The sequence below is a fragment of the Gopherus flavomarginatus genome, chromosome 10 (genome assembly GCF_025201925.1).
Source record: "Gopherus flavomarginatus isolate rGopFla2 chromosome 10, rGopFla2.mat.asm, whole genome shotgun sequence".
NCBI classification, from domain to species: Eukaryota; Metazoa; Chordata; order Testudines; family Testudinidae; genus Gopherus; species Gopherus flavomarginatus.
In genome coordinates, this window is record NC_066626.1 from 10,423,515 (window position 1) to 10,632,004 (window position 208,490).

At 51.0% G+C, this 208,490-nt stretch overlaps 2 protein-coding genes across 6 annotated transcripts; one reads left to right on the top strand and one right to left on the bottom strand.

Moving 5' to 3' along the window:
* Window positions 1-4,578: 4,578 nt before the first annotated feature.
* Window positions 4,579-56,169, bottom strand: ITGB2 (integrin subunit beta 2). 4 transcript variants are annotated; one of them, XM_050916500.1, is made up of 17 exons: window positions 56,030-56,169; window positions 36,436-36,532; window positions 33,612-33,672; window positions 28,516-28,604; window positions 27,133-27,316; window positions 23,391-23,561; window positions 21,697-21,938; window positions 19,354-19,509; window positions 18,783-18,878; window positions 17,989-18,078; window positions 12,418-12,558; window positions 10,986-11,170; window positions 9,423-9,667; window positions 7,931-8,150; window positions 6,936-7,138; window positions 6,013-6,179; window positions 4,579-5,069 (listed from the first exon to the last, which is right to left on the bottom strand). In XM_050916500.1, exons 3-17 carry the CDS (start codon window positions 33,667-33,669, stop codon window positions 5,004-5,006), a joined length of 2,313 nt encoding a protein of 770 aa, XP_050772457.1. In that variant the 5' UTR covers window positions 33,670-33,672; window positions 36,436-36,532; window positions 56,030-56,169; the 3' UTR covers window positions 4,579-5,003. The 4 variants fall into 4 exon arrangements, with proteins under 4 accessions (XP_050772457.1, XP_050772456.1, XP_050772455.1 ...); XM_050916499.1 differs by lacking the exon at window positions 36,436-36,532; XM_050916498.1 differs by lacking the exon at window positions 36,436-36,532 and having other exon boundaries at window positions 56,025-56,169.
* Window positions 56,170-86,204: 30,035 nt separating this feature from the next.
* Window positions 86,205-202,300, top strand: SLX9 (SLX9 ribosome biogenesis factor). Of its 2 annotated transcripts, none has more exons than XM_050916580.1 (6): window positions 86,205-86,364; window positions 100,421-100,529; window positions 186,949-187,017; window positions 193,260-193,413; window positions 200,207-200,275; window positions 201,669-202,300. In XM_050916580.1, the coding sequence occupies exons 1-6, from the start codon at window positions 86,242-86,244 to the stop codon at window positions 201,790-201,792; spliced, it is 648 nt and encodes a 215-aa protein (XP_050772537.1). In that variant the 5' UTR covers window positions 86,205-86,241; the 3' UTR covers window positions 201,793-202,300. The 2 variants fall into 2 exon arrangements, with proteins under 2 accessions (XP_050772537.1, XP_050772536.1); XM_050916579.1 differs by having other exon boundaries at window positions 86,209-86,364; window positions 100,421-100,565.
* The last annotated feature ends 6,190 nt before the right edge of the window (window positions 202,301-208,490 follow it).

The window sequence follows — 208,490 nt, forward strand, 5'->3', positions numbered from 1 at the left end:
CGCAGAGTGCTCTGAGATCCTTCCAAGGTGCCACACATTGGTACTTGTCTGATGAGAGCTGCCTTGAGGCTTTCTTATTTTGAAACTGAAAATGCTGGTTGACAAGTGTAGGCACTTCCACAGCATTTGTGCCTGGAGCAAATGGGCCTAGTGTCAGGAAGTCTCCGTCAGGCAGGATGTTCCAGAATGTACCTCCACACCTTATCAGACCTGGACTTCAGAGCAGAGTCATGCTCACCGCAAGCCACGTGTAGGGAGGCTGCTGGCCACTCGGGATGGGACCAAACTCCCATTAGGACTTTCTGCAGAGAAAGCTCCTCCGTGGTTTTCAAACTGACTCTTACTGGTTCTCCGGGTAATACTGAAAGGCAGTCTGCAGGCAGGCAGCTCCCTGATCGTAGATCACTGTAGCTGAAACAGTTCAGTTCTGTTTCCCTCTGGAAAGTTTTACTGCTATTGAATTTGTTCAGGTCAAGGATTTCCCGGCAACCCCAGGATGAGTACTAGGATGCAACCACCTAGGTTTAGCCTTGATTCAGCAAGAGCCTTGGGCATGGGGTAACTTTAGGCAAAGTGGAGAGTCCCATTGAGTTCAGTGGGATTACGTATGTGCCTGAAGTCAGGCACTAGCTGAAATGAGGCCTAGCGCTCATGGAACACATGGGATTTTTAATCAGTAAACTCCCGTTATTCTGTCATCCTCGTCTACCCAAATAAAAGCTGGTTGAAACCAAAAGATGGAAGATATAAACCTTTGTGATTCAGACATGTTTTGCCACTGGGCACGTCTTCAGCTAGCCAGTGCTCAGCACTGCCTGGCCTGTTTGCGGGGTCTCCTGGTCACTAACACCTCCTGGCGGGTTGTTGTTCCCAGAAATGTGGGTGCTTTTACTGTTTTTGGAATTAGGCGCAGCGACTGCTCCCTGGGATTGTCATTTGGTGGCTCAGTGCTAGCTACTAGCTTTTGTACCTCACTGCCATGATTGTCCAGGCCTGGGAGAGTAAAGTGCAGAATGAGGATTAGTACTGCCCCCCCCCCTCGACTGCACTCTCTTAGTGCCCGCTGGGGGTCTGGGCGTGGGGCAGAAGTACTGAGTGTGCGGCTTCCTTCTTTCAGAATTGAAAACTGATATCCTAAAAAATGAAACAACTTGTCAGTAGAAAGTTCCAGGATGTGCCCCAGTTCAGCAAAGCAGAGCTGTAATAATGTCATTCAGCACCTGCTAGTCCCCCTGAAGTCAATGGGCAGTAGCCACGTATTTAAACTTACACCTTGCGGAGCTGGGACGTAACGGTCTAGGCCGTGTGTAGCGTGTGGCCTGAGCCTGGGACAGGGCCGCCCAGAGGATTCAGAGGGCCTGGGGCAAAGCAGGGGAGTGGATATAAAAAAGGCACCAGCCGCTGCGGTGCTTGTACTCACCGGGCAGCGCTCCAAGTCTGCGGCGGGGGCAGGTCCTTCACTCACTCCGCGTCTTTGGCAGCACTGAAGGACCCACCGCTGAAACGCCACCGAAGACCCAGAGCCACTGAAGGGCCCCCTGCCGCCGAAGTGCCACTGAAGACTCAGACCACTGCAGGTGAGTACCCAGGAAAGGGATTGCCCCACTTCCCCCCCCCCCCGGGCGGTCCTGTCCTGGGATGGGTTTCCCAGTGTGGGTTTTGGCTGCAGCCCCAGAGTGGGTGCCTGGCTGTGCCTCGGCCTTGTGGGAAGTTTCTCTCCAGTCGCAGAGCTCGTGGCCCACTCACTCCCTAACGGAGGCAGCTGGAGCTATACAAGAGCCACCTCAGCTTTCCTGGGAGTCTGACATCCCAGCGCAGGGGGCAGACTCCCATCCCTGAGGCCACATTAACTCCCGAGCGGGGCTTATAACTGCAGCATTGTGCATGCGACCTGTTCCCCCTCCGGGAGGGGTTCTGTAAGGGACCCAAAGATTCCTGTGTCCTGCAGTGCCGCAAGGAGCTAACACCTGAAACTCCTCCAGCTCTGCTGCACTGTGCATACCATTCATCAACCTTCAAACGAGGGCGGCCCCACACCCAGAGCCTGGCTCAGAGCACCTTGTGTGGGCAGCCAGGCTTTGCCACAAGCACCCACTGCCAGCAGTCAGTCCCATGGTGCTCAATCCCGCTGCCATCTGCGGGGGGCGGGGGGTGGAAAACGACAGCCTCACTGGCAGTGCGGGCCCAGATCACTTGAATGTCCAGGGTGCAATGTGTTAATGGGGGTATTGTGAGTATCACATTCAGGGGGGAGGTATTAGGCAGAGTCCCTTGGACCTGGCTACGCCTGCTCCACCGATGTGTGTGGGAGCTGATGGAGTCAGCACAGGCTGGAGAGGAGAAGGAGGAGGAAGGAACAGGAACCCCCACGGTGCTTTCAATGGCACCTTCTCCTGCCTCTACAAGCTGCTCCAGCCATGGGCAGCTGAGAGAGGGTCTAGCTCAGTAAGGGGAGGGACCGGGGAAGCCCAAGTCACCTCTGACCAGGTCTTGTCCTCATATCCAGAAGAGCTGTGGGAAGTGACCTGGGTTGGGCTCATCTGGCTGATTGAACCAGTCTGCTCCCTCGAGAGGAAGCCAACAGAAGGCATCACGCAGGCTGGGGACACACACTACAGGCCAGCTGCCGGGTTTGATGTGTTTTTATTAATAGACCAGAGTGGGGATGTGACATGATGCTACAGACAAATTGTTCTCACACATAAAGCAAGTTCTAGATCAGTGGTGGGTAAACTATGGCCCATGGGCCACATCTGTCAGACTATTTAATTTGGCCCAGGTCCTGCCAGGGAGCAGGGTTGGGGGTTTGCACTGCTCCGTGTGGCTCCCGGGAAGCAGCCGGCATGACCCTCCTCCGCAGAGGTGAAAGTAAACCGGTGCGGTCTGGTATGGAGTACTGGCAAGAGCCAGTATGCCATGCTGGACCACATCGACTTCCACGGTGAGGATTGAAAGGGCTTTGGGCTGCCCGCAGCTGGGGCCGGGATTTAAAAGGCTCCGGGCTTCTCTCAGTGGCAGGAGCTCTCAGCCCTTTAAATCCCTGCCCCAGCCCCTCAAAGCTTGGGGTTCGCCCTGGCGGCCAGAGCCCCGGGCCCTTAATTTGCCCCTGAGCCCTGGGGGGCTCCCAGCCACCTCTGCAGCTGGGAGCCCCTGGTTGATTTAAAGGCTCTGGGTCTCCCAGCCACAGCTGGTGCCCCAGGACCTTTACATCTTGAGAGGCCACGCCTCTTCTGGATGAGGCCACGCCTCTTCTGGATGAGGCCACGCCCCCTCAGGACTCCGGCTCTGTGCACTGCCCCATCTGCAGGCACCGCCCCCACAGCTCCCATTGGCCATGGTTCCTGGCCAATGGGAGCTTCAGGGGTGGCGCCTGTGGATGGGGCAGGGAGCAGAGCCACCTGGCTATGCCTCGGGGCCGGGGGGGGGGACATGCTTCCAAGAGCTGCTTGTGGTAAGCACCGCCCAGAGCCTGCACCCTTCAGCCCACTCCATGCTCCAATCCTGATTCCCCCATGCCACAGCCCTGATCCCTCTCCTGCCCTCCAAACCCCTTGATCCCAGCCCAGAGCCCCCTCTTGTACCCCAAGTCCCTCATCCCCAGCCCCATCCTGGAGCCCGCACCCTCAGCCAGAGCCCTCACCCCCCATGTTCCAACAGCCTGCCCCATTCCTGATCCCCGTCCTGCCCTCTGAACCCATTGGTCCCCAGCCCAGAGTCCCTTCCTGCACCCCAAACCCCTCATCCCCAGCCCCACCCTAGAGCCCGCACCTCCAACACCCCACCCCAGAGCCCCCTCCCACACCCTGAACTCCTCATTTCTGGCTCCACCCCAGAGACGGCACCCCCAGCTGGAGCCCTCACCCCCTCCTGCAACCTTACTCCCAATTTCATAAGTATTCATGGCCCACCATACAATTTTCATAACCTGATGTGGCCCTCCAGCCAAAAAGTTTGCCCCCACCCCCTGTTCTAGATTCATACAGACTTTTACAGGCATGACCCTCTGAAATAAGAATTAGTCATTCAGTGCCGCACTTCCAGCTAGCACGGAGAAACCCCTGGGATGTGCCTGTCACTTTCTCCTGGGGCGCGTGTGTCCAACTGACTCACTGCGAAGGGGAGGAGGATCCTTGTGAGATGGGATGAAGTTAGCATAGAAATCTGACTGCTGCACCTGACATCTTTCACATTTGGAACCGTTGTTTCCTTGCCACTAACCCATCATTGAGAAGGCTGCGACCCCAAGGGTTACGGGTGCAGCCAGGGCTGCAGGCCCACTGATGAGGGGTCAGTCACTGGCAAGAGGGCAATGATTTAGGAAGACGTGGGGCACGTCGCCGACTGCACCCTCTTTCCAGCCACCAGCATCCACCCACCCCTATGGCCACCACCCTCCTCACAGCGGGTTTACAGCTCTGGGGACCGGCACATGGCCTGACCCCAGCACGATTTCAGCACTGTCTTTTCTACACAACCTGCACGAGTTCCCGTAACAGAGTGCAGCACAGCGGGACAGGGGTTGGAGTGACCGCAGCCTTTGAGCGGAGCGCTTTAGACCAGAAAGAAGGGGGCATCTGGTAAAATGCCAAGCAAAGATCAATATTGGTTGCAGGTTGAAAACTAGTAACAATGCAGGCTTGATTCAAGCTCTAGCAGCAGCCAGTGCTTGCAGGTATTTGCAGCATGAGTTGAGAGATGGTGGGATCGTTCTCCAGGAGCCCACGCTAATGCAAACTGAAAATAATCCCACTCGTCAAAGCTTATGCTGCTGCCTTCTCACAGCCCTATCAACACAGCTTGCAGGAGCCACGCAGAGGGAGGAGGTTGCTGGAGGTGCACAACACAGCCTGCTGGACAAAGCCTGCCCTTCACTGGCAGCGTCATGGAAGAAGGGAACAGTGTACAGCAGATCTTTGCTTAGAGAGTAAAATGCTGGTGCCCTTAGGTTGGTATTTCCTGGTTTAACAGTTGAGCCTTCACAGGCTGTGCAGGGTAGTGCCACGTCATTCTCCATTGAATCTGGGGTTCATGACAGTGGTGGTAGCACTCTGGAAAAGGGGATTATCACCCTGGGAAGAAATACCAGACAGGTACGTTGTTAGTGCTGCCTGGACTTTCCAGAAACAGAGCCTCAGTTCACCCAGCTGGCTAAGGATCGGCTCGAGCGAACATTACAAACCGATGGAGAGACGGGCTGCTCACGTGTGCTCCTCCCCCAGTCACGGGGAGCTTCCCCCCCCCCACTTTGGTGACAGGTGAGCCATCACTCCTGTGCTATGATGTGGACACACTGCTCCAACCCTCCAGTACTCATCTTGGGAAGCATTTGCCCAGGTGAATGCTTCTGGACTGTAAAGAACCTGGTCCGTCCAGGCGGCTGTCCCTCTCAGAGGGAGTGGGCAGCCAGTGGAGAGGCTATACAATTCAGTTCTGTAACTTTGAACTTTTCAGGTCCCCAAACCAGCCATGTGCTGATGATTTCTGGTTAGGGCTGCATGGGCATTTCCTCCTTCCTGCCATGAGACCAACCCTGGGCATGAGTGGCAGCAGCGATGTGCAATGGGAGACATCTCAGCTAGCCAGGTTCTCCAGATAAACCTGCTTTGGGTAAGTCTCTGGGCCCCCTGTGTCTCCCACACTGGAGAAGGGAAAGTCCACCCCATCTTGCACCCAAACCATGAGTGGCCCTCAGCATCTGTATCTGTTCTCTCAACACCTCCAGCCTGTGGCCATAAAGGAGCCACTGGCCCTGGTGCTGGATTTGGGGAGGGTATAGGACATGTGAGGCCCATCAGGAATTAAAGCCTAGGAGTGGCTTGTGCCCAGTTATTTCCCACACCTGCACAATTGCAAGAGGGCCTGAGGCCTCCTCCCCAGAGCCCACCCGCCCCACAACTAAGAACAGACACCCATCAGGCTGGCAGGGCTCCAACCAGCTCTAGGGAAAAGGCAGGACAGGTGGAGCAGGGCGGCTGTCTGTGGGGTACTATGGGAAAGGTAGCACCAGCTCACCTCATTCCACTTGGCCTTCAACTTCTCCTTCTCGAACCTGCTGTACTCCCTGCGGTCGAACACCTCCATCACCAGCCGCCACATCACCAGGAGCAGCAGCCCAATCAGGGCCACACCCGCAATGGTGCCGCCCACGATTGCAGCAATGTTCGGGGGCTGCGGACAATCTGGGGATCAGAGAGCACACAGGACAGTCAGTGTTCAGCCCTGCCGCCAGCAGCCAGGCTGGTGACATTGAACGGCATGTGCCACATCCAGCAGGGTGTGATGAGAGCTGGCCACACACCGAGCCTGATGGGGCCTGTTCTATTGCAGCTAGCACAGGCTGTACGCTACCAAAACATGGCAGCAGCCAGTAGCTGCTAGATCTGCAGGCTGATTGCTGTTACCCCTCTGGCACTCTGGGGACCTGTCTGCCACATCCAGCCAGCAGCGCCTGACCAGCTTTCTGGGGGTTTAGGGGGAGGGCACTGCGGCTTGAATCCAGTGAGGAGCAGGACTCGGCCAGAAAGACAGAACAAGGAGGAAGGGAGGAGGTTTCAGAACCTGGCAGGAGGGAAGGGAAGGGGCCATAAAGGCCTGTGCACGCTCACCAAGGGACTCAGCGCTGGCTGTGACTGACTAGCCATGCTCGTCTCCAGAACGTTGTCTCAGGGTGACAGCATTCTTCCCCTCCCCCATGGGGGGCGCTGCTCTGGGGCAGGGGACTCCCCACTGGCAAGGGCGGGGCCTGTTTCTCGTGGCGTCTGTACTTATTTTGAATGAAGCAAAATCCTCAACACTTTCTTTCTGTTTGAAAATTCCCATCCTGCTGCGCCGTAGGGGGTGCTGTATCCTTTTCTGGGTTTGGCAGGCTGGCTCTGGTGCAAAACCCTCCCTGCCTTACGGAGTACAGAAAGGGGTGTGGGACGAGACTCCAGTACCTTTCTTGTCAATGACTTGAAAGGAGTACTTGTCCTCCCCATCCTCCTGTTTCATGAGGTAGGAAATCCAGCAATTCTCTGAGTCCTTCTCCCGGCACTGCCGGCCGCTTGCCAACGAATCGAGTTTGAGGATGTTCAAACACGCATCTGTGCAGTTCTTCTGAAACGGGCCGCTCTTAAATGCCTGGCACTCCACACAGGAGCTAGAAGACAGACACAGGAGGCGCATGGCTCGGACAATAGGCTGGCTGGCAGCTCAGGGATAGGGGGACCCATGTGTGGGGTGGGAAGGAATATTCCCCAGCTCTGACTGGCAGTGGCCTTGGGGGCTTTGCCTTCCTCTGCAGCATGGCGTGTGCGTCACTTGCCAGGATTATCCGGGTGTAACGCAGTTATCCAGCAGCTGCTTTGCTAACCAGCACAGCCTAAGAGAGCAGTGTGAACCTGGTGCGCCTTGCCCCCCATTCTCTGCCTGGGGCATGTTAGAGACAAGTCTCCTGTGGGCTGTCACACTGGGGTCTTCTGTGAGCTGCTGGGTGCAGTGTGTGGGCAGCCGGTGATGCTGCGGGCCCGTGACATGCGGGAGGTCAGACTGGACAACCTGCTGCTCCCTTCTGGCCTTAGGCTTGGGGCTGGTTAGCTAGTGAATCAGGCACACGGGGGCAGGAGGAGGCAGACTGATGGCTGGGAAGAGGAGGGGGCTGTCTGTGACTGGGGTTCCATGGACCTCAGAAGCCTCATGGTAGGCAGAGTTGCTGGGGACACTCGTAGGCCAAGGGCAGCTGTAGAACCAGGTTCTTTTGCCTCCACTCCACAACTGTGGGGCCGAAGCAGCCATTAGCAGGAGCTTTCCAGGTTAGCACAGAACCAGCCACCTTTGACGAGCGAGGGAACCGCACCCGCACTATGCCCCTGAGCTCCCAGCACCTGCTCCGGCCAGGGGAGACGAAAGCATGGGGAGCAGCCAGGCTTGGGCACTTCTGCAGGTCACTTACATGTATCGGGCGCAGGGTGAAGGACAGCCAGGGCATTCCTCACAGAATGGGGGTTGGTAGCCTGCCTTACACTGGCATGTATTGCACCGGCAGTGCCCACGGTCGCTGCACACCTTTCCCCGCGGGTTCACACAGCCGTCTGTAGACTTCTTGCACTGGCAAGCGCTGCCTTCGAATTTATCAGAGCATTTGCACTCCCCACAGTCACAACGCCCTCTCTCTGGGGGGCAAACAGAGATTTTAGAGCCAAAACAGCTCCTCTGGGACAAATCCTGTAGGCAGGTACCTGGGCGGGGCCACCGGGACCTATGAACCTCTACACTAAGAGAAGAATCTAAGGGCTAATCATGTGAGAGTTATGGATTCCTTCACCAGCCTGGCCTTTGCCTGCCTGGATTTTCATCCTCACCTGACAGGCTCAGAACACGTCCCTTCTTCCAGGTGGGCAGGGCTTACATTTTCAGAGTATTTCCTGGAGTCCCAGAGCTTGGGGTTTCAGCCCCGCAGGAGGTGCCAGGGACTGGGGCTTCTTCCCTGTGGGAGGCACCAGGGCTTGGGACTTCACCTTGGAGGGGTGCACCGGCACCTGAAGCTTTAGCTCTGTGGGTGCACTGCGGCTTGGGGCTTCTGGCCTGTGGCAGGCACCAGTGCTTGGGGCTTTAGCTCTGGGAGTATGCCAGGGCTCAGAGCTTCTGCTCTGTGGGGGCGTTGCGGAGCTTGGGGCTTCAGCCCTGTGGGCTTGAAAATATTTATTGGAGCTCTGCTCCGGGAAGCTCAGGCTGAATTTAAGTCCTGCACAAGTGGCCTTTCTACTGCATCTCACTTAGTGAACTGGGTAGCTTGGGTTGTATCGGCATAGCTACTGGACACATTGAAAGCGTGCGGCTTCCTTCTCCAGTGGAGCACTCTGATACAGCTAGTCCCCGCAGGGCCACAAGGGAGGGTGGGAAGTCAGAGGGAGGAGAAAGAGACCAGACATTAAGGCTCTCTTGCTAGCTTCTCACAGCACATCCCTTGTTCGAGCACATCAAGTTCTGGGTGTTTAAGGAAGGGCCTAGTGGGGAACTTGTGTGTCCCGCGAGGACAGTGAGGGAACAGTGGAAAAAAGCGTTTGGATGATGTTCCCGTTGCAAATATTAGCCTGCCCCAGGGCCCAGAGCGTGCCGCCCGCACAGCTATTGCTGCACTCCCATCCAGCTATTGTGTTTGCAAAGCACTGAGAAATGGGCTTTCTCACCTATACAGCTCCACTGGATGGCAATCTAGGGCACGTGGCAGGCTAGTGCGGAGACTCTGACTGAGACTAACCTGGCTGTTTCTCTGAGATAAGGCCCGGGTCTAACTCAGGAGTTTGTCTGCTAAGAATAATGCACTGACGCATGAGGACACAGCGGGGGCCTGCAGCCAGTGCCCCAGAGCAGATAGCCGCTGGAACAATGGCCATAGGACAGGAAGGGAAGGGGCCAAGTCAGACCACGGAGCTGTCACTCACCTTCACCGCCACACAACTGTCCGTTATGGACCTCACAATTCATGTTGTCACATTCGCAGAAGGTCCCGTAGATCTCCTTGTTGGGCACGTCGCTGGTGTGGCAGGTGCACTGCCCACACACGCAGTCCCCCAGACCCGAGCAGATGACCGAGGCATTGTCCTTCCGACAGCTCCCTTCCAGCTCCTTGCTGGTTTTGCCTTTTGTTTCGCACTCGCAGTTCTTCCCCGTGTGGCCTGGATTGCAGCTGGTGTGAGAGCAGAGGAACCCAGAGATCAGGGTCAGTGGCAGGCAGTATGGGGTGGAAACCATTACATTGGTCAGATCATCCTCAGACCTGCCACAGCACCACAAAGAGCTTGTGCCTAGGAGCTGGGATGCTGAGCACCTGAAACCCCCTTGGTTTTCCATTGTCCATCCCTGTAACCACGGCACCCCATATCCTTCACAGTGATATAATTATGATATGATTATTGCGTAATTATGATACAGTTTGTGCAAGATGGGTCATGTGAGGTGTCATTGGAAAAGTTACGATGTGCTAAATATGATTATCCTGTTTCTGTGCATGTATCATGTTTGTATCTAAAGTTAGGAATATTGACTATGGATCTATATTTCAAGCATACTTACTCTGGGTGACACCCACAACTAGCCTTTCTGGTACAAAAATGAAGAAGCCAGACAGTGCTGACGGCCTATCAGCAAAGACAATGGACCCTGGAAGAACTTAACCTTCCTGTTTGAACATTCCAGACAGCCTGTAAGTAATGGCTGTTATGACTCAGCAAGGTATGCAAGGGCCTGTAACTAGGCCACATGACTCTGAACTCCATCTTGGAATGTCAGTGTTTTTCCACAAACTGAATTTAGGACAAAGGGTTCCAGCCATAGGCTAAAGCTCTATAAGGCAGGGAGTGACATCCTCGGTTGTTCTTCACTCCTCACACAAGAAGACTCCTGGAAACATCTGAGGAACAAAGACTGAACTGGGGGAAGTGCTGGACTCAGGCTAAAGGGACTTCTAGCCTGTGTATGAAATACCTGGGGATTCCAAGCTGCAAAGCAAACGCAGCTTGTGCCTTAAGAGTCTGGCAACCTGCTTGTATCATGAGTCAGTGTGAGAATTTGCTAATTCATATCCAGTCTCTCTAATAGTTTAGGCTTAGTTTGCGTTTTTGTTTATTTGCTAGGTAATCGGCTTTGATCTGTTTGCTATCCCTTGTCCACTGCAGGACATCCTGACAGGCAGAACTTGGCCCATTAACTGTGCCCTGTCACTGTGACATTCACCAGTCATTGAAAATAAAACTAACCTGCTGAAAGTTCTCCTGGGAAGAAAAGAAATGGGCACATTAGGCTGACAGAAGTAAGTGTCTGTGCCTCACATTTTGTGGATTTCATGGTCCCTGTGCACAAAGACTTATCCCAGCATCACCACGAATGCCAGTACAGCCATCCGCTGGCCTGGTTCTTGGAAAGCCGCCCATTCCCAATGATTCCCAAGCTCCTGATGAGGCCTCAGACCCCCGGTTCTGTGGCATGGTGTTACTGGGATCATTTACCTGCACGTGCCACACACGATTTTGCCGTTCCCGTTGCAGGCAGTGGGGCTCTGTCGTTCATCACAGTCACAGTCGCACCGGCTGACCAGTTCCACAGTGAGCGTGTCTGTGAAGCCCAGGGGCCGGATGGTGAAGGACTGGTTTGGGATGCACTCCTTCGCTGTAACTTTCACCTGGAAAGTAATCTGGAAGGAGGTGAAGGAGCCAGGTTATGGGACTGTTTGCTACGAAAGCATCATGGTCAAGGTGCTCAGGCTATCAGCCCTAGCCTAAATTTGCCTCTGTCCTGAAATGTCCCCTCCAGGAGACAGGTAATTTCTGGAATTGGGTCTGCGGGGTCCCTTCTCAAATCTCTCACTAGGGCACAGCAGAGATGGTCAAACATTGGAATGTCCGTCCTACGAGAAATGCTTCTATTTCAACATTTGTTTTTGTCCCAAATCAGGAAAAAAGTCAAAATATCATCCCCCCACTCTACACACACACACACGCACACACAAAAATTGGAAGTTCAAAGAAAAATTTGTTAGGTCCAGAAGGGTTGAAACACTTTGTGTCAGATCAGTTTGACATTAAATTGTGTCTACTAAGCTGCCATGTTGTATTGCAGGTGTCTCATGCCCCCTTTCTCCTCTAGGGGCCAGGCTCCTGGTTTGGACTACATTTCCCATGATACACTGCTGTCATGGGATTCCCATGATGCACAATATTAAGTGGCAAGGCAAAGGTACATGGCAGGAGATAAAGTCTAGCCAGAGAATCCTGTTCATAGTGGACAATAGAGGCATGAGGCACCCAAAGTACAACTCCATGATGCACTCCATGAAACAGCTCATGCAGACACAGATTAGTGTCTAACTGACCCGAAATGAAACATTTTGGTTTGATTCAACAAATTGAAATTTTTGGTTCAGGTCAATCCAACCCAAAACAAAGTATTTAGTTTCAGTTTTTCCCAGCTGGAAATAAACAAACAAACAAATCTGTAAAAATCAATGTTTTCTAATGGAAACATGTTGATTTTGCAGAAATGACATTTTCCATCAAATGAACATTTGGCTGGAGAACTCCCAGCCAGCTCTGACAGATCGCACTGTGAAGACAGTCCTTCCTCAACTGCCATTCAGTGCCCAAGCCTGGGAGGGGTTCAGGATTTGCAGGAGATGTTTCTGTTTTGCCCAAAAAAATTGCAGAAAAGAAAAGAAATCCCCATTTTCTGATTCTCCCTCCTGCTGTGACAGGTAACCTCAACCTTAACTTCACCTGAACATGGAGATGGGGACAGCAAATTGGGTTCTGCTATGAAAAGAACATACAGGACCTCAGCACACAGGATCCTGTGTTCACTTTGAGCTCTAGAACGTTAGTACTGCTCCTGATCTTTCTGCGAGAAACTAAGGTTACAGAGAGGATTGAGCCAGTGCTCTCCTACCTTGTCATGGATCTTGACATCACCACATTCCCCTCTCACGCCATCTATGGTGGCTTTTTTGCCATGGCAGAAAGAATCGTATGTGATTTTCAATGAGTCCAGCATGGTACCATGGTCCAGGATGACTCTGGAGGATAAGTTCTGTGAGAAAAATAAGAAAGAAAATGACACAGAAATATGTCAGCATCACAAAGAGGGGATCAAATCTGAGAACTGCCTCAGAATAAAGATTCCTTGAGGATGGCTTGCCTGTGACACAGTGTATTACACCTCCTGTCGGGTGCTATTGCTTTTCCTTTGGGTGTAATTATAATCAGTTCAGTACAAGGTATGATTGAGAGGGAGGACTAGGAAGTGAGATCTTAGCTCTGATAAATGTGGTGGAAATGGGATTGCTAGGGTATAAATCAGGATTTGGGATGTGCAATCTAAGCTTTGTTTTGGAGAAGAGTGGATCAGTCTTTCCCACTGCAGATCCATCACCCCTGCTCTGTGATAATGAGGCAACATAACTGGGAGCGTCAGCTTGGACTCTGCACTGCTCCAAGTCTTTCCAGACAGGAAAAATATGTCCATTATTCAATATGAAAGCACACAGTGGAAGGACAAGAAGGAACATTTTGGTTCATGCTCTGGCAATGACTCATATGTAGTGTAATGTTTGTGCACAGCACCTGCATGTATAATATAAGTCAGATACTTGGCATGTTAGAATTCTCATATACAAAATTAACAATCTGTGAGTAATTAATTGTTTGCTGCAAAAACAAAGACTGCACTAAAAAATTTGCAGGTGAAACCCATGTTAATTTCCATTGTCCCTTCCAACTTCTCAGTACTCTTTTTGAAATGTTGTATTTTGCTTCTTATTTATCCTGAGCCAGTATTGATTTTATTTTATACTACTGTATAAGAGCTAGGTATTAGTATTATTACTGGTGCTCAGTAATGGGGTTTACAATCCCCCTACTGGACATGGGGCGGTGGGAAGGAAAGTCTCTCCTGTTTACAAGCAAGCAGCTTGATCACACTGTCAAGCAGCTCCCAGAACAGCCAGTCGTGGAGGCAGGCACCCACAGCTGCAATCAGTAGAGAAAACAAGACCTGCTATAACGAGCACAGCACAGAGGAGGAAAGGGAAGTGGAAAGGCCTGCGGTAGCAAAGGGGTGACAATCCCACACCAGGTTGCCTTCAAGAAGAAAGCCAGGAGACTGAAAGACTGCAAGCCCTAAAACTGATAAAACTCAGTTGGATGTGATGGTCCCGGAAGTGATTTGATTAAGAAGGTGAAACCCCTAGGAAGACCGTACTTAGTAGTGGTTGTGACACACGGTACCCTATGTTCACCACTTTTATATGGTTATGATATATTTTGTACAAAACATGCCTTGTGCAGTATCATTTGAAAACTCATAATCTTCTGGACATTATTAGCCTGTAAAATATGTGTGGCAACTTTGTTTGTAAAGTGATGAGACTCTAATCGATAACAGTGATTTTACTTTAACGCGTTACAAAGTTAGAAAAGCTGGCGCAAACTAGTTTTTCAGAGACTTCACACCAGCAGGGTGCTAAAGAGTTAATTGGAAATTCACCAGCTGTAAACAAGAAATTTACAATTCACCTGAAGGACACCTGGAAGCTCAAGTATGCCATGGAACTGCCTGACCCCGAGACCCAGCAAAGACTTTTCCAGTACAAAGGGTTAGATTATAAGAAGGGGCAGGGAATGCCTCAGGCCACCTCACCTCTCCACCATATGTTGCTCTGCTCATAACATCAAGCAATACCTGAAGAGCACTGAACTAAGGGGAGTGGTCCCAGGCTGAAAGGAAATCCAGCCTGTGAACTAAGAACTGGCTGCAGTATCTGGTGTGGTGAGAATGATGTTTGCTTCAAATCTCATTTAGCTTGGTAAAGTTTAGGAATTAGACTGCAGTGTTATCTTTTGATTTCAAATATAACCAGTTCTGACTTTTATGCCCTAACACTTATAATCACTTACAGTCTAGTTCCCTGTAAGCTATGTGGCTGCGTAGCAGCCTTCTTATCTCCATGCAGGCACTTGGGGAACTCACCCGGGGGCCAGGGGAGGATTGATCCTCTCCCGCCCCCAACCTAGCCCAGTCCCCAACCTGCTGCGGCCAGGGCAGCCCGGACTTGCAGTGTCCGGCACACTCCTTCCCCGGCCCCAACTCTGCTGCGGCTGGGGTGCTTGGACCGAGCAGGTTACCCCTACCCCGGCCTGAATCCAGCTGGGGCGGCCTGGCCTGGCTCAAACCCAGCTGCAGCTGATGTGGCCCAGCCTGGACCCAGCCCTGGCCTGGACGTGCCATGGCACCCCTCCTCCGGCCTGAATCCAGCCTATCCTGTGGCCCCAGCCCTGGAGCTGCCCCAGCAGGAAGATGTGCCTCTCTCCCCCAGTCCACGTGTTGCTGTGGGGAGAGAGAACTGATGAGAGTTCTCTCTCCCTGCCGGAGCCCCCTCCTGTACCCCAAACCCCCCCTAGAATCATAGAATATCAGGGTTGGAAGGGACCTCAGGAGGTCATCTAGTCCAACCCCCTGCTCAGAGCAGGGCCAACCCCAACTAAATCATCCCAGCCAGGGCTTTGTCAAGCTGGGCCTTAAAAACCTCTAAGGAAGGAGATTCCACCATCTCCGTAGGTAACCCGTTCCAGTGCTTCACCACTCTCTGAGTGAAAAAGTTTTTCCTAATATCCAACCTAGACCTCCCCCACTGCAACTTGAGACCATTACTCCTTGTTCTGTCATCTGTCACCACTGAGAACAGTCTAGATCCATCCTCTTTGGAACTGCCTTTCAGGTAGTTGAAGGCTGCTATCAAATCCCCCCTCATTCTTCTCTTCTGCAGAGTAAACAATCCCAGTTCCCTCAGCCTCTCCTCATAAGTCATGTGCTCCAGCCCCCTAATCATTTTTGTTGCCCTCTGCTGGACTCTTTCCAATTTTTCCACATCCTTCTTGTAGTGTTGGGCCCAAAACTGGACACAGTACTCCAGATGAGGCCTGCAGCGAGGTGGTGTGGTTCCCTGCCGCCCCGGAGAGAGACGAGCCCCCCGGACACCAAAGTGGGCGGAGCCAGTGGAGCCTGTGCCCACCCCCCAGAGGTCAAAGTTCAGGACAGGAAGTAGAAAAGCCCAACCCCAGAGCTCACTAGAGCCCTGGCCACCGGAGAAGCCAGACGCCTGTGGCCTAGCTCCCGGTGGGGAGACTCCTGCAGTCTGCGATCGACCCGAGGACTGGCCAGATCAGCCGAGGCCAGATGCCAACCAGCCCCCGGAGGAGCTGCCAAGCCTGCCGCTCACCGGGTACCCTGAGGAGCCCAGGGTGCTAGATCCCTGTGGAGGACACTGTCCAGACACAGGTACCCTACAAGGGGGAGGTCGGAAGTTGCCCGGGGGCAGCCGACCCCAGTCTGGCAGCAGCACACCCAGAGCCCATGTCAGTGTGTTGCGGCCTGGATCCCCACTGACGCAGCAGCAGATCGTCTACCGCTGCTACCGGGCTGGGACGCAGTGGAGTGAGTGGACCTGTGTCCCCACTGCCACCCAACATGTGGGTGGCAGCCTCCCCCTCTCCCCGGCCCTTCGGAGCCAGGGCCTGGCCTCCTGAACTTATTTGTTTGCTCATCCCCTGCCTGAGGGCCTGAGCTCCTGACTGTTTGCTGCCTGCCCTAACCCAGAGCCTGGGCTTATTGCTTAACGGTTTGCTCTGTCCCTGTCCAAGGATCAGAGCGTAGGACTTGCTACTGCCCCCCAACCGGCCCTGATTAACCGTTGTTTTGCCTCTGCCGCGGCGGGAGACCCCACGGCCAGACCAGTTCCCCGACGTAACCAGACAGATGTAGCGAGGTGATGTGGTTCCCCGCTGCCCCGGAGAGGGACAAATTCCAGCAGAACGCTTCTGCAAGGCCTCACCAATGCCGAATAGAGGGGAACAATCATGTCCCTTGATCTGCTGGCAATGCCCCTACTTATACAGCCCAAAATGCCATTAGCCTTCTTGGCAACAAGGGCACACTGTTGACTCATATCCAGCTTCTTGTCCTTTTCTGCAGAAATGCCACTTAGCCACTCTGTGCCTAGTCTGTAGCAGTGCATGGGATTCTTCTGTCCTAAGTGCAGGACTCTGCACTTGTCTTTGTTGAACCTCATCAGGTTTCTTTTGGCCCAATCCTCTAATTTGTCTAGGTCCCTCTGTATCCTATCCCTACCCTCCAGTGTGTCTACCACTCCTCCCAGTTTGGTGTCATCTGCAAACTTGCTGAGAGGCAATTAGGTTAGTCAGGCATGACTTGCCCTTGGTAAATCCATGCTGACTGTTCCTGATCACTTTCCTCTCCTCTAAGTGCTTCAGAATTGATTCCTTGAGGACCTGCTCCATGATTTTTCCAGGGACTGAGGTGAGGCTGACCGGCCTGTAGTTCCCCGTATCCTCCTTTTTCCTTTTTTTAAAGATGGGCACTACAAACTGACAAACTTTCCCCGCAACAGACACTCAGATACTCACTCCCCTCCCAGCTCCCAACACAGCCCCCCTAATGCAGCACTTAGCGTAGCTTCTTTCGGACAGATCCCAGGCAAACTCCCTCCATTAGCCACTCCACTGTTCGCCGACTGGACTTACCCTGGACATCCCTAGCCACACCCCATACCCACAACCCCAACCTGAGCCCTCACCCCTCTGTACCCCATCCCTCTGCCCCAGCCCTGAGCCCCTTTCCACACTGCGAACCCCTTGGCCCCACCCTCGCCACATGAATTTAGTTATGTGCACCAATATGGAGGTGATGTGTCACACAGGGTCGGGTTACAAATCACCTCCATATTGGTGCCCATAACAAAATTCATTCTGCATATAGGTGGTAAAAATTGGACTGTAAGCAATGTTCCCTCTATCTTTTTCTAGTTAATAAACTTGTTTCATTGTTTTATCTAAACCAGTGTGTTTGACCAAAGTGTTTGGGAAAATCTCTACTCAGGTCAACAGGGCTGGTGCATATTCATTACGCTTTTTGTTGGATTGATAAACTAATTTATGAGCTTTTAAGTCCAGTGGGCTACTGAATGGTACAAGAGGCACATTTCTTGGGGGCAATGCTGGGACTGTGGGTTATGAGGGTGTCATCTATTCCTGGATGGCTGGGTTAGCATTCACATACTCAGCTGATGGCTGTAAGCGAGCAGAGCCTGGAGAGGTCTGCTAGTCACTTGCAAGGCACTCTGGGCTGGAGCGCTCCGGGGACACTGCTGCTCAGGTTGCAGCCTGGGGCATGTCCCAGTGCTGCCATGCTCTCAGTGCAGTAGGTCCTTGACAGAGGGATGAAGAAGGCCTGCCTGAGCAGTCACAGGCTACAGGATAGAATCAACAGCGACATGGGGGAAAGGGGTGCAGCATGTCTGTTTATACTCTGTATAACTGGCTGAGCAAACTACCCTTCCCGTTCCATCCCCTCTGCCCCCAGATGGTATCAGGCACACGGAGCTCTTGGTGCAGGCTGCCTGGCAAAGTCCAGACAGATTCATCGAGCGCATGATGTGAAACTTACATTGTAGGCTTCCTTGATGAGTTGGATGACGTTGCTGGAATCGTCGTGCAGCACCCCCACTGCTGATTTGGGGATCATATCTCTGAGCTTCTGCCAATGGAGAACACACCCATGAAAAGCAGCCCCTAATTTAATCTTGTGCGCATGAGCACGTACTGTCCCTATACTGCCAAAAGTGTGCAGCGTGATGATCATTCTGCCTCAGTTTCCTTTCTGGTCTTCTGCTAACCCACCCCACCTGGAACAACTTCTAGGCTAAGCTGGCTTAGCCCTGCGACCAAGTCACACAGACATTTCATCCCATCCAGGGTACCCAGAGTCCAGACTCTGCCTTCCCACCTGGACTTTCTGCTCCTCTGATTCCTCTCCCGGCCCAGCCTCTGCAGAGTACCAGTGCAGCACTGGCTTCCACCCCAGCCTATGTCTGTCACTGTTTCATGCCAGCTCACCTGCCCTCAGGCAAGCTCGGACAGGCAGCATCTTCTTCAGTCCCTGCCCCCCAGCCAGCCGGCTCTCCCACTGCTCTCTCTCCACAGAAGGTGCCAGCTGAGCTGGGCCCCCATTTGAGCTCCTCCCTCCCAGCCAGGCCCCTGCTTCAGGCGTCGCAGAGCAGGGATGACTGGCCCCAACCAGCCCACTGACCTGTTCCCGATTCCTGTGGGGTTCGTACACCCCACCTGTGCAGGAGCAGACCAGCGCTAATGTCACTGAGAGTGGAGGGAGAGACTTGGGCTTCCTTGTCTCTCAGAAGCATTGAACCAGCACGTTTCTGGGACTGTTCAACTTCTACTTACTTGGTATATTCCAACCATTCTGCTAGTGACAGCAAAAATGGGCTGAATGTTATTTTCAGCGAGTTTTTGTACCAGCTGGCCGACGGACGGGTAGTCCTGGGGGAGAAAGAGAACAGCAGCAACGAGTTTAAATTTTAGACCTTTCTTTGCTATTGGGACGATTATGTGCTTGGTTTCCAGACCCACTCCCAGCACCAGCATGGTCACGGGTTGTGATGGATTGAGATACCCTGGATCTCCTCTCTTGTGCCGGTAGCTGACTGGCTTTTCCTTTCTCCAGCAGCAGACTTGTGGGCCTAGCAACAGACTTTTAACCACCATCTGTCTGACTTACCCAGATGTAAATGAGAGAAATAGGAGCAGTCCCCAGAATTAGGGATTCCAATTTCTCCAGTTTGCTTTCCTTGCTGTGTGAATGGGGAAAAGCATTTCTCTGGGTGGCTGCTACGGGAAAGGCCTGCCAGAGTGTCCAGGACACAAACCCCAACAACCAATTCTCTCCTCCATGCTCTGAGAGTAAAACAGGGGTTCCCCCCCAGAGCCCACCCCCAGCCCTCTAGAGCACACTTACAAACTCATTGCTCTTTTTGTATAGATTATCTTCCAGGTGACATCGACCATCATTAGGGGTTAGAATGGCTCCGAGTTTACCATCCCCAGCAAAATGGAAGCCGTCATCCGTGGCGTACACCAGCAGACGAGTTACATTGCGCCAGCCAATCGTCTCCTGAGAACAGAAAGGATGGGACTTTCCTGCAGTGGATTGGTAAGGCCTGAACTACCTGAATGCGGAATCAACAGACTCAGAGAAAGCCCAAGAAGGGGAGAGCCCAGGCCACCTCAGGAATATGGTGTATCACGTCCTAACGAAAGAGAGACTCCGTGTTCATACCACAAAGAGACAAGATGTTGGCATGCAGTTCCCTGGAAACAGCTGGGGAATAAGAGCAAGGCAAAGAAATATAGAGACATAAAAGCCACTCCACGAAGCAAGGAGTGTGTGGAGGTGCATGGCACTGCTATAGACAGACATGGGCCTGCACTTCCCAGCACACTGAGGCCAATGCAGGCAAATGGAGACTCATGCCTCCCAAATGGAAACAAGGGAGATGGCCCCTCCCAAAGGGGAAACAGAGATAAACCCACACCAGGGCAGACCCAGACTCCATTTATGCTCCTGGACCTACACCCCTAGTAGAGAGGGCAGCCTCTGTGCCTAGACAGGCAGGCCTATGCTGACTCCCCCACGAGCGACAGTGAGGACAGGACATAAGGCCAGGCAGCCAGGAAGTACGGGCAGGAACATGCATGTCCCAGGAGAGGAGTTTACAGAGACATGGAGGCACCCATCTGACAGAGGCCAGGGGGTATGTACATGGGGGAGCTTGGGGAAGAGAATGAGAGCCTGGGCGCAGCACAGGACTTCACACTGCCTAGGGGTTCCTCAGGTGCTTTCCTGCATTACGATCAGCTGTTGCTGCAGCCTGGTGCATTGGAAAGGCTCCGGGCTCTGGGGCAGCTCTGATAAAATGTTACTAAAAGCTTAGCAGAGTTTATGTAGAAGTTCCACCATGTGAGGAAGTTCCCTTCCCTTTCCACAGATGCCAAGGCCAGCAGGACAATGGGGATCACCAGGCTGACCCCCTCTGTAGCCTAGGTCAGAGACCTGTCCCACAATAATCCCAAGAGCAGCTTCTTTAGACAAACAGCTGGTCTGGAGTCAGCCATGGAGGATTGTCATAGAATATCAGGGTTGGGCGGGACCTCAGGAGGTCATCTAGTCCAGACCTGCACAACTCGTAAAGCGGCGAGGACCATATTACTCCAAAGAAAACTGCTGAGGACCAAACCCCGCCGGCCCTGCCGACCCCCCCCAGCGCTGCCAAGCCCCCCGAAACACAACATCCCCCCCAGTGTCCCCCTGAAATACTTCCCCCCAGCACCGCTCACCCTACGAAAACAAACCCTCCTTCCCCAGCACTGCCCCACTGAAACAGCGGTATTGAACCGTGGTAATATGTTATAGCGGGCCCCTAAGGTAGTATAATTAAGGTAAAAGAAAAATGTCTTTTTGCTAGAAGTAGAATAAGATCTTTCCCCAACTTTGTAATCAATCGCCCTGTTGAATGAATGAGGAAGGTGTGGAAGGCAGCACCTCCAGACAGCTGCAACCCTTGGAGAGGGGAGGGGAGCCAGACCAGATCAGCCACTGACTCCTTGCTCGCCTACTCAGCCCCTGCCACTGCCTGCCCGCCTCCTCTGCCACTGGCTCACCTGCCCCCGCTCCCCACTGCCTGCCTCCTCACCCCCCAGCCACTTGGCTACTCACCCCCCACGGGCCACACAGTGAGCCCACCTACTCATCCCCCACGGGCCACACAGTGAGCCCACATGGGCTGCATGTTGTGCAGTCCTGAATTCTAGTCCAACCCCCTGCTCAAAGGGGGACCAATCCCCAGACTTTTTGCTCCAGATCCCTAAATGGGCCCCTCAAGGATTGAACTCACAACTGAGGGTTTAGCAAGCCAATGCTCAAACACTGAGCTATCCCTCCCCACATAGAGAATCCAGACTGACGCTTGGTCATTATTAACAATGTACAACCTTATTTCCAGTCTGAACATGGCTGGCTTCAGCTTCCAGCCATGGGGCCATGTTAGACCGCTCTTGGCTCAACTGAAGAGCCAATTATCAAATATCTGATCCTTACAGACTGGGGTCACCCCCCAACCTCTCTGGGTTGAGATAACAAGCCTGAGCTCCTTGAGTCTCTCCCCAAGAGGTCTGGTGTCTAACCCTTCAGTCATACACATGGTCCCTTTGGCCTGGCCTTATGCCCCTCACCATCTGGCCACACAGGCTCTGGATCTGGGTTATCCCCACCCGTCAGCCGGGTGATGGCGACTGGACTTACCCCGCAGACCGCCACCTGCATCATGGCGTCCAGCCCGCCCTCGGGCGCATCGAGGTTCCCCGAGATGGACTGCTTCTGGACCTCCCTCTCAAACATTCTGGCATTTTCAGTGAGGGAGAGGACATGCTTGAAAGCGAATGGCGGCTGGCAGGTGGTCTCCTTATTTGTGCAGGGGTTCTTCAGCTTCTCGGGGTGTGTGTTCACGAAAGGCAGCACCGTCTTGTCCACAAAGGAGCCGAAGCCTGGGATGCACAGGGGGACACAGCTTTAGGGAGCAGTGCCCAGTACCACATCCCTCAAACAACCACGGCCAGAGGCTTGGCGAGTGCAGCTGTGGGGATGTCATAAATCCTGGCGGTCACTATGCCACGGGGTGTGGGCGGAAGGTGCAAGTAACCAGCTCAGGGCAAACGAGAGGTGCAGGTGGGAGGCAGTTGCTTGTCCAGGAAGGAGCCCGAGGGTCATTTGGAGTTAGAGGGCTCTGGGGAAAGCCGGGGCCCAGCCAAAGTGCAGAGGCCAGGTCAGCTATGCAACCCCATCCATGAAGAAGAGATCTAGACCAGCATCCTGTCCCAGCCATAGAGCAACCCAGCCAGGCACGGACACACGGTGGTGGATTAGCCACAGAGCCAACAGGGCCTGTGCCCAGGGGCACTGGCCAAGCGGGGGACCCCGAAAAATGGGCACCCCCTGCACCCTGCTCTGCCTGCCTGGCCCTCCTGCTGGGGACCAGGAGAAGCCCCTGCCCCCCAGATCCTGCTCCCCAGCAGAAGCGCTGGACAGGTGTGCTACGCAGGCTGGAGAAGCCCCTGCACCCCAACTCCATTTCCCTGGCAGGAGCACAGAGAGGGGCGGGGGGACTTCAGGCAGAAGGGGTGGGGAGAAGCCCTCACTTTCTCTGGCCCAGGGCCCCACGAAAGCTTAATCCACTTCTGGGGACGCAGTCAAGCAGTGGAGTGGGAATCTCCTCATGGCCCACTGGTGGCTGCTGCCTCTCCTCTCCCGCTGTGGTTCCTGACCCCCATTCTCCACTGGCCCCTCTGTCCTGGCTCCCTCTGCCTCTCTGATGGACCCTGCCCCCAGCTGCCTCTCTCCTGCAAAGGGCTCTGGCTAGCAGAGCCCTGAGATGCGCACTCAGTTGCCTGGGTGGCCCACATTTCCCCCAGAGTTGCTGTCTCCGGCTGGCCACCCCCAGTTCCTTCCCCATTCAGCCAGTTTTCTTTGCTGCCAGAGACTCAAATGTGTCGGACATTTCAGGCTGGTTTTAAGTGAAACCTGTGGGGTCTGAGAGCCTGCAGTCCATAGGCTCCTTTCTTGTGCCTCTGGCAGCCAGGGAGAGTTTTGCCAGTGATATCAGCGAGCAGAACCAAACCCGAATGCAGTGGCAGCGGCTGAACCAAGCACATATGGAGCCAATACTTCTCTTGGCTGCAGCTATGGGCCCCCTTCTCCTCTGCGGATGTGTGACTGAGCAGAGTGCAGTGCTCTCTGTAGAGGGGCTGGGCAGAGCAAGGGGGTGATCCCAGTATGCGTTATCCCTGTGCGCTTACTGGACACCTCCTCACCGAGCCTTGATGTCTCTCCTGGCCTGGCTACTGCAGTGCGGTGCATCTTCCTATGTTCTTGCTAGAACTGGATTTAGCTGTGGCTCTTCAATGCTGCCAAGAGAGCGCGAGTGCCCAGAGAACACTCACCGATCTGGCCGGAGCCGGTGATGGAGTTCAGAGCTGCGAGCAGGTCTCCTCCCAGCTTCTTCACTTTCTCCAGGTCATCATGCATGGAGTAGGAGAGATCCATCAGATAGTAGAGGTCGATAGGGTAGCCCTCGGCACGGCGGAAGGTCACATTGAACACAGCCGGCTGACCTGCCAGGGAAGAGGCAGAGCATGGAAACGGCTCAATGGAATCACGTGACTGCTGGGGAACACTGTCCAGCTCTGGTGCCCACAATTCAGGAAGGGTGTTGTAGAATTGGAAAGTTCAGAGAAGAGCCATGAGAACCATTAAAGGATTAGAAAACCTGCCTTACAGCAATAGACTCAATCTATTCAGTGTAAAAAAAATGAAGATTAAGGAGTGACTTAATCACAGTCTATATGCATCTGCATGGGGAATGAATATTTACTAGTGAGCTTCTGACGGCAGAGAAAGCTGTAACACGATCCTGCGGCTGGAAGCTGAAGCTAGACAAATTCAGGCTGGAAATAAGGTGTAAATTTTAAACAATGAAAGTAATAAACCGTTGGAAAGATTTACCAAGGATTCTAGTGGGTTATCACCTGTTCCACTGCACGACAGCGACAATTCTTAAATCAAGAGTGGGTGTTTTTCTAACAGATCTGCTCTTGGAGTTATTGTGGGGCAGGTCTCTGGCCTGTGCTATCCAGGAGGCCAGACTAAATGATCACAATGGTCCCTTCTGGTTTTGGAATCTCTGAATCCCATCTGTAAGATCTGGTCTGTCCTCTCCAGCCACACAGCTAAAGCTCTCCTGCAGGTTCTCTGCCTCGCACATCTCGATTACTGCAAAATCCTTTTCTCTGGCCTTCACAAATGCCATCTTGTCCTGCTCACAGCCATTCAGAATGCAGCTGCAAAGGTAATTCTCCCAGCCCATCATTTTGGCCATTTCCCTGTTGTAATAACTTGACCTACCAATTGTGAGAAGTGAGTGAAAGTTCATAAAACATCACACTAACCTACAACAACAAATGTTGATGAGAAAAGGTGCAAAAAGGAGAGACAGACAGACTGAATTAATCCAAACAAAAAGCCTCCTGGTCTGACTCAAGGACTGTGTTAGAATCATGCCAGTGTGGGACCTGAAATCAATGCACCAAAATCAAGGTGTCAGAAAAATAATGAGAGGATGGGCTATTTCGCCCATCACTCCCTTTGGGGTCCCTGAAAGACAAAACTTGGGGGGTGGAGGGGAGAATTGAGCTGTCATGACCACAATAGTGGATCACTGAAGGACAGGAGAAGAGAAAGGCGTGAGCTTCAACATGATGGCAGCCACCACCATCTCCTGGGACCCCGGTTAGGCTGCGGGTGCACCTGTCCTGCTGACCAATGTATCTCATTGTTTCCTTGTACTCCCAGATCTGTCTCCATCTGTTGGATTTTCTCTGATATTTACAGCGTAAGCTCTTCAGAGCAGTAACTGTCTTTTTATTGTGTGTATACCCCTGAAGCTAGCACAATGCGATCCCGCTCCATGGCGGGGGCTCTGGGCACGACGATAATAATTATTGTTATGGTAAAGGCAACTACAGCTGGTCAAAACTTGAATTATTCATTCCAGGGGAAATTCTACCATTTAGGGGAAAAAACTCATTCCAAATAGGAAAGAAAAGTTCAAATTTCAAAATGTCCTGCCCAACCAAATAAAACGAAAGGGCAGGGGTTAAACAAAACATTTCATTTTGATTTTGACTTTGTATTTATTTTATATTAGTTTTTATTCTGTTCTTATAATATTTTAAAATTAGGGTTTAAAAATTGTTTTTAAATTATCAAATAAACTAACTGGTCATGGTTCGATAGCTGGTATAGTAGTTGGTATAATATACCTTTCTGAATGGAAACTCATTTTGAAATGAAAAATTGAAACATTTTGTTGTGAAATGGAACATTTTGACCTTATTGAAACACTTCCACTTTTTCTGAAAAGAAATTTCATCGAAAGCGACATGTTTCTGCCTTTATAAAGTTGAATGAAATTTCAAAATGAAAAGCTGTTTCAAATCCAACAATCTAAATGTTTCATTTCAACATTTTCAAAACAAAGCAGATCCATTTTTTGGAATATTTTTTAGGTTTAATTTGGACTGAAACAATTTTTAAAAATTTACATGAATCTGCTAAATGTTTTAGTTAACCTGAATCTGCATTTTTCACTAGAAAAAAGTTTCAGCTAATTTTTTTTCCCAGTTCTACTCATATGCTTATAACCATCTGTAACACATACTAGGCATGCTTGTAACATCTATTCATTATTCATCAGCTCCCAAAAAACCTCTGTATACTGTGCAATTGTCAATGGTGATGCGGCTCAACCCTTGGACAAGACAGTGGCTCTGAAGGCTGTTGTGTTTGCAGGTGCTCTCCAGGAGCACTGTTGGTTGGGGTGGCCCCACGGTCTGACTCTGAGACTTACAGCAATGGCTAACACTGTCTGTAAAGATTCTCTGTCCCAGCCAGGAGAGGGTACATCTGCCCTGTTGCTAGGGAAATGGCTGGGCCCCTTGCCAGCTGGGTTCTTTCACATATTTGGAAAATAAAGGAAATTAATGTACAAAGAACTGTGTTAAGGTGGAGATAAGGTCAGTGTTGCACAACAGGGCCTTGTGTCCCCTGTGTCTTTTCAGACTGACAGCCCCAAACTCCTCTCCACACAGCCCTGTAAAGAAAGTTACTGTGACACGACAAAACTCACCACAAACTTATGAACCACAGGGAATGCAGAGTTAAGGTGCTGCTTGCCACACCCCACCAGCCATGGCCTTAACTCTGCCCCATTGGGGCCACTCTAGGAACTGGGCTTATCACGGGATTTTACTCCTGCCAAACAAAAGAGGCCATTTTCTTGGTACCCCTCACAGCCGTAGTCAGGACTTGTGTTCCTACAGCCTCATAGCATTTCTGGGTTAGCTGATCCTTGCTGCTGGCTGACAGGGATCCCACAGGGCATACTGAGCTACTCTTTCTCCTTCTCTCCAGAAGCACAATCACAGTTAATGAGGCTCATGAGGCATCAGGGCAATTCCTAGTTATGGTTCTGCATGTTTGGGCAAATATTGCTCACTCACAATGAACCAGGATAAGGGGCTGCTGGCAGGCCAAGGGGCACAGTCATGGCTGTGTGGTGCCGGGGAGGGCGAGGAGCTTCACCTTTGCTGAGCATTCCTGGTGCTTGTCAACGGGCTGTCTGCTTGTTCTGGAGACACTGGCATTCCCTCCCGGGTCATGGCCTTTCTGCTTCCCCACCCTTAGGTCTGCCTTCTGTCCCCCTCACTGGGCAAGGGCATGGGGGCAGGCATCCATGTTGCAGGGGAGCTGCCTCAAATCTGCACGTGACTCACCTTGCCAGTGAATTTCTACTTGTTTTCGGCAAGCACGCCTGGCTGCAGTGAGCCTGCTGTGCCTGGAGAGGAGAAATCCTGGCCTGGCCTGCTGCTATCAGACCATCACACACACCCACCCCTCGCCCACAGGTGCTTGTCTCAGCTGACACGAGGATTTTTCCCATGCGCCTGTTTCCACACTCGAACAAAGCACCCACCTGTGATTTAAACACACTGCAGGAAAAGAGGGACCCGGACACATTCTGGACCTGAACCGGTCCCATGCTGATCAGTGGCTGTGTGCCTGTGCTTCCCTCCACATGGCATTGTTCCCACTAGGCTGCCAACCCGGCTTCCCAGCAAACTGTACCTAGTCTTAACATCAAGCGCACTTGCTGGGGCGCCAGCTGGGTCTTGTCGTCGAGGAGGGCGTTCTTTAATTGGATGAAGGCGCTTTCTGGGAACACGATGTCTTTTGCGTCACATCCCCTCTGCTGCAGCTGCTCTTTGGTGTCACAACGAATGGAGTCTGGCTCGCCCGCTTTGGTGAAATTCTGTGCGTTGCAAAACCAAAGGGAGAAGAAAGAAAAATCCTGCTGAGCACAAGCCATGTTAGTTCAGAGCCCTGCCCAAGAGAGTCATTCGGACAGCTGGGAACAGGGGGCACAGAAAAGGTTACAGAGCTACCACCACCAGACACCTCCAGCTCCCCCTCATCTCCCCTCCTCCTTTCCCCCACAGCCACAAGCACAGCATTGGAGCTGCAGGGTTTGGTAGTTAACTACTGGCCTGGCCATCAAGATGGAGGAACTCACTCCTCAAGGAAACAGGGAACGTCCTTTCTCAGACAATGTGCCCATCTAATCTTCCGGATCCCTGCCGCCCCTGCCCATCCTGCACTCTTCCTGTTCTCACTCAGCCATGGGCATGAGTGCAGCACTTAGCTGGCTCCATCCCCGCTCCCAGGAAATAAACCTCCTTGCGTTCTGCATTAACCCTTCATCTCCCCATGGCAAGAGGTCAGCAAAGGCCCAGATCACCAGCTGCAGGGAGTCTGTGCGGGCTGGGGGGATGCCTCCATCGGAGCTCCCAGAGCCCAGGAGACATTTCTGGGAGTAGCAAAGAGTCCTGTGGCACCTTATAGACTAACAGACATTTTGGAGCATGAGCTTTCGTGCGTGAATACCCACTTCGTCAGATGCATGTAGTGGAAATTTCCAGGGGCAGGTATATATATGCAGGCAAGCTAAAGATAATGAGGTAGTTAAATCAGGGAGGATGAGGCCCTGTTCTAGCAGTTGAGATGTGAAAACCAAGGGAGGAGAAACTCGTTCTGTAATTGGCAAGCCATTCACAGTCTTTATTTAATCCTGAGCTGATGGTGTCAAATTTGCAAATGAACTGAAGCTCAGCAGTTTCTCTTTGAAGTCTGGTCCTGAAGTTTTTTTGCTGCAGGATGGCCACCTTAATTTCTGGGAGTGTCCATTTCCCCCTGGAACAGCAATGGGAGACGGACACTCCCAGGAACGTCTCCTGGGCTTAGGGAGTGCTGATGGAGACTCCCTCTGCCTCAGTCTGGGACAATGGGAGATCTTCCTCGGGACCCCTTGGCCCAGTTTCCCCTCCCAAGAGCACAGAGACTTCTGCAGAGGGCTGAATGTGGCCAAGCACCATCTTGGGGGTGTGTGTGGGGAAGCTGGGAGGCCAGCACAGAAGCTGAGAGCTGGTGCAATGAAAAAAAATGCAGACCTACCAGTTTCTTGCACCAAGCGCAGCCGGGGCCAGACCGGATGCAGTCCTGACAGGTGTTCACTTTGCTTTTGGAGCATTCCAGGGCAAGAGCTGTAACACAGAGGGGTAGGGAAGAAGCGTGACTTGAGCTTGGCCAGCCCACGAGCGAGAGGCCCAACCCCCAGGGACAGCCTACTGCCACCCCTGGCATGTGCCAACCCTAGTGACTCCATCTAGATAAACTCTTCACCCAGACCACGCACACTGTCCTGAGTCCACACAGCCAACGACAAGAATAGCAGTTCTGCTGAAGCCAGGCATGAGATCAGGGGAGGAACCCCCTTGCGAACCACAGGGTGGCTTGGCAGTGGGACATCCAAGCAGACATACCACGAGGGTGATTTTACAGATCAAACAAAAACCCTCTACTGAAACTCCAGACACTCAACACTCAGCAAAAGGGCTGCACATCTGGAGGAGGGCTCTCTTATTTCCATCTCAGAGTGGCTTATTCTAGTTTAGGTTCATACCTGATTATGCTAAACCGGAGTAAGGGTGTCTACACACAAACTAGGGCTGGTGTAATGAAATCAGTTTAAAAATACCCTCAGTTAAAGTGGTGCCAGTTTTTGTGTGGATCTGTCCTACGTTCCCCCAAGCAGGGAGTAGCGCCACCAGTGCACAGTTCTAACGAGTGCCTCTTTTGTACGAGTTTTCACGACCCTAAAATACTTCAGAAAAGTGTCCTGCTCTTGGATTTTGAAAATATGGTCACCTCACTTTGGGTCTCCAAGGCGTGCCTCTTCATGGGGCATTGTCCAGATGAGTGTCTCATGTCAGTTCCCAGCTCCCCTGCTTCCTTCCCAGCCCCATCCTCTGCATGCCAGCAAAGTCTGAGGCAAGCAACCCATGTCTCTCATCCAGCAGGGAGTGAGCATATGTGCTTTCTACTGCACTCTATACGGTGCCGGGGCTAGCACACGGAAACAGACCCGCTGACTTGTATCTGGTTAATACAGGAACAGCTCCTCCTAGATCAGTCTCCAGCAATAGCCAGAACCAGCTGCAGCAGAGTAAAGTGCCCACAATGTTGGCGTGGCAGTTAAGCAATAACCTCCCATTGATGGGTTTACACTGCTTTGTAAACCCATCCATTGGCTTCTTGACTGTCTCAAGCGGGAGGGTGTGTGTTATCCTTCCAAAAGCTGGCAGGTTTTTCCGCCAGTCTAACGTCACTGTAGATATTCTGGCTCTCCAGTCCTTCTCCAAGTCTTGCCTCAGGGATGTTTTATAGCCAGACAGATTAACTGTGCATTGGATAAAAAACAATTTCCTTTTGTCTGTTTTGAACTTGCCACCTTGTAATTTCATTGATCGCTTACTTGTTCTTGTGTCACAAGACAGGGTGAATGCAAGTTCCTGATCCACCTTCTGTATCGCATTCCTCATGTTCTCTACTTTTATCACGTCCCTTAAGAACACAAGAGAAGCCAGACTGGGTCAGACCAAAGGTGCATCTAGCCCACTGTCCTGTTTTCCGACAGTGGCAAATGTCAGGTGCCCCAGAGGGAATAAACAGAACGGATAATCATCAGGTGATCCATCCCGTCGCTCATTCCCAGCTTCTGGCAAACAGAGGCTAGGGACACCATCCCTGCCCATCCTGGCTAATAGCCATTGATGGATCTATCCTCCATGAATTTATCTAATTCTTTTTTGAACCTTTTTATAGTCTTGGCCTTCACAACATCTTCTGGCAAGGAGTCCCACAGGTTGACTGTGCGTTGTGTGGAAAAAATACTTTCTTTTGTTTGTTTTAAATCTGCTGCCTATTAATTTCATTTGGTGCCCCCTAGTTCTTGTGTTATGTGAAGGAGTAAATAACACTTCCTTATTTACTTTCTCCACACCAGTCATGACTGTTTGGACCTCTATCATATCCCCCTTAGTCTTCTCTTTTCCAACCTGAAAAGTCCCAGTCTTATTAATCTCTCCTCATAAGGCAGCTGTTCCATACCCCATATCACTTCTGCTGCCCTTTTCTGAACTTTTTCCAAGTCCGATATACCTTTTTTAAGATGGGGAGACCACATCTGCATGCAGTATTCAAGATGTGGGTGTACCGTGGATTTAGGTAGAGGCAACATGATATTTTCTGTCTTATTATCTGTCCCTTTCCTAATGATTCCCAACATTCTCTTTGCCTTTTTGACTGCCACTGCATAGTGAATGGGTGTTTTCAGAGAATTGTCCACAATGACTCCAAGATCTCTTTCTTGAGTGGTAACAGCTAATTTAGACCCCATCATTTTATATGTATAGTTGGGACTGGGATGTTTTCTAATGTGCATTACTTTGCATTTATTGGCATTGAATTTCATCTTCCATTTTGTTGCCCACTCACCCAGTTTTGAGAGATCCTTTTGTAGCTCTTTGCAGTCTGCCTGGGACTTAACTATCTTGAGTAGTTTTGTATCATCTGCAAATTTTGCCACCTCACTGTTTACCCTTTTTCCCAGATCATTTATGAATATTGTGACAGACCCAGGCCAGCGGGGTATAGGAGTCTGGTAGAGGGCAAATATATTAGTCACTGGATGAGTAGTTTTCTGTTCCCTGAGTGACTAGAGCAGGGGCTGCACTGGAGTAATCAGGAACCTGCTAGAACCAATTAAGGCAGACAGGCTGATTAGAACACCTGCAGCCAATCAAGGCAGGCTAATCAGGGCACCTGGATTTAAAAAGGAGCTCAATCCAGTCAGGGAGGGGGGAGCCAGAGGAGAGGAAGTTCGTGTGAGGAGCTGGGAGCAAGAGGCACAAGGAGCTGAGAGTGAGAGGGTGTGCTGCTGGAGGACTAAGGAGTACAAGCGTTATCAGACACCAGGAAGAAGGTCCTGTGGTGAACATAAAGAAGGTGTTTGGAGGAGGCCATGGGGAAGTAGCCCAGGGAGTTGTAGCTGTCATGCAGCTGTTACAGGAGGCACTATAGACAGCTGCAATCCACAGGGCCCTGGGCTGGAACCTGGAGTAGAGGGCGGGCCCGGGTTCCCCCCAAACCTCCCAACTCCTGATCAGACACAGGAGGAGTTGATCCAGACTGTGGGGAAGATCACTGAGGTGAGCAAATCTGCCAATAAGCGCAGGACCCACCAAGGTAGAGGAGGAACTTTGTCACAATATGTTAAGTACGACTGAGCCCAGTACAGACCCCTGGTGGACACCACTATTTATTTACCTCTCTCCATTCTGAAAACTGACCATTTATTCCTACCCTTCGTTTCCTATCTTTTAACCAGTTACCAATCCATGAGAGGACCTTCCCTCTTATCTCATGACATCTTACTTTGCTTAAGAGCCTTTGGAGAGGGACTTTATCAAAGGCTTTCTGAAAATCTAAATACACTACATCCATTGGATCCCTGTTGTCCCTATGCTTGTTGACCCCCTCAAAGAATTCTAGTAGACTGGTGAGGCGTGATTTGCCTTTACAAAAACCATGTTGACTCTTCCCCAACAAATTATGTTCATCTATCTGTCTGTCAATTTTGTTCTTTCCTATAGTTTCAACCAGTTTGCCTGGTACCAAAGTCAGACTTACTAGCCTGTAATTGCCAGGGTCCCCTCTGGCATCATATTAGCATCACATTAGCGCTCCTCCAGTCATTTGGTATAGTAGCTGATTTAGATGATAGGTTACAGACAACAATGAATAGTTCTGTAATTTTCTGTTTGAGTTCCTTCAGAACTCTTGGGTGAATACCATCTGGTCCTGGTGACTTATTACTGTTTAGTTTATCAATTTGGTCCCAAACCTCTAATGACACCTCAATCTGGGACAGTTCCTCAGATCTGTCACCTAAAAAGAATGGCTTCAGCCCTGGCCCCAGCAAGTCTAAGCCAGCCCTGGCGACCCCATTAAAATGGGGTCGCAACCCACTTTGGAGTCCCGACCCACAGTTTGAGGACTGCAGCTCTAATCATTCTCAACATCTGTCTCTGAATCTTCTCTAATTTTGCTATCCCATTTCTGAGATGGGATTCCCAGAACTGAACACATTGTTCCAGGTGAGGCCATTTCATTGATTTGTATAACAGCATTACAATATTTTGAATATTTCCATCTATCCCATTTCACATCCATGCATACTGGATGGGCACAAGACTCATGAGTGGCAAAGCCACAACTGAGTTGGCAGGTCATCTTGAACAAGAGCCAGTTCAGCCTTAGTTCCACGTCACACGGTCACGAATTCTGTTTGTGCAAGATGCTCGAAAGGAAGCTTTTGATACTTAAATTTTACTAAATTTATTTTAATTGGCGCTATCAATGTCCCTTCTCCATCAGCCCAGCCTCATGTCGTTACCGGGAGTCCAACTGCACCGGCCTCAGACGAACAGAAAAATTATAATGACTATGTTTTGGAAACCTCTGAAAATGATCTAAAATAGCTCGTTTCCAATCATGGAGTCACAGCGCTAAGGTCTGAGATCTTGTCATCTGCCAGGGCTAGAAACAAGCGCCTACAGATTCTAGCCCTGAAGGTTCATGAGATATTGGTGTGTAAATGAGTCACTGATTCAGTGGTGGGTCCATCCTGAGCGTTGGGCAGAGATCATTTGGGAGTGCATGGGGTGGAGGAGGAACAGTTTCTGTGGCAGGGTATTCATTCTTTTTACGTGACAGCTGCTGGAGACCCTCTCGGTGATTTGCAATGTTACATATAGTCTCAGCAGAAAGAGACTGGGCAGAGGAGACTGGCAAAGGTGTATGGCTAAAGGTAATTAATGCATGTCTCTGCAATTCATCGCATGGATATCATCAGATCATGTGAGGCGCCTCCAAACAAAGAGACAGAGAGAGGTCTTTGTGAATTGGTTTGCCCTTCACTGGCAGGCGCTGAGCTCGCGGCTATGCCAGGACACATCAGCTGAGTAAGAGCCCACAGCAATGTGTAGGATGCAAAGTGCTGACCCTACCGTCATGGTAACAAAATGCTTCCCTGGAAAGCTATGTCTTGGGGGTTCTTTTTCCTCTGCCTTTGTGTTACTAACTGTGTAACATGCTTCGGGGATTACTTTGCCTGCCAAACAAAGCAGTGGAGACAAGTACTAGCTCACCTGTTGTCACCAGCAGCAGCCCAGCCACAGCCAGCAGGAGGCAGCAATAACGAGTCATCGCCTGCAAGATGAAAAGCACCACAATGACATTTCAGGGCAGAGGAGGAGGCAGGAGAGCTGCCCGGAGGAAGCCCTTGGGATCATGTGTGAAACTCTTGCAACTGAACCAGGCCACCGCTGCAATGATATCGGCACCCACTGGGATTCTGGAGGCCGAATCGGGGCATCAGAGAACAGAGCAAGCCAAATCCAGATTAGATCTCTGGGAACGGAGTGTAAGCGGGTCTGACACTCTCGCTGAGACCCAACTGTGCATGAGTCCTTCACCAACCCCTTTCTCAGCCACACAGCAGAGTAACCTCTGCTTAACAGTTAAACAGGAATCACAAAGGGCCAGATCATGGGTGGGGTTTCCAAAAGCACCAGAGGAAGTCAGGAGCACAAGTACCCCACTGAAAGTCAGCAAGACTTGTGCTCCTAACTCCCATAGGCGTTTCTGGGATCCCTGGCTGTGGTTTAGGCACAGCCCTGAGCAAGGATGTAGCAGGAGTAAGTCAACACGGCTCTTGGAAGCAAAGCGAGAGGGGGAAGGGGAAGGGATGGAAAGAGGAAGAGATGGTCTGGCGTCCTGTGGACTACAGCCCAGTTCCTTCATGCTCTGCATGGGAGCCAGAGCTAACTTGGCTTCACACAGGGATTTGACACATCCAAATCCCGCACTATGGGACAGATTTCACAAGCTACCCAGTGAGCCTCCCAGAGGCACCTGTGGCCGAATGGGCCAGAACCTCACCAGCACCTATATGCACGGGAAGGGCAGGACTGGCGTTAGAGAGCTCCTGCTACTCTGTAAGTGAATGCTGAGGAGGGGGACATCAGGCAGAGGAGAGACAGAGCCCTGGCCGTGGCTGGCAGCCATTGGGGTGCCAGCTGAGGTGCTGGTGGGAGCAGGGCTCCCACGGGGGTTCACATCTGGGGTTTGGCACTGGTGGAGCACTCACTGGGACTCAGAGCCGCTCATGCCCGTTTCCTGGTTCCCTGGCACAGTCACAGAAGATCCCCTCAGACTCAGAGCCTGTAGGAGGGTCGGGGTGTGTGCGCACGTTCGGTGCACGTAAATTATGTATGTGCTAATGGGGGCCAGCCAGCCTATGGCGAGTGGCGTAACGGCAGGCTGGGGAGAGTGCCAGGCCCACAGGGCTTGGGGAGTGTCAAGTGGCTGGATGGGGGAAGTGGGAGGTGGCAGAGTTTGATGGGGTCCTAGAAGAATCCCAGTGATGCAGACTCCAGAACTGAGCCCTTTCCAGAGAGGTCCCCCCAGGACGAGCTGCCATGGGAGTGAGCACTGCTGAGCCACACCCTGCCACACACCCACAGGCCAGGGGCGCGGGCTCAGGGTATAATGAAGTGAAGGCAGGAGGAGGGCACCAGCTGTGTGTCTCTGCAGCTTTGGCTCTTTCCAATGCCCGCAGGCAGCACAGCCCCTGCGGCGCCAGGAGGTCACCAGCTACACTGCCCAGCACAGGCAGGAGCTTCCCCGTATCGCAGAATTCCTGCGCGCTGAGCAGCTGGGGCTGCCGTGCCCAAGGTTAGCCCCTATGGTCTGTGGCTCAGCGGCCTGAGCATTAGGGATCCCTCTAGGCGCCCAGAGCCAGCGGCTGTCTTTGGAAGGGCCCAGTGGCCATGACGCCGGGTGCCACATGGAGGACCTGGCTCCCCTGGCCTCTTTAGCTTCCTGGCAGCACATCCCATGGGGCAGGGTGGGCTCAGGCTGGGCCTGGATCTCTGGGTGGCCTGGGCCTGGCGTGGTCACGGAAGGTCCCCTCAGACTCAGAGCCTGTAGGAGGGTCAGGGCGTCTCCCAGCCTCCCACACTGCAGCGTCCTTTCCCCAGCTGGCCACAGGAGGTGGAGATCCAGCTGATTTAAGTGGGACTCTGCAACCTCAGTTCAGTATGTGCCTCCTCTTTTGGCCCCCCTCCCAGCTCCTCCCCTTCCCCAGGCATCCCAGACCCCACTCCCTCTCAGCCCTCCACCTCCTCCAACCTTTCCCAGCACCTACTCTATAGGCCAGGGGTGCCCAAACTTCAGCCCTGCTCCTGCTGAAGCCCTGAGCCCTGGCAGGCACGCCCCGTGGGGCGGAAGTCCCAAGACCCCCTCCCTGCTGGGATGAAGCCAGATGCAACACCAGGGATGGCACGTGGGGTCACGTTTTTGCCAGGGTTTGCTGACCCTGCTCAGACACTTGCCACAGGGCCCCCTCCTTGCACAGCAGCTGCTGGTGCCAGCAAGCGGGGAGCTGCAGCCGTGGGAAGAGGCAGCAGCAAATGGCTGGGAGCTGCAGGGACACCCGCTGCATTTGCAGCTGCCTCTCCATGCAGAGCTAACAGCCGGGAGTTGCAGGCAGAAGCCCCGAGCTCCCTCCCGCCCGCAGTCTGGTAGGCAGAGAATAAGGCAGCTTGGGAGGCTGCACTTTAACTGTAACTGAGTGTAGGCTATTCTGGGCTCTCTACTTCTTCCTTCCCTGAAGTTGTTGTGTAAAACAAGAGTATACTGGAGCAGCCAGCAAGGGGCTGCTGCCGGCACCCGTCGCCCTGCACCTCCTGGGCTAGCCCTGCTGCTGGCAGCTTGCACGCCCTGGAGCACTTCTGCAAATTCTTTGTGAGCAGCCACCCCACACAGCAACGCCGTCAGGTGCTGCCACCCCTGGGTGCAGCCATGAGCCGCCCAAAGAGTGCCCCGAGCTGCGACCTGGGGGAGGGCCCTGTGGCTGGGGAAGCCACTCATGAGCAGTGAAAACAGAAAATAAAATCCTTTTGCACAAACCTGCCCTCAGCACATCCCTCTGCAGCCGCGGAACTGTAAGCGAAGCCACATCCGCCGGCTGCGTTGAGCAGACCTCCGAGAAGTTCCAGGCCCCGCCCTGTTCACAGGGTGGGAGAGGCTGGGTTGGTCTTTGTGGTTGTGGACGCAGCGGCGGTCACGTGGCAGAATGGTTCCTTTTTGCTCCGGGAACCCCACAGCGCCCAAAGCCTGTAACTTCCTGCCCTGAGGTCATGCCGAGCGCCCGGCTTGTGGGGCTCTAACCACAAACATGAGATGAGAATTTCTAAACTCACTGGCTGAGATGACAGGGGGAGGCAGCCCTTCCTTGAGATAAAGTGGAGTTTCTCTCCCGAACCAGCCGTGGCTTAGCCAGCCTGACAGCAAGGCCCCGAGCCAAGCCGCACTGCTCTCAGCAGAATGGCGCACTGGGGCCAAAGGGAGTGGCTACCAGGGCTGTGTAAGCTGACACAGAAACACAGGTGCTAAGTGCTGTGCAGCTGTCAAGGAGCTGGGGGAACTCCCCAGTAGGGCTCCCCTTCACCCATCACTCCTTTCTCCTCTCTAAAGTCTTCCCCTGGTGCCATTGTGACATAGCAGGGTACAATGCAGACCAGTGAGTAGCTGAGTCCCCCGCTTCCTGACTTGGGGGGCCCTTTACACAGCTTTGCTGCTGTAGCCCCCAGTCCTGGACTGCTCACAGCCTCCCAGCTATGTCTAAGTTACTCCCAGCTATGTCTGTGGGTGCTGCAACCAGCCTGGGTTATACTGCAGGGTGACCCCAACATACCCCAGTCTTAGCTTTCCCCCAGAAAGGTACGTCCTGCACTTCCCAGCCCTCTTCTGCACATACGAGCTTATGTACAGTCCATCATTTAATTACTAGAAGTGATATGCACATATCCTGTTACCCCAAATGGAGTCTCCCAGACAGTTCAATTCAAATAGGATTAGATAAAACAAGTGTATTCACTACGGTGAGATCGAGGTTAAGTGAGGAAAAGTAATGAGGCATACAAGTCAGCAATGCATACAAGAAAAATAGAGATAAAGCCGTAGGTGAGTGATAACTGCTGATAGTGGAGGACACAATGGCAGGGCCCCCAATCGCCACCACTGCCACCAGCAACTTCCTGGTGACTGCCAAGGCACCCTCCAGCAACACCTTCTTGACCATGGCGCTCCCCCCGACTATGGCACCCTGGGTGCTTGCCCAAGTCACCCATCCTTAAGGCCATCCTTGTCACGGGCTGGGCTTAGGGAAAATGGCACCCTGGGCAAACTTATATATTGGCACCCTGGCCCTCGCTGCCTCCTCCTGGTCCCCTACATGTCTCCCCTGGTCTCTGATGGCTTCCCCTTGTTCCCCAATCCCCCCATCTCCCCTGGTCCCTGATGGTTCCCCCCAGTCCCCCAATACCCCATTGCCCCGGCCCCCGCTGCCTGCATGCCCCCATCACCCCAGACTATTCAGATGGCTAAATCGTGTTCAACAGCATTTCAGGTAAAATGACTGTTCCTAACCAGATCAGACATGATAACATGTCATAGGCCATGTCTGGGAAATGCACCACGATAGAAAATGCCTTAACATTGGTAAGCCGGACTTAGCACCTAGTCTAGATGGGAGAGAGCTGTATTTAAAAAAATGTTAGCTGGGCTCCTGGTGTTCACCAGCACCAGCTCAGAGGGTTCTAAACATGGCCGTCTTTGTCTACACTAAGGCAAAACTGTGTTTTAACAGACTGCTAGTTCTGTGAAATCTGTGTTAAAATTTTGACCTATCACTTCAATTCTCTGAGTTTTTCCTAGTTCTGCTTGCAGGCGAGGGGCTCTGTATGGAAGCCAGGCATCTGAGGCAGTGCTACAGCCAGCCTGCAGCAGGGTGGGTTGGGCTGTGTCCCACTGGGTCTATGTACTCTGCAGTGCAAGCCCAGGGTTAGTAGAACTCAATTTAGCTAACCCTCAATGTGTTAACCTAGGGCTGGAGCATGTACAGCAGCGCTGGGGAGCATTTTCCAGCCCGATGCAGCTCCCTGTAGTAGACATGGCCAGCGTAGCCCTACAGTGCTGGCTGCTGCAAGGGAGCAAGGAAAGGGGAATCACGTAAAGAAAAAGGAATAAAGAAAATAAAGGAACACAAGCGTTGCCCTTTCTAGCGTTACTAGGAAAATGGGTTTGAAATATCCTTGAACTCCTGCATAGTACAAGTGAATTATTTCCCCTTGAAACACAAGGGCTATTTCGCTCTCAAATGAAATGGCCAAAATTTGCAGCTCTGATACAAGAAAGGAGCAAATAAACTCTTTCAAAGGCGCTTAGGCCAGAGCACTAAACGCACTTGCTACAAAGATCCCTGTTCAGGATGTAGTGACTTTTTTTTTAAACTCATCAACAGACATAAAGTGTTAGATAAAGTGTGATAGTAATGCAGATAAACAGTTACACGATCAGTGGCAGCGCATCCTCGTCGAACCAGTGCAGCTTTCCTCTCTAGGCTCCTTAGGAGGTTGTTAAGTCTGGGGGTGCATGGGGAAAGGATTCAGAGTCACAGGGTAAGCTAAATAAATGGCATTTCCCATCACAGGTAAAGGGAATTTTGCAGGATACCATGTGACTGGTCTGATGCCCAATTTGTTTAGCCTGATTTTAAGACTGGAAGGGACCATTCTGGCCTGACCTGCTGAATATCAGGCCATGACTTAGGGTAGAACTAGAATGTCTTTTAGAAAGACGCTCAATCTCGATGTAGAGATTTCAAAGGATAGAAAACCCACCACATCCCAGACATAGCCCCTCCATTCACTACTTGGGACAATGCAGCTGTGGGACAGTACCTCACCCCCAGGGAAAGCGTTCATAGATTTTAAGGCTTATCTAATCTTACCTCCTGGATAACACAAGCCAGAGAATGTCACCCAGTACTCTCTGAATCAAGGTCAATCACTTGTGGCTGAACTACAGTTTATCTCTTAGAAAGGTGTCTGTGCTGGATTTAAAGCCTTCATGTAATGGGGAATACAGCACCTCCCCAGGTAAATTTAATCTCACCAAGAATAATATCAAGTTCATCAAGACAACAGGAGGTTATCTAGTCCAACCCCTGCTCAAAGCAGGACCAATGCCAACTAAATCATCCCAGCCAGGGCTTTGTCAAGCCTGACCTTAAAAACCTCTAAGGATGGAGATTCTGCCACTTCCCTAGGGAACCCATTCCAGTGCTTCATCACCCTCCTAGTGAAATAATGTTTCCTAATATCCAACCTAGACCTCTTCCACTGCAACTTGAGACCATTGCTCCCTGTTCTGTCATCTGCCACCATTGAAAACTACCGAGCTTCATCCTCTTTGGAACCCCCCTTCAGGTAGTTGAAGGCTGCTATCAAATCCCACCTCACGCTTCTCTTCTGCAGACTAAATAACCCCAGATCCCTCAGCCTCTCCTCATCCCAGTGCCCTGTGCCCCGGCCCCCTAATCATTTTTGTTGCCCTTGGCTGGACCCTCTCCAGTTTTTCCACATCATTTTTGTACTGGGGGGTTGGAAACTGGACACAATACTCCAGATGTGGCTCCACCAGTGCCGAACAGAGGGGAATGATCACATCCCTCAATCTGCTGGCAATGCTCCTACTAATGCAGCCCAATATGCCATTAGCCTTCTTGGCAACAAGAGCCCACTGCTGACTCATATCCAGCTTCTCGTCCACTGTAATCCCCAGGTCCTTTCCTGCAGAACTGACACTTAGCCGCTCAGTCCCCAGCCTGTGTCAGTGCATGGGATTCTTCCGTCCTAAGAACAGAACTCTGCACTTATCCTTGTTGAACCTCATCAGATTTCTTTTGGCCCAATCTTCTAATTTGTCTAGGTCACTCAGGACCCTATCCCAACCCTCCAGCATATCTACCTCTCCCCTCATCTTAGTGTCACCTGCGAACTTGCTGAGGGTGCAATCCATCCCATCCTCCAGATCATTAATTAAGATGCTGAACAAACATCAACATCCATGGCCCAGAGAACTCCTCAGCTAATTGTTTTAAAACTCTTTGGTGCCAGTTACTCAGTCCTGCTGACTGACAAAGGTTCACTTTAACTGTGCAGGTTAGCATTTGTAGTTTCTGTCGGAATAGAAGGCATGCCATTCTGACGGTATGCTGCGAATGTGGCAGCCAGCTGCTTTCCAAATACAAATATGTTCTGCCTTTTCAGCATTGTTATTGACAGTTCTACCAGCCTTATCTAGGAATGGCACTCCAGCAAGGGTGTTTGGCTATGATAAAACACTGCAGGCCTTGGAGGGAAAGCTGTCTGTGTACAACATGGGAATTCTGATCGATGTTATGAAATAATGTAGCATTGAATGCCTCAGCGTCAGTGGAGTTATCTCTATGCTGTGTAAGCACAGCCTATTTATCGCCCCAACCAGGGACAATGGAGCACCTTAGGCCAGTGGGATGGCTGAAGCCCAGGGACCGGCAGCTGTGTGCATGCCTGGGGCTTAGAGCAGTGGAATTTCCCCTGAAGCAGAACAAAGAGATCAGGTGAAAGCCCCTGAAACTGAGACTAAGGGGAAACTCAGAGGGACTCACATGCAGGGAGCTTGGGCAGGAGAGCTGAGGTGAGGGGCCTGCTTTGGGAGTAGACGGGTCTTGTTTAACTGCAGGACCAGCTGAGGAAGGAGGAAACTAGCTAAACAGGAGAGAGAGAGACCATTATTTGGAGGAGAAGGCATGTGCAGGAGGTGGATCCTGGATTCCTCAGGGGGATCCTGACCCCAGCCCAAAAACAGTCCAAGAGGGGTGAGGAAGCTGAGGTGGGGAAATGTGTGTAGGCATGTATGGATTTGTCTATATCTGTATATATCTTGTGCTAGCTAAAGTAATGGGTGATTGGTTTGGGGGAACCCCTACAAAGCTTCCATGTCTGTCTCCTTCCACGCCCATGTGTCCCTGAAGAAGTGAACTGAAAACCTGGGGTGCTCCCAAGGTTGGAGCTCTGGGAAAGGGTTATGTGCTAAGATACTGCGAGGCTTGCGGGGGGGGGGGGCAGCAATTGTCCAGGGGGAGGAGGGCAGCTGGGCTGCAGGGTATCACTTCGTGAAGGAGTTACAGACAGAAAGCCTGTGCCCCACCAGAGAGGCTATGGTAACCTACTCAGAGTATGGGAAGCTCAGGGTCACACAGGTCTGGCCTGCTGGCACCCAAACCCAACAGCCTGGGGAGTGTGCAGCAGGGGGAGGGCTGTGTGACACTCACCCTCCTGCAAAGTCGCAGGGCAGCAACCAAAGAGGTGCAACCGGAACAGAGGAAAACAAAAAAAGGGAAAGCCACCAGTCGTGGCAGAGATGAAGGGCAGAGTCTGCTCTCAAGGCCTTAGAATCAGTAGTACGTAGCTGCTTACATGGCCTGGGGAGGGATGTCCTTGAAACATCCCAGAATAGTTCCCTCCCATGGTTCCCACAGACCAGGGTTACTATGCTTCAGTTCCCCAAAAGAGGACAATGTGGGGGGGGGAGAGGGGGTACAGCTGGGGCTGCTGGAGGGGTGTGTGTGTGTCCTGGGAGGGGTACCTGGGGGATGCTGGCAGGGTGTGTGTGTGTGTGTCCAGGGAGGGATATCTGAGCGGGGCCGTGCTGGAGCGGTGTGTGTGTGTCCTCGGAGGGGTACAGCTGGGGGTGCTGGAGGGGTGCGTGTGTGTGTCCTGGGAGTGGTGCCTGAGAGGTGCTGGAGGGGTGTGTGTGTGTATCCTGGGAGTGGTACCTGAGAGGTGCTGTAGGGGTGTGTGTGTGTCCTGGGAGTGGTACCTGAGAGGTGCTGGAGGGGTGTGTGAGTGCCCTGGGAGTGGTAAATGAGAGGTGCTGGAGGGGTGTGTGAGTGCCCTGGGAGTGGTACCTGAGAGGTGCTGGAGGGGTGTGTGTGTATCCTGGGAGTGGTACCTGAGAGGCGCTGGAGGGGTGTGTGAGTGCCCTGGGAGCGGTACCTGAGAGGTGCTGGAGGGGTGTGTGAGTGCCCTGGGAGTGGTACCTGAGAGGTGCTGGAGAGGTGTGTGTGTATCCTGGGAGTGGTACCTGAGAGGTGCTGGAGGGGGGTGTGTGTATCCTGGGAGTCGTACCTGAGAGGTGCTGGAGGGGTGTGTGAGTGCCCTGGGAGTGGTACCTGAGAGGTGCTGGAAGGGTGTGTGAGTGCCCTGGGAGTGGTACCTGAGAGGTGCTGGAGGGGTGTGTGAGTGCCCTGGGAGTGGTACCTGAGAGGTGCTGGAAGGGTGTGTGAGTGTCCTGGGAGGGGTACCTGGGGGGTGCTGGAGGGGGAGTGTACTGGGAGGGGGTATTTGTGGGGTACTGGAAGAGGTACCTGGGGCCTCACTCCCAAGGTAGGGGGCAGTGTCACTCCCTGTCACGGAGGTAGGGCAGGTGGAGCACTCTCAGGACACAGCATCAGCTGTCTGTCATCGCCTCCCTGCAGGACTCTCCCCTTCCCTAGACCTGGGAGCCGGGGCCTGGGTGGGCAGGATGCAGCAGCTGCCAGGGGCCAATCAGATGTGGCTGCAGGGAAGGTGCCAATTGGGAGGTGGACCAGTTGGTGCTCTTTCTGAGCTGCAACCTCTGCTCATGAACATTGCCTCTTCTAGAAGAACCTCAGAGTTACGAACTGACCAGTCAGCCACACACCTCAGCTGGAATCGGAATTACGCAATCAGGCAGCAGCAGAGACCAAAAAAACAAAAAGCAAACACAGTACAGTGCTGTGTTAACATAAACTGCTAAAAAAAATGAAGGGATCAAAGGAAAGCAGCACTTTTCTTCTGCATAGTAAAGTTTCAAAGCTGTATTGAGTTAATGTTCAGGTGTAAACTTTTGAAAGACCAACCAGAACGTTTTGTTCAGAGTTACGAACCACCTCCATTCCCAAGGGGCTTGGAACTCTGAGGTTCTACTGTATTCGAAAAAACTGCCAGGTCAGAGGATGCGAATCAAAAAAAAAGCAATGTCTGGGAAAACACGGACATATGGTAACCCTACCCACAGACCACTTGCTGGTGACCTGCTTGCTCACACAGGTTTGCTCTTCTCTTTGTTTCCAGCTGTTAAATTACATCTTAAAAAGCTAAACAAACAAACAAACCAACCAACTTCGAAAAGCGTTGCCAGGATTATTGTCTCATGTAGGTTGTTACAGAGAAGTGATGTGGTCTCAGCTGGGAAGGCAGATGGTCTCTGTGGTTGGGAAGGGACGGGACATTGGCCAGGAGACTACATTATGAGTCACACCGCAATCATCTGAGAAGCCTTGAGCTAGTGAGTGGGCAGACTGGATTAGAACACAGTCGATTGCCACACCACCAGGATTGCAATACCCCAGGTTCAGGGATTTGACTGAAGTGGCTGAAGTTGCAGAAGGAAAGAGATTCGTTGTTCACACAAGTTATCTCCTGTCCAGTTTTGCAATGATGAGAGATGTCTCCCACCAGTGCGCGCAGCATTACACAGCATCACTGCAGGGTCTGTACCAGGAAGGCCATTGTAGCCCTTACCTAGACATAACAAGTAGCTTGCTGAGGTCCTCGACCCTCCCTGAGGGATAAAGACAAAGCAGCAGCTGCGTGGTTGGAAACTTATCACTGGAGTTCAGCCCCTTCCCATCTGACTCTCCCACCATGTGATCTGCTCCTTCCTCTTACTGAACTCACCCCTATTGTTTCCAAAGAAAACCTAGGGAAATTAGCCATATCAAATTCGTGTCTGAAAAGAGAAAAAGTCACTCCCTGGAAACCAATATTTCCAAAGGCCTTTCATCCGTGCCGGGTAGTAGGGCAGGGCCTGTGTGAAATTAATGGGGAATAGCACCAATGCAGCCAGTTTTTTAGAGCCCCAAGGAGCCTTCCCCAGTTGGCCTTCAGCTTACACAGGCTGCCAGTTGGTTAGATCACTCCTTGAGAAGCAGCCGGCGTGGTTCGTGCAAGGCAATCTCACTGGGCTCTCTGGAGCTTGTTCCACAGGCCTGAAAACCTTTCAAATGTTAAAGGCAACTGCTTTGCCCCCCGAATGGGGGGAAATTTCCTCTTTGTGTGCACTGAGGTTTTCTCACGGGGGGAAGCTGGAGTAGCTGGGGAGCACCCCCCAGGTTCTGGACACAGTCATGGGGCACTGGTGTATGCTGGGGGTGCACAGAAATGCCTGGCTTCTTTCATTATTCATACACACCCTGGCATAGCTCAGTGCTACCAGGCTTGGCTTTCTGAGGTGGGAGTGCCACAGGGGATGGATCACTGTGAGCAAGAGTTGTTAGCAGAGGGCTAGCGAGCATGGTGAAGGAAGAGTTATAAGCTCTTGTCATGGTATAATTCCCCACTCTGAACCTTAGCGTCCAAAAGATGGGGTACAAGCATGAATTCCTCTAAGCTCAGTTACCAGCTTAGAACCTGTAGCGCTGCCACCAACCAGGAATTCCAGTGCCTGGTACACTCTGGTCCCCCCAAAACCTTGCCCAGGGACCCCCAAGACCCAGACCCTCTGGATCTTAACACAAGGAAAGTAAACCCTTTCCCTCACAGTTGCCTCTCCCAGGCTTCCCCTCCCTGGGTTACCCTGGAAGATCACTGTAATTCAAACTCCTTGAATCTTAAAACAGAGAGGAAAATGCTCCTTCCCCATCCTTCTCTCTTTCTCTCCCAGATTCTTCCTGAGAGAGAGAGTAATCCTAACACAGAGAGAAATTAGCCTCTCTCTCCCCCTTCCCTCCTTTCTCCCCACCAATTCCCTGGTGAATCCAGGCCCTGTCCCCTGGGGTCTCACACCAGAATAAAAAAAAACAATCAGGTTCTTAAACAAGAAAAGCTTTTAATTAAAGAAAGAAAAAACAGTAAAAATTATCTTTGTAAATTTTAAAAAAATGGAATAGGTACAGGGTCTTTCAGCTATAGACACTGGGAACACCCTCCCAGCCTAAGTATACAAGTACAAATTAAAATCTTTTCAGCAGAATACCAATTTGAACTCCTCCCAGCCAAATACACATTTGCAAATGAAGAAAACAACCATAAGCCTAACTCGCCTTATCTACCTAGTACTCACTAGCCTGAACTTATAAGAGCCTGTATTGGAGAGATTGGAGAGAAACCTGGTTGCACGTCTGGTCCCTCTGAGTCTCCAGAGTGAACAACAACTAAACACTAACAGCACACACAAAAACTTCCCTCCCTCAAGATTTGAAAGTATCCTGTCCCCTCACTGGTCCTCTGGTCAGCTGACAGCCAGGCTCACTGTTCTTGTTAACTCTTTCCAGGCAAAGAGATATGAAGCACTTCTGTTCTATTAACTCTTACTTATCTGTTTATGACAGCTCTTTTCCCTGGGACTGGGTGAAATTCAGCCCTGAGCAGAGGACAAGAACCAGGCCCTGCAAAAGAACCAAACTGGGCACATGCTCGCTCCGAAAATGGGTGAGGCTTTTCTTTTCTGCTGGTTGGTTATCAGAAATTCATGTCCTGTCTAGGCCTGACTGGAGCGCAAGTCAGGAGAACCACCGACATGTAAGCTGAGCTCAGGGGGGACTCAGGACTGTCTGCGTTCTCTCCTCCTGAGAACCCAGTGACCGCCAAGGACTAACTAGCATGTAGGATAAGGGAAGCCTTGGTCAAAGATTCAGTGCCCACAGCCCTACAGCGAGGGTGTTAAGAGCTGCCAGACATCCCTGAGGTGTCCCAAAAGTCTTCACACTGGCACACCAGCCACTTCTGAGGTAAAGAACAAACAGTTTAAAGAATTCAGGCTCCTTCTCCATCATAAAGAAGTAAAAATGGTGCCAAGCCCAGTTTTTTTACAACCCTTTGCAGGTTGCTTTGAGCCCATTTTGAGGGTCAGTGGGCTTTATGGGGTGTTGGCCTCGTGCAGGGCCCTCTGCGCCACAGCACCTTTCACCCATTGTCAGGAGCTCTTCTCTAATATCTGCAAAGGTTCCCTGGGCTGTGTGGCCCCTGCTCCCCCTCCCAGGAGCCTGGCTGATTTTCAGCTGTTGTTTCTGGTCTGAAAGCCATTTTCAGCTCATTTTATGTTATAAAAACTAGCCTGGGAATAGAGTGCAGCCCTCAGCTGAGCACCCTCCAAGCTGAGTGAACTGACAGCCCTGCCACAACCCCCAGACAGCTGCAAAGGGGGTCAGTTTAGAGCAGTCAACTTATCTCCTCCAGACCTTTCCTTCCTTCCTCCCCATAACCACACCCCAGATGCCTTTGCCTACCCACCAACTGGTTATTGGGGTGGGGGAGGGATGACTTGCCCTGCCATTCATTGTCAGGAACCAGTGCAGCATTAATGGCATCGACATTTCCCTTTCTGAAGTGCCCTTACAGCCACTTCCCCTAGCAGCAGGGGTGTGCCCCAGTAGCATTGCCTGACTCAACTTGTTTTCTCCCTCTCAGCCACTGTTAGGGCAGTGGTTCTCCACCAGGGGTACGTGGGGGGTACACAGAGGTCTTCCAGGGGTACATCAACTCCTCTAGATATTTGCCTAGTTTTACAACAGGCTACAGAAAAAGCACTAGCGAAGTCACTGCAAATGCAGATTTCATACAGGCAATGACTGGTTTATACTGCTCTGTGTACGATATGCTGAAATGTAAGTACAATCTTTGTAGTGCAGCCGATTTATTTTCTCATTACATGGCAAACATGAGAAAGGAAGTCATTTGTCAGTAACCATGTGCTGGGGCACTTTTGTATTGTTATGGCTGATTTTGTAAGCAAGTAGATTTTAAGTAGGGGTGACTTGGGGTACACAAGACAAATCAGCCTCCTGAAAGGGTTACGGTTGTCTGGAAAGGTTGAGGACCATTGTGTTAGGGGAATGCCTGCATGTCTTACATTGCACCCTGCTGATGCAGAAACATGTTTCTCCAGCAAAGGTCAGACATAAGTTGGCAGCAGCTTGGGCCCTTATAGCCCTATCTGTCAGCAGTGAGCCAAGGATCCTGACTTTCATTGGGGTGGGGATCTTCCCCCCAGCTTTAGTGCCTCTCTTTCAGAGACTGAGCCAGCTTCAGGCACGGGAATGGGGTCCCACCCCGTTCTGCTCTCCTCCAGTTCCAGTGAGATACTGATGCTGTGCTATGTGTGTGATAGGTTGGATCACAGAAACCCCCCTGGGAGCTGCCAACTGATGCGCTAAGACTACTTCTGCTCCTGTCTTCCCTGCCAGATCAGGACTTCAGCACCCTGTCTTGCTGAGTCAGACACTCCCGTCTGCTCCAACACAGACCCAGGGTCTGAATTACCTGCCCCAAAGCTGCAGGCAGGGGCGGCTCCAGGCACCAGCACTCCAAGCGCATGCCTGGGCAGCAAGCTGCGGGGGGCGCTCTGCTGGTCGCCGCTAGGGTGGTAGGCAGGCTGCCTTCCGTGGCTTGCCTGCGGAGGGTCCACTGGTCCTGCGGCTTCGGTGGACCTCCTGCAGGCATGCCTGCGGAGGATCCGCTGGTCCCATGGCTTCAGTGGACCTCCCGCAGGCATGCAGATTCCCGCATGCCTGCGGGAGGTCAGCAGAAGCCGCGGGACCAGCGGACCCTCCGTGCTTGGGGTGGTAAAATGTCTAGAGCCGCCCCTGGCTGCAGGTTTGCCTGGAAGCAGCTCACAGAAGTGTGCTTGTCTTTAGCACTCAGATGCCCAACTCCCAATGGAGTCTAAACCCAAATAAATCTGTTTTGCCCTGTATAAAGCTTATGCAGGGTAAACTCATAAATTGTTCACCCTCTATAACACTGATAGCGAGAGATGCACAGTTGTTTGCTCCCCCAGGTATTAACACATACTTTGAGTTAATTAATAAGTAAAAAGTGATTTTATTAAATACAGAAAGTAGGATTTAAGTGGTTCCAACTAATAACAGACAGAGCAAAATAAGTCACCAAGCAAAATAAAATAAAATGTGCAAATCTACGTCTAATCAAACTGAATACAGATAAGATCCTCACCAGTTCCAGAATTCTCCCTTTTACAGACTTATCTCCTTTTAGCCTGGTCCAGCAATCACTCACACCCCTTTGTTCCAGTTTCTTCCCAGTATCCTGGGTGGGTGGAGAGGCTCCCTCTTTAGCCAACTGAAGGTAAAATGGAGGGGTCTCCCAGGGGTTTAAATTGACTCTCTCTTGTGGGTGGAAACCCCCTGCTCACTCCTATGCAAAGTCTAGCTCCAATCTGGAGTTACCTGGGGAATTCACACAGAATCATAGAATATCAGGGTTGGAAGGGACCTCAGGAGGTCATCTAGTCCAACCCCCCCTGCTCAAAGCAGGACCAATCCCCTGACAGATGTTGCCCCTTCCTAAAGAGGCTGACCAAATGCCTCACAAAGCTTGCTTGATTTCTAAGTAAGTATACAGCCAATATTCTTAACCTCAAGTACAAAATGATATATGTGTACAAATAGGATGAATAGATCCAGTAGACCATAACTTTTACAGAGATATGTTACACGGCACAGGCAGCACAAAACATATTCCAGTTATGGCATATTCCCATAAAGCATTATGGGGTACAGCGTCACAACATGATCTCAGGCTTTTCTGCAAAGTCAGACACAAGCTTTTCATGGCAGGAGCCTTTAGGCTCTGGGGGAAGGCGAAGGAACTGACTTGGTGAGACACCGCGCAGGCTGGTCCCACTGCAGGCAGCTTTTCAGGGGCCCTGGCAGAAGAGAAGAGAGATCTCTCAGTCTCCCTCCCTGCAGGGGATTAGAGCTGGCTGTGAGCATTGCCAGAGAGCCTGCCTCATGGCCAGTCATGGCACTGAGGAGATCTCTGTGGTTAATGACTTCTTCCCCATGCGTTCGGGTTGGGTTTCTGTGGGGTGCTGGCCTGTGCTGCACAGGAGGTTAGACTAGATCACTGAGTTGTCCTGTCTGGCCTTATACTCCATGACTAACAGCAGCGTCACCGAATCGCTGTCCCACAGGCACGCCCTCACAGCTCTCCTCGGGACACCAGTGGTCTGTGGGGTGACTTGGCCCTGCAGACAGTTGACACTCACTTCCATTCCCTCATCTTTCAAACCAACAATGTCCCATAAATCAAAAGCAATAAACACAAGAGCTTCTGCCCCACCTGGACTTGTCTTCGGTTCCACTCTCCAGTGTCCACGGCAAACAGAACAAAACTTCTGCCCGCTTCTTCAGCTCAATTCTCTGCAGATGCTTCACCCCCTCCCAGGCCATGCACAATTCTTCCTTGCTTTTTGTATCGAATGCTGCCTCCGGGAGGCCCAGCTCCCCTCAAACCTCTGACCCTCACGGCTTCTTCTCTGGCATCCTTCTCCTTGTCTGCCTCTTCCCAACTAGTGGCCTGGGATGTGGCCTTTTCCAGGGCCTCCTCTCCAGCTTCCCCCTCCCTACAGGGGACCTTCTCCCACTGGCAGCTCCTTATAGGACATATCGTCCTTGATTAGTACACAGGGCTGGCTGGCTAGCCACCTGCAGTAATACCCTCATTCCAGAGCCATGTCAGTCAGTGTTCCCCTGTCACAGCCCTGCTGGAACCTATTTCCAAGGCACCTGTTCAGTGCAATCCCCACCAGCCAGACTTCAGTTATGAACCCTTGAGCCCTGCAGGCACCATTTGATGAGCTAGGTCAAAGAAACAACCAACACTGAAATATTGCTCTTGTTACGAAAAGGGGGTTTTGTCAGAGTGCTGACGTGCAGCTTCCTCCTGAGAAACTCTGAGGAGGTGTGAAGTGCAGGCTCACACATACTCTCTGCACCACCTCGCATCGTGCCAACACTTACACCGCAGAGCAGCTCAGATCCAGAGTCGGCACAGACACGGAGGGCTTGGCTGGCGGTGCACTGAGATAGGTTCACCCCTGCTGTGCCCCAAACTCCCTGCATCAGTGGAGGCCACGACACGGGGATTCCTCACCAGGGAAGGGCAGGCTGGGTTCCCATCACTGTCCTCCCTTGGGGATTATGGCAAGGAAAGGCTGTTTTTCCTCTCTCCAAGGGGATGTAGCAGCTGCACTAGTACTGCAGTGAATCAGTCCCTCACCAGGCTTTCCCCATCATTAGCTGGCTGCATGTACTCCAGGAGAGGGGAGCAGGCCCGTTATACCACTGCATGCCCTGACTGGGCAGATGTTCCATCCCAGGACCAGCTGGGAGGTTACATTTTTCCCACTCTCCACTTTCCAAATACGGAATCACTTCAGCTTCACATGCACTGAATCCTGTAAACGCTTCTTGCTCCAGAAAATGGCAGAATTTGTTCTCCCAGTGTTACCCAGCACGACTTGGCCCTTGCAAGCACACCAGCCCGAAGACAGGATCCTAAGAACCGTGTTGTGCAATGTCTGCTGTGAGTTAAGGCTTGAGTGCCTAGGTTGCATCAGTTACAACTCCAGCACATGGGGTTCTCCTCAGACATATCCTAGGGGCATTGCTGAGTTTCCATGTTTGATTGGGAGATTTCAACGTACAATTAACAAGTCTGCTCTTCTCTTACTGCCATAAGGGCCAAGACCTTGAAATCAATGGAAGTTAGGAGCCTAAATACCTTTGAAGATCTGGGCTTAACGGTTCTGTGCCTTTTGGTAGCCACACTGCAGCATTTTGATATGAAACCTCCTGGCGTTTAACACGGAAGGGAAAGCTGGTATCATTTCTCCTTTTGCTTAGTTGTGCAATATTGGAAATGTTCCTATTAACGCCTTGCTGACAATACACAGTGCCTCGTTCTAGCATAGCTAGTTATGGGGCACCCCGTGCTGCAGGGCCTCAGAATCTTTACTGCATTGTTCCCCATAACACCCTTGTGAGGCAGAGCATTAGCCCCACTCTGCTGAGGGGAACAGAGGCCAGTGACTTGCCCCTGGTCAGACAGGAAGACTGTGGCAAAGAATTGACCCTGGGTCACTGAAGTCCCACACCAGACCTTCCTTCCTGAAGTTAGCCAGTGGGCCACTCCCTTAGGGGCAGGCGCTCATCTCTGCCTCACTAAACAGCTTTCCACTGTAAGCCCAGGTTTGCCATTGTGGCCAAATCCAAGGGGAAGGTTCCTTTTGACCTCAGAAGTCTTACTGGAAAGGAACTGAGCAAGGTGGTTTTGACTCTCTGGCCAGGGGGTGAGGGCTGTCAGTCACACTCTGGAAATTCTTGCAGTGCTTTTTTTGCCACCTCATCTCTACAACAGCTTATCCTAAAGACTTTCCCCTGGTGTGATTACTGAGGGCTTGCTGAGGCCTCGGGCTTTCACAAACCTGCTTCAGGGTTTGGGGCACTTCCCATTCCCCGCTGACCTAGGAACAACGGGCCCTAGTGGTCTTCAGAGGCCTGGCAGCCCTGGGGAGCTCAGGTGTGTGGTAGGTATAGCTACGGAGCTGCCAGGGTTGCGTTCTGTATAGGGCCCCTTTAAGTGGGCTCTCCCAAGCCAGCTGTCAATCTGGGCTGCAGTCAGGGGCAGCCACACACCGGGCTCTTCCCCAACCCTCAGCTTGTTCTTTCTCACTGGTTTCCCCTGAAGTAACTTGAGAGCAGGCGGCTGCTCTGTGGGTATGAAAAGCACAGCGCTGTCAGGACGCAGGAGAGAGCTGCATTAGCCAGCAGCCGGAGCAGAGAGCTGGAAGCCAGTAATGGCTGCGTTCTGTTCTCAGGCTCTTCCAGTTTGACTCAGCTTCTTACCTGATGAACTCACCCTCACAGCCTCTCCCCATAAGCTATCCTTAACCCCAGTCTACCAAGGGGCCAGCCCAGGCTCCAGGAGGTGTGAGGGATAGCTCAGTGGTTTGAGCATTGGCCTGCTACCCCCAGGGTTGTGAGCCCAATCATTGAGGGGGCCATTGGGGGATTGGTCCTGCTTTCAGCAGCGTGTTGGACTAGATTATCTCCTGAGGTCCCTTCCAACCCTAATGATCTATGAGGGGAGGTGACTGGTCTACAGGCACATCACACCGTATGTTGGGGGCAGAGCCAGGTTTTTCCTTCTTCCAGTCCATTAACCTAGATCACTACACTGCGGTACCCTGCCCTTCCATGCAAGTTACTGACCCTCTCCGGGTCCAGCCTGGACAATAATGCTCAGCCATATACTGCCTAGTGGGCTAGGCAGAGCAATAATTTCTGCCTAGTGCAAGGAACAAAGAAGCGGGTCACACAGCGAGGCTGGGGGGCATCCTCCTGGAAAGCAGCAGCTCTGAGAAGGGTGTGGGGTCCCTAATGAAGAACTGACTGCACACAAGCCATGGAGAAAATGGCTACCCTACCAGTAACAATGAGGAGGCTGGTGGCACCTTAAAGACTAAGAGATTTATTTGGGCATAAGCTTTCGTGGGTAAAAAACCCACTTCTTCAGATGCAGGTTTTTTACCCAAGGAAGCTTAAGCCCAAATAAATCTGTTAGTCTTTAAGGTGCCACCGGACTCCTTGTTGTTTTTGTGGATACAGACTAACACGGCTGCCCCTTGATACCCTAACAATACTTGCATAGATTGTGGTACCAATAAAACCTCACTAAATTTAAATGAATTTAACTGATCTGAAGTGATCTTTTGATGTATTAACAGTGGACTAGCAAGTAGGAGCAGGGATTTGGTATTGCCTCTGTATTTGGCACTGGTGTGATGGCTACTGGTGTCCTCATATCAGGAAGGGTATCGAACAGTTGGACACGGTTTAGAAGAGAGACTCGCACAAGATCGGGGGATGGAAAACCTGTTTTTATGGTGAGAGAATAAAGGAGCGCAATCTTCTGAGCATATCTGAGAGAAGGCGAAGAGGTGACTTGACTAGCATCTGCAGGTACCTCCACAGAGGAAAGCTGTCTGATACCAGAGGGCTCTTTAGTCTGGGAGACAAAGGCAGAATGAGGGGCTTTGGCTGGAAATTAAACTCAGACAAATTCAAACTGGAATAAAAAGAAAAGTTTTAGCAGTGTTCAAATGGTGCCACGAGATTTGTGATGGATTTTCACCACCTGGCTTCTTTAAATTGAGATTAGATATCTTTCTAAAAAATGCGTTTTATCTCCACAATAACTTATTGGCAAATCACTGGGTGACATTCTCTGGCTGGTAGTTATACAGGAAATCAGACTAGATGATCACAATCTAGTGATCAAGGACTCTGAACATGGTTTTCAAAGTAGAAGATGCTCTCAGAAATGTTATGTTTTGTACTGGTATGCAGAGTAAAAGAAACTGGAATAAAAATAGAGATGAAACAAACAAAACCAAGTGACTAAGGCAGGATGTGACTGCAGTGGCAAAAACCATGACAGCTAGGCTCTTCTCACATGTGTTTGCGCCTCAGTACGATTCCTCTGCAAATGGTTCCAAATTTGGCTCTGAGTCTGTCCTGGGGAGCAGAAGGTGGGTTATGGGATTTTGACTACTATGAAGTGGGGCAAAACAAAGCTGATTGTAAAATAAAGGCTATTTATTTGACCTGCATTCCCATGACACACGCAACACTGACTCCAGTTTGTTTGCCCCAATGGAAATGACCTGCCATAATCCTGCCCCTGTGTTGTGTAGCTCTCCTCCCATTGCTCCTCTTGTCTCCCTGGGCCATGTGATCATGGGCGGCGAGTATCGTAGGCAGGGGTCGGCTGTGCCTTCACAAACACCCTAGCTTGACGCCGCCCATGCTCCGGCCCCAGGCCAGGCCCCCGCTGCGTTCCAGCGCTCTGCTTTGGCTGGCCCAGGCTGGCCTGCCTCCTGCAGGGAGTCAGGGTGGCTGGTGCTGGTGCATTGCTGCTCAGAGCACAGGGCTGGCCACGCCACCCAGAGCCAGGAGTGCTGCAGCACACCAGGGGAGGCCACGCCGCCCAAAGCCCCCTGGCCACTCGGCGCTGGAGCCATGGCCCGCAGTGGGGGTGCTATGGGCTCCTGCGGGAGATGGGGGACCTTGGGCGGGAGGGGCCAGGGGCTGGCCTTCCCCGATGGCCAAGTCACCAGCCGCCCATCATGTGATGTTGTACCTGCCCTAGACTGTGAGCTCCTCAGGGCCATGGCATTTGTCTGTAAAGGGCCCGACACATCTTTGGTTCTGTATTAACAACAACTGTTAGCAGTGTCACTGGGTGTCGCATGGAGGAGCAAAGACAGCAAACAGCAGGTGACCCATCTCCTTGCCTAGCTCTGTTACCTTCCATCGCCTGGGCAGGCCCGAGCCCACAACGCAAAGGAGCCCTGGCTTAGCAGATGGCTGCCCTAGTTCCAGCCGGGCAGCACTTCCGAGATAGTTACATGCGTCCCGGAGCCTCTCTTCAAACAAATGAATAAAGCAAGCAGAGGGCATTCCCAGACAGCCAGGCAGAAAGCAGGAGGAAAGCCTGCAGCTACCTATCAGCACACTACAGCCAGACTGGGGCCTCTCCCTGTGTGGGGGGCTGCGTGTGCTCCCCCTTGGCCCCTGCTGGGGCTGAGCAGAACCTCGCTGGGGATCCACATGTTGAAGGTGACATTGACCCTGTCATTGTTCAGAGCACGAAACTGCAGTCTGATCCCGGGGCAGCCTGTTGACTGTAATGCCACATCCTGTCCGGCTCTCTGATGATCTGGGGTTGGCTCCCAGCTGCACTAGGGTTCATTACTGAGTGTGTTGACTTTGTTAATATCTGCATCTGGGTTTGTAACGAACACAAGGGCAAGCCCAGAGAGAGGGCACGCTGAAATGCTAGACAGTATTCAGACACATTGCCCTGTACAGACAGGAAGAATCAGCATTTGCAAATACTCCAGGGGAAACTAAAACCGAGAGTCCAGACAATTGGCATATTTCTCCTTTTAGCTTCCAGGCATAGCTAGAGTTAGAACGCACAGAAATCAGATCAGAGCTCACCAGCCCAGTCTGTCATAGATTGTTACTACCAGGAGCAATCACAAAGCATGCTGCAGACCATCAGCTCCAGCATGTAACCAACCTGCTGGCAAACCCCTGTAATCTTGGCCATTTTCTGAGTGACAGATGTGTTTCCCTGGCCTAACATACACTAGGCACTGTTCTGTCCGTGTGCACAGATTGAGGCTCCCATCCCCCACTGCCTTGTTCCTGGGCAGCCATGTGCACCAACGCAGACTGAGTGCCAAGCGGGGGTTATCAGACCAGAACGGTGGCATTTTACATCCACCCTGCCATGCTTTACACCCCCAGGGACAGAGCAATAGTGCTGGGCCCCAAATCCTGCCTATCAATCCCCAACAATCCCGTGCCTGTCTCCCCCTCTGAAACCAAGCACATTCAAAGCCAGAGCTTGACTTCAGAAAGGGGCTATCCCCATCCCGACGGCAGTGGACAATAAGGCTCTGAGCTTTCTGTCTCCTTGGCACACCCGTGGGACGCAGGGCAGTGCTGTAGCTCCCCCAGCACGGGTGGGGACAGGAGGCCCAGAAAGCAGGACACCTGAAGCACAGCAGGGAACTGAACATTGGCTTCCCCAACAGACTGTTCCGAGCTGTCTGGAACACACATCAGGAGACCGCGGATCCCTCCTGGAAAGAGTGGAGTGTAACCCAAGCAATATGCTACTATACAGTAAGCAATGCAATGGGAAAATCCAGCCGGGCAGAGCAGCTCACCCTGCAAAGGAATGGAAGCACCAGGAAAGAACTGTTTTTACCATACATCAAGTCTTCTCCTTGGCTCCCGCCCAGCTGCTTGCAGGCTGTTGTGAAATCAGTTGTTGGGTGTGAAGTTCCGCAGTGAGGAGTAATCACTTGCTGGTGATCTTTGCAATACGCTCTGCTGCTTTTTGCTTCCTACTGCTGCTATATAGGCAGCCTGTGTGGGACAGGGAGGAAGTGAAGGGTTGGGTGTGGGTGGGGCTGGAGGTTTTCTGAAAGTACCAAATAGCTGCGTTTGAATGCCTCCAGCTCTGAGTCTGGTAGCTTTGGGGGGCGGGGGGGGAGTAGCAGTCAGTTGCTTGGCCTGGGGCTCAGTTCTGCCCCTTGGGAAGTTTCACCAAACTTAACATGCCTCTCAGGGCTGTATCACCTGGTGCTGGCAGGGAAGGGCCTCCATCTCCCCCCGAGACACTGCTTCACACTGGCAGCTCCTCGGGGCAGCACGTGCATCCCTTGGTGACTGTATGTTTAGCTCGTACCTGGTCGTACCCAGTAATTGCAGGGGTAATGAACTGGTGCAGGGCACCCTCTGCAGTGCCCTCCCCAACCAGGCCCAGCATAGGAGTAAGTGTGCTCATGAATCCACCTCTGCACTGGCAGATGAGCCCAGAGACAGGAGGCACATTAGAACTGCCGCTTCCCCCCAGAATCCCAGAGCCTGCAGGCAGGACCAGGAAACCCTTCCACAGGGAAAGGGATCACGTGGAAATGTAACACCCGTTTTAGTACACGACCTGATCATATCACACTGGGCGCTGCCCTGGTTCCCAGCTGAGGCCGGAGAGGCTGGGTTTCACTCGTAAAGCTCTCCTGGACCCAGGTCCCAGGCACCGAGAGACCTTGGCCACGAGGGCTGTGCTGACAGCCCATCGGTGGGTGGGAACTGGAAGCAGGGCCAAGCAGGGTCACGGGGAGGGAGCTGACACCTCTCCAGTGCTGGGGCTGTGTGGACAGGCTGAGCCCCTGGGGCCGGCTGAGATAGTGCTGGGGGCTTCCCTAACTTTTGCCCTGTGGGCCTTGCAGCATCTCGAACAGTCAGGGATTGGGAGTGCCTTGGCCACGCCTCCTCTTACCGCTGGGCTGGCCCTGACATGCCCCCACCCCATCCCCCGCTGTGGGGCTTGTGGTGCCCTTGGCAACTTCCAGAGGTGCTCCTACTCTGGGCACATTGCCAGGTGCCTTCCCCCCTTTGTATTGGCTAGGCTGGGGCACTCACAAAGCCTAGTGAAGGCTCTCTGGCTTTGAAATGTACCTTCACCCTCCCTTTCTAAGTCAACAAGAGCCAGGGGGTAGCCATGTGTAGGGCAGGCTGTGAGGCAGATGTTTCCCCAGGCTCTTGCTGGGGTGGAGAGGGGGAGGAGTGGGCTGAAGGCCTAGGGGGATGCGGAAGGCTGGGTTGAGAAGGGAGAGGCCCGTGGACAATGAAGTTGACAGCCTCCCAAAAGCTGGAGATGTGTGCAGTTATCGGTGTAAATACCTTACAGTTACTCCACTTGCAAAGCACCCAGAGCGATGGGAACAAATGCTGGGCACTGCATGGAGCAAAGTGGCACAAAATGTCCTGCTATCTGGTAGTCCTGGGGGGAGATAGGAGCCTGGGCAGCGTGCGGGAAGAACCCGGCACTGTGTGCGATGAGATGGGAGACCCGAGACCCGAGCAGGGAGAAAAAAGCCTGCCTCCTGTGTCCCCCCAACAGGACGGAGCTAGAGGCACTGCCTGAGGGACAGACAGAGAAGACTTCTGTGCTTTCTGCAATGAGGAAGGAGATTACCACAAAGTCAGACTTGAAACAAAATGTTGCTAGATCACCATGAGAAAATCTCTGATGCAGCCAGGCCGAGGCCACCATGATACCAAAGAATTCTCTGCAGCATGGAAAGCCACAGTTCTCGGAGTTAAACCTGGCAGATGTCGCCATACTATTTATCCAGCACCAATCATGTGCTTGGACAAATGTGGGTGCATAAAGGCATTGGCTTTCCACCTGGCCCTGGGAGGCACCGGAGGTGTCCTTAAAGGCAGCTAGGGAAACGCCTGCCTTCCCTTACCCCTTAGGTTACTGAACAGCATGAGCTGTGGATACCATAGCCTAACCCCTGCATTGCTCAGTGCTAAAAATGCATCACACTGAGTTAAATGATCATTTCTAGTCATTGTGACAGGAAAATATGAGTTTGGAATCAAGTTGCCATCAATTGCAGCCCTGTATCTCCCGGAGAAGCACCTCACCCTCCACACGCTCAATCTATTGCCCACAAACTCTGCTGTGGGTAGTGGAGAGGAACAAGCCTCTAGTGACAATTAATATAGCACCAGGGGCACTGTTCTGGAATTTGGTGCACTCTCTCCATTCATACATTTGTCTGGAGGTGGTAGGTGGATGAGGGGCTGGAGCAAACTGTTAATATTCGGAGGGCCTCCTGCCAGAAGTGTTATATGAATTGTGGGCCACGATGCGCTCTGGAAGACTATTAAGATGAATGACATGGTCCACCCAGAGATGGGCAGTTTCCTCAGAGGGGGGAAGGCTGGTGCAGGGAACAAAGTGGGTCATCTTGGAGAAGTGGTTTAGTGTGGTCAGGACTATCATAAATCCGTTGGATTTGGAGAGTTCCTCTATGAAATTGAGGCTGACGACTGCCCCGGGGCTGGATGGTACCTCAAAGGGCTGCAGAAGTTCAAGGGGTTTGTCATGTGGTGCCCTGCATGGGCACAGGTGTTATGGGGGGCAATATAGGTCTGTATTGTGGCTCGCATGCAGGGCAAGCTGCTGAGTCTTGGTATAGCTGAAATGCCCGGCCGGGGGGAGCTGTGACAGGCTTGCAGAGCTTCGACTGTTGGAGGCCTGGGGAGATATAAATAAGTTCTTTCACATAGAACAGGGGTTCCCAAAGTGGGGGCGCGTTGTGAGGTTATTACAAGGGGGGTCGTGAGCCGTCAGCCTCCACCCTGAACCCCGCTTTGCCTCCACCATTTAAAATAGTGTTAAATATAAAGAAGTGTTTTTAATGTATAAGCGGGGTCGCACTCAGAGGCTTGCTGTGTGAAAGGGGTCACCAGGACCAAAGTTTGAGAACCACTGAAATAGAATATCCCATAGTGGACATTGGAGGCCTCCTTGTTTAGCACTTCCTGTTTGTCGCGGGGACTCCTTGGGTTACGACCAACCAGACTGAGGCAAAAAGGTCTTTATGGGGTGTCCCACCGAGAGAATTCCAGGTGCTTGAAGCTTCAGGGCTTGGGCCTTTAGGGCCAGCAAGGTCTGGCACAGTGTGTGGCCTTTTCTTTTTAGTTCTTGGACAAGAGGACATAACAAAATCGAAGGGTGAGAAGAACCAAGCCCATTGAAGCTGCCACTGATTAAAGGCCTTGACACTGCCCAGATAGGTCTTATGGTCTGTATACTCCCGGACCAAGTGCCAGGCCCCCTCACGATAGTGGCACCATTCCTTGAGGGTGACCTTAATCACTGGGAGCTCCTTGTCCAGGATTTCATAGTTTTGTTCTGTGGGGGTAAGTCTCCTGGAGAAGAAAGGCACATGAAAACAACACCTGGTTGGGGGCTTGGGAAAGCACTGTCCCCATAATCATGTTGGATGCATCTGCTTCAGCGGTGAAGGCTAGTGTGGGATCCCAGTGCACCAGTCCAGGGCAGAAGTGAATGCAAGTTTTAGCCAAAGGCTTATTGAGCCTTGGAAGGTCAGTGGAACTTGATGTTCTTGCAGAGCAGAAAGGTGAGGGGGGAGATTATTTCCAAGAGCCTCGGAATGAACTGATGATAGAAGTCAGTGAATCCCAGGAAATGCTGCAGGTCCTGAATGTTCCAAAGTGCCGCCCAAAAGAGGACTATCTTCACCTTATGTGGATCCATTTTGACACCCTCTGGGGACATGAGAAACCCCCAAACTCTACAGAGGACTCGTGAAAGACACACTTTTCCAGCTTGGTCAAAAGGTCATGCTGGCATAGCCTTTGAGGACAGTACAGACAGGCATGGTGTGCTACTCTGTGTCATCAGTGAAAACAGGTAAGCCATCCAGATATATCACTACGTACTGGTCCAACATGTCCCAAAACACATCACTGCTGGAATGTGGTGGGTGCATTTGTCAAACCAAATGGCATTGTGAGACAGTCCAAGAGGCTGTACCTGAAAAGCAGTTTTCCACTCATTCCCCGCTCTGATGTGTACCAGGTTGTAAACTTCCCAGAGATCCAGCATTGTGTGCACCTTGGCAGCCCCCACACAGTCCAGCAGCTTAGGGATGAGTGGCATTGGATAACGATTCCTGATCATGATTTGGTTCAGAGCCCAGCAATCCAAATGTACTTGCTGGCTTCCATCCTTCTTCATGAAAAGTTCTGGTGCCCAGAGGACAAGGCAGATTTGCAAATAAACCTTGTCATCAGGTTTTCTTTAAGGTAAGCCCACAGGATGGGTAGCCTGGGCTCCAACATGTCTCCCCTCCTGGTCAATATGTATATGGGGCTGCTGGAAGGGTTAATGAGGATGACTGCAGTGTTTCAGCATGCTCATGACACCCAGCTCTACACCTCCGTTGTACCTGACTCACCCAGTGCTCCTACATGTCTGGCCCAGTGTCTGGGGAAGACTGGACTCCGGATGAGAGATGGCTGGCTGAGGCTCTATCTGGAGGAGACTGAGTTGATGCTGGTGGGCCTGGGAAGCAACCAGATGATATGGTGTGGCTGATTTCTTCCCCTCTGGCTGAGGGTGTGTGCCCACTATTTGTAATGCCTATGCACAATCTGGAGCTACTGTTGGAACTCCAGCTGCTCTTAGACAGCCCAGAAACGTCAGTGGGTGCAGAATGCTTCGCCCTCTTATTAAGCAGCGTTTCATGGTGGCACTTGTTAGCCATCATGTGTGTTAGGTTAGTACATAGCACATTATACGAATGCCTGGCAGCAGGGATGGATTAATGCAGAGGTTTTAGGGGCTGCAGCCCAGGGCCGCAGGCTAAGGTGGGCTCCACAGGCCAGATGCGGCCCACGGCTTCTTTTCATCCGACCCGCGGCAAGTCTCAGCACTGTGGACCAGACACTGGTCCCCGAGCTGCGGCTACCCCCTCTGCCCCCACGGGGCTGGAGCCGCAAGCGCCGGCTCTCCAATGTGCCCCTGTGGCCCCTAGGAGAGGGGCATTCAGAGAATCTCTGCACGCTGCCCCCTCCCCCAGCGCCATCTCCGCAGCTTCCATTGGCTGGGTACCACAGCCAATGGGAGCTGTGGGGGCAGTGCCTGCGGGCACAGGCAGCATGCTCAGCACAGCGCAGCTGCCCCTCTGCCTAGGAGCCGGACATGCCAACCACCTCAGGGAGCAGAGCAGTGTGCAGCCAGGGCAGGCAGGGATCCTGCCTTAGCCCTGCTGTGCTGCTGACCAGGAGCTGCCTGAGGTAAGCGCCTTCTGGCCAGAGCCTGCACCCTGCACACCCTCCTGCACCCCAGCCCCCTACTCCAGCCTGGAGCCCCTTCCTGCACCCAACCCCCCTCCCAGAACCCAGGCCCCCACCTGCACCCCAACCCCCTGTCCCAGACCACCCTAGAGCCCAGCTGGAGCTGCACCCCCTTCCACACCCCAACCCCCTGCCCTGAGCCCACTCCCCCACTCCAACCCCTCAGGGGCTCCACAAAATCTATGGCCCCAGGCCCACAGGAGAGTTAATCCGGCCCTGCCTCGCAGTCATAAGAGCTATAAGGCCTATGGTTTCCCCAGAGCTCTGTCCAGACATGCTAAGCTCCCCGCCCCGGGCCCTGCAGTAGCACCACCCAGCATTTGGCACATAAGCAAATGGGAAATTTGTCAAAATCAAGATACATTTGTTCTACGCCTGCTTAGTACAAGCGAGGGAGGTACCGTAACTGACCAGTACCTGGAACACTCATATCCAGAAAGACAAGGAAGGAACAGAACAAGTTAAGGAACCAGGACATGCTCATAGGTGGGATTTCAGTGATGTGTAAAGAGTTTTCTAACATGTAAAGTCATCCTATAAATACCCCTACTTGCAATGTATCACTTTGCCTTCTGTGTGAGGCACACGAGATGGTTTCCCAGAGACCGGTATCATATTGAACCTTTGTACTGGACTGTATTATTATTGGCTTTTAGCACTAACCCTAACAGACATTGGTTATTTGGCCTCTTAAATTTTCATACTATTTCATAACGAAACAAAGTGTGGTCAAGCAACTGATCGCAGTTTGTCGACACAGCATGGGCACTGTTGCTCCATAATCTGGACAGGATGACTGTTGGTTTCTGGGCTGAATTTTAGGCGGTGGTCAAACTTACCACACTATCCGTGCCGCTGACCCCTCCAGGTCTCTGAGTGAGCCCCCTCAGGTCTCAGGCCTTGTGACTTTACCTTTCTTGGGGTGTAATCCCACAATTCTCCCACTGGGCCCTGGCTGCAGTTCCCCGCTGCTAACCATGATCATCTCAGCAGGCCTGAGTCAGGCTCAGCTCCCGCAGTGCTGTCCCATTGGGAGCTCTAACCAGTGGTGGGGAGTGACCAGACGGCCTTCTTAAAACAAAACATTGTTTATTTAGAACCAAAACATTCTGGAAGAAGGAGATTTTAGAGCACTGAACTGCATATACACAGGTCACATCGAGCCGGGAGAAAGTGGGAATTTTCTGTAATATTTTCCAGGATGACTATGTGTGACTTCTGGGCAGGCTAGCAGTTCACTTCATTCCCCTTCTCCAGTGCCTAAAAAAGCCCAGCTCCCCTAGGAAAGTAGCTGGAAACCCAGAATTCAGTCCAGAAAGATATTGAGCAAGGATTTCACAGGGTCAATCTCCCCTGTTAAGGTTCCTTCCCCTCTCTGAACTTCAGGGTACAGATGTGGGGACCTTCATGGACACTTCTAAGCTTAATTACTAGCTTAGATCTGGTATCGCTGCCACCACCCCCAAGTACCCCCTTTTTCCCTGGGCAGTCTTGAGGGACTTCACCAATTTCCTGGTGAACACAGATCCAAACCCCTTGGATCTTAAAACAGGGAGAAATTAACCATCCCCCCTCCTTTCCCCCACCAATTCCTGGTGAGTCCAGATCTAATCCCCTTGGATCTAAAAACAAAGAAAAATCAAACAGGTATTAGGAAAAGACTTTTAATTAAAGAAAAGAAAGGTAAAAGAAAACCCTCTGGGAGAGATTAGCATACCAGCTACTCTCACAGACAACAGATTCAAAACACAGCGGATGTTCCCCTAGGCACAAATTTAGTTACACAAAAAAATACCCAAATACCCAGTTTTGATAATTCCCTAATGGCACCAAGACAAGTTACAAAGAAATAAACATAAACCTATTTATCCCTTTCTAAAACTTACTACTCTGATAAGAGGCTGGTTCCTTGATTTTTTTCACTCCGGCTGAAACTGAAACGCCAAACAAAGGAAAAACTTCCCTCCTTCCTTTTGAAACATCTTGTTCCCCCATTGGTTCCTCTGGTCAGGTGTCAGCTAGGCTAGGTGAACTTTTTAACCCTTTACAGGTAAAAGAGGCATTAACCCTTAACTATCTGTTTATGACATCCCCACATTCAAGTCCCAAACAGAGTGAAAGGAATGAATTGAATTAAGTAATAACTTTCTAAAATCTTATGATAAGAAACATAATAAATAATAATAATTTAATTTTTACAACATAACATGGCTACTTTATAATCCACAGATATTATCTTCACAGTTCTACATAAACACAAATAAAGAAACAAATTAAAATCTAAATTGATTAGTCCCCACAGAAACACAGTGAGAAGGAACTCAGCATTCCCAGACACTTAGGTTGAGTTCACCGGAGTCTCAGTTAGAATCTTTGATCACCAAATCTATACAATCTGCTGAGTCTAAAACATCTTCCCTCCACTTGCTTGTAGGAATCTACAGACCCTTCCTCTTCCAACTTCTGCTGAAAACATTAGCCAGTTAATTAATCAACCACTCAGTTAAGTGTACACATTTAAAAAAAAACCATAAAAAATAAACTGTTACAAGAAAATACAAAACTGAGAACAGCAAAATATAACTGAATCCTTCCACATTATCACATTTAAGAGAAGTCGGTGAATCGCACTGGTTGAGACAATTTAACTAAAACAATTTGACTAAAATCAAACAACATTCCAAGAATACAGTTAAAAGAAAAGAAACTAGTTTTCCCTCCCAAATCCCCTTTCTCTAATTAATACTGGCCATGCTTCCCTGAGGGTTATAACAATATCGCTAACCTGTGCAAAATGCTTCTCTGAGTCAGGGAAAACAGCCTGATCCCTGCTCCTGGGCTCAGCTTCTCCCAGCTCACACAACAGGGCACTTGGCTTTGCAAAGCAGCTGCCCTGGCTGCTTCCCCTCACAGGAAGCCTGACCCCAGTAGCAGACCGAAAACAATCATGCCCAATTCCCAAAACTTCTGGGTGTGGAATGCTAAATCGGCCTACACAACTCACTCCCAGCCCCATAGGTCTCTTAAAGAGATAGCTCCCTATTAGGCACATGGTTAAGGCTGAGAGTTTGTCACAGAGGTCACAGAAGTCATGGATTCCGTGATTTTCCGTGACCTCCATGACTTTTGCTGTGGCCGATAAGCCTGGTTCAGGGGTAGCTCAGGCAGGCGGCCAATCGGAGCTGTGGGGGCGATGCCTGCAGGCATAGGCAGCTCACAGAGCTGCCTGGCCGCGCCTCTGCCTAGCAGCTGAGCGAGGGGGATGTCACTGCTTCCGGGGAGCTCCCCCAGGTAAGCGCAGCCCAAAGCCCACCTCACTCCTTCCCGTGACCCACCCCCCTACCCCCTCCCACACCCAAACTCTGCTGCTGGGTGGGGGAGGCGCGGAGCCAGGTAGGGAGTCTGCTGACTCCACCAACCTGCCTCCTCAGCACTAGTGGGGATCCCGGGCCGTGTGCCACTGCCCGCCAGCCCCCACAGCACCTCGGACGCCTCCCTGCAGCATCTGCAGGGCCCCTAGGCAGCCCCTCCCAAGTTTTAGTCACTGGTATTTTTTGTAAAAGTCATGAACAGGTCACGGGCCGTGAAGTTTTGTTTACTGCCTGTGACCTGTCCATGACTTTTACTAAAAACACCCGGGACTAAAACGTAGCCTTACACATGGTGCATGCTTTAATTCCCTCTGTACTTGGCATTGCTACTCAGCGGGTGCAAAAGGGTTACAGAGCAGGAGCCATGAGGTGTTTGTATCAGGAAACTGTCTGGGGTGGAATGAATAGATCATTACAGAACTGGCTGAAACTGACTATGGTAGAACCTCAGAGTTACAATCACCAGAGTTACAAGTTGACCCATCAACCACACACTTGGAACTGGAAGTACACAATCAGGCAGCAGCAGTGACCAAAAAAAAAAAAAAAAAATTAAAAAAAGGAAATACAGTAATACAGTACAGTGCTCTTACATGGAAACAACTACAAAAATAAAAAACGGAAAGCAGCAGTTTTTTTCTGCACAGTAAAGTTTCAAAGCTGCATTAAGTCACTGTTCAGTTGTAAACTTTTGAAAGAACAACCCTAATGTTTTGTTCAGAGTTATGAACCACCTCCATTCCCGAGGGGTTCGGAACTCTGAGGGTCTCCTATATATCGATAGACGATATGGGAGCCCCATGGCCTGAACAATTAGCACTTATCCATGGGAAACTCTCCCCTATGGAGCATGTGAACCCAGCATGGGTCTGCAGGAAGACAGTGCACCAAGAAGTGACAGGAGGGAGATTGGAGTTGGCTTTTGGAGAGACTCAGCAGCTCTCACTTGGGACTGACAAAGAGGCAGAGGTTGAGCACCAGACATGGATTCCACAGCAGCTTGGCTGGGCAGAGCGCTGGCTTGGCCAGGTTGATGGGCTGTATCATCACATTTACATCTCCATGTTATCTCATGGACTTCCCGATGCTGCGGTCCAGTTGATCAGTAAAGCCTGCTCTGTCTTGAAAAGGCTGCCTGGTGTCACTGCAAATGCATGCCTAGGTCCTTAATCCCTGAAGAGTATAAAAGTCTCTAGCCAGGAGTCTCCCTCAGTTGGACTTGCTGGGCAGAGCTCAGCCAGTGAAGCAGCTGGGCTGGAGCCCAGAGGCTCAGTCTCAGAGACATTACCCTTAAGGAAGCCTCTTGGAGGTCTGGCATACTGACAGGGTTCCTCCAAGCGACTGTTTAAAAGCTGGGGCATAGCCCATACCGTGTGGATCCGTGATGTCATCTTCCACCTGGGGGTACTGGGAGAGCTAAATTTCCAGCAGACCCCCAAGACTGCTCGGGTCTGGGGGGGCATAATCTGTTCCCTTAACACTCAAAACCTGTTCCCTTTCCCCTTGCTTCAGGGGGTGTGACTTTAAATCTTGCCCTGTCCTTTGATCAAATCCTTCACAGGGATCAAGTCACTTTTTAATGGTTTATAGCCCTTTCCTCTGGTAGCTCCTAGCCAATGCAAAACAGCCATGGAGTCTGGAAGTAGCATCCTCATGGCTGCCACTTGGCCATTTCCCTGGAGCTGCCCCTCAGGTAATCATTGGGATGCTCATTATCAACTTGTTCATGGCGAAAAGCCCAATGGCCCAGTCCAGTGATACTGCGACGATCTCACCGACTGGGTGACACACCATATTCGCAAACATGCTACAGGCCAGCGTTCCTAGATTGTCACATAGCAGGTGGGGCAGGGATGGGGTGGAGTGGGGGCAGTGCCTGGGGCTGAGTGCCCCTGGGCAAAGGAAAAAGCCAGCACCTGGGCGAGACCTTGACCTTGACTCCCACAGGAACCTAGCAAAGACAGCAGAGGACAGATGCTGCTGAGCAGATGCGCTGCAAGGTTCTGTACTAGTTGGAGTGTCCTAAGCACTGATGGCTTCATGTTCAGGTCTATCATGTTGCTGTAGCCCTGACTGGAGGTGGTAAAGGCGTGTATAACTGAGGCCAGTTCATCATCCCCCAGGTTGAGATGGAATCTCCTCACCAGCCAGAGATGGTAGAAGGTGTTAATCACGGACCCTGCTGTAATAGAGCTCAGCACCAGCCAGGAACCCAGAAACACTACGAAACTGATGACTGATTTGATCAACTGTGCCCTTAACCAAAGGAGACTGCACCGCAGCTTCCAAATGTTTTCCTTTGCAGTTTCCCATCATTACTTGTTGGTTGCATCTATCCAGAGAGACGCAAACCATTATAGTACCTTACCCTGGAGCCTTGTCACCTCTCTCAGGCAGCCCAGCAGAACCTCATGGTCCACAGTGAGGAACGCTGGAGAGAGGTCCAGGAGGATGAAAAAGGATTCCTGTCCCCATCCATTGACAGCAGGAGAACATCCACCAGTGCTGCTAATGTGGTTCCCCTCCCATATCCCTTCCAGCTCTGTTGGCTGTCAGGGAGTGGGGAGGGAGATGTCACTGCTTACTTTGTGTTGTGTTTTTGTGATGTGTTTCATAGCTCCTAGAGCTCTCGAAAGGCTCCCCTGTTTAATAGTGCACAAATCCAAATGGGTAAGTGGAGTAAGTGATCAGCATGGGTCTGAGTCAGAGGGGAGTTGGGAACTGGGATTAGCTAAGCCCTCTTTCAGTCATGTCTACCTCTGATGCCTAGAGCTGTTAACGGGGATGGACATGTACTGACTGTCACTGGTTTCATTAGACTGGTGGAAACACCTATGTGGACACTTATGTTAGTTTAAGTGTAATTGGGTGGCCTGGGAATAGATCACTGACCTGGGACTTGAGAGATCTGGATTATATTCCTGGCTGTGCCACTGGCCTGATGGGTGACCTTGGGCAATTCACAGCCCTGTTCTCTGCCTCAATTTCCCTACATGTACACTAGTGTAATGATACTGACCGCCTTCAAAAAGTGGTAAAAAGTGCTGTGCGAGAGCTGGAGGTTATTATTTCAGTTGAGTTTAAATCTGAAAATAAGTCTGCTTAAACCAAAACCAGCATGCACACAGTTGTCTGCTCCAGTTCAACTCCATCAGTTTTAGCATCATGCTTCTAGTTAAGCAGGTGCACCTTGTGTGTGTAGACAAGCCCTTAGTGGTTGAGATTTCCACCCCAAAGACCCAGAAAGTGTAAATTAAAGAGCGACCTATTGAAATTACCCCAGCTGTGATGAGCTTTTCTTGCTGCACTGCTCTCTTCAGTGGGTTAGCTACACCCACTTACATTGTCTTGTCTTGACTGCTGAGTAAACTCAGTTATAACTCGTCTAGTCCACACACAAGCCCCCTAAACTCGAGTGCGGCAGCCCATCAGGAACGACAGGCTGTAGCTCTGGTTAGCACCACTCCTCAGCTGTGAACACAACCCCGTGTACAGTTCTGGGGTTACGCTGCCCTCCCTGGAGCTAGGCTGACTCGAGAGGAGTGGCCTCGAGTGCAATGCAGACATGCCCCAAAGCTTGCCCCAGGCCCTCGCGTGGATGTGCTGGGGCACATGTGAGAAGCCTTCCCCACTCAGTCCCCTCACTCACTCTCACCTTGGTATGCTGTTTGGAGAGCTGTCGGGCTGTCGTCAAAGCCCATTCGGGGGAAATGATCCTTTTTTATCTGGACAGAGTTTAGTAGCAGTTGAACCAAGCACAGAAACTCCAGCTCCTACTCACTCAGGTCTCCCACCCTCCACTTAACCGCTGCGTTTCACTAAAGTTGTCACTGTCCAGGTTTTCTCAGGATCATCTCTTTCTGAGGTAGCTGCCCCAGGAAATCCACGAGAGTGCTCAGCACACGCTGCCGGCTGGCCAGCTTTGTGGGCTCAGGATCATACCGGAAGTCCTGGGTTTTTGTACCTCTGAGCTGTCAACACTATATGTAGCAACAGCAGCTGCCCTTCCCAAATACGGTTCAGCAGCAGACATGTGGAGTGGCCTGATATGATGTTAACTTGGAAAGTTTCTAAACTCACTGCTGGCACAAGCCCGTACCTGCACCAACAGAAGGGATTTTCCCATCAGTGTTGGAACCTCCTTGAGAGACAGTAGCTCCGTCGATGGAAGCATTCTTCTGTGCCTACCCCAGGGGCTAGGTCGGCATAGGTTCGCTGCATGAGGTGTGGATTTTTCACACCCCTGAGCACCACAGCTATCTCAACCTAAATTTTAAGTGTAGACCAGGTCCAGGAGAGAGTCAGAGGTGATAGACAGCCAAAAGAAGCAGCCAACAGCACAGGGTCTGACACTGGAAGAAACCTGGGGAGAGTTTTTTGGGTCAGGGCTGAAAAGAGTGTCCTTGCTGCTGCCAGCAAGAGAACTTGTTTCCTGTTATTTGATTATTTTTGCATTCACAGGCATGGGACTTTGTAGTCTTTGTAAATAAACAAAACTGCCTCAAAGAAATACCTGAGTATCACCAGTTGCCGCTCCCCAACTGGAAAGTCCCCAGGCTCCACACTTTGACTGGCCATTCAGGTAAAAAAGGGGTAACAAAGGGCCGGTGCAACCACTAGGCGAACTAGGCAGTGGCCTAGGGCGGCAAGTGGTTGGGGGCACCCAGGGCTGTCCTCAGGCATAGGCAGCTACATAGGGCACCTGAAAATTTGAGGCACCACTGGGTCTTAGTGTCCACCCTCCTGGTTTTCCTACTCCGTTCTGACCCTTCCTGCAGGCTCCGAGCCTTCCTGGGAAGAGGATCTAGTAATTAAAAGAGAAAAAGTCTCCAGCCTGCCAGAGCTATCAGCGCAACACTGAACTGTTAAAGAGCCATTCAAGGGGGAATGAAGTATCAGAGGGGTAGCCCTGTTAGTCTGGATCTGTAAAAAGCAACAATGAGCCCTCTGGCACTTTAAAGACTAACCAAGGGGGAATGAAGCCATTTAACAGGCATTTGCCAACCCGCAGGTAGCTACTGTCAGTTTCTGAATGTACTGACAAAAACAGGCCTGCATGACTGTAATATTTGCTCAGAACATGTCAGGCTACAGGACTGTAGTTTAAAATTTGCTTTAAAAATATTTCATTAGTGAGTTGGTGAAGATTATAAAATCACGTCTCTAAACAATCCTTGCATAGACTTTTAGATGCACAATCATCTTTAGCCTTCAATACTTGGATCTTCAGACATTTGGGTTTTTAAATAAATTCTTCAAAAGACCCTCCTTATCTACAATACACATTTTAATTACTATAGTAAAAAAACTTACTTCCAAAGTCTTCCTGTCCTTTCTGTCCATCCATTTCTCCCTTCACCGTCTCCCTACCCCTTGAAGAGAGCCCTTAAAGGCACAACAGCCCTTTGCTTCCAGATAGCTAGACAAAGAGTTTCCCTTTCTTTACTTCTGACTATCTGAGGAACTAGTTTTAAGCAAAATCAGTACCTTAGTAAGATATAAAATCCTTTGTTACACCTAAAATCTTTGGAAACATATTTTTTTAAGTTGGTGGAATTTCATAAACATGTGTATTGTTATGGAGATCACACACAGTAAATTAGTGTCCCCTTTTCTAAAAGCAATGAACATTGTCATGAACACACTGAACCTCTGTGACTGATTAATTTAAAATAATGTCTGTTTCAGTGAGTTAAATATGTAGTAATCTGGGATGATTACTTTATGAAGGCTCAAGAGTACATTTAAAATATAAAATCAGCTTAGAACTACTGATTAAGAAAATGTAAAACAGAGAAGAGCTGCATCATGTGTTCCATGATATTGAATGTTGTATTCAGCTGGACAGCTGACTCACCCTTACTACAAAGTTTTTGCAAATAAATGTCTGACAAACGTCAGGGCATATCAAAAAACCTGTGACTGACATTTTTTATTCCCAAATTTAGTGTTTTTTATTAGGTACCTTCTGCATGTCCATTCTGAGTGAGGGAGAGGATACAGGGATCTCTGCGGGGAACTGTGACTCTCTGCCACTGTGGGAGGGCTGGGTGTCTTGTTATTCTTTCTGCCTTGTTCCTCTGTCCCTGCCCCCGACCCTGCCGGGCTGCAAGCTCAGGCTGCTGTCGGGCATAGGGGCACCAGTTTAATAATACTGCATAGGGCCCAATAAATCCTAAGGACAGCCCTGGGGGTGCCAAAAAGTGGTGTCCTGGCTCGGCAGGGAGAAGCCACCTTCCGGAGGCACCGGAGAGCCAGTGTCCGGCTTGCGGTGGCAGCGGGCCCCAGCCATGGAGGAGCTGGTGCAGCGCAGGGGGGCAGGAGCCCTGCAAAGGCGTCCCTCCTGCCCAGGCTGTGGCCTGGAGCCTGCCCGGAGGGCTCCTGCAGGCTGCAGCAGATGCATGCAGGCAGAGGCCCCAGTGCGCCGCCCAGATCGCTCCTCGCCCCGCTCGGGCTCTGCAGGTCCCGGGCGTGTGAGCCACCGGGGTGCGGGGCCCTGCTCCTGCTCCGGGAGGGGCAGCGGTGGTGGTGGCTCACACTCATGGGAGCCACTGAGCCCAAGCGCGGTGAGAGGGGAGCTGGGGGGTGCATGGGGGCCTCTGCCCACATGCATCGGCTGCTGGAGCTGCCAGGAGCCCCAGAAGGCAGCTGCTCCCTGCCGAGCTGCTGCAGCAGCCCGAGCCCGGCAAAGCCAGTGAGTGGACTCGGGGCGGGGGCCGCTGGGGTGAGGTGGGGTGGGGTGGGGAGGGCTCACAGGGGGACTGTGCACCTTCCAGGGGAGTTCAGGGGGTGGGGAGGGGGGAATCTGGTCTGGGGAGCAGTCCCTGGGCATGGCTGGCTCCTGGGGTCTATAAAGGCTCGTTGGGATTTGCCCCTCAATGAACCGATGTTATGGAGTGGGGGGCGGGCGCAAGGTGGAAGTTTTGCCTAGGACGCAAAATATCCTTGCACTGCCCCTGGGTAACAATCTATTGGATCACCATAGCCCTGATCCTGCAAACACCGAGACCTGGGTTTAACTTTGCACACGTGAGTATTCCATGCACTGCAAAAAGGCTACTCACCTGCTTACTGTTCAGCGTTTGTGTGGCTGTTTGCAGGACCGGAGCCAGTAGCTGCAAACCCAGGTCCCAGCTTGTGACAGGGCACCATCCTCAAGTGCACCCTTGCAGCCCCGCAGGAACACTGCCCTCTTGATGCTTGCAATCATTTACTCAGGCTGAAGAACTGAGACCAGGATCCTCCCTTTGCAGGGCACCATTTATTAATTCCTTTTGTACCAAAAACTTCCTCATTAGTCCCTGAAGTCCAACCCTTCCCTTGGCTCTGTGACCATGGCCAACAAGCGTCCTCTCCCATGTTCAGGAGCCCTCCGCCCTCCTCCTGAGCTAGGCTATGCTTCGGGACAGTTGCAGCCCTCAGCAGCTTCTCCCTGTTTTCCTCCGTCCTTTCACCTGTCAGCTTGGAGAGGTCAGCAGTGCAAGCGCCTCCTCTGTCTCAGAACACTCTTCAGCTAACCACTGATTACCTTCCATTGTTAGTCAATTAGCTGCCAAGCAGTGAATTGCTCACAGGTGGGTTGAGATGGGGTCCTTCTTGCAGAAGCCCATCTTGGATAGATTGGGCCCTGCTTGGCATCAGGCACCCTGTGACACGGCTCTAGAAATGTGGTTGACTAGAATGAAATAATGTAGAGAAATGGAACATGACAGGAAGGGACCTCCTGGGTCACTGAGTCCAATCCCCTCATACTACAGGCAACCATGTCCTATGAGCCTTCATCAGCCTCGCCTGGAGTGACTTCCTGCATGTGTTAGACTAATAACTTCACTGTTACAGCAAAGCTGGGCCAAATGGAATGAAGTGCTCTAACTTGAATGAAAAGTCTGTGTATTTACTGTAATTCGTAACCTGTGCCGCTCTAACCCCTTGGGCACGTGTCACTTCCTCTCTCAATACTCGTGGAAGGAAATCATATGTACTGTCAACAGCTTTGCTTATCTTTAATCAAAATGTAGCCACTTAAAAACAAAGGAGACAGGTTTTGTGTGTGTGTCTCTGCTAAGAGCCTGCCTGGTTCCACGGGCTCCCTGGCAGCAATACAAGTTGAGTGATGGGAGGGGAAAACACTCAGGTGATGCTAGCTTTCACTAATACATGAATCAAGAGGAACCTGCAGTGCAGCATGGTCTCAGTGTAGCTTGTGGCACTGCAAAGTATAGCGGGAGTGGGAAGGGCACAAGCCAGAGTGGGGAGAGCGTCACCGACAGGCAGAGCAATGCAGAAGATGAATGCTTACGCCTCAACTACACTTAAAAATTAGCTTGGCCTAGCTTTGTCATTCAGGGCTGTGAAAACTGGTGCTTCTCAGGTGCAATAGTCAGGCAGACTTAACTCCTGGCGTAGATGGTGCTAGGCCTTCCATTGACTTAGCCCTGGGAGAGGTGCATTGCCTAGAGTGACAGACAACCCACTTGCGTCAGTGTAGGAAGTTCTACACTATGGCACTACAGCTGTGCCCCTGGAGCACAGACATGCCCGTAGATTTTAATGGAGAAGGCTTGAGCTTGTCCGTGGGGTGGGGAAAGACACAGAGGAGCCCCAAGAATGCAAGAAATAGTCTTTATCTTAAACTTTGTAGTCACTACAAGATTTGATTCCATCTAGCAAAGCTCTGTTGGGGCTGGGTCATGGGCAGCCAGACTCAATGGTCACAATCAGAGTCCACGAAGTCAGCAGTCAGCTGGGTCAGGGTACCAAGAGGTCAGAAGCCACAGACACACTGGAGATCAGAACCACAAGTCAGAGGTCTGGAGCCATGCCAGGTCAATGCTCAATGTTTTTTTTGCCACTGTCCTCATGAACAAAGTCAGCTCCCAGACTGCTGCACTGGGCACACAGCATGGGGAGGAGGTGACCAGCCCTCTGTGGAGAAAGAAGTGGTTTGGGACTATTTAGAAAAGCTGGACGAGCACAAGTCCATGGGGCTGGATGCGCTGCATCCGAGGGACTAAAGGAGTTGGCGGATGTGATTGTAGAGCCATTAACCATTATCTTTGAAAACTCATGGCGAATGGGGGAGGTCCCGGATGACTGGAAAAAGGTGAATGTAGTGCCCATCTTTAAAAAGGGAAGAAGGAGGATCCAGGGAACTACAGGCCAGTCAGCCTCATCTCAGTCCTTGGAAAAATCATGGAGCAGGTCCTCAAGGAATCAATTCTAAAGCACTTAGAGGAGAAGAAAGTGATCAGGAACAGTCAGCACGGATTCACCAAGGGCAAGTCATGCCTAACTAACCTAATTGCTTCTGTGAGGAGATAACTGGCTCTGTGGATGAGGGGAAAGCAGTGGATGTGTTATTCCTTTTCGATACAGTCTCCCACAGTATTCTTGCCAGCGAGTTAAAGAACTATGGATTGAATGAATGAACTATAAGGTGGATAGAAAGCTGGCTAGATCATTGGGCTCAATGGGTAGTGATCAATGGTTCCATGTCTAGTTGGCAGCTGGTATCAAGTGGAGTGCCCCAAGGGTCGGTCCTGGGGCCAGTTTTGTTCAATATCTTCATTAATGATCTGGAGGATGGCGTGGACTGCACTCTCAGCAAGTTTGCAGATGACACTAAACTGGGAGGAGTGGTAGATACGCTGGAGGGTAGGGATAGGATACAGAGGGACCTAGACAAATTAGAGGATTGGGCCAAAAGAAACCTGATGAGGTTCAACAAGGACAAGTGCAGATTCCTGCACTTAGGACGGAAGAGTCCCATGCATCGCTACAGACTGGGGATCGAGTGGCTAAGAAGCAGTTCTGCAGAAAAGGACCTAGGAGTTACAGTGTACGAGAAGCTGGATATGGGTCAACAGTGTGCCCTTGTTGCCAAGAAGGCTAATGGCATTTTGGGCTGTATAAGTAGGGGCATTGCCAGCAGATCGAGGGATGTGATCATTCCCCTCTATTTGACATTGGTGAGGCCTCATCTGAAGTACTGTGTCCACTTTTGGGCCCCACACTACAAGAAGGATGTGGAAAAATTGGAAAGAGTCCAGCGGAGGGCAACAAAAATGATTAGGGGGCTGGAGCACATGACTTATGAGGAGAGGCAGAGGGAACTGGGATTGTTTAGTCTGCAGAAGAGAAGAATGAGGGGGGATTTGATAGCTGCTTTCAACTACCTGAAAGGGGGTTCCAAAGAGGATGGATCTAGACTGTTCTCAGTGGTAGCAGATGACAGAACAAGGAGCAATGGTCTCAAGTTGCAGTGGGGGAGGTTTAGGTTGGATATTAGAAAAAACTTTTTCACTAGGAGAGTGGTGAAACACTGGAATGAGTTCCCTAGGGAGGTGATGGAATCTCCATCCTTAGAGGTTTTTAAGTTCAGGCTTGACAAAGCCCTGGCTGGGATGATTTAGTTGGGAATTGGTCCTGCTTGAGCAGTGGGTTGGACTAGACACCTGCTGAGGTCCCTTCCAATCCTGATATTCTACGATTCTATGATTAATCAGACGTATGTACTTAGGATCCATTGCTGAATGGGTGTCAGAGAAAAGAACATTTCTGACCTGTTCAGGAAATATGTGTATTAATACCTGCTTAAGCATGGAAAAAACAGTTATAAACAGCACAGTCTTTGCAGTAATTCACACAATTAGCAGAGTAATAATAATAATGCTCCATCTTATCAGCTTGATGAGGTTGCGTCTAGGAAATTGTGAGTGTACATGTACAGAGAGAACAGGAATATGACTCTTTCCTTATTCATCCCACATGATGGTTCATGTAGTTCCCCCTGGTCTTGCTAACAAGAGTTTGCCGCAACACAGATTTATTTCAGAGCAGGTTTAGATTGCGTTGAAGCTGAAGTACATTAATCCCAAGTGTTGCTCCTGTTCAGAAACCTGCTACAACCACTGAATGATTTCAACTAAATTAATGTCCCTAAGGAGAAAATTTCAAACACATTTGCAAATCTACTTTTAAAGGAAGAACATGACAGTCTTCAAGCACCGATTTCAGGGCCAAACTCTGCATCCTTTACTGAGCACAGCTCTCATTACGATCAAAGCACCTTTGGCTGAGTTAGGCAGGAATTTTCAAAAGTCTGCAGGTGTCTGAGGAGCACAAATCCCACTGACAATCAAGAGGACTCTTCAGCTCCTATTTTAGGCACTTGAACAAAATTCCACCATTAGGAACCATGCACTATGCCCTCAGAGAAAAGTTGGTGTATCAACCTGCCAGTTCCCCATGTTATTTCAGCTATGCAACCCGTTTGCTCTTTTGCAAACTGTACCACCAAGTTCCTATATTTCCTCCTCATTCTTTATTATTAGAGAACATTTACTTGAAGGAAGAAAAAACAAACCCCAAACCAAACCAGGACTGTTTAAAAAACTCACCTCATTTGTTTCTCCTGCCCACTAGAAGATAAATCCTCTGTTGGAGTTCTCCCAAAGGTCACTGGTTGCCTTTAGTCCCTATACGCCCTGTGGTAGCTGTGGAATAGCAGGATTATCACAGCCATTTAACCTGTGCACCACAAGATGCGGCTGGTGCCCCAGACTCTTGTGAAGTAGACGACAGAGCCAGCTCTGCGCGAGGGGCAAAGGAGCATGCATCTGCTTTGGGCTCCTTTTGTGCCAGTGTAACCAGTGGTCACCTTTTCAACCTGCTCAGTTATCCAATATTTGGCATCCCATGGGATGCTTTTGTTAGGAGAAGAAACTGAGGATGGGGTCAGGTATTTCTTTGATACAATCCTGTTTATTTATAAACAATGTACAAAGTCCTGTTTCCCTGAACACAGGAGGAATCAAACTACTGGAGGCAGTTTCTTTGCTCTTTCCAGCCAGCGCTCTTCCTGCAAAGCGACTTCTCTTCACTTTCTCTCAGGGCCATATTCCCAGTGCTTGTCTTGCTGTTGGCTTGGGTTTTTTTGGTTTCTCTCTGCCTCTGAGTGTTTCTGCTCCCAGATACACACACCTCCATCAGACAATACCCAGTGAAACCCCTCTGCCCAAATAGCTCATTTTCTGACCAGCTTTGCATGTGGCTATGTTTTGGGTGGGGGGTCCTATTGTTCCAGTTTATTATTCTATAAAGGAGCTTAACTGCTTCTTACCTTTACCCTAAAGGATGGCTGTCACAACCACCAGATTCGATGGTTTCACCCAACTTCCATCATAACACCTGCATAAAGAGGCTTCAAGACAATGGCAAATTGGACCCCGAGCCCATCCCACTCGACTGGTAATTGTCAGGGGCTACTCAGTGGGAGAGAGAGACCCTGTAGAGGGAATCTGAAGGAGCTGGACCTTCCTGAGCTCAAGGAATGGTAAGCCTTTGGGAGAGGCAGGCATGCATATACCCTAGTTTATTGTTTTAAAATCTGTTTTCTCCTAACTGCCTCTGTTCCTACTAAAGGATGTATTGCTCTGAGAAGGCTGTTTGGTTACTGGATACCACCATCATTACTCCCAGCAGGAACAAAATTGCAGGAGCTGAAGATAAGTCAGGCCCTGCTGTGGTAATCACGGTTGAGCACAGCAGACTGGAGCCCAGGACCTGGTCTGAGAGTGGGAGAATTCTGTGATTCCACCTTGAAAAAGAGCTGAAGAGTCACTTTGCTACCTTGTGCCTTAGTTTACTCATCTGTAAAATGGGGCTATTGCCCTCTTTTATAAAGTGCTTTCAGATCTACTGATGGAAAAACTATATAAGAGGTAGATATGCTTTTATTAGACATGTTGCTCGGTTATCTTTGGTTCTGAATGAAGTATGCCATCTAGTGGCTGCTGTTGATGACTAAATGGAGTTGAAGGGAAATAAGTTCAAAGACTGGCAGTTATCTTTTTGAGGAAGGCAGAACAGGCAGGCTTTTAGCATATCATGTGCTAAAATGTCAGCCTCCAGGAAACACCACAGCAAAGCAGCATGGAAAGGTTGGAATAGACTGGAGCTGGTCCAAAAATGTGGTCAGCTTTTCAGAAAAATGTTCACAATTTTCCAGCAACGTTTTAAATTGCATTTTCACAAAATTTCAACCAACTCTGTAAGCTGGTTGAAAAATGGCAAAATAAATTGGCATGAAACTTCCTTGCAAAATTGTGCAATCTTATGCTGAAATACTGGAAATGTCGAAGAGCTGTAGAATGTGCTCCCTTTGTAGATCTCCTCCTGTCAAGAGACAGCCCAGGAGCTAGGTCAGAGATTCAAGAGTGTATTCATGGCTTGAAAGTATTGTCATTCAGCATTGTGCTGTTTTAGTGATTTAAATCACTAGTCAGGAAAACTTGATTTAATCATGGATTTCTACATAAAAGTGCATTCTTGCTGGTTGTTATAACCTTAATACATATTCTTCACAACTTCACTATTTTGAAAACTTTTCAGATTCGTTTTACAGCTATATCAGAAAATGAATGATTATTTGGTTATTTCATTTACCAAAGTTAATTGAAGCAGATATTTATGAAGTCATTGGGAGGTAAACTATCTCCAATTCAGCAGGTTAATCATTAATATTTGGATAATTTTCTTGCCATGCTGTATAAGGAGGAGAACATTAGCAGACAGACATTTAAATTGTTTTATTTAACTAAACAACAATGTTATATATTCTGGATTATTTTCTTCAACAGCAAACATAATATTTTAACAAAACAAGCATATGAATTTTTCAATTTAGTTAAACATTCAAGTTTTTTAAAATTGGGGTTTTTTTCGTTAAAGTTGTTTTGAACTAAAATAGTTAAATGAAATATTTTTTTTAAAAAAACAAAAATTAAATAGCAAAAATTATGTCAGTCAGCTCAACATGAGAAACTTAAAATATTGGCTTCTGCAGCTAACTCAGTCGTCTTCACCTTCATTTTCCTGTTTGTTCATAATCTGGAAAAGAAAAACAAGCTTTCCTGATTTTAAGGTCCCAAACGATTTCTCAGTTTGGAATGAATTCATCCAAAGGAAGAAAATATTCTTTCTACACCAGCAGAAGAAGCTACTGCTGTTAAAAGTGAGATTATCACGTCAACAGTCTCTGAATCGAAGTGCTTAAGTGACTTCCACCAGTTCACTGGTGTGACTTTCTTTAAAACATGATCAGCAAACATATACTGAATGGTTCACCCTTAGCTTGGAAGTTTATTCTAGTTGGCATTATGGAGGGATGATTGCTGGATGTCCATGTCATAGCCAACTCCTCTTCTTCAGCAGTTAAGGTTTGACCCTGGTACCAAATATTGAGAATATTTGCAAGAAAATGCGCTGGAGATAGTGTTTCGTTTTTTTAATGCTTGTAATGAACTCTGTTATTGCATATTTCTCTTTTTAAGATCTCACTTCCAAATTTCAACAGCATCAGCAATAAAACAGCTATTTCCCTGCATTTTGTTCAAGACTACAGAACTAGGCTTCAGGGTACTCTGCATGTGTTCAACATTTCTCTTAAGCCCAATGTTGAGAACTTTGGCTGTGACAGTGCCATCTATTTTTTCACAATTTTGTTCACAAACTGTCATCAGATTAGGCCAGTTCTTGATATACTGCTCAAAACAGTCCACTATTGAGTTCCATCGCACGTCTTGTGGGAGAGTTAGCTTGGTTCCTTCCACTTTTTTCAGAGCAGCTGCTGCAAAGTGGTTGTTACGCAAGTATTTTGCAATTTCAACAACATTAGCTTTTATTTCTGGAACACTGAAGTCTTTGGCTAGGTGCATCAAATGAGCACTGCAACTATATATTATTAGCTTGGGACTCTTTTCACTCTCTTCTAAATAATTTCTTCTCATCTTGGATACATTTGCAGCATTGTCTGTGACCAAGCTGCATACTAGACATTTGAATTTTTTTTTCACAGTTTGTTATAGCTTTTACTGCTACTTCTTGTAAGCATTCTGCTGTGTGTGCATTTCCTGATGTGTCAATGGTTTCTGTAAGGAAGACATTTCCTTCTTCTGTTGTCACACAAGCACATACAACAGGATCGTTGTGGACGTTGCTCCACCCATCAAGACTCAGGTTAACAATTTCACCCTCAAGACCTTTTGCACACTGCTCAATTTCTCTTTAGCCAGCAATTTGCCTGCCACATCTGCTCTGTTGGGTGGGCTGTATCCTGGTCTTAATGACTGAACCATGTTAATGAAGTGTGGGTTCTCAATCACAGGGAAAGGAGGGTTTGTTGCATAAACAAACTGGGCAATTTTTTCATCAATTACCCTTTTCAATAATCTGCTGGTTCTTATCACAGACTTATCTGTGGTTGTTTCTGGATGATGGAGATTTTTTTTTCTTTTTGCTGCAGGTGATATACTGTGGCTATGTGACATACATGATGTGACTGAAACATTATCATTGGCAGATAACTCTGAAACTATAGAAAATGATGGTGATCTTGAAGGTGAATAGTCTTCAGAATCTTCTATGTTGAGGATGGATTCTCATAAACAAAATAAGTCAATGCTGTTAGTTAATTATTATGACCATACTGCTCATTTAGTAGTACTCATTGCATGCACTGATACTCAGCACTACTTTAAAGGTGAAATTGTAAAAGGAAGATCTGCCTATTTCAGCTATTTATTTTTTTTATCACAACTGCATCTAAAATGAGAGTACTATAGAGTAACAACTATATTTTTTGCTCAAACATGAGAATTCAAGACTAGTCCAGAAGGAAGACAGGCAGTCCTTAAGCAAGAAGTATGAAATAAAAAAGTTTGCCAACCTGAAAATCCTGCATGTTCAGACATGTTCCTTTCATCATCTTCAACGCAGCTTCCTCCTGAGAAGGAACACTTCTCATGATGTTTCATTCGGACAACCAGGCCTTGCATTTCTTTGTTGCATTGTTTGAAGTTTGCACGCATGCCTGTCTTACCCACAGGTAGAGGAACTTCATTACAATATTCCCAAATTGGGTCTCTTTTACAGCCAGCTGCCATTATAGGTTTTCCCTTCTAGTGAGAGAATGGTATGATAGATCTCAAATCAATGAAGGCTACACTCAGAAAGACCTCAAGACTTCTGGAATATGCTGCTCAAACAGTTTCACTTTTGTTTCCACTGCCTGTCCCTCCCTTCTCACATTTATCTCCAGACTTCTCCTTGTCCAGATCTATTCAGCCCCCAACAATCTTCTATTCATTGAGCTTTTTTGAAACTTTGCACTTTTAGGGTACGTCTACACTGCAGGGTAATTTCGAATTAACTTAAACCGGTTTTATAAAACAGATATTATAAAGTCGATTGCACGCGTCCACACTAGGCACATTAATTCGGCGGTGTGCGTCCATGGTCCGAGGCTAGCATCGATTTCCGGAGCGTTGCACTGTGGGTAGCTATTCCGTAGCTATCCCACAGTTCCCGCAGTCTCCCCTGCTCCTTGGAATTCTGGGTTGAGATCCCAGTGCCTGATGGGGCAAAAATCGTTGTCGTGGGTGGTTCTGGGTACAGCCTCACCCCTCCCTTCCTGAAAGCAGCAGACAACCATTTCGTGCCTTTTTTCCTGGGTGAACTGAAAGCAAACGCCATAGCACAGCACGCATGGACCCTGCTCAGATCAATAGCGCAATTGTGGACGTTGTAAATACCTCGCGCATTCTCGTGCAGTCTATGGTGAACCATGAACTGCAAAGGCAGGCGAGGAGGAGGCAGCTACGGCAGCGCGGCGATGAGAATGATGAGGACATGGACTCTGATTTCTCCCTAACCGCGGGCCCCTGCGTTTTGGAGCTCCTGCTGGTAATGAGGGAGGTTCTACCCATTGAACGCCGATTTTGGTCCCGGGAAACAAGCACAGACTGGTGGGACGATTTTCAGTGGCTGCGAAACTTTCGCATGCGTAAGAGCACTTTCTTTGAACTTTGTGACTTGCTTTCCCCTGCCCTGAAAAGCCATAATACCAAGATGAGAGCAGCCCTCACAGTTGAGAAGTGAGTGGCAATAGCCCTCTGAAGCTTGCAACGCCAGACAGCTACCAGTCAGTTGGGAATCAATTTGGAGTAGGAAAATCTACTGTGGCTGCTGTGTTGCAAGTAGCCAAAGCAATCATTAAGCTGCTGCTACGAAAGGTTGTGACTCTGGGAAACGTGCAGGTCATAGTGGATGGCTTTGTTGCAATGGGATTCCCTAACTGTGGGGGGGCGATAGATGGAACTCATATCCCTATCTTGGCACTGGAGCACCAGGGCACCCAGTACATAAACCGCAAGGGGTACTTTTCAATGGTGCTGCAAGCACTGGTGGATCACAAGGGACGTTTCACCAACATCCACGTGGGATGGCCAGGAAGGGTTCATGATGCTCGCGTCTTCAGAAGCACTGTTCTGTTTAAATGGCTGCAGCAAGGGACTTACTTCCCGGACCAGAAAATAACAGTTGGAGATGTTGAAATGCCTGTCGTTATCCTGGGTGACCCAACCTACCCCTTGATGCCATGGCTCATGAAGCCATACACAGGCAGCCTGGACAGTGGTCAGGAGCTGTTCAAATACAGGCCGAGCAAGTGCAGGATGGTGGTAGAATGTGCATTTGGCCGTTTAAAAGCCCGCTGGCGAACGTTACTCACTCGCTCAGACCTCAGCCAAACTAATGTCCCCTTTGTTATTGCTGCTTGCTGTGTGCTCCACAATCTGTGTGAAAGTAAGGGGGAGACCTTTATGGCGGGGTGGGAGACTGAGGCAAATCACCTGGCCGCTGATTACGCGCAGCCAGACACCAGGGCGATTAGAAGAGCTCACCAGGAAGCGGTGCGCATCAGAGAAGCCTTGAAAATGAGTTTCATCACGGGCCAGGGTACGGTGTGAATGCTGTGTTTGTTTCCCCTTCATGAACCTCCCCCCCTTTATTGACTCCTCCTGTAAGCAACCCACTCTCCCCCTTTGATTACTGCTTACTTATGGAAATAAAGTCACTATCGTTTAAAAAGCATGTATTCTTTATTAAAAGTCATTCCCTGTAAGCAACCCACCCTCCCCCTTTGTTTAAAAAGCATGTAATTATAAAAAGAGGAAGAGAAATAACAAGGTATCCCAGGAGTGGTTTGGGAGGAGGATAGGAGAGAAGGAAAAGGCCATTAAGCACATTTCAATGTAATGACAGCCTTTCGGTTGGACTGTCCACGAGGGTGGAGTGGGCTGGTGCACAAAGCCTTCCCTCACGCGTTCTTACACGTCTGGGTGAGGAAGACATGGAACATGGTGAGTGCTGAGGGTAGTTAAACATGGTATGCAGCAGCAGCACTCAGTGACCCCGCTGCTCCTCCTGAAGATCCACCAGACGTCGGAGGATGTCAGTTTGATCACGCAGCTGCTCTAGCGTTGCATCTCACCACCGTTGATCTTCCTGCCTACTCCTCTCATCTCGAGCGTCTCTCCTATCCTCACGTTCGTCCCTCCTATCCTCACGTTTGTCCCTCCTATCCTCACATTCACTGGCATCTTTCCTGTACTTTGCTCCCACGTCCTTCCACTCCCTCAGATGAGCTCTTTTATTGCGGGTTACTTCCATGATTTCTGAGAACATTTCATCTCGTGTCCTCTTCTTCCTCCGCCTTATCTGAGCTAGCCTTCGGGATGGAGTAGGGAGGCTTGAAAAATGTGCAGCTGCATGAGTGGGGGAAAATAGTGAGAGAAGGATTATAAAAGATACATTTCACAGAACAATGGTTATACTCTTTCACAGTGAACAACACTATTCACCTTACATAGCACGTGTGATTTCACTACAAGGTCGCATTTGGATTCTTTTAGTATTGAGTGCCTGCGGCTCTGGTGTAACAGATCAACACAGACGCAGGTCCGGGCATCACAATTCAGCTTGCATGCTATCATGGTAAGGCATATAAGGCATATAGCTTCTCCCTGTGCTGCTTCTTTCCTCTTAACAAGGAGCAGCAGACGCCAACCCCTCCCATCCCCAATCCAATTCTCTAGAATTGCTTTACCCCTCCCCCCACCGCATGGTATCATGGAAGATCACTGCTAATCACCTCCCTTTCTCCTCCCCCGCCAACCGCGTGGCTGGTAGCTGGGAAGATTCCTGCTGGCCAAACGCTAAAAAGCTCAGAGCTATCCTTTCTCCACTCCCCCATCTCTCTGTCCCCTTACTTAAATTCCTTAATTTCAACCAGGTTACCATGAAAGATATCACTCTGCTGAGGATAACACAGCGAGATAAAGAACGGATGTTGCTTGAATGCCAGCAATCACCGGGACCATACGCAGCTAGGCTTTGTCATGCAATGATACCCGATTACTTGCTACATGCATGGAGTGGTAAAGTGTCCTACCATGGGGAGGAGTACAGAAATCGATTTAAAGAGCCCTTTAAATCGATATAAAGTGCATTGTAGTGTGGACGGGTACAGCGTAAAATCGATTTAACTGCGTAGTATGGACCAGGCCTTAGAGAGAGGTAAGGCATTGACTCTGTGTACACAAATTTGCAGAGGGACAATAGGGTTGAGGTCTGTTATTTCTCACCTCTATATTTTATTTATTAAAAACATTTTTGCTGTTAGCAAGCATGTTATCTCTGGAGACACAAATCCACAGTTTGAGAACTGCAAAACTAAGCATCTCTGATAGTATCTTGTAGATTGAGCACGAGCATTGGGTAGATAGAAGGATCAACCTAAATAATCTATACAGAAGCCCCTGAAACCCCATAAGGTTGGATCCCTAATCCATGAACTATGGGAACTCATTTACAAAACGTTTCTTAAACATTACATGAATATATTATCTTGTACTATAGAATTAGAATTTATAATCCCTATTCCATGATGAGATATCTTTGAGCTCTAATGTATCTTAATTAAAACCATCTTCAGATAGTTTTTTCCTAAAAAAGCATTTTATCAGCAAAATCTGTTTTAAATAAAAAAAAATCAGATTTTAAAAAAAATCATTGATTTTTATCCAGCCTGGTGCAGATCCAGCAGAGGGAGTCTTCATCAGATATTGCATGCAGTCCTGCTGTGGGGAGATAGACAGGCAGGTACTCAGCCATGGAAGACACAAAGAAAAGCAGAAGGAATATATTTTGTGAGGTTGCATCTTCTAGTTCCGGAAGAGGAAGATAAGAAGCTGTTTATTTCACCCTCACACACCTGGATACAGATATCCAGTGGGCTGGCTATTTATGCCTTTTGTCAGTTCCTAAATTGGTTTATTACACCCTGGACCACATGCTTAGATTGCAGTATAACAAATCCGAACAGCCTTCTGGCTAAGTGTTCACTCTTATTTGTCAATAGCTGAAACAAAATGCCCCTTTCGTCTCAAGGGGAAGGGAGATAACTTGCACTAACATTAATGGGGGAAAGTGTTTTTGGTGAGCGTCATAAGATGCACTGAAAATGGAAAATGGACCCCTCAATAAATTGGAGAGAAAAACAAATATTCTGCAAGAGGCTCGTTCCATCACCTCTCTTACCATTTGTGCTGCATATTCCATATTTATCTATGAAACAAGCCAAGGAGTAAATTCCCAAGGGCAGGGAGGACACCACACTAAGAACAAATGTGTTTTGATTTGACATCTGTGTAAGTGTTTCTGCTTTCCCCATTCCCTGGAGAATAGAAAGAGCACAGAAATATGTTTCTAAAAAAGAAATGCAGCTTTTTCTCTGTTAGCAGTAAGTGTATTTTGTTTAATTCTATAAAGTTATTTCCCCCTACTCTCAGGAGCACCAGGACAGGCTATACTGGTGTGACCAGATATCCCAATTTTATAGGGACTGTCCTGATATTTGAGGCCCTGTCTTATATAGGCACCTATTACCCCCCACCTCCTCCTGATTTTTCACACTTCCTGTCTGGTCACCCTAGTCTATACCTGGAATCTGTTTGATTGTTGTGGGGTTCCTGGCTCAGGGCCCCAGTGATCTCCGTGTTTAGGCTTGGGAAGGAGTTTTTCTCCCGGGGCAGGGAGAATAGGCAGTACTTATTTTGTGGGAAGAGGGTCGCATTTTCTCCACCCCAGCAATCTTTGCCAGGAACCAGCTCCTCGCAGCAGGCTGCCCTGGCACCTCTCCGGAGAGCAGCTGCAACCCGCAGCAGCCAGTTACCGGCACGTCGCCCGGCACCATTAGGCTTCAGAGTTAACAGCGGCTGCGGCTCCAGCCCGGGCGCGGCCCCCACCTGCCCAAAGCTGGAAGGCAGCAGCACCCGGCGCCTCAGGCCGGGCCGCTCGGGTCCGCCCCGGGGCCGGCTCCAGCGCAGCAGCCTGCTGGAGCCCGGCCCCGCCCCATGTCCCGCCTGGCACGCCCCGGCCCTTGGGGGAGGGGGAACGCGCTGTGCGGCGCCGCGTGCCGGGGAGGGCCATAGCCGCTGCACACACGCTGAGCCCGGCAGCCCGGCCATGGTGGGGAAAGCGAAGCGTCCGCGGCTGCACCAGGCGGCCCCGAGGCTGAAGGGCCCGCGGGACACGGGCAGCCAGGATGGGGCGGGCGGGACCAGCGGTTGGCGGGCGGAGCCCGGAAAGGTAAAAGGGGTGCACCGGGCGATACCATCTCGTGTGCGGGGAGCCTGTCGGGCTGTACCATCCCGCATGCGGGCGGGGGGAGGAGGTACTAGTGCGTGGCCGTGCCATGTGCTCTGCCCGGGGGGGCGGGCTGTACCATGGCAGCGGAGGGGGGTTCTGGGGAGGGCTCGGATGGGGCGGGGTACACCATGCGCGTGGGGGTAGGGGTGCTGGCCAGGGTGGGCTGCGCCAAGCCAGCCAAAGGGTGGTACCAGCTGGGGTCGGGGAGAGGCGGACTGTGCCATGCCAGCGGGGGGGTGTTGGGGAGGGGTGGGCTGCCTGATGCCAGTGGGGTTGGAGAAAGGTGGGCCGCGCCATGCCAGCGGAGGGGGGTGCTGGGGAGCGGCGGGCCGCGCCATGCCAGTGGAGGGGGGTGCTGGGGAGCGGCGGGCCGTGCCATGCCAGCGGAGGGGGGTGCTGGGGAGCGGCGGGCCGCGCCATGCCATGGGGAGCGGCGGGCCGCGCCATGCCAGCGGAGGGGGGTGCTGGGGATCGGCGGGCCGCGCCATGCCAGCGGAGAGGGGTGCTGGGGAGCGGCGGGCCGTGCCATGCCAGCGGAGGGGGGTGCTGGGGAGCGGCGGGCCGCGCCATGCCAGCGGAGGGGGGTGCTGGGGAGCGGCGGGCCGCGCCATGCCAGCGGAGGGGGGTGCTGGGGAGCGGCGGGCCGCGCCATGCCAGCGGAGGGGGGTGCTGGGGAGCGGCGGGCCGCGCCATGCCAGTGAGGGTTGGGGAACGGCGGGCCGTGCCATGCCAGTGGAGCGGGGTGTTGGGGAGCAGCGGGCCGCACCATGCCAGCGGAGGGGCGATATGTGGGGTGACAGGCATGGGGTCTGGCGGGCATGTGCAATGCTGGTGTAGCTCTAGCACTGGTTTAAGGCATGTCCATGCTCGTGGCTGCTCTGGACCCCTCAGCCCGTGTGAGCTGTGGGGCCTGGCAGTGCCCACGCTGACAGCAAGGCGCAGCCTTTGTTACCCAGTACCCTGCAGCGGGAGACCCAGGTGTAGGCTGCTGGGCCTGGCCTCACATCCTGCCACCACGTGGGAGCCCTCTGCGCTGTCTCAGCCCGTGTCCTTCACTGTCAGTTGTCTCGCCTGTTCGTGTCCTGTCCTCCTTGCTGGAACCTCCTCCACTTTGGCCGTCTCATCTCTCTCCCAAAGGCTGCTGCTAGGCCCAGGTCCATGGCTTGTGTGTGATCACCTCTCTCCTCCAAACGGCTGGTCTTCCCCTGCAACATTCAGCCATGCCCTTCCTCACAGGTCCAACCTCTGCTCTTCCCATAATGTTGGCCTTGATCTCCTCCTCATTTTCCTGCAGGGACCTCTGCTTTCTCCCATTCCTGTCCATCAGGACTTGCAAAGCCGCCCCATCCTCATTTGAATCTCCCCTTGCAACTTGCCTTTGCCTTCATCCGTACGCATGGTTCCTGTTGGCATCAGTTACATTGGTGGCCAACACTCTGCTCCTTGTTTATGTGTCTCTTTACCTGCCTGCTATTTAAAAGCTGGGTTGTGAGCTCTTAGGAAAACTCTTGTCACATTCTGGGAGAAGCAGGAAAGACAGTCCATGGTGAGTGGGTGACACTGGGAGGTCTATAGTGACTGTTTGCTTTATAGTTGATCGCTAACCTGAGGCAATAGTGGAGAGTCTGGGAAAAGAGTGTAAAAGCTTTTGATTTAAGGGATTATGTAAGGTATTAGTCTCAGTCTTGTTCAGAGCAGTAACAAAAAGTGCTCCGTTTAAGTATCTGTAATGACATTAAAAGCAGCAGAGTCTTGTGGCACCTTGTAGACTAACAGACGTATTGGACTATGAGCTTTCGTGGGAGAATACCCACTTCATCGGATGCATATGTAATGACATATGTAATGACATATGTATGCAATGTAATGACATTGAGCGTTCAGTGTATTTGGCACTTTTAATCTTTAAAGTTGTTTACAAACATTTTGGAACATCCCCATGAGATACTCTAGAAAAAATACTTTAATTTTCTCGTTCACAGAGATAGGAATAAGACAACAAGGCATGGGGCAGGGGGCACTTGCAGGCTTACACTAGTGGAAATGGTGGATTCTCTGTAACTTGAAGTCTTTAAGCCATGATTTGAGGACTTTAGTAACTCAGGTTGAGGTTAGGGGTCTCTTACAGTAATGAGAGGGTGAGGTTCTGTGGCCTGCAGTGTGCAGCAGGTCAGACTAGATGATCATGATGGTCCCTACTGGCCTTAAAGTCTACGAGTCTATAAGAAACTTGCCTAAGAACAGACAGACTTGCTATAGAGGTTTTTCGGCAATTCATACAGGAAAATATCTTCAAGTTTAAACAGTATCAGGTGTAGGACACCCCCTTGGCTTTCTGTATATTAGCTTTTTGTCCCTTAAAGTTTCCTCACCGTTACTACCACTGGCTCAGCTCCACCAGTGGCAGTGATAATGGGAATGCTAGTGCAAACAGGCTGCTGGCTCTGTAAGCACCATGTTGCCTAGACTTGTGCGTAAAAAGGGGCATGCCTGTCTACCTGATGAAGTGGGCTTTTGCCCACGAAAGCTTATGCCCAAATAAATTGGTTAGTCTCTAAGGTGCCACAAGGACTCCTCATTGTTTTTGTCTACAGTAGTGCATCTAGTGTCCTTGCACTGGTGGAGCTGAAATGGTGGGGAACTTTGGGAAAAGAAGGCTAGTGTAGGCACAAGCATTGTGAACATGTCACATTCTAGAGTAAATGGGCGAACTTTAAGCCACTCCCTGGAAATCTGTTTGAGGCACGTTCGGGTATTGTCTCAACAAACAGAAAAGCAGATGAGATTGGATCTGTTTTTCAAACCCTGTGTTTAAATATTCCTGAATGGCAGAGACCTATGCATGGCTTATCTCTTTTGTGTGTTTTTTGCAAACTGATTTTTTGCTCTTCTTGTTGATCATGTTTGAAGGCTCACAGTAAGGGCTTGTCTTCACTACAGCTGCTGGTCGATTTAAGCTACGCAATTTGAGTTAGGTTAGCAGTGTAACTCAGGTCAATGTAGCTTAGATCTACTTACCGCAGGGTCCATGCTACGCTATGTCGACGGGAGATGCTCTCCCGCCAGCATTGCTTCCGACTCTCATTGAGGTAGAGTACTGAAATTGATGGGAGAGCGCTCTCCAGTTGACTGAGCGTCTCTTCGCTATTCCTGCATCGATTGCAGCAGTGCCAATTTAGCTCATAGTGAAGACAAGCCCTTGGAGTAAGAATCTGTAAACCTGAGATCTTGAACAGAGAATCTAGCTGAGATGTTACATAAATCTTAGCTGCTTACAAGTCCATCTGGCCTGCATTGCTGGTTTTGCGAAAGATGTCAGAGATGTTGACTGGTGTGTTGGCAGGTGGAAGGGAGTGAGACACTACAGGGTTTCTGCACCACTGAAGGTACTGTGAATTGCTTTCTGTTCATTAGGATTCTTAAGAGCATTTCTGTAGAAGACACTGGAGCACATCCAAAAAGACTTCTCACCAGCAGGGCTTTGCAGATTAACAGTGGGCAAGATCAAATGCCTGTGACTTTTGTCCTGTCTGAGGTAAGCGGAATTGGAATTCCTCTTGCCTCAAGGTAAAACAGATGAGCTCATAATAGCAATAGCAGGATGTTGGTTTTAGAGATGAAAGAACCTTGAAAATGTCATTTGATCTTCGGACCTATTAAACCAAACTTCAGACTCACAGCCATACTGGGTCAGACCGAAGGTCCAGCCAGCCCAGTATCCTGTCTTCCGACAATGGCCAGTCATCAAGTAATCCATCCCCTGTTGCCCATTCCCAGTTTCAAACTCCTTGCACAGGTGGTCGCTAATGGGGTGTTCTGCATGGCCAGGTGCTCAGCTTGAGACAGCTGGGCCCAGATTGTCAGCAGTGTTGAGCACTCACCTGAACTCCTTAGAATAGGAGTTCCCAAACTTTTTGCTGGCACAACCCCATTTTAATGAATTATTTCCACCTGGGACCCCAGACAGCATGGAGGATGTCATTTTGAAGAACAAGGTGGTGTTCTCCGCACAGCATGACCTTGCATACACCAGAATGTGAGGTCACACCACAAGGAGGACGCCATTTTGCTGTTCAGAAGGCACCCTCTGCACCCCATGACCTTGTGTGTATGGAGTATGTGAGTTCATGCTGTGCAGAGGATGCCATTTTGTAGAGGAAATAGCATCCTCCATGAATAGTGACCACACGCATTGTACATGCGAGGTTACTCTGTACAGAGCAAAATGGCATCTTGTGCACAGTAGAGATCACCATCACCCCGAAAGGGGTTGTGGCCTACCATCTGGGAACCACCGCATTAGAAGTTGTGGTTGCTTAGCACCTCTGGCAACCTGGCAGTGCCATCAGCTGTCTCTGTGGACTTCCCATTTCCCTCTATAAAATGGGGACAGTACTTACCCACGGACCTCACTGGGCTGTTAGATTTCTGAGCCCTGCTTTGAATGTAGAAAGGTTACAAAAATGCACAGTAAGCAGAAAAATTAGGGGTGTGCGATCACTGAGGCACCTGAAGTTAATAGTCACTTGTGGAATTTGGCTTTAAATTTCCCAGTCATTTCCCCTGCTGTAAAACCCCTCACCATTTCACAGGAATGTTGTGCAGCTAATTCATTATTGTTTGTGAGGCTTGGATGATACAGCAGTCAGCACCATAGAGTTAACGAGGAAATTAATAATTCTGTATTTGGTCCAGGGTTTGATTGGTGTGCGGTGAGTGAAGCAGGGACCACACATTGAGAGATGAGGAGAGAGACAAATATTGAACAGCTACCTCTTCTCCTGCAAGCCCATCCACCCCGTGCACTGAATGAGGCAGGGGGCCTCTGGAAAAGCTAGTATTCGATCATGTAATTAAAGATTGTATCACAATGCGCATGCACAAGGGGACTAAACTAAAGATTGCACTATCAGCCTTAATTTTAACTTTCCTAACTTTTGGGTGCTTGGCTTTGCAACTTAAGCAACAGTCTGTGAATGTGGTTGTATTTGTGTGTTGCTGGACTCTAGCCAACAGAAAATGGATTGTTCCATCAGATTCTTCCAAGCAATGCAGGGAATGTTCATGCATCAGTAACATGAAAGGGCCTAAGAGGGAATGTCACATGTACAGTAAGAGAGAGATTGAATTTTAGTGCTCTCCTCTCTTTGGCTCTTATTACCATATCCTGGTGTAGCTGAGTATGACATTTTCTGTTAAAGTCTGCCTTGGTCTCTCCCTCTTTGTTAATCACACAACAACTCTCATATGCAGTGATCCTGACAGTGTGTGTTTAATGTGTATGTGGGGGGAGGAGTTCATCTTTCACCTTTCACCCTCCACCATCTCCTCTGTCCCCACACCTTGTTGCCTGCATGAGTCACAAGACTATTGTCTCATTGAAGGAGTATAATTTGTGGTGCAGGTGCAGTTAATGTTTTGGGGCCTGCTCAGCCAAATGTGAGTAATCTCTTCTTCAGACTTCGTAAATATGCTAATATTAAAAAACAAAGCAAGGTGCAAAATTCTCCATTTCTATGCCTGGTCCTTGTGTAGTACTGTAACATCACTGTATCCCGGGGTGGGCAAACTTTTTGGGCCAAGGGCCACATCAGGGAATAGAAATCGTATGGTGGGCTGTGAATGCTCACGAAATTGGGGTTGGGGTGCTGGAGGGGGTTTAGGCCCTGGGGTGGGGCTGGGATGAGGAGTTTGGGGTGTAGGAGGTGCTCTGGGCTGAGACCAAGGGATTTGGAGGGTGGGAGGGGGATCAGGACTGGGGCAGCGGTACAAGAAGGGGTTCAGGTCCTGGCTGGGGGTGTGGGCTCTGGGGTGGGGCTGGGGAGGAGAGGTGCTGGTGCTGGGGTGCAGGTGGGTGCTCTGAGCTGGGGTGGGGGGTTGGGGTATGGGGAGAGGCTTGAGTGCAGGCTCCGAGCAGCGCTTACCTCCAGCAGCTCCTGGAAGCAGTGGCATGTCCCTACGGCTCCTACATGGAGGTGCAGCCAGGTGGCTTTGAGTGTTGCTGTGTCTGCAAGCACTGCCCCCCGCAGTTCCTATTGGAGTGCATAGGAGCCACAGTGGGGCCATGCCGCGGCTTTTGGGAGCCGTGTGGTGCAGCCCTGGCCCAGTGCCCCTGCCGGAGCAGGGCTGAGCCGCGTGATGCGGCCCCTGATCCTGCACCCCAGCTGGAGCGCCAGAGCAGGGCTGAGCCATGTGGTGCGGCCCCTGCCCTGTGCCCTAGTGGGAGCTTGCAAGCCAGCTTAAAATGGCTCACAGGCAGGAGTTTGCCCACCTCGCTGTATCCCCTTGTTTAACTGAGGACATGTACCCTGCAGAAAAATCAGAAGTCTGAATAAGGGAACTATGCTGCATGAAGTCCCTTCATTTTCTTTTCACCCCCATGTTTACTGAATGAGACCTAGAACATTGCTGGAAGAATGCTATGGAAACAACTAAGAGAGCAACAATGAAAATGTGGCTTTCAGAGGCCACATTTGCAAGCTTTTCCCTACAACCCTGAGGGCTAGAAAGTTAACTTCTTTTTACAGCCAAGGTTCTCAAAATCACATGACTCCAGTAGCTGGGGCTTTGAATATTATGAGATTTGTATTACTGAAGAGCTGGTAACAGTGCAGGTCTGTGCGGCGAAATAGCTGTCCTTCTCTCTGATTTGTTCTGTGCTCTCGTTTCTAGATGGAGTCTATTTTGCCAACACGCCATTAAGTAGGAACTTGCACTTCCTTCATTGTGTTGAGGTAGTGTCTGTTTTCAAATGTCTGTGATGTAGCCTAGGGTGTAATCTGGACTGTTGAATGGCTGTGTCTCTTTAATTCTCCAGCCCAGGGTGTCTTTTACACTGCTCTGCTAGTGAAAAGCCACCAGCGTGTAAAGTCACTTCCGGCCAAGTTACATGAATGCCCTTCCAGCTACCCATCAACTACATAGAGGGTGATACCGGCAAATTCTTGGTCCCCGTCTTGCACCCAAGAAATGTACATCTTGCACTGTCCAGCATTCTACTGAACAATGCAAGCTCATTAATAGCCTGTCATTTCATCAAAAGAAATGATTGTGCACCAGCCTTTGTTAACGTGAGTAGAGATTCCCCAGACTCTTCAACCAAAACGCGCTGGTGTAGATAAAACAAGTTTATTAACTAAAGGAAGATAGATTCTAAGTGATAAGACATAAAGGTCGGAATTGGTTAGAAAAGAAATAAAAGATAAACATGCAAGCTGTTTCCTAAGTTTTTCCAAGGTGAATTGTTCTAAAAGCAAAATAGTTTGTCTCACTTATATGCTGTCAGCAGTCTGTACTTGCTGGAAAAACCTCTAGGCTGGACCACACCCTCCAGTTCCAAAAGCTTCCTTTGTCTACTAAGCCATCTTGCTGCCATGGGTAGAGATGCGGGAAGAGAGGTGGTTGGGGGGCCTTTTTTCCCCCCTTCTTATATCCTGACCCATTTTTTCTGGAAAAGTCCTTGCTCGGTCATGGGGTCGGGCAGTTCTGTACCATCCGTGAGCTGCCTCCTGTTCTTCAGGTGAACTGTACATTTCTAGTTTACAACTCCCCTGCTAGTAAATCTCCCATTAAACAGGTAATGGCCTTTTAGCACCTAGCTGGCAAGCCAGTGTGCTTTTGTCTTTGAGAAAATGGTCTGAGGGCGTTACCCAGAACTACAGTATATTTCAGTAACAATCATAAGTAAAATCTCATAGCTCCACATATAGTGTTGATACACCCATTTTAACAGGACAGTGATGTTCAGTAGATTATGCATTTTCAAATGATACCTCACAAGGTATACAATGTACACAGTATAGCCATATAAAAGTGGTGAATGTGGAATGCAGGGTGTCTGAATGTCTTGAATGCGTGTGTGACCCAGAGGCACATTAGTGATTCACTGCTTTGTGTCAGCAACTCTTGCCAGGCCTGACAAACCAACTACACCCAACACATTGCTGTTATGATACCAAATGAAAGCCGGTGGCATGTTAGTCAGTAATATCATTGTGAAGTGTATGTATTAACACTGCAGGAGGAATTATGGATATTCACTGATGATAGGCTTTGAAGTCTAACAAAACAAAGGGAGAAACAGGTTTTCTTTCAAATGAGAGGTAAAATTATTTTCTCCCTATCTATAAAGTAAATTGAGCAGAATGATGTCAGAGACAATGGGCAGTTCATACTGGAGGGACAAATTAATATGCGGATGTGAAATCAACAGGCGTTCATCCAGAGTCTGGTGACAAAGACAGTACACTTTGGGGAATGTAAGGAGAAGGAAAAAGACACGTAGGTGATCCGTCCCTGAGGGGACAAAGAGACCAGTTCTGTCTGTATCTTTGAAGGGTGGATTCCCTATCATGTTGGGGTGGGGCAATGTTAAAAGGTTGCTTTAGGTAAGAAATGCCTTTAGTCAAGGATGGCAGCTGAAGTTAAATTTTAGTCACACAGGGTGTCCTGCTGTTGTATTTGCAACCATTTCCGTCTCTCTTATTCTTGCTCAGTATCGCTTAAATTTCAGCTCTTGAGTAATAAACTTCTCCTTGTTAGAACCTAAGCCCACGTCCAGACTAACCCGCTGTATCGGCGGGTTAAAATCGATTGCTCGGGGATCGATATATCGCGTCTAGTCTGGACGCGATGTATCGATCCCCGAGCGCGCTTACATCGATTCCGGAACTCCATCAACCCGAACGGAGTTCCGGAATCGACACGGAGAGCCGGGGATATCGATCCCACGCTGTCTGGACGGGTGAGTAACTCGATCTTAGAAATTCGACTTCAGCTACGTTATTCACGTAGCTGAAGTTGCGTATCTAAGATCGATTTTCCTCCCCTAGTCTGGACGTGGCCTAAGTATATCTCAGTGCTGTTATATGAAGCGGAGTGTGAATTCCTTGTTCAACCAAGCGAGCTTGTGTGTGCGCTGTTTTTGTGAGTGCCCAGTGACGGGCTGGGTGCTGCAAGGAGATGCCTGTGGAGCACTCAGGCACTGAAGTGCGCCAAGGGTTAACCTGCAAGGCAAAGCTAGGACTGGTGGAGTCCCAAGGAATGTGTGATGCTGGCCAGCCAACTGGAATGGCAGGGAGCTGTTACCCTGTTTAGCAGTAGCAGATCCCTTTCACACTGAGACATAATAGGGGGACTTACACTTCTGGTCGCTCAGAGAAAGTGCCATAGCTTGGAATCCTATTTAAAAATGAAAAGTCTGTTTTAAGAGAAGGTGGTTATAAAACTAAGGTTGCTGCATCAGTGCAGAAGAGAAGAGGGAAAAGGCCAGACACCTTGTCACATATAACCAACAAATTTAGGAAAGGGTCAATGGAAGAAGAAGCTGAATTTTTTTTTTCTGCATGTTTATAGGAAAAAACAAACCATGGCCCTTTGTCTCATAAGAACAACCATGCTGGGTCAGACCAAAGGTCCATCTAGCCCAGTTTCCTGTCTTCCAACAGTGGCCAATGCCTGGTGCTTCAGAGGGGATGAACAGAACAGGCAATCATCAAGTGATCCATCCCCTGTCGCCCATGCCCAGCTTCTGGCAGACACAGGCTAGGGACACTTCAGAGCATGGTTTTGCGTCCCTGCCTGTCCTGACTAATACCCACGGATGGACCTATCCTCCATGAACTCATCCAGTTCTCTTTTTTGAACTCTCTTATAGTTTTGGCCTTCACAATATCCTCTGGCAAAGAGTTCCACAGGCTGACTGTGCATTGTGTGAAGAAATAGTTCCTTTTGTTCGTTTTACACCTGCTGCCTGTTAATTTCATTTGGTGACCCCTAGCTTTGTGTTATGAGAAGGAGTAAATAGCACTTTCTCCACACCAGTCTTGATTTTATAGATCTCTAGCATGTTCCTCCTTAATCGCCCCTTTTCCAAAATGAAAAGTCTCAGTTTTATTAATCTCTCCTCATATCTGTTCCTTACTCCTAATAATTTTTGTTGCCCTTTTCTGTACCTCTTCCAATTCTAATATATCTTTTTTGAGATGGGGTGACCAGATCTGCACGCGGCATTCAAGGTGCGGTGTACCATGGATTTATATAGAGGCAATATGATATTTTCTGTCTTATTATCTATCGCTTTCTTAATGATTTCCAGCATTCTGTTCTCTGTTTTGACTGACGCTGCACATTGAGCGGATGTTTTCAGAGAACTATCCACAATGACTCCAAGATCTTTCTTGAGTGGTAACAGTTAATTCAGACCCCATCATTTTATATGTGTAGCTGGGATTGTGTTTTCCAATGTGCATTACTTTGAATTTCATCTGCCATTTTGTTGCCCAGTCACCTTACGTTGCTTCACTTGCTCTTAATAATCTTATAGTGAGCTCTTGTTTCCTCTTTTCCTTGGCAAAGAGCTCATTTGGAATAGCAGTGAATAGAGAGTAGCAGTGGTAAGAAAGGAACAATCCAGAGAGAAAATAGAGTGGTGAAAGTACATTTTCTGTCCTTTGTAACTCCCACCACCCTGCTTCCTGTGGTTGAGTGAGCCCGCTCTGTGCCCTGCAGGGGTGGCCCTAGCTGTTTTGCCAGCCAGGGTGGGAAACGTTTTCGTTCTCACACCTTCAGACAAACAAACAATGGCTAGCCAATCAGGAGCAGAGGGGGAAAAGGGCTGAGCAGCACAGCAGTTCAGTGCCCCCTTCTGGAGGGCACCTAGGACGATTGCGCTGCTTGTCTGCCCTAGAACCAGCCCTGATGGCCTGTCCTTCAGTAATGCTGGAGGAGTTCAATGTTGCTTCTCAGCTCGGTGGGTTATGCACTAGTTATAGGTGGATGCCAGGACTGAGAAGGTTGGAGACTGCTCTTTTAGTCCTGCAGTACTGTGCCCACACTAGGGGGTGTATTAGTATAATTGTTACAGTAAGAAATGATTCTCTTAACCACCGACAGTCAGAAGACAAAAAAATCATCTGACTGGACACCGCAAAGTGGATGAAACCACGCTCTCAATCATTACATAGATTGCTTCAGAAAAAAAATGACTGAAATCCTTAACAAGCTTCATATCTACCACAGTCTCTCCACCGCAGAGAGGACAGCCATGCAGTCTCTGAAATCCAGCCACCAGATAGTGATCAAACCAGCAGACAAAGGGGGTGCCATTGTAATCCTCAACCATGATGGCAACGTTAACAAGGCCACTGACAACTCTCTGATACCACTTACTATAAAGAACCCAAAGAAGACCCCACATCATAATTTACCCAGGAATTTAAGGATATCATCAAATCCTTCCCCCTCAAAAATCCAAGAGAAACTCTATAAACTCATCCCCCATGAACTCAGCCCAGGAACCTTCTACATGCTTCCTAAGATATACAAACAAAGGAATCCAGGCAAACCCATCATATCTGGCCACGGCACTCTTACTGAAGGAATATTGGGATTCATAGAAACCATCCTCAAGCCACACAAAGGGCCAGCATCCTCCAGGACACAACTGACTTCCAAACTCTGTAACATTAACAACCTCCCTCAGAACACCATCCTCGCCGCTGTGGATGTCATCTCCCTATACACCAACATCCCTCACGATGACAGCGTAGCTGTCTGCTATAAATATTTACGAGACAATCAACAAACCTCAGATCTCCACTGCAAACACATTGCCAAACTCATCCATTTCTTCCTCACCCATCACCGTTTTACATTCAATGGTGAACACTTTGTCTAAACCGTGGGAAGAGCCATGGGTACTAGGATGTCTTCCCAATATGCCAGGCTCTTCATGGGCCACCTTAAAGAAGAATTTCTGGACAAATGCATCACTAAACCAATGATGACCTGAGATACATCAACGATATTTTCTTCCTCTGGACAGACGACCTAAATGCCCTGATGGATTTCCTCCACAGCTTCAATATCCACGGTTAAGCTCTCTCTGGAACACTCCCACGTGATCACCAACTTCCTGGACCCCACGATAGCTTCAACAATGGAACTCTACAGAAAACTGTATACAAGAAACCCATGGATCACCGCAACTTCATAGTTCCCATAACCACCCCAAACACACCAACCAATCTGCTATCTACAGCCAGGCACTTGGCTGCCACAGAATATACTCTGAGGAGAAAGTCTGAGATACCCATCTTAAAAAACGACAGCAACGACTCCTAACCAAAACAGTCATGCCAGTACAGAAACCATGTGCAGACCAGGGGCTGGCTCTACAAAAGTTAGGTGTCTAACGATGCAGAGAGGTACCTACTGGGGTTTTCAAAAGCACTTAATTGGGTTCAGTGCCTAACTCTCATTGGCTCAGAAGTCAGATGCCAAACCTGCTCAGTTCTTCTGCAAATGCCACTAGGCACCTCTGCAGTTTTGCCTTTGCGATCTGGTGCCAGGCCTTAGGAAGGAGCTGCTTGCCGTACTTCCTCTGGCAGGCAGAGTGGGATGATTGTGGGTAATGATAGCATTATGTGTTTTTTCAGTGTGACTAATATGTGGTTTGGTTTTGTCTATGGGTGATGGTGAAACTCCCCATGGAAATGCTGTGCTCAAACCTGGAAGTGCTGAAAATCTAGCGGGGAAGCTTGCTCTTAGGAGACTTGCAGCCCTGTTTCCAGACTGAAGGGGCTTGGCTAACCAAACGAGACAACACCTCTGGTGGCTACTTGTGGCTATCCTTAAATGTGCTTAGAAGAGACTGTGACACTCTGTACCCTAAAGCAAGACCCTGGCACCCCCAAATTCACCATAGTGATATAATTAGAATATGTTTTGTACAAAATATGCTTTGTAAGGGATCATTCTAAATGTCTTGATCTGTTGAACATTAATATCTTGTTGGATTGTATATGCTATAATTGTATCAGAAGTTGTGAATATTGACTGTGTACCAGTATTTAAAATATCTTTGCTCCTGGGGTGACACCCAGAAGGTAGTTTACATCCAGTCTAGCCAGCACATTGCGAATGGACTATTCAAGCTGATTGCCCATTAAGTAACACCATAGGCCTTAGAAGAAGCTTATGTCCACCCAGTGGACAATGGCTGCTATGATTCATCGAAGCATGCACAGACGTGTGACCAGGGCATGTGACACTGGACTCCATTTTGTGCCTGTAGTTTTGCACAGACAGTGCTGTGGGCTTTGTTTGGGACAATGAAATTCTTGCCACATGAGAGAAGCTGTAAAAAGAGGAAGTGACATAATCTCACCCCAGAACTTAACACCTGGAACAAAGACTGGACTGGGAAGGTGGTCCCAGGCAGGAAAGGAGGAATCCCAGCCTGTGTATGGAAGGTTGGTGAACTGTTTGTACCACCAGGGTGAGACACTGCTTGATTCAAATCCTGTCTAGTGTATAGAATTTAGATTGCAATTTTGTTTTATTTCTTAGGTAATCTGCTTTGATCTGTACGCTATTACTTATAATCACTGAAATCTATCAGTAGTTAATAAATCTGTTTTATATTTTACCTAAAAACAGTAGTTTGAGTGAAGTTCATGAAAAAAGCCTTAGCTCAGTTAATACAATCCTGTGCATATCCTCTCCACGTTGATGGAGGGGCGGACTGGATAATAAACTTACACTGGTCAAGTTTTTGAGTAGGACAGGACAGTGCAGCTCTGGAGTTCCTCAGCTAGGGAGCTGTGGGGAGCTGGCTGGAGCCTCTCTCTTGTTGGTTCAGGAGTGGCTGGTGAAAGCTGGGTGTGTCCCTGCCAGTGAATGCTTGTGTGAGTGCAGGACCTTGAGGGATTTGCAGCTTGTCACATTATCACAGTGTGAGACGCAGTGCAGGTTGATGAGACAGAGGGCTCAGCAGTACCCCAGTTCCAGGTTGTACCCTGGGAATGCCCATCACAGAGACCCATAAATATTTGCAGTAAAAACCAATGAGCTGGAAACCAGTCGTTTGGCTGTGTCCTCTGAGGCTCGGTGCACACTTACGTACCATGAACCAATGGGCTATTAGGCCAGAATTTTGCAATTATTTTATTCCTCTCAGTATTAAAGTGTGTGTTTAATTTTGTCTTTGGCTCAGGACTGGGCTTTTTTGTCCTCTGATGTCTTTGCTGGAATGAAGATTGATCCCAAAACTCTGGTGAAGAAGTTGGATTTGGACTCCCGAAGCGTTGTCTCAGCCCAGACAGGTAAGGGGTGCTCTGTAGGGAGCAATAACTGCCAGAGTGAGCACCTCTCTTCTGTAAGAGAGGGGGGTGCTTGTACCTGCCGCGGGTTTGGCTGCATTTCAGTCACCTGGTTGTGATCTCAGGTCTGAGGTTCTGCACCCACTGGCATCTTGTATCATGCTCGTAGCTAGGCATATAGCATGTGCATGTTGAATCAGGTGACCACCAGAAGCAAACATGAAGTCAGTTCTATTATTCCTTTGCACTTCTGAGCCCAGGTGAAATCTAGTGGTGGCCTGAAGGAAAAGCAGGTGTGCAATTACAGAATATACACGTGTTCGCAGTAGGCTACTGTTTGAATCCGCACTATCTTAGGTTGTGGAAAGACTCCTACGAGTAACCTCACTTACCCTAGCTGTGTTTGGATGTGTGCGTTCAGCATCTGGCCTTGCAGTGCCTGTGAACAATTAATACAGGGAGAATGAAACCGCCTGCTAAATTCTGAGCCAGGTATGACCTTGGGTCCCAGGAGAGGGTTTTAAAACTGGGTTCCAAGTGAGGGTTGGAGGCGGCAGTTAAGCGTTTACCTTTCTATTCATTGAGCCTTCGCTGACCTTCTTTGGGTCCATCATAAAACAAATGGTGAGAAGAAAACCTGTGGCAGGGAGGGAGGGAGAAGAGTGGGGACTGGGAGGGAGCACTGTGGACCCTCATCTGTTCCGTCTCCACAGGACGGGGAGACGTTTCCCTAAACTGCCTACTGGCAGGTCAAGCTGATTCCACTTTCGCATCCATAAGCAGAAAGCGACTGCAATGCGAATCTCTGTCCTGGGGCTGGAGACTATGGCTCAATGTACACTGATTCTCATAAGCATTTTCTTGTCCAAGTTTATTTTTTTCTTGCAAATTAACAGTGGTAACAAATAGCATACGGTGTCTTTGTTTTCCTTCACCATTACAGCCAGCCTGAGTCCTCTTGTATCAAACGGGCTATAAACAAAACCTACCAGTATTCTAGGCAGGATAATGACTGGTGGAGAATTGGAGCAGCCAGAGTGCATGGATTGATTGTGTTGGTACTCTGGAGTGAGGGAGCAGCAAGGCTGGATAGGGACACGTTAGCCCACGAAGGCAGCTTTCTGTACAGGTTTTGTTCCATGACTCACTTGTATTGTCTGTGTATATATGTGTGTGTGTTGTACATAATTTACCTTTCTAATCTGAATAAACTATAGTCCATCACAGGCTGGCATCTGCAGTCTTAGTCTCGCATTGCAGACCACAGCTGTCTGCTGCTTTATAAATAGCCCTGTGCTGCTGGTCTCCGTGGAGCGCTGCTGGTGCAGATGTGCAGTGCCTGGCAATATTTAACCCTCCCCGGAGATTCTAAAGGCTGTTTTCTTCCAGACAGCGACTCGCTGACCCCCCACCCTCTGTTCAGTCTCTTCCTTTTGATTGATGCTTTTGGGGCTGCAGGCTGGAGCTATGACTGGAGACCAGTGGGGCAGAAAGGAGGTGCTTTTTCTTCCCTCCCCTGGCGGCTGTGCCCCTTCCTCTTGTGTTGCTCTGGAACCCACGGGGCTGGCTTGATTTGGAAATCAGTTCATGTTTTTTGTGTGAGTTCAGTGAACTGTGGCTGGGTCTTGCCTGCAGCAGCTGAGCACTCAGAGGTAGAAGAGAAGGGTCAGCAGTATTAGAGGTATGTGCTTTGTCCTCAGGGATCTCTGTGCTCAGGGAAGAGCATCCCCCCATGGGGAGTTCAGCCTGATTTCTCCTGTGGTCTTGGCTCTGTGGGTGGGACTGAACAGGAATTCTCCTACACACGCTGTTATTTTAAGGCTCAGTAGAAAAGCCCAAAAGTGTTTCTCTCCCACCCACTTTCCCAGCCCCGAGAAGGTCAGGTTCACAGACTCTGCCGGTATCCTGCTGCAGGTCCATGAAGAGCACAGGAGAGGCTGGATTTTGCTCCATTTGAAAGCTGCTACGGTGCATTTGAAGCTGTTGTTTCCTGATGCCCGTGCTGCAGGAGAGTGCAGCACTCTGTAAGCCCGACGCGGCCTGGGCTGCCTGATCCTGCCCGGAGCTGTGTGAATCCCAACGTACTATGGGCAGCACCTCACGCAGAGCTCTTGTCTGGCTCCCAGCTACGTGCTAGCCTCTGCAGTGGGACCACTGTGCAGAAGTGAACGCAGGAGCCAGGCAAAGCCCCACTGGCTGCCTGGGGTGCTTCGGGGCTGGAAGGGGCCTCGCCACTGGCAAGAGTCAGAATGGCCCTGCTGCTGGGGAAGAGGTGGATTTGGGCTCCGGCTGCTGTGGCACCGGTGCGCTCTGTGTGGCCAGGCTCCGTCTACACTGCCAAACCCTCCATGGCAGCGTCTCAGAGCTGAGCCTATTGGCTTGCTGCACTGCTGGCAATAGCAGTGTGGGGGATGGTGCTCGGGGGCCGGGGCGGGGGGGTGACGGCACCTGTGCTCCTGCCAAGGGGGACCAGCCACACCGCTGTGTCTAGTGCTGCGACACGAGCCCCAGGCTGCAGACTTAGACTCCGAGGCTGGCTTCTGCTTGCCTGGTTTCCTGGACGGCAGTGTAGACACAGGCCCAGTGGCCAGGGAGTGGGAGGCCCTGTCTCTGCAGCTCCTGGCTAGTCAGGAGTATGGAACGGCTCTTAGTGCTTCCGAAGTGGTCAGAGGCAGGGAGCCCAACAGCTGCTGCCCTGGGGGGCTGCGTGGGAGGGACAAAGGGCCCTGGGGTTCCCCTTCCTGTTTCTCTATGGAGAATGAGACTGGCTGCTGCAGTCTCTGCTTCCCACCAATGGTCTTGCTGACCCATCTCCCAGGTGTCCCAGGTCTCCTCTTCTTCTCTCTCTTCTCCCGTGTCCTGAGTCCTGCCCTCTGGCTCCCCACGTTCCCTTGTTCTGCCCCACCCCCTTCCTAGCAGCCAGTCTCCACTGCTGGGGTGGGTCCCAGCCACCAGACCAGACTCTCTCCCTTCCATGTCTGCAGGAGGACGTTTTTGACCCCTGCTGCTCCTGAGTGCGGGAGGCGGGAGGGAGGAACAGGCTGTCAGTTCCCTGGGCAGGGACTGTCTTTGTACAACACCTGGCCCAGTGGGGCCTTTGGTGAAGCCTGGGGTTCCTGGGCATTAGCATCATCATCTTCCCCAGACGTCCTCCCCCGGGTGGCCAGCTGCAGAGGTGCTCTGCCCGTGGCTTTGGGTTGGGGGCGCTCTTCTTTAGCAGCTGCTCAATATCAGTGGCTTCTTCCCTTTCACCCCTTCCCAGGGGACAGCAGCTGGGCTGGCTTTTGTTAGGTGGGGAGCAGGGGGACTCAAAGTTGTCAGGGGGCTGTTGCCCCTCCATCGCTAGGCCCGTGCTCCCCACCTTCCTGCACGGTTTCCTGGCTGCTGTCCTCATGCCAGTAGCAACAGCAGCGCAGGAGAACATGAAGACTTGCCCCCCCACCCCCTTCTCTCTGGAAGGGATAGCAAGGTGCTAGCATGGCCCTGAGCCCCTGCTATTGCAAGGGGGATGGGTGTGTTTCTAATACACACACATTGGAAGCAGCACCACTTCCCCCCACCCAACCTCCCAAACCCCAAGGGACTTTATTCTCACTGCTGCCTTGCCCTAACTGACCGTTTGGCCAGCGATGACGGTCCTGCCAGCTGTGATTGTTCTGCCCACAGAGGAGGGTGGCAGCCGTAGCGATTCTCACGTTGTGTCTGGGGAGCCTTGCCCAGGTCTCTCTCAAATGCACAACTGCAGCACCAGTGCTGACAGGTGTCTGCAGCAGGAACACAGGCACGTTGGGGGCTGAAAGGAGACTCAACAGGAGCACGCTAGGGCTTGGTCTGTAGCTGTGTACCCAGCGGGGAGCCAGTTGCCGGGCAGGGAGTGGGTAAGCTAGGTTCCCAGTGAGGAGCCGGTAGCAGGTCGGGAGGGGGTAGCTACGTTCCCGGCGGGCAGCCGGTAGCTGGGGGTTGGGGGAAAAGAGCTGCCTTCCTGATAGTTGGGGCAGGGGGAGAGCTAGGTTGCCAGTGGGGAGCCAAGAGCAGGGCGAGAGGAAGTAGCTAGGATCCCAGCGGGGAGCCGGTACCCGGGCGGGAGGGGGTATCTACGTTCCCGGCGGGGAGCCGGTACCCGGGCGGGAGGGGGTATCTACGTTCCCGGCGGGGAGCTGGTACCTGGGCGGGAGGGGGTATCTACGTTCCCGGCGGGGAGCCGGTACCTGGGCGGGAGGGGGTATCTACGTTCCCGGCGGGGAGCTGGTACCTGGCTAGGTTGAGAGTTGCATGTGAAGCGTTTGGGTTTGATTTCCTGACTGACAGCCTTGGAGTGGGGTGGGAAAACTTTTTGGCCCGAGGGCCACATCTGGGCATGGAAATTGTATGGCAGGCCGTGAATGCTCATGAAATTGGGGGTTGGAGGGCAGGAGGGCTCCGGCTGGGTGTGCGGGCTCGGGCCTGGGGCAGGGGGTTGGGGCATGAGAGAGGATCGGGGGGGCAGGCTCCGGGCGGCACTTACCTCAAGCAGCTTCCAGAAACAGCGGCATATTCCCCCTCTGGCTCCTTTGCAGAGGCGAGGCCAGGTGTCTCTGCGCACTGCCTTGTCCACAGGCACCGCTCCTGCAGCTCCCATTCGCTGCAGTTCCTGGTCCATGGGTGCTGCGGGGGCTGCGCTTGGGGTGGGGGCAGTGAGCAGAGTCCCCTGGCTGCCCCTATGCATAAGAGCCGGAGCGGGTATGAACCACTGCTTCTGGAAACTGTACAGAGTGGGGCAAGCCCCTAACCCTGCTCCCCATCTGGAGCGTCAGAGCAGGGCAAGCCCCAGACCCCACTTCCCGGCGGGAGCTCGAGGGCTGGATTAAAATGTCTGGAGGGCTGGATGTGGCACCCGGGCCGTGGTTTGCCCACTTCTGCCTTAGAGGAACAGCTCCTCTTCCCTTCTCTTGCTGTGATGGATGGGCTAACACTGCAGGCAGCTTTGTGCTCATTCTGCGGTATCTGACACTGAAGGCAGCACTGTTTCCTCAAGGGCCTTTGGCTCTCTCATGCTGCTCAGCCAGGCTGATCCTGTCTCTGCCATGGGCTGCATTTGTGCCTTTTGTATTGTTCCTCCTAGTTCCCCCTTTCTGCGGTCACCTGACATCTTGTCTGAAATGCCCAGCACCCACCGCCCCACTGACCAGGTGTATTAGGGTGAGGTCATTCTGACAGAGACCAGAGGCATTTTGCATTCCTTGAACATGGTGAACGAAATTCGGTATTTGGGGTGGGGGAACTGCCTCTGAATAGTATTGAGTGCTGGGCTCCAGTAGCCCCCCTCGTTCTGACGTGGGGAAGGCTGCCTGCCATCCAAGGGGAGCACAGAAGATATTTGACTGCTTCTTTACAGCCATCTGTGTGCTGGGGGGAGGCTGTCAAAGGTCCAAGAGCGGAGAGGTGCCCCGCTGCCCAGCACGTTTCATTGTCATGCTCCCGTTCACTGCGAGGGGCTTTCCAGTCGTGGGAGCTTATCTCTGAGTCACAGGCTAGATTCTCCTGGGTCGTCATTCCAGGCAGGCATCTCTGAAGTCGTGGTACTACTTACATCTCAAGAACCCGGCTCTACCACCATGGGGAAATGGTGTTTTCTCATTACTGCCTGAGTCCCCTCTGCCACCCCAGGCAGGTTGCCTTCAGAGTCTCAGGAAGGCTGTTTATGGGCCTCTGGGAAGGAAGCCGACCTCTAGCAATGATTCTGCATCACAAGCAGAGATCCCTTTAGCTTTCCCATCCAGCTCCTTAGGGTGGCCATCCGGGCAGCTTTCTGAACTGTGCTCAGCTGTTTCTACCCTACCCTACCAGTGTGGCGTTTAGGTTCCTGGCCTACATAAAGGCCAGGTGATAGTGACGTTTAATGTCTTCATTTAGCTGAAGTGACTCTCCCGCATATGGCGCAAAGTAGAAAATACCTGCCCAGCTGGCAATTGAAGCCCCAGAGATTGTCTCTGTGGATTTTGGTTAGAGAAATAGCTGACTGACTTTCCCTGGAGAGTCCAAGTTGATGGCATGGTTTGCACCTAGGAAGTGCACAGACAGCCGTGTCCTCTGCCTTGCTGTCCCTGCCCTGTCGCATCTCAGCTGCTGTCAGTACTGCTGTAATGCAGACAACGGGCCCCACTGTGCTAGGTGCTGTACCCCGACATAGCAGAAACAACCCCCGCCCCAATGCGCATGCAGTGAAAAACACCCCCAGCAGCGGGGGGTGGCTGCTGGCAGGGCTAGGGCAGGGAGCGTGGGGCAGGGGACAAGGCCCATGCTCTTCCCTAGGTGAGTAAGCGCACAATTGGCTGCTAGCAGCTTGTAATGTGTGAGAAGTATGAAAAGGGCTATGTGGGTGGCTGCTCCTCCCTGCCTGGGGGCGTCTAGTATTGATGTGGGGGAGCAGACATCTGTGAGTGTGAGTTGGCCTTTGCTGAGGAAGGGTGGAGGGTGGTGAGGCTGCAATGCTGCCTTGACCCACTGGGGGGAGTTTAGCTTCAAGCCAAGGCCCAGCAGTAGGGAACCCGGCAGCTGAGCTGGGAAAACGTTTGTCCTCTGCGCTCAGCTGAACTCATCGGCATTGCTCATCTCGCTGTTCGCCAGGCGAGGCCAACACTAGGCTCTGGGTCGGGCAGGGCATTTCGCGACTCTGCAGCTCCCGGTCACCCTAGACTTGTATCCCAGCTCCCAATTTCATTTCTTCCCCGGAGGGGGGATGTGACTTTCTCAGGCTCCAGGAAGCCTTTCCCCACAGCCCTGCTCGTGTGTGTAACAGAACTGAGTACTCCTTGAGCATGAGAGAGAGGCTCTGTCATCCCTCGCTTCCTGCCTGCTGCTGTCCCAGGTGGATTCCCAGAGCTCCCCACACGAGCTGTGTTTGCTTTTCAGGAGGGAGTAAGTCAGCGTCCTTTGTTCAGCCACTCAGGTAACCCCTTAAGGGATCCAATGGGAGATGGGCAAGTCAGGGCCTTCGCTCTGTTTACGGATCTGAATCTGGTGCATGGCCAGCTGGTGGAGCTGCTTTGAACCTGAATTGACTCTTCTCTGTGGTCCTGGGGCCATGACAGCGTAGCTGTGGCTGAACTCTCCATAGGAGTTACACCTGTCTTGCTCTGGTGCTGTCAGTCAGGCTCCTCTGTAGGGAGGGTGAGAATGTTCCACCCCGTGTGTCCAGCTCCCCCCTTGCTCTTCATGCGCTGCCCTCCCCCTGAAAACCTTCCCGCTTGCGTAAGATTCCCATTGAAACCCGTCGTTTCTTGGCCTCGGGCAGGCTCATCCCGCCAGCTCCTGAGGGTCAAGGGATCCTCTGCCCAGGAGACTTACAGAAACTCTTGGATCTCTTTGATCCATTTATAGGGAGAATCCCAGTGAAGAAACTTCATTTCCTAAGCATTTGTCCCAGGGATAGTTGCATTGCTCCCTGCGGCCAGATCGCTTGTTCTAGCAGGACTGTCTAGCCCATTCTACCAGGGCAATGACGGCCTCTAAACCCTTCTGCGTGGGGCTTCCTGAGCTGCTGTGTGAAACTCTGCACGCACTGTCTCTCCTCACAGCTCTCCACAGCCAGCAGCTGCATCTAGCTGTGTGGGGCGGTTAGTCTCCTTCTCCGTCGCTCTCTCCAGCTCTCCTCCTTTGGCTTGTTGCTGTTTCTTGGCCTAGAGAATGGAGCAGTTATCGGAAGGAGGCAGCTAAGTTATTTACCAGTCACTGGAGTTCTTCAAAGTGCACATGACTTCCCTCCTGCCCCCATTGCATGGCATTGCCTGGCCTTGAATTCATTCTCAGCCCGGGAGGCTGGGAGCTCTGTGCCTGCCAGAGGGGATTCTGCGTTCACCCTGCTCACGCTGCAGTAAGGCACTGCTTAGTGAGCTAAGGGCATCCCACTGGCCTTGCATGGTTCAGGGCACGTGCTTGTCACCGCGCCTCCTCTGGGCGTAGAGAGTCTAGCCCCACATGGCCCAGTGCACGACTGCGAAGGTGGCTCTGTGGAGGCCATGCTGTGGGAGGACCCACCTGGCCTCTGAAGGGCTAGCCTTGGCCCCGCCTAGGCTTAGCTCTGAGGTGACACTGGCTCTGTTGTAATACTGGGTTGCTGTGAGATGAGTGGGTGAGGGGCGGAAGGCACGGGGAGTGAGATCAGCCTCTAACAGGAGAAGCTGCATGGACCTGTTGGCATCAGTCCCAGGGTGAGGGCAGTGCTGGAGAGAGTGCTGTGTCCATGTGCCTGCGTGGCCAGCAGTCCATCTCCCAGCCTATTCCCACTACCTGGGCTTCTCTCCTGCACACTCTTCCTGAGGTGCCCTGGGGGCCGTTTCCTGCCCATGCAGTCACTGACCCTGCTCCTGCCAGATCCCTGACTGTCCTTCCTGTGTCCCAGCCTCTCCGCTCTCCCAGTGTCCTCTCGGATCTGCTGCTTCCTCCTCGGGCTCTGCGGCTGCTCTCCTGGTTCTCTTCTCCCTCAAATGGTTCCCTGGGCGGCTCCGGCAGCACTCCCTGCTCGCAGCTTGTCATCCTCGCGGTCATGCCATTGGTCTGCTTGGCTTCGCCATGCGTCCTTGTTAGCTCTCTGGCTTTGGCTGCCAACTCAGTGGGGACAATGCCCGCTGAACGTTTCCAGCGCCAGCCTCTCCTGCTCTGCCATCTCTCCAGGCCTTGCCTCTGCTCTGGCTCCCTTTCACATTACAGTTCAGCTCCCTGCATTCTGGCCTTCTCGCTGCTAATCCTGTGCCCTGTGCAGAACGCCCCTGCCCAAAGCCTAGCCTGCCCTGGCTTGTCTCAAAGCCGTTGCTAGCTACCCATTTGCCATGTGCATCAAGCTCCAGGCCCCACTGGCATGGCATTGCCCATCTCTGCCATGCTCACTCCTCTCTCTGCCTCTCGGCCCACGGCATTAGAACCTGCCCCTTCTCCGTACAGCCTCCCTGGGATAATCCCCTGCCGGCCCAGAGCTTGTGGGGCAAAGAATGTTCCCACAACCTTCAGTCCTGGGCCTTCTTCCAGCTCCCCAGTGTGTGTCTGTGAGACAGGAACACGTCTTCCTCTGGGGCCTGGGCACTGCTCAGCAGTGCAAGGCGGAAGGCAGGGTTCCTCACCTCCGCTTCAGAAGCTTTACAGTCTGGTTTTGATCCTATTTCTGTTTCAGTGAACACACCCTTCCTCCATGTCAGCAATCCCGGTTTTAAACTATTGCTGCTTTTTTTAAATTCAAGGATGGGATAGTTTTAAAGCCTATTTTGCTCAGTGTCCTTGGCACAGAGCATTGTGAGGTCATCAGGAGTTTGCTACTGTCAGGTTCCTTCAGTGTTTATATTCTGTTAATAGCTGTCATGCCTTCTCACTGTGTGCTTTGGACTGAGTTATGTCCTACTGCGCTGCTCTCAGAAACAGAAAGGGAGGGAAAACTGTTCGTTGTTCTGTGAGATCTTCAACAGAAGGACTAAGGCCTTGTCTGCACTGGGAATTGAACGACAAAACTTTTGTCTTTCAAAGGTGTTAAAAACACACCGACACCCACACCCACCCCTGGACAAAAGTTTTGCTGACAAGCACTGGTGTGAACAGCACTTGTCGGCAGGAGGGGAGGCAGAGAGCTGGCAGCCAGTTACAGTTCCTTGGTCTCAGCTGGGGCCTGCTCTCCCTTGTACTGGCAGGGGGTACTGAGGCTGCTGTGTGCCCAAGGCCTGCCCCAGCACACGCAGGCCCAGGGGCTGCCAGGAGGGAGGCGTGTGAGCTGGGGTACACTCACAAAGTGCCCCGTACAGGACAATCCTTGCCAGAGGTCTAGGGGGTGATTTCTGCTCCCGTGGCATTGCCTGAGCTGCACAAAGGGAGCAGAACTGGCCCCAGCGTGTCAGTTCTGGCCTCATGAGCTGTGTAAAACAAAACTTTCCACCCCCTGCAGATAAGTTTGGCAGTTACAGCAGCCCCGCAGTCTGGCTGAGGCAGTCTCATTCCCAACAGTGCAATTCATTGGTTCCTGCTCCCCCAGCTTGGCAGGTTGTGGGGCTCTGTAGGATTGTGTGTTTGTGTAAAAACCCACACTGTTACATGGGCTTTAAGCAGAGCCTGTCTGTGGAGTAGAACGGCCATCCTGAAATGGTGGTCCCTGATGTACTCCTGGAGAGCAGGCAGAGCCCCAGAGGGATGGCCCCATCTCTCTTCTGGCTTCTTCTGCATTGCATAAAAACCTGGATTCCTTCCGAAGCAGCTGGAACAAGAGGAGTTGGTATCATCTGCGTCCAGCAGAAGGCACTGCAATAAAAAGACAAGATCCTGGAGCTGCTGCTCAGCCTGGAGTCAGGAGCCTTGCAGGGGATAGAGCCCCCATGGGACAGGATGGAAGGGAACCCTGGCAGTGTGTGCAGGGAGAGGAGAAGGGCTGGTTGGCAGCGACAGCACTGTGATTGTGTTCCATGGGGACGTAACATCTGCTCGTTAGACACTGTTCAGGTCCATAACTACCCTCCTCTTCCATTGTTCTGCACAGGGTTGTTCTAGCTAGGCTGGTCCCAGGATATCGGAGAGAGAAGGTGCGGGAGGGAATATCTTTTACTGGACCAACTTCTGGTGGTGAGAGACAAGCTTTTGGGCCACACAGAGCTCTTCATGTCTCTCTCACCAACAGAAGTTGGTCCAGTACCAGATATAACCTCACCCCTAGCCATTCCCACAGTGACTGGAGTGTGGGTGAAAGGGGAGAGGGCTCGTAAGGGCAGGCCACATGTTTGAACGCCCCTGAAATAAAGGCTGTAGAACAGGAATGTGCAGGGAGAGGGGAAAGGCTCGCTGGGCTGAAGGGAGCGAGATGCTCTCCCCACAAGATAATGAAATGCAACTCTGAGTGGATGGTGTGGCTCTACATGGCCGTGTCCTCTTAGAAAACCTGATGTTGGCAGTTGCTTCGGAGTGCACTAAAGGAGAGATGGTTTTGTTCCTCCTTTCAATCCCTTGCAGAAAGGTGTAAGTGTAATTTTTCACTGCCATCACGTCCTACTTCCTATGACACCCCTTTAGCTTTTGCTTAATTTACGTGGGATTAAAATGGCAAATGTTCTGCAGGAAACATCACCTCCTGGATCTCGTCCTGACCTGACACTTGGGCTGGTGCACGAGCTGACACGTTGGAAACAGTTTACTTCTAAAGCAAGGCGCCTGTCTCAGTAGCTGCCTTGGGAGCTCAGTGCTGTGCTTAATGACTTGATTGGGGACAGGCTAGTGTTTTTTCCACACTGGCCTAATCTCCTTTTTCCCACTGCCTGAAGAAGGGCCATGTGCCCAAGTGTCATCTCAGATCTGCTTCTCAGAGGCTGTCTCAAAACACAAGCTGACTTAGCACCAATCTGGTTCACATCACAGTTGTGCTGAGCCGCCCTGGTGGTAGTCTGCTCTGTTTCAGCCCTCCTCTCTCCTGCTGTGGAGATTACACTGTGTGTACAAAGCCCCATTTAGGAATAGTTCATTCCCAGCACCCCTTCCCTGTCGGTGCGAGAGAGAGGGTGAACCGCCTGGCAGAGAGGAGATGAAGAAGCGAATCTCCTGGGCTTTTCTACCAATGCACTGCAATTGCTATATCTCCTTGCTGTTGGCAGTAATTTAAGGACAGTTTGACTCATCTACAGCTGAGCTCAAGGGATGTCAGAGGTGATCTGGAAAGCTGTGATCCTGGAGTGCTGGTCTAATGTAAAGCACAATGAACTGCCTTAGCCACTCTGCAGTCTGAGCACTTGGGCTCAGGGTTGATCGAAGGCTTCCGGCTGCTTGGGCTAGCAGACCCTGGCTGCTTGTGCATTCTTCAGAACTGCTGTAAATCCTGGCAGCCCAGCCCTACCACTTGTGTGGCAAGAAGGAGGCTCTGGGACGCACTGCTGACTGGGGTGCAGTGTGGGTGAGGCAGTCACAAACGGCAAATGCAGAGCAAAGCAAAATTAAAAACAATTAAATTTAAAAAATGCAAAAGCCATGGGGATTTTATCTCTATAATACGCAGCATGGTATGATTTGTGTTAGACGAGTTATGGCGGAAATGTTCAGCCCTGGTTCCCAGATCTACAGTGTCAGGATCGTCTGAGCCTAGAGCAGCCCCAGCTGACTTCATTGAGGATTCATAGAATCATAGAATATCAGGGTTGGAAGGGACCTCAGGAGGTATCTAGTCCAACCCCCTGCTCAAAACAGGACCAATCCCCAACTAAATCATCCCAGCCAGGGCTTCGTCAAGCCAGGCCTTAAAAACCTCTAAGGAAGGAGATTCCACCACCTCCCTAGGTAACCCATTCCAGTGCCTCACCACCCTCCTAGTGAAAAAGTTTTCCCTAATATCCAACCTAAACCTCCCCCACAGCAACTTGAGACCATTGCTCCTTGTTCTGTCATCTGCCACCACTGAGAACAGTTGAGCCCCATCCTCTTCGGACCCCTCCCTTCAGGTAGCTGAAAGCAGCTATCAGATCTCCCGTCACGCTTCTCTTCTGCAGACTAAATAACCCCAGTTCCCTCAGCCTCTCCTCATCCCAGTGCCCTGTGCCCCGGCCCCCTAATCATTTTTGTTGCCCTTGGCTGGACTCTCTCCAGTTTATTCACATCCTTTTTGTAGTGTGGGGCCCAAAACTGGACGTAATACTCCAGATGTGGCCCCACCAGTGCTGAATAAAGGGGAATAATCACTTCCCTTGATCTGCTGGCAATGCTCCTACTAATGCAGCCCAATATGCCATTAGCCTTCTTGGTAACAAGAGCCCACTGCTGACTCATATCCAGCTTCTTGTCCACTGTAATCCCCAGGTCCTTTCTTGCAGAACTGCTGCTTAGCCTGTCGGTCCCCAGCCTGTCATGGGATTCTTCCCTCCTAAGTGCAGGACTCTGCACTTGTCCTTGTGGAACCTCATCAGATTTCTTTTGGCCCAATCCTCTAATTTGTCTAGGTCCCTCTGGACTTTGTCCTTACCCTAGCAGTGTATCTACCCCTCCCCACAGCTTAGTGTCATCCGTGAATTTGCTGAGGCTGCAATTCATCCCATCATCCAGATCATTAATGAAGATGTTAAACAAAACCGGCCCCAGGACCGACCCTTGGGGCACTCCGCTTGGTACCGGCTGCCAACTAGACATGGAGCCGTTGATCACTACCCGCTGAGCCCAACAATCTACCCAGCTTTCTATCCACCTTATAGTCCATTCATCCAGCCCATACTTTTAAACTTGATTCACTTGTGCTCTAGGCTTCTGAAAGCCAGGCTGCTGCTCTTTAGATCCCTGAAGGAGTCCAGCTTTGGGCCCCTTGTTTGAGAACTTTACCCTAAATCTCTCAGCGTTTCTCAGCATCAGCATAAGCTTTGAGAGAGAAGCACTTGGGCTGGGCCTTTTCTCAAATGCTAGATCTAAGCTCCGTTCCCTGCTGCTGCGTAATTCACAGACAGTTCAGCTTCCTTAGCTGTTCACAGGTCTGGATTTATACCTTAGGCGCCCCTAGGCACAACATCTTCAGCGCCACCCCTGCCTACAGCTGACCTTCGTGTTTTCCATAAGAAATGAAACTTTTAACTCATTTTTAACTTTTAGATGCTCCTAGAATGCTGACGCCCCTAGGCACTTCCCTACTGTGCCTAAGTCGAAATCTGGTCCTGGCTGTTGGCTAGATTGCTGCGCCTGGTGAGAGAGAGAGAAATGCAGTGAAGCCAGCCAGCAGGTAACACTCCTGTAATCCAGTGCTCACTGGAGAGGTTCTAGCACTTTGTGACTCAGGGAAATGTGCCCTGTGGTTCCCTGGATCTGTCACTGATCCCGCTCGAATCGGAATGGGACCGTGCTGCGCTTGTAACTCCCAGCACATGCTCCTGGGGACAGAGAGCATGGGAAGATGGCAGTGTCCGTGCCTGTCTAGAGTAAAGGAGGGCTCTCTTTCCTTGCAGAGCATTGGTTAATTTGTTTTCATGAGATGATTTCCTGTTTAAAATGTACTGGTTTGGCAGTGGTGGAAATGCTTCTTTCATGGAGTTGGAGAGAGGACCCCAAAGTTGAAGCCTAAGTCACTCCTTCTCAGGAATGCTGTTAATCCACTGGCCACCAGATAGCTACCTATGCCTCGTAGTGAAAAGTCTATAAAGAACTTGGATTAAAGAGAGAAGGAGGAGTGTACGGAGATCTAGGAGCTGAGACTGTTGGCCCTGCTTGCAGAATGGGGGACTGTATCCTAGAAAGCTGTGAATCTGAAAAGGATTTAGGGATCCTGGTAAATAACCAGTTTAGCAGGAAGGGATAATGTGATATTTGGTTGTATAAACACAGGAATATCACCCAGGTATAAGGAGGTGGTATTACCTCTGTATGTGGGATTAGTCAGACAACAGCTGGAAAACTGTGTCCAGTTCTGGTGTTCGCACTCCTTAAAAAGGATACTATGAAACTGAGAAGGGCTCAGCCATGAGAGCCATGACTTGTGGCTGGGAAAATACAACTTCTGATGAGACTAAAGGAGCTCAGTCTGTCTGTTTTCAAACAGAAGGGAGATCTGGATGAAAATATCTGCCATTAGAGGCCCTTTAATATAGTGGACAAAGTCATATGAGGTTCAGTGGCTGGAAGTAGGAGTTGGACAAACTGAACTAAGACTCAGGGTCTTGAGTGAGGGCTATCAACCAGTGCAACAGCGTTCGGAGGGAAGTGGTCAAGTTGTCATCCTGGGAAATCTCTAGGGGGGAGTTTCAGAAGCACCTAAGAATTTAGATGTGAAAATGAATGGGATGTTATGCGTCTAACCCCGTTATTTACTTTTGAAAATCCCACCCTTATCAGCACTGTCTGTTTATCGAATATATGCTCTAGTTCAACCACAGCTTATCAGAGTGGATGGTGGTTGCTCAGTGCGGAAGAACAATTCCCTTCACTGCAGGAATCCCTAGGAGAGTTTCTCTGGCTTGTGCTGTGCAGGAGGTCAGGCTGGCGAATCACCATTGTGCTATTTCATCTTAACACCTGCGTTGTGTCAGGTGCCTTGACTTCCCTTTGTGGAAAATTAGGGCATTGTACAGCAGAAGGATGGTCTAACTCAGTGTCTCATGCCAGACTGTAGAAATAGATTCCATATTGTGAAGTATATGGGAAGAATTAATTGAGTGCTATATTCTAGTACCAGCTAAGACTTGGAGCCTAAACTTTAACAACAAAAAAACAACCCTCCATTCTCTGGTAGTCCTGGGCACATGTAAACGTCTACAATTCTCATATTGGGCAAATGCAAAGTCTGAGCTGCCAGGAATGTCACAGTACTCCTTAGAGGGACCAGGCTGTGCAGCTCTGGGGAAAACCTGCCATGATTCTCCCTCCTCTAGAGCACTTGTCCTTGGAACTCTGTTCAGGTCTCCCAGCGGGTAGTGAGAAATAGGGTTCAGTGAACTACTCAGTGTGTTCCTGATATTCTTGCAATGTCATCTGCCTGACGTGTTCCCTGACTTGATGAACAAGGCTGTCTTGATATGGCTGCGGGGCCGGTTGCTGGGCTTGTAACTGATATCTGGCTGCCAGGTGAGTCATCCACCCTATTAGTTGCCAAGGCAAAACTCTCACAGGCTGCTGCAGCAGCAGCCTTTATAAGGTTATTTTAGCTTGCTGCAGGGGAAGGGTGGAACCAGGCATGTTCTATGGCCATTAAGGGTGGTGAATGTGTGGCTATGAATGTCTAGAATATGGAATCCACCCTGGTAGGTTTGTGCTCTGTGGTCTCTGACAGTTCCTTGTCTTACAGGGCTCAGTTCTACAAGAGCTGGCCCCGATCCAACACACCACTTCAGTGTCTGCCTTAGCTTTAAGCACATGGCTAGTCCCATGGGCTGCTTAAGTGCTTTGTTGAATGGGGGCCTGAGTGCGCCGCACCGCCAGCCCTCTGTGGGCCATGACCGCTGTCCCCTGACTCACTGTCTCACTCTGGGTGACTAGGATGGTTTTCTCTTACCAAACCAGCTCAGTATGGTCAGGTCTCATTACTGACTTCAAAATCCATCAGCCTTGCTTCGGAGAGGGCCAGAGCACTATTACTGCAAGAGAAGGCAAGTATTGGAATTGCTGTCGTCGCTTTTGGAATTTTTCGTAACTCTGACATAACCCTGCGATTCTGATATTACCAGCTCTGTGAAGAGACTGAGGGCAGTACTTTGCTCTTACAGCCTCAGTCCTGGGTCGGCCCCCGCACAGGGCACAAAGGGAAAAATTAACCAAAGAGAGAACCTAAAGCGATGATCCCCCGAGGGAGCATATAGAGCTTGTGAAGGGAGCTGGGCTGACCGCTCTGGAGGGCTAGAGTCCAGTCAACAGAATGGGGACAGCCCAGAGAGGTGTGTCGAGCTATCAAATATATTTCTGGGCTCCGCATGGTGGGAGCTGAATATTTAATGCCCAGTCTGTTTGGGAAACGGGCAGAGAATGACAGGGAGCAGGATGAAAGGCATGTGAAGGAAAGCTCCCCTTCTTTACCTCTGCGCTCTCCTGGCCCTGATTTAGAGGGCATGGCCATTTGGGGTGAGAGGATAGCAAGTCTTCTCTCTTTTGCCTGTGTCCGCAGGAATGCCCAGTGCGAGTGGGTGCACTTTTCATTGATATGGGATTGAGATCACTCGTTCATTTCCCAGAGAGGGAATGCCGGTACGCATAAGGTGGTAACACCTTTTACTCGCTGCTGACTTAAATCGGGTTTGAATCTGTGACTGAGAGGCCATGTATCTAACTACTGATCCCTAGAAACAGCCAGTCCTATAATAATCTCTTACAATCAAATTAAGTATAATCTATGTTACTGTCCTCTGGAAGTTATCCTTAAATGGAATACTAATAGGGTTAGTTTACTGAAAGTCTGCTGTGAGTATTCAGTCCCTTAGTGAGAGCACTTCAGTTACAATGGAGATGGCATTTAGAGTTATAATTATGGGAAAACAGGATACTCTCCAGAACATGGAGTCTTCCATGCCTCTCAAATCCCTCCCTCCCTGGCTATCTTGCATTTCCCAAGGAGCATGGGGGGTTTCACCTCTGTGCTGAGCCCTGTTCTGCTCCGGGAATCCATGGACTAGCAGAGCAGGATTACAAGTGTTCTTTGTACACAATACGTAGAGATTTAATTTCTTACTACCCTTGGGGTGAAACACGGCCATAGAGGCTGCTGAAAAGTGACATTATTGGTACAAGGGGGATGTCATGGTGGGCATCTGCTATAGACTACCTCATCTTCCTGGTCCAGTTTACGAGGCTTTCTTCGGGCAACTAACAGAAGTTTCCAGCTCACAGGCCCTGGGTCTCATGAGTCATATCAATCACCCTGACACGTGCTGGGAGAGCAATGCAGCGGTGCACAGACAATCCAGGAAGTTTTTGGAGAGTGTTGAGGACAACTTCCTGGTGCAAGTGCTGGAGGAACCAACTAGGGACTGTGCTCCTCTTGACTTGCCACTCACAAACGGGGAAGAATTAGTAGGGGAAGCAATGGATGGGAACCTGGGAGGCAGTGACCATGAGATGGGCGAGTTCAGGATCCTGACAAAAGGAAGAAAGGGGAGCAGCAGAATATGGACCCTGGACTTCAGAAGAGCAGACTTTGATTCCCTCAGGAACTGATGGGCAGAATCCCTGCTTTGAACAGGGGATTGGACTATATGACCTCTTGAGGTCTCTTCCAACCCTAATGTTCTCTGATTCTATGATCCCCTGGAAGGCTAATATAATGTGGGGGGGAGGGGGGAAAGGAGTCCAGGACAGCTGCTTGTATTTTAAAGAAGCCTTATTTGGGGTCGGGAAGGAATTTTCCTTCGGGGCAGATTGGCAGAAGCCCTGGAGGTTTTTCGCCTTCCTCTGCAGTGTGGGGTCTTCAAACCACAATTTGAAGACTTCAGTAACTCGGACGTAGGTTAGGGGGTTGTTATTGAAGTGGATGGGTAGGGTTCTGTGGCCTGCTTTGTGCAGGAGGTCAGACTAGATGATCATATTGTTCCCTTCTGACCCTAATGTCTATGAGTATATTGAGGGCGCAGGAACAAGGGTGGTTCCAAAGAGGATGGAGCTTGGCTGTTCTCTGTGGTGGCAGATGACAGAGCAAGAAGCAATGGTTTCAAGTTGCAGTGGGCGAGGTCTAGGTTGGATATTAGGAAAAACTTTTTCACTAGGAGGGTGGTGAAGCACTGGAATGGGTTACCTAGGGAGGTGGTGGAATCTCCTTCTTTAGGGGTTTTTAAGGTCTGGCTTGACAAAGCCCTGGCTGGGATGGTTTAGTTGGGGTTGGTCCTATTGTGAGCAGGGGATTGGACTAGATGACCTCCTGAGGTCCCTTCCAATCTAATCTTCTATGATTCTATGATACTTTATTTATAGTGTGTTTGGTGACAATGGATAATTTGGCTTTAACACTGCAACTAAGAGGTTAAAGAAAGGGAAACCTTGTTTTATATTCCCTTGCCTCTGTATTGTTGGGTTTTTTTTTAATGGATGGTATATTAAAGCCCTGTGACTTGTATTTCAGAAATGTATTTGGCAGCTATACATTATAGATGTAAAGCAGAGGTCCCCAAGCTGAGGGGTGTGCTCCCCTAGGGGACACAGTGGAACGTTCGTGGGCGCTAGGCCCATCCAGCCCCACCACATCCCCAGCTCCGCTCAGGCCCTGCTCCCAGCCCCAGCCCCACCTCCAGCTATGGCCCAAACCTCGGCCCCCTTACTACTGTCTGCATCCCCCCACCCTGAGCCACAGCCCCTGCTCCTGGGGCGGGGATGCGGACAAGGTAAGGGGGGCTGGCGTGACCCTGAAAAGTTTGGAGATCGTTGATCTAAAGGGATGTTGTTCCTCCTGAGTTCTGAAAGATAGTCCAGTAGAGATTAAATGGCTAGTGCTCCAGGCATGTTACAGTTGTAACTTCAGCCAGATTTACGGTTGCCCAAGGTAGCCATGTAAACCAGGTTGGCTGCATGGCACGGGCTGTGAGCTTCTTGTGTAAGGAAGAGAAGCCAGTCCTTTTGGAGAGTTGTTCCCATATGAAACAGAGCCTAAGCCTGTGCCCTGTTACAAATCGGGACACAGAAACAGCTGTGTTAGTTGGGGTTGGGAGTACAATGAAGTGGACGGTTTTTAGGGCTCTGGGTGGCATATGGTGTGGACAGGTAGGAAAGATGGCTTTATTGTGTATGTGTGTGTGTAGTGTCCGTGCCAGTCACGCCATATTGACTGACCTGATCACTCTCCCTTTGTGCAAAGTGATGGCAAGAAAAAAGAAAATCTTCCTGACTGTAGCAAAATAATTGTGCATCCTCTGCTGGGAAGCTCCATCTGCACACAGGCTAAACAGACTGCAGCAGTGTGTGTGACTACAACTCCACTTGTATGGTGTCTTTCATTTTCAGATGTTCATTTGCTTTAGTTTTTATGTGATTTCCCTCCTCCCCCTTTTATTCTTGTTGAAATTACAAAGTTATTTTTAAATGCTGCTTATTGTAAATATGCTCCCAGCTGCTCTGAATACAAGCTGGGTCTCAAATGCGTTACAAAATTACTTGTATCTTTAGAATTGAAAGGATACCATAGGGAGAGAAAGCCGCAGCCAGAGAGAAGAGAGATTGCTAGCAGAGATGTGAACTGTGCTGGAGAGCTCATAAGGCAGGAAGATAGATGGAGGCTGTTCCAGACTGTGGGAGCCATCAGACTAAAAATAGAAACCAAAATCTCAAATTCAAGTCACTTATTCAGCCAGTGCATTTATTTGCTTTAGAATGTCAGTGATGATTTCTGGGCAATTCCTGCGTCTCTTGAGTCTCATTGGTTCTCTGGTATCACCGATTGCTGTGTAGTCTCTGGGAGATGCAGGCCATTTTGAATGGCACAATTCATGACCCAGCATAATGGATGGTGTTGCTATTCATCTGCTCTAGTCCCAGTCCTCTTTCTCCTTCCTGAGGCACTTTTCCGGATCTTTCTGTGTGTGTACGATGGCTTTAGGTCCCTTGTCTGCACCATTGTTCTGTGTATGCAGATCACACACACTTGTTTGCATATGCTCTTTGTATGGCCACTGGGATTCTAACATCCTCACGTTTTCTACCTTTGTGCTACGCAGATGGATGGGCAAATTTGCCCAAGGTCAATAAAACCAAGAATTCACAGTGACTAGATTTGGTATCAAACAGCATTTCTTTTGCTTTGCCCTTTCAAGCCTTTATTCACTGGACTTTGGCTGCTGCTGTTCAGTGCTTCCCACGAGGGGTGCCAAGACCAGGAGACGAATTCGTTTTCTTGGCTGTGATTTTAGTTCTCATCCTGGAGGGCATCCTGTAATGAAGCAAACCATCCCTGTGTGTCAGATCACCTGCTCCGTGTGAGAATGCTTGTTCCGGTAATGTGTGCAGTTATTGGGATTGATAAGGTTGACCCAGAGGATGTGGTTTCTGCGTTGGAAGTCATCTGCTGGGGTCAGTGCAGCGCTGCCGTGGTCCGGCAGAGGAAGTCAGAGCTCAGGGGTGTCGGGGTGCTGAGACGGCTCCTGTGGGTGCAATGGAATACGGCAATTGCCAGACTGGATTAGAGGCCAGGTCCGTCTAGCCCAGAGTCCTGTCTCTGACAGTGCTCAGCACCCCGTGCTTCAGAGGAGGGGGTAAGAGCCCTGCAGAGACAGGGGTGGGATAATCTGTGTAATTGCTGCTAGTTAGAGGTTGGCTTGAGCCTGGCAGCATGACGTTTATTATCCCTTCCAGGAGTCTTTATTCTAACAACTCTGGATATTCATGTTCCTCATGTAAATACCCAGTCCCTTTGTTCACTTCAGTGCCTTCACCTGGTGCAGTTCCACCGTCTGACTTCATATCGGGTGAAACCGGTTTTTTATCCTTTGAATGAGCAGGCCTAACCCATGGGTACTGCCCAGAGCAGCAGGAAGTGTCGTCTGTGACTGCTTGTTTGCCAAATGCAGCCGGTGTGCCCTAGGGAGAGAGGTCCAGCGACAGGGAGATACAGGAGACTGCTGTTCTCATTTGCTTATTGATACACAGAAAGCTCTGAGCTGGGAAAGAAATTTCATAGTGGGGAAGCTCTGTGTAAGTCCCGGGAACACACCCAAAGGCCGGACACTTCTCGACACTGTGTTTCTGTGGCCTGCACATCCTGACTGTGGCTGGTATTCTCCTCTGCCCCTGTGTGTGTGTGCGTAGGGGTGTTGTAGGAAGTAAACAGAGCCGGGTATCCTTTCTGATTTGAAGCGCACATGCTGTAGGTGTTAGATAATATGCACGTTAGGGGGCAGTGAAAAGCTCTGCCTTTTTCTAGGTCAGTTCTCTATTTCTGCAAGACGTCTTTTTCTGCAGGACACGGACACGCACACACACACGCTCCATTTTCTCCTTATTTGCCCCCTTGTGCAACCAGACTGCGAAACTGGGGCGTGTGTGCAAAAACTTTGCCCAATTGCAAATGGTTCAGGGATTTCTCTGGTAGTAAAACTTGCTTCTCAGAAGCTGTTTGGGGGCAAAAGAAAAAAAATGAAATGAGAGAGACCTGGAGTTGGGCAGCATTAAAACAGGCAGGCTAATGCAGCGTGGGCATGTGAAAGGCATCGCAGACGTGTGGTTAGTAACCAACTTGCTTTCCGCACTGCCTAATTCTTAGTTGGACTGTGTCCATTCAGCAGCTATTTGATTGTCCACTGCACCAAGCTCCCCCAGCTGCTACTCCTTTGTCCCCTCTCAGAAAATGTGTACATCAGCTGACTCTTTATGGGAAGGCGTTTTTGAATGAGGTTTGCATGTGAGTCTCTGGAGTATAACTCCTGTCAATAAATCTGGCACAACTTTTACAGGCCAAGCGAAGCCGGGACTCACAGCCCAATGTCACATTGCTTTTGTTGAATATATTATTTATTATGTAATGTGCATAATAGAATGTCAGTGACATTGACGCACCAGCTAGGACAGAGGCTGTCTGGAAACCCTGGCTGGAAGTGAATCGCTCTGGCGCATGTTCTGCTTAGCAGTGGTTCTCAAACGGTGATGCTGCCCACACCCTGGGACACATGCAAATCCAAGGCACTGGAATAGCAGGGAGAAGGGATCTTAGGCTTTAGCAAAATGGGCTGCTAGCGAGCAACAGTCAGATCGGATTCTGCTGGGTCTTCAGCAGAAACAAGCTACAGTAGCAAGACCAGATGGAGGCTTCCAAAATGTACAAATATATGGTTTCCAGGGAAGACACCCCTCTCTTGCCCCCAGTTACTCTTCCCTAGATCAGGCAGTTTAGCAAAGTCCAAGTCTGTTTGTATGGGAGGGATGCCGTGAGTTGGAGGAGATACATTTCTGTGACTGCAAAAATGCATCTGTGCAGCTGCTTCTCATTAGACTTTGTAAACTGCAGCTTCCCTCCTCACCCAGGAGTTTTGCCGGGCGCTCTAGAGGTCAGGCAGTAGTTTGCTCAGCCTGTCCCCAGCCCTATGTGTTCTTCGCACTTGCTGACACATTACCTGGGAAGGCTCTAGTGCAGGGGGATCCCTGGATTGTTTCATCCTGCCCCACCTCATCCTGGCAGGGCGTTATACAGAACCCCTTTCTGCTTGATTTTGCTGCTGTTTGAACAGGTTGTGGCTATTAATGTGAGGCTGGGGGCAAATGGCAGTGAAGTGGATGGGGAGGAACCAACATGTCAGGCAGTGGAGTAGTGAAGTGGAACAAGGCTTTGAAAATCAAAGGCATCACATTCGACAGCTCTTTAATGGAAAAGCCGGGTTTGCAAATTGTGTGGGTATTATTTTGCATAGTTATTCACTAGTGAAGGAGAAGGACTTTGATGTCAGCAGATAAAACAGGTTTAACTTAATGTAGAACAACAAATCCGTAAGGTGCATCCCTGTTAAATGCACAGAAGGAGACTCTAAACACAGAACAGATTGATCTGTATTGGGCAGTGAGGGATGCTGGGATTTGTCCCAGCCATTCTTTATACAAGGAAAAATACTTCTTGACAATGTCTCTAGTGTAACTTTGACGCGTCTTCCAGGGCTGTCTCACTTCTCCTGAACAGAATGGGCTGCTATCTTGGGTCCCTCTCTTGTTGTTTGACGAGTGTGTGCATGTTTTTGTTTGGAGAGGAGGAAGGGGATATTGGTTTTTCAAAGGATTATTTTGGGCACAAAGATAAATATGTCAATGTCACTGTACAGGGAAAGGTCCTGTTTAAAGAGCCACGGTCATGTGCCTGACTCCCTAATTGTGAACAATACGTACGTGGCGGTTCTTCTCATCCATAGACCCCAAAGCACTGTACCCAGGAGGGGAAATATCAGTCTCCCCATTCTACAGCTGGGGAAATTGAAGCCAGAGAGATGAAGTGAATGTGTGAAGGTCACACAGTGGGTGGGAATGGGTCTGTATTGGCTCAGTTTGCTGTCCTACCCCTGGATGGTGCTGAGGCCCATGGGATCTCTGGATGGTTGGCATCTCTGGAGATCAGGCCCAAGATGTCTTGGCTTAGGCGCCTGGAGTTAGTGGATGCCCTTTAGCATGTGGGCATTTTTGCAACAGTTTTCTGACCTGTGCGAGCCCAGGAGGGTCGTTGCTGGCCTGCCAATCAGGTACGGAGCCAGTAGTGGAGGAGGCTGAGATTTTATATTTTACAGCGCACTCCCACCACTGTTATGGCAGTTCAGCCCTCCTGGGAGGGCTGGTGGAAATGGGGCAGCGGGTGGTTGATGGCACTTTCCTCACCGCCTTGTTTAACCCTGTTCAGAGCAGGCTGGTGTGCCATGCTCACCGGCGTTCTGAGCACCACCAGCATCCTGTCTGTGGTAGCATTCCTCCCAGCGGAGACCTTGGGCAGAATGCCCTGGGGTATGCAGCAATGCAGGCGTGGCCAGCACTAGGATTGCACTTGTCCTGGTGGAGAGCAAAGGGGTGGCTCTGTACCACTGCAGAGTTAGCCGGGCAGTGCTGCTGTTGCAGTGTGGCCCTTCCAGGATTCCTCTGCGGGCCCAAATCCTCTTCCTTGGGAGTGACGGCGGCTTCTGCCACGTGCTGTGCCTGAGTTCTGTGGCTTGTATGGGGCAGGGCGTGCTATCATGTGCCTTTCCCCACAGTCGCAGCCCCCGTGCCAATCTGCACCTCGAGACCATTGGCGGCAGTCTGGCCCTGCTTGTGTCTGAGCCCAAGGAACAGGGCCTGGGTGTTCTGAGCTGGGGAATGAGTTTTAGCTTGTGTCTGCCCTGACGTTCCTACGTGGTGTGCAGCAGAGAGAAATGGCCACTGGTTTGTTACCCTCTAGGAATCTTGACAGCTAAATGTGGTGTCAGAAATAATGGAAGAGAACAGCAAATTGAGTTGGACGCCATCCTTGTATAGAAGCATAACGGATGGCTCCAAGAGCAATATATACCTGGCGTCTGGCTGAGATAAGGTCCCAAGGCTGCTGGGCACTGCATAGATATGGTGAGAGAGCGGCCTGACCCTGAAGAGAAGATAGACGATGCTGCTGTCTTCCTGCTCTGTGTTTCCATTTTACAGATGGGGAGACTGAGGCCTGGTGCCAGGAACAGACCTCTGAGCTCCAGAGTGTCCTTTCACCATGAGCCTAGCTGTACTCTGATAAAGCTCTGCGGTGAGTGAGCCAGAGAACTGAGCTGCGCAGTGGGCGTTGTCCATTCAGCAATGAGAGCTGGGGTACTGCATTATCTGGTGGGGTTATCACAGGGAGTCTCACTGTAGAAGCTCAGTGTCTGGTTTAGAGCCTGAAGAGCAGCATGATGGAAAGGTAATGTGATCCCTGTCTTGGTAGAGCAGCGGGCTGGAGTATTTCTGGTGTGTACTTACTCTTGGGCAGTAGAGTGAGCGGAGCCCTGGGGTTTGTCGGGCAGATCTCCATGGCTGATCTTTGAGGCTGGAGGCTGCCGTAAGGAACACAGCGGGGTGCGTGCGAGGGTGGCTGTGTGGTGAGAGGGGGCGCATGTGAGGGTGGCTGTGTGGTGAGAGGGGGTGCCGGCGGGGCGCGTGCGAGGGTGGCTGTGTGGTGAGAGGGGGTGCGTGTGAGGGTGGCTGTGTGGTGAGAGGGGGTGCCGGCGGGGCGCGTGCGAGGGTGGCTGTGTGGTGAGAGGGGGTGCGTGCGAGGGTGGCTGTGTGGTGAGAGGGGGTGCCGGCGGGGCGCGTGCGAGGGTGGCTGTGTGGTGAGAGGGGGTGCCGGCGGGGCGCGTGCGAGGGTGGCTGTGTGGTGAGGGGAGCGCGCCGGCAGGGCGTGTGCGAGGGTGGCAGTGTGGTGAGAGAGTCTTGCTCTGTGTTTTGCTGAGCCTGCTGCTGTCTCTGGTGGCAGCAAGGAATGTGAGGGCATATGCCAAGTGCTGAGCCTCAGAGCCCTCTGTTGTGTTTTTTCTCCTCACGCTGCTGTGTTTCCATGTCAGGGACCAGTCTGGGGGGAATGAGCATCTCCTCGGCAGCAGGCTCAGAGACAGAGCTGAGGGAGCAGACCAAGGCCTGCCAGAAAGGGTTAGGTGCTCTCTCCCCTCGAGAGAGCCAGAGTCTGGCAGCTGCTGCTGCTTCCTCCCTCTCCCCCAAATGATCCAAATATTATGCAGGTTTGAATCAAGTTGGGAGCCGGAAGCTGACAGACTCAGCAGCAGAGCAAGGGTCGTGCACAGGAACCCTGCTGGAAGGGCTCAGGGGGTTTCTGAAAGGTCTTCTGACAAGCTCGTAATGTCCACCTGCGAGAGGTGGGAGTCGCTGCAGTTCCAGTCCTCCCATTTTGTGTATGTGCTTGGGCAGGGCCGTTAAAACCCAACCACCCAGTGTCCTCGTGCAGACAGTCCCTGCATGCCTCCCGGAGCAGGGGGCTTGGCTTCGGCATCAAGATGAGCTCTAGTTGGCTTGAGAGGGGAAGGATGATCCCCCGCACTACAGGACACGGGGTGACAGTCTCTGGCAGGACGTCAGGCTAGATACTCATAATGGTCGCTTTGGCTTTAAAACTGGGACTTGCTCATTCTGGGAGAAAGAGCCTGGATAGAACGAAAGTAACTCCTCCACCCAGCTGTGAAGAGCTAAGGAAGGGTTCTAGCGCACTGGCTCCACGGAGGGGACAGTCTGTGCTCCTGCCCACGGGGATGTGGTGGGGGACGGGGAAATAAAGTAAATGTCAGTCACTCAGCGTCTCTGGGATGAGTGGTGTTTTGTCTCAGACTGAATTCTTGGAAGACTTGCCCTGATGGAGGAACCGAGGGGAGTTCACGCTTGTCAGCCTGCATTTCTCTCCTGGATTCTGTAGTCTGCTGCAGGGTGTCTCATGAACCAGATTACTCAGAGGTTTTATGGCTAGAAGGAACCATTATGATCATATAATCTCCTCCTCTGCCTAGCAGGGACCATGGTATTTCAGTCGTTCCTGCAGTCGTCAGTAATTTGTAGCGGAACTAGAGCTTATTCTGTAGAAAGGTACTGAGCCTAACTCCAGTGAGAGAATTTGCCGTATCTGGTGTTGGTTTAGTCCACTGTTCAGTTCCCTCCCTGTTAAAAATGTGCATTTTGTCTCCAGTCTGAATGTGTCTAGTGTCTCCTTCCAGCCAAGATCTGTTGCACCTTTGTCTGCTGGGTGAAAGACCCTGCAGCAGCACCAGGTGTCTTCTCCCTGTGATAGGCACGTGGAGACTGTGACCACATTGGCTCGTGCCCTTCGCTCTGAGAAGCTAAGCAGACTAAAGGAGTGCCGGCTGCGGTTGTCGGGAGTGCTTTTCCAGACTGTGAGTAATTCCTCTAGCTCTTTTCTGTCCCCTTTCCACTTTGTCAATGTCCTTTTTGAAGGTGTGGACCCCAGAACTGGGCTCAGGATTTCACTAGGGCTGTGTCTCACCAGTACGGTATGGCCATGCTGGCCTTCCCAGGGGCGGCGGTGAAAGAGTGGCAGTCCAGTTGTCTCCAACTGGGTGAGTGATGGACCTCTCCGTCCCAGATCCAGCACACTCCTCCTACCTCACACTCATTCTTCTCCTCATTGTTGCAGCTCTCTGCACCGCCTTCGTTTTAGTAAAGCTACATGAACCGTGTGGTGCTAACGGAATTGGCCATGTGAAAAGTGGCCAGCATCTGTCCAGTGATCAACCTGCTGATTTTAGAAACAATGAATGTGTGTTGGCACTAAACAGGCTGGCTGGGGGTTAGGGAAGCCCTGGCATGGGTAGAGGCTGAAAATACCTTCTCACTTCCCACAGTGGTGAAGCAAGTAAGTGGAAAAGAGGGAAGTTAATCTGTATAAATGTAAAGTGTGGAAGGAAGTCTGTGAGTTTGCCCTTTGCGTCCCCCTGTACTGTAAAACGTGGTGGGTTTTGGGGGTTTCTATAACTCTTAGCAGCTGCAGATTGCTGGATTAACTCATGACGTGTAGTTGTGCAATAGATTAGTGTGTTTCCCTTCCCTCTCCTCTTCTGACCTCTCTTTTGCAAAGATGTAAAAATCAAGGGCAAGCTCTGACATGTGATTACCTTTTTCATTTTCTTTTGAATGCATGGAGTGTGCTTGTAGCAGAGAAAACTAACCACGGGGAGATTGAGAATGGATGTGTTAAAAGAACGCCAAGAAAATATGCCAGAAAAATAGGTTTAATCAGTGCTTCCAGTAACCTGGTGGAAAATGTTTCTCGGGTCCTAATTAGCTCTAAAATAAAGGTTCTGAGTAATTACTTCATGCAGCTTTTTAATCAGAGCAACAGGGAGCTCTTAAGATCTCTGCTGCTTCTGCTTGTGTAATTTCCATTGATATCTGTGCCGTGTCTCTGTTCCCATGGCGTCAGATGGACAGAATGTGAGTGGGTCTGCTGAGCTACTGTTTGAACTGGCTTCTTTCAAAATGAGGGTGCAGAAACTGCAGCCCATGAGCAGCACATCTAGAGGAAGTGCTGCTGTGGTCAGACTGACTATGGACTAGCAACAAAACTAGACCTGTATCCTGGGCTGTAGTCACCTGTGTATTCACTGATGAGTAAACCCCATTCGCTCCGTGATACTGATGGCGTAGCTTGGACGTGGGGTTAAGGCCCAAGTTTTCAAAAGTGGCGTCTCATTTTGGGCACTGGAGTTTTTGGGCGGGCAGCATTAAATAGTTAAGGAATGATTCCGGCAGAGCACCTGCCGCTGTCGCTGACCCAGCTGGAGTTGTGGTTGTGCACCATGCAGTGTCGAGGCAGACACAGGGATTTTCCTTCCAGCTCTAGGCTCCCTGCCTTGCACCGGATCCACTGACTCCAGTTTTAGTGCAGTTGGCCCTTTGTGTGGTTTCTCAGCAGATGCTTTGGTTGCTTCCCTGGTGAAGCAGCCCATCCCAGCACCTTTGCTGCGTGGCTAGGAAGTGTGTGAAAGCACTGTCGGGTGTTTCCATTCACGGACACAGACTGATCAGATCCTGAATCATTACGGTGCTGATCACTAGTGGTGGATGTGACATCTCTGATCAAATTTGTGCAAGTCTCTAGGGTGCCAAGCAGTGGGCTAGAAGAACTCTCCATATAGATCCAGACAGGAGGAGGGGGAGGGCAATTAGTCTGAGGATAGAGAGTTAGGGGAGCCCCTTTCTAGATAGGTTTCAGGGTAGCAGCCGTGTTAGTCTGTATCCACAAAAAGAACAGGAGTACTTGTGGCATCTTAGAGACTAACACATTAATTTGAGCATAAGCTTTAGATACTTTCTGTGGCACTGACCATGTCGATGGTCAGTGCTGCCCAGCCGCCCTAGAAGCTTCTCCAAATGCAGCAGTGGCACATGCTGTGAGCTGCCTTTCCTCCCCTCTCGGTGTTCACCAACTTCCCCCTGGTGAAACGTTTTCACTCATTGGAATTCTGTATACTCCCACCCACCCCTTCATTTCCCCACCACATGGGAGCCGATAAGTAGCTCCGATCAGGAAACACAACTCCAGAAAAACCCCAGCCCAAACTCCTATGCAGCTGTGGTTGTTCTTGAAAATGCTGCTCTCTGGGTGTTTTACTGTGGATTGGACAACCCCACCCCCCACTGATTTACTTATCCCAAGCTCCAGGGGAAGTGAAGCTCATGTGGCAAGTAATATGCCAAATGCTATCCATTATGTTAGCAACATGGTTCTGCAGCGTTGCTCCAAATGTGATAAGTGACATATCCTGCTGGAGCCTGCAGCTAAACTCAGAGTTGGAGGCTGATGGCTAAAAGGACTTTGACAAGTATCCATAGTAAAGGGCCCAGGCTTCTTTGGGACCCTTTAGATACCCTTGCAGCAGTGATCAAACAAGGCAACAGAATGTGAGGAACCATTAGGAAAAGGACAGACAATAAGACAGAACCTTTCCTAATGTCACTATATAAATCCATGGTACGCCCACGCCTTGAATACGGCGTGCAGGGCTGGTCACTCCATCTCAAAATAAATGTATATAGAATGGGAAAAGGCACAGTGAAGAAAACAAAAATGCTTAGGGGTATGGAACAAATTACTGAGGAGAGATTAATGAGCCTGGGACTTTTCATCTTGGAAAAGAGATGGCTATGGGGGATACGGTAGAGGTCTATAAAATCATGACTGGTGTGGAGGAAGTACATAAAGAAATGTTATTTACTCTTCCTCATAACACAAGAACCCAGTGAAACTACTAGGCTGCAGGTTTAAAACAAAAGGAAGGATTTCTTCACACAGTGTACAATCAAACTGTGGAACTCTTTGCCAGAGGATATTGTGAAGACCAGGACTATAGTAGGGTTCAAAAAAAAATTAGATAAGTTCATGGCGAATAGGTTGCTCTGTGGTGGATAGAGCGCTCAATGGCTATTAGCCAGGATGGGCAGGGATGCCGGGCCATGCTCTGGGCTAGATGGACCATTGGTCTGACCCAATATGGCCATTCTTGTGTCTCTCTCCATTGTCTGCAGAGTCCTCTTAAATGCCTGAAAATAAAAAACCTTTCTGCAAGTTTGACAATCTGTTTTTCAGCCACTGATGCCTTGTCTCCTGCATTTTTTCCAATTTCCCCCCTCCCCTCATTTATGCACTAGCATCACCAAAGATGACAGTAAAATGCAAGTAATGCTGTTTTGTCAGTTCATTGCTACAGCACGCAGCCAAGGAAGCCTTAGAGCACAAAACACTTCTTTTCTATCGCACTGGTGTGAATGCTGCCGCTTCATTTTAAAACTTCTGGGCTGCAGTATGCTAGGTCTCAAAGAAACGAATGGATGTTTAGGTGAGGAGTGCCAGGGCCGGCTCCAGGCACCAGCTTATCAAGCAGGTGCTTGGGGCGGCCACTGTGGAGTGGGGCGGCATTTTCAAGGATTCGGCGGCAATTCGGTGGAGGGTCCCTCACTCCTGCTCGGAGCAAAGGACCTCTCGCTGAATTGCTGCAGATCGCAATCGCGGCTTTTTTTGGGGGGACTTGCTTGGGGCAGCAAAACCCCTGGAGCCGGCCCTGAGGAGTGCTACTGTAGCCCCTTAAACTAGGGGCTTGTCTGCACAAACATTTCGTTCACGGTAAGCTGGGGTGTACAGCTCCTCATGCAAGCCTGCTGCGCACTAAAGTGACTCACTGCAGTTTAGTCTATTCCTGGTTCAACGCGGGAGCTGATCGGAGTGTGCTAAGGAACTGCTGGTGTGCATCAGCAGGGTCCACAAGGCAGGCACATGCAGGGGAGAGTTCCATCAACTAAATGGTTGCTCAGCCAAGCTCTAATTGCATGTTGGGCTGAGCCTAGTCACATGGGGCCAAATAGGAGCTTGTCCAGCGATTGCCGCGGGACTAGGGTTTAACCCATTTTCCTTTTCATCTAGCGACAATATGATTGGAGGGAAACGTACATAGCATGTGCTAGGAAGTCAGCCCAGAGAATCGAATGCCGGGAACCAAACTCAGCAGAGCATATCGTGACTCCTTCCGCAGCCCGCTTCACCCCCACAGTGAGAATTCCTAAGGACCTGATTGCTCTGGGTTTGGAGCACAGCAGAGAGAGAAGTATGATGCTGCCCAGACGTCAAAAGCTGCTCCACAGCGGTTTGCTAACGCATGAGCTTTTAGTGAAGCTTAGGGAGGAGATGCAGCTGTTCCAGGTTTCTCACTCCGAGACGGACTGTGCAGGTTTTGTCCAAGGTGAGCGCAGCGGCCAAGAGTGGGAGCATGGACGCAGCACTGTTCAGGCACAGAAAGCTGGTTTTTAAAACGGAAGGCAGTGGAATTATTGATGATTGGCTGCGTGAGGAAATAGTATCCCAGCGCCCCGGGCTGACCTGCCACTCAGAAACAACTGTTTATCTGAAGGTCAAGTGGTAAGTGGATATAAAGGTCAACCAAGTAGGGCTGAAATCAATTGGATTAATTACCATGGACCGAAGAGTCAGCCCCCCTCATTTAATTATTCACACTCCCATGAGGGGAGCCACAAGAAATGGAGAAGCAGCAAAGAATCCTGTGGCACCTTATAGACTAACAGACGTTTTGGAGCATGAGCTTTTGTGGGTGAATACCCACTTCATCAGATGCAGAGTGCTCCAACTTCCCTCGCCGGAGGCACCAGTCCCGGGAGTTCCCTTCTTAGGAGTTGGAACACGTGTTCTGTGAAGGATTGAACTTTAACTCTGCCTCTCTTCCCAGCAAATGGAGTCATTCTGCTAAGTAACTTCTGCTGGTGGCCTACCTGGCACCTGGTTCTATTGATGGCCTTCGTGTTTGACAAAGTGCCGCTTGTGTTCCGTAGTTCTGCTGGGGTGGGAATGTTCAGGGTTTGGCTTGTTCGCAGGACAGGATTTCAGCTGAGAACAGTTGGGAGTTAGGGTGAGGGGCTCCTTCCTACCCAGGATAGGAGCAAGCACGCTCTCTGGTCTTCTCCAGAGGGCAGAGTGGGAGACCAAAGGGGGCCAGGCTGAGGGTTAACTAACATGTCTCTGTTTTGTAGACGCACAAAGACCTGTGCAATAGATGGGATTCAATTAAGTGTTACGTGACTGGGGTTCAAAGCAGGAATATTAAAATACTAGCCTGCTTAATATCTCTGAAAAGCTCGTTTTTGGGGCGGGGAAAGCCCAGCGCAACACTACTGATGCCCCGCTACACATTAGGATAAATATGTTGTGGACACACAACTCTCACCGGATCCCTTGTACTAACTAGTTTTGCTTACTCGTGTAACTTGCATCTTTGGTTTCTTTGTGAACATTCTGTGGAGCGCCTCTGTGTTCAGCACTGCTCTGCCACTCTTGTGCGGCTATGGATCACCTGGGCTTTTTATTTCTCTCGGTCACCCTGTTGCCTTTGTGTGTTACAGTGATGTTTAGCGCACACCTGAGAAGTGACTGCAAAGGGACTGGTGCCCAGAGGGTTCTTCTGAAGGCAGGGGGCTTGGGTGTTCTTGCAGAACCTTTGTTGTTTGTGGTGCTGTCTGGGAAGGGAAGGGCCAACTTTCAGCTCCTGGGTGGGATGTGTTGGACTGGCCGCCGTAAAAAGATGTTTTCTTTGTAACCTGGGCACGATGAAGCCACTGGGATCCAGTCGACTCCAAGTCCATATCAGTTATGCTCGGTTTACAAGTAAAGGGGGAGGGATAGCTCAGTGGTTTGAGCATTGGCCTGTTAAACCCAGGGTTGTGAGTTCAATCCTTGAGGGGGCCATTAAGGGATCTGGAGCAAAAAAAGAATAGTTGGGGATTGGTCCTGCTTTGAGCAGGCGGTTGGACTAGATGACCTCCCGAGGTCCCTTCCAACCCTGATATTCTATGATGCCTGTTTTGCACACGCAGCCAGGGCTTGGTGAGCAAGGCTGGGCTCTGTTCTCTCATGTGTCTCTATTCTCACTAAAACTGTCACTGTGACACCCCATGCAGCCCCACTCCTCTCACCGACATAGCACTTATGCTGGCGTAATTTATGTCTCTCAAGGGCTGGTTTTTTCACTCTTATGCCAACATAAGCTGTAGTGTAGACAAGGCCTTTGTCTGGTCACAGAAGCTGGAGCCTGAGCGGGCTGGGTCATTCAGCTTCTCCTGCCCCCTACTTTAATTTGTACGCCCCCCTCATGGCAGGAGCTGTGGCGGCTGCGTGCCTCATCCTCCTGGCTGGCTGGTTTGTCAGGCAAAGGGGAAACTTGACTGGTACAATTCTTAGATTCACTTGGAAAAAAGGTTCATTCCTCTGTTCCATGAGCTGGTGTTAATGCAGCCCAGAAACAGTAAATCTGATGTTGGGACCGTGGGCTGCAGCTAACCACAGTTCTTATGCCTTTCCCACCTGGCTGCCCTTTGTGCTTTATTTCCTAGTCACCTCTGAGTAGCCTCTGACGCCTTACCCACGTTCGGGGGAGAGCTGGGCCATGCTTGCGGACAGGACCGCTCTGGCGCGTTGAAGCCGCAAAGAGCTCGCTTTGACACCATGGCCGGCTGTCAGCGCTGGCGCAGAGTACCTGGTCCTTGGAAACATTTTGGCGACGTGATTAAAAAAGAAATGTGTGGAAAGCATCAGGGCAAGAGGTTACATTTCAGGGTCTTGCGTTGCTTCCCTGTGCACTTGTCTGAACAGTGTGCGGCATGCTGGGGTATAAATCTCCTGCTCACTGACTGTCCACTGGACACTAGTGTGCTGTGATCTGCCCTACTTTGGAACAGGAGTAGCTCCAACGTGGGACAGAACCTGTAGTGTGTGTCAGCAGGGTCCATGAGGCCAGTTAGCCCGCGGCACGCTGGTGCAAGATGGGTTTACGTCCCAGTGTGCGAGGCACTAGCTATTCGTCTAGCCAGGCCCTTCGTTGTTATCCTCTGGTATTCCAGTCTCCTTCTTACCGGAGAGTGAACGGCACCTTTACTTCTAGGATTGTGATGGCATGTGCCAGGAGGGAGGGGTTTTGATCTCCCTGCAGAACTGCCGTTGGAGCAGATTTGTCTAATGCCATGACAGTTCAGCTAATCTGCTTAGAGTCATTTAGGCAGACACAAGGCCATGCTAGTCCCAGATTACAGCCTCTCATCCCTTCATTATTATTTTAGTGTGAATTTAATGGATTATTGAAAAACAGATTTTTTTCCCCAGGAGGAACACGGGGAAAGAGGAGGATACAGTGGTTTTTATTTCTTTCCATAAAGCAAACTGCTGAAGTCCACCCAAGGTCCCTTGAAATATCAGAATATAAAAATCTGTCGGCCAAGGCACTTTATCCCATTGCAAGTTATACGTCCTCCTTGGGGTGAGCCTCCAGGACAGGGGCATGGTGGTAAAACTGGATGTGTTCGAAGCCATTCTCTTGTCTCTGGACTTGCCTATGAAAAGGGCCACCCCGGCAGTGAAATGTGGTGCTGCCAATACTCTTGTTATGCCAGAGCACCCCCAGTACCTCCCTAGGCAGGCTCTGTGGCTCCTCATGTCCCCATCATGTTTTAGTTTGGGTGTCTGGGGTTTTTTTCCCCCAAGCTTTATCAGAAATGTGGTTTTGCTGTTAATGGCAGACACAAGTACTTGAGGGAATTTCATATGAATCCTTTCCTAGCAGAAGCCAAAAAAAGAGCAAATACCTTGCACATATGGACCGAAACAGTTCTGCAGAAGCCAGATGATTCAAGCTTTTTGCTTGGTACCTGGAGACCAGGAAAGCATCATTTAAAACATCCCCAAATGTGTATGTGCCTACAACAGTGATTACCCAGAATCTCCTCTATAGCATGTCCTCATGCATTCCTTCCCCTACACAACCAGCACCACCATGTGCTGCCCCAGAGTGGCACGGAGGTAAGCAGGATTAGCTGTTTGTCTGAGAGGTGATCCAGCATGAAATTGTGTTCAGGACTGGGTCTTTGTAAAGGGCGTATGTGGCCAGGAGTGCGAGGCAGTGCTGTGGCATTGCAGTGCTGGTCACAGCCTGGCCATGCACCCTTGGCGGTATGTGTAAGGTTACTGACTGTTCTGGAGAAATGCTCAGAAGATGGCTCTCTGGTTTGCCTTTCCCTGGACACAGGGTAATTAAAGGTAATAGCAGTAGTCAAATGCAATTTGGCATCTTGGAGCTGGCTTCCTGGTTTTCTCCAGCTACAGTAATACATAATTAAAGATAGGAACAGATCAATAGCAGTGTTAGCTAGTGGGAGCTCTTTGTTTGATAGCTTTGTAAAGGAGACTCCTTAGCACTGGGGGAGAGTCCTTGGCAGAGCACAGGCCAGAACAGCCCCTGCAGAGGGAGGTGGTAGTGTCAGCATCCCCACAAGTGGGTGCTGTCCTGGGTCCAGAGGGATCGCTTGTAGGATGAGGGTCTGAACTGCAGTGCCCAGAATCATGGGCTCTCACTCCCGATCTGAGGCCTCTTCAGGTTACCGTAATAGTAAAGAATTCCTGCTCTTCATTGGCTTCCTGCTGACACGTTTTGCACTGAACAGCTGTCTGCTGGGAATTGAGCTCCGATGATTGACATTCCACTTTACTTGTAAAGAGAACGAGTTGTACTTGTTACAGTAGTGCCGATGGCTCCGGTCAGGGCCTCCTTGTCCCAAAGCATTCTACAGACCCACCCTGCTCAAAGAACAGCAGGTCTGAGCGCAGCGCCACAGAGGACAGCAATGACCTGCGGGCGCTAGTGGCCTACAAAGGCTCTGTCACATTGCTAAGCCCCAAATCAATACAGTCCCTTTGTTAGATGTCGCTTATATTGGCTCTACTCTTGGCTCAGCCTGGGGCTTCCTGCTGGAGTGGAAGGTACTTCTCCCTGTTATTCTATAAACCTGGTTTTGAGGGGTTTAGCATTCGCCTGTGCTAATTCACGTCAGGCTGAAGAATGGGCAGAGAGCTGGTTAGCCTAGAGAGGCATGTTGCTATTAAATATTTGTCACTGTTCTGTAAAATGTAGGGTAAAGGGAAGTGTGATGGCTTTGAGCTTCTTCTCAGTCTGTAGTAATCGGCTGTGTTTGGCCTCTCTCCTTAGTCTTACGTAGCTGGCCATATAAAGTGCTCCGGGCCTCCTCGCTCAGTGCCCAGGACCGGCTGTGTTAACGCTGCCCCATATTGCATGTTGGTTTTCCCAGTGACGCTGTGAGCCCTGCCTTTCCATGTCATTAACAGAGAAGTCAATTAGTAATTGATTTATTTCCCTAGTTCCATTAGAGAGAAGTAATCCAATATTCCATGCATCCTACCCGTCAGCAACTGAACACCTTCCCAACCCACTCCTTCCCCCTCCCCTAGTGCTGCTGCCCTCTCAGGGAGACTGGTAACTGGGAATGTTTGAGGAGTCTGGGTTTTTTCCGATGAAATCCTGTGGGCCAAAGAAAAGCTGAGACAAGGGCTGATTTTCTTAGCTGACCCATTTTCAATTGACAAGAACAGATTTAAATTTTTTATTAAAGCTAATGTTAAAAAATTTATATAATACATAGGTTGGGAAAAGAGTGTCTGTACATCTGGGTATAGTGCTTGGATTATTCACAAATACAGAGTTTGTTTTTAAAGTCATATGATAATAGAATGCATAATCAGCAATAATTCAAATTTAGGTAAATAGATTTAACAATACAGTTTAGCTATTAGAATGCGAATACTCGTGTACATCACTCATGAAAAGTTGTAGAGAGATTTGGTTGTGAAAAGCAAAATATATCAGCAAGTGAAGATTGTCCCTCAGTAATTGAGAATTAGGATAGGTGGTCCATTTAGAGAAAAAACACAGTCCATCAAGAAAGTATTTGAATTACTTTCCGGTCTCCACTTCTCATCTGCACTCTGGCTCATCCCTCCTGGTATTGCCGATGTCCAGTGTTATATGTAGATGTCCCTCGACCACCTGATGGCATCTGATACCGTGAGTTGCCACATCAGCCGAGCGTAGTGTTGACCAATTCTGCATTCTCTCAGCACTCGCTCGTTACCAGGGTCCCATGCGCCAAAGGCTCCAACAATCAGTGCGTGTGTCTGGACCTGGGAACCCTTAACTCTCAAAGTGTTGGCCAGAGGGGCATATTTCTCTACCTTTCGAGCTCAGGCATCATGAAAGGCTGGACTCCTGTTCTCTAATGGCACTGTGACATCCACCATGATGATCATCTTCTAGTCCTCGGTGATGACTATGTCCGGTTGCAGTTGGCTGTCGATTCCAAGGATGGCTGAGTTTACGGCAGCCTTCCCTGTGGGTGACCGGATGGCTCTGGCCAGGCAATCTTGAATGGTGTTGTGTCGCAGCTGCCAAGCTCTCGAATGGGGCTTGCAGCTACTCAGGATGTGGAGTAGCATCTCATTAGCATTGCCACACTTCTTGCATTGCTTGTCCTGATTCCCATGGCAGAAAGCTCCATTCAGGGGGATGCAGTTGAGCCAGGCCCTGTGGATGAACCTCCAGTTGGCAAATCGGATGAAGCTGCCCCTGGGGAGGAAGTGGTTGCTGGCGTTCCACGTGCACATCACCTCAAAGGCCTTGCCCTGGTCTTGCTTCCATGTATTGGCAGCAGATGGCATCCTTCAGGGTTCTCTCCAGCATGGTTCTAGCTCTTGGAGTGATGATAGTGTAATCTATATTCTTCACCTGTGGCGCTAGGACTCCCAGCTCCTGGCGTTCCTTGCACCATGTCCAGTGGCAGCTGATACACTTCTTCAGTGGTTGTGTAGTGTTGCGGGCACGAGTCCAGAGCAAAGCGAAGTCTCCCGTCTCTTCCAAATTCACCTTCCAGCGAGCCACTCAGGTGGGTAGCGACATCTTGGTTGGCGTGGGTCCTGGCAATTTGCATCTTGACGGCATCCTGCAGAGCGCTCTCTGCGATGTTCCTCACCGTGGCGTCCAGACACGTCAGAAGGCGGAAGACGTGAAAGATCACACATATGAGGAACGTTAAATATAAAAATAAATAGGCATATCTCCATATATTATTATCTCATAGAGCTGGAAGGGACCCTGAAAGGTCATGGAGTCCAGCCCCCTGCCTTCACTAGCAGGACCAAGTACTGATTTTGCCCCAGATCCCTAAGTGGCCCCCTCAAGGACTGAACTCATAGCCCTAGGTTTAGCTGGCCAGTTCTCAAACCACTGAGCCATCCCTTCCTGCCTGTGCGAGATGTACACCAGTTCATTGCTGGCCCTCTGGGGAAGAAACATCCACTTCTTCACCAGCTGCTGGATGGTGTTATCTGCCTTGTTCAGAGGTACCTTCACCACAGCAGATGCCCTAAGGATGAGTGAGATATGGGGGATCAAGAAGGTGTTCAAAGCGTTGACCTTTTTGCCATGGTGCCAGTAGGGAGGAGTTGTTCCTCGCCACATCATGTGGGATCTCTGCGATGGTGTCCTCAGGTGTCTGCTGGATGCAGAAACCCATCGGCATGCCAAGTGGTTGGTCTGCTTGCCTGTCGTCGAGGAAGATCATGGGTTCACACTACATCTGAAAAGATGTCACCTGGACCGAATCCCTTCTACTGCCATCAATATGTAGGGATGCATGCTTTCTGGCATTGAAGTGGAGTTCCATCCAGTTGGCAGCCTGGCTGGTGATGTCAAGCATTTGTTGGAGACTTTCGGGGTTGTCTGCGATCAGGATCAGGCTGTCTGTGTAGGCCAGGATATTCACTCTGTTGTCGTATAGATTGAGATCACTCGAATGAGCGGCTCCATGGCTGAATTGAAGACTATGGGGCTCGGGGGGCAGCCTTTCTTCATGCCACTATGGATAGGAATTTCGGGCGTCTATCCCTCCGTGGAGCGGATGGTGGTAGTGCAGCTTTCATACAGTTTCCAGACCAGTTGGAGAAAGTTTTCTCTCTGTGTTGATGACTCACTGATTTACCTCTTTACTCAGGACCTCTCTCTCTCTCTTGCTGTCTCTCCAGACTCAAATCTCCACCTGCCTTTGAAATCTCCTTGTGGATGTCCAGCTGTCAACTAAAATGTAATATGGCTACATCCCAGCTCCTTCTCCTCACTCCCTTTCTCTATCACGGTGGAGAGCACCACTGTCCTACCTGTCACTTCACCCGTAATCTCAGCTCTGGTTTTTTGACTCGTCCCTCTCTTTTGAAACAACACCCACACATCAATCTTGCTGCTTCTTCCTGCACTAAAATCTCTGGGATCTGACCATTCCTGTCTGCCCACAGTGCCAAAACTTTTCTTGTCTGAGCCCTGAGCATCGTTCCGTTCTTGGGATGATTCTTATGCTTAAGTTAGTGATTTGTACTCTCAACTCCAACTAGCTCCAGTTTTTTGCCTGGGAATATAGAGAGGTATTGATTGCCTTAAGTCAATGGAAAGCAAAGAGATTGCTGAACAATCAAATTGGCTCATGCATTAATTCTATTACTGCTCTAGAAAAGCTGTGTACACACTGGTTTAAACTGCTTCTCCATGGTTTAAAAAATGTGTGCCTGTGTATGTATCTGTTTTCGTTTTCCTCTTTAATTGCAGTAATTACTCTGGCCCAAGGCAGATCCTGGGGATTAAAGGTCTGCTGGAGTTCTTTGAGTGATTGCTCATGTGTATTCCACAATAGATGTGCGTGCGCGTCAGGTGTAGCAGTACCCATAGGGGAGCACCCCAGTGACCCCTGAAGTGGCGCCTCTGTGGTGCGGTATAAAGGGCGCTGCGCGCTCCCCCCACCCTCAGTTCCTTCTTGCTGCCAGTGAAGGTGCATTGGAACTGCTCTGCTCCAGGTTTACTGTAGCTCGTCCCCAAAATTGCTTGTTCATTCAGTGTGTGGTACCTGTAGTTAGTTAGTTAGTTTAGTTTAGCTAGAGCGCCCAGGCTGAGGTATGCCCCGTGTCCTGGGTTTTAAGTCGTGCAACACTTGTAGGCGATCTGTGCCACTGAGTGATCCGCCCGCGGACTGTCTATGCTGTTTGGGGGAAACCCATCTCAGGGTATGGCTACACTTGAAATTTCAAAGCGCTGCCGCGGCAGTGCTTTGAAGTGTGAGTGTAGTCGGAGCGCCAGCACTGGGAGAGAGCTCTCCCAGCGCTGCACGTAAACCACATCCTCTACGGGTGTAGCTTGCAGCCTAGGAGTCGCGCTCCCAGCGCTGCGGCACTGATTACACAGAGGCTTTACAGCGCTGTATCTTGCAGCGCTCGGGGGGTGTTTTTTCACACCCCTGAGCGCGAAAGTTGCAGCACTGTAAAGTGCCAGTGTAGCCACGGCCTCAGCGATTGCTGCAAGATTTGCAAGTCGTTTAAGCCTCAGACCAAGAGAGAAAGGGACATTAGGCTCCAGGCTGTCCTGATGGAGTCGGCACTGACCCTGGCTCCGCTGTGCTGCTCCGAGTCGGTGTGCGGTGACCCTCTGGTGCCATCGACTTGTCAGCACCGCTCCCTGGCCATGGGGCAGGCCAACAAGGCTAGGAAGAGGCCTTCTTCGCCGCGGCACCAGAGTAAACCTGGGACAGAGGCTAGACCCATGTTGGGCAGTCCCTGATCCCCACTGGCCTCTAGGCCTCCGACTCAACTCAAGCGGAGTAGTTCGGCCTATTCAGAGCAGGCCTCCCCGGATATGCAAATGCCATCCCTACCGGAGGCCTTGCAGGCAGCCTGGGATGTTATGTCCATGCCGGTACCAGGAGCACTGCCGATGTCAGCCCTGCACTCCAGAGGCAAGCCACCACTGGGATCTCCGCATTCGCCTCCGGCTCGGTACTGGTCTCAGTTGAGGGAATGTTCCTGACGCCGTTTGCTGCCCAGCGGCCGTTCAGGGCAAAGTCCTCGTGGATTGTCCTCGAGACCCACCAGGCTGCTGTCTGGTTAGGTTTCATCTGACCAAGACTCTGGGCACCACTCCGCCTCGAGGAGTGAACCCCGACAGGACCGAGGCTGATGTCACCAGAGGTCCTCGTCTTGGAGGGGTTTTTGCAGCCAGTCATGGCACGAGTGTTGACATTGTTCCAGTTCGCCGTCCCGCTCCAGGACCCCACCACAGCAATGGCGTCGCCTCCGCCGCTCTGGGGTCGATCGCCGTCGTCTCGCCATCGTGGGTCCGACGGCTGGAGCCAATCGCGAAGCAGCTGTTACTGACGATACCGGGTCCTCCACGTCGGGATCGCAGTCCCATGGTCGGCATCGCTCCCGGTTCCGCCACTCCTCCTAGTCCAGGGACAGCAGCAGGTTGTAGGTCAGCCTGGCCTCCATCGATGGGTTAGGCCAGCCAGACTGAACAGCTGGCTCTGCCGGTGCCAGAGCAGGTGCAGTGGCGCCGGACCCTGTGGCCGGCCCAATAGTACCAGTGGGCACTGTGGCCCCCAAAGCAGCCCCCAGTGGGGGCTCGCTTGGTGGCCAAAGCTTCAGAAGCACCATTGGCCTCCCTCTCCAGACCTCCGAGGACGGAATCAGTGGGACGCACATCCTTGACACCATGCCCAGAGAATGACCAGGTGGTGGACTCTCCAGTGCCAGTCGACACCCAAAGTACCACGCCAGCCTCCTCACCCTCCCTGGATGAGGCAATTACGGCCCCTCCTCCCTCTGTCCCACAAGAGGACTTTAGGGCCCTCCAAGAACTCTTAAAAAGGGTGGCATCGAACCTCCACCTCCAAGCAGAGGAGCTTGTTTAATGTGCCGTCCTACTCGGCACTGGGCAGGGTGGCTTTGCCTCTCCATGAAAGAGTGGCGAAAATTTCAAATACCCTGTAGCAAACCCCGGCCTCATTGGCCCCCATCTCTAAGAGAGCGGAACACAAGTATTTTGTACCCGCCAAGGGACATGAATACTTATACACCCACCCTGCTTCTAACTCCCTAGTGGTTGAGTCGGTCAGCCACAGTGAACGGCAGGGCCAACCAGACCCTACCCCAAAAAATAAAGATTCAAGGAGGCTGGACTCTTTGGGAAGGAAAATTTATTTGTCCTCGAGCTTCCAGTTACGGGTGGTGAACTCATACCAGCCCAGGAGAGTCTGGTAGTTCAATCTGTGGGGCTCCCTGCCCAAGTTCAGGGACTCCCTCCAGGAGCATGATAGGAAGAAGTTCAAAGCTCTGGTGGAAAAGAGTACAGCGGCTGCCAGGGCAACTTTGCAGGCAGCTTCGGATGCACCAGACACAGCTGCGGTGTCCACGAGAAGGGCGTCGTGGCTCCTGCTCCCTGGGCTTTCCAGAGAGGCACAGATACAAAGCTGCATGGCCTGAAAGACTTCCGCACAACTCTCCAGACTCTGGGTCTCAGGTTTAGCCGGAGCCGGAACATAAAGTTCAAGCCACAGCAGACTCCTGCTCAGGCCACCCACCCAAAATACGAGATCGCTTATAAGAAGTCGTGTGACTATAAGAGGCACCCACAGAGGCAGTCTCGGCCTGCCCCCCGTCCTCCAAGGGCAAGCAAGCAGGAAAAAGGCAGTTTTGACGGGAAGCCCGGGGGTGCCCTGCCAGTTCTCATCAGGGATCCACCCTCAGTAAAGCTTCCCTTCTCCAATCGGTTGTGTGCTTTCCTTCTGGAGTGTTCGTAGCTGACCTCGGACCGATGGGTCCTCAACACCATCTCCTGGGGCTACACCCTCCAGTTTACTTCCTCCTCGCCCCTGCCTCTCTTGGGGGACCCCTCTCATGAAGCTGTGCTTGTGCAAGAGGTGGAGCAGCTCCTGGGCTTAGGAGTGGTGGAGCAGTACTGGGGAGTTCAAGGGCAAGGGGTGCTACTCCCACTATTTCCTTATCCCGAAGGCTCAGGCCCATCTTGGACCTGCGAGGCCTGAGCCAGTACATGGTGAAGCTCAAGTTCCGCCTGGTTTCCCTGGCCTCCGTCACCTCCTCTCCGAGCTGCAGGACGCGTTCTTCCACATCCAAATATTTGAGGGGCACAGGCTCTTCCTCCATTTCATGGTCGGGCAGGAACACTGCCAATTTATGGGCCTCCCGTTTGGCCTGTCCACTGCGCCCAGGGTATTCACAAAATGTATGTCGGTGGTGGCAGCCTACCTCAGGCACCAAGGGGTCCAGATCTTCTCCTGTCTGGATGACTGGTTGGTCAAGGGCAGCTCCCGGTTGCAGGTGCGGGATCACGTGGCGCTCCTTCTGTCCACGTGCACCACTTTGGGTAAACACCAAGTCTACATTAGTCCCGGTACAATGCATAGAGTTTATCGGGGCAGTCCTGGATGCCTCGTTGGCCAGAGCGTCCCTCGCACCAGATAGGTTCATTGACACAGTCACAAGGTTTCCGGTGACAACAGCCAGAGCGTGCCTCCAGCTGTTGGGTCACATGTCAGCATGCATGTATGTGGTCTGTCACGCCAGACTCAGGATGAGGCCCCTTCAGCTCTGGTTGGCCTCGGAGTTCTCCCAGGCCAGGGACAGGGTGGACAAAGTCCTCATGGTACCCAAGTCAGTGATCGCCTCCCTATGGTGGTGGTCCTTCCCAAGAAACATGCTCCAAGGGGTCCTGTTCAGGGGCAGGACCCCGTTGCTGGAGCTGGTGTCCGACGCATCAGACCTGGGATGGGGGGCCCATGTGGGGAACGTTCAGACCCGAGGTCTGTGGTCGGCTCAGGATCTGACCCTCCACATAAACCTCAAGGAGCTCAGGGCAGTACAGCTGGTATGCATGACCTTCTGCTTGCACCTGGAGGGCTGGGTGGTCAGGGTCCTCATGGGCAACATGGCCTTGATGTTCTACATCAACAGGCAAGGTGAGGCCCGATCCTCTGCCGTGAAGCCCTCAGGCTGTGGGATTTTTGTATAGCCCACGACATCTGCCTACAGGCCTGACATCTGCCAGGCGCCCAGAACACGTGGGTGGATCGCTTGAGCAGGGACTTCTCCTCTCAGCACGAGTGGTCTCTCCACCCAGTGCACAGACCTCCAAGTGTGGGGAACTCCCCAGGTGGACCTGTTCGCGACTCAGCAGAACCATCGCTGCCCCTTGTTCCGCTCCGTGGAGGGGTGCTATCTCCAATGCCTTCCTGCTGTCCTAGTCAGGCCAGTTTCTCTATGCCCTTTCCTCCATTCCCGCTGATCGGCAAGGTCCTGGAAAAGATAAAGATGGACAAGGCCTGGGTCCTTCTGATTGCCCCGGCATGGCCCAGGTAGCATTGGTACAGGACCCTTATGGGCCTGGCCGTCATCCCGCTGTAACCGTTGCTGTCCCACCTGGACCTGCTCTCCCAGGACCAGGGCTGCCTCCTCCACCCCAACCTTGTGGAACTCCACCTCACAGCGTGGCTGCTCAGTGGTTAGATTGAGAGGAAAGGACATGCTTGGATGGGGTTCAATGCATCCTAGAAAGCAGGCGGATCTCCACGCAGTGAGCCTACTTGGCAAAGTGGTCTTGGTTTTCCTGATGGGCAGACGAGTGGGGCGTTTCCTTGGTGCTGCACCAATCCAGCTTATTTTGGACAATTTCCTCCACTTTAGAGCCCAGGGCCTGGCACCCTCGTCAGTCAAGGTGCACCTGGCGGCCATATCGGCCTTCCATCCACCGGTGCAGGGCCACACAGTATTCTCCCATGCTGTGACTGGCCGATTCCTTAAGGGGTTGGATTGTCTCTTCCTGTATGTTAGGCCCCCTGTCCCGCAGTGGGATCTAAACCTGGTGTTGGCCCATCTCATGGGGGCCCCCGTTTGAGCCACTAGCTATCTGCTCCTAGTCACACCTCTCGTGGAAGGTGGCCTTCCTGATTGCGATCACATTGGCTAGATGGGTCTCGGAGCTCAGGGCCCTGACCTCCGAGCCCCCGTTCGTGGTGTTTCATAAAGATAAGGTCCAGCTCCACTCACACCTCTCATTTCTTCTGAAGGTGGTCTCTGCCTATCACATGGGTCAGGACATTTTTCTGCCAGTCCTCTGCCCCAAACCCCATGCATCCAGTGAGGAGCACAGCTTCCGCATACTGGATGCGAGAAAGGCTGTGGCTTTCTACCCAGAGCAGACTAAGTTGTTCAGAAAGTCCTTGCAACTGTTCATCTCCTCGGTCGAGCGCATGAAAGGTCGGCTGATCTCCACTCAGCGACTCTCCAGCTGGTCACCTTGTGCACCCATACCTGTTATGACCTGGCGGGAATCCCGCCGCCACCTATTGTGAGGGCGCACTTGACTCGGGCACTGGCCTCGTCGCCTGCCTTTTTGGCCTACGTCCCCATTCAGGACATTTGTAGAGCTGCCACGTTGTCTTCAGTTCACGCGTTCACCTCGCACTATGGGATCGTCTCCCAGACCAGGGATGATGCCGGGTTCAGTGGGGCTGTGCTCCATCTTGAGAATTTGTGAACAACTCCCACCTCCAGCAGCTATAGCTTGGAATCACCTATTGTGAAATACACATGAGCAATCACTCGAAGAAGAGAAGACAGTTACCTGTTCCATAACTGGTGTTCTTCGAGATGTGTTGCTCATGTCTATTCCACATCCCGCCCCCCTTCCCCTCTGTCGGAGTTGTCTGGCAAGAAGGAACTGAGGATGGAGGGAGCATGCAGCTTCACATATACCACGCCAGGTAGGTGCCACTCCAGGGGTCGTGGGGGGCGCGCTCCCCCCCCACGCGTACTGCTAGGGGGAAAACTTCCAGCACGGATGCACGTGGCGAGCATGCACACCGATTGTGGAATAGACATGAGCAACACATCTCGAAGAACACCAGTTACGGTGTCTGTCTTTCACTTGCCCTCAGTTGTTGCTTGGGTGTTGCCAGCCAGTCATCAAATCCCAGGAAACGTCCTGTGCTCCCTCAGTGGTTATGGCTTAAATTCTGTTGGTTTTTTAGTGAGCAGGTTGAAGTACACCTCTACCCGATATAACGTGGTCCTCGGGAGACAAAAAATCTCACCGTGTTATACCATGTTACAGCGGGGTAGGGAGAGGGACCGCCTTTACCGCTCCCCGCCCCAGCTTCTTAACCCCCAGGCTTGCCACGCCAATCAGATGTTTGGCCACCTGCACACCTGGAAGTGGGAGGGGGAAAGGGAGCGCGCACTCAGGGGAGGAGGTGGAGATGAGCTGGAGTGGGGAGCAGTTCCTCTGCGACCCCCTCCCCCCGTTACTTGCTGCTCACCTCCGCTCCATCTCCTCCCATGAGCGCACTGCAGCTCTGTTCCTCCACCCACCCCCCAGGCTTGCGGCGCCAATCAGCTATTTTGCGTGGCAAGCCTGGGAGGGAGGGGGGAGAAGCGGAGCTGCAGCGCGCTCGTGGGAGGAGGCGGAGGTAGAGGTGAGCTGGGGCACGGAGGCCGCAACAAGTAATGTGGGGGCCACAGAGAAACCGCTCCCCACTCCAGCTCACTGCTGCTCCCCCTCCTCTTTCTCCTCCCACGAGTGCGCCGCTCAGCTCTGCTTCTCCTCCCCCCCAGGCTTGCCGCGCAAAACAGCTGATTGGCACGGCAAGCCTGGCAGGGAGGAGGGGAAGCAGAGCTGCGGTGCACTCGTGGAAGGAGGCAGAGCGGAGGTGAGCTGGGGCGGGGAGCGGTTCCTTTGAGCTGTCTCTTTACTTGCACAGAGGAACTGTTTGCGATAACACGAATTTGGATATAATGAGGTAAAGGAGCCCCGTCCCCCGGAGCGCTGCTTTACCGCGTTCTAGCCAAATTTGCGTTATATTGGGGTAGAGGTGTTCTTTGCAGTCACAATTCGCAGCCGTTTGGGTGCCTCTGTTAGAGCCCCACAGCAGGACTGGGATCCCGCAGGACCCACTGCCATAATCGCAGGAGTGGGTAAAATGTATTTTGTTGTGGGCAGGATGGAGTGGGCAAAGAAAGCAGACTGCGGGAATTTGCAGGAAAACACTAAATATCGCGTCAGGTTACCAAGAGTGGCTTATTTGGGAAATTGCTAATTATTGTGTTTGAGCTTCTCTTTTTTATCGGTGTTTATCCCCCTCGCCGCAGATCCGGTGTAGTGCACCGGCTCAAATCAGGGCAGCGAATCACACTCATAGGTTTTGTTTTTCTGATGCTCCCTAAAGTCATCCAGGGGGCCTTTGTTTTGTTTTGTTTTAAATGAAGGTTTTAAGACTTACATTTTAAGGGAGGGCTAGAAAGAGATTTCATGTCTGTTACAACGAGTTGAAGTATTGTTTTATGTGGTTTAAGCAAGACTTGTTTTATTCTTTTAGTGGTAAAAATTGAGTCTGAATTCTGTAATATGTTAACCAAATGTGGGTTTTTTTAGTAGCCTAGGGGATCTCTCTCTCTTTTGCAGGATCTAAGGTTTTGTGGGTGGGAATGGAATAAAAATGAAAGAAACAATATGGGAGCAGGTGGGAGTGGGGATTGCTGGGGGGTGGAGGAGTTAAAAATAGGCCGGCACAGGGCTCTACCTCCTTTCTAACTGCCTAACAAACGAAATGGAATCTCTTTCTTTGTTTGTGGAGGAGCTGATGGCAGGAATGTTGCTGTCAGCGATGGACGAGCGGTTATTTCCACAAGAGGCTTTCCTCTACCAACCCTCCTTCTCAGAGAGGGACGGAATTAATGAGCCTCAGTCTCTTAGGCCACATCCACACTACAGAGTAAAATCGAAATTAATAAAATCGATTTTATAAAACAGATTTTATAAAATCGATTTTACGCGTCCACACTAGGGCACATTACTTCGGTGGTGTGCGTCCATGGTCCCAGGCTACCATCGATTTCTGGAGTGGTGCACTCTGGGTAGCTCAGTAAAAGAATGGGACCAATAACTTCGATTTCCATCCACACTAACCCTAAATCGATATAGTAATATCGATTTTAGGGTTACTCCTCTCGTTGAGCAGGAGTACAGAAATCGATTTTAAGACCCCTTAAAATCGATTTTAAGTGCCTTGTAGTGTGGACGGGTACAGTGTTAAATCGATTTAACGCTGTTTAAATTGATTTAACACTGTAGTGTGGACCAGGCCTTAGTTGTAACTATTGAACATTGTAATGTCGGTCAAAGGCTTGGTAGCCCAGGCTGTCTTGGCATAACTGGAGGGAGGGTGGTACCTGCAATTCTGCTATCTCAAGAATTCAGGCTTAAACCGTGTGTTTTTCTGCTGTAGAAGTCCTGGCACATGGATTCCATCCAGCAAGCAGCTATGAAATCATTATACTGAGTAGGTGTTGGAAATGAGCGTTATATCCGAGACATAAGCAATACCAGGAAAACCGTATTTCATACTGTACTCAATGTTCGATGTTCCCGCACAAAAAAGCTATTTCTTTAGAAAACAAAAAACCCTGTATCAGCTCAATGCTAACGATATGTGAAATTAATTAAAAGGCAAGTTTAGTATTGCGTTAATAGCCTCGATGCCATAATTGCGATCCAATTTATTTTAAATTAGGAAAAAGACTTGTATACAGGGGCCCCACAAAATCTAGTAGCCACTGGCCCACTGGAGAGTTAATCCGGCCCTGCCTGTGAGTATCTACATGGAAATAAATACTTACTAATGGGCTCTTCAGTCTGGCAGGGAAAGATCTAATACGCTCCAATGGCTGGAAGCTGAAGCCAGACAAATCCAGACTGGAAATCAAGGTGCACATCTTTAACAGTGGGAGTAATTAACCATTGGGACAGTTTACCCAGGGCTGCAGTGGATTCTCCATCACTGACCATTTTTAAAGCAAGACTGGATGCTTTTCTAAAGGTTCTGCTCTGGGAATTATGTTGAGGATTCTCTCTGGCCTGTGCTGTGCAGGAGATCTGACTCGGTGATCAGAGTGGTCCTTTCCCAAGCTGATGGCTGCACTGGTAATTTGCCAAGAACCTAAGGGCTGCAGTTTAATTGGCATGAAATGGAAGAGACTGATTAGACTTAAAGCCAATGGGTATTGGCCCAAGCATGTAATGCTCAAGTTTGAGTGGTGTGGCCTCCTGCTTGGCTGAAGCTGGGACGCTGCATCTCTGCTGTGACCTGGAATGCCACTAGCAGCCCTCCTGAGGGAGTTGTGCGCCGTTGGATGTTTTGGTGCACAATCACCCCAAGCACCCTTAAAATACTAATCACCATGGAACCCTGTAGCTGAGAGCCACTGCATAGCGGGTGGCGTGGATTAGTGAATTGAGGAGTTCTCTCTTGTCGGGGCATGCGTAGCCTTCATGCCTCTATTGCAGAACTTCTTTTGGCCCTGAGCACATTCTGGTCAGCAGAGAGTCTGCAAAGGTAATCCAGAAATGCCAGACGAGTCACGCGGGGAGCACGAATGCAGAGGAGAGCCGTGGTTAGCTCTGGGGTCTGACTGAAAACAGAGGCTGTGACCTGCGTCTAGGGATGTGTCCGTAGAGGTGTAAGCACTTCCTCCACACTCATTCTCTCTCTCAGGATGGCGCTCTGTAATACCTAGATAATGTTACTGCTGAGTCAGGATATGCCAAAGCTAAATTTGTCTACGGAATCTTAACTTCTGCCCCTCTTTTGTGTGTGGCTTAATTACACTCACATACTGTTTCTCAAAGAACAAAAATATTATATAATATTTTTCCTTTAAACCTAGACACAGAAATAGTGCCTTGTAATCTTATTTTTCATTCATAGTTTTATGTTTAGGCAAATTGCATGTCTTAAATGCTGTAGTATTTCACTATTGAACAAAGCAGAAAGGAGCATGTCCTATGAAAACCTGTTTTATAGGGCAGGCTGGGAATTTTGTTTCAACTTTTTTTGTTGGGAAATGTCAGTTTGTCAAACCAAAATTGTTTGTGGGGAAGGGTCAGTTTCAATGAATTTCTTCTTTGGAAGAGTTTCAAAACTGTCAAATCTCCTTATCTTGACATTTTCCAGATGAAGAGTTCTGTATTTCAATTAGAAATGACTTTTTGTTTAGAAATATAAATTAGTTATAGTAATAAAATATATTTAACAAATTAAAGGTTGAAGTGTAAATAAAACATTTTGATTGACCTGTCCACACTGTTTCTTTGGCACATTGTGTGCTCGCACATTTTTTTTTTTTTTTGAGACTTCGACTTTTTGTTCCTGTTCAGGACAGCAAAAAAATTCAAATTCTTGAAAACTTTCCCAGGCCAAGAACAGCATTTCCTGCCCAATGCTAGTATTTTAGGAGTTCTTTTGGCAACCTTGTCCTATTCCTATTTCTTTTCATCTGGCAGTGCAACGTTCTGCCAATGCACCCTGTTTTGTTATGTGCATACAACCTGCAGCGTGTGGTTCTCTCCCATCTGGGTTAGCTACATGCACCCTACCACAGCTGTACTCTTCCCAGGGCTGGGGTGTATCATATTACTAGTCGTGACTCAGTCCAACAGATCCCAGTGTTCACTGAAATATTCAAAGGCATTGCCTTTTTGGAAGCACTGCCTCCTGTCAAAGCCCAGGGTCTGTCCCTAACTATTTGGATGCTAGCGCTTTTTGTCTAATGTTAGAAAATATTCACATCATTTCACAGTCACCCTTCTCCACAGCTTGAACTGTTTTTCCTCAAACTTTCTAAAAGATATTGCTATATAAATTGTTCCAGGCTCCGAGCCTGGAATAGCTCGGTGAGAAAGAGCAAACACTTCAAAAACAACTCGGGCCACTGGAAAACGGAGGACTCCATATGCAGCCTAACCCATAGCATTTGCTGCTGCCCCTGCTGTAATTAGGTAATGCATAACAGTCTTGCAATTCACCCTGAAGGCACCGATATCTTTCTGTCACCACCCTGCTTGGCTTTTCTTCCTGTAACAGATAAAAGCTTATCTGTTTGCCTTGTCCATCCTCACAGTTCCATCCTACAGACAGTTGCAGGGGGAAAGTGTTACGTTGTTCTGCTGGATGCCTGAAAATGTCTACACAGGAGCAGCTCGTTCACTATGACTCTGCTGTATTCTCTGCTGGCTCCCTTTGTGCTGCGCACTGCAAGCTCCAGTCCCATCCCAGTTATAGTTTTAATCTGCAGCTTGGTTTAGACACTATCATTATCATTGTGTGTGCCACTCTCCTGAATTAAACAGGAAGGCAGGAAGCACATGTATTCATTATATTTAAAAATAATCGTGTGAAACCAACAGCTGAGATAAGGCAAACTCAGAATCTACAGACCAGCAGTGGAGACATCCAGGAATGTTCCCATCCAACTCAAATGCAAACAAGATTTTCTCACAATAAAATCCTTTGGCGTGCAACCACTTCATCTGTGCATTCAGAGACTAAACAAATTTAGTCATCCGAACAGCACAGGTTTCTGAAGGAGCTGAGACTTGCTCCAACATTAGGGGAGGGCACAGCATGCAGTGGTACCAATGTATAAATACCTTCAGAGAGGAAAATACTGGGCACTAAGGCCTCTTTGATCTGGCAGAGAAAGGCACAACACGAGCCAGTAGTTGGAATCTGAAGCCAGACAAATTCGAACTGGAAATAAAGCACAAATGTTTCACAGCAAGGGTGATTAGCCACTGGACTAATCTACCCAGGGAAGTGTTGGGTTTTCCATCTCTTGAAGCCTTCCGGTTGCGATTGGCTGCCCCGCTGGAAGCTGTGCTTTGTTGGGCTCAATACAGGGAAACTGATGAAGTGTAATGGCCTGTGTTATACAGGAGGGGAGACTAGATGGTTTAATGGTCCCTACTGACCTTAAACTCTGTGACCATGACAGTGGAACTTCCCAAGAATCATCCAGCTGTGAGACTTCGGCATTCGCATGGAGGTGTCTCCTCTCTACCCTTCCACACTTGGAATCCTACAGCAGTTTCCATACTTTCCCTGGGTCAGGCCTCTGAACTGGCCTTGGATGTAGGGACGAGAAAAATTACCCTTTCAGTTCTGTTTAGACTGCCACCTTCCAGAGGTAGAGAGCCAGACTCTCCCGGTCTCTGAGCAAGAAGAATGTCCCGTCATCATGGTGTGTCGCAGAAAGCTCCCAGAACCAATTAAATACAAACATGTCAATAAACGAAGTTTACCCAAGTGAGATATCAACTAGCAGAGACACTGGCCACTCTAACACAGAAACAGTTCCTCCCCTGCATTACTCCTATGGATCTCGATGGCAGATGAGGCTGTAAAGAAGAAAATTTGTGCATCAGTAGTGAAAAATACTAGCAGATTCTTTGCCTCAGCCCTGGAATTCCTTGTGCTGGTGTCTTAGACTTCAGAAGAGGCCAAGAGATCCTACTTCTCCATCATAAGTCACTAAATTGCATCTTGCTGAACTATTTTTGGGCATGAATGGCTTTGCCAGCCTTTGCTCAGCTCCAGAACTAAGTAGCAACCACACTCCCCATCAAGAATTCTGCCTGCCATACAGGAGAATTTGCCTGCATTCCAGATGACTTCCCTGGATGCCAGGAACCTTGCCTTGAGTTCAGATCCAGATAGGATGTCTTCCCTGTCAGAACTTCCTCCCTGCCTAGAGAGGAAGGATGGTCCAGTGGCTAAGGCACTAAGCTGGGGCCCTGGCGACCTGCTCTGCTCTGTTCCTTGCTCTGCCACATCCTCCCTGTATGACCTTGGTCAAATCACTTAGTTTCTCTGTGCTTCGGCTCTCCAGCTGTATCCTGGGGGTAATTGCCCTGGGGCTGTAGGATAAACACATTAATGACTGCAAGGCAATCAGACACTGTGGTAATGGGGGCCATAGAAAGACCTCTGATGGGAAATCCTGCAAGTACTGATGGAAATCCCAGACTCTACCTAGCCCTCTGGTCTTTGCCTTCCTGGCCATGAGCGGATCCTCTTCTCTTTCTGTACAGAAGTAACTAAATCATCACCCCTGAAGTACACAATAGTCTGACCAGTAATGAAATAGGAAACAAACAAGGAAGGCTGCTGGATGCATTCAACCCAGACTCTCCCCTCTCATTCTTGCACGTGCTGAAACACTAATGAAGGGCTTCCGTAAGCTTCGGCTGCCTGCTGCCAGTCAACCATGCTGATGGTGCCATCGGCATGGGGCATTCAGATCATTGCTGGATCTCTCTGTGGAATGAGACTATCACATGGAATGAGAGACCATCGCTGTGGGATGCTGCTGTTCCCCCGTAAAGAGGTAACGCACTAAGGGGCCTGCTGCGCTTTCTTCCAGGCCCACCCCACGTGGGGGCTGTTTCTCTGCCCTTGAAGTCCCTCTGTGGAGTGCCACCAGGCTCGAGTCTGTCCTCCTGCCCTGCGCACACTTCGTGTGGAGCTGCTGGGGGAGACTGGGGGACAACACAGACTCAAAGCCATCAATGAAGTGCTGACACTCAGCTGTCCACCTTCCCTACATCCCCAGCAGAGCATTGTCTCGCATCTCTGCAGAGGTGATACTGGGAGGGGGTGCTTTGGAGGTCTTGTCATCACCTCTGACGCCATCAGGTCCTCAGGTTAGTTCCTGGCCTCAGAGTCTTCTCTGGGTGCCCAGATAGCGATGGTGGTGAAAGGTGCCTTCCTGCACTGTGCTGCGGCTGTCCCGTTCGGATGTGCCTGTGGGGCCTTGCAGTGAATCTCAGCTATTGCAATGCAGTCTCGCTTGGGGAGAAAGCGCCACTGGGTTCTGAATGCAGCAGCTCACCTACTTCAGGCAGGCAGGCCTCAGAGCCGGTCGCTCCGGGAGATTGCGCAAAAGCCTGGGAACGTTTCCAAGCTCTGAGCTGCACCACGTGCTCGGAAGGAGCCTGGTGCAGTTGCTCAGAAGGAATTCAGGGGCAGTCTCTGTGTCGAAAGGTGTAACGGTGGCTCTTTCCTAGAGATGTGGCTTGAACACATCAAACAGCCACACCTTTCTCACAGGGATTTTTCCTCTCATTTTAAGCGGCTCTCTGGCGATGCAAGGTGTGTGTGTGCAGGGGGGGATGTAGTTCAGAAAGGGGGTATTCCCTTGTCTCTCTCACTTATTTAACTAATTCAGAATTGTATTTAACAAAAGGCAAACAGTGAAGGTTGCACGGATTCCCCACGCGCCCTGGGTGCCCAGTCAGTTAGCAAGGATTTTACAGCCAGAGACTCTCAGTAACCGTGGAGGTTCCCAGACTCCTGATCCGTTTTACAGCTTCTGTGAGAAAGTTGAGTGATGAGTACTTTACTGGAAGGCAAGAAAGTGACTTGTGTACGGAATGGAAGGTTTTGGGGAGAGGTTTTAAAATGCAGGGCTGCAAGGCATTGTCAAAAGGGTTGTCACAATTTCCTCTCACATCACTAAACCCGGAGGAGTCTGAACTGTTGGTAAACGTGGCTGTTTCTGGGCTCTGCAGGAGAAATCAGACAGCTTCCTGGCTTTGTCTCTGGTGTTTCAACTCTGGGAACTTTTGCAGGAGCTCGGTGGAGGCCGTTGCCCTCATTCTCCACGGTTGTAGGAGCTCCGTGTTAGCATCGTTCCCTGTTGCCCCCCACACAAATTACATGTCTCCTGTGCGAGCTACCCTCTTTATTGGAAAGCAGCACTTTATTCATTGTCCCAGGGGACTCCTGTGGCTGTCTCCGGTCTACATGGCAGTGGGTGCAGGGATTGCCTGTGATGTCACAAGCATGGAATGTTGGGTAGAAAAGAGGGTGACCAGACCAGAGAACAGGCTGCCCCTTGGCGCTCTTGGACAACGCTGAATTGGATGGCAGCAATAAGGAGCTGGTCTGTCCCTGCGGCTTCTGCAGACATTTTGGGGAACTTGCTACCCAAGTGGGGAAGGGAGAGCTTGGAACTGTGTATCTCCGTTGTGTCCGTGGCGGAGTTCTCTGTTCAGGGCGTGAGAACAGCCCAATGACTCACTGTCCTGAAGGTACTTACCAAAGGAGCACCTTTGCCAAGGCACTTTTTAAACTCTTGCTGGGTGAAGGCAGGTTTCTCATGTACAGGCAGCCAGGAATGTGTGTGTCTGTCTGCTCCCCTCTTGGCACAAATAGCGGATGGATTCGAAGTGGGGTGGGTCTGTCCGCGTCACAGTTGTCTCTGTTGGAGTTATGAGTTGGACACTGGGGAACTTGCATGTGAACGGAGGGCAAAGGAGCAGCTTTGTATTCCATGGATGCTGGAAGCTAGAATGGGACCATGCGATAAAAAGTCACTTCTGCCTGGATGCCCTTTGTCTTTTAAATCAGTCAGGGTAACGCTTCACGCCTGCCCATGCTTTCTCTGCAGCGTAAGGCTCTTCACATTTCCCCTGCGGACCATGGGAATGTTGTTTGGAAAACCCCGTCAGCGGATGAGGACGGGGCAAGAGAAGGAAAACTGGTTTCAAAGCATGGATGTGCCAGCCTAGGTCAACTCATGACAACTTTCTTTGGTGTGTGCTGGAGTGTTTGCCCCTTGTTTCTTTCTGTGCCGTAGCTCAGAGACTGCTGTGAAGCTCTGCAGCACTTGAGTATCGCGGAGGCATGGCAGTGACACTCTGACGTTTTCCACTGGATGTCTGCTCCTTCGATTGCCAAGAGCTCTGCTGCCTCTTTTTCAGGTCATTGTTCAGCGTGTATCTCTCTCCCACCTTCCTCCTCTGCACGCCGGCCTGTTCTGTTACTTGTGAGAGAAGTGCATGAACCAGGATATTTCCCCAGTGTCTGACAAGAGGCTGATTAAACACTGTGCTGGAGAAGAGACACTGGTCTAACAAATGCCCTTCTGAACGTCGCCTGGGAGATCCTTTGTAGCTGGGAACTGTTCATTGGTTAGGCTGGCCTTCAGCTACCTTAAGTCAGTCTGTTGGCACTGTGGCAGATTCTGATAGGTGCGACTCAGCGTGAGTAAGGCTTACTCTGGAAGTAGACTTATTGAAGTCCATGAGACTGCTTGTGGAGTAAGCTATCAGAATCTGACCAACAGCAAGTAGATACGTAAGCAGTTAGCGTGCTTGTGTGTGTGTGTAAAAATAGGTACAGCTGTATTCACGAATACAATAGACCTTTGGACTCTTTAAAAGGGCTTGCCCATTAGAACCTTCCCTTACAGAAGTGTATTATCCTGATATTGAACTTCTCTCTGCAACCATTCCACATTCAGCTGGCTGTTTAAAAATCTAGCAGAAGAGGATTTTATTTTTAAGTCAGCTCTGGTAGCCAAGTGAAAACAGATGGACTTTTCTTTGGAGCCCTTGCTGTTAGATTTCTGTAAATTAGACTAATCTGATGCTGACGCTCTTCTTTTCATTAGCGTCTCTGCTGCACTCGCTGGCTCACTCTTGCTACCGACATGCACAATGTCATCTCCAGTTTCATTAAAAGTATTTTCAAAGAAATTCGAGTCAAGCTGCCTCTTTTGTTGCACCATTATTGCTGCCGCCATGGCCTTTTAATTCAGGTCTTCTGTCCGGTGTACCAGTAACACACAATACTCTGCACTCTTTCAGCTGCTGGGAGGGAACCAGCAAAGCAGGAACTGCAATGGCCAGCTTAACCAGTTGAGAATCAAGTTTTATTTTGCACTTTGATTATTGCAAGTATGGAGATTATTTGGTTTCACACTAGCTGTAAGAGACAGGGCAGAAGTGAACAGAGAGAAGGGGATCGCAGGAGGGGGTGACAATCTGGGACGAGGAGAGGGGCAATGTCGGACAGTTAAGTCCTAAATAGGAGAATCCACCTACAGTGTGGGTTTCTGGATAACTTGACTGGCTTTTCTGGAGACAAGTGGGACAAGAGTGTGTTTGTGTGTGAAATGGACAGCATGAACGGGAAGTCTGACTCACTTGATCCTTCCAGAAGCAGCTGTTGGTGTCTGAGCTGTAAAAGTCACAAAGGTCTTTGTCAAATGTAAACCCCGCAAGCCTGATCTACACAGCTTACGTTGACCTACCTGTGTAACCATTACACTGAAACGTAGCTCCCACCGACGTAACGTACACTACACCAACGTAATAACTCCACCTCCGCGAAAGGTGTAGCGCTTAGGCAATGTAGTTAGTGCGATACAGTGTCCATGTAGACACTGTGTTGCTTACACTGACCATTGCTGCCTTTCAGAAGCCGTCCCACATGCCCCACACTTACAGTTAAATCGCTGCAAACGCTCCTAATGGGAACGTGCACCGCTGACACAAGGAGCGTAGTGTGGACATGCAAAAGCAATTTAATGACTGTGGTGGCTGTACGTCGCCATAACTTGGGTTGACTCAATTTTGTAGTGTAGATTTGCCCTCGGTCTGTTTGGCCTCCCCCGTCTCTCATGCAGTAGTTCCTCCTCGCCTGGTTCCTCGCTAATTCCCACTGTTGTAATTTCATAGCCACAAAGCCACTCCAGAGGGAGATCTCAGAAGCACCCAAAGGATTTAGGAGCATAAATGCTGTCAAAGCATGATGCTCAGGCAGGCAAGCACAGCCCATTCGGCCCGTCCCATTCCCCTTTGTTCTCACACATGGTGAAGGCACCGTCAGGGCTCTCTCCTTCCAACTGCTGGCCTTCTGCCCTTGTGACTGATTGGGCAGGGGCAGAGGATTAACTCTGCCGTCACTTTGAACAATGAACTGTCAGCCTGTCTAGCAGCTCTGCTTGTGAGCCTGTCTGCGCCCCAGTGGGCAGCCTGGAAATCATATCGTGGATGTTGAACGTTGATTTGTTTGACTTCACACGCAGCATTTGAGATGGCGTCTTAATAGTGGCTAAGGAGAAGTTGAACTCTAGCTAGCGAAGTGAGTGCTATCCTGGTAGCCATTTTCATGGCAGAGGCCGAGTGCCCGCATGAAGGGAGACACGTTTTTTCTGTGTCATTTGAACAAACATCAAATGGTGCAAAGACTCTGAATAACAGGTCAGAGAAAGGAAAGCGCACAATGACCGAGTGGATCTGATTGTACCTCCCTCCTGCTTTTCAGTGGCCACGGCCCTCCTCCGACCGTTAGTCCTGGATCAGACCTGAGCTGGCATGTACACAGTGGCCATCAAGCATTGTTCGTGCCCTGCTTTTGTGCAGTGAATGATAAGGGGGGCCTAGTCCACTCTGGGCCAGAAACCCGGTTCCAAAATCCTCTTTGAACACGATTCCTGCTCTGTCCCTTTCACACAGCTTGGCCAGAGAACACGAGAATGTTCTAAGCTAGAACCCAGGCTTTTAAACAGAGCTTGAAACGGTTTGGTTCCCCCCTCCCCTTGCCATTACTTGGCCAAACCTTGAGGTGGCTAGTACTGTTTCTAATGTTAATACAGCTCCACAAGTTCGCATGGTACTTTACAGAAATAAACCATCTCCCCCAGACAAGCAGAGGAAACGGGCACCAGGCAAGGGAGGGAGTGGGTGTTAAAGCAGAGATGTTGTGAGTCCTGTTTCTAAGCTCCAGGAGGCGTTGCAGGGGGAGAGCGGCATGCTGGGTGCGCTTGCCACAGGGCTCCTGTGTTAGGCTTGTTACTAGAATTGCTGTTTTCTCTTCCATTGGTGTACGGCAACACTGGCAGTGCGACTGCAGTGAAGGACCCTTTGCCGCTGGAGTCTTCCTGCCCCTGGTTAACCCTGTTAGTTGGTTTGTTTTCTGGTGCGATGTCCCTTGGGAGAGGCGGGAACAGCATCCATGTGTGGTAATGTTCCAGGCCTTAGCTAGTGAGCTGGAGGGACAGCAAGCCAGGTCTGTGCCATCGAGCAGAGGGCGTGGTGCAGTCTGCCTGCTGACCCAGCCCACGGGTTTGCTGCGCGGTCAGTGGGAGGTCCTACTGTGCCATTTGGTTTGCCATTAGATTTTAGGTACCATTTTTCAGACGCGCTAGTGACACCGTTTTCTCAGACTAAGCACAAAGTAGGCTGCGCTCCCTGTTCCTCTGATCCTGCAGCTGTTCAGTGCTCACTCTCGCTGGGCAGTTAAGAGTGCTAGAGACAGTCTCTGCCCTCAAGAGCTTGCTGGCGCACTGGATGCACCAAACAGTAGCGCACAGAGAGCTCCAACGTACAGATCTGGGTTAGGTTTCTTTTCCCTAACCCATCTCGTTCCAGGCCATGGGCCTCCACTGCAGTGTCCTTCCACTCAGCACAGCCTGACAATGTTGTGGTGCTTTTATGAGCCCTCCCTAGTGTTTCTGACTCCCACTGTACACATCTACTGGGCCATGCGGCCCTGGAAGCAGCATTCCCCCCACTGTGCTCTCTGACTGTCCCGATGGCTTTAAAGCTGTGCTGTTGTGATTGGGCTCCAGCCAGCCCTGCGTCTCTGCAGCTCAGTGCTCCCCGTTCCCCACTGCCCCACTGGTCCCTGTCCTCGGGCGATGGAGAGTAGGGGGAGGAGGGCGGCGGGCAGTGGTGAGCTGGAGCAGGTTCCCAAGAACTAGTCGCTAAAATTAGACCTCCATGAAGAACCGGTTGTTAAAGGGCCAGGGGGCGGGCAAAGAACTCCAGTCCATGGGCCAGACCATCCTATTGCTCCCAGGATTCCCAGCTGTGGAGGCTGAGGCTCCCCCGGCCGTTCCCCCGCTTCACCCCAGCTGCAGTGTGGCCAGCCGTCGCCATCAGCTGGGCAGCTCAGCTGAGCTCTGGAGTTGCTTTGAGCTGCCAGCAAGGTAAGGGAGTAGGGGGCTGCAAGCTCTAGGGCTGCTGGGGGGGGCAAGTGGGGCAATTTTCCCCAGGCCCTGCAGGGGCTCCCGGCCCCACAAGTATGTCGCCGCCTGCCCCGGCCCCTCCCCCGCTCCTCCCCCTTAAATCAGAACTTTTTATAGGGAACCGGTTGTTAAAATTTTGGCAGCTCATCACTGGCAGCGGGTACCTTCCCGTGCCCTGAATGAGGCTGCTGCCTGCTGGGGAGTGACTGGGTGCGGCAGGGGAGGGTCAGCTGGCTTCCCACCACCGTACTGCTGCTCGGCGGCTGTGTCCCATCTATCTCTGCAGGGGAGCTGTGGCCGTCCTGGGGACTTGGCTGGTGGGTTCTACCATGTGTCCTGGGAGACAGGTGGCAGACCAGAGCAGTGAGTGGAAATACAAGGCTGTACTGCTGGGATCTGGCTCCTCCATTTGGCTTGAGTATAAATGAAGGCAACCCCCTTAGGTTCTGGAGCTTCTCCTGCTTGTCCCAGCTAAAGAGGCGCGGCAGTTCAGCCAGGAACAGCCACACCCTGTTGCAGGCTGCTCGCTGAGAGACTGCGCGGCACGCGGCACAGTCCGGGGAGCAGGGCCAGTTGCTAATGTCAGGTGGAAGGAAAGATGGAAATGAGCGTGATGGGTTGAGCCGTGTAACTGGGAACGTGGTGGAGGCTTGGGCAGTTCGGGCAGGGAAGGCACAAAGGAGGGGTACTGAGGGACTCGAGCTGCTGCTGGCACTGGTTGTGCTGAGGGCACCTTGCCATTCGACTTCCACGTGGCATTGTCTGATGCTTCTCCAGTAGTGCGAACCAAGTCAGGTGACCTTCAGGCCCTCCGGATTGGCTAGCTTGGAAAAACCACCTTACCTGGGAGCCTCTCCATTGCAGGTTGCATGCCGAAGGTATGCAGTCACTTCCCTGAATTGGAGCCCTTTCAGTTCCTGCTAGAAGCCAAGTGCCCCCACCCCCCTTTGCTAATGGACTTCAGGCATTGAGCCGGTGCCTCTTCACTGAAGTCAATGGCAAAAAACCCAACAACGGCAATGGGAACGTTATTATTATTATTATTATTATTTATTAATGGCTGTTAATCGCTCCACAGGAGTTCAGGACACGATCTAGTGAAAGATCATGTCACCACTCCAGTAATGGAATAACATTTATAACGGCATTACAGTTAATGAGAGCGACAGTGAAACCCCGGGAAAGTTACATCTTTCCAAACACACTTTCTTACCATGTTGTTGCTTGTTTCCAGCTGCCTGTCTCTAAGAATTGCAGCCTTTCTGCCATGAATTAAAACTCTGCATTTGCAATGACACTTTATTGAATTTCTGGATTTCCCCCTCTCCTATTCCTGTAAATTGCAGAAGCTGCAACGCCTTAATAGGATTACGCCATTTCTGTGAACAGGATTCAGCCTCTCTGGTCTTACAGAGACACTGATGATCTCTTCTGTTTGAAAAGGTTATTAGCTGGACAGATCCTCACACGAGGAAAATGACATAGGGAGGAAGTGACTTTACTGTGCAACTGCATGAATGTTATCCGTGTTTAGCGAGTGCTGTCTGCATGGGTAGACACAGTCCCTCCTCACAGGCCTGTCTCCTGAAGGCGACCCCATTTTCTCTCATTTGCTCCCTTTTCCGTCCTTACCTTAGTTCCAGCTCAACAGCCGCCACCCCTCTGGCTGAAGAGGGGAGGAACCGATCCCTGTGGACAGCATTTGTGTCGCATCCTAGGGGTATGCCACAGAGGTGTGTGGCTCTCCCTTCCCACCAGGGAAGCCTGTTTAAGGGGCAGCTTCTTGGGCTCCAGCAAGGAGCTACCCCAGGCCCAACATCACTCTGACTGCTAAGGTGTATGTGTAGCATGTGCCATATCCCTTCACAGACCTAAAGTGACACATAGAACTGGCAGCAGAGCATGATTTGGGCTTGGCTTTCTTTAAAGGGACACGCTCGCTGGGAAATCACATTTCTCTGGCAATTGTCGACAGTCGGTAAACAGTTAGTTAGAGTCAGCGCGTAAGATCACAATAATGGAAAGAAACTGGCAGAAAAGAAAAACCATTTTCAGTGCATGTACTGTGTGCATGTTACAGCAGCTGGCATACAGTCAATTTCTCTGCTTCCACCTTGATTTCACTGGGGAAGCAGAAAACCTGATTGTGCTTGAAAGGAAGATGTTTCAAGACCCTTTCAGGGGATGCTATTGAAAGGGGGTTCTGCCAGCATTTGGAGTTCTTAAAACTCGCTCCTTTTAACACACAGGGCCAGATCCACTGTCCACACCATCCTCTGTGCTGCTCAAGCCATGTACGAGGCCCCAAAACTGCCCAGATCTTCCCAATGGGCATAGAACTAGCATAACCAGCTCCTAGATCACCTTGCTTGCCATTGACCCCTATGGGGAAGAAGCACATGACCAGATCCTCAGCGGGCTCCTTGGACCTGTAAATACCCAGCATAGCTTAGAGCAGCCCTCTGCTCTTGAGCCAGGAGCAGGAGGAGGGTGCTGTACCTGGCTCGCCTTCCCCTCAACCCACCTGCGTCCCACTTCCGCTGGGTACAGCGCGGCGGCATGACCATTAAACTTCTTGCAACCTCAGATCAGTCCCTGAGCCTTTGTAATGGCAGCAGGTAATAGAAATTGGCAGACCAGCACGTCCCTCTGGCCAACGGAGAAACTGAGATTTGTCAGCGGTCTTGCTCTGACCCAGCCGCCCTTAGCAGCACTAAACCATTGAGGCTGAGCAGCTGCCTAGCCTGAGAAGGCAGGGCCGATTCTGGTCTCACTTGGCCTCGCTCTGCGTTTGTCAGCATGACCAGAGAGCTGTGCTGGCAGGACAGACGGGGGCATCTGCAGGAAGTGGGTGCTAGTCAGGGAACTAAGAGAGGGGCTAGACATGTCTCTGAATAATTCTGTATGTCGCTGCCATTTTGATCATGTGCTTTATCGTTGGACTAGGAAAAGGTAACATGTCTCTAGCAAGCAAGGGTGGTACTTCTTACGGACTAGTGGGGCTCGTTCTGGCCAATGAGGCTACAGATATCTGTTAACTGGAGACTGTCCGGAGAGCTGTGCAATCTACAGAACTGGCTGAAAACGGTGCTGTGTGTTTCACAGAAAGTGTAGAGGGAAAACCAACACGTTTCATTTTTTCATGGAATCTTTCACTTGTTTCTGAATTTTCTAGAAAACGTTTGAGAAGTTTTGATTGAGGGGCTGAGGAGGGCCTCACTTCCCCCTCTTTCCAGCAGGGGAGAAGAGGTGGGGTGTTTACAGCCTGTTTTCTTTATTGAAACACAAAAACTTTCCACACAACTGAAACTGTTTCTTGATTTTCTGCCTTGTCTGAAAACCCCCTTTTTGGAGTGAGAGATTTCCGGCAGGTCCAGCGGCATGGCTGAAGCAGTGCAGTCCTGGCTGGCAGCAGGGCTTCCTGGTTCTACCATGCATGCACTTCTAGCCGCAGAGAGCAGCTTATCCAGGGCCAGATCCTCCACTGGCGTAAATTGGGGTCAATCTGTCGAAATTGCCTGCAGCCCCATTGGCTATAGTGGGTTACTTGTTGTTCTGAGTGTCTTGCAAATCACCAGATCTGAATTTGAAATGTGCCCCTTCATTTCTTTGGAGGTAGAGTAGACCTGAGGCGGGAATGGGGCAAAAATAATCGAACAATTTTTTTCTCATAAAAAGCCTTGGAGGCTGGGGCAGAGCTGTGCTGCAATCAGCGTACTGTCTGCTTCTGCTTCCAACCATTTGCTCTGTTTTGTTACAACTCCTCTTTACACTCTGCGCTTGTGTGCGGATTAGTCCAAGTTGTGCAATTTCTGGTGGTTAGGACTGGCTTGTATGTGCCCAGGGAGTAGAAGGCCCGATTAAGGAGTCAGTGGCTCCTGCTTCTCAATGTTCCCTTTTGCTTCATGGAGACGCAATGCTGGGCAGCCAGGCTGTGCTGTTCTCTAGGGCCCAGCCAGGACAGCGCTTCATACAGGTGCATTCAGTCTTCACTGAGCTGCGCTTTGGTTATCGTGCTGGCTAGGCTCTCCATACGACGCTGAGTGGCAAAGGGGAGCTTTGACTTGTTCCTCTGAAACCGGGTTAACAAACGTGGACTACCCTTTCCAGCTGCTTGAGGCTCCTCTCCTGAGAGAGCAGTTCAGAAACGGGCTCAGTCTCGTGATGGACTGTATTTAGACTTCCATCATGCAGAAAAAATGATGCCACTGTTTCTTTCTGTTCATTACCAGGCTGTAACCGTAGAATGGCCAGGATGGCCCATGTGAGTCTGACCAGCACAGCAGCTTGTTTGGACACGGACGGTAGCAATCGCTGAATCGTTTAGCAATGTGGTGATGAGGGGGAAATAGTGGAGGCTGCCAAAATGTTCAAACGTGGGTGCCAGAGGCCCCATCACTCCTCACTGGGCGTGTAAGTAAAAGCATTTGATTTTCCAAGGTGTTCGTGCCAGCAGCTCTGGCTGGAGTCTGTGGGAGACGTGCGTGCGCCGCATCCTTAAATGTCAGGTCACTGAAATGCCCTCGTTTAGGCGCGCAGAGGTGTGGAAATCTTAATGGGTCCAGTTTGGTTCTGCCTTGAAAAGTGCCTGTGAAAAACCTGTTGTGTGGGGCTCCATGTTCCTTATCTCTCATGGCTTTCTGTATGCCCTGTTACCAAGGCAAATGACGTTTACTTCTGCTTGCCAGCTCCACAGACTCACCCTGGACTGTCAGACTCAAGCTGGAATCTTTCCACCTCCTGGATCATCCCTAGCAATAAAGATGCAGCAGACTAAACTGAGCTGTCAGTTACACTTGTGCAGCTCTGCTAGTCTTCACCAGGTTTACATAGGAGTAACTGACAGTATAATGAGGAGAAAAATAAGGGCTTAATTTGCCCTGCAGATCAACTTTATTTTCTAGTGATGAGTGAGATGGAAAAGACCCAGCTTGCTAGAGAAGGCACCTAGTCTTGACAATCAGGGCACATTAAATATGGAAATCAGAGATACCCAATGAATATGAAACACTCCAATGCCAATTATAGAGTAACTTTTCTGGAGAGAACTATGTGTCAAAACTCCTGCTATTATGGGAAGAATTCTCAGCTGTTCCTTGAATTTAGTGTGGTTTCGCTTTCCAGTCATTTGTCTTGTACCAAAGTCAGATTGTCTGAAAATCAAGCTGTCTAAAATCTGGATTTAGGAGCTGAGCTGTACCCTGAAAGAGAAGAGCACGTCCCGTGGTGAAATTGTACACCAGCTGAAAGGACCAGTGCCGCCCTGCATGGGCAGGAGCTAGGCCTGGGGAGTGTGCGCAGCCGACACTCAGGGCTATGGACAGAGACCAGTGGGAACGAGACCTGCACACTGGTGTAGTGCACAGTGAAGAGGGAGGTTGGAGAGCACAGGGGATGTGCCTGCTGTGATTCGTGCACACTAGTCAGGGCTCATCTCTACTGGTAGGTAAACACGGGCCGAGCCCCCTTGGTGAGCTGCTTCCCACCTACTAATGCAGCCCAAGCACTTGTTGGGGTAACCAGTTTAAGGAGAAAACTCCGAATTGCCACAATTCCCTCCACCCCCATTCTTTGACATCAGGCGCAGCGATCCCCCTACAGTTCCTTCAGCCTCTCCAGCTCTAGTTGTCCTCTTGGCTGGAAGCAGGTGGAATCTGGTGGGTGTCTTTCAAACGTGGCTGGCCTCGCCCTTCCAGTGTCCCCCGAGCACTCCTGGAAGCTGCAGTGTGCTTTTCTGAAGTTCACCTAACCACTTGCATGGCTGATCACTGTGTTGTTACTCTCTTCTATTGTCATGTCCATCTAACTTAACTGGATACAGTCGCTCCCTTCCCCAGAGTGGGCGACTGGCCTGTTCTGCAGTGTGCAGTCACAACTGACACCTCTCGTTCTTGGGTTCAGCTTCAACAGGCAGAATCCCACTGGCTCTGTTCCTGCTTTCCTCTCTGTCCAGTGAAAGGCTGCAGGAGAGCCTCGATAACTTTCCATTATCCTCCCAGGAGGCAACTGGACTAGAGTCTCAGCTGCTCTCAGCCAGGGATATCCAACTGCAAGAGGGCCAGATCGCTTCTCGGGATCTGTTCCTCTGTCTCCAGCCCTGTTATTAAGGGATCGCCAGCCCCTTGCTGCCCTGTCCGAATGGCATCTGAGCTTTGCTTACAGAATGATCTCCTCACTTGTGCAGTCTTCAGCAGCAGCAGAGAGGATCTCTCATCCACTGCCCTATATTCTAGGTCAATTTTATTACCACTGCGTTGACTTCTGTATGTACGCTGGGCATTGTCCTTCCTTATTCCAGTCTGCTGGCCTTGAAGCAACAGTCCTCCACTTTTTGATTTCTTTGGCCACAGCAAAACCATTTAAAGCTCGGTTATTCTTTTCGACACTTGGCTAGTGTGGTGTTCATTTTGGTGCACATCATCCTTATTTTGTTCCCATCTCCACTGACACAGCAGTATCCACGTGCAGAATTGTGGCTCTGGAGATACTAGGGGGTTCATATTTGATTTGTCTGTCTGCCAAGAAATGTGCCATCGATCCACATTCTAGTTCTGCACCCCCTGTTCCTTAGAAAGGTTGCGCCTGATGTATGATCTGAGGCTCAACTATGTCAGAGAAGGGGCGTCTTGGCTTTAGCTGGCATTTTTCAGCTGGCTTTGAGATGAAATTGTGAAGTAAGCTCTCTTGATTGTTGGCTGCACACAATGATGCAGCCAGGGCCCTGCCTTCACGCCTACTTGCTGTGGAAGCAAGGCCAGCCGGGGCTGGAAGGTTGGAGACGGGAGTTGTCTGGGCCATAACCAGTGAAGATCTGTAGGCCAGAGTTAATCGTCAGGTCCAGCTTGTCTCAGTGGGAGCCCCCTGCTGCCGCCCAGTGTTCGGCAGGTGCAGTAATTACAGCATTGACAGATGTCCATAGAGTTGCCACAGCAGCACCCCAGGAGTTGCCAACAAGTCTGCAGAGGAGTGGGACTCTCGACTGGATTTTGGCACGTCTCCTCCATGTGTTGAGGAAAGTGCTGAGAGTGGTCAAGCATTATCCCCAGATAAGTAGGGTAGAGCTCAGAAGTGATTGGTTGGTTGTTCCGAGGACCTGCGGCTGGCAATGAGCTAACAAAGTGGCGAGATGGAAAGAAGGTGGCACCGAAATTTAGTGCATTCAGTTTAAATCTCAACTTCAAAAAGTAGTTGGCCATGGTGTGAAGGTCAGATGGCAGGCAGATCTCCAGCTCCTCAAAAATCTTTGTGGCTGCTGCCAGGCAGGGGTCAGCAGTGCACACAAACCTAGCTGCTGAGGCAGGTGGCAGGTGAGCTCTGGGTGCATGTGTATGTATATTAAAGAGCATCGAAGCGCATCGAGCTCCCCGGGGACATCTCTTGTCCGTATGACGTGAGTTGATGATCACAGTCCCATTAGAAATCATCTGCCTGATAAACTCTTCAAGTCTTTTGTCTAGGACCATGGGGGATAATTTTAGGACTAGTCCATAGTGCCAGCTGTGTTGTATGCTGACAAAAGGTCAACCAAAAGAGTGCTGACTTTCTGTCTGGCCTTAGTGGCACCCTCAGTACAAGAGTTCTGACTGATCACTTGATCCTGGTCACTATGGTCCAGTCAGATCCCTGCCTGGTAATGAGATACATGTGGGGCAATTAAAGGCAACGGTCATTTAAATACCGGTATATTGAGTGACGCTGATCTGAGCAATTGGGTTGATATTTTCCAGGTCATTGACCTTCCTTCCAGGCTTGAGAAATGCCCCTGTGTGTGACCTTCACCAGGTCTTGGGAACCAGGCAAGTACTAGAGACTCTTTGCAGACTTTCACCCCAAGATGAGCTCATACGATGCCAGAACTCTCCATGGATGTTGTCAAGTCCAGGAGCCTTGTAAGGCTTGGAGAAAGAAATGACTGATTCCAGTTCCTCCTTAGTAAATGGCTGGGATAAGCAGGAGGGATTGATCCAATGTTTGAGAGCAGACAATACCTTCCAGTCGTGATTTTGGTAATTCTTGGTTGTCTGTTGGCCACAAGTGGGCTGCCACAGCATTAGTTGAGATGCGTCAGGCATTTAGGAGTCTCCTCCACCCGAAGGTGATAAAGACTCCAAGTCCTACAGTTTGAGTGCACCAAGTCCAGACTCTCAACACATTTATGCCACTTTTCCTGCCTCCTAACACTAAGACGTTCCGTTAGCATATTAATGGCTGGTTTTATCCCCTCAGGTGAAGCAGATTGCCTCTCCTTCGTGTGGAGGTCATCACAGGTCCCAGCTGGGGTTATGTGCCCTGTGAAAACCATGTGGAATTGACGTTCTTGCCACGCTTAGCTAAGTCTCACCGAAGACCTTGTGAGACAGGTTCCCAACGTTAGCCAAATGCCGTGGCTCCCTGACTCCGAGGAGTCTCTCTTTCTCTCCTCTCTGAGGTGGTTCCAACTGGCACACCAAAAGTTCTGTCTCTTGGGTGTGTTCTTCTCAGCCGCTGTAATCTCTAGCTCTGCTGTCGCTGTTAAGAAGGGGCAGCGCTGAGACTGTGAGTAATTTCCAAGTGTTCACTCAGCGATTGAAAATGAAGCCACCTACAGAGGTGAAAACAAGAATTCCAATGGGATGAATGGGAAGTAGGACACTGCTTGGGATCACAATGGCAGGATAGGCCCAATCAATGAGAGTTTTGCTTTCAGGAGACTCAGTGGCATGGCTGGACTTCCTGGGAAGTGAACTGAAATCTCCACATACCACTGCAGGGTAAAGAACAAGAGCGAGTCCTGGGTCTTGCCACTGTTCATAAGGGGGCAGGAAACGTTTTTGAGCTTGGCACTGTTTGCAAGTATTGCGGTGTCAGGTGGTGATGTCACCTTCCTCCGATTGTCCAAGTTCTTGAAACTTAAGTCCAGGTTTCACATAAGTGCAAATCCGAGTGGTCAGTGATGAGCGAGAGCTGCAGTCTGGTAACCCCTGATTTCTGGCTGAGACTCCATGCTGGAATGGGTTTCTTGAAGCAATAAAATGTCTGTGATGATTAAAGTTAAGATTCTGTCATGTTTATTTCTAGTAAAAGTCACGGACGGGTCGTGGGCAATAAACAAAAATTCATGGAAGCCTGTGACCTGTCTGTGACTTCTGCTAAAAATAATGGGGGAGACTGACAGCTCCAGGGCTGGCAGCTTAGAGCTCAGGATCTCTGCTACCCGCAGCGACTCAGAGCTGCAGGGCTGGTGGTTCGGAGATCCAGGGCCCCTGCTCCCCGTGGCAGCTGACAGCTGAAGTGGAAAATGTCCTGGAGGTCTCTGAAAGTCATGGAATCCGTGACCTCCATGACAAAATCTTAGCCTTGGGGATGATGTTAGCAGTTAGCGGCCGAAGAGCCTGACGCTTAGGGGCAGAGCTGCCCTCTGGATTCAGCTGTAAGATTGTTAAAGTCCCCATGACCCTTGTGGTCCCTTCTCACGCTCTGATACTATGGCCGAGATATCAGGCTTGGTCCCTCCCCTCCTGGGGGTTAAGGGGTTAATGGAAGATGCCAGCAGGATAGCTCCTGCCATTGTTAAAGAGCTACAGTCTCTGTATAACTCTTCTCTTTGACGTTGCTGGTTTATTTCCTGGATAGGCATCTTTCCCGACATGCTCTACAGACAGCACACAGTGTGTGGATAGCCCCAAATAGCCCCGTCCCAGGGCTTGACTTCATTAATAGAGGGAACACACAGTTCAGCTAAAATCTTCTCCCGGGCTTTGCAGCTCCTGTGGGTCCACTCAGCCCAGACCCTAGGTCCTCTGACTAGAGAGCACTTGCCCCTTTGTACATCCATGTGCCCCACACCTCCAGCCTGTGGCTGGAGGGTGCCTTTGTGTATCTGCTACGCTACAGAGCCGTTCATGCAAAGTCTTGCAATACAGCATTGCCAACCCCTGCAGGAGTCACCGGAGGTGGGAGGTGTCCAAGAAACCCCGCCACTACAGCTAGGCTAAGAGAGACCTTTACATATAGCAGAGGGAGGCAGCAATTCTGGGGCTGCTTTTTCATATCCTGCATTTATATAGAAGATCTATAATTTAATACAGGCTATTAAAAAAAAGCCCCAGAATTGTGGCTTTTGTATCTGCTTCGTGCTGAATACAGAAACCCATGAGCAAAGTCTGTCTGGTGGGGCATTAGGGAGGCCAGAATTTGAAATGCCACCTGCTGGCATCTGTAGAGGGACCATGTTTCCCTATGCTGAGTACAGGACACCTGGTAAAATTACTCATATTCAAGGGCGTTCAGCGGCAATCAATCAGAACTAAGCAGTACAAACGTTCAAATTAACATCAAGTTGACTGAGCCTCTGTTAAAAAGAAATACTGCGTAGTTGGATTCTTTTTGTTTACTTCATCTTTAAGGCTTTAGGGTTCACACACGCACACATGGGGAGAGGTGACACATCCACACTCCCGTACACCTCTCTCAGCGGGGTAGGGAAGGGTGACTGATACAACCCTCCCTGCCTGGAGCTTTCTACCCTCCAGGCCTGGCTGGGTTCCCGGGAGGGACCCGCCTCACCTGGTGCCATGTGTCCCTGGGGGATGGGCGGCACGCAGGGTCATGGGCCTCTCCCCAGATTTCTGCCAGGGTTCACACCAAAATGTGGCCCTTTTGGTACTGTACAGACGGGAAGGGACAGGAGCTACTTCCAGCCACAGGGGCTGTGTGGGGGAAGAATGACCTGGCGTGATATGGAGGAGCACCAGGGCTGTGGGGTGAAGTGGCAAAGGGAGAGAACAGCAAGAGGGGGTGCATGTGACGGGCTGCTGGCAGCAGAGGTGACATGTAACTGGCTGGCGCCTGCCCAGACTCGCCAGCTTCCGCAGAGCGCAGCCAGTGCCGGCTGGAAACGAGATGGGGGTGGGGCCCTGTTGGCTGAGAGCTGGCAGCAGCGGGGACTGTGCTGACTGACCAGCAGGGGGAGCGGCTAGCTCCATGCACTGCAGCTGTGCCTGCCCCCCTATCCAGACTCCTAGAAACTTTGCACACCCACCCACATCATCAGCCACTGGACACCCTCCCTCCCCCACTGCTGGTGGGAGGGCGGCTGGCAAGCAGAGATCTGGCCAGCAGCATCACCCACCAGTACTGGTCGAGGGGACAGAAAATACGGGACAATTTGCCTGTTTTTAAGAAAAAGTTGGAACACCTGCAGGAAGGCTTAAATGCTTTAAAAATGGGACATCTGGTCACCTTACGGCTTCTGCGACGTCTCCAAACTAACCCTCCCGCCTCCTTGGTCTTTGTCGGGGTGCGTGTACTCTCACTGCCATGGCTGTGGTGGCTTCTGGGGGCAGAGGGATGAAGGAGATCTGCAGTGGCAGATGGATTGCATTGAATGTGCCAGTACAGAAATGGGCAGCACGCCAGCCGGCACGTGATAGAAATGCCTTGTCTAGCTGACGGGTAGAGGAAGGTTTAGCCAGCTCCTTATGACCGTGATCTTATGAATAACTTTCCAGCTAGCTTATTTGTAACTTTATTGCTAATGATTTTTCTAGGAAGAGAAGAGAATGTTTGTTAATGTTGCTGCATTGGTAGCCATTCCTGGGGCGTGCAGGAGGTTGTGGTGTGGTTGCCTTTCCCCGCCCCTCTCTCCCATTCAGAAACCTTTCAATTAAAGGGACCCCAGACAACTTTAAAGCAATGCTTTATAATGAAAAAAGAAATTACCTTCTGTTGCTCAACATGCTCTTAAACGCAGTGCGTGTGTGCAGCATTTGGAGGGAAGAATAGCTTTTTCCGGGTTTGTGTTCCTGTTGTATGACTGGCGCTGAAATTAACACATCTGTTATTGTTCAACTTCCATTTATATGGTACCCCGTTGTGCCAGAACATTGTGTTTGTGCAACAGCAATGTGGACGACATGTCCTCAGCAGCATTCTGGGAAGAGTGTTTGTTAAATCACAGCTCCTGCAGAACTGACTCAAAATGGGGGCTGTGCTCTGCTTTGTTGGCTTTGCATAGTATTCAGAGCTCTCCAGCTTAGTTAAATTGTCCTCATTGCGTTGTAACGATGCCAACAATAACCGTTTTTATCATGAGCTGCCTGATATTTGCTGTTACTGTCCTGGTTCCTGGAGTCACGGGATTTGGTGATCATGTGTTTTCTTTCTTTTTCTTAAGTAAATTTCTAGCCCTCATGGCTAGGGGGGAAATTTGAAAACATGATCTGAGTGAACCCGGAAGGCTCAAAACCAAACAGAACCCAAGAGGTATTAATAGTTTTTAAGCCATCTCATGATCGTTTGGGGCCTGAGCCATGCGATTTGAGTGCTTGGGGTGGAGAGTACAGAGATAACCGCAACAGGAGCTGCTAACAGGGAGTTTTGCAAGGGAGTTCGGCAGGGAAGTAGGAAGGGGGGGGGTCCCTTGTCGGTCTCATTTGTGACCCCTTGGTCCCCTGAACCTGTAAACTGAGCCACATCCAAAACCTTTCTGTTTACAGCAGAGCAGAGCGGACAGGGAGCTGTAGACGGGAATTTGAGAGAGTTTGACAGAGGGAGGCTTACAATGGTGAGGAGGACCCGCAACACCTGTGCCAGCACTGCTTCTGTCTCCTCCACCTGCGCCTGTAGCCAGACAGAGTACCAAAGCATGGATGCTTTTACCCAGATTCTGGTGTGGGCTTGCAAAGACTGTAATTTGCAATTTCCACTTACTGATATCCAGGCTGGGGGTGGCATCAATGTAAAAGGTGCCTGCTGGTGGAATCTCTCAGGCAGCAGGTGGGAAAGCTACAGGAGGAGGTGGCTAGGCTGAGGAACATCCATATCCATGAGCAATTCCTGGACAGTATCCATGTGGAGACAGCTGACGGTGCTGTCCCAGTTGACAGGACTACCGACACTCCAGTGGAGGAGGAGATGCCTCAGGGTGTATCTGACACACCAGTGGAGGAGGAGGCTCAGAGTGGACACAGCCAGCTGGTTAATTCTAGCAGCAGGCAGTGCTCCACCACTGCTGCGAACACTCCTGCTGTGGTAAAAGATAACCATTATGCTCTTCTTGATACAGGAGAGAAGGAATCACCCCCAACAGTTAAGGAGGTGAAGCCTCGTACCCGTAAGGCTGGGAGGTCTGCTGCCACCGCTGATAAGAAACGTAGGGTAGTGGTGGTTGGAGACTCTCTGCTGAGGGGGACGGAGACACCCATCTGTCGCCCTGACCGTTCATCCCGGGAGGTATGCTGCCTGCCAGGGGCCCGTATCCGAGAAGTTACAGAGGCATTGTCGAGGATTATCCGGCCTTCTGACTACTACCCCATGCTACTCATCCATGTGGGCACAAATGATACTGCGAGGTGTGACACTGAGCAGATCAAGAGTGACTACAGGGCTCTGGGAGTATGGGTTAAGGAGTTTGGAGCGCAGGTGGTATTCTCTTCGATTCTTCCTGTTGAAGGTAGGGGTCTGGGCAGAGACAGATGCATCGTGGAGGTGAATGCCTGGCTGCGAAGATGGTGTCGCCAGGAGGGCTTTGGCTTCCTCGACCACGGGATGCTATTTGAGGAAGGACTGCTAGGAACAGATAGCGTTCACCTTTCGAAGAGGGGAAAGGCCTTATTTGCGCACAGACTGGCTAACCTAGTAAGGAGGGCTTTAAACTAGGTTCGACGGGGACAGGTGAGCAAAGCCCACAGGTAAGTGGGGAACAAGACCTGGGAGATGGGTTGGAAACAGGACGGAGCACGGGCTGTAATGGCAGAGAGGAAGGAGGGTCAGGGCAAAGCTGGGAGGCAAGATCAAACCAGTATCTTAGATGCCTATATACAAATGCAAGAAGTATGGGTAATAAGCAGGAAGAACTGGAAGTGCTAATAAATAAATACTACTACGACATTATTGGCTTTACTGAAACTTGGTGGGATAATACACACGACTGGAATGTTGGTGTGGATGGGTATAGTTTGCTCAGGAAGGATAGACAGGGGAAAAAGGGAGGAGGTGTTGCCTTATATATTAAAAATGTACACACTTGGACTGAGGTGGAGATGGACATAGGAGACGGAAGGGTGGAGAGTCTCTGGGTTAGGCTAAAAGGGGTAAAAAACACAGGTGATGTCGTGCTGGGAGTCTACTACAGGCCACCTAATCAGGTGGAAGAGGTGGATGAGGCTTTTTTCAAACAACTAACAAAATCATCCAAAGTCCAAGATTTGGTGGTGATGGGGGACTTCAACTATCCAGATATATGTTGGGAAAATAACACCGCTGGGCACAGACTATCCAATAAGTTCCTGGACTGCATTGCAGACAACTTTTTATTTCAGAAAGTTGAAAAAGCTACTAGGGGGGAAGCTGTTCTAGACTTGATTTTAACAAATAGGGAGGAACTTGTTGAGAATTTGAAAGTAGAAGGAAGCTTGGGTGAAAGTGATCATGAAATCATAGAATTTGCGATTCTAAGGAAGGGTAGAAGGGAATACAGCAAAATAGAGACAATGGATTTCAGGAAGGCGGATTTTGGTAAGCTCAGAGAGCTGATAGGCAAGGTCCCATGGGAATTAAGACTGAGGGGAAAAACAACTGAGGAAAGTTGGCAGTTTTTCAAAGGGACGCTATTAAGGGCCCAAAAGCAAGTTATTCCGATGGTTAGGAAAGATAGAAAATGTGGCAAAAGACCACCTTGGCTTACCCTTGAGATCTGGCGTGACCTACAAAATAAAAAGGCGTCATATAAAAAATGGAAACTAGGTCAGATCACGAAGGATGAATATAGGCAAATAACACAGGAATGCAGAGGCAAGATTAGAAAAGCAAAGGCACAAAATGAACTCAAACTAGCTATGGGAATAAAGGGAAACAAGAAGACTTTTTATCAATACATTAGAAGCAAGAGGAGGACTAAGGACAGGGTAGGCCCACTGCTCATTGAGGAGGGGGAAACAGTAACGGGAGACTTGGAAATGGCAGAGATGCTTAATGACTTCTTTGTTTCAGTCTTCACTGAGAAGTCTGAAGGAATGTCTAGTATAGTGAATGCTTACGGGAAGAGGGTAGGTTTAGAAGAGAAAATAAGGAAAGAGCAAGTTAAAAATCACTTAGAAAAGTTAGATGCCTGCAAGTCACCAAGGCCTGATGAAATGCATCCTAGAATACTCAAGGAGTTAATAGAAGAGGTATCTGAGCCTCTAGCTATTATCTTTGGGAAATCATGGGAGACGAGGGAGATTCCAGAAGACTGGAAGGGGGCAAATATAGTGCCCATCTATAAAAAGGGAAATAAAAACAACCCAGGAAACTACAGACCAGTTAGTTTAACTTCTGTGCCAGGGAAGATAATGGAGCAGGTAATCAAAGAAATCATCTGCAAACACTTGGAAGGTGGTAAGGTGATAGGGAATAGCCAGCATGGATTTGTAAAGAACAAATCGTGTCAAACTAAACTGATAGCGTTCTTTGATAGGATAACGAGCCTTGTGGGTAAGGGAGAAGCGGTGGATGTGATATACCTAGACTTTAGTAAGGCATTTGATACAGTCTCGCATGATATTCTTATAGATAAACTAGGAAAGTACAATTTAGATGGGGCTACTATAAGGTGGGTGCATAACTGGCTGGATAACCGTACTCAGAGAGTAGTTGTTAATGTCTCCCAATCCTGCTGGAAAGGTATAACAAGTGGGGTTCCGCAGGGGTCTGTTTTGGGACCGGTTCTGTTCAATATCTTCATCAACGATTTAGATGTTGGCATAGAAAGTACGCTTATTAAGTTTGTGGACGATACCAAACTGGGAGGGATTGCAACTGCTTTGGAGGACAGGGTCAAAATTCAAAATGATCTGGACAAATTGGAGAAATGGTCTGAGGTAAACAGGATGAAGTTCAATAAAGATAAATGCAAAGTGCTCCACTTAGGAAGCAACAATCAGTTTCACACATACAGAATGGGAAGAGACTGTCTAGGAAGGAGTATGGCAGAAAGAGATCTAGGGGTCATAGTAGACCACAAGCTTAATATGAGTCAACAGTGTGATACTGTTGCAAAAAAAGCAAACATGATTCTGGGATGCATTAACAGGTGTGTTGTAAACAAGACATGAGAAGTCATTCTTCCGCTTTACTCTGCGCTGGTTAGGCCTCAACTGGAGTATTGTGTCCAGTTCTGGGCACCACATTTCAAGAAAGATGTGGAGAAATTGGAGAGGGTCCAGAGAAGAGCAACAAGAATGATTAAAGGTCTTGAGAACATGACCTATGAAGGAAGGCTTCATAGGGGAACAAGCCAACTATGGAGTCGCTGTGTGGGCTCGTGTAGTTCTTGGGCCCCTCCTGGCTCCTGGAGTGAGACTCCAGCATCACTGAGGGTGTCCTGAGAAGCAGGGTCTAGTAGCACCCGCTATCTGGATGTATGACATACTGTTATTCCAGCCGCTGTTTTCGCCTGCTCCTCGTTCATGGTGTTGGGTCTTGAGCTGAAGTTTCCAGGCTTAGCTTTGCCTGAAGGAGAGAGAGTTTATTGTTGAAGTCTGAGCAGATCTTCTCAGCAGCATCTGATTTGAATGAAGATGGAGAGACCCAGCTCCCCCTGATTTCAGGAATGGGGAGAGACTGGGAGGGTGCCATAGAATTGAGGAGGGAGGAGACAAATAAATGAGCACATATAGGGTGGGGGAAAGACCTTGGAGAAGAGAGATGTGGGACTCCTCATGTGGCCCCTTTGTGTGTGGAGTCCAGAAGAGAGGGGGCAGCTCTGCTCCAGAAGGTTATGGAGTGTGTGGGGGGAACAGGGCGACTCTCCCCTCCTCCCACCACCAAAGCTTACAAGAGAGTTGCAGGCCAAGCAGCGCTTTGCTCCTTACTTGTCTTCAGCAAGAAGCCGACCACTGCTGGGGGATGTTGTAAGGGTGGAGTGTAGTGGGAAGGAGGTTCCTGGGGTCTGACAGGGGACCCCTGTTTGTCTGGAAACTCTTCCAGACTCCTAGAAGCTTATCCAAAGCCCAACTCTTCTGTCCTGGATTTGAGCTGCTCACTAACATACGTGGATACTCAACTCCCTGGGGCTCAGGTGGAGAACTGGCCCTGAAGACTTTCTGTGACTTGGCACACCCACGTGTGCCGGGTGGGCGTGGTAGCCAGTATTTCGCAAGAGGGCCAAGCTTGGTTTGGCAGGATACAAAGGTGCAAGTCTGTGCTTCTGGGCATGCTCCCCATGAGCAGATAGAGACACCCCCCTGTCACGGAGTCACCGGGCGATGCTCTGGAACTGCTCCCCACCAAGCCAGTCAGGACTTTGGGGAGCCTCCTCTCCCTTGGAGCAGACTTGTTTAGGGCAAGAAGCTCATACAGCTTCACCTCCTGGGTCTCTCCTTGGAGCATTTAGCATCCTCTGCCCCTCCGTGCGCTTCCCACAGTGAGTCCACCCCACCAACGTTCCCATGGATGCCCCAGCATCTCTCCCATTCCTTGATGTGAGTTACACCAGGACAGTCCAGTCTCACGCCCTCCCTTAGGTTGGGTGTGCTTGATGGCACTTGCAGGCCGCATGTGGGAAGGTTTATGCGGCTTGAACCCTTTTGCTACCCCAATACCTCTGGGGTCCAAACTGGGACGGGGTCTTCTCCCAGCACTTAAGAGCCCCCATCTTGGCCTTGGCCAGCCGCTTCCCACTTTGTGGCCCAGACACAACACCTCTGCCGTCCCCCCTTACACTTTCCAGCTTTTAAGGTCAGTCCCACCTCCTTGAGGCAGCCCAGCCCCCTCTTCACCTGGGACACCTGTTCCTCCCAGGTCTGGCTAAAGATGCACATGTTATCAGTGTCTGCCAGGGCCAAGTTCTCCATCGCCCTCTGCTTGTCTAGAATCTCCCCAGGCCTAGGCATGGTGTCGGCATTGGACACTGTGATGGCTTTAAGCTTCTGATAGCCCCCATAAAACCAGATCATCCTGTCTCCCTTGGGGGTCAGCCCCACGGGTGAGGCCCATGGGCTGTAAAACGGCTGGATCCCATCTAAAGCCAGCATGTTCCTGACCTCTCTCTCCAGGTTCTGGGCTGGTTTCCCAGTGACTCTGAATGGGAAACACCTGATGGGGAGATTGTCTCCCACCTCAGGGAAGAGATCCCCCCGGGGGTCTTCCCCCTTCTTCATCCAATCCTCCCTCTTCAGGTTCAGGGGTCCCCTCACTCTCCTCCCATCCAGCAGCTCGAACGGGAAGAACCCTGTGGATTCTTGGGGCACCACCAGCTGCCTCCCGATTCCCCCCAGTTCTACTTCCCCTTGGGGAGCCCATTCCCAGTACAGGAATCCCTTCTCCTGCAGGACTCTGTCCCTGCAGCCTTCCCCAAGGGGGTTTGCAGCGCTGTGGCCAGCAAGTTCCCGCAGCTTCTTCAAGGAGGGATTCCTCTGCAGCTCGGTCTGGGATTCAGCGGCTGGGGCAGGGAGTGAGACCTGCTCCCTCTCGCTGGCTGGGCCTGGGGTCGCAGCCCCCCTGAGCCCTGTCCCTGGTAGCTCCCTCCCTGCTGTGTAATCACTTCCCAGCAGCACGTCTGGACCAGGCAAACCTGTTTGGCAGCTGACCTGCCCTGCCCGGGTGTCCCCCCACTCAGATGGGATCTCAGCTCCCCCCGTGCTCAGCGCTGCCCTTGCTGTCCCAGTGGGGACAGGCAGCGAGCTCTCTGCTCTGGTCACAGCATCAGAGCCAGCGTGAGCCCCCTCTCCGGTGTGCAGGGGGGCAGGGAGCATCTCTCCCTCCCACTCAGCCCCAGGGGGCTGGTTACAGGTAGGCAGGTATCCTGAGCCCTGCAGCCCCTCCCCACTGCCAGCCAGGTCATTTGCATTTTCACTGACCATTTCCATCCTAGCCAACTGGTTCCCTGGATTTGAATTCAAACCCTCGGCCGTTACAGGAGCGGGGCCTGGATCCTGTCCCATGGGGAGACAGTCACCCCCCAACAGGGCATCCCAGCCGATATCCTGGAGAACCCCAACGACCAGCCAGCCCAACCCCTCCTGGGTCTGCACAGGGATCTGGGCCATAGGCAGGGCGAGGGGCTTCACCCCAGGGAACTTCACCCAGGTCCCACAGTCCCTCAGCATCTGGGGCTGCACCACCACAGTTCTCTCTGTCCCAGGGTCTCGCCCCCGCAGGCGTGTTTCCCCACTAACCCCTGGGCAGCCCCCTATGTCTCTCTGATCCACCATCACCAGTCCACGCTGCCGCTGCTTCTCCTGCAGCTTTTCCTCGGGCTCTTGCTCTCTCTCACTGTCCTCTCGCTCTCTCGGGCTCTGCTCCCATCCCATCCGTCTCCAATCTCCTGATAGGGAACCCAATCGTGAAGACCTTCGTCTGATTGGGGACCAGACTCCCGGGGATGCCTGGCTGATGCTCCAGCTGCTCTCAGATCCTCTTGTAGCCCCATCTAGGCCAGGAATCTGCTCCTCAGAGCGGTCCTTCTCCTCCAACTGCACGATTAACTGTGCCTTGGTGAATTTCCCCATGCGTAACCCTCTCTTTGTGCACAGGATCACAATGTCCTTCTCAAGGAGATGGTGATAGGCCATCACTTCACCGTTCCCAAGTGGCTATGGACTCACAGGCCTGTGTGCTCTTGGCTCCCCCATGGTTTCCAGGAAGAACCCCTGGTGTGCCAGCCCTTCTCGTGATCACTACCTCTTTGCCAGGGTCGAGCTGCAGACTCCTCCGCCCCTGGGACTGCTCCTGCAATCCCCAGGGGAACCCTGCTACTGCAAAGATCCTTCTCTCTCCCAGGGTCGAGCGGCAAGCTCCTCCGCCCCTGAGACTGCTTGCTGCAGTCCTCAGGGGGACCCTGTTACTCCAACAGTCCTTCTCGCTGGTCACACACTCCCAGAGGTTAACCGCCCCCTGAAACCGTCCCACTCTGAGCCTTCAGCATGCCTGGTCCTCATTATCCCTCCTTTGTTTTACTGCTCCCCAGTCACTTACTGCAAGCAGCGCCATTCACGGGGTGCAGTACGTCCCGCCGCTGCCACCAGTTGTCATGGAGTCACCGGGCGATGCTCTGGAACTGCTCCCCACCAAGCCAGTCAGGACTTTGGGGAGCCTCCTCTCCCTTGGAGCAGACTTGTTCAGGGCAAGAAGCTCACACAGCTTCACCTCCTGGGTCTCTCCTTGGAGCATTTAGCATCCTCTGCCCCTCCGTGCGCTTCCCACAGTGAGTCCACCCCAGCGGGGTCCTGGGGAAGCCACCGGGTTCTGCACCCCCACTTTGCAGTCAGACGTGACTCTCAGCCAGCCAGTAACACAGAGGTTTATTCGATGACAAGAACAGGGTCTAAAACAGAGCTTGTAGATACAGCGAACCGGACCCCTCGGCTGGATCCATTCTGGGGGGCAGTGAGCCAGACCCCCAGGTCTGCCCTCCACCCTTGACCCCAGCCAGCTCCAGACTAACAACCCCTCCCAGCCCCTCCTCTCTCCTCAGCCCCTTTCCCGGGCCAGGAGGTCACCTGATCCCTTTGTCTCCAACACCTTCAGTTGGCACCTTTGCAGAGGAGGGGCCCAGGCCATCAGTTGCTAGGAGACAGAGTGTCAGGCATTTAGGTGCACTGGCCCTTTGCTCTGCCAGATACTTAAGAACTGCCATGGGGACACTGAGGCACCAACACAGTATTCAGAGAAAACATTAAGAACTTTCCCAGTTCGTCACACCCCCCCTTTGTGCTGTCCCGTTGCCCTGCCTGCTTTTACCCTGGGCACCACAGCATCCATGCTTGAAGGAAGCCATTTTGGGGAGCGGGCATGTGAGCGCGTTAGTGAGACAGCCCTGTCCAGGGTGGGGCAGTGGGGAGTTGGGGGGGGCTGTCCCCCTCTGCCCAGCATCAGGCACCCCATGGTGCTGTAGGGATGGCACAGCAGGGTTGGGCTGAGTGCCTTTGCTGTGTACACAGGCTTGTATTTCCCTGCGCTGTCCCTCTAAGTGTGCACAGCTGACTCCACATCCCCCTTTCTGAAATGGGGGGGAAGAGCACACCTGTATCTGAAGAACAACGCGCGACAGCAGTGATATAGCCAGACAGAGCAAGTCCTGCGAAGGGCCAGGCAGACGGCCCAAACCAGCAGCTTGTGTTGGGTTTATTCTGCCCTTGTAAGAGTAGCTACTCATCCTTGGACTGTCTTGGATTCTCAAGATCTTCTGTGATCCCCCAGGAATGCAGGAGCCTGTCTGTCTCTGCTGGCAGTCTCCTGGCAGGGAGAGGATCTGAAGGGGGACATGGCAGTGTGGGCAGTGGGCTGTTGCTCACGGGGTCAGTCTCAAGACAGTGTGCACTGGAGATCCACCTGGCGATGCAATAAGATGATGCAAGTTCTGACAGATGATTCCTGTTGGCACAGCAGGATCGAGGGCTTCTGGCACGTCCCTGCGCTCTCCCCTCTTCTTGTGAAGCGTTTCTCCAGATGTGAGCTCCTGAAGGCAGAGCTGCCAAGGGTTTGACCCTGTGGAGCCTGTCCCAGTCCCTCTTCTCACACCACATAGAGATCAGAGCTCCAGCACGCCAGGGTCGGGGCGAATGCAAGGCTGTCTCGCCTGCTTGTTCCTTGTCCTTGTGGTCATGCTGAACATTCACCATTCACTGCACAGGTGCTGAGGTGGGGACAGTGCACAGGACAGAGGTTGCAGCTGTTTCAGTGAAGTAAACCTAGAGAAATGTTCCCCCTTCTCTCCACCCCCCAAAAATGCCTTGGCATCCAGCAGAAGAGGACAGCCCCAGCTGACAATAGCCCCGCCTCATTCTACACGTGTCCAGATAAAGTGACAGAAAAGTGTTGTATTTTATTATATTTTAATTGTTTAATTAATCGATTATACCTTCCCATACAGCCTTTAGCACTGGCAGTTCCTGGCTTGCGTATGTATCTGTGTGACTTCAACACCCAATCGCTGTTTGTATGCAATGTATGTTCGGGGGGTATTAACACTGACAGGGCTCAGCATGTGTGAGACACACGAACACGCGCCCTGCTTGGAGGAGCCCCACCCAGGCCAGTGCATGCATGGCTCAGAGGATGGCTTCCCAGGTCCTGGTCCTGCCTTCAGTTCAGCATAACCAGGCGATTTCTCCCGTGGACATTACTGGCTGCATGTGGGCTCAGAGGTCCAGCTACAGGCAGGGGCCCTGCAGTTTAAATTCCTGCTGATCACAAACAGTATAGGGAGCGTGTACTGGGATGGAGTTAACAGTGCTGCTGGACCCTCCCTGCTGTGTGACCTGGCTGTGCCGGTTTAGCTCTGGGATCTAACATAGCTCTAACACAGTGGGGTTCCTTGTGTTTCTGTCTAATTAAAGTATTTACGTTTCAGGATAAAAAGCCTCAACACTTTAGAGAGACTTTGCTCTCTGCCCGTTGGATTCTTTTCTCCCCAGTCTGTGAGTAATTTCCTGTTGGAACTTTTGCAGGGAGCCCTATAATTCGGCCTAGCAGGCAGCTTTTGAGTTTCCTTAAATATTCTGCTTCAGTTTGGCAAAAATAAATATCTGAATTACTGTTATTATTTAAGCTAGGTAGCTGGTTGTGATCTTTCTCATTAACAAGTCATACCAGGCGCTGTTTTCCAGAGAAGTAATAAACATGTTTTCAGACAGGAAAAAACCACCACTGAAATACAGAACCGTTCGGTCAGTATTAGTCAGCAATGAATGTTAAGTGTGTTTTTGTCAAGTCTGGGCAGTTGTTCAGCAATCGTTGGGATATTTTATTATTCACATTCCATCCTGTTCTAATGATTCACTCTTGCTTTCCTGGTGCTTCAGTCACAAGGATTTAGTGCAAGGAAGCAGTGTCTGGAAATCAGTCAGTGGGAGCATAAGGAGGTGAAACCACAGATCAAGGCCTCAATCCTGTAGGCATATGCGTGTGCTTGGCTTTATGCACATAGGCTGTCCCACAAAAGCCAATGGGGCTAGTCACCTGCTTTAGTCACATGCTGAACATCAGTGTGTACAGGTTCACGGGCTAACTGGGTACCCAGCAGTGAACACAGTGTGCTCTTGTGACTGTCTGTACCCTTATGTTCGTCCTTTTTACAAGACTGTGATACATTTTGTACAAAGTATGCTATGTGAGGTATCATTTGAAAACTCATTATCTACTGAACATTATTGTCTTGGTAGAATAATCCAATGGACTATCACCTGGTTAAGCGGTCATTCTTTGTCAGGAAAAAGGGTGTGAGCGAGAAATTTACATGTTGGCAAAGAAACAGCTGGAAGTTCCCATCCCACAGGCTCGCTGTCGTCTGAGCCCCAGCTGGAGATGATTCTCAAAGAAGAGAAATGCTGTAAGAAAGGGGAGCAAACTTCTCAGATTACCTCTCTCCCCTCATTTCTATTCGTGGCGTCAACAGCACTTGAAAGACAAAGGAAGCATCACTGAACTGGGGTACAGGTTCTGGCTGAAGGAATCCAGCCAGACTGCTCTAAGCATGTGGCGAGAGAAACCTTTTTGCTTTGATTTCACTTAACTTGTAAAGTTAGGTATTAGTTTTCATTTTACCTTTTATTTCTTTGTAACCAATTCTGACTTTTATGCCTCGTTACTTGTAATCACTTAAAATCTAACTTTCTGTTGTTAAACTTTTGTTGTTTTATCTAAACCAGTATGTGTTTGTACTGAAGTGTTTGAGAAACTTCATTTGCGATAACAGGGTTTGTGCATATTATTTTCTATTAATGAAATGACAGACTTTCTATGAGCTTGTGTTGTTCAGAAGGAAAGAGCTGGGCAGCACAGTATATGCATTTCTGGAGACCAATCTGGGACGGGGAATTTGCTGGTGTCACTTTGCAATGTAAGGAGTGGCTGGCTAGAACACTCATAGATAACTCAGCTGGGAGTGATTTACATGCTAGAGGCTGTGTAAGAGCGGGCCAGAAGTGGTGGTTCTCACAGTGAAGCAGCATAAAAGACCCTCTAGGTTGGAGAATTGAGGAGACACAGCTGTTCCGCAGTCCAGATTGTACCCAGGGGAATGTCACAGCTTTATCAGATGTTTTAGTCAAGAGACAAAGACATTGATGGTAACTTCTTCAGCCATGACAAATACCACCCTATGATCCTAACCATAGTGAACACACTGCAGTGTCCAGAGAGGGTTTTATTTCTTCAGTAACTGCAGTGGATGTAACGTGGGGTTTTGGTTTGTGTTTCAGCCACAGAAAAATGCAATTTGAAAACAAAAACCTGATCTAATTGAAGCCTGATTTAAGTTTTCATAGTCTGAAATACCAAAATATTTATTTCCTCTTTCTACAGAACCTAGGTTTATTTTTAAAATCTAGCCTCTGTCGGAAAGTCTTGATAGAGAAAGGTATCATTACATTCTCTCTCTCTCTCTCTCTCTCTCCCCCTCTCTCTCTCTCTCTCTCTCTCTCTCTCCCTATATATATTTATTTTTAACAACACTATAAAATTTCATTAATATTGTATCCGTGCCTTAGAATTCTACAGGATGGTTTAAACAAAACTGCAGAAACGCTGTCTTCTGTTGACTTGTATAGGCTTTTAGAGAATTGTTGACAGAACCCTACTACATTTATGTGAATCCTATTGGGTTGATCCATCTTTGAGAAAAGAGGGAGGTTGTAAATCGCCTGTTATATATTTTTCCCATGTTTAAGAATAGTTCCTCTGCACGGGAGAGGCAGCAAACACGAAGCAAATAACTCCTCAGCACGCAAAGTTCTTCCTCTGTCAACATTCCCAGGGCTATGGTCCATCCTGGGACAGACATGCACCGTAGCTGCTTTTGTGGGAAGCTGATTGTAGTCAGGTTTTCCTCTCATACCATAAGGTAAAATTTTTCAGTCCCTTTTGTTTTCTGCAGTACTAGACTTCAGAATGCAGACGTTCATTTTCAGCTGGATGACTTGCTGTCGGCCTTGCTCTTAGGCAGGGCCGGCTCCAGGCACCAGCACAGCAAGCAGGTGCCTGGGACGGCCAAGGGGAAGGGATGGCACGTCCGGCTCTTCGGCGGTGGGTCCCTCAGTCCCTCTCGGAGGGAAGGACCTGCCACCGAATTGCCGCCGAAGAATGAAGCGGAGGTGGAAAAGCTGCCATCGAAGTGCCGCCAATCACAGCTTTTTTTTTTCCCCCTCCCCTCTTGGGGCAGCAAAAATGCTGGAGCTGCTCTTAGGCACACAGATTATTGTTATTAATTAGTGCCTAGCTGCTGCCACCAAGACCCCAAGTAAGGGGCAGCCCCTTTCTCAAAGAGCTCGCGGTGTAACTGGAGAAGACCGACAAGACTGGAGGGAGGGAAACAGGCACTCAGAGCAAAGCATCTTGTCCAAGGTCACACAGCAGGTCAGTGATAGAGATGGGAATCGAACGAGGTCTCTGGACTCCCAGTCCAGTGGCACAGCCAGTGGGCCATGCTGCCTTCTCAGGCCAAATGTATCAATAGATCCTTTTGGTAGTGTCAGGCCAGGACAAGCAGGGAGCGTGTTTCTAGGGGATGATTGCACTTCTGGTCGTCTCGAGTCATCTCGCAGTGTCTTGCAAAGTCGTTTCGTGCCTTGCTACCCAAGGGGTGTCATAGCTCTGAGCAGTGGATAAACCTGTTTGTAATGTGCTGCCCCCTCCCTAGCTCGCACTTGTTCCCTGTAGTACGCTGCTGAGTGCGTAGTGCCGTCTAGTGCTGGATGGCGCGGGAGCTTCCGCTCCCTCCTTGGAGACTTTGATGGTGCAGCACTAGTAGACTTTGCTTTAAGGAAATGGTCTTGTTTACCAGGCTCAGTTTCCCCTCTGAATGTTTCCCATTCCTGCTCATTGTACCCCTCTGGCAGTCCTAGTCCTTTCCTGTCCTCCCTTCTTGTTTGAGCTCTTCAAGCGCTTACACGTCGCTGTGGTGCTTCCCCGTTGAGCCAAGCTAAGTGCGAGTCTGCGGCGTTTCCCTACGAGCAAGTCCTTGTTCATCATGTCTTCTCTGAATAGCGTGTTGAGTTCTTCCTGGGGTTTGAGGGCAACACTAACTAGGGGTAGTCTCAGGATGCCTCTGTCTGTACAGCCCCAAATCACATGGGCTCCTCTTGCTGCTACATCTTATGAGAAGCTCATTTGTGGTTTGCTGTTCACATCCCTGAAGGTCTCAGCGCTGCTGCTTTGTCAGTTCCTCTGCCCCTTTGACAGTGTGTCTCTGGCATTGTTTTTCTCAGGCCCATCAGTCTGTATATTTCCAGTTTTGAAAGTAATTTTCTAGCTTCTCCCAAGCTCCCTTTGAATCATCGCTCCATCCTTATTGGTCTCTTTGACCCCTCCCACTATAGTAACACGCTGTTCACCTGCTTTCTCTAGACCATCAGTGGAAATGTGAAGTAAAACAGGCCTGGTAATGATCCTGCTAGACACCTCTGCACACATTGAAGGTGAAGTGCTCAGCACCCACAATGTCATCAAGGTTTTCACCAGAATTCTCGTCCCATAGAATCATAGATTATTGTTAGGGTTGGAAGGGACCTCAGGAGCTCATCTAGTCTAACCTCCTCCTCAAAGCTGGACCAATCCCCAAATGGCCCCCTCAAGGATTGAACTCAAAACCCTGGGTTTAGCAGACCAATGAGCTATCCCTCCCCTCAATAATAAAATATGGTAGATGTGTCTATCTCAGAGCTGGAAGGGACCTCAAGGGTCATTGAGTCCAGCCCCCTTCACTAGCAGGACCAAGTACTGATTTTGCTTTGGATCCCCAGGTGGCCCCCTCAGGGATTGAACTCACAACCCTGGGTGTAGCAGGCTAATGATCCAGCCACTGAGCTATCCCTCTCCCCCCTTCACGTAGGCCCCTGAAGAAGGGCCAGATTGTCATAGCTCCCAGTGTGCTGCGCTGAAATCCTGAGATCTTCTGAAACACTGGCCCAGCTTGTGGCTGCTCAGCACTACAAAATATGCCTCTGGGCTTTTTTGAAAATGTGACCCTCATTGACACTCTGTCCTTCAGTCAGGTCCCTTCAAACCAATTGTCATGAATTTTTTAATGATGGTTTCACAAGATGCTGCATTGCCACCCACCAGTACCCAGCCTCTCCGGCTTCCTCAATTACACACGTGGCAAAGGCTGAGCAGAACTCTTATTGCAGATTGTCTGGCCTGTTCCAATAGAGTACATCCATTGACCTCCTGGGGGATGAGCTGGAAAAGCCTCATCGGGAAGCACCACTCAAACTGCTGTGTGTTCTTATTTTTCAGGTGTAGAAGAAAAAACACTTCTGCCAAAAAAAGAAAAAATGAAGCTGAGAAAAGAGAGGTGGCTGCAGAGTAAGTATTCCCTCGATAAGATCACGCTTTCAGGGTGGTTGTCTCATCAGAGGGCCAGTAGAAGCCCTGCATTGCACTGCTTCCTAAAAAACATACATGCCACATGTAGCAGAGTGTACTGCCCTTTGAGGCTTAGAAAGTGAAACCTCGTGAGCCCATGAATGATACCTGGGGATCAGGCAGGTGCAGTCACTGAGGGAGAGGAAGTGGACTCAGGGAGGCGCTGTGTGGTTTAGGGAGAACCCTGACTGCTGATTCTGCTCTGAGGGCCTGAGACTGGAGTTCCATCAGCAGGGTGGGTGGGAAGCCCCCTCCTGTCTCCCAAGTCGAGGACAAGGCTGGCTGGAGATAATTCCCAGTGATTCTCTCCCTGTCCCGGAGAGCAGTGAGTGCTGGGAAATGCTGTCTCTCCGAGAGCCCTACATGCAGTGGTGTAGCCAGGTTTTCAGTGTAGGGGGAGCAAACATAAAAAAGGTGCCCTCCATTGGCTCCTCCTCTGGCCACGCCCCCTTGGCTCCTCCTCTGGCCATGCCTCCCTCCCCCCCCGGCCCCCGCTCACCTTCCCTCCTGCACTGCTGCCTGTCTCCGGTGTGCTCCCAGCGCTCCACGTGGGGCTCGCCAGCCAGGCGGCCTTAAAGGCACAGGGGCCCTTTCGCCTCCCCCCACCCGCTGCATTAGCAAGGGGCGGGGGGGGGGCCGGGGAGCGCTTGGCCGCCGAGCCCTGAGCTGGGGAGCTGGCCCCCTCGCTCCTCCGGCCGCATCTGCAACCCCCACATGGCTCCCCCGGCTGTGCTGCTGTCAGAGCTGGCCGGCAGGCGCCGCTTCCTGCCTGCCGCCCCACGGCTCCTCTGGCCGTGCTGCTAGCAGCACCAGCCAGCAGGCGCCTGTTCTGTGCCTGCCGCCCCGCGGCTCCTCTGGCCAAGCGGCTAGCAGCACCAGCCAGCAGGTGCCAGTTCCGCGCCTGCCGCCCTGAGGGGAAGCGGCTGCTTCCACTGAACCCCGCTAGCTACGCTACTGCCTGCATGGCAAATGTGGAAAATATGGGAATACAAAACCAGCCCTGGAGAGCCCTGGGAGGAGTTAGGTTTGCTGCTGGTCTCTCCTAGAAACTCAGAGGCGTGTGCTCCCTTGTTGGCAGTTCTACTTTTTGCTGAGTTTGGCCTGTTATGCCGGAGCACTTTAAATGTCAGGCTGCTGTGTTCTGTTAGGAACACTGCTCTCCTTGGCACTTGGCTGTGCACCCTAACACAGGGGTGGGCAAACTACGGCCTGTGGGCCACATCTGGCCCACCAGTCGATTTAATCTGGCCGTCGAGCTCCTGCTGGGGAGCGGAGTCTTGGGTCTCCCATGCTTCAGCTGGGGAGTGGGGTCGGGGACCACACTGTGCAGCTCCCAGAAGCAGCAGCATGTGCCCTCTTCACCTCCTACACAGAGGTGTGGCCAAATTCCCCAAACTCTTTACATGATGGCAGTTCACACGGGGTTTGTGAGTTAAAGCAAGTATGTGGTGTGCCTGAGGGATTCGCTCCCAGGAGTAACCGAGCCAAGCGAAGGGCCAGGACCCCCTTGGGCCAGGATTTGAGGAGCTATCGCACTGCCAGGCTCTTAGAAGTAGTGATGCGAAGGTCCTGCTTGGACGTGATCATCTCTTGCCTCAGACATGTTGTGAGGCTTCCTCTAGAGTTTCATGGGAACTTTTCAAACCTTCCCTGGCTGCTTCTCTCCTTTCTGTGTCCCAGAGTCGGCCATTTCTCATGTCCATCCCACTGCCTGGAATTTACTTTTTGCTTGGGTAACTTGGTTAGCTGCAAGAAGCCACAGAGTCCTCTCTTGATTGCATTCCGGGTTCCTGGAGCTCGGGAACACTAGTTCTTTTAGCCCAGCACTAATAGAGGCCTTGGTTCAGGAATGCAGGTAAGGAGTGTATCCTTACATCCCACTGGCTTATAGGGGAGCTGGAAACGTGTCAGTGCTTGCCTGAACCCCTGTCGAAGAGCAGAACTTCATTCTGGCACAGTTTAAATCAGGGGTCTCAAACACGTGGCCCGTGAGCTCCTCGTGCCCCCCCTTCCCCCAGGGTTTACCTAGAGCGGCTCCGGCCCGCTGTGCATCGGGGGCAGGGCAGGCTCCCTGCCTGGCCGCCCCCCCTACCCCGCTCCGGGAAGCGGACAGAACCTGGGGGAGGAGAGGCGCAGGGGTGTCTGGTGATGTTGCTTCAGGCACTGCCCCCAGCAGCTCCCATTGGCCGCGGTTCCTCGTTCCCGGCCAATGGGAGCTGCTGGAGATGGTGCCTGAAGTAACATCACCAGACACCCCTGTGCCCCTGATCCTCCACGTTCCAGCCGCTTCCCAGGTGCACACCGGGCCAGAGCCCACCCCCCGACCCGCTCCTGCAGTCAAACCCCCTGCCCTGAGCCCCTTGCTGCACCCCGACCCCCTGCCACACCTCTCTTGCACCCCAAGCCACTGCCCTGAGCCCCCTGCCACACCCCAGACCCCCTGCTGCACCGTGCATCCTGACCTGCTGCACCCCGCACCCTCCTGCACCCAACCCACTGCCCTGAGCCCCCTGCTGCACCACGACCCCCTGCCACACCTCTCTTGCACCCCAACCCACTGCCCTGAGCCCCCTGCCGTACCCCAGACCCCCTGCTGTACCCTGCTTCCTGACCCGCTGCACCCCGCACCCCTCCTGCACCCAACCCACTGCCCTGAGCCCCCTGCTGCACCCCAGACCTCCTGCCGTACCCTGCATCCTGACCCGCTGCACCCCGCACCCCTCCTGCACCCAACCCACTGCCCTGAGCCCCCTGCTGCACCCTGCACCCAACCCCCTACCGCACCTCGCACCCCTCCTGCACCCCAACCCACTGCCCTGAGCCCCCTGCCGCACCCTGCACCCAACCCCCTACCGCACCTCGCACCCCTCCTGCACCCCAACCCACTGCCCTGAGCCCCCGCTGCACCCTGCACCCAACTCCATACCGCACCTCGCACCCCTCCTGCACCCCAACCCATTGCCCTGAGCCCCCTGCCACACCCTTCCTGCACCCGATCCCCTGCCACGACCCCCTGCCGCACCCCTATCCCACCTGCACCCCAAACCCCAACTCCCTGCACTGAGCCCCTGCCACACCCTTCCTGCACCCCCTGGTGCAGGCGGAGTTGAGGTGGGGATTTCGGGGAAGGGATTGGAATGGGGTCAGGGAAGGGGTGGGAAGAGGTGGGGTAGGGGCGGGGCTTCATGGAAGAAGTGGAGAGGGGGCAGGGCTTTAGCTGCTGTGTGTCCATCACTTCTTTCACTCCAAGGCTTGAGTGGTCAATCAGTCTTTACTCACAGCTCCAGGGGAAATCCAAGAAAACAAGCAGCACTGCACTTTTTTTCACCCAGCATGGTCAGAGATCAGCAGTCCTTTCCACGCAGTGTGGTGTGGGCTACGTGCAGTAAATGGCTCTGAGTTGGAGTAAATGTCTGGGTTTCACTTGAGCAGTTCATTCATCTGACGCTGTTTATTCCATTGTTCCCTACAAAGCCACCAGGATTATCCTCTAAAAACTCCCTTACGTGTGGTGGGGAGCAATTTGCTACTGGTTCCTTTTTGTTTGTTTTTGTAACCTTGGAATGAAATGTTTTTCTTGGGTGCCCTTTCTCCCTGCATGTTTTGGCATCCAGTCCCAGTACCCAGAGCAGGGAAGTTCAGCCCAGCAGTGTAATGCAAAACTCTCAGCGCATATTCCATTCCAACAGAAATAAATCATAAGAAAGAGTCTGAAGGAAAAACTGATGCAAGGCTTTGGCCACGCGAAGCACGCACGGTCCCTGTACTGAAGGAGATTTCATAGAAGAAGAATTCAGGGTGTTTTCTGTGATGCGTCAGGCGCGTAATGCGTGGTAGCACTGTGAGGTAGCCACCTCCAGAAAGCTAGACCAAAAAAAGAAATGGTGCAGAACAGAAACCAGGGCCCCTGGCAGAGCCGCCTGCAAGGAGCAGTGTTTACAATCCAGATTTCTCACAAACCTCTGTGCATTGCAGAAATCACAGCTCACCCAGGACTGGTGATGGTAGAGACCCAAGCATCTCACTGGTTTCTAAGTCCGGGGCTAGTTTAGTGCTGGTACAAACAAGAGAAAATGATGAAAAGCTTGGCCCGCAAGATTACTGGCGTAGACGTATCAGGCAATGACCACGGTCAGGGCCGTGCAGTGCTACTGCACTAACTGGCTGACTCTCCGCCAAGGCCACAGTTGATACTGTAGGGCAGGTTCCACAGCCTTTGAATCCCTCAGGGGATGCAAGGAAGCAGAAACGTTCTACGGAGCTCCCTCCTGGGGAGTCCTCTGCTGTGGGGGGGACCCCAGGGGCTCAGAGAGTGCCTAGCCAGCCCCCACGCTGCAGGGACAGGAGCACATTGTGCACCCCCACCTGAGTTTGGTTCTTGGGGTACCAGTGCCAGCTCAGGCAGAGAATGGGGGAGCTGTAACTGGCTGTTGGTTCTCCACTCTTTTTTCCTCCTCTCCCCAGCTGGATCCACTGCTAGGGGCTCCCCTCGACTCAAGCAGAGCCTGCTCTCCCTGGGCTCCCATGGCCTTGGGCAGGGGAGGCCCTCCCATGGCTCTCTTTCCCAGCAGCCAGCTGGGGAGCAGAAAAGTGAGCACAGCAGAGGAGAGCCCCCCCATCTCCCTGCGGTGCTGGGGCAAAGTCACACAGCAGTGGAACAGTCCTGTGGGGCAGCTCAGATGCTTTCAGTTCATCACTAGTCCCCGTGTTCTTGGGCGCCCTGCTTGCCCCGAGGGCCCCAGGCTCGGCACTCATTCAGGGTGCCTGGCTTGCAAATGCTGCATTTTGGCCAAACAGTTGAAGTTCCCAGTGTAGACGAGCCCTGGGTGACTGGCTAGAGCCATGAATTGAACCCGGGTCTTGTGAGTCCTGGCCCAGTGCACTTGCCACAAGACCATCCTTCCCCTTGTACATAAGCCAGAGTCAGCCAGGTTCATGGTTACAGAGACATCTGTCAAGGACCCTCCCCTTCCTCTCTCCAATCTCACTGGAGGGTCCATGTAATTCTAGCACATTGGTTTGATTTCAGGTCTTCAGTGCTCCTCTTCCCCCCTCTTAGCAGTTCCCCCCTCGCGGTGCATGGGAGGGAAACACGGTTCTCTCACTAGCCAACCTCCCAAGGCGGTTTGTTCCAGGGCTTAACCATCCTGACAGTTAGGAAGTTTTTCCTAATGTACGACATAGACCTAAACCACCCTTGCTGCAATGTAAGCCCATTGCTTCTTGTCTTGTTCTCGGTAGATGAGAACAATTTATCGCTGTCATCTTTATAACAACTTTTTATGTGCTTGAAAACTGTTCTCACGTCCCCCTCAGTCTTCTCTTCTCCAGACTAAACAAACCCAGTTTTTTCAGTCTTTCCTCATAGCTCATGTTTTCTAGACCTTTTATCATTTTTGTTACTCTCCTCTAGACTTTCTCCAATTTGTCCACATCCTTCCTATAACGTGGCGTCCAGAACTACACAATACTCCAGCTGAGGCCTAATCAGCGCAGAGTACAGTGGAACAATTACTTCTCGTGTCTTGCTTACAACACTCCTGCTAATACCTCCCAGAATGCTGTTCGCTTTTTTTTTTACAACAGTGTGACACTGTTGACTCCTGTTTAGTTTGTGATCCATTATGACCCCCAGATCCCTTTCTGCAGCACTCCTTCCTAGGCAGTCGTTTCCCATTCTGTATGTGTGCAACTGCTTGTTCCTTCCTAAATGCACTAGTTTGCATTTGTTCTTATTGAATTTCATACTGTTTATTTCAGACCATTTCTCCAGTTTGTCCAGATCATTCTGAATTTTAATCCTATCCTCGAAAGTGCCTGCTTGGTATTGTCTGCAAACTTTCTAAGTGTACTCTCTAGGCCAGGGGTTCTGAAACTAGGGGTCGGGACCCCTCAGGGGGTCACGAGGTTATTATGTGGGGGGGGAGCGGTCACGTGCTGTCAGCCTCCACCCCAAACCCCGCTTTCCATCCAGGATTTATAATAGTGTTAAATATGTAAACAAGTGTTTTTAATTTCTAAGGAGGGGTCGCACTGAGGCTTGCTATGTGAAAGGGGTCACCAGTACAAAAGTTTGAGAACCGCTGCTCGAGGCCATTATCCAAATCATATTTGTCCTCCCTTAGCTGTGGTTCGAGTGCTTGGAAATTGACAGTCTCTTTCCGGTCTTGTTTCTGACTCAGAAATAGAAGGTTTGAAGCTGGCCAGACAGAAGCAAAAAGCCGAGGCAAAGCGGAAAGCGACGCCAGTGGTGGGAGACATGCAGCCTTTGTTGGAAGCCCTGCCTGAACTCTCCGAACTGACCACGGCCAGCAAGGCCAGGAAGCAGCCCAAGAGGTAGGTACTGTCTGGTGGGCTGCTTTGTTTTGCTACTTCCTGCAGCGGGTACTGTTGTCGTGGCACTGCCAGCTGGTTACCTTGGTGGCTGCACACAGTGGACTGCTCCCCTCACCCAGTCCCTCTGACTATCTGTGCCCTCTGCTCTGCATGAAACGTGGCGGCAGCATGCTGCTCAGAGCAGCTCGCCTGGGTGTCTAGGGTGACATGGTGCGTCCCTGTGAGCACCGAGTGTCACTTGCTGAGGAGGAGAGGGAGGCTGGCGTGGCCCAGCAGGGTTTGCAGCGGTGGGAGCAGGCTTTGAACAACCAAGTGCTTCTGAAGCTAGCCCCAAAGGCAGGACAGCACCGTGCGTACAGCCAGGGTCGCAGCACAGCCATGCTGAGGCTCCTGCCACGTGCAGGCGACTGGTTAATGCAAGAGCATGTTCCATTGGCCGTAACAGCAGCACAGGATTTCTGCCCAGTTCCCCAGGGGCACTGGGGGTGGGTCCGTCACAGAAGTGCCCGATGAATTAGGGCTGGCATTCCCGGCTGAAAGGGCACCACTTGTAGCTGACTGCAGAGCTGGGCAGAGACAGACAAGGGGCTTCGTTTGGCAGCAGCCAACCTCTCTAGGAGCAGTCGTGCGCATTCCTGTTCTTCTGACCATCTGAGCTTTCTCTGAATTCCCACCCTACCCCCTGCATGTGTGGACCTGTCGCTGGGACTCTCTCCTAACACAGCATGTGTCTCCCCAGGCCAGCCATGACCTCTGACCAGTGTCTGTTGCCTCCCTGGTGTTCTGCTGGGAGGTTTCTTGTGAGTGGCCAAATCGGAGAGAGAAGCCTTCATGCTCTATGTAAACATATCCCCATCGGCACACACTGTGCTGGGCCTGCAGCCGGGAACGTGCATTTACCATAACGGGCAGGGCTTTACATTCTGGCTCCAAAGACGCCTTGGTGAAGCACTCGAATCTCTTTGCACACAGAGTGAGGCTGGAGACCCCACGAGCACAAGCTCTCGTGATGGTCCAGGGCTAGTTGGAAGAACATGCTGAATTGGGCTGCTCCCCACCTATGCAGACTGTGTCTGTTGCTCCCTCTGAAAAGGGAGGTTTTCAGAGGCACAGGGAGCAATTAAGCACCTAACTTGTAGCTGTGCCTTTGAAAACAAGCCCCCAAAAGCCCCACTCTGGCAGGGGAATCCAGGGCCAGCCAGTGCAGTCGGCAGAGGGCTAAGATTGATGCTGGGGGGTGCAGGGCAGGCCAGTGCAGCCGGCAGAGGGCTAAGATTGATGCGGGGGCGGGCAGGGCAGGCCAGTGCAACCAGCAGAGGGCTAAGATTGATGCAGGAGGGCCAGGGCCAGCCAGCTGGCCGATAAGCTGATGCTGTAGATCAGGGGTCGGCAACCTTTTGGAAGTGGTGTGCCAAGTCTTCATTTATTCATTACATTTGAACGTTTTTAGAAGATCTCTTCCTATAAGTCTATAATATATAACTAAACTAGTGTTGTATGTAAAGTAAATAAGGTTTTTAAAATGTTTAAGAAGCTTCATTTAAAATTAAATTATAATGCAGAGCCCCCCCGGACCGGTGGCCAGGACCTGGGCAGTGTGAGTGCCGCTGAAAATCAGCTGGCGTGCCGCCTTCGGCACGTGTGCCCCAGGTTGCTTACCCCTGCTGTAGATCTTCTGGGCAGCCCAGCCACAATTTACTTGCCTGCTCCCCAGGCAGGGTCAGTGGCATGAAGGAACAGCAGCTCTGCCTGCCATCCAGGGAAGAGCCCTCACCCCAGCCTGGGTTCTCCCCCTGTAGTGCCAGTGCACATGTGGTGGTTTGAAATCCCCAGAAGAGGCTTTGATAGGATTAGAAGCATTGCATAAATGCAGGGTAATGCTCCAGTGGTTTGTCAGCGTTATTAATAAAAGATTAGATTCTCCAGGAACTGGATCTCCTGCTGGGTAAGAGAGCATCACAGTGAGGTTTTTATTCTCATTTATAATGAATGAAGGCAACAAAGTGTAATGAAACAAGGCGCCATTCATAGCCAGAGCGAGCCGACCGGCATCTCAGCACCGCGCTGCCGGAGTGGGGAACAAGCACTCCTCCGGGCACACCCATTGCGAAAAGGGCTAATGTTGTTCTGGGCTGTCCGAACAGGAGTGTTGGGTCGGACACGGGAGGCCATTGTCCCATGGTCTCCACCCTGGTGAGGCCTCAGCTGGAGGACAGAGAGGTAGCCACATTGGAGTCTGGGAGAGAACCACAAAAATTATCAAATGTTTAGAAAACCTGACCTATCAGAACAGCTTTGTTCGGCCTTGAGAGGAGATAACGAAGGGGAGAGCTTGATAAGTCCTCAAATATATTAAGGGCTGTTGTAAAGAGGATGGGGATCAATTGTTTCGTCCATGTCCAGTGAAGGTAGGACAAGAACTAATGGGCTTAACTGCAGCAAGGGGGATTTAGGGTAGATAGTAGGAAAAGCTTTCTAACTCCAGGGATAGTTTAGGGCTGGTACAGGCTTCCCAGGGAGGTTGTGGAATCCCCGTCACAGGAGGTTTAAGAACAGGTTAGGCCTGCCAGAGATGGTCTTAAGTTTACTTGGTTCTGCTCAGCCCAGGGGGCTGGACTTGATGACTTCTCAAGACCCTTCCAGCCCCATATTTCTGAGATTGTGTCTCATGGGTCTGGGTATGGATCAGAAGCATAGTATGCCTGCAAACAGAACTGCTGCAATTTCTGCCAGAATTGTGCATTCTCAGGAGCTGCTGGATTCTCCTGGGAAATGCCCAGAGAGATGCTGTGAGGAGCAATTCTGCCTCCAGTAGGTGTTGTGCTTTCAGAGGCTGGTGTTTCTAGGAACACTTTCCTTTAAATGAGATTTGTTTCTTGGAGAGATGCCAACTTCAAAGCTAATCCTTTCAGAAACCGAGTGTGAAGTATGTTTAGAGCAGGCCCTGCCTCTGCTTCTGAACTCCCCCTGCCTGTGTTTGTAGCTTTGCAATCAAACTGTAAAAAGCAAATGTTTTCTATCCCTGCTGCTGTCTGTGACCCAGGTAAACAGGGGACAGTGACAGTGACAGGGAGGAGCTTACTGCTCACAAGGTGCTGTTCCGTACACAGTGTAAATACGTGGAGCACGTGGAGCTGTCCGCTCTCCTCTGGGGACTGGAGCTTCTGATGTTCCATTAACAATAGTGGATGTGGCAGTGTGATGGCTGCATCCACCCTGCGTGCATGTGTCAAGCTGACTGTGCCCCTGTAGGAGTTTATCTGCTTTTGCTGTTTGTTCCCCTCCTGAATTCGGAGTCCTGTCTGTGGAACATGACGAATGACTGTCGCGTTACATCACATTCTGGCCGGTGGCTCTGAGCAGCAAGCTGGGGGTCAGCTAACACCTCCCGAGGGACTGCTGTGTGGACAGCCCCCATGTCTCATTCACGAGATCACAGTTTGCATGCTGGAGGGTTGGGCTTGGGACAGAACATTGATGTTGGTGCGTCACTCATCCCACTTGATTCGGAAGATGGTGTCGTTCAGGAACCCTGTGGCATCTGCTGTACGCGAGCCAGGATTCGGAGCACAAAGCAATACGGGGCAGAGGAGAGGCAGAACAAAGGGAGGAGAACAGGAAGAACATAGCAAAGCGAGCCAGAGAAATGGAGTGGAGGCCAGGAACTGCTGCCACAGGGAGCTGCTATGGGGCTGGGAGACCTAAGTCACCTTAACCAAGAGGGAAGTGGAAATGGCTTTCCCAGTGTAGGCTAGGAGGATGCTGTTGCTGGCAACTAGTACAGGGAGTATTAAAGGGACTATCTTGGGGGAGCAACCCCCACCCCTCTGGCTGTGCTGGGAGTTCAAAACTTTGAGCAGGTCCCCGCCAAACCATTTTATTCTGGCTGTTTTGTGCCAGCAGCCGCCTGTATCTCTCTGCTGGCCCTCGAGTGGAATAACCCTCCTCACGCTCTGCAGCTGGCTACAGTGCGTTGCTGGCAGAGTGCTCAGGAGCTCTGCTCATGACCAAACATGGGCTGGGCCTGACAGCCCCTCTTGTGGTGGGAGTCCTGGGACTGGAGATGGAGTCGTTCTCGTCTCAGCCCTGCAGTCTGTGCTCAGATGCTTCGGGGAGGCCATGCTTAGTGACCCGAGTGACAGTTCCTTCCTTGCGGATTGCGCCGCTGGCTAATAGCCCACACCCTTGGGAAATGTTCAGATCCTAAGAGCAGACGTTTGCTTTGGTTCGTTGTGGTCCACTTTACTCCTCGCTTTGCCTGTTGAATTCCCTCATTGGGGGAACAGTCCCAGTACTCGCAGACATGTCTCGAAGTCTGTCAGCTCACCAAGCTGTGCAGGGGTGGTTGGTTAAGCTGTTCTCGTGAGCCAGTCCCTCCAGCCCCTTAACCACTCCAGGGCCTCTCAGGTCCCCTCCAGGTTGTAGCATCACTCTGGTGCTGCAGCACCCAGAAGCCAGCTTCCCTGTTAATGACCCTCCCTCTTCACTGGCGAGTCAGCGCTCCTCGGCTCTCCAGACCCTTCTGAAATAGCGCCACTCTCTGTGTGATTTCCTTGGCTCTCTCCTTGGTAGGCGGGACCCAGACAGTCTCTCCAGGAGGTCAGACCCTTGGTTAGGCCGCTGCAAATCTTCTGCGTTCCTTGTGCTCCCAGCATCTGTATACAGGCACGAGTACACTCCTCTGCCCATTCCTTCTCTTCTGCCCCAGGCAGAGAGCCAGTGTTACCCGCTGGATGTACATGCCTGGTATTTTAATTGGGATTTGATCCGTTCCCCCCTGACTCTCTCTCTGCACTGCTCCCTGCCAAAGGCTCCCTGTAACTCTGAGAGCAGGAAGCTGCTATTCCACCTAACTCTCTCCAGGTAATGAGTAGCCATCCCAATGCTCCATGAATTCCAGACACGCACGCCATCCCCTTCTGCACGTGCTTCAGTTGGTCACCAGGGCTGGCTTCCAGCTTTCTTCTGTCCCGCATGGCACCAGGGAGCTGCCACCTTCAGTTCTCTGCACAGGCCCCTAAAGTCGCCTACTATCCACATAGATGTGTCCTAGCTCTGTGTGTGGGACACTGTGAGCACAAACCCTGGACAGTGCTCAGGCTTTGCTGGACCTCTCTGCTCACACTTCAGGAACATGCCATGTAAAAGGGGCTCCCAGGTCACCCGGTCTGACAAGCTGCCTGGCACTGGCCAGCAGCACCACCCAGCACCCTCACGCTGCACCCCGCAACCCTGAGACTTGACTGTGATGTGCCTCAGGCAGAGAGTCAGAGGGCCCCGCGAGTGCACTGATGGCAGGGAAACACCCTGCAATACACCCACACGCTACAGAGGAAGGTGAAACCTGGAAGGGTCCCTGCCAATCTGACCTGGGAGAAAATTCCTTCCCAACCCACCTATGGTGATAAGCTAGACCCTGAGCATGTGAGCAAGAACCAGCCAGACAAGCACCTGGGACAGAGAATGCCTGGCGCCAATTCGAAGCCCTAGCCAGTCCAGGCCAGTGTCCTATCTCCAGCCATGGCCATCCCTGATGCTTCAGAGGAAGAAGATAAAAAAAACCTTCCAGAATACACTGGGGGGAAGAGCCCTTCCTGACCCCTGTCAGAGGCTGACTGAAACCCAGAAGCATGAGCGTTAGGAACATAAGATATGACCGGAAGTGAGCACCAGGCTGCAGAGCCCTGCCCCCACCCTCACAAGCAGACCCATCAGGCAATTGCACCAAAAAATTGTCCAGCTCTCTTAAAAATAATTATGTTGTTTGCCCCCAAAACTCCTAGTGAGAAGCTGCTCCAGACCCTTCCCCCCTCTGATGGTTAGAAACCTTCTTTGAACTTCCGGCCTGAATTTGTTCATGGCCTATGCCCAGCTCTCTATTGTCCTCACGACTTACTGAAACCAAGTCTAAAAGTGCATCCCCTCTTGTTGGTTCTCGTGGCCTGGTGCCAAGCGGTAGCACGTTGTGCCATCTTTCCACCCCTTTAGTCAGTCATCAGCAGTAACTAGGCAGAGCTTTTAAACAGACACAGAACTTTCTGTTCCAGTGCTTCCCCTTTCCGTCTGACTCCGGCTCCCCTAGCTGAAGCTGTGGTGCTGTTTGTGCCCCTGCTGGATGTGTGGAGAGAGCCTCCTGTTGCAAGGAGCTGGGCTGACTCTGAACCAAAGTGGGGCAGTGCAGGAATGGACACAGCGATGGGGGGACATGCTCCCTGGATAGCTACACAAGGCAGCTGGGCCAGCCAACCCTCCCCTCCACACACTGTTTGGGGGTGTCCAGTGGATACGCCACTGACCCGCCTGCCTCACTGGGGAGTCCACGGATTCAGCCAGGAGTTCTGCCCAGTGGCTCTGGGAGACGTGGGGTGGGGGGGCCGGTAACTGGACAGGTCACTCCAGAGCACCTGGGGAGGTTTTTGCTGCAGTTTGACCCCTAGCTTAGTTACAAGTAGGAAGTGACCCCGCTGCAGAGTACAGAACTCGAGCCATGGTGGTGAAGAGGTGCCTCCGCTGCCATCCTGTGACACGGAATTCCCCTCTCCGTCCCTCCGCCGGACATAGCCCCAGAACCGCGCTGGGTGGGGCTTGTGACTGGGCACATGCATGGCAGTGATTTGCCTCTGCCTCCCTAGTGGGGACAGCTTCAGAATCGCTGATCCCTTTGCCATCTGGCACGTAAGAACAGCCAGACTGGGTCAGACCAGTGTCCTGTCTGCAGACAGCAGCCAGTGCCAGATGCTTTTGGCAAAGTGTTTCCTTCTACAAACCTGTTCCCGTCTGTTCCCCTCTGCAGCCACAGAAGAGCGAAGGCAGAACCCACCGACTTCAACCAAATGAAGCCAGCCCAGAAGCGCAAGCTCCTGTAAGTACCCAGCTAACAGAGTGAATGCATGAAACAGCTGCCTTTGGCAACGCTCACGCACCTGCTCCCCGCGGCGGCTTCCCAGGGCCGTGTGGCTGCTCCCCACGGCGCCCCAGGGCCATGTGGCTGCCCTGCTAGAAGTTGGGTTTACCTGAGGCGTGGCTTTCCACATCTCCTAGTGCAGTGTCACACATATAAACCAAACTCTCTGTTGCATTCTGGGTGAGGGTGGCCATTCCTCGCCTGCCGCGGTTTGCCTGGGGTGTGTACTGGGGAGAATGGGCCCTTTGTGTCACACAGACATGTCCCCAGGGCAGTGGGGTTTGGCAGCATCGGCACCCACGTTGCCCTGGTGTGAAGGACGGCCTCAGTGCCGGGCCCTGGAGCGCTGTACCGGGATGGGGGGCTCCTCTGAGTGACCTCATGCAGAGGGTCGGCATGAGGCCGATGCCCCAGGGGAGCCCTCAGAATGGAGTGTGAGGGACCTAGGGAGAATGGGGCTGGTGGTGACCAGCCCCTGATTGGCCCCTTTTGTGTCTCCTGATGGAATCAGCCCATGTCTGCTCCTGTGCACCACACAAGCCCGAGTTAGTGCTGGAGAGCTCATCCTTCCGCCACGGGCTACAGGCCTGCTGGCCTAGGCCTGAGCCTTCTGCACGCCTTCCCTGGAGCCCGAATGCAAACTGGCCAGCTGCCATGGGGTTGAGTGGCCAGGCCCTGGGGAAAAGGAAGTGCCACCTGCTTGCTCTCCCCATGTATCTGGTTCAGGGCCCATTTCTCGCCAGAGGGAAGCTGGCAGGTCTGGCAGAGTGTGGGCCCAGCGCTGCCACTGTAACTGTCCACACTGGAAGCTAACGAGCAACTAAATTAAGAAATCCCATCAGTGGCTTGCAAGTAGCCTGCAGAAGCAGTGAGCATTTAGTGCCCATGTGCACAGACCGGCCAAGCAGTGTCCTTGGTAGGGGCACAGTCAGTGTTAGCTGTTCTCAGCTACGCACGGATCACATGCTGGTGGCTCTTGCTGTGGCTGATACTTCTGGACAGTAGCTTTAGAAGAGGAAACTGTCCCAGTTCTTGCTTTTGGGGAACACTTTAAATGATTCCAAAATCTTCAGGAGACTCCCCCAGTTCTCGCTATAGAGAAGGGAAAACCCTATAGAGCTACAATTGTTCTCATTGCAAGCACTTACAGATGTCCATTGCTGTGGTATCTGGAGTCACTTTACAAGGCTTCCTGCCCAGTCAGCCTCGGTCGGCCTGGCGCCGGCACGGAGATGGGCCCGGCCTGGCGATGGGCACGGACACGGAAATGGGTGCGGCCCGGTCAGCCCTGTTCTGGCTGGTCAATGTAATGCCTGCACAGTCTCATTCAGGGTTCTCTTGCTTTCCTCAGGGAGGAGGAAGTGGCCAGGTTTCACGAGGTCATTGCAAACCCCGTGTACAAAGCCAATCCCCTGGCAGCCATCAGTGAGCATCTGTGCAAGCGACTGAAAGAGGAGGCAGGAAACACTGTCTGACAATTCAGCGAGGACTGGATGAGCCTGGTGCAAATGAGTCCAGCTAGTCACCACCAACAGCTCCTTGAAAACAGTCCAGCAGGTGATGAAATCCAGCGGTCCTGTTCTCTGTCAGCAGGACTAATGTGATGCGCTCTGGACAGTGGCAGCTGTTTCTTGGCCAGGAGCCCACAGAAGGCAGCGTGTGTTACGAGTATCTGTGTGCCCACGTCTCACACGGTGAAATCTGGACAGCTTCTCCCTCCCTGTTAAAAGGCACCTTTACTTTTTATGTTGCGTCTACTCTCAAGGGGTGTTGAACCTGCTTTTTGCTGCTTCCCGTTGGGATCACCCTTAATAAAGAGATCCTCCAGTAACCTGCAGTGATGGTCCAAACAGCATGTCACGGAATACTGGAACTGCAGCGTGCCGACCATTTGTGTAGAGATTTATATAAAGGTCAGCGCCGCTGTTTAAAGAGACACTTAGTATGTTATTAACTTGGAAATAAACCCACTTTGACATTGGTCTCACTGAGTTTGTCTGGATGTGTTTTGGCAAAGGCCGATATAAGCATAAAGCCATTACTGTATCCCATTACAAAGAGCAGATCACTTAAACAACCCCCCCCCCCGAACCCCAAGCCTGTCTTTCTGTAGGCAGCCACTAAACTGATACTGTGGTGTAGGAATGAAAGGAGCTGTGCCCCCATTTGAAAGGGTTGCAAATCTGACTTTCAACAAGTTAGAGAACTTGTCTTTCAGCAGCACTGAACCTCTGTCCTTTCAAATGGGGGCGCTGCTGCCTTCAGGTCAGCAGTGCATTCTCCACCTGGCCTGCCATCTGGAAAGGATCGCGAAGAGACTGAACATGAGTTCGCCTGGGAGAGCTGAACAGAAGTTCCTAAACAATGGCAAAACATTCAGAAAACTCCTCTGAAAATTCTTTATATTGTTGCAATACTGAGCACTGTTACTTAGCAGCCAGCAGGAATGGATGTCAACAGTGTGCCCTTGTTGCCAAGAAGGCTAATGGCATTTTGGGCTGTATAAGTAGGGGCATTGCCAGCAGGTCGAGGGATGTGATCATTCCCCTCTAGTCGACACTGGCAAGGCCTCATCTAGAGTACTGTGTCCAGTTTTGGGCCCCACACTACAAGAAGGATGTGGAAAAATTGGAAAGAGTCCAGCGGAGGGCAACAAAAATGATTAGGAGGCTGGAGCACATGACTTATGAGGAGAGGCTGAGGGAACTGGGATTGTTTAGTCTGCAGAAGAGAAGAATGAGGGGGGATTTGATAGGTGCTTTCAACTACTTGAAAGGGGGTTCCAAAGAGGATGGATCTAGACTGTTCTCAGTGGTACCTGATGACAGAACAAGGAGTAATGGTCTCAAGTTGCAGTGGGGGAGGTTTAGGTTGGATATTAGGAAAAACTTTTTCCCTAGGAGAGTGGTGAAGCATTGGAATAGGTTACCTCAGGAGGTGGTGGAATCTCCTTCCTTAGAGGTTTTTACGGTCAGGCTTAACAAAGCCCTGGCTGGGATGATTTAGTTGGGAATTGGTCCTGCTTTGAGGAGGGGGTTGGACTAGACACCTCCTGAGGTCCCTTCCAACCCTGATATTCTATGAGTCTGTGGTGTCAGTGCCAGAGTTCTTCAGCTTCTTAACTCCTGGGACTTCCCAGTCAAGCACATGCTAAATTAGGAAACTATCCCTAGCAAGGGCCAAACTTTCACCTACGTTGAGCTTGGGTCCAAGGGTGCACCCAGGCCTGCCCCCCACACAATGGGCAACTGCGCGCAAACTTCCTTGATTTGTGCAATTTTTGAAGAGGAACCTTGACGTCTGTATTTTTCCTTTTCCAGATGCCATGTCTTTTACAAGCCGGGAAATGTGGCCTAGGTCTTCAGCATTGAAAGGATTAATGCTGGGAGTAAATACAATTACATGAAACAAATTGAAATGTGCAGATCCCAGGTTGATGCTGTGACCTGCAAGTTACTCAGTGTGTGTTGCTCTGCAGAGAGCTCTGGGCTGCTCCACACTGCACAGTTAAGTCGACAGATGGCAGCTAATGACGTATGTGTACGTGCTACAGTCTTCCTCCCGCTGGTGTAAGTGCCCGGCTACACGGACATCATCGCGCCACCTCCCTGCGAGCTGTGGGGCTTGTCAGTGCAGCTAGGGCGACAAAGGGCCTGTGTAGAGCTGGGCGGTTGGACCCTGCTCCTGGCTGGGAGCTGTGAAATTGACAAGGCTCCTAGAGGGAAACGGGCAGGGGGGCCGAGAAGCCAGGGCAGCTGGACCTGCTCCCCAGAGGCGAGGAGCCCTGGGTGGCTTCCCCTGGCTCCCAGCGGGGAATGGGGAGTGGAAGGGGTGGGCAGCCTGCCAGGAGCCTGTGGGGCAGCTGAGCTCCCGGAGCTGCCAGTGGAGCTGAGCGACCAGCTCTCGGCTCCACACACTGCCCCTGCTAGGTGAGTGGAAGTGTGTGACGAACTGGGAATGTTCTTAATGTTTTCTCTGAATACTGTGTTGGTGCCTCAGTGTCCCCATGGCAGTTCTTAAGTATCTGGCAGAGCAAAGGGCCAGTGCACCTAAATACCTGACACTGTCTCCTAGCAACTGATGGCCTGGGCCCCTCCTCTGCAAAGGTGCCAACTGAAGGTGTTGGAGACAAACAGGTCAGGTGACCTCCTGGCCCGGGAAAGGAGCTGAGCAGAGAGGAGGGGCTGGGAGGGGTTGTTAGTCTGGAGCTGGCTGGGGTCGAGGAGTGAAGTGCAGACGTGGGGGGTCTGGCTCACTGCCCCCCAGAATGGACCTGGCTGAGGGGTCCGGTTTGCTGTATCTACAAGCTCTGTTTTAGACCCTGTTCCTGTCATCGAATAAACCTCTGTGTTACTGGCTGGCTGAGTCACGTCTGACTGCAAAGTGGGGGTGCAGGACCCTGTGGCTTCCCCAGGACCCCGCTGGGGCGGGCTCGCTGTGGGAAGCACACGGAGGGGCAGAGGATGCTGAATGCTCCAAGGAGAGACCCAGGAGGTGAAGACGTGTGAGCTTCTTGCCCTGAACAAGTCTGCTCCAAGGGAGAGGTGGCTCCCCAAGTCTGCTCCAAGGGAGAGGTGGCTGCCCCCAAAGTCCTGACTGGCTTGGTGGGGAGCAGTTCCAGAGCATCGCCCGGGGACTCCGTGACAAAGTGCTCCTGACTCACATTTCTAGTGTAGACATAGCGGCCGTGTGCACGGCTCTGCACCTAGGGGACAGCGCAGAGGGCGTTTCTCCTGCGCTGTCGCAAAGTGTCCTGCCACCTGGGCCGCTGCTGTGCAGAGGCTCTGTTCTGGGCTGCCCGAAGGGGTGAAAGGTAACTGAAGCCCAGCTCAGCTGGTTATACAATTGTTTATGAAATCAGTAAACGCTGCTGACCGAGCCGTACGGACTAGTTTGTTGAGTTCCAAGAGCTCAGGGATCTAAGGCTGCCGCCGAGGTCACAGGTTAACATGGTTACAAGCTGAACGGCGCTGCAGGAAACGCTCGTGATTGCTCTTGTCAGCAGTGCACTTTCACTGGGTACTGATAGGCAGAGGAGATTGACATGCCTTCCTGGGCGGGGGGGTCTGGGCAACTCCAGGAGGGGCCAGCTTGAGCAAATAAACCTCCCTATGGCAGCTGTTACCCGTCAGGTGGGACTCCTGGGCCGTCCTGGTCCTGGTTCTGAAAGATCCCCAGGCCAGAGCAATAGCACCACCTCCTCCAGGCCTGCTCCATGTTTACACTTGGGATGTGAGCCTGCTGCCCCCTCCCTCGTGTCATCTTCTTGCTCCCCCCCCCCACCCCCATTTCTCTGTCTGGCTAACAAGCCTCTTCCTTCGCCAGCCAGCACAGCTCCCCTGGCACTGTGGGGAGAGGCAGCTAAGGCAATGCTTCTGCAGCCTGGCACTGCTGTTTGCCAGGGCTCAGAGGGGCTGATCAGACCATGGGCTCTGCCTGTGGCTCCCAGCCACTAGGCCGCAGGTGAAAGAACGCACCGTAGACAGAAATGGCTCTCGCTCGCTCTCACTCTCTTTGCTAGTCTCTCTCTCCCTGGGCCTCAAAGGAAACAGGATCTAACTGCAGCCACGGTTACAGCAGCAGGGACCAAACCCAACCCCTTTTCCCTTAAAGGGAAAGACTCGCTACCACTAAGGGAGTGAGGGAAATGTCTGTGGACAGGACATGTGGTGTAGTGGTTAGACACAGGACAGCCAAGCCCCAACATCGGTATCCTCCTTCTGAAAGGCAGCGTGAGGGAAACATGGCTCTCTTCTGTTACAGACCAGGGCTCTGTTCTCTTTCCTCTGCCTGCCGCAACTTCTCGGGGGTCTTATTATCAAAAGGGGCAATAATATGTGGCTGATGTCCAGAATAGATGCTGAGGCAGTGCTGGGATGGGGTATAGACCTCCCTGGTAGAGACAATGGGAGCCAGGGGACACTTGGTGCCCCTGGCCGGTGGGGCAGGCCCCTGTTAGGACCAGCCCCAACTGGAGAGGAGTTGAATGGCTAATAAAGGAAGGACATCAGGGCAGAAGGAAGGAGGCAGGAGGCTAAGATGGAGAGTAGTAGGATCCTCTCTTGAGATGGGAGCACTGGCAGGGGGCCAGAGCGACTGGGAAGGCCGGGATGGAGTGAGCTCCTGTGGCGAGGCAAGACCCCAGGGAGGAAGCCGCAGTTGAGATTCCAGAAGAAAAAGAGACAAACACTTCGGGGAGGCAGGCGGGAGCCAGGCCTGCAGGGGGAAAGCCCTGGGAGCTGTCACTGAGTGTGAGAGCTGGAGAGAGCTCTGCAGAGCCTGCAATGGGCTAACAGCCTGAGGGGACGTCTACACTGTAGTTAGACACCTGTGGCTGCCCTGCCAGCAGGCTCAGACTCCGGCTAAGGGGCTGTTTCACTGTGGCGCAGTCTGACTTGAACTTGAAGCCCCACCAGCTTTGGGGGAGGCTAAGGACATGCTTATGGAAATGGCAAACAGGCAGCTGGAGTTGCTGAAATCCCAGCTGAAACACGGGGGTCCTACATGTCTCAGAGCTTTGCTAGACCGATTCGCTTTCTGCTGGGAAAACGAGGTTTTACCCCAGAATTGCCAAAATGCTCAAATCATAGCAACTACGAGTGCTAAGGGGATAGGCACGACTGCAGTAATTGTGGCCTCTCACTCCGCTCCCTCGCTGGTAAGGCCCCAAGTAAGCTATTGCTGAAAAGGCTTTAGGTTATTGCAGATGAGGGTCTAGTGTGGTTTGCGTTCATCACACAGCACTGCAGACATGCTATTTACCCTACGCCAGTTACAGGAGAAAGCTGCTGAACAATAAATGTCCCGTATGTTTGTGATGTTCGCCAGCCGTCATCTGGACCAGTGATCTGCTAGGTCACTCCAACCCTCGACTCTGGGAGCCAGCCTTACCCTGCTCTGCTGTGAGAACCCCAACTCCCGAGCTGTTCACGCACAGCCTCTGCCATGTAAGCTGCTCCCAGCTACGTGAGTGAGCGCTTTGGCCAGCCGCTGCTTGGATTGTGCAAACGAATGACACTAGCCAATATCTCTGGTTCCAGACACAACTCTAGGAACCTCCATCTTGCAGTGTCCAGTTATGGCCTCTGGACACTGCTAGATTATATAATCAACCTTATATGCTGCTTCCTTGACAACATTCAGGCCTATGTGTCAGTTGGGGCCAGCTCATCTGATCCTTTTCCTGTAGCCCCTGGGGTTAAACGGGGCTGTGGGCTTGTCCCTATATTATTTACTTGGTATCTGGCTGGAGTGCTAGAAGTCACCACTACAGGAGTCACTCTAACAACACAGACCTCTAAACCTCGGCCCATTCAAGGCCAAAAGCAACTCCCAGCAAACTGAAGTAAAGGAGCGACTGTATGCTGACGACTCGGCGTTTGTCACCCTTTCCGAGAACCACCTGCAACGTTTGCTGAATTCCTTTGTCCATGCGGTATCCCTGTTTGGCCTCTGTATTAATGTAAAGAAAACAGAAATCCTGTACCCGCCATCTCCTGGCAGAAACCCACCACTTCCATCACCACCAGAAATAAAATTGAACAGCTGCCAATTAAACAATGTTGAGTCCTTCTGCTGCCTCGGTAGCACAGTTACTGGCGACGCCAGCATTGACAAAGAACTTTCAGCACAATTAAAGTTGCTGCCTCAGCGACAAAAAAGACTTTGGGCAAGACGGAGGATCAAAGTGTCCACAAAAGGCCAAGTTTACAGAGCTGTTGTGCTCCCTTGTCTTCTGTGCTTATTAGAGACCAGCCCCCTTTATTGTCACTTCATTCCAAAACCTTAACGTCTGCAGCATCACCACCTACGCAGCAGAATGGGAATCAAATGGTCTGGCAAAGTCACCAAAAGTGAAGTGCTATGGCTGGCAGCCATGCTAAGCGTAGAAGCTGTGCTGGCCTGGAGGCATATGACCTGGCTCAGCCATGTCCTACGTATGGATAACAACCGACCGCCTAAGAGAGTTCTGTGCAGTGACTTGGGAACAGGCAGTAGGAAGGTTGGCCAGCCCAAGCTCTGCCACGAGGATTGCATCAAGTGACACATGCAGGATGCTGGGCTAGACTTAATAGCCTGGGTAAGACCCATGATGGATGCGCTTGGCGCTTAGCTACGATGGAAAGAGAACGTACAACACTATATCATTGCGACACCTTGGCCAGCAGTAAGC

What these genes read in the sequence shown, in the direction of transcription:
- ITGB2 (XM_050916496.1), bottom strand. Translation starts at nt 56,031, where the DNA reads ATGTATGGTAAAAACAGTTCTTTCCTGGTGCTTCCATTCCTTTGCAGG. An exon ending in ACAAAAAGAGCAATGAGTTT is followed by an intron (nt 18,879 to 19,353) that starts GTAAGTGTGCTC and finishes TTTCTCCCCCAG; the next exon opens with GACTACCCGTCCGTCGGCCA. An exon ending in GAATGGTTGGAATATACCAA is followed by an intron (nt 18,079 to 18,782) that starts GTAAGTAGAAGT and finishes CTCCATTGGCAG; the next exon opens with AAGCTCAGAGATATGATCCC.
- SLX9 (XM_050916579.1), top strand. Translation starts at nt 86,242, where the DNA reads ATGGTGGGGAAAGCGAAGCGTCCGCGGCTGCACCAGGCGGCCCCGAGG. An exon ending in GGCGGGCGGAGCCCGGAAAG is followed by an intron (nt 86,365 to 100,420) that starts GTAAAAGGGGTG and finishes TCTTTGGCTCAG; the next exon opens with GACTGGGCTTTTTTGTCCTC. An exon ending in GCCAGGAAGCAGCCCAAGAG is followed by an intron (nt 193,414 to 200,206) that starts GTAGGTACTGTC and finishes TCCCCTCTGCAG; the next exon opens with CCACAGAAGAGCGAAGGCAG.